Raw genomic sequence first — 288,358 nt, forward strand, 5'->3', positions numbered from 1 at the left:
ACCCTCGCGTCATTGCGCTGTCTGCTATATAAATAATTAATTCAAGAAGGGAGCCTACCCCTTACTGGTGCCGTCGTCACCGCTGCAGCCCGGTGTCGCCAGAGGGACCCCCACCGTTGTGGATGCCGTTGCGGCGGCCCCCGGTGTGAGGAGAGGGCCGCCGGAGTGGAGAGGGGGCCGCGCTGGGCCCGAGAAGCCAGCCTCGACCTGCCCATGTGACGGGGGCGTCCGGCCGCGTCATTGGCCCGCCCCCGCCAACGCCGCGCAGGGATTGGTCGCCTGCCCGGGAAGACAGGAAGAAGCAGAGTCGAAGCCCCGGGTCCCCGTGAGGTAGGAGGGGGACCCGGGTGAAGTTTCGTTGCGGGGCCCCAGGCCAAAGAGGGGGCCCCGAGAGGAGCAACCGGAGCGGGAGCTCACCCCGCCGGTCTGTGGCCGCGGACGAAGGGCCGTTGCCGGTAGGACGTGCCGCTGAGGGAGGCGGGGCCGGGGCACACTGTCGGTGCCAGCCTTGCCGGCCCGGAAGAGGCATCGCGAGGGTGTCTATTCCCCCTGGGGGTGCCCCAGAGGGAGCCCAGTTGTCGGGAGGTGGGGGCCTCGAGGCACATGATCGGTGCCTGCCTCCGCCCCGGCCTGGAAGCCAGTGAAGCCTTGCTGCTACTGGCAGTACCGAAGGAAGAGCTCTGGAAAGCTGGTGAGTGGGAGCTCGAGCGGAGCAACCCTGGGAGGGACCTACATGACTTCCAAGTCCCGGAGGGGACTCCATCAGTAAAAGACTCACCAACTGGTACGCAGCTGCCGTGGGGACCGAACCAAACCCAGTAAGGTGCCCGGAGTAAAGGTTATTGGGGAGGACATGGTCTCCCCAGTGTGATTAGGGGGCTCATAAGGAGGGAGGAGGCCCGGTGGTCCCTTTACTGCTGTTGAAGGTCTGTTGCCCCCCCCCCCTACTCCCATACTCCTGTTTCGGGCCAATGTGTTTGGGCCCTAATGAGATGTGCATTCTGGGTTGAGGGGTTGTCTGCCCCTTGATTAAGGCCTGCCCCACCAGATAAACGCGGGATTGCCCTCCTTGAATACTATTGGGGTGGAGAGTATCAATCCCGCCCCGTGAGCTAAGGAGACATATGCCCCAGGTGCTCCTGTTGAGACCTCTTGTGGATACCTAGGCCTCCCCCTAGAAATCCTACTTAACTGTGTGATGCCAAGGTTATAATTCCCCACGGTATTGCCTCTTTTGTAGTGGGGTAGAGGGGATTTTCACTGGAAATGTTGTGACCTGAGCCTACGGTCATTATTGGCATTACTACAGCCAAGGTATACTGATGTTTTACCCTTGAAGGTGGATTGTATGTTGTGGTGCCCTTTTATTGCAGGTGTGCCCCTATGCTGGCCTGATGAGTTATTCCAGGCCCCTGTTTAAGTCTTGTTAATGAGCCTGCCGTACTGATTTCTTACAGGTGCTCCTGACTAGTATGTGCTGTAATGCTCTGTTGTTGTTCTTCCTTTACAGGGGTGGGGATTGGCGTTATAATACATGAGGTGTATTTATGCATAATGTTGTATCTTACATTTCCAGCCAACCCCCCTAAGGATGAGAGTCTGAGTTGGCCCCGCCAGATTGGCCCCAGGTCTAATGTTTGATTAACCATCCTTTTTCCTTATAGCTATGGACTATGGACTCAATCCCTTTTTGGTCCCATGTAAATAATCCCCCTCTGAAGAACTTGGCTCTGGCGCCAATTGGCGTCATGTTGTGACACTACTGTTTTGTATTCTTTTGCCTTGCAGGTTGGAAACACTACTAAACTACATATCTTTTTCCAACTCGAACTGGTGTCCTGCCTCTTTTGTGGTGTGCCTGGTGTGTTGACTGAGGGTACTGCGTGAATGCTTCACATGTCCTCGAAGTTTGGCCTGCCCGCTTGATGCCATGCTACCCCCTTTGAGACTTGGGCAACCCCCATTTCCAACATTTGGTGGCAGAGCGGTGGGATAGGACTTGTGTTTGCGCAGTACCACAGCGGCCACAGGTTACACTGCAAATAGAGCTTGGAGGTAATCTGAGCCTTGTTGTGGGGATTATTGTTTTTTGATTGCTTCCTCCAGAAGAGTGTTTTGAATTGTCCCCTTGTTCCACTGGGAGGGTGTGTCCTGGGTGTACCTCGCCACGATGGGGTTGATCTACCAGGAAGTGGAACTGATGGAGTACACCGAACAGGAGGTGATAGACTTCCTCCTGGAGAGAGGGATACCCCCAGTAGGGAACATTAGGAGGAACCTGTTTCTCTATGAGGCCCTCAAGAGGGGAGAGCCCTTAGAGATTGATGGGGACTTATCTGACTACCCCCCCCGAGGTGTTGAAGGGTCAGTGGGTTAGAGACCAGAGAGAGGGCTCCCCATCCAGAACCCTGGGAGGTAGTTATTCCGAGGAGGAGGAAGAGTTTGACAGGGCGGAGATGCCAGTAGCTGTGGAGGACACCGAAGATAGGGAGTCTCGCACTGGGTCCAGTCCCGGGGGCACTGCCCCATCCCTTTCCCTGTCCCCAGAAGAGTGGGTAGATAGGCGAGAAGAGAGGGAGTATCAGCTGGCGCTGGCAAAGCTCAGGCATGCCGAGGGCTTAGCGCAGCTGAGGGTAGAAGAGCAGCGACTAGAGACTGAAAGGGTCCTAGCGCTGGAGAGGATGGCGGAGGCGGAGAGGGCCTTCGCCAGGGAGAGATCAGCTCAGGTGGGTAGTTTGTCCCCTGAGAGTGGTTTCAGGAGTCTGGATTCACCGAGGTGGGTGGGATCCAGTGGTGGCAGCGAGTGTAGGTCCAGTGCAAGGTGTCCCACTCCCGAAGCCCAGGAGACTGTGCCTGATTCCCCGGAGGAGGAGGACGGGTTAGTGTTGAGGGGCAGGGGAAAGCTGTCCCATCAGTCCTGGGGAGAGTTCGAGGAGGAGTGTTGGACTGTACTGGAGGATTGGGTGGTGCGGAGAGCAGTGGAGGATTGGGAAGGGCTGTGCCATGCCGTTATCCGGGAGCACATGCTGAGGAGTTGTTTCCCGAGACTGCGACACCATCTGTTGCAGTGCGGGTTCTCAGACCCCAGGGAACTTGCACGGGAGGCAGACCTCTGGGTAAGTGCCAGAGTGTCTGGGAAGGCTGAGGGGAATGATCCCGAAGGGAGTGAGACGGGGAGGTGTCCCAAGGTACCCCAGCTGCGGCCACCAGGCCTGGAGTGTTCTTTAAGAGAACCCCAGCTTGGGAGGCTAGGCTGCCCCGATGTGTCATCCAGAGGGAGGGATCCCCTTATGTCAGGAGAACCCGGAGCATCATTAAACAGAGCTCCAGGGGTTCGGGGGACTGACCAGTCACAGGGTCTAGATCTTGGACTGGGGTTCCGGGTTCAGGAGTTGCCTGGCCTGGAGGGTGGGGTTCCTGTAAAGCAGGTCCCTACCAAATTGACTCCCAGGGGTACCACTTCCAGTGGGAGGGTGCGGAACTCTGGGAGGGGGTGCAGAGGGAGGAAGGTCTCTTCTCTGTCACCGGCTCAGCCACAGGGCGCAGATCCCGGGTTGGGTGGCCAGGGACAGGAGTTGCCTGCCCTGGTGGGAGGGACATCTGTAATCAGAGTCCCCCCGGAAGTGACTCCCAGGGGTACTTCTCCGGGTAGGAGGGTGCAGAATTCTGGGAGGGGGTGCAGGGAGAGGGAGGACTCGCCCCTGTCACCGGTTCAGCCTGTGAGTTTCGATTCCAGGTTGGGGAGAGAGTTGTGTGAGGGTGTCCCCAGGCGTAGGAGATGGAGGAACCCTAGGAGGAGAAGGAGGGGGAGGGGAGCCTCGCCCCTAAGGGCTGGTCATTCTGAGGGTGTAGACCCCAGGTGGGTGGACCAGTGGAAATTTGGAGAGAAGAGAGTGGTTCCAGAGTATCACAAGCCTGAGGCTAGAGCCTCCCACTCTAGGAAGGAGAGACATCCCACTAGGGAACACCAGTGGGGTGGTTCTGTTGGTGAAGGGAGGGTTGCGAAGGAGAACCATTGGGTTCCAGAGTGGAGGAGAGACTGCAGGTGCTCCTGTAGTTGCAGGCCTGCGTCCACCTTTTTCCGCCCCAAGCAGGGAAGCCCATCAAGGCATTGATGTGTCTACCCTGGCTTTTGGCTGGGGGGGAGTCGTGTTGGACTTGGCCTTTTTCCCCCAAAATTTTTCGCTTTTGACCCCCTTATCTGGATTGTCTCCCCCATGGGATTAAACCTGTATAGGCCATGAGTGGTGTGAGACACCTTGTGAAAATGTAATTACCTGACAATGTGAGCACTTGTAAAATCCCCCATTTTAAAACTGCACCTGACTGAAATGTATTGCTTTTAAAATGGATGCCATGGCCATGGGTTTTGCCACTGGACTGACATAGGTCAGCTGTCTAGATAACATTACCCAGCAACCCCTAGCTTTTGGAGGGAAAGCCTGGCACCCAGGGTGCTCACCCCCTCCCCTAGAACCAGTTTAGGCTAGATGTGCCAACATTCTAGAAGGTCCTGGCACTGCCTGGGAGGAGGGTATAAATAGGGGAAAGTGTCACCAGAGGTTTAGTCAGCGCTGGGACAAGGAAGGGAGGGGGACCTGCTGTGAGGTGCGACCGCCACATGGGCCTGTGAGCTGGGCCCTGCACCCCTATAAACCCCCCCGCTGCTGTCCCCATGGGCCCCTGACAAGGGAGGGCCCTACCCAGGACACTAACGCTGTGGGACCTTGAACTACGCCAGCGCTGAAGGAAAGAGGTGCCCACATGAGGAGGAATGCTGTGGGCTTGAACCCCCCAGGAGGTGAGGAGTGTGCCCCTGGGGCTGGCTGTGGAACTATTCGCCCCCCTCCGTGAGGAGCGCCTGTCAGACGCTGTTTGGGGAGGTTGGTGCCCCCCGAGGAACCTGTGGCCCCTTGGGAAGTGCTGCTGCTGCATTGCCTTAAGTGCTGAACTGGGAAGTTGCGGCCCCTGTGGAAGCGCTGGACCGGGAGGAGCTGCCCGGGGAGGATAGTGCCCCCGAGGAACTGTGCCTCACTAATCTGCCTCAGTCAGCCTGCCCCTGAACTGTTGAACAAGCAGTGCGTTGTGAATAGCGCCATAGTGCTGAGAAGATTGTGAGGAGAAGTAGTGCTGTGGGAAGAAAAACGCGTTCTGAGGGCCTGCTGTGTTCCCCCTAGGAAGCGCTATAATCTGGAAGCGCCAATCTGCCCCAGAACTGCCGTGTGGGCGCAAGGAGCAGTGCGCTGTGAATAGCGCTGTGGTCTGAGGAGTAGTGCGTGGTGGAAAACGCTGTTTCCGGAGGAGACTGTGGCAAGGAGCAGTGCGCTGTAAATAGCGCTATTCTCCTGAGGAGAATCATACTGTGAGGAGCCTACCCTCGCGTCATTGCGCTGTCTGCTATATAAATAATTAATTCAAGAAGGGAGCCTACCCCTTACTGGTGCCGTCGTCACCGCTGCAGCCCGGTGTCGCCAGAGGGACCCCCACCGTTGTGGATGCCGTTGCGGCGGCCCCCGGTGTGAGGAGAGGGCCGCCGGAGTGGAGAGGGGGCCGCGCTGGGCCCGAGAAGCCAGCCTCGACCTGCCCATGTGACGGGGGCGTCCGGCCGCGTCATTGGCCCGCCCCCGCCAACGCCGCGCAGGGATTGGTCGCCTGCCCGGGAAGACAGGAAGAAGCAGAGTCGAAGCCCCGGGTCCCCGTGAGGTAGGAGGGGGACCCGGGTGAAGTTTCGTTGCGGGGCCCCAGGCCAAAGAGGGGGCCCCGAGAGGAGCAACCGGAGCGGGAGCTCACCCCGCCGGTCTGTGGCCGCGGACGAAGGGCCGTTGCCGGGAGGACGTGCCGCTGAGGGAGGCGGGGCCGGGGCACACTGTCGGTGCCAGCCTTGCCGGCCCGGAAGAGGCGTCGCGAGGGTGTCTATTCCCCCTGGGGGTGCCCCAGAGGGAGCCCAGTTGTCGGGAGGTGGGGGCCTCGAGGCACATGATCGGTGCCTGCCTCCGCCCCGGCCTGGAAGCCAGTGAAGCCTTGCTGCTACTGGCAGTACCGAAGGAAGAGCTCTGGAAAGCTGGTGAGTGGGAGCTCGAGCGGAGCAACCCTGGGAGGGACCTACATGACTTCCAAGTCCCGGAGGGGACTCCATCAGTAAAAGACTCACCAACTGGTACGCAGCTGCCGTGGGGACCGAACCAAACCCAGTAAGGTGCCCGGAGTAAAGGTTATTGGGGAGGACATGGTCTCCCCAGTGTGATTAGGGGGCTCATAAGGAGGGAGGAGGCCCGGTGGTCCCTTTACTGCTGTTGAAGGTCTGTTGCCCCCCCCCTACTCCCATACTCCTGTTTCGGGCCAATGTGTTTGGGCCCTAATGAGATGTGCATTCTGGGTTGAGGGGTTGCCTGCCCCTTGATTAAGGCCTGCCCCACCAGATAAACGCGGGATTGCCCTCCTTGAATACTATTGGGGTGGAGAGTATCAATCCCGCCCCGTGAGCTAAGGAGACATATGCCCCAGGTGCTCCTGTTGAGACCTCTTGTGGATACCTAGGCCTCCCCCTAGAAATCCTACTTAACTGTGTGATGCCAAGGTTATAATTCCCCACGGTATTGCCTCTTTTGTAGTGGGGTAGAGGGGATTTTCACTGGAAATGTTGTGACCTGAGCCTACGGTCATTATTGGCATTACTACAGCCAAGGTATACTGATGTTTTACCCTTGAAGGTGGATTGTATGTTGTGGTGCCCTTTTATTGCAGGTGTGCCCCTATGCTGGCCTGATGAGTTATTCCAGGCCCCTGTTTAAGCCTTGTTAATGAGCCTGCCGTACTGATTTCTTACAGGTGCTCCTGACTAGTATGTGCTGTAATGCTCTGTTGTTGTTCTTCCTTTACAGGGGTGGGGATTGGCGTTATAATACATGAGGTGTATTTATGCATAATGTTGTATCTTACATTTCCAGCCAACCCCCCTAAGGATGAGAGTCTGAGTTGGCCCCGCCAGATTGGCCCCAGGTCTAATGTTTGATTAACCATCCTTTTTCCTTATAGCTATGGACTATGGACTCAATCCCTTTTTGGTCCCATGTAAATAATCCCCCTCTGAAGAACTTGGCTCTGGCGCCAATTGGCGTCATGTTGTGACACTACTGTTTTGTATTCTTTTGCCTTGCAGGTTGGAAACACTACTAAACTACATATCTTTTTCCAACTCGAACTGGTGTCCTGCCTCTTTTGTGGTGTGCCTGGTGTGTTGACTGAGGGTACTGCGTGAATGCTTCACATGTCCTCGAAGTTTGGCCTGCCCGCTTGATGCCATGCTACCCCCTTTGAGACTTGGGCAACCCCCATTTCCAACATTTGGTGGCAGAGCGGTGGGATAGGACTTGTGTTTGCGCAGTACCACAGCGGCCACGGGTTACACTGCAAATAGAGCTTGGAGGTAATCTGAGCCTTGTTGTGGGGATTATTGTTTTTTGATTGCTTCCTCCAGAAGAGTGTTTTGAATTGTCCCCTTGTTCCACTGGGAGGGTGTGTCCCGGGTGCCATTACAATATCCTGAGAGCTTCGAAGGGGAACTCTGTTTGGGCAGTTTAAGCACCAGTGTGGCAGTGGCATGTTAGGCCATCTGGAGCTTATGGAGCAACTGCTTTGAACTCCCTGAATGAAGGCTAATACAATAATGTTTTCCTTGTGGTAAGGGGGAGGAAGTCAAAGAATCTTTGTAAAGATTTTATCATCAAAAAACACATACCGGTCACTGATAGAGCTTGCGGTTGGAAGGAAAGTGTGTTGTCAAATTTGACCATCACATCGTAGGGAAAAACAGATTTGCCTTTCTGAACAGGAGAATTTCAGTTTTATCAGTTTTGCATTTTAATTTGTATTTTTCCATCCAACAAATGATGTTAGTATAACAGCTCTTGAAATTCAGTTCAGACCCAAAATAATCCTCATCAAGACATAGGATTAATTGTGTATATTCTGCATACAAAGTGGTTGCAATTTCATGGGGGTTTATCAAGGATATCAATGGGGCCTTATAGATATTAAATAAGGCAGGGCTAAGTGATGAGGCTTGTGGAACACCAAACGCCACCGGCCGCTCAGCCAAGGAATACTGTCCTATAGCTACCAGTTCTTTCCTATTGGCCAGAAAAGATCTAAACCAGGCCAAGGCCTTGTCAGATATGTTCATCTCAGTAAGACGCTGAAGAAGTATAGAGTGGGAAGTGGTATTGAACACTGCTGAGAGATCCAATGGGATCAAGAAAGCGTTCTTAGCAGAATCCAGCATCATCTAAATGGTTTGAGAGACTTCTAACAAAGCAGACTCTGAATTGCTTGGGTCTGGAGCCAGATTGGAAAATATGGAGTGCTTTAGAGTTTTTGAAGTAGGTAGTTGGTTGACCGTTCATAATTTTCCCCAAAGGTTTGCCAAACTGGAAGCAACGATACAGGCCTAAGGCTGAAACTCACCAGAATTGAAGTGTCCAACAAGATCTTTTTAACAGTGCTTTATTCACTGCCACTTTCCAGGATTTAGGTACTTCAGCCATAGAAAGAGGAGTGGTTAATATCTGGTTGATAACAGAATTCATTGTGTCAATGGCCTTATGTAAAATGGCCAGCAATGCAAGGATATTGAGGAGAGCTATGGTGAATAAAACAAAGGCCCCCTGAGCAAAAGTGAATTTGCAATTCCTAGGTCAGGGAAAAATCATACATGTACATATCTACCTAGGCACTCGCAATTGCTTGTCTCAGGAAACAATGTAAAGGCTAGAGACCATTCTCAAGGATATCACATTACAGTTTTATTGACACTATCCCGTGGCTTGTCCTGAAGAAGGCGCTGGTCGCCGAAATGCGCGTCAAGATTATCTATATTTGTGCCACATATTATTATTATTTATATGGTGTTTTTTTCTTATTTGTTTACAAACGGTTTTTTGATTTTTGTATATGTACTGTATGTTCCTACGGGATTTTTGTTTACTCTTTGATATGATTAAATTATTGTTTTTAATTGGTTTTATGAATATATTGCTGCTGTGTCAATAAAACTGTAATGTGAATTCCTTGAGAATGGTCTCTAGCCTTTACATCGTTTCCTAAGACAAGCAATTATGAGTGCCTAGGTAGATATTTACATGTATATTGGGGAGAGCTAAACTTGCTTGAACGTATAACTTATTGTGGTTGTGATAACAAAATCTCCTCAAAAGTAGCTAACATGGATTGGATTGCAAGGGGTGTGATGCCTCTCCATGTGACTGGCTAGGCTTGGGCAAGAGGCTTTGAAACCACGTTGTAAAGTCAATATCTTTTGTTCAAAAAGGTGAAAATCTTATCACATGGGCCTGTGAGGGGGGATATCCCTTGACAGGTCTTTAGGATGCAGGAAAGATTTAGAGATTTGAACGATCTTTTTTAGGTCAAAGTTAGCTAGTTCCACTGGCTGGTGAAATAATATTTTTAGGCATCCCTAATCAAATTGTGATAAGATTTCTCAGCCAGCCTAAACTTAGTCAAGTCCTCAGGTTTATAGGCCAAATGTCATTTATGCTCAAGCTGCTTGCAACTGTGCTTTCCTTTGGCCAAAGTAGGTGTGTACCAGGGTGCAGATGAAGTGGAGTGGCGTTTTTCAGTATGGGCCAGGGATACTATTTCATTAGCTGCATCCATAATCCGTTGATTGAAAAAATCATGATCATCTGCAAGCCTTCTCTTACGGGGGGGGGGGGGGGGGTAGGTTGTGTCCAACCGGGTAGTAAGATTGCAAATTGTGATTTTTCCTCATTCACGAAAGTAAGGGGGGCTCCAGTCAGATTGGGAGTTGGATAGGCAACTAGACTGCACTGTCAGCCTAAAGGGAATCAGCCAGTGGTAAGACCATGATTGAACTACAGGTTCCTCTAAAACCACTAAAGGGAAATTGGTACAAATGTCATCCAGGGTGTGACCAGCTGTATATGTGGGGCCCTCTACTAATTGAGAGCGGCCTAATACTGTTAGAACCTCTCTGACACCTTTAGCATTGGGAGTCTCCAGATCGTCAAAGTGGTAATTAATATCACCTAATAAAGTGAAGTTAGCATATTGGATCAGTAATGGTGACAGGGCATCACCTAGAGTGTCCAAAAGGCTGGAATACCGTCCAGACCGGCGATATATTAAGAACTCAGAGAAGGACTGGGGGTGACCAATTTTGAAACAAAAATCCCAAACTCTCGGCCCCCTTCAACTTGCTCTTCTCAAAAGAGCAAACTTCCATAAGATAATGGGTAAGCATCAGCCACGCCCCTCAAACATATAACATCGGAGGAAAGCATAGCACAAAGTGAGAAGGATTGATATGTCTGGGTTCGACCAATGTTTGAGCCAGGACTCAGTGACAAACATGAAATCTAAATGAAGATCATTGACCAGGTCATGTGGTCCTTTGTCGTGTTTGGGGAGGGGCCGCACATCAATTAGTCCACCAGCAAGAGACTTACTCACCTAGGATTTCTCAGTGGAACAGCCGATTCCAAGGGCAAATTTAAAGCGTTTACATAACACCACAACCTCCAAGCAGGTAAGATCAATAGAACTGCCATAGTGAGGCAGTATACTGTTGGTATATTTTTTAAGTCCGCTGATAAAACCATACCTGAATTGAAACCGACAGAGGGACTAGTGCTATCCGTGGAACAGACACGGATGGGTACAAATGGGTTTACTACTGGCGCACCGCAAGCCTGCACATATTCTTTTTATCCCTTCAGCGCCTCCTGAGTGCTCAACTATGATGTTAACCCTGTTGAAGATGGAGTCTTCGCAAGGTTACAAGAAGTGAAAATACGAGCCCCCCATTCAGTAAGATACAATGAATTTCAAGCCCCAGCACAGTTTTCAGATTCAGGCAACAATTACATGACAGTAAAAATAACATTTCAAGAATTCGATATTTTAAAAGTATGCTGCGTACTAAGCTTTGAAGTGCGTTGAGGTGCAGTGTGACAGTGGTCACATCCATGCTGCGGGCCTGCACATATCCTTTTTTTCCTTTCAGCTCCACGTCTCCCAAGACCTTCCAAGCTCTCAAGTTCAAGTTCAAGTTAAAGAATTTATATAGTAGCGCACTACTCACCCAGAGGGTCTCAAGGCGCTTGGGGATGGGGTTCATAATTTATCGAATAGCCAGGTTTTAAGTTCTTTTCTGAAGGAGATGTGGTTCTGTGTAAGGCGGAGGTGGGTGGGGAGTGAGTTCCAGGTCTTGCCTGCCAAGTAGACTACGATTCAGAAAAGGGGGTGGTGATGAACAGAGTGTCTGAATTAAGCAGACCACTCTTACCCAGTCCAAAGATCAGGGCTTGATCCATCACCGTTATTTATCTCACTGCACCATCCCAGCTCAGAACCTGGCTATATGCAAATCAGTCTGTCCCTGGCCCAGTGCATCATGGGAACAGGGCAGACTAAACTACCAAGCCAATTCTTCACCAGAAAGGAGACAAGCTACCGGGGACCGGTTTCTGGCATTTCAGCCTTCTTCGGCCCGGCTTGCTTGAATCCTGATGGTGCAGTGAGAAAGGGACTCATGTCTGAGTATACCCTGCCACACCTATAGTGGCCAAAAACGATTCAGAAAAGGGGGTGGTGATGAACAGAGTGTCTGAATTAAGCAGACCACTCTTACCCAGTCCAAAGATCAGGGCTTGATCCATCACCGTTATTTATCTCACTGCACCATCCCAGCTCAGAACCTGGCTATATGCAAATCAGTCTGTCCCTGGCCCAGTGCATCATGGGAACAGGGCAGACTAAACTACCAAGCCAATTCTTCACCAGAAAGGAGGCAAGCTACCGGCGACCGGTTTCTGGCATTTCAGCCTTCTTCGGCCCGGCTTGCTTGAATCCTGATGGTGCAGTGAGAAAGGGACTCATGTCTGAGTATACCCTGCCACACCTATAGTGGCCAAAAACGATTCAGAAAAGGGGGTGGTGATGAACAGAGTGTCTAAATTAAGCAGACCACTCTTACCCAGTCCAAAGATCAGGGCTTGATCCATCACCGTTATTTATCTCACTGCACCATCCCAGCTCAGAACCTGGCTATATGCAAATCAGTCTGTCCCTGGCCCAATGCATCATGGGAACAGGGCAGACTAAACTACCAAGCCAATTCTTCACCAGAAAGGAGACAAGCTACCGGGGACCGGTTTCTGGCATGTCAGCCTTCTTCGGCCCGGCTTGCTTGAATCCTGATGGTGCAGTGAGAAAGGGACTCATGTCTGAGTATACCCTGCCACACCTATAGTGGCCAAAAACGATTCAGAAAAGGGGGTGGTGATGAACAGAGTGTCTGAATTAAGCAGACCACTCTTACCCAGTCCAAAGATCAGGGCCTGATCCATCACCGTTATTTATCTCACTGCACCATCCCAGCTCAGAACCTGGCTATATGCAAATCAGTCTGTCCCTGGCCCAGTGCATCATGGGAACAGGGCAGACTAAACTACCAAGCCAATTCTTCACCAGAAAGGAGACAAGCTACCGGGGACCGGTTTCTGGCATTTCAGCCTTCTTCGGCCCGGCTTGCTTGAATCCTGATGGTGCAGTGAGAAAGGGACTCATGTCTGAGTATACCCTGCCACACCTATAGTGGCCAAAAACGATTCAGAAAAGCGGGTGGTGATGAACAGAGTGTCTGAATTAAGCAGACCACTCTTACCCAGTCCAAAGATCAGGGCTTGATCCATCACCGTTATTTATCTCACTGCACCATCCCAGCTCAGAACCTGGCTATATGCAAATCAGTCTGTCCCTGGCCCAGTGCATCATGGGAACAGGGCAGACTAAACTACCAAGCCAATTCTTCACCAGAAAGGAGACGAGCTACCGGGGACCGGTTTCTGGCATTTCAGCCTTCTTCGGCCCGGCTTGCTTGAATCCTGATGGTGCAGTGAGAAAGGGACTCATGTCTGAGTATACCCTGCCACACCTATAGTGGCCAAAAACGATTCAGAAAAGGGGGTGGTGATGAACAGAGTGTCTGAATTAAGCAGACCACTCTTACCCAGTCCAAAGATCAGGGCTTGATCCATCACCGTTATTTATCTCACTGCACCATCCCAGCTCAGAACCTGGCTACATGCAAATCAGTCTGTCCCTGGCCCAGTGCATCATGGGAACAGGGCAGACTAAACTACCAAGCCAATTCTTCACCAGAAAGGAGACAAGCTACCGGGGACCGGTTTCTGGCATTTCAGCCTTCTTCGGCCCGGCTTGCTTGAATCCTGATGGTGCAGTGAGAAAGGGACTCATGTCTGAGTATACCCTGCCACACCTATAGTGGCCAAAAACGATTCAGAAAAGGGGGTGGTGATGAACAGAGTGTCTGAATTAAGCAGACCACTCTTACCCAGTCCAAAGATCAGGGCTTGATCCATCACCGTTATTTATCTCACTGCACCATCCCAGCTCAGAACCTGGCTATATGCAAATCAGTGTGTCCCTGGCCCAGTGCATCATGGGAACAGGGCAGACTAAACTACCAAGCCAATTCTTCACCAGAAAGGAGACAAGCTACCGGGGACCGGTTTCTGGCATTTACTTGTTGTTAAATATTTTGTCCACACTAAGCGTGGAAGGGTATACTCAGATGTGAGTCCCTTGCTCATTGCACCATCAGGATTCAAGCAAGCCGGGCCGACGACGGCTGAAATGCCAGAAACCGGTCCCCGGTAGCTTGTTTCCTTCCCAGTGTAAGAATTGGCTTGGTAGTTTGGTTTGCCCTGTTCCCATCATGCACTAGGACAGGAACAGACTAATTTGCATATAGCCAGGTTCTGAGCTGGGATGGTGCAGTGAGCTAAAAAACGGTGTTGGATCTAGCCCTGATCTCTTGACTGGGTGAGAGTATTCTGCTTAATTCAGAAACTCTGTCCATCACCACCCCTTGTTGTTAAATATTTTGTCCACCCTAAGCGTGGAAGGGTATACTCAGATGTGAGTCCCTTGCTCATTGCACCATCAGGATTCAAGCAAGCCGGGCCGACGACGGCTGAAATGCCAGAAACCGGTCCCCGGTAGCTTGTTTCCTTCCCAGTGTAAGAATTGGCTTGGTAGTTTGGTTTGCCCTGTTCCCATCATGCACTGGGACAGGAACAGAGTAATTTGCATATAGCCAGGTTCTGAGCTGGGATGGTGCAGTGAGCTAAAAAACGGTGTTGGATCTAGCCCTGATCTCTTGACTGGGTGAGAGTATTCTGCTTAATTCAGAAACTCTGTCCATCACCACCTCTTGTTGTTAAATATTTTGTCCACCCTAAGCGTGGAAGGGTATACTCAGATGTGAGTCCCTTGCTCATTGCACCATCAGGATTCAAGCAAGCCGGGCCGACGACGGCTGAAATGCCAGAAACCGGTCCCCGGTAGCTTGTTTCCTTCCCAGTGTAAGAATTGGCTTGGTAGTTTGGTTTGCCCTGTTCCCATCATGCACTGGGACAGGAACAGACTAATTTGCATATAGCCAGGTTCTGAGCTGGGATAGTGCAGTGAGCTAAAAAACGGTGTTGGATCTAGCCCTGATCTCTTGACTGGGTGAGAGTATTCTGCTTAATTCAGAAACTCTGTCCATCACCACCCCTTGTTGTTAAATAAATGCCAAGTAGACTAGACTGTTAACCTTGTTGAAGATGGCAGCTTCGCAAGGTTATCAGAAGTGAAGATAGCAGCGGTGGCCAGCCTAGTTCGTGGGTGGCGGGTGGGGGGATCGCGCGAGGGATGGTGGCACAACTATAAAAAACAAAAAATTAAAAAAATAATCTTACTTTGCCGCAGGCCAGGTCCCGCGTCTCTGCTCCTGCTCTCCTCATACACATCAAAGAACAGAAAGCAGGCCCCACTAACCAATCACACCGCTGCAATGCAGCATTGTAATGGGTAGGCACCCGGGCTCCCCTGACCAAGCACAACGATACAGTGCTGCGTTGTATTTGGTTTTGAGTGTCCTGGTTCGATGCTCAATCAGGGAATGGGGAATGGAGCATGTTCTCCATCCAGGCTGTAATTCAGCCTGCAGGGAGAAAGGAGAATGTGTGCATGACTGGTTTGGGCGGCCCGAGAGGGCCGATCAAACAATCATTTCACACTTAGGAGTGGGCAAAGAGTGGAGTGGGCTCCAAGACCAGAGCAGTCCAGCCCACTCACTCAACCGCCCGCAAAGCAGCAGGAAGCAACCTCAAATGATAATTACGCAAAGTTATTTTTTAATCTGTTCCCACTGCCATTTCATTAAGACACACCGAATTTTAAGCCCCAGAACAGTTTTCCGATACATGCAACAATTAAACAACAGTAAAGTTGCTTTTAAGAATTAGTTAGAGCAAAAACGAAGTAGTGTATTGAGCTTTGAAGAACAGTGAAATGCGGTGTGAGAGCGGTCACTTCCGTGCCGCGGGACTGCACATATCCTTGTTTGCCACCAGCTGCGGCCTCCAGGCGCACTATGCAGACTTGCATCGGGTTTGAGATAATGGATATCGGAAAGTTATGGAGGCCTTGATCAATCACTTCTTTATTGCATATTTTATTTGATTAGAGATAACAAGGGGGAAATAATTACTGACAGTTGCGGTTTTTTGTGGTTGTAATCCTGTTGCATTAGTGAAAGAGGTATTTGAAAGCAGACCAAAATACACGATATGTACTGTAAACACAAGGGCCTCGTTTATGAAAAGTGATGCATCGCTGCGTGAAAACAGCGATGCATCACTTTTCACTGCGCCCTCCTTGCGACACCAATGATGCGTCATATTTACAGTATGACGCATCATGGCGCAAGGAGTTACAGATACGTCAGTATTTCTGATGTATCTGTATGGTGCGAAAATGACGCATTGCTGGAGTGTCACAAAAGTGACGCAACTCCAGCAATGTGTCCTTTCACATGGGGCAAGCCCCATGTGAAAGGGCCTGCGTCAGTCTTACGCCTGCTGTGAGGCAGGTGTAAGAAATTGACGCATTTGTGTCCTAGAAGTGGCGCAGTGAAATCTTATAGATTTCCTGCGTCACTTCTTTGACCCTTTCTTGCGTCAGAACACCCCCCCTGCATACATTATACCTGGCGTAGGTATAATGTAGCGCAGGGGTTTACAAAGTGACGCATCTACCTAGATGCGTCACTTTGTAAATATGGTGCAACAAGGCACATTTTTTACGCTGCTGGTGCGTCATAAAAAGTGATGCACCGGTGCCGTAAAATTGACGCACGGCCTCATAAATGAGGCCCTAGTAATGTAGTGGATCGACAGATCGCGTATGTTGCATTATGATTGATCACCTCTGAAGATATCACTTTGTCCTGGTGGTATGAATAATCACAAGATAAAGGCTACAAAATAAATCATCTGGAATGTGAGAGGACTTAATAGACCCAAAACAGTCCGACGTATTAGAGCAACTATTTAGACACAAAATAGATATTGCATAACCAATAGAGACCCCTCCAAATGTTGTGTCTGAAAATGTGATTGCCAAGATATGGGGAACACCTGGGTACTTTTCATCATATATGTAATACTCCAGAGGAATGGTAATTCTGGTCAAAAGGGGGACCCACTTTAGACATGTTCGCAAAACTATAGACATTGAGGGTGCATATCAAATACTCCATACTTTGTGTAACAAATGTATGACCCACGCTAAAGACTTTCCAACATGCGAACTGATTCACCAAAATGCCTGGGGTAGCGGGAATGACATCACATCCCCACCCTTTGTCCCAATGCCATCACAAGAAGTGACATCATATGATATTTGACAGTTAATTCTTCCTGGAAGCGATGTCACATGACCTTGACAACATCACAGTAATTGACACTGTTGAAGTTAACAGACCTTAAAGCGCACATTTATACAAAAATACAATAGCTACTAACACATTCTCGTTTTTACATCATGAAAACATATGAGTTTGTTCAAACAGGAATTACTGGGAGCACAAACTATTTAAATCACAACAGTCATGATTTATTGGTTCCTCTTGTGCATAACTTTTGCCTAACTCCTTGCCTCCCCACACCTGCAGTCTCCTCCTTCCCCCTTCGGGCGCCTCTGATGTTTAATCATTGACCGACCTCTACCTTGATTCTATGAACTCAATAATCAACTAAGCCGCCCCCCTGCAACTGAAGAGAGTCTCCACCAAGAACTCGAACCCCTGGTATGATGGTAGACTCAATGAAGACAGGCGTGCTATGAGAATGGCTGAGCACACCTGGAGATCTGACCCCTCAGCACTGCACCTTAAAACGCTTTAGAACAAGAGAAATGCCTACTTCAGGAAAATCAAGCGCTCGAAATCTGACTTCTTTAGCCACCAGCTGAACCAAGCAAAAAACCGACCGAGAAAATTGTTCGAACTAGTCAAAACTAAAACCAAGATGCAACCCTTACAAGCAAACACCACTGCAAGCGATATTCCACACTGTGAAGACTTCTCTGCTTTTTTTAAACTAAAGACCGATAACTTACGTAGTGATATCCTCATTGATGCAAGCCGATACTCCAGCCACATCAGCATGACCACCACTCAACCTAAGAACAACGCATCATGGTCATCCTTTGACACATACTCTGAAGAAACAATTCACAAACTGCTCGGCACCTTGAAGCCCTCTACTCACTTCATAGACCCCCTACCTGCCAATGCAGTTAAAGACTTCACCCCCTCCTCCTCCCACTCTGGACTAAAATCATTAACAGCTCCCTTCAGCAAGGACTCATCCCAGACTCCCTCAAGGTAGGGCAAGTCACGAATATACTCAAGAAACCTACAGCTGACCCGGCTGACCTACACAATTACCGCCCTATCACTAATATCCCCACATTGGCCAAGCTGCTGGAAAAATGCGTACAACTCCAACTGACAAAACACATTGATCAGTTTGACCTCCTCAACCCTCATCAATCAGGCTTCCGAGCGAAACACAGCACGGAAACAGCTATGACGCACATAATTGATGACGCCCTCCAAATCCTTGATCGCAATGATTCCTGACTCCTCATCCTTCTTGATCTCTCCTCAGCCTTTGATACTGTCAAACATGAAAACCTACTGGAGTTGTTATATACCAGAATGGGTGTATCCTGGACTGTTCTCAAATGGTTCACTTCCTTCCTACATAACCGGTCTCAGAAGATCAAGATCAACAACGTACTGTCCTCAGCTGTACCTGCAACTCTAGGCGTCCCACAAGGATCTTCCCTATCCCCCACACTGTTCAACCTCGTCATGGAACCACTCACCACCGTGCTGCAAGCATCTAATGTACACTTCCATATGTACGCCGATGACACTCAACTGTACCTCAAACTACAATCCCCGGAAGACATCAGAATCCTGAATTCCACACTCAGTAACACCCAATCTTGGCTGGCCGATAATCAACTCAAAATAAATGCTCTGAAAACTGAATTCCTTCTGATTTCACCTCCTGAGAAAATCGTCATCACCCAAACCTGGCTCAATCATCTAACTGCCCTCAATGTCCAACCCACTATTGTGGAATCCGCGAAAACCTTAGGCATCATACTTGACGCCAACCTCAATATGCAGCAGCACATTAGCAAAGCAACTAAAGGAGCTAATTTCCAAATCAACACTCTGAGGAAACTTAAACCCTTCCTCCCGGCTAAGGACTTCCAAACTGCTGTACAAGCCCTAGTCATCCCTCGCATAGACTACGGAATCGTGGCCCTCAGCGGACTCCCCCTTTCAACAATCGCTCCCCTAAGAGCCTCCTTGAACGCTGCCGCGAGGCTCATCACTGGTTCTAGCAAACATTCGCATATATCCCCTGACTTGAGATCCCTGAACTGGCTGCCTGTTGAAGCCAGAATACAGCTGAAAATTGCTTGTATGACACACTCGGCCGTACACCACAAGTCTCCCAACTACCTCACTCAAAAGCTGACTATATCTGGTGGCGCGAGATCCAATAGAAGCACAAAAAATCTCCTACTGAAACCTCGAAGATTCCGGAAGGAAAAAACATACAAACGCTCCTTCTCAGGAATGGCACCCAGGATCTGGAATGCACTCCCTCCTGAAACAAGACTTATCTCCTCCTCTGCATTTTTTAAGAAGGAGGTCAAAGCCATCCTTATGGCCAAGTTCACATGAACCCTATTACTGCTGGATCTAAGACTTTGCACCGTTTGTGTATTATTGGCACCTGATCGTTTATTTGGTATTATATTGTTACTTGTTTACTTGTTTGCTACCCTATTTTGCTACTCATTCACTATCTACTACTGTATTGTACCCAATAGGTGGTTTAATTCACCCTCCTGTTGCCCCTACCCCTTGTTTCTGTAAAGCGCTCTGATATCTGCAAAGATCTTGTTCGCGCTATATAAAACTTTGAATAAATAAATAAATAAATAACCCAAGAATGAAATATACTGGTAAATAACATGGAAATATATTAAAAGCAATAGTTGTTTTGTGCATCTGATTAATTCATGTAGACCATTATTCAGTCAAATGTGTGCTGGTAAAATGATGACCAAGTCAGATACTGGACAAACTATTACAATCTAATAGTCATACAGTATCTTGTAACATTATGAGATACACAGTCATAGTACATGAGTGAGGAAATAAATTGTACACACGTGAGTAGGTTCAGTTAGAAAGAAACATATAAAAAACATAGCCATATGTGATGCAACAATTAAAATGCAGCGAGCAGCCCCCCAGAAACATGCAATAGCCCCCTAGACCATAGAGAAATTACCCCTCCCCAACCCCTGTTGCAAAATTGTAAATATGATAAAGAAAATGTAGATCATAGAAAAACTGAACACAGAATGCCGCTGTGTGGTATAGATCTCAATTAGCCCACTCCAGTGGGGACAATGCCTTGTTCCAGCTGAGAGGGAGGGACGCGCTGCATGGATGCGAGGTAGGCTCTAAAAGGGCCCCATATGTCTCTGGGCGGCGAGGTAGATGGCACTGTGGCAGCATACACCTCGCTCCTCGTAGTGCAAGAGGCAAGGCTGCTCATCCATCCTTGAATGGAAGGTGCGGTCCTGCTGCCCCAGTGGAAAACCACCTCTCTTTTAGCCAATAAAAAACAGATAGCCGCAAATTTTCGACCTTTTTGGGGAAAATTAACTACATATCCTAAGAGAGCAATTTCATGCAAGGGGTCTAATGTTAAGTGGATCATCCCTTAGTCTTATGTGCACTTCTTTCCAAAAGGAGTATATACGTGGGTAGGTCCAAGCTGTGTCTGCGAAGTTCGCGTGTGGGGTGTCACATTTACGGCAGTTGTGGGGCTTGGAGGGGTCAATTTTATGGACTCTGGCCGGAGTAACATGTATTCTACAGAGAAATTTGAAGTGAATCAACTTGTGCCGACAGTTGAGAGAGACATCTTTCATTACTATGCAGCATGCAGCCCACTGCTCGTCTGAGGTGAGTTACCCAAGTCTTCCTCCCAGTCCCTATGGATCTTGTCATCGTTGAGTGGGATGAGGGTTGCACAAGCCTTATATAGCTTGGAGATAAGGTAGACCCCTTTCTCGTTCTCGATGACTTGTGAGAGAGGGGTAAATGAGTGCGGTTCAAGGGGGAAATCGGGAAATGTGGGGCACAGAGCAGAGCAAACCCGCAGCAGTATAAATTTGTCCATGAAGGTGGCATCAGGGAACCTAGACTCGTCATCAGTGTCAAAAGTGTGCCAGTCAGGGAACAGATCACCAATTTTAATAATGCCAAATTTAGTGAAAGTGCGTTGTATTAGGCGCTCACCTGTGATTGGCAGCCATTGAGCATTAGGAAGAGGTAAGGCAGTGGAATAGAGGGCCGACTTGTCAGTGACCCACCTGAGTTTCCCCAGGCCCAACTGGTCGTGGTGACCGTTTGGATGTCTTGAGTGTCTCGAGGAAGGCCCTTGGGGAGGATAGCTGCCAATTGCTCAGGAAGGACAAGCCCAGCCTCCGGATGAAGATAAGGGATTCGGGCATCTGGTTGGAGCCATGCATGAGCGTAGCTGCATTGCACAACTAAATAATATAGACGTAAGTCGTACCAGTCGTATCAAGTGAGAACAAAGTGTTAAAAAAAACTATTTAGGAGGGAAATGGGGATGTTGTGAAAAAGTTCAAATGATTTAGGGAGCACAATAATTTTGATAAGTGCTAATCTGAGCCACTTATCAATTTGTGCCTCTAAAGTGTGGACAGCTTGTCCAGAGTTAAGCTGGTCGATCTGCTCAGTGTCTAGGTGTATATGGTTGCCCAGGTACTTGACGGAGTCAGTGCACTACTCCAGAGGGAACTCAAGTTCCCATGGTTTTGCACTGGGGGTGAGGGGGAAGATCATGGACTTGTGCCAATTGATGCAAAGACCCGAGTATAAGCCAAAATGGAGTATTTCTTGGTGAGAGGATCTAAATTAATTTGAGGGTCTCTAACTTAAAGAATGGTGTCATCAGCCTATAGTGATACTAATAGTGGGCCCATATTAAATTGCAGTCCTCTGTGAAGGTGCTTTTCTTGAAAATGGCACATCAGGGGGTCCAAAGCGAGTATAAATAGTAAAGGTGAGAGAGGGCAGCCCTGTTGCTTGCCTCCTGAAAATGCAAAGAGTTCGGAGAGTGTTCCGTTTAGCCTGAGCCGAGCTGTGGGACAGCAATATAGCAGTGCCGAGGTTGCAGCAAATCCAATAGGCATCCCCATACGACCCATAATGGACTGAAAAAAGGGCCATTCCAATTAATCAAAGGCCTTTTCAGTGTCTAATATTATTGCTGCTGCAGAAACCTCAGGGTTTATCCAATGCAGGGTGGAAAATAATGTACTTAAAAATGAGAAGATGTGGAGCGGTGGGAAATCCTGCATATGTCTCTCTCGGTAGACAAGCGCTACCTTAGATAAGTATGATTCCTGTTTCGGTGTGGTCACTTCCAATTCTGGAGGTATACAGTGTTTTAAAATAGGACAGAAATTCCTTTCCTGTTGTGTCAGTGAGCTACTGGCCCATCAAGGACTGTAACTCGGGAATGCATGCCGCGCTGATCATCAACGCTAGCACCCTCCCGGGTCACTTACCCTCCCTGTATTGTTTTCCCTGTATTGTGATATTTCCCCATGAATAAGATCTTTTGATCGGCCGTGTCTCTGTATTCCGCTAGCAAAGTCACCCGCTTTGCACAGCTTCTGGGTGGCGAGAATGTAACAGTCTGACATCTAAGGCTGTTAACTCCTGTTCCAGGCGGGACAGAGTGCTGCGCAAATCGTGGAGCACACCGGCATGCTTAGAAATGCATACCCCTCATATGAATACTTTAAATCCTTACAAGAGAACTGCCACTGTGTCCACCGAATCAGTGTTTTTGGCAACATATTGCTCAAATGCTTCCCATATTTCGTGTTGAAAGAGGTCATTGTCTAAGGCGCAACTAGGGAAGCGCCATTGTCTCTCGAAGCCCTCAGGTTGGAGAATCCCAAGCAGCAATAGAACGGGGGAGTGATCAGAATATGTCCGAAGGAGAGTCTGGATCAAACAGCACCAGGAAGGGGAAGGTAACCAGAAGTCAATTCTGGTCTAAGTGTTGTGGCAGCTCGTGTAATGGGTAAAATCTGTGTGGTTTGGGTAAGGTATCGGTCCCAAGTCTAATATAGATAACTGCTCACGCAGGGACTGAAGAGCTCTACGAGCGCGCGGTTTGGAATCTGAAGCAAGAGAAGTGCTATTTAGGGCCTGGTCTGGGGTGATGTTGAAGTCTCCGCCCAACAGAAAGGTCCTAGGGCCAAGTTTTAGGAGCTGGGAGAGTAGGGAATAATAAAAGTTGGGGGAGTCAGTGTTTGGACCATACACGCAAACCATTGCAACACGATGTCCTATTAAAGAGCCAACTAAAATTATGTACCTGCCTTCTTTGTCACGGACAGCGCATGCAGACTGAATGTGACTTGTTTGTGTATGAGAATGGCAGTGCCTCTGGCATAGTTGCTAAAGTTTGCGAAATATCTATGGGCTCCCCAGCTAGAGGCGAAATTGGCAGGGTCAGCTGTGGGCAAGTGAGTCTCCTGCAGGAAGACGATGTCTACTCTGTGGTGAATCAAATAGTGTAAGACTTGGCGCTTCTTGCGTGTATCATTAAGGCCACGGATGTTCCACATCATCAGTGCCAAGTCCGAGGGGCCATCAATACATCCTAATTGGGCCATGGGCGAAACAGAGTGTAAGAATTAGATGGGCGTAAGCGTACAGTGATACAAATTGTGACTTTGTTAAAACGCGAAAGTAACCAAATATAACGAAAACATTGTCAAATGTTCGCCTACCCTCCCCACCCAGCCTCCCTGCCCAACAAGAGAGGCAATACCAAGATTGACAAGGAAAATCATGGTACCAATCGAATTATCAAAAAAATGCAATAAGCCCAGAAAAGGTACATTCATATTTTACAAAACCAATTCAAAGTATACACCAACTGGGGGTGGCAACACCAGAACAGCCGATCAGCAAGCTGGGATAATGCACAGAATAAAAAAAATCCCATTGTCTTCACACAGCAACAGGATAAGGGGCCATTCAAGTGGAATCAACCGAGACCTGACCCGGAAAAAGTTCCATACTGGAATCTGAGCCGCTGTGAGGTGGAGAGAGTCTGCGATCATCACCTGGTCGCTGAGTGTTTTGTTTGTGAGTGCGGCAAAACTCCTGGGCTTCCGTGGGGCTGTCAAAGATGAGGGCACGGCCATTGATCTCGACCCGTAGCCGTGCAGGATAGAGCATGCCATATATCAAGCCAAGGTTCCTGAGCGTGGCTTTGATGCCATTGTACTTGCGGCGGGCCTCTTGTACCATGACGGTGAAGACCGGGTATAGAGACAACTTGGAACCTTGTCACACGGTTTTGCCAGGCTCACGTGCCAGTCGGAGGGCAGTTTCACAGTCCCTAAAGTTCATAAGGCGGGCAATGATGGGCCTAGGTGGGCAGCCAGGATTGGGCCGGGCCCCCAGTGTTCGGTGCGCGTGCTCCAATACAAATCCAGGCGTAAAGGAGTCCCTCCCAAAGATATCAGTGAGAATTGTTTCAACTAATATGTCCATGCAGCCTTTCGACGTGGATTCGGGCATTCCTATGATGTGTATTTTGTTGCGGTGACTGCAAGCCACCAAATCTTCATTCTTGATGGCAACGTCTTTCAGGATACGTTCCACAAGCTCAAGACGTTTAAGGCATTGCGCCGTTCCATCTTTGGGGTCAGATATACTTGATTCCGCTACGTCGAGGCGTCTGTCATGAACCTGTATCTTCATACCTATATCTGCAATAGTTTTGTCTAGTGCATCAAATTTCCCACCCAGTGCCTTAAATCCAGTTTTCATCTCCTGGAGTAGTGAGCAGCTCTGGCCAGCAGTGTCATATGAACGTCCCGCACTCTGCCCGCCCTCCGCCATGATGGAAGAACCCTCTAGGGCCATCTCAGGCACTCTTTCAAAGGGAAGGAGCCTTTGTTTTGGGTCTTTGCTGCCCATGCCGCTGTTCAGGTGAGTAGGGCAGGTGATGGCAGGAGTGCCAGTGTGGACAGACAGCAATGGGTGTGTTTTTGTGAAAGGAGAGGCTAAAGGGGCTGGATGGCTCTGGGAGAAAGCGGTGCACCAGCAATCAGCTGAAGGCATGAATGGACGGCACTAGTGTAGCAGCCCACAGCCCTGGGGGTCGTCTGTTCTGCAAGCACTGCAGCTGCCGAGATCACCAGGTCCGGCGCCAGCAAGCTGGACAGTCAGCAGGACACCAGAATGAGAGACGGAGATCAGTGGAAGCGAGGCCTGGTCGTCATGAGCAGCCAATGAGGAGATGAAGCCTGCCAGTGCCCAGGGTGGAGCAGCAAGGGTGGCACAGGGATCCTTTAGGGCTGGAGGCAGCAGCAGGTAGGTGTAGCACCAGGGGGCAGGGGAAAGGCAACCCAGCAAAGGCGGGACACGGCAGGAAGTGACCCCAGTGATTGAGCACTGTGCTCTCTTGGAACCCGGAAGCTGCAAGTGCACGTAAGCCCTGTTCCTACTAGGTTCGGTATAATGCCGGGGGGAGCTTTGAATCGGTACGCGAACGGCCGAATGGGCCACCGCTCTGTATGCAGATGCGATCAGTGTGGGAGCCACAGTTAGCCATCCCGCCCTGCGCCGCACCCACTCACTGCCACCTCGTACGGCAGTCCAGTCGAGGTGTTCCTGAATCTATTGCCCCCGGGCTATATCTAGACTCTGAAGGCCCACACTGCTGCCATCATGGAGATCTCGCCACCGCAGCGCCATCGCAGTATTCCAGATTGGCTTCTCCGATATTGAAGCAGTGGGGGTTGCAGAGCTCAGGAGCCATGCAGGGAACCAGTGGCGATCATTATTAGGCTGATGGCTTCATGGAAATGGGGGATAATTTACTGAAAGCTGGAACGGCTGGTAGGGCTTCAGAGCCGCACAATCATCTTGGTCCGCGGCTTGGCCACGCCCCCCTAAGAGAAATATCCGAAATTGACAGACCCAATGGAATACTTTGTACACAAAAAATAAAATACTTAGGTGTTCTCTCAATGCAGAGTTATATTATATATTATATATATATATTCCGCCAAGTTCAATGCTACCACTTATAAAATAGAGGAATATATTTCAAACGCTTCCTTAGCAAAGCAAAGCTTAAGCTACATGAAAGGGAATGGCTTAAAACACCTAGAGTGAGATAACAAATGTTATAAAACAGTTGCCCAACTACAAGCTCCTGGGTGCATACAGGCTGGATGCTAAATTTTACGAGGAATGTATCGACCTGGTAGCCCGTAACTCTGTTAGCAATTTATGGTGAGGCTCACGAGGTGGAGCAGCTTACCTCAGTACTATGCAAGGCCATCATTATGGTGCTTGTAAATGTGGGGAAGCTCCAGAGTCATTCTGTCTCTTAGATGCCACTGTTGCTAATACACATAAATGCAAAATCATTGCAAAAGTTATAGCTGTCTGGTAGCAGCCTCACATGAGCGGCCTAGTGTTTCAGGCTTCATCCTGGATTGATCAATCCTTGATAATTTCTGCACATCTGTGACACAACAATTAGATCCAGATATCACGGCTACATCCTTATAATTAGATGTACAAAAGGCATTTGACTCACTTAAATTGACCTTTATACTAACTGTACTGAGGAGAATATGTCTGTGAAAATGGATACTCAGCTGGATTGCTCTTTTCTACACACATCCACTTGTTAGGATTAGAATAAATGGTAGTTTGTCTGCCTCCTTCTAGATTACCAGAGAAAATGGGCATGGGTGCCTCTTTTTACCATTGTTATTTGCGGTCGTAATGGGACCTCTGCCCTGCATTCTCTGAGACAGCTATGCATGCAGAGGTCTATGGTTTGACAGAACAAACTAACTAATTTCATTGTATGCAGATGACATACTGCGACACATCAGAGATCCCCCATCAACATTTCCACCCTTGAGAGATAAACTATCGAATGTGTCCTATGTTAAGGACTAGGCCTCCTTTGGTGTAGAGTGAAGATCTGCTAGATTTCAATTTACACTTGAATGTGGAGAGGGACATTTAAGACCATTACGGATTATTAATCGAGAGATCTCAAGAAAAGGTACTGCAGTGGAGATCCCTTATGTTATCACAGACGAGAAGGGTGAAATAGTTAAAATGGTCTTCCTCCCTATGGTAATATACTTTTTGTTTTGAAAATAGCCAGACTATTCTGTGAAAATTGTTTTTTGCTGGTGTCAATATAAACTTTCTATAATTTGTCTCAGTAGTCAAATACACTGCATAATAGGGGATACAGTGACTCTCACATACTCAATGGGGATTTGGGGTCCCAGATCTAGAACACTGGTTGTAGGCAACTAAGGTCAAATAGGTTTTCAGCTGGTATCACTGATATTGCAAGTCCCCCCGATGTTAAAACTGAAATGGCTATGGTGGTGCTGATCCCCATGGGCACCGTTTTGATTAGACCCATCACAAGACCACAGGTTCAGTTCCATACAGTACATATTGCAGCTTGTGCATGGCATAAAATATCTTCCCTAAAGGGACCAAGTTGAATATTCTTCACAGAGCTGCTCTTACTGAATAGTCCTCTTCTGACAATAACTTCTGATCATTAATTGCAGATCCGTTAGCAAACATGCTACTGACATTTTCAACCTCATTCTAGAGAATGATTTAGACATCATCATCCTTAGCGAAACATGGCTAAATAGTTCCAATCCAATCCAATTCAAAAATTCTTTATTTCGGTCTATAAGACCATAAAAGATACATGATATATACATTCTAGCAACATTTAAAAAAGAATTACAATATAAAAACACATATACGTTAAATAAGTAACACATCGTTCCAGGGATGATGAGGGAAAAAGTGAACATTTCATAATCAGGAGAAAAAACATACATGAATAGATAAGAAGCACAGTCCATGAATATAAAGACAAATTCATAGTTTAGGGTTTTGTGCAATTAACAGTTTTTTCCTGATGAGCCACATAGCCATAATGAATTTCGCCACAGCAAAAACTACGTGAGGCAGAGTACTAGTTCTTAAAACTCTGTAGGCCTCTATATAGCTCCTGAAACCCAAATTCCTGCAAAGAGGGACCAACCAGTATTTCCTAGGTCTGTAATATGCAGGACAGAAGAAAAAAAGATGGGTTTCTTCCTCATCATGGGAGTTACAACCCGGACAGAATTTATCATCCCTCTGTAGCCATTTGGAGGTAAAAGTTTTGATCGGTAAAGTGCCAAACCTCCACTGTATAAACAGCTTCCTGGCAAGAATTGGGAAAATAATATCCAAAAAATCCTCAAACTCATAAGAATTTTTGGATTGTAGGAAACGTTCGGTTAGGGTGCCGTTATTGGTCGAGGTCATAAGTGAATCGAGGCTTTTTTCCTTATAGATTTGGACAAGTCGTTTCCAGGATAGCCTTTGGCAGCCTACTGCTGGGGCTTCCCAGAGTTCAGACAGATTTAGACGGTACAGTTCCTTCTTAACGAAGGCCAGCCAAGGAATTCTGTCTTGTTGATTCAGGGCCAATACATGGGTGAGATCACTCCTATAGTGTTCAAGCTCGCTGGTGGACCAGAGCCTGTGCCAGAATCTTACTGGCTTAGACTCCAGCTCAGCAGCGATAGAGGGTAAACCCACGTCCAATCTCAGGGGAATCAGGGGTGTGCCACGGGGGAGAGCCAGTAGGCATCTGAGAAAGATGTTTTCTACTCTGGCGAGATCCGGACCTGCTCTATACCCCCAAAGCTCACTGCCGTACATTGCAGCCGCTTTGGCTTGCGTTTTGTACAGTTCCAGTGCCGGACTTATAGGTTTGAAGGCTGAAGTATTTACAACCTTCAGAATTGCACCAGATAATTGGGTCAACTTTAGCCAAGATTTCACTATCTGGGGGTCCCAAGATAGATTCTCATGCAGAATCACCCCCAGATATTGAAAGGTTGTGACCCTTTCTAAGCTAGCTGTACCCAGAGAGGGATTTGGTCTTCTCTTTGGTGAGGGATTAAAAATCATGAATTTGGTCTTCTCTGTATTGATCTCTAGACCATGTTGTCTACAGAAAAGACCAAATCCATCCAGAATCCTCTGGATCCCCATTGGGCTTTTGGAAAGCAGGAGGGTGTCGTCAGCAAACATAATGGCTGGCACCCTCCTGCCTGCCAGAGAAGGAGCGTCATTATCTTTAACGTCATCAAGGTGAGATATAACACTGTTCACAAAGAGGCAAAACAGGGTCGGCGCCAGGACGCAACCCTGCCTTACCCCCCTGAGAACAGGAACCTTGAGGACAGCGCTCCATCCCTCCCACACCTAACCTGCACATAGTTGCCATCGTGGAGCCTGATTACGGCATGCAACAGCTCGGATGGTACGCCCAGCTCCTTTAGGACCTCCCATAGTTTTTTCCGTGGGACCAAGTCAAAGGCTGACCTCAGATCCACGAACACCATGTATAGCCTCCCCCCCTCAATCCTCACCGTTTTCCAATACAGGAGGATGAGGCGGAAGATCTGGTCCATGGTGGACGTGTTTTTTCTGAAGCCAGCTTGGAGGGGATTGAGAATTTCATTTGCCTCCATCCAATCAAGGAGCTGGTCCAAGAGGAGACGAGAGAAGAGTTTTTGGGGAACGTCTATGAGGCTAATCGGCCTGTAGTTGGCTGGGAGAAGAGGAGAGCCCTTTTTATAAATAGGCACTATCTCTGCTCACAGCCAAGTACAGGGGATTTCCATCCCCCCCAGGATGGCATTAAAAAGAATGAGGAGGTACGGGCCCCAAATTTCAGGATTTTGTCTGAAAAGATCACCTGGCAACCTATCCAAACCCGGAGCCTTCCCCATTGCCAATCTCTCTACTGCACCCACTACCTCACCAAGAGTGAATTCCAAGCCAGCTACAGGACTGATTATATCATCGAGAGCCACTTCAATGGCGGGCAATACAGTGTCCTGGTAGAGTTTGCCAAAGTGGGCTTCCCAAACAGATGGTGCAATATTTGGCTCCACGGCAGCTTTAACCTCTCCAGTGCCATTATTCACCAAAGACCAGAATTTGTTTGAGTCTCTGGTTTCTAATGCAGAGGAGAGATCCTGCCAGTGATTCCAATCCCACTCCCTTTTTGCCAACGCAATGGCATCCCTATGATCCCGTCTGAGTTTGGCGACCGTACCCTTATCTGACCCTGCCTTGATATTGGCAATTAATTCTTTCTTGGCCTTTCGACAGGAAGAGTTGTACCAAACTGAGGTGCGCGTCTTTTTACGCCGTGGGGCTGCCACAGGATAGAAAACCTCTGCTAAGGAACCTACTAGATTTGCATGTATCTGACCCAGTTTGAGGTTAAAGTGTGTGGACCTAGGCTGATTAATTAATTCATCTAATTCCACAAACTTCGGGAGTGCAATATCAAAGATTTTCCTTATATTTTCTTCAGTACTGACTATTTTCCCCCATTTTACCCTGCGCCTGTTGGAGCTAAGGGCCAGATTTCCCAGGTCATCCTTGTGGTTGGTAGATAGCGAGACAGCAGAAGGTTCCTCCTCTTCCATCCTTGATCTACTGAGAGAGAGATAACAATGTTTATTTAGACCATAGTCTATAAAACCATGGACATACTTTGGAATCCTCATAACATAGCGATAACATACTTAAAACACAATTCATGTTAACACAATTTACAAAATTATAAACCCATCAAATTCTCAATATTAACAATACTTCTAAAACTTTTTAAAATCTGCTTCCTTCTTTTAGTTTCTCCTTTACAAAATCCTGTGTAGCTTTCAAGAACTTCCCCAAAGCAATTGTAATTTCTAGGGATGACATATCCGCAAGAAGACTAGCCGCTTGAGCACATGAGTGCACCTTATATTTAAAAAATATTGGACATAAATATACTTTCCGTATTGCTGAAATCAATGTGCAATAAAGCAATATATGCAGAATGTCATTTCGTACTCCTAGGCCACATGTACAAATACCGTCCGCTTGTATCAGTGCAGCATTTATTTTCCCTTCCATCTTCCAAGGGTTAATACCCACACGGGCCCGTAGGATTTTATATCTTAGCCATTTATTTGGTAAAAAATCCAAATATAGAAACCGAGCCTCCTTTTCCCATGCACTCCTTACCCAGTTAACCAATTTTTTCACCCTCAAATAATCAAGGTCCTGTAATCTAGAGTATTGGAGCCCTTGACCCCTAAGCATTTTCTTTGTAAAGACAATATCCAGGGATGGGTGCAAAAGGCTCAACTATAGGTGCCCCGCTACAGTCTGGAGGGTTTTCCTGACATCCCGTGCCCAACCAAGACTACTAGTTTGGATTTCCTCTCTGCACCATGTTGAGACCTTTTGCACGCCGCCTAGCTCCTGGTGTTTCCAAAATCTTAATAAAGACATTTGGGTCTTTATATTCCAGGCTGTTAGCCCTGCCTCCATCCTAATTGCTTGGATCATGGTACTATTTGGTAAAGACAGCAGCATTTTTAAAATCTTTCCTTCTTCACGCTTCCACCCACTCTTACCACTCAAATAGAGCACTTCTGCACCATACAGAACTTGCGGGGGGATCATAGCTTCAAATGCATTTAACATGGGTCTATGTGACACATCGCCATATTCTTTGTTAAACTTTTTCAGGCCACAAACTGACGAGAAGGCTTTTGCAGCTTGTGCCGCCAAATGGGTACCCCCACTTCAATGCACTATCAAACCAAAGGCCTAGATATTTACATTAATTTACTATTTCTAATTTATCTCGTCCTAGAAACCAATTAACATTTTTATTTTTAAAACTCTTCCCAAATTTTAAGACCTTTGTTTTTTCCATATTAACAATTACAAACTTTTTATCACAGTCATTTTTAAACACATTTAATTTTCTTTGGAGTCCCATTTCCGTTTGGTCAAGGATCACCAGATCATCAGCGTATAAAAGACAAGGCACTTTATTTCTATTCATACGCGGACTCGCATTTTTTTCTATTTCTAGCACTGCAGGAAGATCTGCTAGAAAATTTTTAAAAAGCAGGGGTGCCAAAACGTACCCCTGTCTAAGGCCATTCTTTACCAGTATTTTGTGAGTTAGGGACCCCTTTGTATCTCTAATAACTTGGGCCCAGTTGCCACTGTGTAACTCTTTTAAAATATTAAAAATGCCCTCCGGTATTCTATATTTTCCCAGGACTTCCCAAAGGCTATTACGGTCCACAGAATCAAAAGCCGCCCGGAAATTGACAAAGCAGCAGAACAATTTACCATTTTGCTCTATCGATTTCCTTGCCAATGCCCACAGGGCAAAGCAATGATCTATAGTGGAGTGACCTTCTTTAAACCCTCCTTGTTCGACTGGCACAATAGAGCGCTGCTCTACCCAATCTTTTAATTTACTTTATATTATTTTCGCAAAGATCTTTTCTCCTATATCTAGCAGGTTAATAAGTCTGTAATTCTTTGGGGCATGTACGTCCCCTTTCTTGTGAATCGGCCTAATTATGGCACCCTTCCAACTTCCAATTCTTCCTGTGAGCCCCATTGCATATAAACATTTAGGATCAACATATTTTCATATTTTTTATGAGCAAACGTTGTAGATATCCTACAGCCCAAAAGCCACTTACACGTCACAAGTACTTGGGATAACCAACTCACTATTTTTGTAGATAGTAAAATCAATAAGCCACCTGCCGCGTGGCCAGATTTAGATTTTATTGCTGGACGGTAAATTTGTCGAAACCCTTCAACTACAGGGGGCTCTCCACAAAGCCAGGTCTCTTGTATACAGATGATCTCGTTGTTTTCCTCGTGCTCTTTTAAAAATTCCTGCTTTAACTGTGTTCCGAGAACATTTATATTCCAAGAGACCAATTTTATACAATGTGGCTGCCCTGTTACCTATTCCACATCACTCAGTGGCCCGTTAAGTTCAGTTCCCTCCATATAACGTTGAGAAGGGCCTGCAGGGCTTATGCTATAACTCCAGTTCTTCCAGGCATTCGTCAGGTCTGAGTTATTTATTACTATATTAAAGTTATCCAACCCTTGGTCGACTTCCCTTCCTGGTAGCTTCACTTGACTCTTTCCTAGGCCCGCATGGAAACGTAGGAAGGTTTTCTGTTGCGGAGCACTATGTTCTAACGCAACCTCTTCTTTGGGCACGAGTCTGATCCCTTCTTTACGTATGTCCTTCTCTGCCTTTATTATTGCTGTTTTAACCAGGTCAGAGTAGAGCTGTACCCTAGTAAACTCCTTACCATCACGAGATGTTTGAAATCCCACTTGCTGAAGATCTTTAGATCCTATTCCTTTTAGGTTTGGGCAAAGTAAAGCCACTTATTCCCTTTATCCTCCTCTCTTTCCAGTCTAGGTCCCTTCAATTGCAATTGAGTATTAATTCTAGCCCCTTCCTCCGAGGTAATACCCCGGTATAACTTATCTTTAGGGGAAACCATAAGACCAGGTGTTCTTGCTACCTTGAGAGGCAAATAGATAAAAAAAAATGTAACTCCTTATCCTTGTGATTTTGCTTCCTATTACAGGTCTCCTTTTTTACTAGCAACCTTGTTGATTTATCTGCACTTATTCTTATTATTCTTGATTCTCTCTCTGTTTTAAGGGATTCAAACTTAGGTACTTGTTCAAGTATTCCTATTTGTTCCTTCTGCTCCCTTCTCTTTTTCATTGCTCTTGATTTACCATTTCTTTGTACCTTACTTCCTACCAATCCCACTCGTTTTGACAAACCATAGCTTATATAATCACCACTTCTTTTTACCAGCATCGGCCACCTTGAGATATAAACATGATTATTAGTTGGTAATTCAGCATCATGGTTAACCATTGTTGTGAATGTATCTAGGGCCCTAATTAAGACATTCCCGATTTATGCCCTTATGTGGTTATAACAAATCATATCCTTATAAAGGCATAAGAATCATATCCATATTAAGTCATAGCCAATGCAGTCCAAATACGGCAAGGCTACTCCCATAGACTTCTAGAAAGCACAACGCGTTCCTAAACAAACCAAGCCTTCAGCAGCCCGGGAATTCCCCCTGCTTCAGTTTTGATTTGTCCTAGAACTCCTGAGAGTCCTGAAAGAACTGCCAGTTCTTAGTGACGTCTTATGTCCAACCTTACGTCAAACTCAGCACCTTCCAGGTATAAATATACCAGCATCTGCCTTAAACAACACACAGTGGTTTGGAGCATATCGGCTATCTACTTGCCCGACGCCCAGCTGATGCGAGTGCCGAAGGAAGCCGACCCTCCCTGCTGACGCACTGAGAAAGACGCTGTCTTTTCTCCTGCCGAGAAAATCCAGCTCCAGTGTTCCCCTGACACCCTCGCAGGTTGCTGGAGATCGAGTCCTGAGAGAGAGATACAAGACCTCCTTCATTCTATACCTAAGGTACGGAGCTGATTAGACCCATAGAGAATTCTTGATTCAGATTCTTGGCAAAAAACTGTAACTCATCTACTCCTTCCCACGTACTAGGCTTAGGTTAGGTACACTGGGGCAGGCGTATCTTAGAAACACCAGTTGAGTACGTTTAGTCATTATTTTATCATTGTATGTATTTTATCTATTTTAAGTATCTTATGGCTTAGAAACCATATAAATGTTTTATAGTATTATTTCATAATACTCCTTTTACTGTACACACTTTACTTTATGACAAGTATTGCAATTGTGGCAAATCATTTCTCTTGCATGAGAAAGAAGACTGCTCAATAAATAACCCTTTTATTGAAAACGCCTGTCTCTCTATTTCTCTGCATTTCTGGTGAAACGAAGCATGCACGATTGACTGAGTAAAATAGCTATCTATTGTTTCCGCGGAGATAAGGAAAGGTGAGGTGACATTATTGCCCCCTGTTGGCCTATCAACGACTGTACCGATTGATTGGCCTGATTAGCAGAGTCTACTGTGCGTTCATCAAAAATTAAGGAGGAGCCCCCTTTCCATGATTCATCCCCTTCTTCAGTAGCCAGGGATTTAGCAGGGGAAAATACTCTTTTAAAGTGCTTTCCCACAGAGTCTTTAAGGGAGTTTGATGCTATACCTCCCTTACTTCCTCCTTGTAGTGGTTCTTTGATGGCATTCCCTTTTTTCCTTAGAGCGCATTTAAATTTTAGCCCTACCCCAGGGCAATTCAAATTCTCCCCAGATATTTTTTGGTCTCCTGAAGAAGTTTTTTCTTTCTGAACAGGTCCCAATGCGCTTTTATTTCTCCGAGGGGCCATTTAAATACCAGGTTATACTTTTCATACAATATTAATAATCCACGCAGTATTTTTCCCAAAAACAGACCCCGGTTTATTAAACACAGTCCTCAGGACGGCAGGGACGGGGATGGTACGTGGTATTGTAAACAAATAAAAGCTTTTTTGTCACTTACCTCTATTGTGCCTTTAACTTGTACTTTTGCTGTGCGCCGTGCCCTGCTTGATCCTAATTTCCAGTACAGCAAACAACAAAAGTGAGCAGAGTTCCTCCTTAAGCACCCTCACCAGATAGCTACTGTGAGATTGGTTTTTTTGTACTGCTAGGTTAGTGGTAGTTTTACTAGGTGCTGGCGCCACAGAGGAATCTACACTTTTCCTAGTTGAAGGTAACCAATTCTATAAAGTTTCAACGGTGCTACAAGGAGAAGAGAACCACTTTTCTTCTTCTAGTTAGGCAAGAGCCACAAGATGCTTGATACTCCTTAGCACACGTTTTGTATACAATTTACAAACATATACATGTGTTTCCACCATACATTATTCACACATTCGAAATAATTTTCATTCCTTTTTATTCAGGGTTGATTGGTGTTTATTTCTGGAGACGTCACAGCCGACACGTGTTTCGTCGTTTAGGGAATGTAACCCATGACTTTTTCGAGGCTATTCTCCGAAATATCGTTTTTTATTTTTTGAGGTGATAATTCCAACCCTCAAAGGGGTTCTTGTGGGGATGTTGCACGTATTAAAATAAGTTCATCCGTGTTGTAACCGGAGTATCGGTTGGAAGTATGGCAGCTTTTAGCTGCTGTCTTCACAAGAGAAACATTCGTCCCCGCTGCCTCTTCTATGATGCAGTCTGACCGATACTCCGGTTACAACACGGATGAACTTATTTTAATACGTGCAACATCCCCACAAGAACCCCTTTGAGGGTTGGAATTATCACCTCAAAAAATAAAGAACAATATTTCGGAGAATAGCCTCGAAAAAGTCGTGGGTTACATTCCCTAAACGACGAAACACGTGTCGGCTGTGACGTCTCCAGAAATAAACACCAATCAACCCTGAATAAAAAGGAATGAAAATTATTTCGAATGTGTGAATAATGTATGGTGGAAACACATGTAAATGTATGTAAATTGTATACAAAACGTGTGCTAAGGAGTATCAAGCATACTGTGAGATTGGTGCAGGTATAGAGTTTATCTGGAGTTAAATCTGGAGTCGAATAGATTATATTGGGCACACCGGTTCTGACGCGCAGTTCTTATTTCTTCTCTGCCGCACTTGAGCCACACACTCTCCTCTACTCTCCCCCTCCCACCTTACTTCATGCCTGCAGATCCTCTCTGGGCAGGCACTCAAACGGGGGCACCCACTGCGCTTAGATAGCTTGAAGTTCAAACTTCTTTAGGGAGAGAGAGAGTTACGGGCAGCAACAGATGGGGAATAAATACATTCGCTGAATTTCGCAGAATTTCTTTCACAAATAAACGTGGCGGCTCCGGAAGCAGCTCCAGGCTCAGGCTCGCTCGCTCTCGCATTGCCTCGTCAGTAAGTCAATCCACAGCACGTCGCATGTCGCGGGGTCACAGGCGCAATACGGCAGCAGTACAGCAACAACAGAGCCTTCTACTGGTTCCTTCTAGTCACGACTTAATCCGACTGGACAGAAACGGGCATCCCGGCGATGAGTTAGCTTGCATTTATCGTAATACAATCTCAGTCAAGCAAGCAGATTCCATCGCTCTATCCTCCTGTGAATATCTTTGCATCAATATCTCTGAAGATAAGCGCCTCACCAGAAAGCTTCACGTATTCTACCACCCCCGGGTAATAACCAGGCTTTCATCGACGAGTTAATGGAACTCATTTCACCCAACGACAACTCACAAGTATCACAGATTTCCCAGGGTGACTTTAATCTCCACTGTAACAACTTAAACGTGGTGTAAGCTGCCTTAAAGTGTTTCTGGCAGATCAGAATTTATCCCAATGCTGTGATAGTCCAACTCACAACAAGGGAGAGACACTAGACCTCATCATAGCAAAAACAAACATTGTGTCATTAGATTCCATCACTCCCTGTGATTGGACTGACCATCATACCATCATCTTCTACATCAATATAGTGGTAATTCCAAAAAGGGGACAACCCACAAAAACAAAGCAATGGAAAAGGAACCTACAAAATATTAACCCCATCACCCTGGTAAACCGATGCAACTCTGCTCTGACCTCCTCGACAGATATGGTTGATGTCCATGACCTCACAGTCTTTTACAACTCCACTATGCAAGAAATCCTTGATTCTACAGAGCCCCTCCATGAAAAAAAGTCTCTTCCAAAATATCCAAACCATGGTTCAATGAGACCTTGAACTCGAAGAGACGCAAGTTAAGAGCTGGTGAGCGACTATGGAAATCAGCACCCACCAATGACCACCTATACCACTTGAGAGTGTTAAGGAACTCATACAATAGGAAGATTCTAAAGGCCAAGGCTGACTTTTTCAAAACCCAGCTGAACCAAGCCATAAACCGTCCCAAGAAACTATTCGAAATTGTCAAGCAACAAATGCGCAACTCAACTAACTCTAGAGAAGTAAACGGCCCGGCTACACCTAATTGTGATGAGTTCGCCAACTTCTTCAGAGAAAAGACAAAGACCATTGAACTGGACATCCAATCTAAGATGACCCTTCCACAACCTGTGGCCCAGGATACTGAATGTTACTCTCAGCTCAAGGTTCAGTTTAGTACTCCATGGGAAAGCACAAAAACAATGCTTCCTGGCACACCTACTCGACAATCTCTGAACAAATAACCTATAACCCTCTGCTAGCAATCAACCCCTCCAATCACTTCTCGGATCCCCTTCCTCCTGCCTTATTCAAAATGTTAAAAACATCTATTCTACCCCTATGGGCAAAAATTGTAAACGCCTCTCTGAGACAAGGCTCAATACCGGACTGTCTTAAAATAGGGCAGGTCACACCTATATTAAAGAAATCTGATGCCATCCTATCAGATCTCAACAACTACCGCTCTATATCCAACATCCCCACTCTGGCAAAATTGCTGGAAAAATGTGTACAAATACAATTATGTAACCATATTGAGAACTACAACCTCCTAAACAAACACCAATCTGGCTTCCGGCAAGGTCACAGCACAGAATCTGCTCTCACCCACATAATGGATGACATACTAAAAATGCTAGACCTCAACGAATCATGCCTACTGATACTTCTGGACTTATCCTCTGCCTTCGACACAGTTAAACATAATAACCAATTGTCCCTATTGGAACAAAGGATGGGCCTTACAGACACAGTGTTACAATGGTTCTCCTCCTTCCTAAATAACAGAACACAAAGAATCAAGATGAAGCATTCATTCTCTCAACCCTCCACGGTCACCCTAGGTGTTCCACAGGGCTCAGCTCTATCACCCATTCTCTTCAACTTACTAATGGAACCCCTGGAGAACGCCTTGAACTCAGCAAACATTCCATATCACCTGTATGCGGACGACACCCAACTGTATCCGAAAATCTCCACTCCAGAAGACTTCATTCCCCTCAACGCTATTCTACAGAACACTCAAAGTTGGCTCACTGACAACCATCTCATGCTTAACACAAAAAAAACAAAATTCCTTCTCATCTCCCCACCCAATCACACTCCTAAGATAGATCTATGGCTGAAAAACCTAACCTCATTTGACTCTGCTCCCCTCATCATTGAATCCGCGAAATCCCTGGGAGTCACTATAGACAAACACCTGAATATTCAGGCGCACATTACTAATGCCACCAAGGGAGCTAATGACAAGTTGCATATACTAAGGAAACTCAAACCCTACCTTCCACAGGCCAACCTAAAAATGGAAGTACAAGCCCTAGTGCTACCAAGATTAGACTATGGAAGCACAACTCTTTGCGGTCTCCCCAAAAACAAGCTGGCTCCGCTGAGGGCATCGCTCAATGCTGCGGCAAGACTGGTATCAGGAACAAAAAGAAATAACCACATCTCCCCGACCCTAAAAGCGTTGAACCGGCTGCCCTATGAGGCAAGAATACACCTAAAGGTCACTTGCATGACCCACAAAGCTCTGCATACCAATACACCCAGTTTCTTAGCTCTAAAGCTGGAGCGTTCTGGAGGATGCCGACAACTAGGCAGCACGAGCTCTCTACTTCTGACACCACAATTCTTCCATAACAAGAGAATTGGTTGCAGAGCTTTCTCAGGGATTGTTCCCCAGATCTGGAACTCCTTACCTCCTGGGATGCGTGGAATCTCCTTCTTTACCGCCTTCAAAAAAGAAGTAAAAATATTCCTTTTGAACAAATTCACGTCCTAAGATTGAATTCTAGGTTGATCGCACGCCTCCTACATGATCTTCATTTCACTGCCTATCTCTTGTGTATCGATGGAGAATATTACTTGTATGTCTATGACCTCAACCACCTGAACATTTAATAACAATGTATTTTGTTTTGACTACTGATCACATATGTTATCCACACACTATATTCCTCTTTTGTTTGAAATGATGATAATATCCTTGCATACTACATCATCTCTTTTGTTTAACAATTGTATACTTTAAAGCACTCTGATACCCTCGTGGGCCACGTTCGCGCTATATAAAACCTTATAAATATATAAATAAATAAATCTAAAACACAGCTACAGCTCCCACACTATAATATTATAAAAATGTGAGACCTTTATATAGCTAGTACATTTATTTCACTTGGGCAGTTCAGGGAGATAGAAGGCACATCATCACTAAATTTCTTTTATATTTTAGGACTCCATACGAGGGGATTATTCCAGTTTCTCTTCGGAGCCACCCACATTGATAGCATGACAGCAACTAATTACAAGTGTTGGCTATAGAGAAGTATGTTGAATTATATAAATCAATCACATATAATAGAATACATTCCACTGACATAGAAAAAGAGATGTCAGACAAAGGAATTTCATCCACTTTGGCTCCTTCATGGAAATAGTTGTGTTAATCCATCCAGAGGGGCCCAATAAAACAAGGTGGGGAGGTGTCACATAAGCATATTTTTCCATAGAAGAGTTTACTCTCTGATAACAAAAAAATGACTGAACAAAGTGACACCAAAAATGGCACAAAGTTAGAACATTACTCAGAAAGTGTGATTTTTAATGATTTGATGTAAATCCGTTTGGCTATTTTTGAGGATTAGCATTTAAAAAGGGGCTTGGGTTGGGTATGAAGGGGGTAACCATCAGAAAATGTTAGAAGTTTTAGGACTGTTTTATTTGCTAACGGGGTGCCAAGACTACATTACTCCGGCAAATTGTTAATTTTTAAATATAGTCAAACCTGAATGGCCAAGGAAACTTTTCCTCCCATCAACCAAATCATTACCAAAGTTTCTGAGTAGGAATTGAGGTACCTGATCTTTCTGATTGGCTGAGATCAAATCAAGACAAAATGTTGTGGCTGCCATTACAGGACTCAGTCACCAATTCATGAGAAGAATAAAAATAGGACATGGTAAGCACACCCTGAACCGCAGGCTCATGTGGGGGTCCCATAGGAACCCCCGTCATTGATTCACATTTTAAAATGCAGTGCTTATTGCCTGTAAATGGGACCCAGTGAGGCCCTTCTGAGGTATCCAACGTATTCACACTGTATCTTCAGTACTATGTTGGTATCACAGTACCCAATAATACATACAAAATGCCCATGCAGGGGGTTGGCCTTCCCCAAGGGGATAGGTGCAAGGTTTCCAACCTCCACCAGGAAGGGTTGGCCTAAAACAGCAGATTAGGCACAGTACCTGGTAGCAGGTCAGGCCCTGTGTTCAACCCCTGCTGTGCACATACAAAGAACTTGTGCAGGGGGTTTGGGTGCCCCCACCAGAGTTTGTCACACGACTGAGCACAGATGTGCACATTGGAGATTGGCAGACACCTGGAGGTTTGGGAGCAAGGCTTGGCAGCTATGCACAGCTGGAGCTGGATGCCCCATGCAGTTTGACAGCAGGACCTCACCATGGCTAAGAAATCAAACCCTTTGTGGTCTGCTGACCTCAGGTTCTATGTGCTGGAAGCTAATCGTAGTAAGATGCAATTTGCAACCCAGTTCATGAATATTGATGAGGTAGGTACTTAAGAAGACAAAAAAAACATTTTTGCTCATGGCTCATGGCTTGATGAACTGCCATCTATTTTGTCAATCTGTGGCACTCTGCTCACCAACTGTGACGACCCTCCCCGGAAGCAATGACAATTGATGCTTGCAAAACAAGGATCCTGTACTGATGTTGTCTTTCCAGGGCATCCTGGGAGAGAGTTGCATCAGGTGCTCCATGTGTTGTAGGCAGTGTCAGATGAAGATACTCTATGTTGCTGTTGTTTGTAATGCTTTGCAGCTACAAACTGGATGGAATACCAAGCGCTAAGATGCCTATTTATCCCAGAAGTACGGAATGAGTACTTTTTGCCAGTTCCCTTGCTTGTTGCAGATTTTTACAAGTGACTTTTTCTTAAGCAGACACCTTTTTTCATCAGAAGGCATTGACAAAAATGTCCAACTGTTTCTTCAGGATGCCTCTGTTTTCCTTCTGCACATCTTCAAACTGCTCATGTACAGGGATGTAGCATTCCGATGTAACTGCATCATTTATATTTGGTATATTTCCTCCAAAAAGAGAAATATTCAAGAGCAAAAATACAGAATCCGCAAAGAGGGAAGAAAGTGATAAACAAGTCCCTAATAAAGGAAATGAGGTTTAAAGTGATTCAAATTGTATGAATATAGTGACAGGAACCAATAAGATGTGGTTTTATTGTGAGCCCTTTTGACTCGAGTACTTTTTTAGGTACCACGGTAAAGCAAAAGCTAAAAACAGAAACATTTGAATATTTTTTTAAGCAAAAAGTAGAAAATCTCTTATTTATTTGGACCTGTCAGAAAACCCCTAGGGTCAGATTTGTAAAACTTTGACCACTTCACTGCAAACTAAAGTTTAGTTTAAACTTCTGGGGCCCATAGTACTTTTTTTCAGATCACATGACCTGGAAAAGGAAGTAAAACCCTTGTCAAGTTCTGCAACATTCAATCATTGTCTTGCTGGGTACCAACAGCACACTAAAAAACAAAACAAATATGAAAACAGCCACACAGGATACACTACTAAAAAAAGAAGCCTACTGGCTTCAGAAATAATCACAAAGCAATGCATTGAACACCACTTAAACATTGATATTTTCTAGAGGGAGATTGCTGGCCACATAATCCCTCTACATCATGGCTTCAGGACAAACTCCTGAATAGCAGGCACCTACTACTCTATCCTTGTATTCCATCCCTGCTGGAATAAAACAGGATGATAGTGTTATGGTGCTGCCATCAACATCTACCGTAGGCCTGGCTGAAATTTACACTATAAAGCAGAATTTACACTATAAAGCAGAATTACAGATAATCACAAGATTACGCCCTCTCATTTATTTAAGAATATTTGGGGGGGAAAAAATCCTACCACGCGAACACATTTACTGACTTTGAGTGATTGCCTGTGCTGCTGTTTATGTTCTGTTGCAATTAATGCTATTTTGATAGCGAAAAATGCATCCTCCTATCCATTTTGGACGCTTGTATTTATTTAGCGCTAAAAACTTGCAATAAATGCTGGGAGTAAGTTGGGGGGAAACATCCTACCCCAAGTACACATTTAGGAAGCACGAGTGACTGCTCGCACTTGCTATTCATGTCTGCTGCATTTAGGCACTTTTTATTTGAGCAAAATGCACGTTCCCATCCCGTTTGGATTTGAGGAGGCATTTTTGCGCCCTATCAAGAGTGATGGACAGGATGCAAAGAGAACAGCAGAGAGAAGAAGTAGGAGGTGATACTGCACCAGATAACATACTTCAACAGAAACAAGAGGAAGAGGATAAAAAACACACAGCGCATATTTACAAGCCCCTATCACCACAGGAAAGCTACTTTTAAAGACGTCCTTATGGAGATACGGTCTTCGCCTTAGTTACAGAGCAGCATTAAGCCACTTAACATATCTTAACGCTGCCTTGTAAATAAGGCACCCTTTCACGCGATACTTAGCATTCTGCCCTAACACCCCTTTATTTTGACGCTACCCCCTATTTACAAGGGCGGTGTAAATAGGATGCAGTGTCAACAGTAGCAGTCGGTGGTGGCAGTAGCTGCCGGGCACTACGTGGAGAGGGGGAGGGACAGAGGGCCAGGGTGGGGGGGGGGGGTAGTAATCTATGGATTATGGAGGATTACAGGTAAGTATACATATAAATAAATAAAACGAATTTCGTTGTGTGTATTGCATTGCATTGGGGATGCAGTGCGTGCAAACGAAATTCGTTTTATTTATTTATATTTGTACTTACCTGTAATCCTCCATAATCCGTAGATTACTACCCCCCACCCTGCCCCTACCCATGTCACCGCCCAACAGCTACTCCCACCCCCAACCGCTACTGAGTGTCAAAATTAAGACCAAAAAAACCTTGTCTTAACATGGCGAAACAAGGAGAAATGCTTTATTAAAATAAAGTTTTGTAAAGAAAACAAAAGAAATGTCTAATATTCTTTCTTACAAATAAATTATTGAACAAGAAAATAATTAAAAAGTAGTTAATCATTGTTAAAAACAGATAATTAGAAAAAGTTTCATATAAAAAAGTACCTTGGAAAAAACCCCACAAAAAACAATAAGATGTCAAATTTGCTAGAGGCAGAGTGCACTGTCCAATCTCCTCTGTGTACCGCTATAGGCCGTATGTAGGGTGGGTGAGATTGAATGCTTGCAGAGGGTTTGAAAGCAAAGTCTGGGCAGAGACCAGGGCACGCTCATCCTAGCCTCCACTGCAGACCATGCACAGTGGGGATGCCTGCTTGAAGAATGCTAAATGATGAATATTATAAAAAACTCAGAAATTTGAGATACATTTAAAAAAACAAGAAATTCACTAGCAATAAAACAAAGGTTACAGAGTTTTTATAATTAAGTTACAGCCACCATGTCTGATTTATACCTCCAGAAGCATGAGTTCAGGATGAGATGGAAGACAGGGTCAAATGACACAGAAACGTCCTAGACGACATAGTCACTCAACTACCTCCATCCAGTTTATACACAAATGAAGTGCTACAGCTGGCACAGACTCAAGTCAATGGCTGGGTTAAAATCCAAATAGAAAAGGAGCAAGAAGTGAATTTGTTTCATGAAAGGAAGAGGAATGAAGAGGGAGGACTTTGACTTTAGTTTTGACTGATATTTCAGAAACTTTATAAGATAGAGGAGGAAGAGAAATGTGTTGGTAGCGTGTTAAAACTGAAATGTTGGGTCCTGGCTTTTTGCAAAAGAGTGGTGTGGCAATAACAGTTTTCCACCGTCCTTGCAAGACCCAAAAAGATGTTGCAAAGACAAATTATGGGAAAAGAAATAGCATGCATTGCAAGTGTCAAGAAATCAGGAGAGCAGAGATCAGGAAGGAGCCGGGTGATATATCTACAACTTTTAAGTGAGTGAAATCCTTGTAAGTGGAAGTTAAATGCCTAAGATAATCAGAAAAGATCAGAGGTAGCAGTGAAACTCCCCATATAGTAGTGGGTAACGATGGAGCAAAGAAAGAGACTCTATGCCAATCTTAGAATAAAAAACTGATTATTCTTTACATCAGTCTGTATAGATGAGACTAGTAGAGCATTTGAGGTAGGAAATACATTAACAATCCCAAAACTTTCTATGAAACACTCCCAGGATGAGGCTAGAACAAAATACAGTTTATTCTTAAAGACTAGTCCTTTTGTATTTATTCCAAGCAATAAAATATAAGTGGTAGGTGTACGAGCAATATGATTACCTCCAATGGCAATCAGTATGTTTAAACAATTGTAGATACCGCAGCACTCTCTTTTAATCAAAAATCCCAAGAATAAGGTAAACCACAATATTCTCAAACTTTGGGTGCTCAATGGGATCACCTCCTAGTCCATGAGGTGCGAAACAGAAATCAACTGGGGAGCCTTACACCGTGTAAGGACAAACCCCGTGCACTCCAATGGCGCCTTTGCGCGTAGATTGTTTGTAAAAAATTGTAAACTGAAAAGTTTGTAGATCGTAATGATATCTTTTTAATTCTCAATGTTATCATATGAAATCATCATATTCCAGCATATGATTAAATGTCCTTGATCTTATTGGATATATACATCAATAGTTCATAGTCCAAGCTTTTCAAAGATTCACAGAAGTGAGCACTATCCCCTATGCATTTCGTGCATAGCACTTCGTCAGGGGGAATCTGAGGAAAAATTACAAAAACTAAAGTTTATCGCTGATCTGCGATAACTCAGAATGCACAAAAAATTATTATTATGGAGTTATATGCATAATTTGAAGAGGTGGAAGAATGGGCCAAAACAACGAGAGAGAAAGGGTCAATAGGTTACTCTTGTACCCCTTGGAGCTCATATATCAAAACCAATAATAACTACAATATGAAACTATAAAAATGAGGAGTTGATGACCACCATGTGCACAAAAAAGGAAGTGAGTAAAAGAAAAAACGATGAATAAACGAAAAATAACGAGCCAGTAATAGTGGTTTGAGATATACACAGAAAACGGTGCTGTAACGAGTGTGGGGTCACAACCGCGAGTGAAATACAAGGTGCCATAAGACCATTAGCCCATGGGAACATGCCAACACATAATACGCAATGGATTAAGGAGGCACAAATAAAGTGGAGCTTAGAAACGAAGATAGTAAATGCAAACCCTCGTGGGCATGCTAGACAGTTGTCCCTAGACCTGTGGTAGTGAGGAAACAGAAAATCTTATGTGGCCAGTATGTCCCCTACTCGCACCCTATCCATGTACCTCTGCCCCATGTATGACCATGTTATCATGTAATTCCCTTCTCATGCCTGTAATAATAATGTCTCTGCATTTCCGTTCAACATTAGCATGTCAGTTATTATGCCCTCCATGAATGAAACGTTAAGTCTGCACTGAGGCCTACGTTGCCAATGCATTTACATGGTACACGTTTAAAAGTCGAGATGCACACGTTTTGTGGCCCAGCCGAGCCAGGCCCTGAATTCAGGCTCCGAGCCTCTTCTGACTCTGAGAGCTGCAGTTTAGGTATGCATCCCTGACCTCTCCCTTACTCCCTGCTCAGCCGAGAGGTGCCTGGCCTGGCCTGCCAAGACGGTATTTTGCCTACAGTTATCTGCTCAGCTCCGCAAAAACACATTCCAGTCTAGTGAAAGAGGTAAACATATTCCGCCTGCAGAGCGTAGGGCCTAGCCTTCCTGTCTCCATTCAAGTGATTTACTGAACCCGTTGCCATGGAAGGCCCTTGGCCCCCACGCAATACTCGAAGAAATATATGCACACACTAGCATTTAGTGATGAACAGCTTTTGCTCGAGAGACCTTTATTTCAGACAATACATCCTTCAAACCCAGGATATCAGATATGCCAAAGGTGCAGGTCGTTCTGACATCCCAGACTCCTCTACTAGTGCTAAAGTCAGCTTCCCCCCCAGCTCTCCCCAGTTACACGTCAATTACACGTCATGACCAGTTTTACGCGCACAAGTAGGGTAAAGGTTCCTGCTGACCCTGCAGACCTCCTCTATGCATCCACCCACCTATGACACACCTATGACTCATCAAGTGAACACCCATGTACACACCTCCTTTCACGCCTTCTTTCACGCCCATGTGTTCTTATCTCTCTCTTTCACTTGCTCCGCCTGGAGCGTACCGCCTTCTCTATGCATTGTAATTGTGTGGTTTTACTATATATAATGCGTTATGTGAATAAAACTTTAGATATCCCTTCCTGAACCTTAGTGGTGATGGAACCCGATTCTCCACTGGCTCGAGTCATTGTAATAAAGCCCTTTTGACTCGGACACCACGGACTCTGCCTCTCATTTTATGAGCTATCCTTATTCCTTATTAATGTATAAATTATGACAGGGTAATAACTTTATTTACCACATTAATCTGGCGCCCGAATAGGGACTAGTCCCCTTCCCCATGCGCCGGCGATGTAAGCGCAGCCCCCTGACCCCTTCTATAGCCGTGACGGACTTCCAGTGTGCACGTCAGCGGGATTTCCCGCCAACTCCCTCAGGCCCACGGAGGAGACGGAGACTGCGACCAGGCATCCACACGAGGCGGTGAGGATTGCGGACTATCCCGACCAGAGCCCAAGCCGAGAGAGCAAGGTCCGAGGTATCCCGAGGCCCACCTGTTCCGAGGCGCATGCGCAGCAAGCAGCAGTAGCAGCACCAGACGCCGTAGCAGTCCTGTCCAGTATCGAGTTTCCCGAGGCCTTCAGTTTTGCTTCCCGGTGAGTACCGTTGTTGGGAACGCATAGAGACGGGTTCATTTATTTGAGCCCGGTCAAGACGGGTCTGGGTACACAGACCCCGTACAGACGTGTCCATTTAGGTGGATGCGGTAAAGACGTGTCTCTTCATGAGACCGGTATGACTGTACTGTTTAGCAGTGCATAAAGTAACAAGTAATTCAGGATTGTATCTTTTCTATGTACTAGTTAGTATCTGTTTCTAATGTTTTTATGTCGTGGTATGAATGATTGTTCTTAGTCTATTATTGTGCTTATTGTGTTTTTGTTCAAGTTAGTTCAAACATGCCACTGCTCCCGAAATTACGTCAGATAGGAACCAGGAAAGGGATACTCGAAGAGGCAGTTCCCGTCCCGCCTAGGGACACTCCTGGTCGTTTTATGTACCAGAAACATGGCCTAGATGCCATACTGTTTTTAGATTTATGGGTAGATTATACGAAGGATCTGGAAGAGAAATATAGATGGCCTGTCTCAGGGACATGGAATGCTGATTGCATCATGAGAGTAGAGGAAGCACTATGGAAAAAGAAAGCTAGGCAATCCCAGAAAGATTCCATAGAGTTATGGCGTAAAGAAGCGCATAGGAGAACAGAGAATGAAATACATAAAGCAGAGAGAAGTAGAGAAGCATCAGAAAAAGCCAAAGAAAAAGAGCTAAAGGAAGAAGGTGAACGGGTTAAAGCAGAACAAGTAGATAGACAAAGAAATGCCCTTATTAAAGGCATGTATCCCATCCTCGCCGAGGGCCTACCTAAAGTGACCCCGGAAGTACCCATTAACTTGCCACCACCACTGATCCCGACTAAACTCCGTAGCCATAAACAGACCGCAGCGGACATTTTTCTCTCCTCCTATTTAGACGACGCTGCTCCGGAGTATGTAAATGAAGATTTACCTCCTCCCAACCCTACCAATCCTCCTGTCAACGTCCCTACAAATCCTTTTCACCAACCACCAGTAGTACAAGATCAATCCGCATTACCAGCGGCAACGCTGGCAGTGAAAGCAGACTCAAGTCTAGGCGACTCAAGTCAAGGAGCATCGGGAGGGGGGCCCACTGGAGATATACCGCACACCCCACCACCAATAAAACGAACACTACGAGATTTAGCACTACAACGCACGCCAAAACCAACGACACCAGCATCGCTTAGGCAATCACTTACCGATTGTATATATGATCCAGTACCAGGTGAGGGCGCAATGCTCATATACTCAGTACGTTTAAGACGCGTTGCAGACTATTTGATTACTTTACCAGACATGAGGGAACATTTAGACAGAATATACCATTTCATTAGAACGGGGGAGGGACCAGAAAGTATACATGAGGCAATGGCAAATAGAAAAGTGGAGCTTCAACGCATGCTCTTACAGTTTTTGATTAATTGTTTGATCAGGGAACGAGACCAGCCAGATAAAGAAGTAACTAAAGGTATGAAGACTTGGAGTGACAATATAGCTGTTGGTAAACATGATACACAGAACAGAATAGAAAGCATGTACAGGAAAATTCGTAAAGAAATACATGATATACACAAGAAAGAACAGGCCGAGAAGCAAGCCGAGAAAGAGGACGACGAAGTCTCAGAGGACGATGACACAGTAACAGAGGAAACAAATAAAATGAATTATGTAGGCAGGGCAAGACCGTTTGACAGGCCCATAGGCCTAGATTACCGTAAACGTTCTATCTCTCCAATACCAGAAAGATATTCTCTCGAACACCTTTTCCAAGCTACTGAACATGCACTGAAAAAGCGAGTAGGGAGTAGTGAACTTTGTACTATACATGAACAGGAACTAGCCCGGTCAGCAGTTCAATGGGCTTGTAATTCTAACATATATAAGGATGACATAGTAGCGCAAACATTTTTGAGTCTTCCTCCGGAAGAACAGCGTTTAGCTGGTATTTACATGATTCAACATCTCATCACATTGTACGAGAGTCAACATTCTGATCCAGGTCCCTTGTATAAATTACTGGACGATTTACTCCTAGCAAGATGGAGAGGCCTAGGTACCGAGTTAATTAATGTCATTCTAGAGCAACGACATAAGTACTTGACTTTCCTGACTCCGCACTTGATTCCTGCCCCCCACCGAGAAAGGAAGACCTTTCACATAGACAGACAGAACCCCCTACGAGAGGTTCATCCCGTTAGAACTGCAGGAGGTGAGCTTCAACGAGTATACGTTTACACACCCTTGACGAAAATGGAATTATTGGAAATGAAAAAATTACTGCCCAGTCATGATAAAGACCCAGGGGGGTTCCACCGTGAATTAAAAGACATGCTCCGCATAGGGGATTACACATACGCTGATACCATTAAATTATTGAAAGTACTGTTACCAGCAGGTATTTACGAAAAGCTTAAAGAGAAGGAATGGGAGGTGGGAGAGAAAAAGATAAGTTGGACAGAATTAGAAGACGAGGACAGAACTCGAGGCCCTGGTGTTGGTCTTGGGGACAAAGCTAAAGAACTACCCAAATTATTAATACAGGTTTTGCCGAGATTACTGACTACCAAAAAGGAAGATTGGGATGCTATTTCAGCCTGCAAACAGAAACAAGATGAAGACACTAGTGATTTTTATTCTAGATTCGAAAAATGTTTTACTATTAACAGTGGCCTGAAGCCAAGTAGTGAATCGTACCCCCATCTTTTTGTGAGCAAATTAGTAGAGAATTCCTTACCCCAGATCAAGAATAGAGTACTGAAGGTTGAGAGTACCTGGCAAGCAAACAGCCCTTCCCAAATGTTACAAATGTTACAGTATCACCAGAACCGAATTAGAGAAGAACAGGAACACGAAAAGAGACGCATGAAAGATACGAAAATGAAAGTACTAGTTGCTCAATCAGTTCCAGCTGATGGCCAGAAAAAGGGCACGGCACCTGTCAAAGGGAACTGTAACTACTGTAAACAGCCAGGTCACTATATAAATGAATGTGCTGTCCTGAAACACAATATAGCTACAGGCAAGACGAAAGAAAGACCGCGTCCTCCTAGACAGGATAACATCCCGCAGAACAAACAAACTCCACAGAACACGCAACAGACAGTAGCTGTACCCCAACCCATTGCTGCCACACAACATGTCACACAACAAATGTACCAGTATGCCCAGTCAGACTATCCAGACTATCAACAGTATTCATGAAACAGCCTAGAGAGGAAAGTCGGCTTGCCCCTTATTGAGGTTCCTGTAGATCAAGAGGGTCCCTATGTACATAGTCGTGTATTGGGAAAAGACAGAAAATTTCTGATTGACACAGGGGCGAGCAGAACTACCATCAGTCATGACGAGGTTCCAGGGGCACCCCTCTCAGGCTCACAGAATATTTCCCTGGGATTTTCAGGAAAGCCTATTGTTAACGAAGTGTCAAAGCCAGTTTCCCTAGGAGTCGGTCCATTGTCCCGTACTACAGACTTGTTGCTTACGAAATCATGTCCAGAAAACTTGCTCGGTATAAAGACATTGAAAGAACTAGGAGCAGTGATTTGTTGTTCTCCGGAAGGAGTGAGATTGTTTTTACATGATTTTAAAGGACATTATGTATTGAGAGATTTTGATCCCAGACTCCAGAATGTACCACAGCATTTATGGGCACAAGGTCCGACTGATGTAGGTTACATGCACATTACACCATACCGTGTTACACTCAAGCAAGGAGTTGTACTGCCACGAATCCGACAATACAAGTTACCACCTGATGCTGTGATAGCGTTACTAAAAATTGTTGACGAACTCATTACACAGGGAGTGGTTGTAGAAACTGACTCCAATGTATGTAACTCTCCTATTATTCCGATTCTTAAACGAACTGACCCGAATGCACCACCGGTCTACAGACTAGTGATTGACCTCCGAGAACTGAACAAATGCATAATACCACAGTACCCAGTAGTCCCAGACATTTCTTCACTACTGACTGCAATTGATTCCGAAGCGACGTTCTTTACTGTGATAGATCTCAAGAACGCCTTCTTTAGTGTCCCGATCCATCCAGAGAGCCAATACCTCTTCGGTTTCTGTTTAAATGGACGAAGCTTCAAATTTACGAGGGCTCCTCAAGGGTTCACAGAAAGTCCTAGTATTTACAGTCAAGCATTGAAAAGACAACTAGACAGTATTCACATGCCTACCGACACTGCATTACTGCAATACGTTGACGATCTCTTGATCACAGCACGAACAGAACGAGACTGTGAACGTGCATCACTGACAGTCTTGTACTTCCTGGCAGAAAAGGGACACAAGGTGTCCCCTTCAAAGTTACAATTCTGTGCCCAGCAAGTGGTATACCTTGGACACTTGCTGTCCAAGAGGGGTAGACAGCTGACACCAGACCGCATCCAGTTAATTGCACATCTTCCACAGCCCAAGACACAAAAGGAAGTACGGGCCTTCATCGGCCTCACTTCTTACTGCAGACAATGGATCCCTCAGTACGCATATCTAGCCAAACCACTCATACAGTTGACAACACAGGAGGCAGCGTCTTCGACTGTCCTCCCTTGGACTCAGGAACATACACTTGCATTTGATGAATTGAAGAAAGCTCTATGTCAAGCACCAGTTTTAGCGACACCATGTTACAGCAAACCGTTTACACTTTTTGTCACGGAACGCGAAGGCACAGCATTATCTGTCCTTACATAAGATCAGGCAGGAAAACACAAGCCTTGTGCTTACTTTTCTAGTACATTGGATCCAGTGGCCCAGGCTCTGCCTGCGTGCCTGAAATCAGTTGCAGCAACAGCTCTAGCAATCAGACAAAGCGATTCTATCGTGTTAGGACATCCTCTGACAGTACAGGTTCCACACTCAGTGGAAGTTCTCTTGAACCGGACACAGACACAGCACCTGACTATAGCAAGACTGACAGGATATGAATTGACATTATTCCAGCCACACATAGAGATCAGACGATGCAATATTTTAAACCCTGCTACACTCTTGCCTTCAAGCACAGCAGACCCTACACCACATGACTGTGTGGAAGTAATAAATACAGTGACGAAGCCAAGACAAGACTTGACAGACATTGCACTGCCAGACCCAGACCTGACACTTTATGTGGATGGTTCATGCATGAGAACAAGCACAGGAGAGTTAGTGGCCGCATATGCAGTGACCACTGATACTGACGTCATAGAGACACATCGAATTGACACCCTGTCAGCCCAAGCAGCAGAGCTCATCGCTCTGACCCAAGCCTGTATACGAGCCAAGAACTTGAAAGTAAACATATACACGGATTCACAGTATGCATTCGGAGTCGTACACGACTTTGGAGTCCTCTGGCAGGAGAGAGGTTTTCTGACCTCTCATGGGGCCAAAATACAGCATGGTCCCCTCATTCAAGCTCTGTTAGATGCAATACACTTACCTACAGCCATAGCCATCATGAAGTGCAAAGCACATACTAAAGTCACAGACACCATTTCCCAGGGTAACGACCTGGCAGATCGAACAGCTAAACTTACAGCCCAGACTCAAACAGATATTCCAGCTGACACGACAAAGACTGAAGTACCATCACTGACAAATTGCATGACAGTCAGGGATCCCTCACAGGATGTACTCGACATACAGACACATGCCACTCCAGACGAAATCAAGAAATGGACTGAACAAGGAGGGGTCCAGACAGATCAGGGATGGATGACAAAAGGCAAAGCAACGTGGTTCCTCCCTGACTCCATGGTTCAAGCTATCATTAATACAGCACATAGTCCAGCACACTTAGGAGAAAAGGCCATGTTAGACAGTTTACAGAACATCTGGTTCAACAAGCATTTACGTGCAGCAGCAAAACAGAAAGTGCGTACCTGCATGATCTGTTGTCAGTTCAATCCAGGCAAAGGCATTCCCGTGGAACAAGGTGGATTTCATCCTCCTGACCACCCTTTTGAAGTCCTCCAGATGGATTATATCCAGATGGACAGATGTCGAGGATTCAAGTATGTCCTCGTAGTTGTATGTGCCCTATCCAGATGGACAGAAGCGTACCCAGTCCCAGATTACACTGCTGTGACCACTGCCAGACAGTTGGTCCGAGAATTCTTTCCGCGATACGGCTTGCCCCGTGTCGTGTACTCAGATAATGGTCAGCCATTCTCTTCTGAACTGATGAAACAAGTATCTCTTCTGCTAGGGTACCAGTGGAGATTCCATTGCGTACGACACCCAGAGGCAGCAGGCCTCGTTGAGAGACACAATCAGACTCTCAAAACAAAGTTAGCGAAGGTCTGTGCAGAAAAAGGCGTGGATTGGATGGTAGCCTTGCCGGTTGCCCTCTTTTACATGCGTATGGTAGCTCATTCCAGAACCGGACTATCCCCGTACGAGGTGGTTTTTGGTAGACCGCCGAATATGTGGGGTACGCCTATGCCACGAAAAATTACAGATGTCGACAGTACTATGCTGACAGATTACCTGGCTTCCTTGATGTCTGCACTCCTTTCTTGTCGTTCACAGGTTGCAGCTGCCTTCCCCGACAACACCCAGGTGAAGACTCATTCAATTGTTCCGGGAGACCTGGTGTTTGTCCGCAACTTCGACCGTTCAAGCCCTCTGGAGCCCCGCTGGCGTGCACCCAAGTTGGTCCTGCTAACGACGAGAACCGCCGTCAAGGTCGAGGGAAGGAAGGGCTGGCTCCATGCCCACCACGTGAAACGTTTCCATGGACTTGGTTCAGTAAAGGACTCTAAGGACTGCCCCGGAGACATTGACTCTAAACTCCCTTTGCTAGAAAAGACTCCGCAACAAGAATATAGACAAAAACTACGGTCTAGTAAGTCAGACAGCGTTTAATTGTTTAAGTCCCCCTCGGGTGAAGCGGTTAGACAGGTTCCTGACATGTATAAGATCGTAGACCCAAATAGACAGAGGTCAAAGGTCAAATCAAGCTTTATTCAGTTTTTAAGTTTAAAACCATAAAAGCAGCAGAGAAAATAAAAAAATACATGCATATATAAAAGGCACAATAATTAATTGCAGGTTTAAAAAAGGGAAAATAAATTTGACTATTTAAAACAAACTAGAATCAGTCTTGTGCAGAATAAAAGCGCATGGTACACAGGAACCCCCTTTCAATGGATTTTATAGTTCAATACTCTGGGGCCAGGATAAAAGTCAAACAAGTCACAGATACAAATAGGGCCATCTCCAGTTTTGGGCTGAGAGGATCTTAGGTAGGGGACAATGTTCCTGTGTTTGAATTTAATTAAAATCAGATCTCCTGGACAGTTTTTGGGCAACGTACCCAACCATCCTACCCTCCTGACGCTTACAATTCCGCCATCTAGGTCAGGTGGCAGCGGTCTATTGTTATTGAGCCAGAAGATGGCTTTGTTCAACAGGTCCTGGTTTGTTTCAAATTTGCCCTGTCTAAGCTCTGGCACCCCAGAGAGAACAGTCACATAGGGGGCGGCTTCAGGGGGTAGGTTGATTCGATGCCTTCTTTCATGAGGAATCCTAGGTGCTATTAAAGGGACATAAATCGGTTTAGGAGTAATATTACATCTTTTTGGGATGAGTTTGCTAGTAGAGGGATCAATTGGTGGTGCTTTTCTGTGTTCTGTAGACTTAGGTTTCTCATGGTTGGTGGAGGGCGTATAACATAAAGGAGAAGCAGTGTTTAGATTTGATGGATTAATCCTTTGTACTATTTTTTCCACACTGGACAACCTTTCTCCCAGATCCTGAATTTTTGTGACCAGGGGTGATAGGGCCGCGTTCAGCAATCGTTCAATGTGGGCCAGTAGGGTGGATTGGAAGGGGGAAACAGAATCATTTGATGTGGCCCCCACCTTCTGTGGCGTTGAAACAGGTGAAATAGCGGGGGGTGATGAGGGGCTACAGGACATTTGATCAACATTAGCTGGAATCTCCTCAATGTTCATTTTGGTGATTAGGGCCTGGGGCAGCGTGTTAGCTTGAGTGGGAATCATTACAGGCAATAAAGGTCCGGAAGTGGGTGGAGTTGATATGTTAGGGACGTAGTTTGTGCCACACAAGGCATTCAGGTCCTCCCAGATAGACATATTGTTAGGAGTGCAAGAGCTCCAAAATAGACACTGGACGGGTCAGGGACAAATGACAATTGGAAGCAAAAGGGTTAGTTATTTTCTGTACCTGCTTCTATGATGGGGCCAGGTGGGGTGGCCCGTCCCGTCCTCCTCGGGTCCTCTGAGGGCCACAGAGGGCCCGCCCTTTGCCCGGGCTTAGCCCGGCACCCGCCCGCGCGCGCGTCCTGTGGGGCCGGAGGTGAGGGCTGACTTAAATAGGCTCCGGTAGCAAGGGGGTGTGGCCGCCGCCTCCCGAGTCCTCCCGCTGGCTCCAGGTGCGTCCTTGCACTTCTCTGTGCTCACGCTGCGCCTCCCGCGAAGCGGGAGACGCGAGGTCTGATTTGTATTCCCCCGGTAGCAAGGGGGTGTGGCCGCCGCCTCCCGAGTCCTCCCGCTGGCTCCAGGTGCGTCCTTGCACTTCTCTGTGCTCACGCTGCGCCTCCCGCGAAGCGGGAGACGCGAGGTCTGATTTGTATTCCCCCGGTAGCAAGGGGGTGTGGCCGCCGCCTCCCGAGTCCTCCCGCTGGCTCTAGGTGCGTCCTTGCACTTCTCTGTGCTCACGCTGCGCCTCCCGCGAAGCGGGAGACGCGAGGTCTGATTTGTATTCCCCCGGTAGCAAGGGGGTGTGGCCGCCGCCTCCCGAGTCCTCCCGCTGGCTCCAGGTGCATCCTTGCACTTCTCTGTGCTCACGCTGCGCCTGACCTTTAAATAGACAGAGAGATAGGCAGAAAGAGATGAAACAGAAGTACTGTAAAAACTTACGCAGCAGATGCATAGTAACTCTGATCATGATGTTTTTTCTAAGTATATCGATTATATGTATTAGCTTGACTCTACATGTTTTCTTTCCTCCTCTTGGTTCACATATACATTCTTCTTTTAATGACACTGTAGAGCACATTTTCAGTGACCTGCCACCCCATGAATTGTCATATCGACTAGCACTACGCAACAATACTTTTATTCGTATGTTACACCATTCTCACCAGACCAGCAATGTAACGAATTGCTGGGTGTGTGGCCGACTCCCACCTTATCAGAAAATGGAGGGAGCTCTGCCTCTCTTTCCTTACCCGTTTTCGCACAATGGTTCGTGCGGAGCATGGTTTGCTTTAATGTCATCAACACAAGGTAGACAGTTCACAGATTCCCAGAGTGAATGGATTTGGGGGGACCTGAATATAGTAATGAATAAGGCATGTTTTCCCGATAAAGATGGTTTCCCCCAAAGGAAAGGAACAGATCTAGAAAATGAAGTGTACGAATTAGGAAATGTTTCCCTTAACCTCATGATTCTGAACGTCCAGTCCGAGACGAATACAGGTTCACCGTTTATAACAGTCTTACCCGTGAAAGGTGAATTATGCGTGAGGAAAAATGGTTCAGTACATTTAGGACACAGTGAATGTAATACTGTGGTTGAATTCAATGATAAAGGAAAGTCTACTTTCAAAGCTTCCCGCCATTCCTATTTCATTTGTGGACAGACAGCCTATGTACGTCTGCCCTTAGACTGGGATGGGACGTGTTATATAGCGTTCCTCCTGCCACCTGTTTTTCTAGCACCATCCCACTATCACCAAGATTCACGATTAGTACATGTAAGACACAAGAGGGAGACTGAGTCCCCGGTTGTCGACCAGACTGAGACAGCTCTGGAGCAATATACAGATTTCAATAAAGGATTCTTTTTCTTCATAGGTCCCGTCCAAAACAGTAAATTAATACGCAGGTTAACCAGAACTTTGGAAGCAGTAGTGAATGAGACTACTTCTGCCTTAGGTAACTTGACAGAGGAGCAGTCTGCTATGAGACTTGTTGTTCTTCAGAACCGCCTTGTTCTTGACGTCATCCTGGCCGATAGGGGCGGGGCTTGTACAGTGATCGGCTCCAGTTGTTGTGTGTTTATTCCAAATAACGCACCATCAGTGTATGCAGCAATAACAAGGCTCCATAAGATAGCTCACGAAATACACCAGAATCCAGGCACCTGGACTTGGTACGGTTGGCTCTGGAGTGTGATATCAGCCTGGGGATGGAAAGTGTTGTCATTCCTGGGAATAATACTGCTCGTAGTATTCAGTTGCTGTCTCTGTCTGCAATGTGGCCCAGCGATTTGCGGCTTGTGTGCCACCGCCTGTATTCCCCGTCCACGTTCACGTCCCCGTACACGAATGAAAAAGGATGAACAAATGATGCTATATGAACAGATAGATGGTCTCATGAATATAGATGTGTCCTGAAGGGCACAGTAGGGGCCAAGGAGGGAATGAGGAAACAGAAAATCTTATGTGGCCAGTATGTCCCCTACTCGCACCCTATCCATGTACCTCTGCCCCATGTATGACCATGTTATCATGTAATTCCCTTCTCATGCCTGTAATAATAATGTCTCTGCATTTCCGTTCAACATTAGCATGTCAGTTATTAGGCCCTCCATGAATGAAACGTTAAGTCTGCACTGAGGCCTACGTTGCCAATGCATTTACATGGTACACGTTTAAAAGTCGAGATGCACACGTTTTGTGGCCCAGCCAAGCCAGGCCCTGAATTCAGGCTCCGAGCCTCTTCTGACTCTGAAAGCTGCAGTTTAGGTATGCATCCCTGACCTCTCCCTTACTCCCTGCTCAGCCGAGAGGTGCCCGGCCTGGCCTGCCAAGACGGTATTTTGCCTACAGTTATCTGCTCAGCTCTGCAAAAACACATTCCAGTCTAGTGAAAGAGGTAAACATATTCCGCCTGCAGAGCGTAGGGCCTAGCCTTCCTGTCTCCATTCAAGTGATTTACTGAACCCGTTGCCATGGAAGGCCCTTGGCCCCCACGCAATACTCGAAGAAATATATGCACACACTAGCATTTAGTGATGAACAGCTTTTGCTCGAGAGACCTTTATTTCAGACAATACATCCTTCAAACCCAGGATATCAGATATGCCAAAGGTGCAGGTCGTTCTGACATCCCAGACTCCTCTACTAGTGCTAAAGTCAGCTTCCCCCCCAGCTCTCCCCAGTTACACGTCAATTACACGTCATGACCAGTTTTACGCGCACAAGTAGGGTAAAGGTTCCTGCTGACCCTGCAGACCTCCTCTATGCATCCACCCACCTATGACACACCTATGACTCATCAAGTGAACACCCATGTACACACCTCCTTTCACGCCTTCTTTCACGCCCATGTGTTCTTATCTCTCTCTTTCACTTGCTCCTCCTGGAGCGTACCGCCTTCTCTATGCATTGTAATTGTGTGGTTTTACTATATATAATGCGTTATGTGAATAAAACTTTAGATATCCCTTCCTGAACCTTAGTGGTGATGGAACCCGATTCTCCACTGGCTCGAGTCCTTTTGACTCGGACACCACGGACTCTGCCTCTCATTTTATGAGCTATCCTTATTCCTTATTAATGTATAAATTATGACAGGGTAATAACTTTATTTACCACAGTAGGATGGTAGTAAAAAGTAGAAATTCGTAAGTATTCCATGGAGAAACAGAGCTTACCCGCTCAAGTTGTGAACAGAACTTGTATGTCTATATTCTTCTGACATTACAAGTGCGAGGATAAACAGAACCCGGAAGACGGGGGTTGACATGGCGTGTGCCTAAGAGTGCCGAATTAGTGGAAATAAAAAGAGGACTCAACAAAATGGACGGGGTGCAAAGGAAAAAAGACTGGAGAACAGATGAACGATCTAACGAAACATTATGCCAATTCAAACAGTAACCACAATACATAAATGATCAAATCAGAAAAAAAGTATGTAAATTACGAGATCGTAAGAGCGGAACGCCCGCCCACTCAAGACATCATGCTTGTGAAAAAAATGTCCAAATGTACAAGGTAAATCGAACAGGGATAAAATGCTAATTAAACAGGTGTGAAGCAACGAAAATAGCCAAAAGAGGGGATGGAAGGGAAGGGGGTGGGGGGCGGAAGAAAAGGGGATCATAAGTAATACATCTTACAATATAATATGGCTCAAATGAGAGTGAAAGAAGAAGAGAAAATGGAAAGATGAAAAAGAGTGTCAGGGTGAAAGAAAAATTGAGCAGATAAATAGAATTAAGCTAGATAAAAAGGGTATAGCATGAAGCGTGCACAACTAAAAAAATGAGGAAATAGGGAAAACTAAGGAATGTCCAAACAAATGAGAACAATTGAGAAAGGAGGTTCTGGAGAGAGTATGCAAGAAGTGTACAGTAGAGAGAAGTAAATACAAGGGGTACAGCAAGTCAAGAAAAATTATAGGAAACAACTGTACTCTAATCTCTCATTTAGTCCTTTCGGATGTAGGGCTCTCAGTTTATGTTGCCAGAATAATTCTCGTTGAAGTAGATGCTTGTTATTGTCTCTGTTTTCTGTTTTCTCAACAACTTCCAGAATTAAGAAACGGATCTGACTGGCATTATGTGAATTGTTAATACAGTGTGCTGCGACACAGGATTTTAGATTTTTGGTGCGAATGTTGCTGCGATGTTCAGTCAATCTGATTTTAACTTTGCGTTCAGTTTTACCCACATATGGGAGGCCACAAGGGCATTTGAGAAGGTAAATGACATTAGTCGTGTCTCATATAGCATTCACCTTGAGTTTTATGGGGGTTCCTTGGGTTGGATGTGGTATAGTGTTGCCATTCGTTATGCTGTTGCAGTGTCCACAGTTGTGGCATGGCAAAGTTCCTTTGTATGAGATGTTTGATGTTCTTTTGGTTGCTCTCAATAATTGTTTATGTTTTTAGAACGCTGGTAAGCGAATATAGGAAAGTTCTCAAAAACGTTGTGAAAATCATTTTCTAGTTGTAAAAGCGGCCAATGTTTGCGTATAGATTCCTTGATTTTCAAGCTTTGTACGGAGTACTTGGAAATGAATACCAGACGTGTATCTGTAGTAGTAGATGATGGCTTAGTTTTCAACAATTGTGTTTGTTCTTTGTTTTTAACTCTATTTTCTGCTGCTTGCATAATGTATCTAGGGTAGCCTCTTTGGTGAAATTTGTCTATGATTTTTTAGATGTTTTCGACAAAAAGTTCATCTGTGGATGCAATTCTTCTCGCTCTAAGTAATTGTGAGTATGGTAGATGTTTTTTTAAACTCATTTGATGGAAGCTCTTAAAATGAAGGTAGGTATTGCGATCAGTGGCCTTGGTGTAGATGGATGTTATTAACTGGTTATCAATAATCTTGATGTAGACATCCAAGAATTATATCTCTGATTTACTTAAGGTATGGGTGAATTGAATCCTTTCGTCAACTTTATTGAGGTCATCCATAACTGTAAGAAGTTGATTTTCAGTACCTTTCCACATCAGGAAAATGTTGTCGATGTAACGATTGTTTGCACATATGTGTTGCTGCCAATCTGAATTAGAAAGGATATGTTCAGTTTCATATTGGTCCATAAAAAAATTAGCATATGCTGGAGCGGCACAGTTGGCCATGGCTACTCCAGAGAGCTGGATGTAGTAGTTATTCTCCGATGTTTTAAAGTAGCTGTGATGGTGTGTGAACTGCATTAATTCCATGAGAAAAATCTGTAGGTCTTGGGGTTTATCAGTGTGCATAAGGGCAGATTCCATGGCTTCAAGTCCCAAACTGTGGGGAATGGAAGTATATAAGGAATTGACGTCAATAGTATAGAGAATGATGGAATGGTCAGTTGGTATCTCGTTGTTATTGATTTTTATCAGAAATTCTGTGGTGTCCTGTATATAGGTGGACATGTTCTTTACACTTGACTGTAGGTGTTTATCTATGTATAATCCGGTAGGTTCATGAATAGAATTACACGTACTTACTATTGGGTGAAATGGTGGTCTGCTAGCATGCTCATGTATTTTCGGGACCAGATATAGGTATGGTATTTGAGGGTGATCTTTCAATAAAAACATTTTATCTCGTTCTGTGATGGTCTTGAAATTTATAGCTGTGTCAATTATAGTTTCTAGGACTTTCTTAAATGATTCTGTAGGATCTGAGTTGATGGCCAGGTATAAATCAGGGTTGTTGAGGTGTGCAGTCAAATTATCTGAATGAAACGAGGAGTCTAAGATAACTAAGGCGCCCCCTTGTCGGCTTTACAAATCTTGATGTTGTCATTCATAGCCAGTTGGTTAAGAGCTTGACGTTCATTGATTTATGAGTTCGACTTATGAGATCTGTTTCCCTGGAAAATGGAGTGAAGATCCTTTTGAACAAGTGTTTCGAAAATGTCCAAGATTTTGTGACTAGTTGGAGGTACAAAAGTGCTTTTGGGGCGTAAATCCATGAGAGTACTGTGATCTTCTCTTGATATATCAGTATATTTACACATCAATTCAAGCTCTAAAGGTTCACAGGGTACCTGGCATGGGGGGAGTTTTCTGGTTCTCAAGCACAATCTGTATGGCAGAAATAGAATACTGGTGTGAGCATGGGTGGAGTGAGGGACGGATACACAGGCGCGGAGGCTGTCTGTAGTGTGAACATGTAGAAGGTTTATTGGTAACAACAGGTTATCTTGGTTCTCCGGATGGTAGTGGATCTTCTTTCTCCTTTTCTGGTTATTCTCCATTGTGTCCAGTTTTCCTGGCCTTTTGGTTTGGTTGATCTTCTCCGAGGTGGTTCCCGAAAACAGTGAGGGTCCCCGGAGGCTCATGCAGAGGGGAGCAACAAAAGGGAGCTGTCAGCGGTTGTGTTGGTCTTCAGTTCTGTGACTAAGGTTATCAGTCACAACATTCACTTGGTGATTTGGGTTTAAAGAAAGACTTGGATGGTGGGATGTGCAAAAAGGAAGGCGTCACCTAACAAAAGCGAATGTATAGAGGGAAGGAACGGGATGGTAGTGGAACTATGGTGCTTAGGAGGGGACGTGAGATTTTGAGGTAGTTCAGGGTAGTGAGGATAACGTGCTGTACACCCCCACCCTCCCTTATCCCACCCCTGGTATTTGTTCACCGCCCACCTCCCCTGCTCCCGCTATCCCATTCTCTCTCTCTCTGTAACTCGCCGGCTCCTCCGCAACTCTCCTGAGTTGTGGCCGCTCTCCAGCCTCCTCTGGTGTGCTCCACCACTCCTCGCCCCATTCTTCTTCTCTATCTGGCCCGTCTTCTCTACTTGGGTCATTCTCCTTCTATGCTAAGCTCTGGCTCTTCCCCTCGTCCTCCTCGTCTCCAGCAAATGCAATGCCTTCCTTTCCTCTCCGCGCTGTCTTGACAAGCGCTGGGTTTCTGTTTTTGGGGTCAGTTCCGTCCCCTTCCACTGACTCCCGCCTCGTGGTTGATTCCTGTAGGGATACAGGAAAAGGGGTCGGGGTTATCCTTGATGGCGTCGTCCTGTACTCTCCTGGGTTTCGTGAGGATTGCGGAGAGTTTAGGACATGACTTTCCGGATGAACAGGTACCATACTGGCCCTCATATGTGCCTTTTCACAACGGGTTACAATACATTTTGGTTGAAAATAACTCAGCCACTGCATTAGGTAGGATCTAATGTCAAAGATGGTGGAAGCAGCTCTGTTGTTTAAGTGATGTGCGTTCAATGCTTATTCACACTCTTTCCAAGACTTCTCCTCCTCCAACTGCACCGGATGGGGAAAGGATATGACTTCTTTACCAGAGTGATTCCTGAATGTAAGCATTTGGCATTAGTAGACACTAGAGTTTCCTCAAAACATGCAATAATAAAAAAAACAATAAATCACAATGCATTAGCTATCCAAAACCCAGCTTCCTCTCTTATTAACCCATTGACTTTATGCTTATCTATGACCATGTAAAGTACTGCCCTGCCTTGTGGCTAGGTTTGTGCTATAGAAATACTACATATGTACATAAGCACCCATTTCACGATGTGGGGCACCACTTTGCTGCATATCATTTTTTTAATGACATCTGTGCCCCGACCCAGATCCTCCAGAGGTAGACTATGCTACTTGCAAACTGGAAGAGATTGCTGGCTCTGAAAAGCCCACAAGCCATTAGTACAATCATTTTCTTAACACGCATCGGCCTTACACAATTTTTCTATTATATAACATAACGTGTATTTGTAAAGCGCACATCCACCCAAGGGTATCTTGACATTGAATAACAGGGGCCTCATTTATGATGCCCCTTGCGCCTTCGGAACTTCACTTTTCATGAAGTTCCGTGGCGCAGAAGCCTGCGTGTTATTTATCAGGCAGCAGTACGCCAGTTTTTGTGGCGTACTGCTGCCTGATAAATATCAGTCCCTTTAACGCAGTGTACTGCGTTACAGGGGCGTGCAATGGGTTTTGCTGGGGGCGTTCCCAGCAACATCCATGGCCTTTTGACACTGCCCCAGATTTACGAGAAATCGTAACTCTGAGGCAGTGCCAAAAGCTTACGCCTCCCCAGGGGAGGCGTAAGGGAGGCGCAACAGGGAGAAATGTCTTTATTTCTCCTCGTATTTCCTTTTTCTATGTGTGCTGCATTCTACAGCACACATAGAAAGAGGAAAAGCCTCTTGTGATTATTTTTGTACAAAAAGGTTTCCCTTCCTGTACAAAAATAATCTTCCCCGCAACGCAGGCACCCTTGCATCATTGTGCAAGGGTGCCTGCGCTGGCACAGGCAGCCCATTGTGCGCCGGCGGAGGGGAAAAGGACAGGAATGCGCCGTATCTTATAGATACGGCGCATTTCTGCCCTTTTCTTTTGCCGTAGGGAAGCGCAGCAGGAAGGCCTGCTGCGCTTTCCTACGGCAAAAAGCCATAAATGAGGCCCCAGATGTTTATTGTTACCCAATTCAATGGCACTCGTTTTATGGACTTCAGAAGAATGAAGGGCTTAGCTGACTAGACCCACCGGGATTTGAACCTGTGATGTGGAGATCAAACAAAGGCCCTACAATGGACGCATTAATCCACTAAGCCACCAGACCTATCATGATAACATGCTAGTTGCTTCTAAGATAACGCTTGAGACAATGCACATACTTTTCTTCACTTGTCTGCCAAATTAATTTAGAGGTGTGCATCAAAATCAATGATAAACCCAAATAAATGACCAAATCACCTCATACAGGGTCCCCTTTTAGTACTTCCCTCTCCTATTGTTGTGTTTCCTTCCTTTGCATGCCTGCAAAAATAAACCTCTCTTTCTCGGAAATTGCCTTTATTAAAACACTGGTAAGTCTTGCTGCAAGCCTAAGAATTTGCATGCCGTTACCCAGTATGCCTTCAATTTATTCTTGTAAATGAAGCCTCCCTTGGGGATTCGCCAGAGTCTAATTGCAAGAGACAGTGCTGTTTTATTAAAAAATATGTTATCTCCTGTACTTTTCTTTATGGGAGCAGGGGGAGTCAATCCTCTGCTTTGAATTAGTTTTTAGAGTTGAATCGACCACCTGCTCTTCTCTGGCCTTCTTTTTTTAAAGAATGTCTTAGTGGCTATTTTATTCCTGATAACACGAGATATATGTCAAACAAGTAAAGGCAGTCAGGTCCCAAGAGGGTTTTAAGCCTCGTACTCCCCTTCTTTGTCTTTGAATGGCTAACCTATGGGGAACTAGAAGTTTAAACTATTTAGAATTAGTTTATTGCCACGGCCATGTTTAATAGTGTACATTTTTAGTCATACTTCGTGGGTGTCAATTGCCTGAATGTGCATACTGTGTGCTATTATCTCTCTTTCGACTTTCTTACTATATCACTCTGGCTACATTGGAATCTTGTACTGTGTAGTGTTATATGACCTTGTATCTTTTTCTTTTTTCTCTCATGGTTCTTAATTCATTTTATCTTCTCTTTACTACCGTTTTCTCAGTCATTTCTTTATCTGTCTCAATGTACCATTCCCTTCAAATTTCACACAATTAATCTTTTTAAACTTCTCAATATTATGTGGAATGGGAATGTCATTGCCCGGCTGAGCATGAAATTGATACACTGACATTAGTTTTGGCCCTCTCATTCTACTGATCTAATGTGTGCACAGAGATGTGGGATTTTCATGACAACGAGAGGTCCAGAGCGTATTATATAACCTGCAGGGGCACACCAAGCGTGACCTCACAAAGGCCATAGGACTACGGTCTATGCCTGGGATTGGTCATGTAAGGTCATATAAAGTAGTGGTTGCAGCATACCGTGTCTTTTTTAATCATTACAATGGCCATACCTTTTTTACTGTGTCAAAGAGTGCAGTTTACCTACCCCTCTTGTGTAATGTTCTGCCTTTATGTGAGCTCCTGACCTTTGCGCTGACAGTATGTATCAAGTATATATATTAGTGGTTGATGTGTAGCACGTATGGTAGTAGGACTTTGTGTGAGGTGAAAATCTGAGAACTAGGACCACTGGAATCTATTTTGAAGTGCACCTAGTTTAGCCTGGCACCACATGGAGAGTGAATACAGCTTCCACAAACAGTTAAAGTGTATTGTTGGACGGTGGAGACTAAGGGCCTGATTTAGGAAATAATGGGGTTTCTATTTCGGCGGATAGGCTATCCATCACTGTGACGGAGTAACCTGTCCATCAAGATCTAAATCAGGCCCTAATTCACTAAATTGAGGGAGGATGAGATAGTGCTAACCTTTGAAATGAATTGAGGTGAGGGTGGGACGGCGGTTTTGTTGTTCAATGTATTGAAGTTTCTAGGTAAGGCCTGTCCTTTTGACGGCCCCTCCATCAGAGAGGCTGATGAAAGCCAAGACATTTCACACTCCATTGTGCTCTTATTAGGGATACTCCTACTAGCAGCCTGCCCCATTTCTACTTGTTGTGAGAGCCTTTTGCACATCTTGCTAAAAGGCTGAGTCTGAGGAACAGCCAGAAAATATGATTTGAAAGAGAACCAACTAAAACATTTCTGAAACCTTAGATACTGGATCCACATCCCCTGCCATGGAAATGTGTATGCAAGTGGGATCCAAGGCACCACACTTTGCTTCAGATCCAAGATCTTCATGACCAAGGAAGGGAGTGTTCTGTGGAATACCCAAACGACTGCTATGTGCCCAGAGCTGGTGTCTGCTTGATAGATAGTCTTCCAGAAGGGAGGGGATTTCACTTCTTACTGAGGATCTAGAGTGCCGAGAAGACTACCTACTTGCTAAGAGAATGAAGGACTGTGCTGGCCCTACAGTGGGAGACTGTCCATGAAGAGGAGTCCAGCAGTTTCCTGGTGTGAGAAACACTCACAGGAAGCTGATTGAGAGAGAGTACGAGTTTGAGATTTTTTCAATCATATTATGTTAGATACTTTGATGCAGCTGCTGATCTGTTAAGAAACCAATGGCAACTCCTCAACAGTTCTTCATGGTGCAGCCTGCCACCCATGAGCTGCCACAAACTGGCCTATCCCTGCACTGCCCTTTATTTAATTGAACAGTGTTCATGAAAATACAACTTTTGTGTTTTCATGAACACTGCCATTGTGCAGGTCATCCCTCTTGGCCTCGCCACGAGGCTCCTGATGACAAGAGGAGGAGGAAGAAAGTGGGGCCTAACAAGATCCATCTGTAAAGTGTTGTTTAAAATAGTGAACTCTGTAGATTGATATCTGGGCTTCTCATGTCTGGAGGGAGTAATTCAATGCAAGGCCCAATCCAAACGTCTGCAGTCACAGCTATCTGTTTGTCCTCTTCTTTTACACCTTAATTTCCTTTCTTTAGCAGTCTCCAGTTTTTCTTCCACATTTCAGACACCATTCTGGAAATATACAACACATACACACTCTCGAATGGACTCATTAGACAGAAACAAGTACACACTTCAAGCATAGTACAGATAATCTATAGAATGGGGCATCATTATTCCCCTATTATGGTGCTCCTTTAGGCCACACCACGCTCACTCATACAACCAAAGATATCCCAACAGGACTGAACATTCGCCAGTCACAGCTCAAATATGACATAATAGCTCTCACTGCCACCACTAAATATATATATATGCACACACACAATTCTAAGCTCAATCTTAGATTTACAACTCACTTACATTTGAACACTCACCTAATGTGGGAAAATGAGTGCACATCTTCACAATGATATGGTATGCTAAATGAATTTGGTATGGTATGTTACATGAATTTCAATAACCTAACCTATAACATATCACAAAATTGCATAGCATAACATAACATAACAAATCATAACATAGCATAACATATCATAACATAACATTACACAACAATCCCAATCCACTGTAGGAGTACAAGCCTTTATTAAAGAGATGCTCTCGATAAGTATCCCACTCACAACAACTCATAACTTTGTAATAACTGTCTACAATGGAAATCTAAATCATCACATACAGAAAATGTATACATATCTACTAAACAGTGTACTAAGTTGGGGAAATAAGAAGACATAATACATCTTCTACATTATAAATGAATACACATAGAGACGTGCCAACACAAAAAACATGTAAACAACACAACAAACCCGGGGTCTAAAAACCAATACTATGGTTGGCTATCTACACTTTCACAGAGGTAAAGTGGTGCCTAAGTCACTACTATGCCAAAAATGAAGAACTCACAACAAAAGGAAGAAAACCTTGCAGTGATATATGGTGAGATCCAACCTCATTAGTCTGGATAGCCATCAACTTCTCGTTGTGATCAGTATAATTATTTGGTCACCCAGCTAAAGAAGTGGTATATCTCTTGATCATAGAGAACACCATTCCTATGGTAATGGGTTGGATCTTGCCCACATTCACTTAGAAAAATACAATCAATCAATCAATCAATCAATCATCGCATTTATATAGCGCACTACTCACCCAGAGGGTCTCAAGGCGCTGGGGGAGGGGGGTCCGCTACAATGAACAACTGTGTAGTTGACCACCGAGAAGATAAGGTGCAGTGCAAAACACAAAGATATGTGGGGATTTAAAATAGGGTGATGTGGCACAAAATAGAAAACTTTTTATTAAGGTGTGAACACTTCCCCTAATTAAAAACAGAACATAGTGCTAACGGCAGTTTAAACAAATAACTGCCAAAAAGGGCCAACATGTTTCAGCCGATCGGGCAGACCGTCCCTAGGCTTTCTTCAGAGCATCTGCTCTCAAGTATTGCTACTGCATATGCACGTGATAATCCTACACCGTGAAAATATGATACTAATCAAGATATGATACTAATCAAGAACGTGAAAGATTCTTAATGTTAATCATGAATGAAATAACAATAGTAGTGCAAGTATCAGGATCACTTTTAAAGCATGTAAATATTTTAAACTTGAAGTTTTAGGCAGTTTCTTACCTGGGGCGAGACTGCTTCGCTCCAGGCAGCATCACGATCTGACATCGGAGCGCCGCCTGCGATTGACGCTGGGCACTCCCCCCACCCACCGGAGCCGCCATCTTGGGTAGGGAAGGGAGACGGTACAGTCTATCGTCCCTCCCACCCTCCTCACCCAATCTATGAATAAATACAGCCGCACTACCCGTCCGCGCAGCGGGCGGGCGCAGCGGGCGCGCCGGTGGCGCGCCGAAGGCGCGCCTAAGGCAAGCCCGTCTGCGCCCGTCCGCGCCTGGCACGGGCCCAGGGCCAGTCCCCCTATCCAGGCAAATAGGGAGAACCGCGTAAGCTGGACCAGAGAACAGCTTTTACAAATAGGCTTGGGCTCTTGTACTTCACCTGCCCGCTGCCCCCCTAACAATTTAGACGGCCTCTCCTTCAATTGTCCTCAGTGCAACCTAACTCTCCCTCCTTGGTGCGAACGCACCCCACCTCTACCTCCCGCCCCGACTGTACGTATTCTGAAATTAGCGCTGATTAATTGCAGATCTCTCCCCCGTCACGCTAATGAAATCTGGTCGACCCTGACCACTTACAGCTGGGATATCCTATTCCTTACGGAGTCTTGGACAAAAAACACCTCAAACCCGGATATCTACCTAGCCACCCCCCCGGACTATCGCTTCTTGGGTATTAACCGAGAAGGAAAAACTGGAGGTGGTCTGGCCATTATGTTCAAATAAAATACAAATAATAGTGGAGGGTCAAAAGAATGAATTTTCTGAAAAAACGACTATGTGTGAGAATCAGTGGCAATAGTCCACTAATCAGGGTACATCATTCGTGGTTATTGAAAAATGTGGCTCACTAATCAAGAGTTACTACTAGGCGGTGATTTGGGCAAACATAGATGCCGTTTAAATTTTACCGTCCTTTTCTTAAGAATAACCGACAAAAGACATTCCTCTCTACAAACGGAGGTTTGGCCTTTGCCATGATACCTAATTCTGCTGAGGCCCTAAACAGGGCACATTGGCCATTTAAACCCGCAAGCACGCCAGAATAAGTTGTGATTAAGTGTGAAGTCAGCGGCTGCTGACGTGTCTTTGTATGTCTTTCTTTTCACTTTAGAGCGGTGCTTCAATTACCTGCGCTGTGAGCCAGGTGAGGTGAGGCAGTACTCTCCTGCACAATATGGTAAGTGAGAGTCCTACCACATATCATTTCGAGGTATGGTGGTTATATGTAGGAATTAAAGTACTACGAAGAGGATTGCACTAGTGGTTCTCTTTACAGATATGATATACCATGTAAGTGTTTTGGATATCGTAGATATACTAATTGTATGTTTTTTCTCTTTTTTCGACTATGTTTCTTTCACATTGGACGTCTCAGCTGGGAGAATGATCCTTCATTAGTACCCAGGTGAAAGATTTCCTTTTTATATATAATGTTCTAACACACCACTAGCAGTAGCGACACAGGTCCTGAGGAATGCAGTGGATACCTCTGTGATCCAAAAATCTGCTGAAACATGTCATGTCGACCAACCTGTTGGTAGCTATTAGGTGAAACTACCAATTTCGCTCGTTTTAATTCTTAGAAACACTGAGGTCTTTAATAAATAATTTTTCCTCATAGTTATCTAATTTTATATATCACTATCCTGCACTTTTTGCACTTTTACACACCCCCTCGCACTGCTTTTCAGAAGCTCCCTGTGACCCAGTTATACCATCACTGGTCCTTATGCTGTCCCCATTGACCATACTAAAATACTATCCTTCATGGTTAGAAGGAACCCATATGATGAAAAGGGCGCCAAGGAAGAGCTACTGATGGGTATTTTTCAATAACCACGAATGATGTACCCTGATTAGTGGACTATTGCCACTGATTCTCACACATAGTCGTTTTTTCAGAAAATTCATTCTTTTGACCCTCCACTATTATTTGTATTTTGTTCAGTTACTTTCGGGGAGTATAGTGGTGAGTGGTCGTAAAAAATTATCCCTGGGACCCAAACAACCCTTGTTTTATTAATGCTTTTGTGCGGCTAAGGCCGCGGGTCTATTCTCTTTACCCCCTCTATGAGAGCTTGATAGACATTGACTATACGTACCTTCACTACTTTTTTCTGTGTGTGTAATTTGTGCGGTCACTATACTATCATGGCAACAATCCTTGGCCTTTCCTTTGATGAAGTAGAGATTCAATCCATCTTGGATGAGAATCCCAGTATTCTGGATAACATACCTATTCCTCAAGTAAGCACCGATGAAGGTTGGGCAAAAATTCTATCTATTAAAAAGAGTCAATCACGTATTTGTGCCCATGGCGTAGTAATGGCTCAGTACCTACGCGGCAACTGCGCACCCAGTGGACTAATTGTGACTAATGCTCCTAGGCTCTTTTTGGATGATAAAGAATTCCTGAATAATTGGTATCTAATCGCGTGGAAATGTACCCGCGATTGGTTAGTGCTTATAATCAAAACAGCAAAAAAGGCGGCCGATAAAATCTTGGTCGAGATTCAATTATTAGAAGGGCAGATTAGAACTACACTCTCGAGCAAAATCTTCACAAAGAATCTGGATGAAAATAATAAGGCTAACAAAGAATTCAGTGATTCAATTTTGTTTAAGAAACTAGAGAAGTGTAAAAAAGATATAGAAAAATTTGCCACTGAGAAAATCTATCCCTACACCAGCGACTCCTTTGTCCCCCCAGTTTATAACTCTAAGGGTCACAAAGGAGGGTCAAGCTACGGTACTTCCAGCTCTGGCGACGGATCTAGTGATTCAGACTCGTCCAGCCTAGGTAGCAACACCAACAACAAAGGCCGAGGGAGAGGTAACCGAAGGAACTGGAGAGGACCTGGTCAGAACTATATCCAACCCCAGTTTCCACCATGGTGGCAACCAAACCCCTGGTCTCAGGGAGCCCCTTTCCCACAACAGATGATGCCCTTTGGTCCCCAACAATTCTTCCCTGATTTCAATTCCCAGCCTTTTTTAGGACATGGCAGGGGGAGACAGAGAGGGAGGAGGAGAGGACAGCAGCAGAACCAAGTGCAGTGGAACCTCGCACCTCAGTCAATGGGCCTACGGAACGGGAAACAGATACCACAGGATCAAACGACAGCGACAACATCAGGAACGACCTCGTGATAAATCTCAGTTCAAGAACACTATCTGAGACGGAGCTGAAAATGCTCAATAGAGGTCTGGGTTTTGTAGCAACCAATATCGGCGACCCATTCCAGACCCAAATTGAGATGGGGAAATTCTTCAGGAAAATCCGTTTACACTTCCTCTTTGCAAAAGACAACGAAGGTGGAAGAGATACATCACTGATGGACCAGAATACAGGTTTGAAAAGACCCTCCACCTTCAATCCACCCACCACAGGACTTCCAGCTAAGGTTATTGCCTTTGAAGAAGCGGTGGGTAGCGATGTAAAGAATTTGCTGCAACAGAACAGTAAGCCCTTTGTCAATTTCCCGAAGAAAGAACAGATAGCTCTAAAAAATCTCAAAGAGGATTCCTTGATAGTGATCAAACCTGCCGATAAGGGCGGAGCTATAGTGGTCCTCGATACCACCACTTACCGTGAGGAATGCATTCGACAACTTAACGATGTGAGATCATACCGTAAACTTACTGAGGATCCCACCGCCAGACTATCTTTGGCTATAAAACAATATGTGGAAGAAGCACTATCTGAGGGATGGATAACATCAAAGGAGGCATCATACCTACAATTGTCACATCCTGTTATCCCATATTTTTACGTGCTACCTAAAGTGCACAAACCTCAAAGGCCACCGCCTGGACGCCCAATAATATCGGGCATTGGGTCACTGCTCGAACCCCTTTCCACCTTTGTAGACCACTTTTTGAGACCCATGGTCCATAATATGCCTACATACCTACAAGATACGAAGGATGTTCTGAAGATTCTACCAGACGTTGAGTTTGATGCCAACCTGGATCTATTGGTATCGTTCGACGTAGAATCTCTCTATACGTCAATTCCTCAAAGGGAGACCCTTGATGTGATTGAGACTTTGCTACGAACTCGTAATTTAGACTCAATTACTCCGGTCTCTTTTATCATGACTTTGGCCACCTTAGCGATGACCGAAAATTATTTTCAATTCGAGGATTCCATGTATCTACAGGTCTCTGGGACCAGCATGGGCAGTGTTTTTGCCCCGAGCCTGGCGAACCTCTACGTCCATCGGTTCGAAGAAGAAGTCATCCTCACTGAAACCAACCCTTTCCTCGCCTCGTTACGCCTATGGAAACGTTACATTGATGACGTTCTTGTGGTCTGGCGTGGTACTGTGGATGACCTACAAACCTTCCACGTTTGGTTGAATAGCAGAAATGCTTTCCTTCGGTTCACAGTGGAACACAGCAAAACACATCTGGCTTTTCTGGACCTTAAGATCAATGTCACTTCAACAGGTCTTCAATCCGAACTCTACCGGAAACCGATGGCAAGAAACTCTCTACTGAGCTATGAGAGCTGTCACCCTAAAGCTCTGAGAGACAACTTGCCTTACGGACAATTCCTGAGAATACAGAGGAATTGCTCTACCAAGGAGAGTTTCTTTAACCATGCTAAAATATTGGAGAACAATTTACTTGAGAAAAAGTATCCCAAACATCTGATACGAAGATCGAAAAAGAGGGCGTTCAATAACAACCGCGAAAGTCTTCTGGAGCCATCGGTACTCAAAACACAAGAACCCCGGATCACCTGTGTCAACACGTTTGGCACCCGCTCCAATCAGATTCAAAAGATCATAAAGAAGCATTGGGGTATCCTGAATACGGGCAACGACAGCCTGCCTCCCCCTTTGTTTGCTTTTAAAAGGGGTAGAAATCTAAAGGACCAATTGGTCCACACCAGACCTAGATCAGTGACCCCCAGAGCAGTAGGAACACTCTGGGATATGCCAGCCGTGACAGGGCACCATCCCTGTGGGAGCTGTGCTGCATGTCCGTTGACTGCCAAATCAAGAACCATCGACATTGGGGGTGGGCGTCTGTGGGAACAAAGGCGCTTCACCAATTGCAATAGTCTAAATGTCATCTACTTAATAGTCTGCCCCTGTGAGTACAAATACGTGGGGATGACGACTAGGAAAGTCAAGACACGTATTTCCGAACATAAGAGCACCATTAGGTGTCGTAAACAGTCCACCAAAATGACCAATCATTTTTTGGAGGTGGGACATGGCCCAAATGATTTTCGTTGGACTGTGCTTGAACAACCATTGATACCAAATCATGTGACAGACATAAACAAGTTTTTGTTCAAGAAAGAACAAAAATGGGTATATACCCTGAACTCAGACAAGGATGGGCTGAACGATGACATACCGTGGATGTCACTCTGATCTTCAATCCCCTATAACAGTGTGAGGGTAGTCTCAAAATACACTTAACCATTCAGGGTTTTGGCATTAGTTCTGACCAGATAAAAGGCTACGTTTGCCCTCTCCTGGTGATGATATCTATACCTACTAATATCACCGCTAGACCATCCACTAATTGACTATGAACTTTCACACATGGATTCTGCCTAATAATGTGGATCCTATTATGAAAAGTTTGCCACCCACACGCTACTCAGTATGGCACTACATATTCCACAACACCCCAGTGTGTATATCAACTTGTCAGCGAGGCCTATTAGCACTCTTAAATCTAAAGATTTAGTAAATGTCGAATCAGACCGTAGTGCCTCCCTGTACATATATTTGCGCATCTGACTATGATATTACAATGTAAGCGTCACAGACTACGCAAATAAACGTGTTGAAACAGGCACTTTTGCCTCTGAACTACATGCCCCATATTCCTCAAGGGCAGGGGGCGTGATGGGACACGCCCAGTGATGGAAGCATAACTGTTGCTCCTAACTACGCGCGTCACCTCCCCTTACAGCCAGAGGGACGCTGGAAGTATCGACGGACAGGTAAGAGACAATTGCTCTATGCCTGTCTGCCAGCGATTGTAGAAGTTTGTTACAACCGTATGTGCGCGTTCTCCCCAGACCTGTACAGAGCAGGGAGAGCAGGACAGCGCTGAGTGCGAGAGCTTGCATCAGGGTAGTTTGCCCTCCGCCCGAATTGTATCACGCAGACGCTCATAGAGCGGGAGCGTATGTGCTTCCCCATTTACTTACAGCGGCGGAATACACATTGCCATTATCACTGTCCTGCGCTGAAGGCTTGGGGCAGAGACTTATCGCGTGTTTAATCTAACGTGAGCCTACATCGATTAGGAGATACCAATAGACGCTGGGACTGTTTTTCGTGGCTCACTAATCAAGAGTTACTACTAGGCGGTGATTTGGGCAAACATAGATGCCGTTTAAATTTTACCGTCCTTTTCTTAAGAATAACCGACAAAAGACATTCCTCTCTACAAACGGAGGTTTGGCCTTTGCCATGATACCTAATTCTGCCGAGGCCCTAAACAGGGCACATTGGCCATTTAAACCCGCAAGCACGCCAGAATAAGTTGTGATTAAGTGTGAAGTCAGCGGCTGCTGACGTGTCTTTGTATGTCTTTCTTTTCACTTTAGAGCGGTGCTTCAATTACCTGCGCTGTGAGCCAGGTGAGGTGAGGCAGTACTCTCCTGCACAATATGGTAAGTGAGAGTCCTACCACATATCATTTCGAGGTATGGTGGTTATATGTAGGAATTAAAGTACTACGAAGAGGATTGCACTAGTGGTTCTCTTTACAGATATGATATACCATGTAAGTGTTTTGGATATCGTAGATATACTAATTGTATGTTTTTTCTCTTTTTTCGACTATGTTTCTTTCACATTGGACGTCTCAGCTGGGAGAATGATCCTTCATTAGTACCCAGGTGAAAGATTTCCTTTTTATATATAATGTTCTAACACACCACTAGCAGTAGCGACACAGGTCCTGAGGAATGCAGTGGATACCTCTGTGATCCAAAAATCTGCTGAAACATGTCATGTCGACCAACCTGTTGGTAGCTATTAGGTGAAACTACCAATTTCGCTCGTTTTAATTCTTAGAAACACTGAGGTCTTTAATAAATAATTTTTCCTCATAGTTATCTAATTTTATATATCACTATCCTGCACTTTTTGCACTTTTACACACCCCCTCGCACTGCTTTTCAGAAGCTCCCTGTGACCCAGTTATACCATCACTGGTCCTTATGCTGTCCCCATTGACCATACTAAAATACTATCCTTCATGGTTAGAAGGAACCCATATGATGAAAAGGGCGCCAAGGAAGAGCTACTGATGGGTATTTTTCAATAACCACGAATGATGTACCCTGATTAGTGGACTATTGCCACTGATTCTCACACATAGTCGTTTTTTCAGAAAATTCATTCTTTTGACCCTCCACTATTATTTGTATTTTGTTCAGTTACTTTCGGGGAGTATAGTGGTGAGTGGTCGTAAAAAATTATCCCTGGGACCCAAACAACCCTTGTTTTATTAATGCATTATGTTCAAATCCCACCTTAATATCTCCATTAAAAAAATCACTAACATTGGGCTGATCGAAGCCATGTATTTTTCTATTGCTGACTCCGTGGCGGTTTATCTAACCGGCATCTTAGTCTACAACCCTCCTAAAGCATCTCCTTCCTCTTTAACGCAGTTGGTTCACACTATCACTGACCTATCTCTCAAGCACCCGCACTTTATAGTATTAGGGGACTTCAACCTTCATGCGGATGATCCTACCTGTACCCGAGCCACTCGTTTCCTCGACTCTCTTCAGAGTCTGAGCCTGACGCAATTAATTCAAGGTCCGACGCACGTGGCTGGCCATACATTGGACCTAATTTTTTCCAATCTACCAGGGACCATTACCCACCCCACCCTTCCCCTCACTTGGTCCGATCATTTCCTTCTCACGGTCGACATCCCATTACCCCAGGCACCTACCCCGGTGGAACTGGGTACAGACTATAGGCGAAAATGGCACAAAATCACACGCACTGCCCTAGAGCCGGTCTTTAGTTGCCCTCTGGAGCCTTACATAGAAAACATTGACACCTGCGTTAACATGTTCAATGCAACCTTACTGTCTGCGATTGATGGAATTGCTCCATCTCTACCTGTTTCGTCCGCAAGATCCCGCCCCTCTGCTCCTTGGTTTTCAGCGGCACTGCGTGAAGAAAGAAGTCACTGCAAAAGATTAGAACGCAGCTGGAGATTAACATATGATACAGAGGCAAAATCTATCTACAGAACGGCCTTAAAGAAATTCACCAAACTAAAAAAATCTGCCATGAGAGAGTTTTTTGCCTCACAAATTAAAGATGCAGACAACTCGGCAAAGACATTGTTTAAAATTGTTAAAGACTTTGTTAAACCCCCTGCAATGACACCTAACAATCTAGCCAACCAGTCCCTTTGCAATGGACTATCAGATTTCTTTCAGGAAAAAATTGAAAAAATTGCATCCTCCTTTCCTCCAGTTGGGGCATCTGACCTCTCCCTTTCCCCGGTCTCAATCAACCATGACATTGCTCCTACCCTAGTGGCTTTTAAGGACCTCTCTCCAAACCTTGCACTTAAACTACTCTTACAGTGCAAATCTGGTTCTCCTTTGGACCCGATCCCCCCTAAAATCATGAGTGATTTGGCTACTATATTGCTAGAGCCACTTACTTCTATTTGGAATGCCTCTTTACATCTAGGCCAATTCCCCTCAGCCTGGAAAGAAGCTCTGCTTGTGCCTATCCTGAAGAAAACAGATGCGGACCCCATGCAATTTAGTAATTACCGGCCCATCTCTCTCCTTCCGAAACCCGCGAAGGTCTTGGAAAAGGCAGTCCAATTACAACTTGCAGAATATCTAGAGACCAACTTCCTTCTACATGACTCCCAGTCCGGTTTCCGCACGGGCTTTAGCACGGAAACCGCACTGCTAGAAGTATCGGAGACTGTTCGAGAATGTGTGGATAAGGGCGAGGAGGCCATGTTGGTTCTCCTCGACCTGTCCGCCGCTTTCGATACGGTGTCCCACAAAATTCTTCTAGATCGACTGGAGCAGATTGGACTGAGCGGCACTGCCCTGTCGTGGATCAGTTCCTTTCTCCAAGGACGATCACAGAGGGTTCTTCTCAGACCGTTTAAATCGGGATGCAAACCTCTTGTATGCGGAGTCCCACAAGGCTCAGCGCTGAGTCCTTTGTTCTTCAATGTCTACCTGGCCCCTCTTGCCAAGGTAGTGGAGGCATGCGGAGTCAGAGTGATCTCTTATGCTGATGATACACAGCTGATATTCTCCTTTAGAGATCACTCTGACTCCAGCCTCTCTAGCTTTTGCCACTGTCTTGGCGAAATTTGTTCATGGATGGCCTCGAACCACTTGCGTCTTAACACCGACAAGACGGAGGTTCTGTTTTTTAATCAAAAAATGACCATACCACCTTCACTATGGTGGCCAACGGTACTCAATCCCCCCCCAATCCCGGTGCACACCGCCCGCAATCTGGGGTTCATGTTCGATGATACGCTCTCCTGCAGCCCTCAAATAAACAAGGTTACTGCTGCCTGCTTTGGTAAATTAAAGATGATGAGAAAGATCTTCCCATTTTTGCCGATGGATGCATGCAGAACTGTCACTCAGGCTTTAATTACCTCCCACTTGGATTATGCCAACAGTCTTTACGCGGGGGCCCCTCTATATCAAATTGAACGTCTGCAAGTAATTCAAAATGCTGCAGCAAGACTGATTGGCAATATCCCGTTCCGTCACCCGATCTCAGCGTTTCGCAAAGAGCTCCACTGGCTTCCTATAGCCAGTCGCATTAAGTTTAAAACGCTCACTCTTACTTTTCGAGCTCTGAACGGAACCGGCCCAGATTATTTAAGAAAGAGATTGAGACTATCTCACTCAGTCAGAGACTTACGCTCCAATAACCTTTGTCTCATGCTTGTACCATGATTTCGCCGCACAAGAATGGGTGGCAGAGCTTTTGCTGTCCTTGCGGCCAAACATTGGAACAGCTTACCTGTTGACCTCAGATTTGCCCCATCCGAAGCACTGTTCCGTAGACGTCTGAAAACGTGGCTATTTTCATCTATTTAGATTGTTCCTCCTCTCCTGCTGACAGCTTTAGCGCCGGGACACCCCCGTTGGGGGTAGCCGCGCGCTTTACAAGATTCATAAATAAATAATAAATAAATAAAAAGGTTGGAATGGATAAAACCTGTAGTATTCTGATCCTCCGCATCAAGGAATGCAGATGGCATCTACAACAAATTAAATAAAATGAAATTTAATAATTAAATCAAGAGCATTCTCTTCATTGTTTAGTTCATAAAGTGGAATGCATGAAAGAAGCTGATAAGTACTCACCCAGCTTGACCGGGGACTGGACCTCACCTCACCTGGATCGTGCTCAGGATTAGGAGGCCCCAATCTGTAAGAAGTAAGGAGGAAGAGGGAACTATAGAGTAGAAAAATACAGAGCTGTATGTCAAGACAGTCCCTCCATTAACTCAATACGCTAAGTCCCTCCTCACAATCTCCTCCTCTCCAGAGTGCGGTAAATAAAAAGCAGCCACTGGTACATCATCAAGCACCCATGGCACAACAACACACTCAATGCGCATACTTTTAGATAAAATCGTAATCTGAAGTGGACCAGAACCCCACACAGTGTATACCAGTGGAGGTCTGTGTCTTTACAACTCTCATGTGTCTCATTTCAACCTCCACAGGCAGTTGCTCACCCTAGCTATATGGAGGCCTACAGACATAGTGAGTTATTTCAATTGTGTCCTTGCCGGGACACCCTTTACTTCTTATTTTGAATCACATATGTTAGACAACTTGGCCAAATTCTAAACAAACAAATGCCATAATGGTCAATTGTGGCCTCCCTAGAGTGCTCGCTATCAGTAAGGGCCAAGTAGTACTATAATATTACCCCGCAGCCTACCTGTCCGTCGTTGCCTCAAGACTGTCCTGAGTCTTGGGGGAGGCTACGAGCGGAACTGGTTGCTGGTATTCAATAGAGCGCGCTGGGAACTATTTTCTTACAGCGCCCAGTCAGTAGAAGTGCCAGATAAATGGTCCTTACCTTTCAATAAACCATCATTGGAAGGCTTGAATAACGACCGCTGTTGATATAATTTAACGGTCTCTTCATGCTTGTAGTTTAAAACCATTCTACCAACAACAATACTCGCCATCGCAATGCGCCGATGTGTGTAACTACAAAGTGACGTCATCAATATGGCGTTTGTAGTTCGTTGTAAAAGAAATGGCGTTTGTAGTGTGTTATAAGTAAAATTGATAAACAAGATCGCCTGGGCCATTATTCCCCTTTAGTATACCAAACACCTACGCATAAGATGTATATAAATAACTAACCTGAATATTCTGTCAGGTCCCACCATAGTGCCGAAATATATGGAACTACAAAATGACATCATAGCCCTGACGCTTGTAGTTCAGAGTCAGAAACTTGTATCAGAAAGTGTAAACAGCGTTCTTTATGAAGCAAACTGGTCAGAGTAGTGTGAAATTACCTATCCCACATAATCTGTCAAAAGCCACGCAGTGTGCTGAGATGTAATGTATTGTATTATATTGAACTACAGAATGACATCATGGCCCTGGCGCTTGTAGTTCATAATCAAAACATTGCTCCAGTATATGCAAACAACGCTCTTTATGAAGGGACTAAGCTGCCCAGAATAATGTATATCCTGTAGTAAATGGCTATACCATATTTCATCTATTATTTTGCTAGTCAAAATGAATCAAGCAAGTTAGACTACACTGCGCAAAGTTGCCAGTGGATCATAGTGTAGCATGATTAAAAAGGTTTGCTAAACTGAGCTCAACAATACAGCAATTATATCTTGTAGTAACAACTTCCTCATACCATTAATCAATATTCAAAAACCTAGTGACCATACGACAGTGTAGCCAAATACTAAGTGTCATAGTGTATGTGTTGCGTCTCATACAAACAATACACTAAAGGAAGGGGAAAAACATGATCCCATGCAGTGCCCACGTTAGTAGTATGGAATGATACCTTTCGTCACCATTCATTTTTTGACAGTTGGGAACGCCCCCCAGAAGTGACGTAGGAGCTGGAAGTCCCGCCCGGGAAGTCCCTCCCCGGATGTCCCTACCCGGAAGTCCAGGGCCGGAAGTCCCAGGCCGGATGTCCCAGGCCGGAAGTCCAGGGCCGGAAGTCTAGGGACGGAAGTCCTGCCCCTGAGGGTCGGCCTGAGGGGCAACCCTGGAAGCGGGGCTGTTTTAGGGTGTGAGGGCCATTCACACATGAATTAATGAATACGTATGTGTGTCAATAGTGTAGAGTGGTGGTGCGGGGTGCCTAGGCCTATCTGCAAGGCAGCCAGTAGGGCCTACTTGGGTGTTTAGGCTTATGGGTTGGGGGAGCAGAGACTTACCTGTGTGCGCCATGTTGGTTGGGCCAGCAGGGACATGTCTGTGCCTGCAGGGACATGTCTGGGCATGTCCATCGGATAGTTGCGGCTGCAGGCTGATGTTGCTTGAGCAGCGTCGAGGTCCATCTGTGGAATGGGAGCCCTAGAGTGTTGCAGGGTCTTTTTGGAGGTAGGCCAGCCCCCTAGGAGGCGTGGCTAATGCCTATGGAGTTCCTGAGTGGTGGCCTGTGGTATAAGGGCATAGCCATAGCCAGCCAAGGGCGGGAATTCCAATGTCCCCAGAAGAGGCGGGAAGCTAGACTGTTGGTTTGCTGGAACAGTAATTTTGCGCCTAATTTTAAAAATTCTCTGATTGAAAAGGAAAAATAAATAAAATAAAAAATAAATTAAGACAACTGTTATGCAAGTCACGTCATGAAGCTTTATTCGGTGCATAAAAAATGACCATAAAAGCACAAAACACATACATGGTATAATAATTACAGTGATTTACAGGATGGGGAGACTACCAAAATATAAGACACAATGGTTTAAAAACACATACTTTTCCTGGCCTTAATAGATTGAATTAAAAAGGTAGCAGTTAAAAAACAGACATCGACATGTAGCAGGTTAAAAATAAGACTCATAGCCTGAATAACTGTGCGTACACCATATTTAAGAAACATAGGCTTTAAATAGGTTGTACGGAAATTCATATACAGTTTACAGATCAAAAGAAAGTGCAAAGTGCTTTGTTTGGATACACCATCACACATACATGGCCCCTGCGGATATTTCTTAAGAGTTGGCAGAGCTACTAAGTGGTGTGCTACACCAAACCTCAGCCTGGTTAGCACAAACTTGTGTGATGGCCGTGTCACCCATATTAAATAGGGTGAACAGACAAAATATCGACTCCAAAATATCGACTGGACATAATATCGAGTTTTAAATATAGACTGGACAAAATATCGACTGGACATAATATCGACTACAAAAATATCGTTTTTCAGGTAAGTGAAGTAATATCGACTGTTTAAAATATAGATAGCAAAAATATCGAATTTTTAATAATATATAATATTTTATAGTGTATTTTTATGTAATATGTGTGAAAAGTGTGTATTAATGTTATAAAATATTTTATTAAATGGAATTTGTTTTTTTAATAATTGCGTTATGTAATTCTGTAGCGGGTTGTGGGTTTATAGGGGAATAGGGTGGGAAGTAATTTAATAATAATTAATTAATTAATATATGTTTGTAAATATTTATAATTAATAATTAATTGATAATTAATAATAATTAGTTAATTAATTAATATAATTTTGTACATATTTTGAATTAGTAATTAATTGGTAATTGATTAATTGTAATTAGTTAATTACATTAATTAGAATACATTTTAATATATATAATTTTGTGTTATTGTTAAGTAATTAATTGGGAAAAAATCATATTAATTATTAAAATAATTACAGCTAATGTGCTAATATATTTACTTTATTGTTATTGTTAATTAATAATTAATTGGTAATTAAATAATATTGATACATTTTGGGTAAAGGAGTATTTTTAGGGTTCAGGGTCAGTTTTTAGTTTTTGGGTAAAGGGGCATTTTTAGGGTTCAGGGTCAGTTTTCAGTTTTTGGGTAAAGGGGCATTTTTAGGGTTCAGGGTCAGTTTTCAGTTTTTGGGTAAAGGGGCATTTTTAGGGTTCAGGGTCAGTTTTCAGTTTTTGGGTAAAGGGGCATTTTTAGGGTTCAGGGTCAGTTTTCAGTTTTTGGGTAAAGGGGCATTTTTAGGGTTCAGGGTCAGTTTTCAGTTTTTGGGTAAAGGGGCATTTTTAGGGTTCAGGGTCAGTTTTCAGTTTTTTGGGTAAAGGGGCATTTTTAGGGTTCAAGGTCAGTTTTCAGTTTTTGGGTAAAGGGGCATTTTTAGGGTTCAGGGTCAGTTTTTAGTTTTTGGGTAAAGGGGCATTTTTAGGGTTCAGGGTCAGTTTTTAGTTTTTGGGTAAAGGGGTATTTTTAGGGTTCAGGGTCAGTTTTGGGTTTTTGGGTAAAGGGGTATATTTTAGGGTTCAGGGTCAACAAATAAGATTGTAAATTTTTTTTTTATTATTTTCATTTATTATTTAATTATTATAATTTAATTTAAGTATTTTTAAGTATATTTTAGTCATTAAAATTTAATATTAATTTAATTTAACACTGTTTTTAATAAAGTCGATATTTTTTACATCTATATTATTGTTAACGATATTTTGTACTCGATATTTTTGTACTTACCTGTTTGTAGATAGAAAGTCGATATTTTGTCTGTCGATATTTTGGCAACGATATTTTTGCAGGTCGATATTTTGGCAGTCTATATTATTTCAGTGATCCATTAAATAGATGGGAAAACCTTCAACAATAGTGTAACCATTGTAAAATGTGACAGTAGATAAAGATCCGTTAGCAACAGCTCGCTTTCTCACAGAGAAGGCCAAAAATTTGGATTTCAGCTCAGATTTTTTAAATTAAGGCCGCTGCGCCAGGATCAACCAAGACATTTAAATTAAAAATCTCAGAAAACAGCTGATGACATATTTTAACCAGGGTATATTAGAATATTTATCCAATGAGAGACAGCCCTCTATGATCGATCTGGTAAAAGATTTTTCCTCCTGGAGCCAGATTGACCGCCAAGTCATAAGTGGCCTCAGGGATAATTGATCGATCAGGAAATGAGTGTCCATTTCCCGATGGATTAACTCAGCAGAAGCAGAAGTTGGCAACGACAGGAGCTTTTGTTGTTCAATGTATTGAAGTTTCTAGGTAAGGCCTGTCCTTTTGACGGCCCCTCCATCAGAGAGGCTGATGAAAGCCAAGACATTTCACACTCCATTGTGCTCTTATTAGGGATACTCCTACTAGCAGCCTGCCCCATTTCTACTTGTTGTGAGAGCCTTTTGCACATCTTGCTAAAAGGCTGAGTCTGAGGAACAGCCAGAAAATATGATTTGAAAGAGAACCAACTAAAACATTTCTGAAACCTTAGATACTGGATCCACATCCCCTGCCATGGAAATGTGTATGCAAGTGGGATCCAAGGCACCACACTTTGCTTCAGATCCAAGATCTTCATGACCAAGGAAGGGAGTGTTCTGTGGAATACCCAAACGACTGCTATGTGCCCAGAGCTGGTGTCTGCTTGATAGATAGTCTTCCAGAAGGGAGGGGATTTCACTTCTTACTGAGGATCTAGAGTGCCGAGAAGACTACCTACTTGCTAAGAGAATGAAGGACTGTGCTGGCCCTACAGTGGGAGACTGTCCATGAAGAGGAGTCCAGCAGTTTCCTGGTGTGAGAAACACTCACAGGAAGCTGATTGAGAGAGAGTACGAGTTTGAGATTTTTTCAATCATATTATGTTAGATACTTTGATGCAGCTGCTGATCTGTTAAGAAACCAATGGCAACTCCTCAACAGTTCTTCATGGTGCAGCCTGCCACCCATGAGCTGCCACAAACTGGCCTATCCCTGCACTGCCCTTTATTTAATTGAACAGTGTTCATGAAAATACAACTTTTGTGTTTTCATGAACACTGCCATTGTGCAGGTCATCCCTCTTGGCCTCGCCACGAGGCTCCTGATGACAAGAGGAGGAGGAAGAAAGTGGGGCCTAACAAGATCCATCTGTAAAGTGTTGTTTAAAATAGTGAACTCTGTAGATTGATATCTGGGCTTCTCATGTCTGGAGGGAGTAATTCAATGCAAGGCCCAATCCAAACGTCTGCAGTCACAGCTATCTGTTTGTCCTCTTCTTTTACACCTTAATTTCCTTTCTTTAGCAGTCTCCAGGTTTTCTTCCACATTTCAGACACCATTCTGGAAATATACAACACATACACACTCTCGAATGGACTCATTAGACAGAAACAAGTACACACTTCAAGCATAGTACAGATAATCTATAGAATGGGGCATCATTATTCCCCTATTATGGTGCTCCTTTAGGCCACACCACGCTCACTCATACAACCAAAGATATCCCAACAGGACTGAACATTCGCCAGTCACAGCTCAAATATGACATAATAGCTCTCACTGCCACCACTAAATATATATATATGCACACACACAATTCTAAGCTCAATCTTAGATTTACAACTCACTTACATTTGAACACTCACCTAATGTGGGAAAATGAGTGCACATCTTCACAATGATATGGTATGCTAAATGAATTTGGTATGGTATGTTACATGAATTTCAATAACCTAACCTATAACATATCACAAAATTGCATAGCATAACATAACATAACAAATCATAACATAGCATAACATATCATAACATAACATTACACAACAATCCCAATCCACTGTAGGAGTACAAGCCTTTATTAAAGAGATGCTCTCGATAAGTATCCCACTCACAACAACTCATAACTTTGTAATAACTGTCTACAATGGAAATCTAAATCATCACATACAGAAAATGTATACATATCTACTAAACAGTGTACTAAGTTGGGGAAATAAGAAGACATAATACATCTTCTACATTATAAATGAATACACATAGAGACGTGCCAACACAAAAAACATGTAAACAACACAACAAACCCGGGGTCTAAAAACCAATACTATGGTTGGCTATCTACACTTTCACAGAGGTAAAGTGGTGCCTAAGTCACTACTATGCCAAAAATGAAGAACTCACAACAAAAGGAAGAAAACCTTGCAGTGATATATGGTGAGATCCAACCTCATTAGTCTGGATAGCCATCAACTTCTCGTTGTGATCAGTATAATTATTTGGTCACCCAGCTAAAGAAGTGGTATATCTCTTGATCATAGAGAACACCATTCCTATGGTAATGGGTTGGATCTTGCCCACATTCACTTAGAAAAATACAATCAATCAATCAATCAATCAATCATCGCATTTATATAGCGCACTACTCACCCAGAGGGTCTCAAGGCGCTGGGGGAGGGGGGTCCGCTACAATGAACAACTGTGTAGTTGACCACCGAGAAGATAAGGTGCAGTGCAAAACACAAAGATATGTGGGGATTTAAAATAGGGTGATGTGGCACAAAATAGAAAACTTTTTATTAAGGTGTGAACACTTCCCCTAATTAAAAACAGAACATAGTGCTAACGGCAGTTTAAACAAATAACTGCCAAAAAGGGCCAACATGTTTCAGCCGATCGGGCAGACCGTCCCTAGGCTTTCTTCAGAGCATCTGCTCTCAAGTATTGCTACTGCATATGCACGTGATAATCCTACACCGTGAAAATATGATACTAATCAAGATATGATACTAATCAAGAACGTGAAAGATTCTTAATGTTAATCATGAATGAAATAACAATAGTAGTGCAAGTATCAGGATCACTTTTAAAGCATGTAAATATTTTAAACTTGAAGTTTTAGGCAGTTTCTTACCTGGGGCGAGACTGCTTCGCTCCAGGCAGCATCACGATCTGACATCGGAGCGCCGCCTGCGATTGACGCTGGGCACTCCCCCCACCCACCGGAGCCGCCATCTTGGGTAGGGAAGGGAGACGGTACAGTCTATCGTCCCTCCCACCCTCCTCACCCAATCTATGAATAAATACAGCCGCACTACCCGTCCGCGCAGCGGGCGGGCGCAGCGGGCGCGCCGGTGGCGCGCCGAAGGCGCGCCTAAGGCAAGCCCGTCTGCGCCCGTCCGCGCCTGGCACGGGCCCAGGGCCAGTCCCCCTATCCAGGCAAATAGGGAGAACCGCGTAAGCTGGACCAGAGAACAGCTTTTACAAATAGGCTTGGGCTCTTGTACTTCACCTGCCCGCTGCCCCCCTAACAATTTAGACGGCCTCTCCTTCAATTGTCCTCAGTGCAACCTAACTCTCCCTCCTTGGTGCGAACGCACCCCACCTCTACCTCCCGCCCCGACTGTACGTATTCTGAAATTAGCGCTGATTAATTGCAGATCTCTCCCCCGTCACGCTAATGAAATCTGGTCGACCCTGACCACTTACAGCTGGGATATCCTATTCCTTACGGAGTCTTGGACAAAAAACACCTCAAACCCGGATATCTACCTAGCCACCCCCCCGGACTATCGCTTCTTGGGTATTAACCGAGAAGGAAAAACTGGAGGTGGTCTGGCCATTATGTTCAAATAAAATACAAATAATAGTGGAGGGTCAAAAGAATGAATTTTCTGAAAAAACGACTATGTGTGAGAATCAGTGGCAATAGTCCACTAATCAGGGTACATCATTCGTGGTTATTGAAAAATGTGGCTCACTAATCAAGAGTTACTACTAGGCGGTGATTTGGGCAAACATAGATGCCGTTTAAATTTTACCGTCCTTTTCTTAAGAATAACCGACAAAAGACATTCCTCTCTACAAACGGAGGTTTGGCCTTTGCCATGATACCTAATTCTGCTGAGGCCCTAAACAGGGCACATTGGCCATTTAAACCCGCAAGCACGCCAGAATAAGTTGTGATTAAGTGTGAAGTCAGCGGCTGCTGACGTGTCTTTGTATGTCTTTCTTTTCACTTTAGAGCGGTGCTTCAATTACCTGCGCTGTGAGCCAGGTGAGGTGAGGCAGTACTCTCCTGCACAATATGGTAAGTGAGAGTCCTACCACATATCATTTCGAGGTATGGTGGTTATATGTAGGAATTAAAGTACTACGAAGAGGATTGCACTAGTGGTTCTCTTTACAGATATGATATACCATGTAAGTGTTTTGGATATCGTAGATATACTAATTGTATGTTTTTTCTCTTTTTTCGACTATGTTTCTTTCACATTGGACGTCTCAGCTGGGAGAATGATCCTTCATTAGTACCCAGGTGAAAGATTTCCTTTTTATATATAATGTTCTAACACACCACTAGCAGTAGCGACACAGGTCCTGAGGAATGCAGTGGATACCTCTGTGATCCAAAAATCTGCTGAAACATGTCATGTCGACCAACCTGTTGGTAGCTATTAGGTGAAACTACCAATTTCGCTCGTTTTAATTCTTAGAAACACTGAGGTCTTTAATAAATAATTTTTCCTCATAGTTATCTAATTTTATATATCACTATCCTGCACTTTTTGCACTTTTACACACCCCCTCGCACTGCTTTTCAGAAGCTCCCTGTGACCCAGTTATACCATCACTGGTCCTTATGCTGTCCCCATTGACCATACTAAAATACTATCCTTCATGGTTAGAAGGAACCCATATGATGAAAAGGGCGCCAAGGAAGAGCTACTGATGGGTATTTTTCAATAACCACGAATGATGTACCCTGATTAGTGGACTATTGCCACTGATTCTCACACATAGTCGTTTTTTCAGAAAATTCATTCTTTTGACCCTCCACTATTATTTGTATTTTGTTCAGTTACTTTCGGGGAGTATAGTGGTGAGTGGTCGTAAAAAATTATCCCTGGGACCCAAACAACCCTTGTTTTATTAATGCTTTTGTGCGGCTAAGGCCGCGGGTCTATTCTCTTTACCCCCTCTATGAGAGCTTGATAGACATTGACTATACGTACCTTCACTACTTTTTTCTGTGTGTGTAATTTGTGCGGTCACTATACTATCATGGCAACAATCCTTGGCCTTTCCTTTGATGAAGTAGAGATTCAATCCATCTTGGATGAGAATCCCAGTATTCTGGATAACATACCTATTCCTCAAGTAAGCACCGATGAAGGTTGGGCAAAAATTCTATCTATTAAAAAGAGTCAATCACGTATTTGTGCCCATGGCGTAGTAATGGCTCAGTACCTACGCGGCAACTGCGCACCCAGTGGACTAATTGTGACTAATGCTCCTAGGCTCTTTTTGGATGATAAAGAATTCCTGAATAATTGGTATCTAATCGCGTGGAAATGTACCCGCGATTGGTTAGTGCTTATAATCAAAACAGCAAAAAAGGCGGCCGATAAAATCTTGGTCGAGATTCAATTATTAGAAGGGCAGATTAGAACTACACTCTCGAGCAAAATCTTCACAAAGAATCTGGATGAAAATAATAAGGCTAACAAAGAATTCAGTGATTCAATTTTGTTTAAGAAACTAGAGAAGTGTAAAAAAGATATAGAAAAATTTGCCACTGAGAAAATCTATCCCTACACCAGCGACTCCTTTGTCCCCCCAGTTTATAACTCTAAGGGTCACAAAGGAGGGTCAAGCTACGGTACTTCCAGCTCTGGCGACGGATCTAGTGATTCAGACTCGTCCAGCCTAGGTAGCAACACCAACAACAAAGGCCGAGGGAGAGGTAACCGAAGGAACTGGAGAGGACCTGGTCAGAACTATATCCAACCCCAGTTTCCACCATGGTGGCAACCAAACCCCTGGTCTCAGGGAGCCCCTTTCCCACAACAGATGATGCCCTTTGGTCCCCAACAATTCTTCCCTGATTTCAATTCCCAGCCTTTTTTAGGACATGGCAGGGGGAGACAGAGAGGGAGGAGGAGAGGACAGCAGCAGAACCAAGTGCAGTGGAACCTCGCACCTCAGTCAATGGGCCTACGGAACGGGAAACAGATACCACAGGATCAAACGACAGCGACAACATCAGGAACGACCTCGTGATAAATCTCAGTTCAAGAACACTATCTGAGACGGAGCTGAAAATGCTCAATAGAGGTCTGGGTTTTGTAGCAACCAATATCGGCGACCCATTCCAGACCCAAATTGAGATGGGGAAATTCTTCAGGAAAATCCGTTTACACTTCCTCTTTGCAAAAGACAACGAAGGTGGAAGAGATACATCACTGATGGACCAGAATACAGGTTTGAAAAGACCCTCCACCTTCAATCCACCCACCACAGGACTTCCAGCTAAGGTTATTGCCTTTGAAGAAGCGGTGGGTAGCGATGTAAAGAATTTGCTGCAACAGAACAGTAAGCCCTTTGTCAATTTCCCGAAGAAAGAACAGATAGCTCTAAAAAATCTCAAAGAGGATTCCTCGATAGTGATCAAACCTGCCGATAAGGGCGGAGCTATAGTGGTCCTCGATACCACCACTTACCGTGAGGAATGCATTCGACAACTTAACGATGTGAGATCATACCGTAAACTTACTGAGGATCCCACCGCCAGACTATCTTTGGCTATAAAACAATATGTGGAAGAAGCACTATCTGAGGGATGGATAACATCAAAGGAGGCATCATACCTACAATTGTCACATCCTGTTATCCCATATTTTTACGTGCTACCTAAAGTGCACAAACCTCAAAGGCCACCGCCTGGACGCCCAATAATATCGGGCATTGGGTCACTGCTCGAACCCCTTTCCACCTTTGTAGACCACTTTTTGAGACCCATGGTCCATAATATGCCTACATACCTACAAGATACGAAGGATGTTCTGAAGATTCTACCAGACGTTGAGTTTGATGCCAACCTGGATCTATTGGTATCGTTCGACGTAGAATCTCTCTATACGTCAATTCCTCAAAGGGAGACCCTTGATGTGATTGAGACTTTGCTACGAACTCGTAATTTAGACTCAATTACTCCGGTCTCTTTTATCATGACTTTGGCCACCTTAGCGATGACCGAAAATTATTTTCAATTCGAGGATTCCATGTATCTACAGGTCTCTGGGACCAGCATGGGCAGTGTTTTTGCCCCGAGCCTGGCGAACCTCTACGTCCATCGGTTCGAAGAAGAAGTCATCCTCACTGAAACCAACCCTTTCCTCGCCTCGTTACGCCTATGGAAACGTTACATTGATGACGTTCTTGTGGTCTGGCGTGGTACTGTGGATGACCTACAAACCTTCCACGTTTGGTTGAATAGCAGAAATGCTTTCCTTCGGTTCACAGTGGAACACAGCAAAACACATCTGGCTTTTCTGGACCTTAAGATCAATGTCACTTCAACAGGTCTTCAATCCGAACTCTACCGGAAACCGATGGCAAGAAACTCTCTACTGAGCTATGAGAGCTGTCACCCTAAAGCTCTGAGAGACAACTTGCCTTACGGACAATTCCTGAGAATACAGAGGAATTGCTCTACCAAGGAGAGTTTCTTTAACCATGCTAAAATATTGGAGAACAATTTACTTGAGAAAAAGTATCCCAAACATCTGATACGAAGATCGAAAAAGAGGGCGTTCAATAACAACCGCGAAAGTCTTCTGGAGCCATCGGTACTCAAAACACAAGAACCCCGGATCACCTGTGTCAACACGTTTGGCACCCGCTCCAATCAGATTCAAAAGATCATAAAGAAGCATTGGGGTATCCTGAATACGGGCAACGACAGCCTGCCTCCCCCTTTGTTTGCTTTTAAAAGGGGTAGAAATCTAAAGGACCAATTGGTCCACACCAGACCTAGATCAGTGACCCCCAGAGCAGTAGGAACACTCTGGGATATGCCAGCCGTGACAGGGCACCATCCCTGTGGGAGCTGTGCTGCATGTCCGTTGACTGCCAAATCAAGAACCATCGACATTGGGGGTGGGCGTCTGTGGGAACAAAGGCGCTTCACCAATTGCAATAGTCTAAATGTCATCTACTTAATAGTCTGCCCCTGTGAGTACAAATACGTGGGGATGACGACTAGGAAAGTCAAGACACGTATTTCCGAACATAAGAGCACCATTAGGTGTCGTAAACAGTCCACCAAAATGACCAATCATTTTTTGGAGGTGGGACATGGCCCAAATGATTTTCGTTGGACTGTGCTTGAACAACCATTGATACCAAATCATGTGACAGACATAAACAAGTTTTTGTTCAAGAAAGAACAAAAATGGGTATATACCCTGAACTCAGACAAGGATGGGCTGAACGATGACATACCGTGGATGTCACTCTGATCTTCAATCCCCTATAACAGTGTGAGGGTAGTCTCAAAATACACTTAACCATTCAGGGTTTTGGCATTAGTTCTGACCAGATAAAAGGCTACGTTTGCCCTCTCCTGGTGATGATATCTATACCTACTAATATCACCGCTAGACCATCCACTAATTGACTATGAACTTTCACACATGGATTCTGCCTAATAATGTGGATCCTATTATGAAAAGTTTGCCACCCACACGCTACTCAGTATGGCACTACATATTCCACAACACCCCAGTGTGTATATCAACTTGTCAGCGAGGCCTATTAGCACTCTTAAATCTAAAGATTTAGTAAATGTCGAATCAGACCGTAGTGCCTCCCTGTACATATATTTGCGCATCTGACTATGATATTACAATGTAAGCGTCACAGACTACGCAAATAAACGTGTTGAAACAGGCACTTTTGCCTCTGAACTACATGCCCCATATTCCTCAAGGGCAGGGGGCGTGATGGGACACGCCCAGTGATGGAAGCATAACTGTTGCTCCTAACTACGCGCGTCACCTCCCCTTACAGCCAGAGGGACGCTGGAAGTATCGACGGACAGGTAAGAGACAATTGCTCTATGCCTGTCTGCCAGCGATTGTAGAAGTTTGTTACAACCGTATGCGCGCGTTCTCCCCAGACCTGTACAGAGCAGGGAGAGCAGGACAGCGCTGAGTGCGAGAGCTTGCATCAGGGTAGTTTGCCCTCCGCCCGAATTGTATCACGCAGACGCTCATAGAGCGGGAGCGTATGTGCTTCCCCATTTACTTACAGCGGCGGAATACACATTGCCATTATCACTGTCCTGCGCTGAAGGCTTGGGGCAGAGACTTATCGCGTGTTTAATCTAACGTGAGCCTACATCGATTAGGAGATACCAATAGACGCTGGGACTGTTTTTCGTGGCTCACTAATCAAGAGTTACTACTAGGCGGTGATTTGGGCAAACATAGATGCCTTTTAAATTTTACCGTCCTTTTCTTAAGAATAACCGACAAAAGACATTCCTCTCTACAAACGGAGGTTTGGCCTTTGCCATGATACCTAATTCTGCCGAGGCCCTAAACAGGGCACATTGGCCATTTAAACCCGCAAGCACGCCAGAATAAGTTGTGATTAAGTGTGAAGTCAGCGGCTGCTGACGTGTCTTTGTATGTCTTTCTTTTCACTTTAGAGCGGTGCTTCAATTACCTGCGCTGTGAGCCAGGTGAGGTGAGGCAGTACTCTCCTGCACAATATGGTAAGTGAGAGTCCTACCACATATCATTTCGAGGTATGGTGGTTATATGTAGGAATTAAAGTACTACGAAGAGGATTGCACTAGTGGTTCTCTTTACAGATATGATATACCATGTAAGTGTTTTGGATATCGTAGATATACTAATTGTATGTTTTTTCTCTTTTTTCGACTATGTTTCTTTCACATTGGACGTCTCAGCTGGGAGAATGATCCTTCATTAGTACCCAGGTGAAAGATTTCCTTTTTATATATAATGTTCTAACACACCACTAGCAGTAGCGACACAGGTCCTGAGGAATGCAGTGGATACCTCTGTGATCCAAAAATCTGCTGAAACATGTCATGTCGACCAACCTGTTGGTAGCTATTAGGTGAAACTACCAATTTCGCTCGTTTTAATTCTTAGAAACACTGAGGTCTTTAATAAATAATTTTTCCTCATAGTTATCTAATTTTATATATCACTATCCTGCACTTTTTGCACTTTTACACACCCCCTCGCACTGCTTTTCAGAAGCTCCCTGTGACCCAGTTATACCATCACTGGTCCTTATGCTGTCCCCATTGACCATACTAAAATACTATCCTTCATGGTTAGAAGGAACCCATATGATGAAAAGGGCGCCAAGGAAGAGCTACTGATGGGTATTTTTCAATAACCACGAATGATGTACCCTGATTAGTGGACTATTGCCACTGATTCTCACACATAGTCGTTTTTTCAGAAAATTCATTCTTTTGACCCTCCACTATTATTTGTATTTTGTTCAGTTACTTTCGGGGAGTATAGTGGTGAGTGGTCGTAAAAAAATATCCCTGGGACCCAAACAACCCTTGTTTTATTAATGCATTATGTTCAAATCCCACCTTAATATCTCCATTAAAAAAATCACTAACATTGGGCTGATCGAAGCCATGTATTTTTCTATTGCTGACTCCGTGGCGGTTTATCTAACCGGCATCTTAGTCTACAACCCTCCTAAAGCATCTCCTTCCTCTTTAACGCAGTTGGTTCACACTATCACTGACCTATCTCTCAAGCACCCGCACTTTATAGTATTAGGGGACTTCAACCTTCATGCGGATGATCCTACCTGTACCCGAGCCACTCGTTTCCTCGACTCTCTTCAGAGTCTGAGCCTGACGCAATTAATTCAAGGTCCGACGCACGTGGCTGGCCATACATTGGACCTAATTTTTTCCAATCTACCAGGGACCATTACCCACCCCACCCTTCCCCTCACTTGGTCCGATCATTTCCTTCTCACGGTCGACATCCCATTACCCCAGGCACCTACCCCGGTGGAACTGGGTACAGACTATAGGCGAAAATGGCACAAAATCACACGCACTGCCCTAGAGCCGGTCTTTAGTTGCCCTCTGGAGCCTTACATAGAAAACATTGACACCTGCGTTAACATGTTCAATGCAACCTTACTGTCTGCGATTGATGGAATTGCTCCATCTCTACCTGTTTCGTCCGCAAGATCCCGCCCCTCTGCTCCTTGGTTTTCAGCGGCACTGCGTGAAGAAAGAAGTCACTGCAAAAGATTAGAACGCAGCTGGAGATTAACATATGATACAGAGGCAAAATCTATCTACAGAACGGCCTTAAAGAAATTCACCAAACTAAAAAAATCTGCCATGAGAGAGTTTTTTGCCTCACAAATTAAAGATGCAGACAACTCGGCAAAGACATTGTTTAAAATTGTTAAAGACTTTGTTAAACCCCCTGCAATGACACCTAACAATCTAGCCAACCAGTCCCTTTGCAATGGACTATCAGATTTCTTTCAGGAAAAAATTGAAAAAATTGCATCCTCCTTTCCTCCAGTTGGGGCATCTGACCTCTCCCTTTCCCCGGTCTCAATCAACCATGACATTGCTCCTACCCTAGTGGCTTTTAAGGACCTCTCTCCAAACCTTGCACTTAAACTACTCTTACAGTGCAAATCTGGTTCTCCTTTGGACCCGATCCCCCCTAAAATCATGAGTGATTTGGCTACTATATTGCTAGAGCCACTTACTTCTATTTGGAATGCCTCTTTACATCTAGGCCAATTCCCCTCAGCCTGGAAAGAAGCTCTGCTTGTGCCTATCCTGAAGAAAACAGATGCGGACCCCATGCAATTTAGTAATTACCGGCCCATCTCTCTCCTTCCGAAACCCGCGAAGGTCTTGGAAAAGGCAGTCCAATTACAACTTGCAGAATATCTAGAGACCAACTTCCTTCTACATGACTCCCAGTCCGGTTTCCGCACGGGCTTTAGCACGGAAACCGCACTGCTAGAAGTATCGGAGACTGTTCGAGAATGTGTGGATAAGGGCGAGGAGGCCATGTTGGTTCTCCTCGACCTGTCCGCCGCTTTCAATACGGTGTCCCACAAAATTCTTCTAGATCGACTGGAGCAGATTGGACTGAGCGGCACTGCCCTGTCGTGGATCAGTTCCTTTCTCCAAGGACGATCACAGAGGGTTCTTCTCAGACCGTTTAAATCGGGATGCAAACCTCTTGTATGCGGAGTCCCACAAGGCTCAGCGCTGAGTCCTTTGTTCTTCAATGTCTACCTGGCCCCTCTTGCCAAGTTAGTGGAGGCATGCGGAGTCAGAGTGATCTCTTATGCTGATGATACACAGCTGATATTCTCCTTTAGAGATCACTCTGACTCCAGCCTCTCTAGCTTTTGCCACTGTCTTGGCGAAATTTGTTCATGGATGGCCTCGAACCACTTGCGTCTTAACACCGACAAGACGGAGGTTCTGTTTTTTAATCAAAAAATGACCATACCACCTTCACTATGGTGGCCAACGGTACTCAATCCCCCCCCAATCCCGGTGCACACCGCCCGCAATCTGGGGTTCATGTTCGATGATACGCTCTCCTGCAGCCCTCAAATAAACAAGGTTACTGCTGCCTGCTTTGGTAAATTAAAGATGATGAGAAAGATCTTCCCATTTTTGCCGATGGATGCATGCAGAACTGTCACTCAGGCTTTAATTACCTCCCACTTGGATTATGCCAACAGTCTTTACGCGGGGGCCCCTCTATATCAAATTGAACGTCTGCAAGTAATTCAAAATGCTGCAGCAAGACTGATTGGCAATATCCCGTTCCGTCACCCGATCTCAGCGTTTCGCAAAGAGCTCCACTGGCTTCCTATAGCCAGTCGCATTAAGTTTAAAACGCTCACTCTTACTTTTCGAGCTCTGAACGGAACCGGCCCAGATTATTTAAGAAAGAGATTGAGACTATCTCACTCAGTCAGAGACTTACGCTCCAATAACCTTTGTCTCATGCTTGTACCATGATTTCGCCGCACAAGAATGGGTGGCAGAGCTTTTGCTGTCCTTGCGGCCAAACATTGGAACAGCTTACCTGTTGACCTCAGATTTGCCCCATCCGAAGCACTGTTCCGTAGACGTCTGAAAACGTGGCTATTTTCATCTATTTAGATTGTTCCTCCTCTCCTGCTGACAGCTTTAGCGCCGGGACACCCCCGTTGGGGGTAGCCGCGCGCTTTACAAGATTCATAAATAAATAATAAATAAATAAAAAGGTTGGAATGGATAAAACCTGTAGTATTCTGATCCTCCGCATCAAGGAATGCAGATGGCATCTACAACAAATTAAATAAAATGAAATTTAATAATTAAATCAAGAGCATTCTCTTCATTGTTTAGTTCATAAAGTGGAATGCATGAAAGAAGCTGATAAGTACTCACCCAGCTTGACCGGGGACTGGACCTCACCTCACCTGGATCGTGCTCAGGATTAGGAGGCCCCAATCTGTAAGAAGTAAGGAGGAAGAGGGAACTATAGAGTAGAAAAATACAGAGCTGTATGTCAAGACAGTCCCTCCATTAACTCAATACGCTAAGTCCCTCCTCACAATCTCCTCCTCTCCAGAGTGCGGTAAATAAAAAGCAGCCACTGGTACATCATCAAGCACCCATGGCACAACAACACACTCAATGCGCATACTTTTAGATAAAATCGTAATCTGAAGTGGACCAGAACCCCACACAGTGTATACCAGTGGAGGTCTGTGTCTTTACAACTCTCATGTGTCTCATTTCAACCTCCACAGGCAGTTGCTCACCCTAGCTATATGGAGGCCTACAGACATAGTGAGTTATTTCAATTGTGTCCTTGCCGGGACACCCTTTACTTCTTATTTTGAATCACATATGTTAGACAACTTGGCCAAATTCTAAACAAACAAATGCCATAATGGTCAATTGTGGCCTCCCTAGAGTGCTCGCTATCAGTAAGGGCCAAGTAGTACTATAATATTACCCCGCAGCCTACCTGTCCGTCGTTGCCTCAAGACTGTCCTGAGTCTTGGGGGAGGCTACGAGCGGAACTGGTTGCTGGTATTCAATAGAGCGCGCTGGGAACTATTTTCTTACAGCGCCCAGTCAGTAGAAGTGCCAGATAAATGGTCCTTACCTTTCAATAAACCATCATTGGAAGGCTTGAATAACGACCGCTGTTGATATAATTTAACGGTCTCTTCATGCTTGTAGTTTAAAACCATTCTACCAACAACAATACTCGCCATCGCAATGCGCCGATGTGTGTAACTACAAAGTGACGTCATCAATATGGCGTTTGTAGTTCGTTGTAAAAGAAATGGCGTTTGTAGTGTGTTATAAGTAAAATTGATAAACAAGATCGCCTGGGCCATTATTCCCCTTTAGTATACCAAACACCTACGCATAAGATGTATATAAATAACTAACCTGAATATTCTGTCAGGTCCCACCATAGTGCCGAAATATATGGAACTACAAAATGACATCATAGCCCTGACGCTTGTAGTTCAGAGTCAGAAACTTGTATCAGAAAGTGTAAACAGCGTTCTTTATGAAGCAAACTGGTCAGAGTAGTGTGAAATTACCTATCCCACATAATCTGTCAAAAGCCACGCAGTGTGCTGAGATGTAATGTATTGTATTATATTGAACTACAGAATGACATCATGGCCCTGGCGCTTGTAGTTCATAATCAAAACATTGCTCCAGTATATGCAAACAACGCTCTTTATGAAGGGACTAAGCTGCCCAGAATAATGTATATCCTGTAGTAAATGGCTATACCATATTTCATCTATTATTTTGCTAGTCAAAATGAATCAAGCAAGTTAGACTACACTGCGCAAAGTTGCCAGTGGATCATAGTGTAGCATGATTAAAAAGGTTTGCTAAACTGAGCTCAACAATACAGCAATTATATCTTGTAGTAACAACTTCCTCATACCATTAATCAATATTCAAAAACCTAGTGACCATACGACAGTGTAGCCAAATACTAAGTGTCATAGTGTATGTGTTGCGTCTCATACAAACAATACACTAAAGGAAGGGGAAAAACATGATCCCATGCAGTGCCCACGTTAGTAGTATGGAATGATACCTTTCGTCACCATTCATTTTTTGACAGTTGGGAACGCCCCCCAGAAGTGACGTAGGAGCTGGAAGTCCCGCCCGGGAAGTCCCTCCCCGGATGTCCCTACCCGGAAGTCCAGGGCCGGAAGTCCCAGGCCGGATGTCCCAGGCCGGAAGTCCAGGGCCGGAAGTCTAGGGACGGAAGTCCTGCCCCTGAGGGTCGGCCTGAGGGGCAACCCTGGAAGCGGGGCTGTTTTAGGGTGTGAGGGCCATTCACACATGAATTAATGAATACGTATGTGTGTCAATAGTGTAGAGTGGTGGTGCGGGGTGCCTAGGCCTATCTGCAAGGCAGCCAGTAGGGCCTACTTGGGTGTTTAGGCTTATGGGTTGGGGGAGCAGAGACTTACCTGTGTGCGCCATGTTGGTTGGGCCAGCAGGGACATGTCTGTGCCTGCAGGGACATGTCTGGGCATGTCCATCGGATAGTTGCGGCTGCAGGCTGATGTTGCTTGAGCAGCGTCGAGGTCCATCTGTGGAATGGGAGCCCTAGAGTGTTGCAGGGTCTTTTTGGAGGTAGGCCAGCCCCCTAGGAGGCGTGGCTAATGCCTATGGAGTTCCTGAGTGGTGGCCTGTGGTATAAGGGCATAGCCATAGCCAGCCAAGGGCGGGAATTCCAATGTCCCCAGAAGAGGCGGGAAGCTAGACTGTTGGTTTGCTGGAACAGTAATTTTGCGCCTAATTTTAAAAATTCTCTGATTGAAAAGGAAAAATAAATAAAATAAAAAATAAATTAAGACAACTGTTATGCAAGTCACGTCATGAAGCTTTATTCGGTGCATAAAAAATGACCATAAAAGCACAAAACACATACATGGTATAATAATTACAGTGATTTACAGGATGGGGAGACTACCAAAATATAAGACACAATGGTTTAAAAACACATACTTTTCCTGGCCTTAATAGATTGAATTAAAAAGGTAGCAGTTAAAAAACAGACATCGACATGTAGCAGGTTAAAAATAAGACTCATAGCCTGAATAACTGTGCGTACACCATATTTAAGAAACATAGGCTTTAAATAGGTTGTACGGAAATTCATATACAGTTTACAGATCAAAAGAAAGTGCAAAGTGCTTTGTTTGGATACACCATCACACATACATGGCCCCTGCGGATATTTCTTAAGAGTTGGCAGAGCTACTAAGTGGTGTGCTACACCAAACCTCAGCCTGGTTAGCACAAACTTGTGTGATGGCCGTGTCACCCATATTAAATAGGGTGAACAGACAAAATATCGACTCCAAAATATCGACTGGACATAATATCGAGTTTTAAATATAGACTGGACAAAATATCGACTGGACATAATATCGACTACAAAAATATCGTTTTTCAGGTAAGTGAAGTAATATCGACTGTTTAAAATATAGATAGCAAAAATATCGAATTTTTAATAATATATAATATTTTATAGTGTATTTTTATGTAATATGTGTGAAAAGTGTGTATTAATGTTATAAAATATTTTATTAAATGGAATTTGTTTTTTTAATAATTGCGTTATGTAATTCTGTAGCGGGTTGTGGGTTTATAGGGGAATAGGGTGGGAAGTAATTTAATAATAATTAATTAATTAATATATGTTTGTAAATATTTATAATTAATAATTAATTGATAATTAATAATAATTAGTTAATTAATTAATATAATTTTGTACATATTTTGAATTAGTAATTAATTGGTAATTGATTAATTGTAATTAGTTAATTACATTAATTAGAATACATTTTAATATATATAATTTTGTGTTATTGTTAAGTAATTAATTGGGAAAAAATCATATTAATTATTAAAATAATTACAGCTAATGTGCTAATATATTTACTTTATTGTTATTGTTAATTAATAATTAATTGGTAATTAAATAATATTGATACATTTTGGGTAAAGGAGTATTTTTAGGGTTCAGGGTCAGTTTTTAGTTTTTGGGTAAAGGGGCATTTTTAGGGTTCAGGGTCAGTTTTCAGTTTTTGGGTAAAGGGGCATTTTTAGGGTTCAGGGTCAGTTTTCAGTTTTTGGGTAAAGGGGCATTTTTAGGGTTCAGGGTCAGTTTTCAGTTTTTGGGTAAAGGGGCATTTTTAGGGTTCAGGGTCAGTTTTCAGTTTTTGGGTAAAGGGGCATTTTTAGGGTTCAGGGTCAGTTTTCAGTTTTTGGGTAAAGGGGCATTTTTAGGGTTCAGGGTCAGTTTTCAGTTTTTTGGGTAAAGGGGCATTTTTAGGGTTCAAGGTCAGTTTTCAGTTTTTGGGTAAAGGGGCATTTTTAGGGTTCAGGGTCAGTTTTTAGTTTTTGGGTAAAGGGGCATTTTTAGGGTTCAGGGTCAGTTTTTAGTTTTTGGGTAAAGGGGTATTTTTAGGGTTCAGGGTCAGTTTTGGGTTTTTGGGTAAAGGGGTATATTTTAGGGTTCAGGGTCAACAAATAAGATTGTAAATTTTTTTTTTATTATTTTCATTTATTATTTAATTATTATAATTTAATTTAAGTATTTTTAAGTATATTTTAGTCATTAAAATTTAATATTAATTTAATTTAACACTGTTTTTAATAAAGTCGATATTTTTTACATCTATATTATTGTTAACGATATTTTGTACTCGATATTTTTGTACTTACCTGTTTGTAGATAGAAAGTCGATATTTTGTCTGTCGATATTTTGGCAACGATATTTTTGCAGGTCGATATTTTGGCAGTCTATATTATTTCAGTGATCCATTAAATAGATGGGAAAACCTTCAACAATAGTGTAACCATTGTAAAATGTGACAGTAGATAAAGATCCGTTAGCAACAGCTCGCTTTCTCACAGAGAAGGCCAAAAATTTGGATTTCAGCTCAGATTTTTTAAATTAAGGCCGCTGCGCCAGGATCAACCAAGACATTTAAATTAAAAATCTCAGAAAACAGCTGATGACATATTTTAACCAGGGTATATTAGAATATTTATCCAATGAGAGACAGCCCTCTATGATCGATCTGGTAAAAGATTTTTCCTCCTGGAGCCAGATTGACCGCCAAGTCATAAGTGGCCTCAGGGATAATTGATCGATCAGGAAATGAGTGTCCATTTCCCGATGGATTAACTCAGCAGAAGCAGAAGTTGGCAACGACAGGAGCTTTTGTTGTTCAATGTATTGAAGTTTCTAGGTAAGGCCTGTCCTTTTGACGGCCCCTCCATCAGAGAGGCTGATGAAAGCCAAGACATTTCACACTCCATTGTGCTCTTATTAGGGATACTCCTACTAGCAGCCTGCCCCATTTCTACTTGTTGTGAGAGCCTTTTGCACATCTTGCTAAAAGGCTGAGTCTGAGGAACAGCCAGAAAATATGATTTGAAAGAGAACCAACTAAAACATTTCTGAAACCTTAGATACTGGATCCACATCCCCTGCCATGGAAATGTGTATGCAAGTGGGATCCAAGGCACCACACTTTGCTTCAGATCCAAGATCTTCATGACCAAGGAAGGGAGTGTTCTGTGGAATACCCAAACGACTGCTATGTGCCCAGAGCTGGTGTCTGCTTGATAGATAGTCTTCCAGAAGGGAGGGGATTTCACTTCTTACTGAGGATCTAGAGTGCCGAGAAGACTACCTACTTGCTAAGAGAATGAAGGACTGTGCTGGCCCTACAGTGGGAGACTGTCCATGAAGAGGAGTCCAGCAGTTTCCTGGTGTGAGAAACACTCACAGGAAGCTGATTGAGAGAGAGTACGAGTTTGAGATTTTTTCAATCATATTATGTTAGATACTTTGATGCAGCTGCTGATCTGTTAAGAAACCAATGGCAACTCCTCAACAGTTCTTCATGGTGCAGCCTGCCACCCATGAGCTGCCACAAACTGGCCTATCCCTGCACTGCCCTTTATTTAATTGAACAGTGTTCATGAAAATACAACTTTTGTGTTTTCATGAACACTGCCATTGTGCAGGTCATCCCTCTTGGCCTCGCCACGAGGCTCCTGATGACAAGAGGAGGAGGAAGAAAGTGGGGCCTAACAAGATCCATCTGTAAAGTGTTGTTTAAAATAGTGAACTCTGTAGATTGATATCTGGGCTTCTCATGTCTGGAGGGAGTAATTCAATGCAAGGCCCAATCCAAACGTCTGCAGTCACAGCTATCTGTTTGTCCTCTTCTTTTACACCTTAATTTCCTTTCTTTAGCAGTCTCCAGGTTTTCTTCCACATTTCAGACACCATTCTGGAAATATACAACACATACACACTCTCGAATGGACTCATTAGACAGAAACAAGTACACACTTCAAGCATAGTACAGATAATCTATAGAATGGGGCATCATTATTCCCCTATTATGGTGCTCCTTTAGGCCACACCACGCTCACTCATACAACCAAAGATATCCCAACAGGACTGAACATTCGCCAGTCACAGCTCAAATATGACATAATAGCTCTCACTGCCACCACTAAATATATATATATGCACACACACAATTCTAAGCTCAATCTTAGATTTACAACTCACTTACATTTGAACACTCACCTAATGTGGGAAAATGAGTGCACATCTTCACAATGATATGGTATGCTAAATGAATTTGGTATGGTATGTTACATGAATTTCAATAACCTAACCTATAACATATCACAAAATTGCATAGCATAACATAACATAACAAATCATAACATAGCATAACATATCATAACATAACATTACACAACAATCCCAATCCACTGTAGGAGTACAAGCCTTTATTAAAGAGATGCTCTCGATAAGTATCCCACTCACAACAACTCATAACTTTGTAATAACTGTCTACAATGGAAATCTAAATCATCACATACAGAAAATGTATACATATCTACTAAACAGTGTACTAAGTTGGGGAAATAAGAAGACATAATACATCTTCTACATTATAAATGAATACACATAGAGACGTGCCAACACAAAAAACATGTAAACAACACAACAAACCCGGGGTCTAAAAACCAATACTATGGTTGGCTATCTACACTTTCACAGAGGTAAAGTGGTGCCTAAGTCACTACTATGCCAAAAATGAAGAACTCACAACAAAAGGAAGAAAACCTTGCAGTGATATATGGTGAGATCCAACCTCATTAGTCTGGATAGCCATCAACTTCTCGTTGTGATCAGTATAATTATTTGGTCACCCAGCTAAAGAAGTGGTATATCTCTTGATCATAGAGAACACCATTCCTATGGTAATGGGTTGGATCTTGCCCACATTCACTTAGAAAAATACAATCAATCAATCAATCAATCAATCATCGCATTTATATAGCGCACTACTCACCCAGAGGGTCTCAAGGCGCTGGGGGAGGGGGGTCCGCTACAATGAACAACTGTGTAGTTGACCACCGAGAAGATAAGGTGCAGTGCAAAACACAAAGATATGTGGGGATTTAAAATAGGGTGATGTGGCACAAAATAGAAAACTTTTTATTAAGGTGTGAACACTTCCCCTAATTAAAAACAGAACATAGTGCTAACGGCAGTTTAAACAAATAACTGCCAAAAAGGGCCAACATGTTTCAGCCGATCGGGCAGACCGTCCCTAGGCTTTCTTCAGAGCATCTGCTCTCAAGTATTGCTACTGCATATGCACGTGATAATCCTACACCGTGAAAATATGATACTAATCAAGATATGATACTAATCAAGAACGTGAAAGATTCTTAATGTTAATCATGAATGAAATAACAATAGTAGTGCAAGTATCAGGATCACTTTTAAAGCATGTAAATATTTTAAACTTGAAGTTTTAGGCAGTTTCTTACCTGGGGCGAGACTGCTTCGCTCCAGGCAGCATCACGATCTGACATCGGAGCGCCGCCTGCGATTGACGCTGGGCACTCCCCCCACCCACCGGAGCCGCCATCTTGGGTAGGGAAGGGAGACGGTACAGTCTATCGTCCCTCCCACCCTCCTCACCCAATCTATGAATAAATACAGCCGCACTACCCGTCCGCGCAGCGGGCGGGCGCAGCGGGCGCGCCGGTGGCGCGCCGAAGGCGCGCCTAAGGCAAGCCCGTCTGCGCCCGTCCGCGCCTGGCACGGGCCCAGGGCCAGTCCCCCTATCCAGGCAAATAGGGAGAACCGCGTAAGCTGGACCAGAGAACAGCTTTTACAAATAGGCTTGGGCTCTTGTACTTCACCTGCCCGCTGCCCCCCTAACAATTTAGACGGCCTCTCCTTCAATTGTCCTCAGTGCAACCTAACTCTCCCTCCTTGGTGCGAACGCACCCCACCTCTACCTCCCGCCCCGACTGTACGTATTCTGAAATTAGCGCTGATTAATTGCAGATCTCTCCCCCGTCACGCTAATGAAATCTGGTCGACCCTGACCACTTACAGCTGGGATATCCTATTCCTTACGGAGTCTTGGACAAAAAACACCTCAAACCCGGATATCTACCTAGCCACCCCCCCGGACTATCGCTTCTTGGGTATTAACCGAGAAGGAAAAACTGGAGGTGGTCTGGCCATTATGTTCAAATAAAATACAAATAATAGTGGAGGGTCAAAAGAATGAATTTTCTGAAAAAACGACTATGTGTGAGAATCAGTGGCAATAGTCCACTAATCAGGGTACATCATTCGTGGTTATTGAAAAATGTGGCTCACTAATCAAGAGTTACTACTAGGCGGTGATTTGGGCAAACATAGATGCCGTTTAAATTTTACCGTCCTTTTCTTAAGAATAACCGACAAAAGACATTCCTCTCTACAAACGGAGGTTTGGCCTTTGCCATGATACCTAATTCTGCTGAGGCCCTAAACAGGGCACATTGGCCATTTAAACCCGCAAGCACGCCAGAATAAGTTGTGATTAAGTGTGAAGTCAGCGGCTGCTGACGTGTCTTTGTATGTCTTTCTTTTCACTTTAGAGCGGTGCTTCAATTACCTGCGCTGTGAGCCAGGTGAGGTGAGGCAGTACTCTCCTGCACAATATGGTAAGTGAGAGTCCTACCACATATCATTTCGAGGTATGGTGGTTATATGTAGGAATTAAAGTACTACGAAGAGGATTGCACTAGTGGTTCTCTTTACAGATATGATATACCATGTAAGTGTTTTGGATATCGTAGATATACTAATTGTATGTTTTTTCTCTTTTTTCGACTATGTTTCTTTCACATTGGACGTCTCAGCTGGGAGAATGATCCTTCATTAGTACCCAGGTGAAAGATTTCCTTTTTATATATAATGTTCTAACACACCACTAGCAGTAGCGACACAGGTCCTGAGGAATGCAGTGGATACCTCTGTGATCCAAAAATCTGCTGAAACATGTCATGTCGACCAACCTGTTGGTAGCTATTAGGTGAAACTACCAATTTCGCTCGTTTTAATTCTTAGAAACACTGAGGTCTTTAATAAATAATTTTTCCTCATAGTTATCTAATTTTATATATCACTATCCTGCACTTTTTGCACTTTTACACACCCCCTCGCACTGCTTTTCAGAAGCTCCCTGTGACCCAGTTATACCATCACTGGTCCTTATGCTGTCCCCATTGACCATACTAAAATACTATCCTTCATGGTTAGAAGGAACCCATATGATGAAAAGGGCGCCAAGGAAGAGCTACTGATGGGTATTTTTCAATAACCACGAATGATGTACCCTGATTAGTGGACTATTGCCACTGATTCTCACACATAGTCGTTTTTTCAGAAAATTCATTCTTTTGACCCTCCACTATTATTTGTATTTTGTTCAGTTACTTTCGGGGAGTATAGTGGTGAGTGGTCGTAAAAAATTATCCCTGGGACCCAAACAACCCTTGTTTTATTAATGCTTTTGTGCGGCTAAGGCCGCGGGTCTATTCTCTTTACCCCCTCTATGAGAGCTTGATAGACATTGACTATACGTACCTTCACTACTTTTTTCTGTGTGTGTAATTTGTGCGGTCACTATACTATCATGGCAACAATCCTTGGCCTTTCCTTTGATGAAGTAGAGATTCAATCCATCTTGGATGAGAATCCCAGTATTCTGGATAACATACCTATTCCTCAAGTAAGCACCGATGAAGGTTGGGCAAAAATTCTATCTATTAAAAAGAGTCAATCACGTATTTGTGCCCATGGCGTAGTAATGGCTCAGTACCTACGCGGCAACTGCGCACCCAGTGGACTAATTGTGACTAATGCTCCTAGGCTCTTTTTGGATGATAAAGAATTCCTGAATAATTGGTATCTAATCGCGTGGAAATGTACCCGCGATTGGTTAGTGCTTATAATCAAAACAGCAAAAAAGGCGGCCGATAAAATCTTGGTCGAGATTCAATTATTAGAAGGGCAGATTAGAACTACACTCTCGAGCAAAATCTTCACAAAGAATCTGGATGAAAATAATAAGGCTAACAAAGAATTCAGTGATTCAATTTTGTTTAAGAAACTAGAGAAGTGTAAAAAAGATATAGAAAAATTTGCCACTGAGAAAATCTATCCCTACACCAGCGACTCCTTTGTCCCCCCAGTTTATAACTCTAAGGGTCACAAAGGAGGGTCAAGCTACGGTACTTCCAGCTCTGGCGACGGATCTAGTGATTCAGACTCGTCCAGCCTAGGTAGCAACACCAACAACAAAGGCCGAGGGAGAGGTAACCGAAGGAACTGGAGAGGACCTGGTCAGAACTATATCCAACCCCAGTTTCCACCATGGTGGCAACCAAACCCCTGGTCTCAGGGAGCCCCTTTCCCACAACAGATGATGCCCTTTGGTCCCCAACAATTCTTCCCTGATTTCAATTCCCAGCCTTTTTTAGGACATGGCAGGGGGAGACAGAGAGGGAGGAGGAGAGGACAGCAGCAGAACCAAGTGCAGTGGAACCTCGCACCTCAGTCAATGGGCCTACGGAACGGGAAACAGATACCACAGGATCAAACGACAGCGACAACATCAGGAACGACCTCGTGATAAATCTCAGTTCAAGAACACTATCTGAGACGGAGCTGAAAATGCTCAATAGAGGTCTGGGTTTTGTAGCAACCAATATCGGCGACCCATTCCAGACCCAAATTGAGATGGGGAAATTCTTCAGGAAAATCCGTTTACACTTCCTCTTTGCAAAAGACAACGAAGGTGGAAGAGATACATCACTGATGGACCAGAATACAGGTTTGAAAAGACCCTCCACCTTCAATCCACCCACCACAGGACTTCCAGCTAAGGTTATTGCCTTTGAAGAAGCGGTGGGTAGCGATGTAAAGAATTTGCTGCAACAGAACAGTAAGCCCTTTGTCAATTTCCCGAAGAAAGAACAGATAGCTCTAAAAAATCTCAAAGAGGATTCCTCGATAGTGATCAAACCTGCCGATAAGGGCGGAGCTATAGTGGTCCTCGATACCACCACTTACCGTGAGGAATGCATTCGACAACTTAACGATGTGAGATCATACCGTAAACTTACTGAGGATCCCACCGCCAGACTATCTTTGGCTATAAAACAATATGTGGAAGAAGCACTATCTGAGGGATGGATAACATCAAAGGAGGCATCATACCTACAATTGTCACATCCTGTTATCCCATATTTTTACGTGCTACCTAAAGTGCACAAACCTCAAAGGCCACCGCCTGGACGCCCAATAATATCGGGCATTGGGTCACTGCTCGAACCCCTTTCCACCTTTGTAGACCACTTTTTGAGACCCATGGTCCATAATATGCCTACATACCTACAAGATACGAAGGATGTTCTGAAGATTCTACCAGACGTTGAGTTTGATGCCAACCTGGATCTATTGGTATCGTTCGACGTAGAATCTCTCTATACGTCAATTCCTCAAAGGGAGACCCTTGATGTGATTGAGACTTTGCTACGAACTCGTAATTTAGACTCAATTACTCCGGTCTCTTTTATCATGACTTTGGCCACCTTAGCGATGACCGAAAATTATTTTCAATTCGAGGATTCCATGTATCTACAGGTCTCTGGGACCAGCATGGGCAGTGTTTTTGCCCCGAGCCTGGCGAACCTCTACGTCCATCGGTTCGAAGAAGAAGTCATCCTCACTGAAACCAACCCTTTCCTCGCCTCGTTACGCCTATGGAAACGTTACATTGATGACGTTCTTGTGGTCTGGCGTGGTACTGTGGATGACCTACAAACCTTCCACGTTTGGTTGAATAGCAGAAATGCTTTCCTTCGGTTCACAGTGGAACACAGCAAAACACATCTGGCTTTTCTGGACCTTAAGATCAATGTCACTTCAACAGGTCTTCAATCCGAACTCTACCGGAAACCGATGGCAAGAAACTCTCTACTGAGCTATGAGAGCTGTCACCCTAAAGCTCTGAGAGACAACTTGCCTTACGGACAATTCCTGAGAATACAGAGGAATTGCTCTACCAAGGAGAGTTTCTTTAACCATGCTAAAATATTGGAGAACAATTTACTTGAGAAAAAGTATCCCAAACATCTGATACGAAGATCGAAAAAGAGGGCGTTCAATAACAACCGCGAAAGTCTTCTGGAGCCATCGGTACTCAAAACACAAGAACCCCGGATCACCTGTGTCAACACGTTTGGCACCCGCTCCAATCAGATTCAAAAGATCATAAAGAAGCATTGGGGTATCCTGAATACGGGCAACGACAGCCTGCCTCCCCCTTTGTTTGCTTTTAAAAGGGGTAGAAATCTAAAGGACCAATTGGTCCACACCAGACCTAGATCAGTGACCCCCAGAGCAGTAGGAACACTCTGGGATATGCCAGCCGTGACAGGGCACCATCCCTGTGGGAGCTGTGCTGCATGTCCGTTGACTGCCAAATCAAGAACCATCGACATTGGGGGTGGGCGTCTGTGGGAACAAAGGCGCTTCACCAATTGCAATAGTCTAAATGTCATCTACTTAATAGTCTGCCCCTGTGAGTACAAATACGTGGGGATGACGACTAGGAAAGTCAAGACACGTATTTCCGAACATAAGAGCACCATTAGGTGTCGTAAACAGTCCACCAAAATGACCAATCATTTTTTGGAGGTGGGACATGGCCCAAATGATTTTCGTTGGACTGTGCTTGAACAACCATTGATACCAAATCATGTGACAGACATAAACAAGTTTTTGTTCAAGAAAGAACAAAAATGGGTATATACCCTGAACTCAGACAAGGATGGGCTGAACGATGACATACCGTGGATGTCACTCTGATCTTCAATCCCCTATAACAGTGTGAGGGTAGTCTCAAAATACACTTAACCATTCAGGGTTTTGGCATTAGTTCTGACCAGATAAAAGGCTACGTTTGCCCTCTCCTGGTGATGATATCTATACCTACTAATATCACCGCTAGACCATCCACTAATTGACTATGAACTTTCACACATGGATTCTGCCTAATAATGTGGATCCTATTATGAAAAGTTTGCCACCCACACGCTACTCAGTATGGCACTACATATTCCACAACACCCCAGTGTGTATATCAACTTGTCAGCGAGGCCTATTAGCACTCTTAAATCTAAAGATTTAGTAAATGTCGAATCAGACCGTAGTGCCTCCCTGTACATATATTTGCGCATCTGACTATGATATTACAATGTAAGCGTCACAGACTACGCAAATAAACGTGTTGAAACAGGCACTTTTGCCTCTGAACTACATGCCCCATATTCCTCAAGGGCAGGGGGCGTGATGGGACACGCCCAGTGATGGAAGCATAACTGTTGCTCCTAACTACGCGCGTCACCTCCCCTTACAGCCAGAGGGACGCTGGAAGTATCGACGGACAGGTAAGAGACAATTGCTCTATGCCTGTCTGCCAGCGATTGTAGAAGTTTGTTACAACCGTATGCGCGCGTTCTCCCCAGACCTGTACAGAGCAGGGAGAGCAGGACAGCGCTGAGTGCGAGAGCTTGCATCAGGGTAGTTTGCCCTCCGCCCGAATTGTATCACGCAGACGCTCATAGAGCGGGAGCGTATGTGCTTCCCCATTTACTTACAGCGGCGGAATACACATTGCCATTATCACTGTCCTGCGCTGAAGGCTTGGGGCAGAGACTTATCGCGTGTTTAATCTAACGTGAGCCTACATCGATTAGGAGATACCAATAGACGCTGGGACTGTTTTTCGTGGCTCACTAATCAAGAGTTACTACTAGGCGGTGATTTGGGCAAACATAGATGCCGTTTAAATTTTACCGTCCTTTTCTTAAGAATAACCGACAAAAGACATTCCTCTCTACAAACGGAGGTTTGGCCTTTGCCATGATACCTAATTCTGCCGAGGCCCTAAACAGGGCACATTGGCCATTTAAACCCGCAAGCACGCCAGAATAAGTTGTGATTAAGTGTGAAGTCAGCGGCTGCTGACGTGTCTTTGTATGTCTTTCTTTTCACTTTAGAGCGGTGCTTCAATTACCTGCGCTGTGAGCCAGGTGAGGTGAGGCAGTACTCTCCTGCACAATATGGTAAGTGAGAGTCCTACCACATATCATTTCGAGGTATGGTGGTTATATGTAGGAATTAAAGTACTACGAAGAGGATTGCACTAGTGGTTCTCTTTACAGATATGATATACCATGTAAGTGTTTTGGATATCGTAGATATACTAATTGTATGTTTTTTCTCTTTTTTCGACTATGTTTCTTTCACATTGGACGTCTCAGCTGGGAGAATGATCCTTCATTAGTACCCAGGTGAAAGATTTCCTTTTTATATATAATGTTCTAACACACCACTAGCAGTAGCGACACAGGTCCTGAGGAATGCAGTGGATACCTCTGTGATCCAAAAATCTGCTGAAACATGTCATGTCGACCAACCTGTTGGTAGCTATTAGGTGAAACTACCAATTTCGCTCGTTTTAATTCTTAGAAACACTGAGGTCTTTAATAAATAATTTTTCCTCATAGTTATCTAATTTTATATATCACTATCCTGCACTTTTTGCACTTTTACACACCCCCTCGCACTGCTTTTCAGAAGCTCCCTGTGACCCAGTTATACCATCACTGGTCCTTATGCTGTCCCCATTGACCATACTAAAATACTATCCTTCATGGTTAGAAGGAACCCATATGATGAAAAGGGCGCCAAGGAAGAGCTACTGATGGGTATTTTTCAATAACCACGAATGATGTACCCTGATTAGTGGACTATTGCCACTGATTCTCACACATAGTCGTTTTTTCAGAAAATTCATTCTTTTGACCCTCCACTATTATTTGTATTTTGTTCAGTTACTTTCGGGGAGTATAGTGGTGAGTGGTCGTAAAAAAATATCCCTGGGACCCAAACAACCCTTGTTTTATTAATGCATTATGTTCAAATCCCACCTTAATATCTCCATTAAAAAAATCACTAACATTGGGCTGATCGAAGCCATGTATTTTTCTATTGCTGACTCCGTGGCGGTTTATCTAACCGGCATCTTAGTCTACAACCCTCCTAAAGCATCTCCTTCCTCTTTAACGCAGTTGGTTCACACTATCACTGACCTATCTCTCAAGCACCCGCACTTTATAGTATTAGGGGACTTCAACCTTCATGCGGATGATCCTACCTGTACCCGAGCCACTCGTTTCCTCGACTCTCTTCAGAGTCTGAGCCTGACGCAATTAATTCAAGGTCCGACGCATGTGGCTGGCCATACATTGGACCTAATTTTTTCCAATCTACCAGGGACCATTACCCACCCCACCCTTCCCCTCACTTGGTCCGATCATTTCCTTCTCACGGTCGACATCCCATTACCCCAGGCACCTACCCCGGTGGAACTGGGTACAGACTATAGGCGAAAATGGCACAAAATCACACGCACTGCCCTAGAGCCGGTCTTTAGTTGCCCTCTGGAGCCTTACATAGAAAACATTGACACCTGCGTTAACATGTTCAATGCAACCTTACTGTCTGCGATTGATGGAATTGCTCCATCTCTACCTGTTTCGTCCGCAAGATCCCGCCCCTCTGCTCCTTGGTTTTCAGCGGCACTGCGTGAAGAAAGAAGTCACTGCAAAAGATTAGAACGCAGCTGGAGATTAACATATGATACAGAGGCAAAATCTATCTACAGAACGGCCTTAAAGAAATTCACCAAACTAAAAAAATCTGCCATGAGAGAGTTTTTTGCCTCACAAATTAAAGATGCAGACAACTCGGCAAAGACATTGTTTAAAATTGTTAAAGACTTTGTTAAACCCCCTGCAATGACACCTAACAATCTAGCCAACCAGTCCCTTTGCAATGGACTATCAGATTTCTTTCAGGAAAAAATTGAAAAAATTGCATCCTCCTTTCCTCCAGTTGGGGCATCTGACCTCTCCCTTTCCCCGGTCTCAATCAACCATGACATTGCTCCTACCCTAGTGGCTTTTAAGGACCTCTCTCCAAACCTTGCACTTAAACTACTCTTACAGTGCAAATCTGGTTCTCCTTTGGACCCGATCCCCCCTAAAATCATGAGTGATTTGGCTACTATATTGCTAGAGCCACTTACTTCTATTTGGAATGCCTCTTTACATCTAGGCCAATTCCCCTCAGCCTGGAAAGAAGCTCTGCTTGTGCCTATCCTGAAGAAAACAGATGCGGACCCCATGCAATTTAGTAATTACCGGCCCATCTCTCTCCTTCCGAAACCCGCGAAGGTCTTGGAAAAGGCAGTCCAATTACAACTTGCAGAATATCTAGAGACCAACTTCCTTCTACATGACTCCCAGTCCGGTTTCCGCACGGGCTTTAGCACGGAAACCGCACTGCTAGAAGTATCGGAGACTGTTCGAGAATGTGTGGATAAGGGCGAGGAGGCCATGTTGGTTCTCCTCGACCTGTCCGCCGCTTTCGATACGGTGTCCCACAAAATTCTTCTAGATCGACTGGAGCAGATTGGACTGAGCGGCACTGCCCTGTCGTGGATCAGTTCCTTTCTCCAAGGACGATCACAGAGGGTTCTTCTCAGACCGTTTAAATCGGGATGCAAACCTCTTGTATGCGGAGTCCCACAAGGCTCAGCGCTGAGTCCTTTGTTCTTCAATGTCTACCTGGCCCCTCTTGCCAAGGTAGTGGAGGCATGCGGAGTCAGAGTGATCTCTTATGCTGATGATACACAGCTGATATTCTCCTTTAGAGATCACTCTGACTCCAGCCTCTCTAGCTTTTGCCACTGTCTTGGCGAAATTTGTTCATGGATGGCCTCGAACCACTTGCGTCTTAACACCGACAAGACGGAGGTTCTGTTTTTTAATCAAAAAATGACCATACCACCTTCACTATGGTGGCCAACGGTACTCAATCCCCCCCCAATCCCGGTGCACACCGCCCGCAATCTGGGGTTCATGTTCGATGATACGCTCTCCTGCAGCCCTCAAATAAACAAGGTTACTGCTGCCTGCTTTGGTAAATTAAAGATGATGAGAAAGATCTTCCCATTTTTGCCGATGGATGCATGCAGAACTGTCACTCAGGCTTTAATTACCTCCCACTTGGATTATGCCAACAGTCTTTACGCGGGGGCCCCTCTATATCAAATTGAACGTCTGCAAGTAATTCAAAATGCTGCAGCAAGACTGATTGGCAATATCCCGTTCCGTCACCCGATCTCAGCGTTTCGCAAAGAGCTCCACTGGCTTCCTATAGCCAGTCGCATTAAGTTTAAAACGCTCACTCTTACTTTTCGAGCTCTGAACGGAACCGGCCCAGATTATTTAAGAAAGAGATTGAGACTATCTCACTCAGTCAGAGACTTACGCTCCAATAACCTTTGTCTCATGCTTGTACCATGATTTCGCCGCACAAGAATGGGTGGCAGAGCTTTTGCTGTCCTTGCGGCCAAACATTGGAACAGCTTACCTGTTGACCTCAGATTTGCCCCATCCGAAGCACTGTTCCGTAGACGTCTGAAAACGTGGCTATTTTCATCTATTTAGATTGTTCCTCCTCTCCTGCTGACAGCTTTAGCGCCGGGACACCCCCGTTGGGGGTAGCCGCGCGCTTTACAAGATTCATAAATAAATAATAAATAAATAAAAAGGTTGGAATGGATAAAACCTGTAGTATTCTGATCCTCCGCATCAAGGAATGCAGATGGCATCTACAACAAATTAAATAAAATGAAATTTAATAATTAAATCAAGAGCATTCTCTTCATTGTTTAGTTCATAAAGTGGAATGCATGAAAGAAGCTGATAAGTACTCACCCAGCTTGACCGGGGACTGGACCTCACCTCACCTGGATCGTGCTCAGGATTAGGAGGCCCCAATCTGTAAGAAGTAAGGAGGAAGAGGGAACTATAGAGTAGAAAAATACAGAGCTGTATGTCAAGACAGTCCCTCCATTAACTCAATACGCTAAGTCCCTCCTCACAATCTCCTCCTCTCCAGAGTGCGGTAAATAAAAAGCAGCCACTGGTACATCATCAAGCACCCATGGCACAACAACACACTCAATGCGCATACTTTTAGATAAAATCGTAATCTGAAGTGGACCAGAACCCCACACAGTGTATACCAGTGGAGGTCTGTGTCTTTACAACTCTCATGTGTCTCATTTCAACCTCCACAGGCAGTTGCTCACCCTAGCTATATGGAGGCCTACAGACATAGTGAGTTATTTCAATTGTGTCCTTGCCGGGACACCCTTTACTTCTTATTTTGAATCACATATGTTAGACAACTTGGCCAAATTCTAAACAAACAAATGCCATAATGGTCAATTGTGGCCTCCCTAGAGTGCTCGCTATCAGTAAGGGCCAAGTAGTACTATAATATTACCCCGCAGCCTACCTGTCCGTCGTTGCCTCAAGACTGTCCTGAGTCTTGGGGGAGGCTACGAGCGGAACTGGTTGCTGGTATTCAATAGAGCGCGCTGGGAACTATTTTCTTACAGCGCCCAGTCAGTAGAAGTGCCAGATAAATGGTCCTTACCTTTCAATAAACCATCATTGGAAGGCTTGAATAACGACCGCTGTTGATATAATTTAACGGTCTCTTCATGCTTGTAGTTTAAAACCATTCTACCAACAACAATACTCGCCATCGCAATGCGCCGATGTGTGTAACTACAAAGTGACGTCATCAATATGGCGTTTGTAGTTCGTTGTAAAAGAAATGGCGTTTGTAGTGTGTTATAAGTAAAATTGATAAACAAGATCGCCTGGGCCATTATTCCCCTTTAGTATACCAAACACCTACGCATAAGATGTATATAAATAACTAACCTGAATATTCTGTCAGGTCCCACCATAGTGCCGAAATATATGGAACTACAAAATGACATCATAGCCCTGACGCTTGTAGTTCAGAGTCAGAAACTTGTATCAGAAAGTGTAAACAGCGTTCTTTATGAAGCAAACTGGTCAGAGTAGTGTGAAATTACCTATCCCACATAATCTGTCAAAAGCCACGCAGTGTGCTGAGATGTAATGTATTGTATTATATTGAACTACAGAATGACATCATGGCCCTGGCGCTTGTAGTTCATAATCAAAACATTGCTCCAGTATATGCAAACAACGCTCTTTATGAAGGGACTAAGCTGCCCAGAATAATGTATATCCTGTAGTAAATGGCTATACCATATTTCATCTATTATTTTGCTAGTCAAAATGAATCAAGCAAGTTAGACTACACTGCGCAAAGTTGCCAGTGGATCATAGTGTAGCATGATTAAAAAGGTTTGCTAAACTGAGCTCAACAATACAGCAATTATATCTTGTAGTAACAACTTCCTCATACCATTAATCAATATTCAAAAACCTAGTGACCATACGACAGTGTAGCCAAATACTAAGTGTCATAGTGTATGTGTTGCGTCTCATACAAACAATACACTAAAGGAAGGGGAAAAACATGATCCCATGCAGTGCCCACGTTAGTAGTATGGAATGATACCTTTCGTCACCATTCATTTTTTGACAGTTGGGAACGCCCCCCAGAAGTGACGTAGGAGCTGGAAGTCCCGCCCGGGAAGTCCCTCCCCGGATGTCCCTACCCGGAAGTCCAGGGCCGGAAGTCCCAGGCCGGATGTCCCAGGCCGGAAGTCCAGGGCCGGAAGTCTAGGGACGGAAGTCCTGCCCCTGAGGGTCGGCCTGAGGGGCAACCCTGGAAGCGGGGCTGTTTTAGGGTGTGAGGGCCATTCACACATGAATTAATGAATACGTATGTGTGTCAATAGTGTAGAGTGGTGGTGCGGGGTGCCTAGGCCTATCTGCAAGGCAGCCAGTAGGGCCTACTTGGGTGTTTAGGCTTATGGGTTGGGGGAGCAGAGACTTACCTGTGTGCGCCATGTTGGTTGGGCCAGCAGGGACATGTCTGTGCCTGCAGGGACATGTCTGGGCATGTCCATCGGATAGTTGCGGCTGCAGGCTGATGTTGCTTGAGCAGCGTCGAGGTCCATCTGTGGAATGGGAGCCCTAGAGTGTTGCAGGGTCTTTTTGGAGGTAGGCCAGCCCCCTAGGAGGCGTGGCTAATGCCTATGGAGTTCCTGAGTGGTGGCCTGTGGTATAAGGGCATAGCCATAGCCAGCCAAGGGCGGGAATTCCAATGTCCCCAGAAGAGGCGGGAAGCTAGACTGTTGGTTTGCTGGAACAGTAATTTTGCGCCTAATTTTAAAAATTCTCTGATTGAAAAGGAAAAATAAATAAAATAAAAAATAAATTAAGACAACTGTTATGCAAGTCACGTCATGAAGCTTTATTCGGTGCATAAAAAATGACCATAAAAGCACAAAACACATACATGGTATAATAATTACAGTGATTTACAGGATGGGGAGACTACCAAAATATAAGACACAATGGTTTAAAAACACATACTTTTCCTGGCCTTAATAGATTGAATTAAAAAGGTAGCAGTTAAAAAACAGACATCGACATGTAGCAGGTTAAAAATAAGACTCATAGCCTGAATAACTGTGCGTACACCATATTTAAGAAACATAGGCTTTAAATAGGTTGTACGGAAATTCATATACAGTTTACAGATCAAAAGAAAGTGCAAAGTGCTTTGTTTGGATACACCATCACACATACATGGCCCCTGCGGATATTTCTTAAGAGTTGGCAGAGCTACTAAGTGGTGTGCTACACCAAACCTCAGCCTGGTTAGCACAAACTTGTGTGATGGCCGTGTCACCCATATTAAATAGATGGGAAAACCTTCAACAATAGTGTAACCATTGTAAAATGTGACAGTAGATAAAGATCCGTTAGCAACAGCTCGCTTTCTCACAGAGAAGGCCAAAAATTTGGATTTCAGCTCAGATTTTTTAAATTAAGGCCGCTGCGCCAGGATCAACCAAGACATTTAAATTAAAAATCTCAGAAAACAGCTGATGACATATTTTAACCAGGGTATATTAGAATATTTATCCAATGAGAGACAGCCCTCTATGATCGATCTGGTAAAAGATTTTTCCTCCTGGAGCCAGATTGACCGCCAAGTCATAAGTGGCCTCAGGGATAATTGATCGATCAGGAAATGAGTGTCCATTTCCCGATGGATTAACTCAGCAGAAGCAGAAGTTGGCAACGACAGGAGCTTTTTTAAAAAGGAATTTTCCTCCTGCTGCAACTTATGGTCACGTCTATGTCCCCAGACACCAGCCCCATAGAGTGCGATACTGACGCACCTGGCTTGATAGATCTTAAGCATGTCTCTGGTACGTCGGTCCCCGACCTTGTTAGCAAATCTAAAAACACTGTTGGCATTTTTTGCCATTTTAATACGGATGTTTTTAAATTCGTTGGACCATGATCTGTCTTTCGAGAAGGTTATACCAAGATAACAAAATGTATCCACCTTATCTTTATCAATAAAAAAAACAGTTTGAAGCTTTACTTTTAGCCCCACAGGTCATGGTAAACGTTTTCCCCTTGTTAATAATTAATTTTCTATCACTGATAAAGGTAGAAAATCTATTAATCAGGCGCTGTAATCCTAACGGTGTTCTAGAGAGCAGGACAGCATCATCGGCATATAATAACACCGGCACAGGAGCTCCATTTATCTGGGGGGCATCCGCTTTAACACTTTTTAAGATTTCATCGATTCCGTTAATAAATAAAATGAAAAGGAGGGGGGCCAGTACACAGCCCTGTCTAATCCCTCTTTTAACTCCAAATTTTGGGGTGAATTCACCATTGGTGCCAAAACGCACACAAGTTTTTAATTTCCTATACAGCCTAGCCAGAAAGTAGATTATGCCCTCTGGTGCTCCTAACTGTAACAGGGTTGGCCATAGAATAAAGTGGTCAACCATGTCAAAAGCACTACTTAGGTCTGCGAAGCAGAGGTAAATTGAGCCAGATTTTGCTTCAGTGTATTTCCCGATCAATAAATCACGGTTTAAACACTGATCGAGTGTACCCCGGCCATTTCTAAATCCATACTGACTATCTTGCTCGGCCCATTCCTCTAACCTTGCTAACATAACTCTACTCATTATCTTGACTGAGGAGTCAAGAAGAGAGATCGGACGGTAATTTTTCACCTCAGACCTACTGCCCTTTTTATGTATTGGGATAATAATTGATTCCCCCCATGTTTCAGGTGCCTCGGTACATACTGCAGCATTAAAAACAATAGCCAAAAGAGGGCTCCACATCTCCGGCGCTACTTTATGGACGTCGATGGGCACTCCATCGGGTCCCTGGGCTTTCCCCCCCTTGCTTGCCCATATGCCAAGTTCTACCTCACTAACTGTGATATCCAGGGGTAGAACTTCCCACCTTCTTTGGTCGGTACCAAACAGCTGTTGGAATAAAAAATATTTGAAAAATGGGCTATCCAACCATCGCCCGGGACATTAGAAGTTAACTCTGGCAGATTTTCATCCTTAAGAAAAGGAGAGTTCACAGTAGCCCAAAACAGAGTACTATTGGAGCACTCGGCCGCCTGATTGAGAGAATCCCACGCCAACTGCTGTAGCTCACTCTTCCTCTGTTTTAAGGCACACTTATATTCTCGTCTTGATTTTATTACAGAGTCAGTGTCCCTGTTTTTTTTGGGGCAAGGGCATGTTTTAATTCAGTTAAAAGCCTAGTACATGAGTGGTCAAACCAGGCCGGTTCATTTTTACGCTCAAACCAGGCCGGAAGTCCAGGGCCGGAAGTCTAGGGCCGGAAGTCCTGCCCCTGAGGGTCGGCCTGAGGGGCAACCCTGGAAGCGGGGCTGTGGTAGGGTGTGAGGGCCATTCACACATGAATTAATGAATATGTATGTGTGCCAATGGTGTAGAGTGGTGGTGTGGGGTGCCTAGGCCTATCTGAAAGGCAGCCAGTAGGGCCTACTTGGGTGTTTAGGGTTATGGGTTGGGGGAGCAGAGACTTACCTGTGTGCGCCATGTTGGTTGGGCCAGCAGGGACATGTCTGGGCCAGCAGGGACATGTCTGGGCCTGCAGGGACAAGTCTGGGCATGTCCATCGGATAGTTGCGGCTGCAGGCTGATGTTGCTTGAGCAGTGGAGAGGTCCACCTGTGGAATGGGAGCCCTAGAGTGTTGCTGGGTCTTTTTGGAGGTAGACCAGCCCCCTAGGAGGCGTGCCTAATGCCTATGGAGTTCCTGAGTGGTGGCCTGTGGCGTAAGGGCATAGCCATAGCCAGCCAAGTGCGGGAATTCCAATGTCCCCAGAAGAGGAGGGAAGCTAGACTGTTGGTTTGCTGGAACAGTAATTTTGCCGCCTAATTTTAAAAAGTCTCTGATGGAAAAGGAAAAATAAATAAAATAAAAAATAAATAAAGACAAGTGTTATGCAATTGTGGCTCCTTTCTACATGGGAGTAATGTGTTAGGGATGATAAACATGGCCATCATGTAAAGCAACAGCCGGGGTCTGGCAACATGTCCAGGCATTGTTCTGTAACATGGTGGAGCATGCTGAAGCAACCCTAGACTGCTAGTTTGCCAGTGCAATATTTTGCACAGCCTAACTTTAAAGTCTCTGGTGTAAAATGATGCCAGTTATGAAAAGGAAACATAAATAAATTAATATTTTAAAGTCTCTGATGTAAAATGATGCCAGTTATGAAAAGGAAAATAAATAAAATAAAAAATAAATAAAGACAGGCGTTATGCAATTGTTACTTCTTTCTACATGAGAGTAATGTGTTAGGGATGATAAACATGGCCAGCATGTAAAGCAACAGCTGTGGACTGTGTAACCGGCCAGTGCATGGTTCTTTAACAGGGTAATGGGTGTTGCCACAAACCTAGACTGTAAGGTTGCTGGTGCAACATTATGCACAGCCAAGGTTGAAAGTCTCTGATGTAAATGACACTAATTATGAAAAGAAATAATAAATAAATGATATAAATAAGGACAAGTGTTAGGCACCCCAGACTATGCTTTATGTGTGAGTGAGGGGCCAAGGCTGATAAACATGGCAGTATTGTAAAGCATGCGGAAGGGTTCAGTAACATGGACAGACATATTTTTGTAATGGTAAGATAGGCTGCTACAGCCCAGAAAGGACTGGATGGCGCAAATTCCAGAAAAAGGTGGCAAACCAGTCATGGAGTTGTAACAGGGTGAAAAAAAATGCTGTTGCATCACAGAAAGAGCGGGACGACAAGAGTTTCATAAGAGCGGCAAAACTAAAATGTAAGTTTGCTGATGTAACATTTTCAGCGCCTAAGTTCAAACCGTCTAAAAGACTGCTAAGACACAAAGAGGTTTCTGCATAGGAGTCAGCTGTCAGGGACTGAGAAGCATGAGAGTCTTGCAAAAAGTGGAGCAGAGGGTCTAGAAATATGCACAGTCATGATGTTCTTAGACAGGGAGAGGTCGGTGAAAGTATGACATTTTTTAAGGTGCGCTTTTTAGACATTGGGAGTGCGCAGAGAAAAAATTTAAATAGGGATGTAACTACACTTGCACTCTGAAATTTGTTGGAGTACCTAATTGTATCTTTGCGGGTAAACAGGCTTTGGCAGAAGACTACAGAGTTAACATGGTCTAGAGGGGAAACAGCCACGCTGATGAAACACACTCTATACTTAATGTAAGTAGCTATGGATTTTGTTTTTATTCTATAAGGCAGTTCTGGTATTTATTAAAAACTTTATACAAGGAATAACTGTAAAATAAGCATGCATATAGGTAATATTGTAGTACTATGTCATAGAGACCTAACAGCTTTAAGAGGGTAAAAATTACAAACTAAAACAATGCCTTTTATACACATACCTTAAGTGTTGGTGGTCTCCGACGTCTGCTGTATTACAAGGGGCCAGTTGTGGTAGGTGCACTGGCTACTGCTGCTCTGTGCACTTGTTCTAGCCCGGATACTACATTTTATTGACTGCCTGCCTTCCCCTGCTGCACCTTCTGGGAGCACACTCCTCAGCATACTAATACACAATCTTTACTTAACACAGCTAAGATTCCAGTACTTGTAGTGCTGGCTATTCTCAGTCTCATACTGTTTAGGGGCGGTACAGTAATGTTATTGGGAACTCGACAATGAAGATACTTCCTATCAACATTCTATGCATGTTCACATTCATTTGAGAAGACTATTGATGTTTTCTGGTGAGTGTTCCATGATGCTGTTAGTCTAGTAAATTTGTATTTACAGCAGCTAGGATACAAAGTGCACCTCAGAGGGCTCAGACAATACCATTGCATTTAACAATTACAGACATGGCATTACATTCCTCAGCACACTGCCTTGTATCCCCTTATTTGGCACCGCTGATAGCCTCCTCGTGATTGTCTTCTGTTCAGTCGACTGCTGTATTGACAACACTATTTTATTGTAGTTTTACTGCTTTGATTCCATGGCTCATGGATACACAGGTTTTGCTCTCTTGAGCTCAGTTGCAAAAATTGTCCTCTGTAGACCATTCATTGCAGTGTTCATTTGTAAAAAATAGGTGCTGGGGCTCTTATCAGGAGGCAGCTTCCACCAGACCATTTCTCCTGCTAGCCCGCCTAAAACAGAACCAACTACCAACCACGAAAGTGGGGAGAGGATGTGGCGTAATGGACAGAGTTGCTGACATTGGTGTAGAGGAACCAGGTTTGAGCCAGGACATCGGCTCAACATCCTGTGATCCTGGACAAATCACTTAATCTCTCTAAGCATAAATGAATGTGTCCTTAACTGGTGCTAATGGAAAGCATTGGTGTTGATGATTAAGCACCGGCTGAGCACCGGAAAACACTGGCTCAAATTAAGCACTGATTCTTCTGCTTCTTTGTGCCAGAGCTAAAACATACATAAACCTGTCAATCTGTGGAACCTATTCCTAAATGAAACTGCCTTGAAGTACATGTGCCGAAGCAGGAGGACAGATACATACTCCCCATACACAGAGTATACTCCTTGTGTTGTACATTCCCAAAGGTGCCATCCAGTGTAGATAGAAAACACAAAGTTCTTTTTGTCCAAACCTATGTCACTCACAATTACCAACAACTGGGGCCCCGGGTGTTGGAACTAGGGGTGAAGCAGGTGCTATAGCACCCCCAGACCTGGGAGGAGTTAAGAAAGTTGGTGGAAAACAGTGAATCCTTTCAATCTGTGAAATTTTCAAATAGCATTAGCAGTGTGCTCAAAAGCAGTGAAAGATCAACGGAAATTAAGGAGAGCCCAGAGAACAAAGGTATGCCACTCTTGTGAGTGGGTGATATCAGATTACAAGAGCGAGGCACATGAAAGGCACTAATGTAACCAATAGCTCCTTTTTTAAAGTTTGCCAATATCGCAAACAAGAATCATTTGAGTCTTTTAATTGGGAAATGTGGAGACAGACATGTGTTAAAGTAGGGTGGGAAAACAAACCAATTCACAAATTATTTTACCCTTGCGTGCATGCATGTCTAAAACCACTCTGATTTATTAAGTGTCTTTTCTAAGTAACTCATTTCTTTAATGTATATATATTTTTTAATTAATTGACGCAATGTATTCACATGTTTCATAATATCGCACCATAATGCAAACTAAACCACATTTTTACTAAAAAAGGTCTCAGACTATCATGCACCCGCTTCCATCCCGTCATGTCTCCACTTAAAACTTTTTGTCATGCTCATTTGATACACTTGCTTGTTCAGTAACAGCATGATGCTCTTAGAACACCTACAGTTTTAGCGTGCTGAAGCCCCTGGCCAGCATCCTGAATCAGAAATGTGTTCTAACTTCACTGATGGCTTTTCAGAGCTCATGTGACATCGTTCACCAGATGGCCCCTTTCTAGCTCCCTGGGAAGCAGATCCTATGTTGGTTCATGCCGTAGAGCACTTCTGCGGATGAGTCTAGACCTTCAATATTCCAGATGACAGAAGATTTTTGTTTTCCAAATCCTCATGCAATTAAAAGTGTCTCAGACCAAGGTAGATATCCCTCCATCACCATAACGACCTTTAAAATCTACATACTAAGTGTGCCAAAATAGGACTTTCTGTGGTGTATTGAGCCGAAGAAGAAAATGGACTTGGATGTCCAGAAAGCGAGGAAGTAAACCTGATACTGTATTAGTAGCAACCGTGCAAATAGGAGAGAACTCTTTGTTATGTTATGGTAGGTGTTTTATTTAGGCACCCTACACTATTTACATGGTCTGTTAACACCCTTAAGTGTTATGACAGTTTGCTCTCCAACAGAAGGTTCATTTATTGTGGGAATCAGACTTGTGTATTACGGACTTGTTGTCAGTGTGTTTGTGGTGGCTTTGCTCAATTTGCACTGTGGTGGTGTGTCTCTATCCCTGAGCCTTGAGTTTATTGTTTTGTCCATTTGTGGATGTAAACAAGCAGATGCCTATGGGTGAGGGCCGTGTGGTTTGCCTTATATTTTAACAGTATACTACAGCTCTGTTTGGCCCAGCAGTGTGAGGTTTTGCTGGAAGAGTTTTGCCATAATAGATAGATGGTTTATACTAGATGTTGAACACCCTCATTTTCTGTCTAAGACGTGTGTCTTGTTGTAACTTGTGTAAAGAAGTAGGTTGGTATGGTTTAGACTGATGTGGTGTTGCAGTTGGTGGTGTAGGATGGTGTTGGGAGGCAAGTGTGGTTTTGGCTATTGTAAGGCAATGAGTTGTATAGTAATTACATTGCAATTTAGTGTGGTAAGATAAGGTATTTGGTGATGTGGTACACACAACTTTAAGGTGAGATGTAATGATATGGTGTGCCAAAGTCTGAGAAAGTGTGGCATGGTGTGGTATTGAGTCTGTTGAGAGTGGTGTGGTACTGAGAGATGTGGTGTTGAAAATTTGTGATGTGACATGATGGCATATGTTAGTGTATGATATAATGTGCTGTAGTGAGGTAGATTGAAGTCGAGTGGTGCAATATGAGATTCACTTGTGTGGTATGTTGGTGTGTTCGCTGGTGCAGTGTGGTGATATGTACTAAGTGAACTTTGTTGTTGTATAGTTCTGCTGTGTTGTGATGTGCAATGTAATTGCTCTTATATGGATAGTTGTGATATTGAAGGACATGTTTACTGCATGGTGTGGTGTAGTCTGATGTGGAACCATAGGGAGGGGTTGATAGATGGGTGGGGTGCAATATGATAGCCTGTTATATATCCTTGGTATAAAGTGTGGGATGTTGTAATCTGGTATAAGTATACTTGCATCCGGTGGTGCAATGTGTAGGATGTTGCGTTGTGGTGTGGTGTAGATTGGTGTGGGGTACATTAGTGTGGTGTTAGATTTTGTGGTGCTATGTGGCATATGTGGTATGGCGAACAGCGAGGTGTGTTGTGGTACAGTAAGGTGTGTTGTATACCATAGAATGTATGCTCCTATGTGGTGGTATTAAGTCAAGGAGGATGCTGTGAGGTGCGGTAGCGTCACAGGAAGAGTTTTGCCATAAAAGATAGATGGTTATTACTAGATGTTGAACAGCCTCATTTTATGTGTCAGACTTGTGTCTTGCTGTAACTTGTGTAAAGAAGCAGGATGGTATGGTTTAGACTGATGTGGTGTTGCAGTGGGTGGTGTGGGGAGTCAAGTGCGGTTCTGGCTATTGTACTACGTTGGGTTGTATAGTAATTACATTGCAATTTAGTGTGGTACGGTGAGGTATGGTGTTATGTGGCATTTGATGATGTGGTATACAGACCTTTAAGGTGAGATGTAATGATATGGTGTGCCAAAGCCTTAGAAAGTGTGTCATGGTGTGGTATGGTGTGTGGTGAGAGTGGTGTGGTACTTAGAGATGTGGTGTTGAAAATTGATGATGTGACATGATGGAATATGTTAGTGTATGATTTAATGTGCTGTAGTGAGGTAGACTCCAGTGGAGTGGTGCAATATGAGATTGTCTTGTGTGGTATGTTGGTGTGGGCCACTTTTCGCAAGACTCTCATGCTTATCAGTCCCTGAGAGCTGACTCCTATGTACAAGCCTCTTCGTGTCTCAGCAGTCTTTTAGGCGGTTTGAAAATAGGCGCTGAAAATGTTACATCAGCAAACTTACATTTTAGTTTTGCCGCTCTTATGAAACTCTTGTTCGTCCCGCTCTTTCTGTGATGCAACAGCATTTTTTTTCACCCTGTTACAACTCCATGACTGGTTTGCCACCTTTTGTGGAATTTGCGCCATCCAACCCCTTCTGGGCTGCAGCAGCCTATTTTACCATTACAAAAATATGTCTGTCCATGTTACTGAACCCTTCCGCATGCTTTACAATACTGCCATGTTTATCAGCCTTGGCCCCTCACTCACACATAAAGCATAGACTGGGGTGCCTAACACTTGTCCTTATTTATATCATTTATTTATTATTTCTTTTCATAATTAGTGTCATTTACATCAGAGACTTTCAACCTTGGCTGTGCATAATGTTGCACCTGCAACCTTAAAGTCTAGGTTTGTGGCAACACCCATTACCCTGTTAAAGAACCATGCACTTGCCTGTTACACAGTCCACAGCTGTTGCTTTACATGCTGGCCATGTTTATCATCCCTAACACATTACTCTCATGTAGAAAGAAGTAACAATTGCATAACACCTGTCTTTATTTATTTTTTATTTTATTTATTTTCCTTTTCATAACTGGCATCATTTTACACCAGAGACTTTAAAGTTAGGCTGTGCAAAATATTGCACTGGCAAACTAGCAGACTAGGGTTGCTGCAGCATGCTCCACCATGTTACAGAACAATGCCTGGACATGTTGCAAGACCCCGGCTGTTGCTTTCAATGATGGCCATGTTTATCATCCCTAACACATTACTCTCATGTAGAAAGAAGTAAAAATTGCATAACAATTGTCTTTATTTATTTTTAATTCCTTTTACACCAGAGACTTTAAAGTTAGGCTGTGCAAAATATTGCACTGACAAACTAGCAGTCTGGGGCTGATGCAGCACAGTCCACCATGTTATAGAACAATCCCTGGACATGTTGCCAGACCCCTGCTGTTGCTTTACAAGATGGCCATGTTTATCATACCTAACACATTACCCCATGTAAAAAGAAACCACAATTGCATAACAATTGTCTTCATTTATTTTTAATTTTATTTATTTTTCCTTTTCCATCAGAGACTTTTTAAAATTAGGGGGCAAAATTACTGTTTCAGCAAACCAACAGTCTAGCTTCCCGCCTCTTCCGGGGACATTGGAATTCCCGCCCTTGGCTGGCTATGGCTAAGCCCTTACACCACAGCCGACCATTCAGGAACTCCATAGGCATTAGGCACGCCTCCTAGGGGGCTGGTCTACCTCCAAAAAGACACAGCAACACTCTAGGGCTCCCATTCCACAGGTGGACCCCGCCACTGCTCAAGCCACACCCGCTTGCAGCCGCAACTACCAGCTGAACATGCCCAGACATGTCCCTGCATGCCCAGACATGTCCCTGCTTGCCCTGCCAACATGGCGCACACAGGGACGTCTCTGCTCACCCATCAGCTGTTGCTTTACATGCTGGCCATGTTTATCATCCCTAACACATTACTCTCATGTAGAAAGAAGTAACAATTGCATAACACCTGTCTTTATTTATTTTTTATTTTATTTATTTTCCTTTTCATAACTGGCATCATTTTACATCAGAGACTTTAAAATATTTATTTATTTATTTTTCCTTTTCAAAACTGGCATCATTTTACACCAGAGACTTTAAAGTTAGGCTGTGCAAAATATTGCACTGGCAAACTAGCAGACTAGGGTTGCTGCAGCATGCTCCACCATGTTACAGAAAAATGCCTGGACATGTTGCAAGACCCCGGCTGTTGCTTTCTATGATGGCCATGTTTATCATCCCTAACACATTACTCTCATGTAGAAAGAAGTAAAAATTGCATAACACCTGTCTTTATTTATTTTGTATTGTATTTTTTTTCCCTTTTATAACTGGCATAATTTTACATAAGAGACTTTAAAATATTCATTTATTTATTTTTCCTTTTCATAACTGGCATCATTTTACACCAGAGACTTTAAAGTTAGGCTGTACAAAATATTGCACTGGCAAACTAGCAGTCTAGGGTTGCTGCAGCATGCTCCACCATGTTACAGAACAATGCCTGGAAATGTTGCCAGACCCCAGCTGTTGCTTTACATGATGGCCATGTTTATCATCCCTAACACATTACCCCCATGTAAAAAGAAACCACAATTGCATAACACTTGTCTTTATTTATTTTTTATTTTATTTATTTTTCCTTTTCCATTAGACTTTTTAAAATTAGGCGGCAACATTACTGTTCCAGCAAACCAATAGTCTAGCTTCCCGCCTCTTCTGGGGACATTGGAATTCCTGCCCTTGGCTGGCTATCGCTACGCCCTAACACCACAGGCCACCACTCAGGAACTCCATAGGCATTAGGTACGCCTCCTAGGGGGCTGGCCTACCTCCAAAAAAACCCTGCAACACTCTAGGGCTCCCATTCCAGAGATGGACCTCGCCGCTGCTCAAGAAACATCAGCCTGCAGCCGCAACTATCCGATGGACATGCCCAGACATGTCCCTGCTGGTCTAACCAACTGGCGCACACAGGTAAGTCTCTGCTCCCCCAAGCCATAACCCTAAACACCCAAGTAGGCCCTACTGGCTGCCTTGCAGATAGCCCTAGGCACTCCGCACCACCACTCTACACCATTGACACACATACATATTCATTAATTCATGTGTGAAGGGCCCTTACACCCTACGACAGCCCCGTTTCCAGGGTTGCTCCTCAGGCCGACCCTCAGGGGCAGGACTTCCGGCCCTAGACTTCTGGCCCTGGACTTCCGGCCTGGGACTTCCGGCCTGGGACTTCCGGCCGGGACTTCCGGTCGTGGACTTCCGGGGAGGGACTTCTGGAGCTGGACTTCCGGGGCAGGACTTCCGGCTCCTACGTCACTTCCGGGGGGCATTCCCATCTGTCAAAAAATGAATGGTGCTGAAAGGTATCATTCTATACTACTCACGTTCTGTATACAGTGGATGCAAGCCAATTTTCAGAAGTTCCCCATTAGTCCTGTGTTGCAGACTTATACCTAGCAGTAACTACCTGTAAGAGGGGCGGGCATTAAAGATTAGACCATGGTATGTCATTGTTGAGCCCCAGTGTGTCTGTACGGAGCTTAAATATCAATTTTTGTTCTTTGATAAACAGATACCTTGAAATTTTGCTTACATGTGACGGTGTCAAAGATTTTTCCAATACTGTCCACTGGAAGTCCTCTTCACCATGGTGCTTCTCTACAAAATGTTTTGTGAGACTCGTCATTGTCTTTTTACAACAAAACGAGCTCTTATGTTTGAGCATCGGAATGCGCAATTTCCTACATATCTCGTCGAACAAGGGCAGGTCAGAAGATAAAATAAATTGTCACTGTTGCAATTTGAAAAATGGACTTGTTCCCAAGGACGATCAGTGCCTATGACCACATGATGGAATGTTTAATTTGTGGGCAGATAGAACAGCTTCCACACGGGTGGTGTCCCTCTGCGGCTGGTACATTCCACAGGGTGCCTATCGTTCTTTCCGGCACATCCTTAGGACGTGTGTGTACCAGCCGGTCACTTATGCTGCTGGCCCTCTTGAACGCAAAAAGCGGAGAAATTGCCCGTATGGCAAGTTGTCTTTGAGGGCCTTGGGGTGTTGGGTCTCATATTGTAACAATGAGTTCCTTGCCATAGGCTTATGGTAAAGCTCACTCTGCAACCCATCAGGGGTTGCATAGATGGATAAATCTAGGAACAACAGTCTTTCTTTGTTAATCTCTGCAGTGAACTTGATTCACAGTCACTGATTAAGCGCTCGCTTAAGCGGGCAAAGGTATAAGTCTGCAACACAGGACTAATGGGGAACTTCTGAAAATTGGCTTGCACCCACTGTGGACAGAACGTGGGAACTTCATGGGATCATGTTTTTCCCCTTCCTTTAGTGTATTGTTTGTATGAGACGCAACACATACACTATGACACTCAGTATTTGGCTACACTGTCGTATGGTCACTAGGTTTTTGAATATTGATTAATGGTATATGGAAGTTGTTACCACGAGATATAATTGCTGTATTGTTGAGCTCAGTTTAGCAAACCTTATTCATCATGCTACGCTGCGATCTACTGGCAACTTTGCGCAGTGTAGTCTAACTTGCTTGATTCACTTTGACTAGCGAAATAATGGATGAAATATGGTATAGCCATTTACTACAGGATATACATTATTCTGGGCAGCTTAGTCCCTTCATAAAGAACGTTGTTTGCATATACTGGAGCAAGTTTTTGACTATGAACTACAAGCGCCAGGGCCATGACGTCATTCTATAGTTCAATATAATACAATACATTACATCTCGGCACACTGCGTGGCTTTTGACAGATTATGTGGGATAGGTAATTTCACACTACTCTGGCCAGTTTGCTTCATAAAGAACGCTGTTTACACTTTCTGATACAAGTTTCTGACTCCGAACTACAAGCGTCAGGGCTATGACGACATATTGTAGTTCCATATATTTCGGCACTATGCGTGGCACCTGACAGAGTATTCAGGTTAGTCATTTATATACTCTTATGCGTAGGTGTTTGGTATACTAAAGGGGAATAATGGCCCAGGCGATCTTGTTTATCAATTTTACCTATAACACACTACAAACGCCATTTCTTTTACAACGTACTACAAACGCCATATTGATGATGTCACTTTTTAGCTACACACATCTGCGCATTGCGATGGCGAGTATTGTTGTTGGTAGACGGGTTTTACACTACAAGCATGAAGAGACCGTTAAATTATATCTACCGCGGTTGTTATTCACGCCTTCCAATGATGATTTATTGAAAGGTAAGGACCATTTATCTGGTAGTACTACTGACTGAGCGCTGTAAGAAAATAGTTCCCAGTGTGCTCTATTTAATACAAGCCACCTGTTCTGCTCGTTGCCTCCCCCATGACTCAGGACAGTCTTGAGACAACGACGGACAGGTAGGCTGCGTGGCAATATTATAGTATCACTTGCCCCTTACTAATAGCGAGCATTCTAGGGAGGCCACAATTGACCATTATGGCGTTTGATTGTTTAGAATTTGGCCAAGTTGTCTAACATATGTGATTTAAATTTAGAAGTAGAGGGTGTCTCGGTAAGGACACAATTGAATTAATTCGCTATGTCTGTAGGCCACCATATAGCTAGGGCGAGCAACTGCCTGTGGAGGTTGAAATGAGACACATGAGAGTTGTACAGACACAGACCTCCACTGATATACCCAGTGTGGCGGTCTGGTCCACTTATGATTACGATTTTATCTATAAGTATGAGTATTGAGTGTGTTTTTGTGCCATGGGTGCTGGATGATGTACCAGTGGCTGCTTTTTATTTACTGCACTCTGGAGAGGAAGAGATTGTGAGGAGGGACTTAGCGTATTGAGTTAATGGAAGGACTGTCTTAACATACAGCTCTGTATTTTTCTACTTTATAGCTCCCTCTTCCTCCTTACTTCTTACAGAGCAGGGCCTCTTAATCCTGAGCACGGTCCAGGTAAGGTGAGGTCCAGACCCTGGTCAAGCTGGGTGAGCACTTATCAGCTTCTTTCATGCATTCCACTTTATGAACTAAACAATGAAGAGAACGCTCTTGATTTAATTATTAAATTTAATTTGATTTAATTTCTTGTAGATGCCATCTGCATTCCTTGATGCGGAGGGTTAGAATACTACAATTTGTATCCATTCCAACCTTATTGGTGTTATTTCATTCATGATTAACATTAAGAATCTTTCACGTTCTTGATTAGTACCATATTTTCTCGGTGAAGTATTATCACATGCATGTGCATGTTGCAATACTCGAGAGCAGAGACCCTGAAGAAAGCCTAGGGCTGGTCTGCCCGTTTTGCTGATACATGTTGGCCCTTTTTGGCAGTTATTTGTTTAAACTGCCATTTGCACTGTTCTGTTTTTAATTAGGGGATGTGTTCACATCTTAATAAAACGTTTTCTATTTTGTGCCACATCACCCTATTTTAAATCACCACATAACTTTGTGTTTTGCATTGCACCTTATCTTCTCGATGGTCAACTACACAGTTTTTCATTGTATTTTCATAAGTGAATGTGGGCAAGATCCAACCCATTACCATAGGAATGGTGTTCTCTATGATCAAGAGATATACCACTTCTTAAGCTGGTTGGCCAAATTATACTACTGATCACAACTAGAAGTTGATGGCTATGCAGACTAATGAGGTTGGATCTCACCATATATCACTTCAAGGTTTTCTTCCTTTTGTTGTGAGTTCTTCATTTTGGCTTAGTAGTGACTCATGCACCACTTTACCTCTGTGAAAGTGTAGATAGCCAACCATAGTATTGGTTTTTAGACCCCAGGTTTGTTGTGTTGTTTACAAGTCAGTATTTGGGGATGTGAACCTGGGCTGGTCTTTAAAATTTCCGTATGACCCTTCTCCTACCGGTATTGTTGTCAACACAAACAAATGTCCATAAATTATTTATTCCTAAGGAAGATGTGCAGGAAAAATCTTTCCTGAATTTCCTGAAGTGACATCGTTAAATCCTCAAATTATTATGACACCTGTCTCATCATTCTAATATTTTTAATCTTATCATCTTTTCTTCACCATGCAATCTTTAAAGATTCCACACATTACTACTGACAGCTTTCAACAGTTTTCCGTCATTTAGCAAGACCTACGAATAGACCAAGTCATTAGACATAAACCTTTGTGGTCAATGAGCCCTACCCTGTTTAATATTTATGTGGCCCCGCTTGCACGGGTGGTGAAATCGTTTGGGCTGGAAGTGTTGTCCTATGCGGACGACAATCAAATAATGGTGTCTATCACGCAAAATGTCAGTGACTCCGTGCATAATTAAAAAAATTGTATGCAAGCAGTCTCGTCAAGGATAGTACAAAACTATCTAAAACTGGATGGCGAGAAGATGGAGGTCCTGATCTTTGGGGACAAGACAGACATCTGGTCTGGGGAGTGGTGGCCTGATTTCCTGGGCACCTGCCGAACTCCTGTTTCTCCTTGTAAAAGCGTGTGAGTTGTGGTGGATGATTCCCTTTCTCTGAATTTGCAGGTCTCTAGGATAGTGGCCACCTGTTTTGGGCTCATTAGGCTCAGAAGGAAAATTTCTCAGCTCCTCTCATTTGATGCCCGCAAAAAAGTGGTGGTTGCATTAATATTGTCCAGATTGGACTACTGCAACACCCTTTATCTAGGCATCAAGAAAGGACAGCTGTGTCGCCTGCAGCTGGTTCAGAATGCCGCTGCCAGGTTGGATGATGGATTTACCCAAACATCACTCAGTCTCGTCTTCCCTTCTGCACTGGCTTCCTGTGGATCGCAAAATTATGTTTAAACCCTCTGTCTCACTCACAATGCCTTCTATGCCCGTTGGGTATCAAGGCCTTGTTTCAACAGTATGTGCCCTCGCTGAACCTTAGTTCAGGAAAAAAGAATCTTCTTACAGTTCCTAGGTTTAAAAGGATGAGATGGGGTGGGAGAGCTTTTTCATTTGCTGCTGCCAATGTTTGGAACTCTCTCCCGGATGATCTTTCGGGGCAACGATCTCACACAATCTTTCGAAAGATTTTAAAGACCTGGCTGTTCCCTGAGAGGCGGGTTTAAGTGGGATTCTGTCTGCTTGCATATTGGTGTGTACTCAGCGCCTTGATACCCTTGGGCTAAGTCTGCACTTTAAAAATTCTCAATTCATTCATTCATTCATTCAAGGCCACTCTCAAAACAAAAAAATCATCTATCTCTTTAATAACAAGCTGTGCCTCATTCTCTTCAATATGAGATATCCTTCTCTGCCAGATGTTAGTCCCTCACAATTTAACAACCCAACCAGGAGTTACCTCTCTAACTACTTTAGACTGTGACAATTGTTTGCATTAGCCTATTACTGTTTTAGTACTACAGTCAAAATTATAATATATTAGTATTACTGTCTGTCCATTTTGTCCCCATGACATTGAAAATGCTACTTGATATCCAAACCCACTACTTCTCATGGACACCAGCAGTCTCTGTATTCATATTCTTGGAACAGGTATATTAGCATCCTTGTATCTTTATAAAGATGTTGTATAGTTGTGTATTTTCCATTCTGCTTCTAATTCTTTGCAGATGAATAATTTTGTTTGTCTGCAGACACCATAGTACCCTTTGTTCAAAGTTCTTCTCTCACTTTCATAATTTTATTTTATTTCCTACTATATCCCTTTTTTATTCTTTCTGAGTTACCTCACCCTTCTTTTTACAATGACTACTTTACACACTTTATATCCTTTTCCTCATCTTCCACAAATGTTATGGAAAGACAGTCTATGGTTTGCCACAGGAATGTATCGAACCTGAAAATCATGCTCTGCAACCAACACATTTTTCACTCGCTTGTGTTAAAATGGCTTCTCCCATCATACTGACTAGCATGAGTAGTAATAACACAATTCATTTTTACTTTGAAACAATACTTTTCAAACTCCTCTTTACATTTGTCACTCCGTTCACATGTTACTAAATTGAAGAGAAAACCCCTTAAAGCCATTATTTGCTTGTTTTAATAAAGTAGAACTCCTCCTCCCTTTGAAACATATGTAATTTTCCTTACCAACGTATCGAGACTAAGCATGGGCGAATTTTGCGAATTTGCGATCCGCGAATTTGCGGATTTGCGAATTTGCGATCTGCAAAATTCACGAATTTGTGCGAATTTGCGGCTTTTTGTTTATTTGCGTGTTCGCAGGGTTTTTTGCGTGTTCGCGGGGTTTTTTGCGTGTTCGCAGGGCTTTTTGCGTCTTCGCGAGCCGCTTTACATAGCGAAGTTACCCATGCAGTCGTTTATGGGAGAGGGAGAGAGAGATAGATAGATAGATAGAAAGAGAGAGAAAGAGAGGGAAAGAGAGAGGGAGAGAGAGAACGAGAGAAAGAAAGAGAGGCCGGATCTCTGAAGGGCCAGATTCCTGAGTTGCCCCTACAGAACATACAGCTTTTTATTTTTAGCAAAATGCATATGAAAATTGTGCTGTAAAGGTCTCTTTTAGTTTAACCCCTCCTGACAACTCAAAATGGGTGTATTTGCCATCCTCTCCCTTCTTCCTGTTTTTTATATCTGTAAGTGCTTCCTGATGAGGTTTAATTCCTTGGATAGGTGCCTCGTTGCCTACTTGTAACTATTCTCTGACCCTGCTTCAAGGGTCAGAGCAGGGTCAGAGAATAGTTGCAAGTAGGCAACGAGGCGCCAGGAAGCAATTAGCAGCAGGTGTCCAAGTTGAAGTTAATTTGTTTGTAACCCTTTTGTAAAAGGTTACAAAGAAATTAGGTTCAACTTTTGCACCGCTGCTGTAACCCTTGCTTGGCTGAAAATGCGTCCCCGCTGATTCGCGGATTTTACCGCGATTTCGCGAGATTCGCGGATCGCGAAATTGCGGAAAATCCGCAAATTCGCCCGCGAAACGGATTTTACGCCCACCCTTAATCGAGACTTATTGCAGACAGTGCTCACTCAACTGTCCCAAGGTGCTATGTAATTTCTACTAATCTCTAGCTCAAGTAGTTTTTCACCTTGTGCCTTTCTCAAAACTTAAAAGTGAAACACTTTTCTTTTCCTTTCCTTTCTAGACGTTGTAGGTTTATACAATTGTTTCCAGAAAGATCTTAGATTAAGAAATATGCAACACGTTATGTCAGCCAAAAATGCCAGTCCTTTAAACTTGCAAAGATGTTGGTTGAGATGGCAGTCCTTTAAACTTGCAAAGATGTTGGTTGAGATGGCAGACAATATTTTGACAAATAGGTGTGTCTTGTTTAAAGGAGAATGGAATCATTAGGTTCAGGAAACAGCGATGGGCTCCAGGTTTGGTTTGCCTCTTTATATGTGGACCTCTGTATAGGATGATTTGAGAAGGGGCATCCCTGTGCTTCTTCTGCCAAAGAATGGATGCAATGGATCTCCTCACGCCATGGTAAACCATTCGAAATATAGTATATATTTTCCAGAATCAAACAGTTGACTCTCTCCACTAAACTGTTTGCTTGGGGCCTGAACATAGCAACTCTCTCATGATTGACTCCCAACTTGCATAAAAAACTGCATTTTCTTAGATACTAGTTGGACTTCGTTGTCTGACACCAAAACCTTCGGAATCCCTTCATTAAAAAAAAACTCTTTCCATAAACGCAATTACCCTTTGCGTGTTCACTCAGTCTGTGGTCGTCATGCATGGTAGTCGACCAGGACCATCAAGAATTTATCACATGACCCAAGTTTAGATATTGGGCCTAAGAAATCAATTGCAACTATTTCCCATGGGCGCTTGGGAAATGACACACACATTAAAGGAGGTTGTCTAACAACTTTAGATTTGTCGGATTGGGCACTTGCATGACACTCTTTCACAGCATCTTCAATATCACTATCCATGCCAGGCCACCAATACGCCTGTCGGACTCTCCTTTTGGTCATGTTCCTTCCTAAGTGCCCCTCATAGGCGATGTTTACAATTTTCCCCCTCAATCCAACCAGTGGTACAAACTGACACCTTCTCGTTAATTTTCCATCACATGCACTTTACTCACTTTCTACATGATGGTAACTTCTAAAACGAATATCCTGTGTGACACTTTCACTCTATCCCATGGAGACACACCTAACTATACACTACAAAATCTCATCGTTAGACATGGCGTCCATCCAGTCTTGCTTGGAGAAAGCTTCCTCACTATTGCAGTTAGTGTTAAACACTTCCTCAACTACATTATCTACATCTGAGGCAACTCCATCAATTAGCATCCTTGATAAATAATCTGCCACCACATTTTTTATTCCTTTAACATATTCGACAGCAAAGTTGTATTTGAGCACTGACAACATCCACCTGGAGATTCTTGGAGTGACACTACCTTCAAGCCCTCTCCCCTCTTTGAATAAGTGAACAAAGGGTGTGTGATCCGTATGAACCTTAAATGGTAATTCCCACACAAGATATTTAAAGTGCTTTACGCCCCAACAACACGCTAAGGCCTCCTTCTCTATTACGGAATATGTCAGTTCAGCATCATGTAACCTTCTCGATGCAAACCCAATAACTTTCTCCACACCATCAATCATCAGCGTTAAAACTGAACCTATCCCAATCACACTTGCATCTGTAGTAACAATAGTTTTAGCCTTGATATTAAAATGACCAAGAGTAGGAGCATTCATAATACTGTTTTTTATCATGCAAAATGCATGATCGCAATTAGCATTCTCATTCAAATATGATCCCTTTTTTCATTTACACTCTTAAGAGCTCAACTATTTCAGTGAATCCTTTTTACAAATTTCGAGCAGTACTCTGCCATACCTAAAAATTACTTTAATTGGTCTTTATTCTCTGGGGCGGGGGCATCCTTGATAGCAGAAATAATACTTTTCTTAGGTTTGATGCCATCTTTACATTTCTCGTGTCTTAGATACGTTACACACCTTTTGTTTAGTTGACACTTTATAGTAAGTCCATTAGTTTGCATTCTTTTGAGAACTTCATCCATTACCAAATCATGATGTTCATTTTCTTTCCCCACAATTAAGACATCATCTTGAAAACACAAGATGTTTTTCATGTCCCCAAAAATTCACTGCATCACCCTTTGAAACACCACTGAGGCAGATGCCAAACCAAAAGGCATTCTGCAATAGCGAAATGCAACCAGCGGCACGACAAACGAGGTGAGGTGTCTTGAAGTTACATCCAAATCGATCTGATGATATGCTGCGGACATATCCATTACGCTAACGACAGTACCACCACCCATTGCTGTCAGCATTTCAGAGATGTTGGGCAGGGGTTGCCTGTCCACCCAAACATTTTTATTTAAGTACAGACACAAATTAATTTTCTCACCCCATCCTTGGGTGTAACCACAATGGGGGCCAACCATTCTGAGGCCTCAATAGGCGCTGTGATGTTTGCCGCAAGCAATTTCTCAAGTTCATTTTGTAAAGGATCTCTCATCAAATATGGCAAATTCCTCACCTTATGCACAAGAGGTATTGCATATTTTTTAATATAATCTAGTGAGAATTTTTTTTACGTTTCCCTAGTTTATCAGAAAAGACTTGTGGGTATTTTTCCATCAGACCCGACTGATACGTGGGGATGGAAATAACAGTCTCTCTTGCATTAGGATTCAGAATTATATTAAGATATTTTTGGTGTCGCCACCCTATCAAATTGGATCCTTGGTTAGTCAAATACACTCGTCGATATACCTTTTTTCCACAAAACAAAATCACCATTCATTTCAATCCTAAAATATCAATCGTTTTTCCACCATACCCCACAGCCTTAATATCAGGCTTGTCCCAAGATTTGACATCAGCCTCATATTCCCAGATCTTTGAATACATATCCATAGACAACAGTGTGTATAGACTACCTGAATCTACTAGGATAGTAACGTCATGTTCATCTAAATTTATGACACAATGAGGCTTACTTTAATTATATCACATTCTAAAATGGTATGATCATGATCTAATCCAAGATCTAATCTGTCGGCACATAACATAAACTCCTGAACATTCTCACATATATCATCCACTTCTTGTATCTGAGTTTTCGTTCTACACACTTTGGCAAGATGTCCCCTCTTCCCACAAGCTCTGCATAATAGCATTCCTGCCCATATATCTAGGGCTAGAAGCTAGGTGCCCAGGAGCACCGCAGCAATAACATTTTACATTTCTCCAATGAGTTCCTGAAATGGCAGTATTTGTATGAGCAGTATCACTAAACTTGTTAAGGACCTTACTTGAAACAACAGAGTTTGTACTAGCAGTATCACTACACTTGTTTGGAATCCTATTGGTATGTTTTGTAGATGAATTTATTTCTTTGGTTTTATCCACACATCCTGCATGAGTTTCCACACCCTTGTCAACCTGCTCTTTGGCTACTGTTGAATTGCTACAATTTACCATCTCCTTTATCCATAAATCAGTATGCTCTGCTCTAGACCTTTAGCTATTTGTATTGCTTCCTCTAAAGTTGGCTCTTTAATTAGTAACTTCTCTCCACTCTTTTATTATTTTTACACCTCACAATTTGATCACGTATGAGGGAATCTGCTAAACCCTCAGAGCAACAAGTAAGTGAAAGACCGCGTAACACAGCAACATAAGTTTCAATATCCTCATCAATCTTATGTTTCCAACAAAAACACTTATGTCTTTCCAACACAATATTGATTTTAGTAGTAAATCATAAATCCAACATCTGCATAGTCATTTCATACACATTGTTAGGCTGACCATCCCCCATTCCTAAGGAAATTTCAGGAAGATCTTTGTATAAGCGCCGCCCCTCAATTCCTAAATGGTGAAGTCGAATCACTTGCCTATGCACAGGACCACACTTGTCTGCACCTGTAGCAAGAATGTAAGTTAAAAATAAGCTCCAATCTTTCCAGAGAATAGCAGGATCACATGGAGTAGGAAGAAATGTAGGTGGTGCCTTTAACCCTTGCTCTACCATGTTTAATGTTAATTCAATTAGTACAGTACAATAAACTGCAAATTAATTAGTCCCACCTGTAGAAAAGCAAACGTGAGATTAAATAATAAACTAAGATAACAAACTAAAACAAGAACTTAAAATAACAAACCAAGTTGTTTGAAGAGATGTTTGATTCTGTTCTTGTCAAAGTTGTTGCTATTTCGACGCTTTGCTTAAAAAATAAAGAACGAAGTATATTTGAAAATATGACACTTCAGCTTTACTGTAGACAAAACAACGAGTCTCAGTACAAAATGAAGGACATCTTTCCCAACGATGCAAAATGGCTGCCAAAACGTAAGCTGTGTGTCTATTTTTTAAAGAAAATTGCCCTTGTGAAAGACACAGCAGGGTGAGTGAAACAGAAGCGCAGTGAAGAATGTAATGGAAAGCACAAGTTCTTGTAAGTCTTCGTTCTGAAAGTATTTACTTTCAATCGTTTGCTTTCTCACCGCTCTCAACAGTCACCCTATCCTTACAAACTGTGATTGTCCTCCTTAGACAATGTTGTTTACTCACAATCGTCAGCTTTCTCGCTGCTTCTAACACTCAATCAGTGTTTTCTTCACAAACAACCCTGTTTATTTTCGATTGTTAGCTTTTTTGCCGCTCGTATAAATCAATCAGCTCTAGCTTCAGTGTGACTTCACAGTATTTCTTCCCAATCAATCAATCAAAAAAATATATATATATCACATAGCGCAAATTGACTCATTCAGGGAAGTGTCGACGTCAAAATTAGTTAGTTGACTGACACCACAGTATCCAATCTCTGACACAGCCCCAAATGTTGGAATACACACCCTGTAATTTGCAACCGCATGTAGAGAAGACATAGGGCCAGATGTAGGTGGCCCAATACCGGTCGGTAACGGCCGAAATTACCGAATTTCGGCCGTTACCGACCGTATTGGGCATTTGGGATGTAGGGGCCCAAAAAGCACCGAATCGGTAAATTCACCGAATCGGTAAAGTTACTGAATCGGAAACTTTACCGAATCGGGAAATATACAGAATCTGTAAATTTACCGAATCGGAAACTTTACCGATTCGGGAAATTTACAGAATCAGGAAATTTACAGAATCGGTAAAGTTACCGATTCGGAAACTTTACCGAATCGGTAATTAAGAAATGGTAAAAATGAATTTCGAGATGTAGGTACCCTTTTAAATACCGAATTTGCATGAAATTTGGTATTTAAGAGTCAGTATTTACCATGGATTGAAATCAGGTGGTAACCGGGTGCAGGCTATAAAAAAAGGCCCCAAAATTCACCACTTTCACCAGAATGGCGGCATTCTATGTCATTGCGAGGTGGCTACAGCTCCAGGTAGAAGGAGAGAGGCTCTGGAGGAGGGAGGAGAAGGTGTACAGGCAGAGGATCACTCTATTCCAGCTAACTGAGCCTGAGATCCTACAGAGGTACAGGCTGGCCCCACAAACTATCCTGGACCTTATCAGGGATCTCCACCCACTGTTGGACCATCCAACCCCAAGGGCGCACGCCATCCCACCCCATGTGCAGGTGCTGTGCGGCCTACACCTGCTTGCATATGGGAGTTACCAGAGTGTGGTTGCTGCGGTAGGTGGGGTGTCCCACAGCTGTCTGTCCCGTTTCTTAAAAAAATTCCTTGACGCCATGTTGCAGAGAATGCATCACTACATCAGCTTCCCTGCAACGCATGCAGAACTGCTAAGGACAAAGACAGACTTTTATCAGATGTCGCAGTTCCCAAACATCATTGGCTGTATTGATGGTACCCACATACCAATATGCCCACCTGCTGCCACAGAGTACATTTATCGGAACCGTAAGTCCACCCACACCATAAATGTACAGGTGATCTGTGATTCCAAGTTCATGATCACTGACATAGATGCCAAATTCCCAGGGAGTACCCACGACTCCTACATCTTCCAAAACAGTGGGATCTACGCACGCCTGACAGCGGGGGAATTCGGCGAAGGATACTTGCTAGGTAACACACTGTGTGAAACTCCCTTGATACGTATTGCAGGTGGATGTGTATGTGTGCATGTGAGTAATGTTTTTTCTTCTTACTATTAGGAGACAGTGCATATGCCCTCCGGTCCTTCATCCTCACACCCTACCTCAACCCTACAACACCAAGTCAGAGGAGATACAACAGGGCACACAAAACAACCAGAAACATTGTGGAGCGCACCTTTGGTATGTGGAAGAGCAGGTTTCGCTGGCTCCATAAGAGTGGAGGGGCCCGCCAGTACACACCAATCACCTGCTGCAAGATGATTGCAGACTGTGCAATGCTGCACAACCTGGCGGTCAAGAAGGGCACAGAAGTGGATATCTCAGATTATGAGGACCATGATGATGAGGAAGTAGTGCCTGAACCACACACATCTGGAGTTGCCACACAATCTGATGGCAGACACAGACGGGAAGAGGTCAAGCGCAACTTCTTTTAAGTAAGTAAAGAAACACAGACAGGTGGAGTATGCACCCAATGTAGTTTAATAGTGTAATGACGTAGGTTTCTAAAGCACAAATGTGCAACAAAAAGTATTTAACTTCAATGATGTCAGTCCTGGTTCACTTCACCATGAACTGTAATAGTCATTTCCGTCCACGCTTCCCAGTGCCACTTGTATGTTGCTCTCCGTGCTCACTGTCTTGCTGGCCTGTGGCCTCAGCGTGGTGCCTGCTACTCCTTGTCTCTGGGACATGGGAGCTTGCAATGCTGATCCTACTTGTGCTCTCCTCACTTACAGGCACATCCAGAGCAGCTGTTTGTACAGTCTGGGCATTCAACAGCGCCTCAAGAGCACTGGTCATCCTGTCCATGCCCCTAGTGACCTCATTGGTGTTTTGGGTCATAGCCTCATGCATGTTACTGCTTCTCCTGCATAGCAGGGATGTGGCAGTGGCCAGGCGGTTCAGCGCTTTATTTTGGCCATGAGCATGCTGCCTTTCCTTGCGCCTTGCCTCAAAATCAGTGTCTAGTTTGGTGCATAGCAGCTGCACCGATTGGCTAATTCCGCGCATCCCTGCTGCCATCTCTTTGTTCACTAGTACAAGTTCATTGATGCCCTTCCCTATTTCTCCAATGTTATTGTTCAGGGACCTCATTTGGCGCTGGCATGCCTGGATGGCTCTTCCCTGCATCCTCTGTATTCTCACCATGCTCCCCTCAAGACCACGGAACACACTTGGATCCTCCACAGGTGCATCTGCTGGCCTTTCCTGGACTCTGCGGCGTCTTGCACCACCATGGCCCACCCCTGCACTTGAGTGCGTTGTACCAGAGCTGACATCTACAGGCAAGTTATGTGTTTCGTCCCCCTCCATGTCAGCTGCTGATGACTCCATTTCTAGTAGTGGGGCCACAACATTCCTCCTGCTTGGTTGTGATGCAGGTGTTGTATCATGCTCTGATGCTGGCATTTCAGGGGATGACAGCAACAGAGGGGATTGAGATCTGCGAGGGGACGCATGCAGCTCTGGAGCCATTTCAGAGTCTTGTGCAGAAGGATGGCTACTTGGTGCACCTGTGTCCTGTGGTATGTTCTGGGTAGTTGGACCTGCCTCCTGACTCTCCTCCCTCTCTGGTGGAGTGCCTTCAGTCTCCTGCGAATGCCTGCGAGACGTTTCACCTATGGACATATGAGCGTACATTAGCTACGCGCTACTGTCTCACAGTCACTTCAATTAAAAATTTCTCACATTAGCTTTGTTCTCTATCCAATCATTTAGCTGACTTTGTGGTTGGTGTGCTGTATGAAATGTTCTTACATATCCTGACTACATATACCATGATGCATTGCCCCTGTATAGTGCTAGAAGTACTGGACTGGGGTTCACTTGCCCACAACGGGTACAGGTAAGGATGATGGTATGGGGCGGAATGCTGTGCATTTGTCTTACCTTTTTGCCTTGCAGCTCTGGCTGACCTGTCTACTTCTACCAGTCTGCAGACGCTGTCTGGTTCAATGGTTGAGGCCACCATCTCCTCCAGGTCAGTAAGGGGGGGTGCAGGTTTCTTGCTTCCGCCAGTTTTTGATGCCTGCTTGTGGTGTTCAGCCAATTTCTTTTTGGTTTGGCTCCTGAGGTCGTAAATTCGCTTTTTCAGGTCCTCTGTGTCTCTGGTAGTCACCTCAACAGCATTTACTTTGTCCAATATGTCCAGCCAGAGTTTCCTTTTGGCAGATTCTGCCACAGCGAGGGACTGCCTGTCAAAGAGTTTTTGGTGCACCTTCACCACCTCCTCAACAAGGACCTGCAGCTCCATGCTGCTGAATTTGAGTTTCCTCCTCCTCTCAGGCTGCTCTTTTTCTTTGCTGCTTGCCATTTTGCAGTTTTAAAAGTGCGCAAAACCCTTTCTGCTGCTCAGGGACTAAGCTCAGCTCCAACTGCCTTTCCAGAACCTTCTAATTAGTTGCAGCTGCCTGTGTAGCCACTTCCTGGTAGGGAGGGGGAGGGTGGTAGCACCTGATTGGCTACCTACTTAAGTTTCACTTTTGTTTGCTTTCCGATTCGGTATTTACCGATTCGGTATTTACCGAATCGGTATTTACCGATTTGGTATTTCCTATTCATTCCTATGGGCCAAAAGGCCCATAGGAATGAATGGGGGATACCGAATCGGTAAATACCGATTCGGTAAATACCGATTCGGTAAATTCCCATTGTCCGATTCAGAATTTTACCGAATCGGTATTTTTTACCGATTTTTTATCTACATACCATTTTCCGATTCTAAAATACCGAGTTGGTAAAATTCGGTATTTTAGAATCGGTAAAATCGGATAACCTACATCTGGCCCAAAGTATTTACAATGGCATGCAGTATCAAAATTTAATAGCACCCAGTGGGATTGTAGAAGATGGTCCCAGTAATAACACAGTATATTCATCCAGTAGTAACACAGCATATTTATCCAGGGGTGGAGGTAGTAGCGGTCAGTGGTGGGAGTAGCTGCCGGGCGGTGACGTGGGGAGGGGCAGGGCGGGGGTAATAATCTATGGATTACGGAGAATTACAGGTAAGTAAACATATAAATAAATTTGGGGATGCAGTGCGCGCAACAAAATTTGTTTAATTTATTTATATGTTTACTTACCTGTAATCCTCTGATATCCATAGATTACTACCCATCACCCTGTCCCTACCACTCCCCACCTCACCACCCGGCAGCTACTCCCACCACCGACCGCTACTGGGTGGAGGTACAGATTATCTGCCCCCTGCGCAGATCAACTTGTCGTAAATGTAAAGATCGACTTTCCACGCAATTTGTGAAGACTGGGTAGCTTTTTTGAAGAACAACAGCAGGTACCTCCAGCTCAGCTTCACAGCTCATAAGAAATCCAGTAACTAACAAAGAATAACATTCTAACCTAGCAACATGCTGAGAGTTCCATGACATGCAGATAACTCCACACTGGCACCAAAACATGATTGTGTGAGCATTTGGGCTATTTGAATGATAACACATAAAATGTGCAGTTTACTATGTGTTGCAACAGTAATAGGATTGCATTTCTTAATGTGGACTTTTGTGAAGGATGGTAAAATCTAAGTAAATTATTTGAAAAGAGCAACTGCTATTAACAATTTTCTGAAAGCGGAATGTGCACATTCTACATAGGTCATTAAGGAAGTACCCTATAGAGAAATGGCCAGAATATGCCATGACTGCAGTGAGGAACAACAATTTAAGAAGGCTATTCATGAACTGAGAAACAGATTGACATTACAGGGTTATAAAGGTACCCTTTTTGAACAGGCAGAGGAGTATTTGAAGAGTCACTAGGGGCACCACTCTCATGCAGAAACCAAAAGGGGCTGTGGGAAATTGAATAGCATTGGTGACTTGTAACTCAGAACATGATGACATCTATAAGACCTTATTGAAACACAGGCCATTACTCGTAGGGGTACTTCGATTGGAGAAGGTGATCTCAAATAAACCTCTGGTCACTTACATGAGAAAGGCAGACCGTAATCAATCAATCAATCAATCCATCAATCAGTCAGTCATTTGTTAAGCTCACTCCATACCCGCAAGGGTCTCAAGGCACTGGGGGGGGGGGGGGGGTTGGGGCAGCTACGTATCGAACAGCCAGGTCTTTAGTGTCCTCCTGAAGGTCAGCAGGTCTTGGGTCTGTCGTAGGCTTAGTGGGAGGGTGTTCCATGTCTTGGCGGCGAGGTGGGAGAAGGATCTCCCGCCGGTGGTTGTTCTTCGGATGTGCGAGACGGTGGTGAGTGAGAGGTCGGTGGAGCGTAGCTGGCGGTTGGGGGTGTAGAAGGAGAGCCGTCTGTTCAGGTCGACTGGGCCGGTCTTGTGGAGTGCCTTGTGTGCGTGGATGAGGAGCTTGAAGGATATCCTATTGTTGACAGGGAGCCAGTGCAGGTTTCTCAGGTAGCGGCTGATGTGGCCGTGTCGTGGTACATCGAGGATCAGTCGTGCCGAGGTGTTTTGGATGCATTGTAGTTGATCGATGAGCTTGGTCGGGGCTCCCGCATAGACGGCGTTTCCGTATTCGAGTCTGCTGCTCACGAGGGCCTGGGTGACTGTCTTTCTTGTATATGTCGGGATCCATCTGTAGATCTTGTGGAGCATGCGGAGGATGTTGAAGCAGGAGGAGGAGACGGCGTTGACTTGCTTGGTCATTGAGAGCGTTGCGTCGAGGATGATTCCCAGGTTGCGTGCGTGGTCGGTGGGGGTTGGGGCTGCCCCCAGTGCTGTTGGCCACCAGGAGTCGTCCCAGGCTGACAGGTTGGAGCCGAGGATGAGGACCTCCCTCTTGTCCGAGTTCAGCTTCAGACGGCTGATCTTCATCCAGTCGGCGACGGCCTTTATTCCTTCATGGAGGTTGGCTTTGGCAGTGACTGGGTCCTTGGTGAGGGAGAGGATCAGTTGAGTGTCGTCGGCGTAGGAGATTATGTTGAGGTTATGCTTTCAGGCGACGTGTGCAAGCGGGGCTATGTGTATGTTGAAGAGTGTCGGGTAATGGAGATTCATGAAGGAGCTTCATGGGCTAGGGATCGCTTTTCAGCGTAAATCCCCAACAAAACCCCCTAATCGAGCCAAAGAGCCATTACTATCTGGAAGTGAAGGAGGGAATCTTGTGATCTGCTAAGATGACAACACATCCCAAGACAATGAATAAGGTGAAACAGCGAGGATCGCGGTGAAGACCGTGCAACAACGAAACAAAGGAAACAAAACAGAAAGGCTTTCCCCTACTGGACACCTGCAGATGGCTGCCAGCCCTGATGTTCCTGTGCAGCCCGTGCCCTCTCTGAGAATTGGAGGATCAAGAATTTGGGCAATGACAAGCTGCAGGACTCACAGGCCCTTCCTCCCCCAAAGAGCATGCCTATGTTATGCTGCAGGAGGGAACAGTGAGAATGAGACGGCCATGTTGCGAAGAGGACACCACAGTCCATCCATGCAAGCAACCTCCTTCAGCCCATGGTGCTCGTCCATCCCCCAGTGCTGTGCACTGGCCACTATGGCTCCCTGGCAAGTTTGCACTACCGTAAGACAGCAGGGGAAGGAGGTCTCACTTGTTGCACGTAGATGGCGACCTGACCAACTCCTCTTGCATGGCCTAAGTCCTGCCTGCAGGACGACCGGGGCTATTCGTAGGGGCTCACAGGTGCTATTGGGACTACAGGTTGTCTAACTCGATCCACTTGTTGGCATGCGGCTTGCCAGACCCATGCAGCCTCATCCCAGTCGGCAGCATGACAACTGACCCCCATCAGGCACCTGACATAGCTGGGGGTATCATACGGACAGCGTAAGAGTGTCACCAACAAGAGTTGATCCTGCTGGTGCCCACTGCTCACAACCCCCCATGGCTCACATGACGCAGCCTTAGTTATGATCAATTCCGGCAGGCATGCGAAATACTGCTCTATTAACTGCTGGCCAAAAACACTATCATTTATTAGGGACTATCATGTGTTTGGGAGTAAAAAAAGGACAACATCAAAAGGCTGAGCCTGCAGCTACCCCCTTCTTCCTGCTTCCATGATTGTCGACCAAGGGACCGCCTGCACCTTCTTCAATAGCGCAACTTGCCAGATGCAGGGATGGTGAGGAGTCTTCCACTTCTTCCCTTGAGCTCCTCATCGCTCCCTCACTCCATACTACCCAGCAGCCCACACTCTAATAGTATACTGATAGTATACACTGTTATTCTTTGCCTATCTGCTCTTTTTACTAACTTAACGTCAATACTGATCTACACTGTGACTATATCCCTGTATGCTATTGAATGCCTATATGCTATCTGCACATTAGATGTCTACACTGTCTGCTGATGGTCTGCACTGTTATTCTTTGCCTATACAATCTTTAGCTCCCTTTACATCAATATCAGTCTATACTGTAACTGTATGCCTATATGTTCCTATATCTATGCCTATATGCGTTTTCTTCATTTTATGTCAATTTCATGAGCCTTTCCATACACTGCCACCTTAAGTCGACACGCAATAACTATCTAAAACTTTATCCCCCACATTTCCTACTGCCCATCATACACCTCTTGAATACACTGTTGGCATGTATCTGTTCTTACTTCCTGGAACTGTACCTACCCCATAGACAACTCCTGCATCTGATACTGTTTATCATAGACAGCTCCTGATTCTGATACTGTTTATCATAGACATTTTTGTGTGTACAGTTGCATACACTATTACCTTAATTTGAAACACCTTACCATAAGTACCTCAAGACTATGCCACCCACATCTCCTTTTGTCCATCATATACCTCTCATGAACACAGTGGCCACACATCTTGGTTACCCTATGCAAATGCATTTATTACATAGGCAATTCATGCAACTGCTACTGTTTGTCATGCTATTACTATGTATTTGCATCTATGCCATGTAATTGTACCTACCTCATATGTAACTCGTGCAACGGTTACTTCACCAACTGTTACTTTGCTAGTGTTGCTCTGTATCTGTACCTACTCCACGTAATCGTACTTACCCCACATGCTACTTGTGAAACTGCTACTGTCTACTAGTTGTGTATGCTGTTGCTGTGTATATGTGCCTAAAATATGTAATTGAACTTACACCATATGTAACTTGCGTAAGAGTTACTTTTCTAGATGTTACTTTAATAGGGTTATTATGCATCTGTACCTATTCCATGTAACTGTACTTACCTCATATGTAACTCATCCAACTGTTACTGTGCTAACTATGTAAAGAGCTCTGATACACTCGTGTCGAGTTCACGCTATACAAAACTCAATAAATATATAAATAAATAAAATATCTGTACTATCAGAAATTAAGATTTTCAAATAGTCTCAGAGAGACTTTATTATATTGACCAGTTCATTAACTGTAACAATACATTTGAGAGTTATGCAATTATATGTAAATGTTGGCATTATCATACGAGCCTTTAAAATATAAATCCAAGGACATTCGAGGGCTATCAAAAATAAAGATACATATTTCCCTTTGGCCTACCACATTAAAGAATGTCACCCGGATTCCTGTGATTTCAAATTTTATGGGTTACAAAAGGTTAATTCAAGCTCACTTGTAGGGGACCTTGAACTTACTTTCCACCAGATGGAGGCGAGATGTATAAGCCGACTGAGAACCCTCGAAAAAGTTTTGAATACAGAAAGCGAGATACAGTACTTTTTGTACTCAACTGGGTAATCTTGCATCTTGAATCTTGCATGGATCATGATAGGCAAAGGAATAGCAGCAGGGTCATATATAACTAGACTTTATGTCTATACCCATCGTGCTTTTTTCTTGTTTGGTTGAGTTTAGTGGTTTATTCAATTTGGGACAGTTCAGATGGAAGGGATTCACTAACTTTTAGAGACTAGTGGAATATTTCCTTAATAAGAGTGGTATTGGATTTTTATATGTGGATTTGGTAGGTTTCATCCATGATGATGGATTCTGATTAAATAAAATGTCACTGGTAATGACATACTCCATGATGGTGGATCTTGTTGAAGTAAAACTTTGTAGATAAATACATACTTCAAGATGGTGGAGCCTTATAAAATAAAATTCTGCCTAGAAGGTCCAATAGATGTTCCCTTTTTTTAAACTTTGTTGTGGTCCTTTGTATTTGGATTAGGCAGGTCACTTCAAATTTACATTCCATACTCTGTGATGGTGGATCCTGGTGATATAAAACATTGTCTGCAAGTAAATACTCCACAATGTGGATCCAGGTGTATCAACATTTTGAATTGAAATTAATATTTAGAGATGGCAGTGTCTTATGAAATAAGATTCTGCGTAGTAGGACTAGATTTCTTCTCTTTTTACAATGTTACTGGCGTACAGTTGTTTGTTATTGAAATGTGTTCATTATTATTGAGCTCGAAAGCATCTGAGGAAAAGGCTTGGTCAGTTGTTATTTTGCGGTGAGAGTGATGTTGGGTTGTAAGATGCTTGTTGCAGAGAAATTGTAACATATTGAGTGATATAATGGCAGAATTATTGCAAGTGCCTCTTTTTTATAAGAGACAGGTATAAATTGATCTCTTGCTATGTTTTGGGTAGGTTTATGGTGTAAAATACTGTTTGGGAGATTGGAAATTATTTACTCATTGGCCATTTCAACATGGTGGACAGCTGTACAAGGAAACCTGCGGGGGATTGATTGACCAAAGGGATTAGATCTGCCCCCCTTTTTAATCGGCCAAGTCCGTAATTTCAGTTTTGTGGATGATCGAACTGTTGAATGGCATGATGATTCCATTACACTTGAGGTAAGATACTGCGGTTCAATTATATGCCTGATGGATGGTGGACCTTTCTGCCCCTATGTGTGGTACACTTGGGGAGAATAACTAGATTTTTTTCAGCACTCACAAGAAAAAAAGTCAAGGAGCAGTTCAAGGTCCAGCACCCATGCTCCTTCATAGAAGTATGAACAAGAGCAAGAGGGAATGACTGTTCCTATACAGAGGACGTTATGTTGGTGTGTATAATGTGAGCGGGCTTTCCTTATTGGAAGGTATTGCCCTCACAAACCCATGTGGGTGTCATGCTTCAACATCGAGCTTTGCTCATTTTGGGGCTGGCGCTGGAATGCCCCATGGATGCCTCGAGAGGGGTCTTTGGCAGAGATCTTTTCTTTAGCTGTGATGATGCATGTGGGTGTGTGGAGACTCAGTAGTGAACATAGTGAAAAAAGAGGTGGTCTAACACTACCTAAGAGGTACCCAGAGATATATTTAAATGGTTGGATTAAAAACAGATAAGTGTAGATTGTCACTGCAGCATTATGACGCATAATGATCTAGTGGGTAGTATTTTAGAAGGTCAGGTCCACATGTTTCACATCTTCGTGGTCCAGTTGCGTTTCTTCAGAACCAATGAAATCAAAATCCCTACTCTTACTTGGGCGAGTAAGTTAAATCCTGGCTTTTATTTGAGGATCACTTGTGGTGAAAAAAAGGTCAATAGTACCTCAGAATAATCACCCTATCCGATCTACCCTTCCATCTCAAATCACAAGGACTTCTAGTGCCTTAGGTCAGGGCAGAGGACCACGTAAGTACTGTGGTGTAAATGATTCCAACAGCATTTGAACTACCACACTATGCGTATCAAATGAAATTTCGATCTTCAAGTATTCATACATATGGGATAGATCAGACCAAACGTAAATTTTCAAAAGTTTTATTAATCAACAGTGTTCTCTTCTCAGGAATCACTGTACCTGTCACTCTAGCCTACACGTGTTTCATCACAGCATGTGGCTGTGAATCTTCAGGGCTATAAAGGATATATAAAAAAACAAATGATAATAAAAAAATAATAACCAAAATGATAATTTAAAACCATACACGAGGTATGTGTGGAGGGAAAGGACACCAGTGATGTGGAAACCAAAAAGGACAGGTGGGAGAAAGACAAAAGTGACTTTTGCAATGTTGTTCACATAAGCGTTCTTATTTTTGTATATTCTTAACTCTAAATCTGTGCAATAGATTTGTGTTTAGTGACATACGGCGTATATACGGTTGGATGATCCTATAGTGCGTGAACCTTTGTTCCAATCCTGAGTAACCAAACAAGTGTGTTGTGGGGTGACTTGCCATTATTAAGTATTTCACTTTAGGTAGTCCTGACTTCAAAAAAACGTAATTTCATCTTGCCTGACACTCAAAGTTTAAATAACCTTATCATACGAAGTTGGCAGTATATTAGATACCAATTAATAAGGATGGCCCAAAATAGCAAAAGTAAATGAATTAGCGTTAAAATATAAAACCATCCTCCATTAGTTTAGTCCTTAATAACCCATAATCTCTACTTCTCATTAAATTAACGTTTTCAATATGTAAATTATTCATGCATTGCCGTCAAGCATAATAATCATTGTATGTTTTAAGATCAATACTGCATATTTACTTCTTCATACACAACTTGTTCCATTAAGTCCAATAGCATAATAATAACTAGCACAGTCACTAAGCAATTGTCGGTTTAAAGCCTGAATTCACAACATTATTCTCTGTATCTCCCCTAACTTGTAAGTAAAGGATTACCGTTTTTTTCAAAGCATACGAACAGTCAATGCCGTGTCACTTAGTTATGTCAATACGGGTAACTGTAATTAAAACTTGATCGTTACATTCTATGCAAAGATATGGTAGTAAGAAGGGGCTTGGGTAGGCAGCTGCGAAAGAAAGCGTAAAAAAAGGGGGCTGGTTTACCTGATCTTAATGATCGAGGCGCGTTGTCTGGAAGTAAGAAAATAAACTACAATCAGACAGAGAAAACGGGGATTGTTGGTACAATAAAACAAGCGTGAGCTGACATGAGAACATATCCTGATTCCATAGTAAAATGGACTCACCGGGTGACCGGTGATAATTCCGACCCGGTCCTTATCGGGTAGTTTCTGTTGAAACGAGAACGGCACCGATGGTTTTCGGTTGCCGTCAGCCAAAAGGTTGGGTGTAGGGTTTCACAGCGTAAATAATCAAATATCTGTATATTTGGGCTGGAAATTAAAAGAAAAGATTGTGTTGCAAGAGTGGGTTTCTTAAATTATCTAAGCGTGCAATAGGGGGCAGTGATCTCCGCGGAGATCGTTTAGAATCTTACCCGTTTGTTGCCCGTGGTCAAGCTTGGTGCAGCTTCGGTTTCCAAGTGCGTGAACACACAAACAACGGATCCCGCCCATTTACAAAGCGCAGTTTACAAAAAAACTAGACTGCTCAGTTTCTGGAGTTGCTGGCAAGAAATGGAAGAGTTACTTCCACTACAACCATAGCCCTGATCTTAAGCGGATTCACTGTGAAAGCCCAAAAAAAATGAAAAAATGAAATATAAGTTATAATACATCTAGAGTCAGCACAGTGATAAGTTTATCCAAAGAGACTAAAAGTTGGATTATTTGTGTTTTAGGTCAAGATTAGTCTCATTTGTATCGGATGAAAAAGAGATTGGTAAAATAACGTCTAGTTGGAACGCTCCGGGTCCCAAAAGAGAGAGATGTCAAAAGGGTTCTAATTTTTAAAAAAATGGTTTTATAATTGGTAGAGTCACCAGAATCGCCAAAATGTTGTTTTAGGAGGCTAAGTAGAGGGGTCATATAAATAATTTATTTCGCAGCTGACTAAGGGTATTAACCTCTCATCCGCAAACCTGGACAGACATATGATTTCTTTATTGAGCAAAGGTCTCAGTTTCAATCCTACGGATCAAGGTGATCCATGTAGGATGAAGATTGATTTGTTTAAATATATTAGAGGACTAAAATTAAAGAAGCATTTCTCGGGTACACCAACAGAAAGTGCCACTTCCACTGAAGATCTAGAAGAGGTTTCCACCAACCCTATAAGTATTCAAGAGGTCCTGGCATCACACCTACTATTGTCAATCACGGATTTTGATGATCCTCCGAATTCGTTCAACGACTTACTAACCGACTTGGAACTGAAGACCAATAGCACTATAGATAGTGGCCTAAAAAACAAATCCAAATGGACACCCACCTAACCCAGTGGCAACACTATTGACACTTTTTACAAACTAGTATTGGAAGACATTAACAAGTATGAGAATAAAGTCTCTAAACAGGGACACAAAAACAAAGATAATCTAACCAGAGAAGAGAGAATAGCATTAAAAACTCTGAATGATAACCAGGACATTGTGATCCGTGAAGCGGATAAAGGGGGAAATGTAGTGGTCATGAATAGAATAGACTACAATGCAGAAATTTTCTCTCAACTTTCTGACAATTTTTGTTATGAAGCTATTCCCAGCAATCACATGGGTCCTTTAACAATACTAATCAATAACTATCTGAGAGATTGGAAGGAGGCAGGTCTGATAAACGATGCGGAATACATGTACCTAAAAGTCACACGTCCATCTTATCCGTGGCTATATACCCTGCCCAAAATCCATAAACCTGCTTCTTTTCCTCCAGGGAGACCAATTGTATCGGGGATTGGGGGTCCAACAGAGAGACTCTCACAATACGTTGACAAATTCCTAAATCCACTGGTGAAGAATTTGCCATCCTATATACAGGATTCTAAACACATCTTGAGTATCTTAACAGACATCACATGGCAACCTGGATTGATAATGGCGACCCTTGACGTGGTTTCGCTTTATACCTCCATTGAACCAGACCTAGGATTAAGAGCTGTAACCAAAGCATTAAACACCAGACCAATCACACTGCTTGAACATACCAAAATGCTGGTAACAATGATGGACATCATTTTAAATCAAAATTTCTTTGTATTTGATAAAAAATGGTACAGACAAATAAGAGGAGTAGCCATGGGCTCGAGGTTTTCCCCATCTTTTGCTAACATCTACATGGGAGCTCTTGAAGCTGAGATGATCTGGAGCATTAAGGGCAGCAAATGGATTGACTATATATTGTACTGGGGTCGCTACATAGACGATTGCCTTTTAATATGGTCAGGAACTGAAACTACACTCAAGGAATTCTGTGTATATCTGAATGACAATGAGATGAACATGCGATTCACCACGCATATCAGCACTTCTAATGTGTCCTTTCTAGACTTAGAACTATACATTAAGAATGGGACTCTGCATAGTAGATTATTCCGCAAAAAAACAGCATGTAATTCAATTCTTCATAGTAACAGCTGTCATCCTAGTCATCAAATAAACGGAATCCCTTATGGAGAGTTCATGCGAGCAAGACGGAACTGTAGCGAAGAAAAAGAATTTGAAACCTGCATACAAGATATGCAGTCCAGGTTTTCAAAAAGAGGTTATAAGCCTCAAATCATTTCTTAAGCAGACAAAAAGATTAAAAAAACAAGCCGGGAATCAACATTAACAGCCAGACACCCAAGAACTGATAACAGTCAACAACCGGTGAGACTCATCACAGACTTCAATGAATTGAGTCCTGTGGTACGAAAAAGTTTTCATAAACATTGGGGGATCCTTAGTGCAGACAGAACGCTAACCAGCGCTATAGGAAATCATCCTCAAATAACCTTTCGCAGAGGGAGGAATCTAAAGAACAGACTAAGCCCAACTGTGCCCAAAGTTACAAGGACTTGTGATTGGCTGACCCAAAAATCTAAAGGTTTCTTTAAATGCGGTATGTGCTCAATGTGCAGATGGGCAAACCATGGAACCAAGACATTCCTAGATCACAGATCCAAACTGTATACAATCAAAACAAACATTAACTGCGACACGAAGTTTACTGTGTACATCATTGAATGTGCCTGTAAAAGCAGATATGTGGGAAGCTCGATTAGGGCACTTAAAGAACGCATTAGAGAACACGCAAGAGCATATGCCACCAAGGATCCAAGATATCCCATGGCTATACATATGGCCTCATGTTCTTCACAAGGAAATATCAAATCATTTACCTTCTATAGCATTGATGTTGTACAACCTTCAGTAAGAGGTGGGAACAGGGAACTACGCCTTAGAAGACAAGAGGCACTATGGATTATGCGTCTAGATACAACCAACAGAGGCCAGAACACTGATGATGAACTGCATTTCTTCTTGGGATCAGACAACTAGGATGATCCCTTATCAGACATTAAGTATCTATATTGTATATAAAAAATGTTCAGCTGAATCTTCAATGAGAAATGATATTTTGTTATTCTTGAACCGAATTCGTTTGATTTCCCTTTTGCAAGGACATGTATAAACTGCTAGTCGAGGTCAAATATGTAAATTAATGTCAAAGTAATGACTATACAAATGATGCAGATATATCTTACCGAAGGGAATCACATCATTACTAGATATCCGAGATTTTGAGGACCCTATATTCTTTTCCTCCCAGTTGGGAGTTGTTCTTCAATTTTCTGCTGATTTTCATCCATACCAAGTTAAATCACTTTCTCAATCTATCATGTTGGACTCTAACAGTAGTCCAATCCCTTATATGGGTCACTCTTACCGATTTTCCATACCCTTAGTCAGCTGCGAAATAAATTATTTATATGACCCCTCTACTTAGCCTCCTAAAACAAAATTTTGGCGATTCTGGTGACTCTACCAATTATAAAACCATTTTTTTAAAAATTAGAACCCTTTTGACATCTCTCTCTTTTGGGACCCGGAGCGTTCCAACTAGACGTTATTTTACCAATCTCTTTTTCATCCGATACAAATGAGACTAATCTTGACCTAAAACACAAATAATCCAACTTTTAGTCTCTTTGGATAAACTTATCACTGTGCTGACTCTAGATGTATTATAACTTATATTTCATTTTTTCATTTTTTTTGGGCTTTCACAGTGAATCCGCTTATGATCAGGGCTATGGTTGTAGTGGAAGTAACTCTTCCATTTCTTGCCAGCAACTCCAGAAACTGAGCAGTCTAGTTTTTTTGTAAACTGCGCTTTGTAAATGGGCGGGATCCGTTGTTTGTGTGTTCCCGCACTTGGAAACCGAAGCTGCACCAAGCTTGACCACGGGCAACAAACGGGTAAGATTCTAAACGATCTCCGCGGAGATCACTGCCCCCTATTGCACGCTTAGATAATTTAAGAAACCCACTCTTGCAACACAATCTTTTCTTTTAATTTCCAGCCCAAATATACAGATATTTGATTATTTACGCTGTGAAACCCTACACCCAACCTTTTGGCTGACGGCAACCGAAAACCATCGGTGCCGTTCTCGTTTCAACAGAAACTACCCGATAAGGACCGGGTCGGAATTATCACCGGTCACCCGGTGAGTCCATTTTACTATGGAATCAGGATATGTTCTCATGTCAGCTCACGCTTGTTTTATTGTACCAACAATCCCCGTTTTCTCTGTCTGATTGTAGTTTATTTTCTTACTTCCAGACAACGCGCCTCGATCATTAAGATCAGGTAAACCAGCCCCCTTTTTTTACGCTTTCTTTCGCAGCTGCCTACCCAAGCCCCTTCTTACTACCATATCTTTGCATAGAATGTAAAGATCAAGTTTTAATTACAGTTACCCGTATTGACATAACTAAGTGACACGGCATTGACTGTTCGTATGCTTTGAAAAAAACGGTAATCCTTTACTTACAAGTTAGGGGAGATACAGAGAATAATGTTGTGAATTCAGGCTTTAAACCGACAATTGCTTAGTGACTGTGCTAGTTATTATTATGCTATTGGACTTAATCGAACAAGTTGTGTATGAAGAAGTAAATATGCGGTATTGATCTTAAAACATACAATGATTATTATGCTTGACGGCAATGCATGAATAATTTACATATTGAAAACGTTAATTTAATGAGAAGTAGAGATTATGGTTTATTAAGGACTAAACTAATGGAGGATGGTTTTATATTTTAACGCTAATTCATTTACTTTTGCTATTTTGGGCCATCCTTATTAATTGGTATCTAATATACTGCCAACTTTGTATGATAAGGTTATTTAAACTTTGAGTGTCAGGCAAGATGAAATTAAGTTTTTTTGAAGTCAGGACTACCTAAAGTGAAATACTTAATAATGGCAAGTCACCCCACAACACACTTGTTTGGTTACTCAGGATTGGAACAAAGGTTCACGCACTATAGGATCATCCAACCGTATATACGCCGTATGTCACTAAACACAAATCTATTGCACAGATTTAGAGTTAAGAATATACAAAAATAAGAACGCTTATGTGAACAACATTGCAAAAGTCACTTTTGTCTTTCTCCCACCTGTCCTTTTTGGTTTCCACATCACTGGTGTCCTTTCCCTCCACACATACCTCGTGTATGGTTTTAAATTATCATTTTGTTTATTATTTTTTTATTATCATTTGTTTTTTTATATATCCTTTATAGCCCTGAAGATTCACAGCCACATGCTGTGATGAAACACGTGTAGGCTAGAGTGACAGGTACAGTGATTCCCGAGAAGAGAACACTGTTGATTAATAAAACTTTTGAAAATTTACGTTTGGTCTGATCTATCCCATATGTATGAATACTTGTAGATTGAAATTTCATTTGATACGCATAGTGTGCTCTGGATTCCAGCTCAATCACAATAAGAGGGAGGTCCCTGAACCTCTTCTCCTTACAGAGGTTAAGGTTTTCCTCTGGCCAAGAAGCACCTACCTTAAAGCCACGATACTCTGAAACTTTACCGTGAGAAGTTGAGCGCCAAATTTCTGAACACTAAAAAACCTGCTCACAGACTGTACAAGCATTTGAACTACCCCTCTCTCTGCCTGCTTCTAGATTCTCACATGTTGTAATGCTACCACAACAAGCAACACTCTGTTTTAAATCCTACCAAGGGGACCCCTGATTAAATATATGTCTTGGTACCTCTTAGGTAGTTTTAGACCACCTCTTTTCTCACTATATCCACTAATGAGTCCCTAATTACTCATATGCATCATCACGGCCAAAAACAAAAGATCTCACCAAAGAGCCGTCTCGCTGGCCCCTGGACTATTACGCAAGCCCCACAAGGAATAATTCCTGATGATGAAGCATGAAATCCACATGGGCGTGTGAGAGGAATACCTCCCAATAATGAAGACCCCTTCACTTAATACACTCCAACCAATCGTCTTCTGTATAGGAACAGTCAGCCCCTCTTGTTTGCATAGATTTATATATCAGGACAGGTTTGGATTGAGTTTGGGGGTTCTCCTTCCTTTAGAGCATACATATGATGCCTACAAGTTTGTATATGGAGATCATGGTGGTGAGTGAATAGGTAGGAATGGCAAAAGGTTAGCAATGAAGAGTGTTTCCTTGTTGGTGTTCTTGTATGATGGTAATAATTGATGGGTTTTTGAAAGTGGAAATGTCAATGTTCATCTTGTAAAGCTCTAGATTTGAATTTACAGAGTTTAGAAAATAACAGGGTTGTGGTGACCCTTGGTGGCACCATCATATTTTGTGATACAAGGCTGATGATACACTTACTGGGGATGTTATAGTGTTGTGATGCGATATCGGCTCATGCCCCAGCCGAGCCTCCTCCGTTCGGGCGTTCTACCTATCATGAATCCGGCCCCGAAGCGTCCCTAGATACGGACATGACAACCTACACCCTACCCCTCTGTCCTTTCTTGCAGGATCCAATCAGGAACAGCCTCCCTCAGGAAGCACACCCTCGTGACCCCGGAAGTCTCTCCTTCTCTTCAGCCCTGGACACTGGAAAAGGCGGAAGCGGAGACCAAAGCAGCGTCGGAGCAGCGATCTTGTGGCAGGAGACTCAGACCGGTGTGAGACGGAAGAAGCCAAAGACGTGTGGAGCGAGGACTGGTGGAGTCCATTGGAGGAAGCTGGAGAGCGGCCGCAACTCACCTGGAGAGTTGCGGCGGAGCGTGTGAGTACCCCAGAACAACCTCCATAGCACACTAGACGCTCTGTATATAGACCTCTTTAGTATCACCAGGCCTGGCCCAAAACTGTAATTATTCTATATAGCACTTCACTACTTGTATAGCACCGTAGCGATAATCCAACCCTCACGGACCCCTCACAAGACACCCTTCTTCTCTCCATATCCTGTCCCTTCCGTTCCTACCTCCTACCCTACCTCCCCCTCCCTCACGGTCGCTCACAATCCCCTCACTTGCCCCGGGTGCTGGTTACGGTTCGCGTGTGTTATAGTCCGGTCGGACTAACGGCTCCCTTGTTTTCTCTCTCCCCTATACCTCCGAGGACCGACCCAGCTCCGGACCTCCCCGAAGCCCAGCGACCCAGGAAGGAGCCGCCTCACCGCCCTCTGGAGTCTTGTTGTTTTTGTTGTTTCCCCAGTGACATTTGATTTGGCAACTACTGACCTTGGAATAAAGTATCGGTCATTGCACACTATATTCGGCCTCCTTGCCTGATTTTCCGGCCCGCCGTAACCCCACGAGGACAGGTGGTGTCAGAAGTGGGATCAGCCGGCAGCATGGAGGCCGCCATTAAGAAAATGGCCGAAACCCAGGAACAACTAGGAAAGATGATGGAACGATTCCTGAAGACAGCAGAGGACGACAGGGGACAACTACATGACATCCTCAAGGGTCAGGGCGATGCGCATGTCCAGGCGATGAGGAAACTAACAGACGCCTTGGGACAACAGACCGCTGACCTCCCTTCCTTCGGTTGTCCTGCAGAAGTATGTACCGGGGGAGGACCTGGACTACTTCTTTACAAATTTTGAGAGACTAGCCTAGGCTGCCACATGGCCAGTGGATCACTGGGGCCAATATCTGGGTCCTCTATTGACCGGGGATCTACAGGCGGCTTATCAACAAGCCAATATCCAGGGTAACACACCCTATGAGGACATTAAGAAGTGTATCCTGGAACGCTTGGGTATCGACGACGAAACCTACAGGGTCAAGCTATGGCAAGCCAAAGAAGGGCCCCAAGAAACGCCCCTAGCCCTGTCATTCCGGATTAAGGACTTAACCAATCGGTGGCTTCGACCCGATACCTCCACGAAAGAGGACATTCTCGGAAAAATCTATCTGGAACAGTTCCTAGCATCCCTACATCCAGCCACCCAGAGGTGGGTAAGACAACACGCTCGCCTCATGCTGATACGGCCGTCGAAATAGCAAGTGCCTATAGTCGAGCACAAGAGCTCCAGAGAACCAAGGAAGAACACCCAAGCCGACAGCATAACTCGGTTGTTGTCCGACCCCATCGACCACCCCTACCAAGGAGACCAGAACCACCTCCCCTCCTACCTGCACCTATTCTGTACCGACCACCCAACCCAGGACCTCAGTGCTACAATTGCGGGGGTTTGGCCACATTGCCCGTATGTGCCCACAGAAGGAAGAACCTATGGAGGTTGGCCTCGTCCAGAACTATGTGTGCGTCACTCCCGGGGCCACGCCTCCCCCGTTTCGTTGTTCAGTGAACATTGATGGACAACCCGTACTCGCCCTAGCCAACACAGGGTGTAGACAAGTGTCCTAAGGCCTCAAGACTTCACAAACCCTGTCGGTCCGCTCACTGGCATGGTTGCCATCCAATGCGTCCATGGGGATACCAAGAGATATCCGACCGCTCGGATACGAGTACAACATCCCGCGGATCTCGGAACCGATCTTACAGTGGGACTGGTACCTAACCTCCCGGAGCAGGCCATCTTGGGGAGCGATTACTCAGGTCTTCCGCGTCTTCTGCAGGATACAACAGACTCATTGGCCCAATGGTGGAATGAAGCCCCTTTTTCCCAGGAACAGCCTAATGCAGTTCCGACGCCCAGATCCCGGAAAACCCGAAACGAGAAAAGAAAGGCAAAGAAAGGGTATGCCAGTGCCTACCCCGTACTACCCGTAGAGCATCCCTGGCAGACGGATAGGGAATTCAGGGCCTCACAAAGAGAGGACTCCAACATACAGGAAGCATGGAGAAAGGCTTTGGAGAACGAAGATCCCTTACAAGTAGGTCCCTATTTCTTCAAAAGAAACGGACTGTTATACAGAAAAGGCGGGCCCGCCAAACCCCACAGTTGTTGATACCAGGCCCCTTTTGGGACAAGGTGCTGTTCCTGGCCCACAGCCACTTATTAGGGGTCACTTTAGCGACGAGAAAACAGGACAGGCCATCTTAGAGAAGTTCTATTGGCCGGGCATACACCAACAGATCAAGATATATTTCCGTGAATGCCCGGTCTGCCAGAAAAACAGTAGATATAGACCACCTAAGGTCCCCCTACACCCTCTTCCTCTAATTGATGTACCCTTTAGCCGGGTTGGGATGGATATAATTGGACCCCTTATACCTTCCCGAAGCGGTTGTCGTTATGCATTGGTACTTGTGGACTACGCCACTCGCTTCCCTGAAGCAATACCCCTACGTCACCCCACTACACAAAGCATAGCCAAAGTGTTAATCGCCATATTTTTCAGGGTGGGGTTTCCCAGGGAGATCCTTATGGATCAAGGCACCCCTTTTGTGTCTACACTAATGCGACAAGTCTGCTCACAATTAGGGATAAAACAGATCCGAACATCCGCTTACCACCCGCAAACGGATGAGTTAGTCGAGCGGTACAACGCCACACTGAAACAAACACTCAAGAAAATGTTGGCCCTAGAAGCCAGAAGGTGGGAGGAGATGTTGCCGTTGGCCTTGTTCGCCATCCGGTGCAAAGTCCAGAGTAGTACAGGATATTCCCCCTATGAACTGTTGTATGGTCACCCTCCCCGTACCCTCCTGGACATGGCCCAAGAGGCCTTGGAGGCAGAACCCGACCGTACTCGACCCCTCCCAGAATATGTAGAGAACCTCAAAACTCATCTGCCTCTTTTACGGGACACAGTCCGACAAAACATGGAAAGTGCTCAAGCCTCTCAAAAACAGCAATATGATAAGGGCAATAAAACCCGTACCTTTGTCGTTGGTGATCTAGTCCTCCTAATGATGCCATCCTCCGACCAGAAGCTGTTAGGCCAGTGGCAGGGCCCATATACCATTCTTCGACAAGTGACCCTTGTTACCTACGAACTGGAGCTGGACCCCACACGGGGTACAACCCAGATATACCATATAAACCTCCTCAAGAAATGGGAAGGACCCCGACCGGTCCTATCCGGTTCCAACCTTTATTCGTCTCTTCCCTTTGAGACCTTTATTGATCCCGAGTTGCCCAAACCACAAAAACAGAACCTTCAGGAGGTTCTACATCCCCTTCAAAAGGTGTTTTCCTCCTCTCCGGGGCGTACCTCGGTTATAGAACACGCCATTCAAACCGAACTGGGAAAGGTGGTACGCCTAAGACCCTATCGGGTCCCGGAGGCCCGAAGAACAGTCATAAAAAAAGAAATAGAACAGATGCTGCGAATGGGGATCATCGAACACTCCATAAGCAACTGGAATACCCCTATAGTTCAAGTACCCAAACCCGACGGATCGATAAGGTTTTGCATCGATTCCCGCGAGGTGAATACCCCCTTCCTCGGGTAGATGAAATGGTCGAAAAAATAGGAAAGGCCAAATACATATCCACACTTGACCTCTGCAAAGGTTATTGGCAGATACCCCTAAACTCACAAGATAAAAAAAGACTGCCTTTTCCACCCCAGAGGGATTGTACCAATTCACTGTACTACCTTTCAGCCTTCATGGCGCGCCTGCTACCTTTCAGAGAGCTATGAATCATATCCTGAAACCCCATTCCCAATACGCTGGAGCATACTTGGACAACATCATTATATATAGCGATAGTTGGGAACAACACCTAAACCGCTTGTACCAGGTTATCACCTCCCTGGGAGCCTTCAGGTTCACCATCAACCCCTCTATAACCACTCTAGCAGCCCAGACAGTAAAATACCTTGGCTTTCTCCTGGGCGAAGGTGTTATACGACCCCAAAAGAACAAAATAGAAGCCATCCAATCACTCCCTTTCCCCCAATCACGAAAAGACCTCCGAGCGTTTTTGGGAATACTCGGTTACTACCGAAGATTCATACCCGATTTTCCCAAAGGGCTGCCCCCCTCACAGACTTAATAAAGAAAACAGCAAGAACAGACGTTGCTTTAAGGAACCCCTCTCCTATACTCAGGCAGGCCTTTAACAGGCTCAAGTATGACCTTACCTCCAGTAAGGTCTTAATCATTCCGGACTATACCAAACCCTTCGTGCTGCAGACTGATGCGTCAGACCAAGGTCTAGGTGCAGTACTGTCCCAAAGAGACGACGATGGAAACGAGAGACCAATCCGATATCTCAGTAGGAAACTATTTCCTCGGGAAATGAACTATGCAGTCGTGGAGAAAGAGGCTCTCGCCATTAAGTGGGCTGTTGAAAGTCTCCGGTACTATCTGGATGGACGAGACTTTCTCTTATATACTGATCATGCCCCTCTGGAGTGGATGGCCCGGAATAAAGAACATAATGACCGGGTCCTCCGCTGGTTCCTGTCCCTACAACCATACCGGTTCAAAACAATCCATCGGAAGGGGACGGACCAGGGAAACGCTGATTTCCTCTCCCATTATCCCATTGCCCCAACCCGTACAAGAAGGACAGGTAGGGGAAGGGGATGTGATGCGATATCGGCTCATGCCCCAGCCGAGCCTCCTCCGTTCGGGCGTTCTACCTATCATGAATCCGGCCCTGAAGCGTCCCTAGATACGGACATGACAACCTACACCCCACCCCTCTGTCCTTTCTTGCAGGATCCAATCAGGAACAGCCTCCCTCAGGAAGCACACCCTCGTGACCCCGGAAGTCCCTCCTACTCTTCAGCCCCGGACACTGGAAAAGGCGGAAGCGGAGACCGAAGCAGCGTCGGAGCAGCGATCTCGTGGCAGGAGACTCAGACCGGTGTGGAAGCGGAACCAGAGACGGAAGAAGCCGAAGACGTGTGGAGCGAGGACTGGTGGAGTCCATTGGAGGAAGCTGGAGAGCGGCCGCAACTCACCTGGAGAGTTGCAGCGAAGCGTGTGAGTACCCCAGAACAACCTCCATAGCACACTAGGTGCTCTGTATATAAACCTCTTTAGTATTACCAGGCCTGGCCCAACACTGTAATTATTCTAAATAGCACTTCACTACTTGTATAGCACCGTAGCGATAATCCAACCCTCACGGACCCATCACAAGACACCCTTCTTCTCTCCATATCCTGTCCCTTGCGTTCCTACCTCCTACCCTACATCCCCCTCCCTCACGCTCGCTCTTAATCCCTCACTTGCCCCGGGTACTGGTTATGGTTCGCGTGTGTTATAGTCCGCTCGGATTAACAGCTCCCTTGTTTTTTCTCTCCCCTATACCTCCGAGGACCGACCCAGCTCCGGACCTCCCCGAAGCCCAGCGACCCAGGAAGAAGCCGCCTCACCGCCCTCTGGAGCCTTGTTGTTTTTGTTGTTTCCCCAGTGACATTTGATTTGGCAACTACTGACCTTGGAATAAAGTATCGGTCATTGCACACTATATTCGGCCTCCTTGCCTGATTTTCTGGCCCGCCGTAACCCCACGAGGACAAGTGGAATATCCAGAAGATTTCTGTGAGGGTTATTAAGATAGATTTTCTGTTTGAAGATATAATAAGTTTATTTTTAGGGTACAAGTATTAACGAACCATGGAACAATAACACCAACTGTGTGGGCATTGTTGGTCATGTGTGAATAAATCGATGTGAGTAAAATGAAATTGAATTGGCCACATATGAAGAAACCTCAGTATATAATAATTGTTGTTTATACCTTATAACAGAGGCTTATATGTGGTTGAAATAATCTGGTTCACATGAACATTGGGGCCGATTCACAGAACTAATCTGAGACAAAGTCCTAAACTTACTACTTTTGGTATTCACAGAGGCATTAAGTAGTAGTGAAGTTAGTACTTTGTCTTAAGTGAGTATTTTGTCTTAAAGGATTTTGTCTTAAGTTAGTATTTTGTATTAAATTAGTATTGTGTCTTAAGTTAGGATTTTGTTTTACGTTAGGATTCTGTCTTAGGACCAAAATTTAAGACAAATCCTAACTTAAGACAACATCCTAACTTAAGACAAAATACTTAGGACAAAATACTAACTTAAGACAAAATACTAACTTTACTTCTACTAAATGCCTTCTGTGAATACCAAAAGTAGTACGTTTAGGATTTTGTCTCAGATTAGTTCTGTGAATCGGCCCCACTGTGATTAGAGAGGCTTATTAAGGAATTTAATTTAGGTCATGTCCTGTTAGGTCTTCCTTCCTACATAATAATACTTTTATTTAATATGATCTTGATTTTCTCTTTATAATTGATCACTGTTTATTAATGAATTAATATGTGATTTGGCATTCTAATGATATTTGCTATCATATGTAATTGCAGCTCATCGTTTGTGGTCTGGCAATTAGTAATAGGATGTGAATGTATGAGTGTTAGAAATGGGAGTCTTTAAAGCTCTGCACAGACACTGCAGGGGCAGATCTGAGATACTTTTTCAGGGCTACTCATGTGAGTGGCACAAACAGTGCTGCAGGCCAGCTAGTAGCATTTGATTAACAGACCCTGGCACACTTAGTGTACTTTACTAGGGACTTACCAGTAAATCAAATATTCCAAATATGCTAATCATGGAACCACCAAACCATTATAACAATTTATACAGATAGCAGACGCACTTTAGCCCTGATTAGTATTGGTAAAGTGCCCAGAGTCCTAAAGCCAACATCAACAGGTCAGGAAACAAATAAGAGGAAGAAGACAAATGTTTGGGGATAACCCTGCAAAAAGGGCCAAGTCCAACAATAGGCATCATGGATAATGGAAACAAGTCTTACATTTTTTTAATCGTAAAAAATGTGTGGGTATGTCTTTTTACAACCCTGATGAAGTCCTGTTATGAGGACGAAACACGTTGGGTGGGCTGAGTGAATGCTTGAAAAGATAAAAGAATTAAATGGAATATACAATGAAGTGGTCTTCTTAAATATGTCAATAGACTGAATGGGGAAGGAGTTGCTATTGGACTGTTGAAACTTGACACAGTTGTATTTACATTATAACTGTGATTTGGATTTTACATATGATATTTTACTAAGTGATCCTCGCTTTGTTGCATTTATTAAATATATAGAGGTTCACTGGCAGTATGATGTCAGTGAAGTCAGCACCAGACATAAGGACAATGAAGGATTAATAACCAGTGTGGTGGAATATGGAGGCATGGCAAAGTTGGCAGCTGAGACGTTCATGATCCCGGTATAATCTCAGCCACTCTTCTGACACAACTTAATCCTGTTGTGCCCTCACTGTTGCATTGAGGTGATAGATCAGTGTGGTGGTCCCAGATGATGTTTCTGACTAATGCTACCAAGGATATGGAGCCGGATCTACACCTGTGGCTCACCTGGGATGGCCCAACCCCTTTGGGCCTTGCCACAGTGCATAGCCATCAGACCTGCTTGAATCACCCTTGCCACAGACTACCGCTACACCCTCACTCTTGAATCTACTAGGCTGCATCGAGTGACTGTCTCATCAGCACCCACAGGCTGTATTATACCGTGCCAGCACCCACTCTAGGGACTTGCAGCCTGTGGAGTCCTGGGCTGTAGGTAGGTAGCTATCATGTGCCTACTTCCTGCACACGGTTCAGGATCACCATGCAGCAGTAGACCCCCGGGCCGCTCACGGTGACTGCACCAGTGGTTTGGGCATGCAAGCCCAACAGGGCAGACTGCACTGCGGAAATTTGGCAAGGATATGGCCTACAGGAAAACAGAGCCCACACACCCTTCACATTTGTACTTCTGATGCGGTTGGGCTCTCCCCTGCCCAGTCTGCAGAGGTTGTTCTAGTAATGTGAGCCCTGACAGCACAGGACACTCTTGAGTAGCAAAACACTCCCTGCTCCTACAGTACTTAACATGGCACAACATGGAGTCTCTGCATAACTTATGCGTTCAACAGCAACCTCTAGAGGACCTTGGTTTAGCTCCATCTGCTTTTTTTCTGAAAAAGAGGTCCTCACCAGTGACAGCATGCTCCATACAATCATTAGCGCCCGATACACCTGTGAAAATTGTGAACAGGCATAGGCCACCTCATCATCCAACCCTCCTTGTCACTAAACTCAACTAGTACGGGCTCGATATGTTTAAACCAAAAATGAATTAAGTACCCCTGACCTTGGGTTAAAAGGGTAATAGAGATGGGATGGAGACATCTGCCCCCACAGTCACACAAACATTAACGGAGCACACAGGAAAATTCAACAAGATCCTCAAGGCCATAATGAACATTAAAACATCCCTTGAGACCAAGCTCAATGCTCTGGTGATAAATGTGGGCCTATTGTGGGTGGACTATAGGAAATTAACGGAGAAGGTAAATGAAAGGTAACCCACCTTGGTGGCCCTTCACCTCACATTCACAGAGAGACACAGACACAAATACACGTCCTCCAAAACTAAATCTAAGACCTAAAGCACTGAGTTGATGATGCAGGGGGTCGGTCCCGGATTAGCTACAACTGTCGAACAGTGGAACTGCTGAAACGTGTGGATGCTGCGAGCGTAGAACTCTACTTGGAAGACTGGGTCGTAAATATGGTGTTTGGGGTTGCATCACTTTGAATTCTTTTTTGTGGAGCATGCCTATAGGGTACCAGGCTGATTACATCCCCAATGATCACTACCAAAGTCTGTGATAACCTAGCGCTTTGATCACTGTGACCAGGACCACATCCTCCAGGTGGCACATGCTAAATGTCCCTCGCAAATAGAAAACTATATGGCCAACATTTACCTGGACTACACCACAAGGTCCAGCAAGAGAGGGTGTCCTTTCATGAAGTGCACCAACATTTGCACCATCTAGGCTTTCATTACGCGCATATGTATCCTGCTAAACTCAAAGTCATTTAGGGGTACACCACCCTATTCTTGTCCACACTGGACAAAGACTGGGCTTGGCTAAAGGTCTGGGAGATGACGGGTGGATCCGTCTAGGGTGCAGAAAGCCATAAAACAAGCCCAAGTGGTGGTAGAGGTTGAACAGCCAAATCAGTAGCCTGCACCCTCCCCTACAGTAACTGAACCTGTAGAACCGATTTCAACTTAAAATATGATGTGGCTGGTGTGACTGTAGTGGACCGGATTCTATGGAGAGTACCGAATATCACCCCAATGACCTTAGACTGCATATTGTCTGGCCTTTGATGATTATACTGTTTCCAAATCCAAGGGCAACAGGGAGGTCCCCATATATAGTTGCAACTCTGTATGTAATAGGAGGTCTCTGTGGATATGGAACACCCCTAAAAGTTTTGCACATTTCACTGGGAGGAGGCCCCTACAGCAGCAGTCAGTACTCTTGATGATATACCCCAACCTGGATCCATCATTTGCCTCTACAATAGCACCCTGAGTGCCTCCCCCAAGGACAGGGAGACACAGATCAATGCAAGGTGGTGCAAAGGGTTGGCCCCTGTTTTATGGTCTGACCAGGGACTGGGAGTTGGGGTGTTCATGTTCTATGTGCTAATCTCTAATCTGGTTTTTGTTCTCCTTGACAATCCACATGCCATATTTAGTTACACATGGAGAGAGGGGGACACTTGTATCATGGCATACTACAACACAGGATCCACACCACTCCAGTCACAGGATGGTAATATGATTAATACCAGGACTAGTTCTTACAATGTCTTCACTTGGAATGTCAAAGGTATGGCAAGTCTGCTACACGATACAAGGTACACCTTGATCTGAAATGATGCCATATCCTCTTGTCTTCTATACAGGAGACACACCTCACTATAGTGGAACTGACCAAGTTATGCAAATGGTGGCATGGCATAGTGGCTGGAACAATGTACTCCAGTTATGCCAGTGGGGTCCTGATATTGGTTACCCTGGGGGTCCCATTTTGTCTCCTTGTATTTTACAGTAGATCCAGAGGGCTGCTATGTGGTACTGAAAGGTCTCTTAGACAGGTCAATATTATCAGTAGCGGCACAGTACACTCCAAATGCCAACCAGATGGTCTTCTTCAACAAAGTGATGCCCAATTTACTAACCAATGCACTGTCACATGCTTTTGGTGCAGAGAATACAATAGTGTGCCCGAAATTAATATGGCCAGACCTGCCAACCCCGCTTTCTCGGAGGCCCAGTCACTCATGACCTCAAGATATTTCCAACATTGGGCTACCCACATGCAACTTTCGAACATATGGCACTTCTCTCACCCGAATACACACACTATTCCATACTACATGCAATTCATACCAGAATATACATTATATACTGTAAAGTAGATCTCGTTCCTATGGCAAGGAGGACTGAATACCTGTGACACCCCTTGTTGGGTCATAACCCCTTACTCCTCACACTGGACTGGGGAGGCATTCACCCACCTAAACCCACAAGCACAACTCCACAACTGTGCTTCGGAACTCAGCATATCACGCAACCCTTGGGGATGCTGTAGACCAGGGGTCTCCAACCTTTTGTGCAGGGAGAGCTACTTCTGGTCAGTGAAAATCGTTGTGAGCTACTAAACCCCAAGCAACTCGCGCATTTTTCCAAGAGACCCCCCACACGCCCAGTTTTATAGACTTTAAGCCTAATTTCTAACACACTAATAATACTGCAACACAATGCCTCCCCTTTCTTTAATTATCACAAATGACAGCACTTTAAAATGCATAAGTGTAGTGTGCACTGTACAAAATCTGTGATGCCATGCATAGCCACCCTATGTGGCTTTTAATGGCCTAATGGATATGGAGGCAAGACAGAACAAATTGGTGTGGTGTGTTACTCTGACCCAGGGAGGCATTCCATGAGTGGAGTATGGGTGTTAACATGCATCCACCAATAGAATTTGACACATTCTCAGATTCCCTATTAGTGGAGGACCTGGAAATGCGTCAAGTTGCAACACCACAACACCACAACAGGTGAGGCGTAACCAGGAGGAATACCTTTATAGCTCCTCTTTTTTCCCTTTTTATATGGGTGCTGCATTCTGCAGCACACATAGAAAGAGGAAAATGCCTCAGAAGATTGTTTTTGTGCAAGACATGCCCCTTCCTGCGCAAAAAACAATTCTATCTGCAACACAGGCACCCTTGCAACACGGTACAGGGGCCTGCGTTGGCACTAGGCAGCAGTTTGTGTGCCAGTGCAGGGAAAGGATAGGAATGCGTCATTAAAATCATAAATACAGCATTTTCCTGCCCTTTACCTTAGCGCAGCAAGGTAGCTTGTTGCGCTATGTGAAAGTTTGCTAAATTTGCCCCCCAGAATAAGGTACCATAGCGCTATGGCATCATGAGAACTGTCACAGGACTCATGATGGTATGCATGCAGGGTCTCGCCATTCACTCTTTAGTGTTGTTGTATTTCCAGGCCCCATTATACAAGCATCAGTCTCCTCCCACACATGCGCAGCCAGCATGAACTGTCCACTCTCCCCAGTACTAGACTGGACTGGACATAGCTCATCTTAAAAGGAATGACCATAGTCTGGCCTACACAGAAGCTCTGCTTGACTCAATGGGAATTCCTGAGCTGTTGTCTTGCGCAGCCTTTTATATTTTTTAACAATTGAAATATATAATGTTCAGTTTTTGAAAACGAGATCTGGTGCTCAATATTGAGTAACTGACCATACATAGGTTTCACCTTGAAACTGTGTTGAATATGTACAGCCTCGTGAGAAGTAAAAACAAAATATGCAGGTATATTAGTAGTGGCATGGTGGGGCGGGAGCTGGTGAGCTGGATTATTGTAACCCCAAGGTGATGGGATTATTGGGTCAAACTAAACCAGGCCCAAACTAAACAGAATGCTGTACTGACGGTTTTAACATTTCATATATTTTTACACTTTAACTGATAAGACCAGAATCAAGAATTTATGATGATGCAATGTGCCAGCCTTAATTACATTTCCGATTTTCTGTGCAGATGTGAGATGGTTAATATTTAAAATGGAAATGTGTCTTTGCGATCTTCAGACAACAGCCATGTAGCAAACAAGGCCTGTCAATTACAGCGCAGAGGGGGTGTTGCTACATGTGCTTGGCTGTGTGGTTACCCTCCTGCCTTTGGATAAGTTTGGTATTAGACCCGTATCTCACTACGTGTGCAGCATGTGGAGTAGTGTGTTATGCTCAACTGTAATAGACAGCTCTCTTATTATTACACTATGGGGCTACTACAGTCAGGCAGAGGTAATCTTGGGAAGAGAGGCTGCCACCCTATTACAGTTTTTACCAAGTGCAAGAAGGCATAGGAAAAATACAAATCTGCTGCTTGCTCATTTGTCTCCTCTTTAAAGCAGAAGGAAAACATGGACGCAAAGGGATCCGAAGAGGGGGCGCATACAGAAGTGGATTAGGTAATGCTAAATTCTGAACTTAGTTTAGGTGGATAGGATGAGGGAGGCAAGTTTTTCCTCTGAATGCAAGACAATGATAGTCTGGGCTTAGAACATACATGCATTATAGTATAGGACTACGTTTGTTCTCTCTATATGTATTGAAGCTCAGCATGATTTTTGCTTTCATAGAGCGGGTCTCACATATCCTGAGCCAGGTCCAGGAGAGGTGAGGTCTGTCCCCCGGGCACACTGGGTGAGTAGACATTGTCTTTTGTTTTGAAAGGGACTGGATAGTCTTTCGGGGACATTGGTGGTTTTTAACACTGTGTCCATTGTGTGTTTATAGATGTTTCATACACCACGTGACCTGTGGAGTACTATCAGACGATGGAAAACTATATTTGTGATATTTGTGAGGTTATTTGTAGAGCGCGGCGTTCACTCCGTAGGGAGCATCTTGGCGCTAAAGATCCTGAGTGATCGAGCCTGAGGTTGAAGAGGGGATTAGATGGCCGTTTTGGCCGTATACTTTACACTGTTTAAATCACATGAAGTAGCATATATGAGCTAGAACAGTGGCCCTGAAGAAAGCCTAGGGTCCCTTTTCCCATTAAGGCTGAAACATATTGGCCCCCATGCAGGTATTTGGTTGAACTGCAGATACATATATTATTGCACTGTTCTTGATTTTAACAGGAGGAGGACCTTCTCAATAAAGTCTCTTTGAGGTTTCTCTATCCTTTTTAACTCACTTCACTACACCATTCCTTTTTTGTCGCACTGCACCTGATCCCATCAGATCAGAGTCATTTGGTCCTAAAGTGATTGCGGGTTGGAATCCCGGTTGGATAAAGGGTACGATTGAGGTCTCAATGATCTAGAGACACGAGACCCTTAAGGATGACCAAGTGATAATATTGATCACCACGAGAACTTTTGATGGGAATCCTAGATGATATTCCTCTGCAATCACTGGTGGACCTTTGTTTGACATTCCCTGTCCCTTGTAAACTAGCAGTAAGTCTTGACTCTGTCTTGATGTATTAATAAAAACATTAAGACTTCCTCTTTAGATGTCCTAGATACCCTCTTTTTAGACCCCTAGGTTTGTATGTTGTACATGTAGTCCTTGTTGTATAAATTCTGAACTGTAACATGTCCCCAATTCCAGGCCTGGTAACTCGTAATGCCGGGTAGGTGGGTGGGAGATACCGGCTGCTGGAATCTTTACTGTTACGCAGGTAGGGGGTAAACTCATCACCACTATATTTATATTCCTTGGCTTGGTTTATTGCCACAAATTACTAATGTACTCTTCTTTTTGCGTGCCCTACTGAAGTACGTTATAAAGAATAACACACCTTTCGTGTTTGTTTACTTTACTGGGCATACTTTACACATTACCGCAGCACAAATGTTTTTTTCTTTCAAACGGACCTTTATATATTCATGTCGAGTCACACAAAGGTGTTCAAGGATATTACAAATTAATACAAAAGAGAAGTGGAAAGGGAGGAGAATGGGGCCATCACATTAAATAACAGCAGCAGCTGCAAATAATAACGGTTGTGCTTTTTGTCTCGTAGTGCCGTCTACAGTGGAAATAAAGACTTAAAAAAAGTAATTCCCATCTTTTGTAAGACACCTGACATGGAGAGTCGGGTGTGCTCCCATGACTTACCTGCTGCTCTGCTGAAAAGGGCAAATAGCGTGGGTCCCGGCAATTCTATACTGCTTGCCTTGGGTGATCTGAAAACCAGCTGCTCTGTCCTGTCATGCTTAATACAGCTCCGCACTTGCACAGTTCTCGCTCGTGACTCACACAATTAGCGCGGTTCCAGTGAGGAAAAGGCAGGGGGCGCCTAGACCAGGGTCACGAGTCACAAGACGCTGATGGAACGTCATCCTCTTCGCCTGGCCCACCCCAGCTATGCTCAAAGGCCAATCTGAGCAGCTGCTTTGGGTAAGGACGGGCAACAGAGCCTGTAACAGCCTAAAAAGCTCAAATAACACTACCGGTAGGTCGCGATCGACCGGTTAGAGACCCCTGTCCTAGACTCATGGCGTGCGCTTTATCCACAGTCCTGTGACTACACGTTCTTCTCCGATGTTCACCGTACATATTCCCAGTTGGATTACATCTTTGTCAGTCAGTCGTTACAGGGCGACATACAGGACGCTAAGATCTTTCCCCTATCGGTTTCCGATCACAGCTTGTAGTCGATCTGTCTTCAGTGGCGGGGGAGTGCCCCGGCTACTCCCAATTGGTACTTTCCTCCCTCTCTTGTTCGCGATAAGGATTCCTGCACCAAGTTGAGATCCGCCATCACTGAATTATTTAAGGTTAACCGCCCGGAGGACACCTCAGAGTTTACTACTTGGGACACTCTAAAGGCTGTCCTCCAGGGTGAATGCATCACCCTTAATGCCACCCTGAATAAGCAGATTGCTCGTGAGCGGGAGTCTTTGGAAACTGAGCTGTCCACTCTCGAACATTCTCATAAAGCCAACCGTACGAGACAAACACAACGTCAACTCATGGCCCTCAGAGGCAAGCTGCGGGCCAATTACTCTAACAGGGCAGAATTCACCCTTCTTAAATTACGACACCTATCCTACACTCAAGGCAACAAGGTACTTAGCTCGGCAACTGAGGGACACGCGAGAGAGGGAATATATAGGGATATCTTGGGCCCATCAGGGACGGTAATGCATAAGGACGACGATAAGGCTGCCATTTTTGGGTCTTTTTACCGGGACCTCTATACCGGTGAATCTTCAGATGGAGTAGCTCAGCGGGAATAGCTCCAATCACTGCCTTTGCCTCAGGTTTCTGACATGTGGAATGACCTCCTTACTGCCCCTATTACCATTGAGGATGTAACCATAGCCATCCAAGGCTTGAAACCTAATAAAGCCCCCTACTCTTTTCTACACGACATTCGCTCCTCACCTCTCCTCTTATCTCGTAAATCTGTTTAATAAGATGGCAGAGGAAGGTGTGACTTCTGGTTCCATGTCAGAGGCCGTAATCTTAGTCATCCCCAAGCCGGGGAAAGATATCCAATGCTGTGCCTCCTATCGGCCAATTGCCTTATTAAACCTAGACGCTAAGCTCTACTCATCAATTATTGCCAACCGACTAAATGATCTCATGCCTGTCCTTATCCACCAAGACCAGTGCGGCTTCATTAAAGGCCGCCAAACACATGACAATACCCGTAGAATTGTACACCTCATAGAGAAGGCCAATAGGCACCACATCCCGGCAGTCCTAGTAGGTCTGGATGCCGAGAAGGCCTTTGATAGGGTGGTCTGGAACTTCCTATTTTGCACATTCACAGCATTTGGCTTTGCTCCCAAATTACTCAACATGATCAGAGCTACCTATCGTTTCCCTAATTCCAGGGTTGTGGTCAACGGGGTACGCTTCCCTGTCTTCCCACACTCGAGAGGAACCCGGCAGGGATGTCCCCTCTCCCCCTTACTTTTTGCCCTCAGCATTGAGCTTCTGGCCCTAGCGATCCAGAATAACCCAGGTATTCAGGGAATACCGTTCACAAGGGGAACCCCATAAAATATCCCTGTTCGCGGATGACGTGCTTTTGTCCCTGGCGGAACCTGAAACTTCCCTACCTTGCTTGCAACTTGAACTCGAATGCTACAAGCTAATCTCTGTGTTTAAAATTAATTCAGGAAAGTCTTTTATACTTAATCTTACCCTTTCAACCAGGGCAGCCCTCACCCCGCTAGCTTGGGCTACCTCAACCATTCAATACTTAGGGGTACAACTGACACCTAATCTACAGGGGCTCTATGCAGCTCTCCTCACGCAGATTCAAGCAGAGCTCACCAAATGGAAGCCACTCTTTCTATCATGGCTAGGGCGCATACACGCTGTAAAGAAGACCCTCCTGCCCAAGCTCCTTTATCTATTTCAGGCATTACCTATTGAACTGGATTGTGATTTCTTTCGGAGAGTGAAGGCCATGATCTTACGCTACGTCTGACAGGGTGGACGCATGCTTCTCTTACTCTTTGCTCCGCCGCTCCCGCGCTGAAGGGGGTGTAGGCCTGCCGGATATCCAGCTCTACTATAAGACGGCCCAGCTGCGAGTTCTGATGACTCCAAGAAACACTGGCTGCAAATGGACGCCAGAGTGACAGGTCGGACTATTTGGGATCTGGTTTGGCGCCCTCCCAAAGGCAGACCCCGAACACATACATTAGTGCACCTACACGCACCACACTTAAGAGTTTGGGACACGGTTTTGAGTGATGGCTTGTGGGCTTCCTTCCCATCCCCCTTCACCCCAATCCACTACAATCCAGCCTTCCCCCTGGCCCTGCATGAGGGTCCTTTAGAGGCATGGAAGAAGGGAGGTTGTCTATTCCTAATAGACTTATTTCACTACTCTGAGCCCCTCACCTTTGAAGAATGTAAAAGGGAATTCGAACTAGAGAACTCTGAAAAATATCATTACACGCAACTGATGCACTGGGCCCTCACTCCCCAGGTCCAGGAGGCTATCACTCATCCTCTCATGAAATTTTAGGCCTTCCTCTCCAAAACATCCTCTATGAAAGGAGTGATTTAATTCATCTATAATCTTTTACTTAAGACTGCTCTCTCTCCACGCCCCAGGTATATGTCCATGTGGGAGGACATGATCCAACGTCCGATCTCCGAAGAGGAGTGGGCTCACCTTGGGTCCGATATTGCTCGCTTTAACCACTCCACTGACCTCAAGGTTGCTCATCTCAAGACCTTGATGGACTGGTACGTGCATCTTTCCAGGCTCCGACAAATTTTCCCTACTTCTTCGGATAGGTGTTGGAGGGGTTGTGGGCTTCTGGGAGACTTTAGACACATATGGTGGGACTGCCCGTCTATCCGCCCCTTTTGGGAAGAAATTTTAGTCCACATAAAGGAAATGCTAGGCTATCCCATCCCTACCACTATAGCGGGGGTCCTTCTGGGGCTTCGTGACCCCTCCCTTGAACACCAGACCCGAGCTGATAAAATGATCATGTGGCTCTGCATTGGCATGGCTAAAGTCACCCTGATGGCGGCCTGGAAGAAGAAGGAGGCTCCAGCTATCTCTCTGTGGCACTCTCGTCTCTGGAGACTACTGAGCCTGGAGCGTATGACTGACATCTTCAGAGATGACTGCACGAACTTTGAATTCAAATGGGGCCCTTTGGTTTCCTTCCTTTCTCGGGGTCTTCCATCTGCAGATTGTCCTCCTATTAGCAGATTCTCCATCTCTTTCAATTTTGATCACTATACTAGTATCATCTGTTCTCCTGGTTGTTTACTTGTCGCCGCCACCACGGGTAGGGTATCATACTGATGCATGTGATGCATGTCCCACGTCGGGACAAACTCCAATGTGCCGAGTCTTTTTCCTCCTTTACAGCACTCTGGAGTAGGTACTGTTCTAGAAATATGATATCTCTCAGGAGGACATGTACGACTGCCTACCGTGATTGCATGATTGTTTTTTGCATCCTTGGTTGTTGAGTTAGACGGATCGGCACCGGTTGTTTAGAAGCTGTAACTCTCATCTGGCATCTTTACTCTGAAGAGGAGCAAAATTCCTTTATTTGCTGTACTCAGTTCATGCACCGAATGTTTGTGCAGGCTTGTTTTTCCCCTGCGTGGGATCTTGTGACACTGCAACTCTTTGTGGTTCTGGAATGAGTATTCCCAAAATTTCAATAAACATATCTTTGAAAAAAAAACACCCGTCTTTCTCTGTCTTTCAACAACAAAGTTCACTTTCCCTTTCAACTGCCCTACTTTTGAACGCGGCAGTCAGCCCTCCTATCCAATACCCACCCACTTCATCCACATCATCATGCTCACCTGTGGAACCTTAATCACTCAAGCCTACCTCCAGTTTGTTAAACACTACAACCCCCATAATGAACCCAGTTACTACACATAATGTTACAATCTGTCATTCATGTGATACACAATTGAAAAACGTGATTGATGCAACTTAAAACCATTTAAAAAATATTAATATCGTTGTAAACATGTGAAATGTTCAACTTTTATTGCTAATGTTTCTTTGTTTGTCTGACACCGATTTAAACAATGCTTGGTGAACAGAGATGTTCTGCTTTGCATGAGGATAATAATGTGATTTCCAAGAAGTTCCTGTTTTAGTTTTCCGTTCTTTGTGGGTGCCAACCCGTTTCTTTGGGCTAAACCGTTATAAACTTCATAATATGCGAGTTGCACTCCGTCTCTTATGATTAATTTGTTCATGTTGAAACATCTCAGTTCGACGTTGCGTGCACACTGGGAACGTGCCTAACCCAAACTGCACATTTACAACTAACCAACATCTTGATGGGGTGCCCTTTTCACCCCAAACCAATGGCACAGCCAATACTGCCTCTGCTTAATTTCATTTTTCCATTGGTCTCCATTTAACTGCTTTTTCTCCATCGATCATCCAGTCATTCATTCATTTGAAATTAGTTCAAATCCGCATGCAAGGAAATGCATTTTCCAAAGTTTCGCATATTCAAGATGGGCCATCCGATCCTCTATTCAAGAATACGTACTAGTGCAAGTTCATCAAAGCAGTTTATTAAAACCCAATGCATTGCGGGCCACTGCGGCCCTTCGTCAGGGAAAACTGCAAATAACAATAAAACATGCATTATTATACCATTCCTCTATGTACAAAATGTTATTTATAATATTAGTTGCACCTCTCTACTCTTTAACTAACTCTCATGAAATTCACTATTAATGTTTGCATATTTACAACGTTTCCATAGTAATATGGAAGGGACCGTGCACTGCTATAAGTACCAAGGGGATATCTATGGAAATGTTGTAAATATGCAAACATTAATAGTGAATTTCACGAGTACAGACAAAACAACAAAGTCGACATGGCACACTGCCTGTGTGCCATGCCAACTAGAACTGCCTTAGGTATAGGCCAGTCACCCCTCTAGCATGCCTTACAGACTAAAGGCAGGGTGCACTATATCAGAAGTGTGGGCATATCTGCAGGAGCAGATATTCCTCTGCAACATTTATGTCTATTTTTAGATATTGAAAGTGGTAGGGAACCCTTAGAGAGTTCATGGCTGGAAACTCGATAACTCGAGTTCCACAGCACCATGGTTGCTTATCTGAGCACAGGAGTGTTTGCTACGAAACAACTCCTCTTAATAAACCCCCACTGATGTCAGTGTGGGATTTATTGAAACATGTACTCAGTGGCTGTACACACTGCTTAAGAGGGAAGCTTCAAAGGCCTGTTGCTTTTGTAATGCGACCCCCAGCCTCTGATGCTAGCAGCAGATGGCAGCCCCCGGTTTAGACCCCCACTTTGGGTGGGAAAACCGGTGTGAAATGCTAGGAAGAGTAGGAAGTGAGCCAACCTCTGCCAACTCCACCTCTAACGCGTGGGAGGCAAGGTGAAGAACATTGTTCAGATCCTGCCATCTTGATGATAGGGGGACTCCCCCAATCACAGCTAAGACTATGCCCCCTTCCACAGGAGGGTGGCATAATTGAGGGTGTAGACACCCCAGGTAAGGTGCCCATTTGGCCCTACTTGTCATTCCCTTAAAGCAACCCTACAATTGGAATTTAGGTGGCTAAAAAGGAGAAAAACGAGGAAGACGCCATGCAGATAGGACTGTCGACACACACTGACTTGGGCCCAGCCCTACCGGCCTGTCTGAACCTCTCAAAGATTCTGTGATGAAAGGACACCTGTACTGCAGCCATTGACCTCCACAACCCTTGGGAGAACTGCCTGCCTTCAATAAGACTAGAACTCGCGAGTACAGAGGCTCTGGCCACAAGAAAGCAACACCAAGGACTCTGGTGCCCTCCGGATCCACAATCTTTGACCACTTTGCACCAGACACCTACGGCAATTGTCCAGGTGGCCCAGCCAATCCAGAAAAGGTCCCCCAGCCATCCTGAATCCAAGTCCAGTGTTGGCTGACCTCTTCTTGACTCCACAATTACGTCTGCAATGTGAATCTGATGGCCCCCCTCGACCATGAACAGCTCCGGTAAGAGAACCCACATCAAAGGACACAGCGGCACCCAAAGCCCCTGGGCCTTGAGGAGCTCAACTGATAGTGTCTCTATGACCTACCACGTCTCAACTTACCTCTGCTGTCATTGGTTTCCTTTGTGCAGCTTCCAATTCATTGCCTGCAGCCTGTTAACCAAACTGACTTTCTCCATTGAATAGCATTGGGCACCCAATGCCGTCTTTACACCCTGCACCCGGCCGCCTCTGTGCCACTGGTGGTTTATGTTTGGTACTCCCTTGTGGGGCCGCCGTGATAGGTTTAACTTCTTAAGCTTGAGACCTGTGACCGATCTACTTATCTGAAAGCATTGTGTCTTCAAGCACCCCCAGTCTCCATTGAATAACAACCGGTCTGATCTTCAACTTGACCGCTGCACCTGGCCGGCGCTGTGCCACTGGTGGTGTAATATCTGTGCCTACCTGAACCTTGCCGTCTGCTGACCCTGCAATCTGAAGACTGAATTTGTAAGTTAGCTGTAAAACCGCATTACTGTTTTCCTCAATAGGTTAACATTGCAAAGACTGAAAATTGCAATGTGTCCACTTTTGAAACTGAAAAGAATTTCTATTTGATAACATACTAACCTTTTTGCAAAGATCTTGGTCTTAGAATAAATCTTGAGCAAAGCTTATTTTTATAAAATTGGTGTGGATCTCCTTTTTGAGTCGTGTGCCATTTATCGGTCATAGTGTGCATAATAAATGTCTTACACTTCTTAGTGTTAGGCCTAAGGCTGCTCACCCACGCTACCAGAATAGAGCACTTTGGGTTTGCATTGCGCCCTGTAAAATTCTGGGGGACTCTCTGGACACTGTGCACGGTATAACCACCTAGTGGTATACAATATACACAGCCAGCTTCCTACAGTGAGGCTTTAACTGGTGCAAGACTAGGCTACAAGCCCCTATGTAATTTGGTTGACTACCAAATAACCTAAGGACCATCTTTAAGGTGGACAGGTGGACTGAAGGTCACATTCTGAGGGAGTGTGCACATTCCTGACCTCTTGGTATCCTCAGAATTCCCGTATATTATGCAGAATTGCCCAGTGAATAGACTACGATGTAAGTCAAATTGTGGGTTGAAAGTCCACATTAACCAGGCCACCACTCTCCTTTTGGGGACTTGGGCATGTTCCAGTAAGAATTTCATGCAGTGTAAGAGACAACATGGCGAGATGAAAATCACATTATTCCAATTCAGTAGCGTGCACTCATTATTACAGAGGAATCAATAGAACTCCTTTTGTAATATACCACTCTGCAGCGCCTGCTGGGCAAACAGTGAATGTCTAGCATTCACATTTTCTGTAATGACCCCCCCCCCCCTGATTTGGTCCACATACTGGAATAACTGTTTGGAGAATGGCATACTTAGCCGAAGATGGTGCATGACCCAATTGTTTTTTTAATTTTTTATTAGGGGGTGGGCCGTGAGGGGCTTGAAACCCGTGTTTAAATGTGGGTCAAGTCAAACATACCCTCGAAAGAAAGAAGGTCTAAATAGAGGGAGCCCCATGACAGTCCCGCCTAAGACCTGAGTGCCCCCCTTCTGTCCTGAGTTTGCTCACATCCAATACATGAATTATCTGGCTCAGAATCACCAGCTACGACACAGATTATCCAAAGATTAAAAAACTGACACCTCCTATTTTACTGAACTCAGTAGCACCATAAAGCAATTTTTCTTAGAAGCAGGGTTCCACCGGAGCCTCAAACTGCTTCCTCCTGGGTGTGAAATATTCTAATAACAAAAAAAGAAATACAAATGTTTGGGCAGGAGATTATGTTACAAAAAAAATGTAAGAAAGGAAGCGCAAGCTCGTTGCCGTCCACCAATGATGGTATAGGGGATACGATGACCCGGCCTTCCGAAAAGACCGTTGGCTCTTCCCTGGTGGTGGTCTCTAGGGGGCGGTGTATAGTAAATTTCTGATTCCCATCCTGTCTTGTCCGACTAATCATGCTGTGCTTGTGTGGAAAGATGCTATCAGGAGTCTGGGTTGGGAGGGTACACTAACCAGTGCCAGACCACTTAGGCACCGGTTGGGTTGATTGTCGCGGTCCCCGGGATTCAACAAATGGGAAACCATTAGCATCTCCTGAATTGGGGACCTATGGAAATCGGGCAAGGTCATCCCATTCTCCCATTGCAGCAAGAATATGAAAGGGCCAATTCCGAACTGTTTTGGTATCTCCAAATTAGACACGCTTTGCTTACAGCTCTCCCAAAAGGGACTGAACTCCCTGAGTCCTCTCCGCTGGAGGACAGGATTTTGGACGGCAATTTGCCAGAGACGGCTCTTTCCCGTATATACAGAAAACTCGTTATCAACATGCCGGATCCCTTGATCTTCCTCAGATGTAAATGGGACCACAATGTGGCTGGGCTGGATAATGAGGAGTGGTGGGCTGCAGTGGCATCTCCGCAGGAGGTCGCCATTTCTTCTAGGTTACGATTGGTCCAACTCAAACTCCTTCACAGAGCATATTTGTCTGGACCCTCTCTGGTCCATATGGGCTACGCCCAGGACGCTAATTGTGTCCGGCACTGTGGGCAAGATGCCACCTTTATTCACACACAGTGAGACTGTGCTACAATACAGAAATACTGGGAGAGGGTGGTACGTATGATGGAAGAGGCGTTGGGACAGCAGATATCATGTAATATCAAAGTGATTTTGTTGAACATCTGGGACCCCACAGACCTCCGTGCTAAGGAGAGAATTTGGGTAGCAATGGGCTTCATTGTAGCCAAGCGTAATATTGCAAGTCTATGGAGGGCCCCAAACCCACCCAAGATTGAAGATGGGCCAGGGACATGGATTCATGTATGGTGATGGAGGTGCCTCTATATGTCTCACAAGGGTTTCCGAAGAAATGGTCACAAATATGGGGGTCGTGGAACACTTTTCATGGGGATATTTGTGAACCACCTAGGAGCGGGTGGAAGGTGCTGCCGAAATGGTATAATATGTGATTTTTGACGATATTTGTAATGTACTGTGCCATGAATAATTGCTGTTGTGTTATTGTGCTTCACAGACCCTTTGAACATTGTGGTGCTTCAATTGTTTACATGCCTTTTCAATTAAAAGAGTTTTGAAAAAAAAAAAAGAAAGGAAGCGCGGATCTGAAATCTTATGTTTCTCATTCTAGGTGCAGAGAAGCAGGGGCCAGCATTGGGATGCGACCATCTTGTCTGTGAAGACAATCACATTTGAAACACTCAGTGACCGAGGAAGCAAACAGGTTTGGCTTTGTGTTCAGTGTAACGTTTGTGTCTCCTTAGCAGTAGGATGGAAATTCCTTACATTTATAGTACTGTAAGCCAATTATCTCTCAATAATTGTTTTTATTAAATATGTTATGTGTGTGTAAAACAGAATCCTATGCTTGATTCAAAATACGTTTAATAATTCTTGTACCAACAATTTCTTACAATAGAAATCACTCCATTTACACTAAATAACAGTTAAGACCGATTTTGAGCCAAGCAATAAATAGCTTTCACCTGGCATTCTGTACAATGCATATTTAGCCTTCGAAGAAGGACCTTTCTTTGCCCCTACACCTTTTGCGTGTCCTCTGTTTATGTCTTTCTCTTCCCAACCTACCTGCTGCCTTTACTGAAATCACTTTCTTTTTTAAAAGCCTGCTAAACAATGTCCTTCTGTATGGGGGAAGGTCAAACAGCATACCACCAATTGAGATATCAAGGCAACAGAACAAAGCAGAAGTAATGTAGCTGGTACAAAGAGATTTCTCTTCTTTTGTTATTATTTGTATTAGCAAAAGGTGTCTCACAGAGAGGTAAGACTCTCTCCCTCCAGATACACTTAAAAAGCAGCTTTCAGAAAATATGATTTAAACCCTATAGAATTTATGCCCAACGTGTCTAGGTTCATAGTGCACTCACAACGTGCAAGTCGCTGCTCAACAAACATTACCACCTTCCCCATCCATCGGCTCCCTTCCCATCTCCTTTGTTATCACCCTAGGAGAGTAAGAGTCAAAGACTAGGAGTGTGGTTCTTCTAAGGCGTAGCTATATAGTCACACAAGATTCCAGAAATGAAGGCAAAGGCAGGTTTTTAGATGTTCAATAGGAGAAGAAAGAAAAGCAAGCAGGCACTGCACAGCAAGTGACTCTTGAAATACATATGGAACAAGGTACATTTTAGTCAGGGTTCCTCAGCCAAAGCAGTGATGAAAAATTAAAAAATGCATTGTATCCAGAAACAAATTCCTTCTATCTACATCCCCACCAGGGGCAGACACCTGCTGTCAACAATGCACGCCCCCAGACTACTTTGGCAAAAAATGTCTCAACATCCAGTTAATGCAAGCACCACATCTGTCTAACACAGGAATGAAACATACAAGCAGTTTCTCAGTTTGAGTTTGCTACCAATTGCACTACACCAGGGCAACACATAATGCATTGTCCCTGCAAAGGTATCTGCCACAGGTGAAGCCCCCATCCATAGTCAACTTTAGGCAACTCAGGTTAGGGCTCATGGGTCCAATACCATCCGCAGGTCAATATTCCAGGGTCTCTCTACCTCTTAAAGACCCCATCCTTGGGGCCTCCAAATGATGTCACAATTCCCTCGCAGGCATGTCATGACCGACAACCACCACTAAGTCCCTCCTGCCCATTGAGTGAGTAATGGAGAGCCTCTCCAATGTGCAGGGTATGCTTAGCTAAGAACAGTTACAATTTCTTCTATGATCCCTCAATGTCTAGTTCAACATAAGCCAGACCAAACTGCTTATAGTAAGTTCTTTACATGATAAGTGAAAGGTCTAAATCAGTGGTTCTCAAACCTTTTAGAACAACGACCCACTTTGTAGAACAACAAACTTTCACGACTCACGTGGTAGCACATGTCATTTATAGGCAGCACATGTTATATTGAAATTGCCACTAAATTTACACAGGTATACAGTTTTACTGAAAAAGATATGTATTGGACACAAATCATAATGTGTGAAAATTGTGTTTCAGTGAACATTTAGCATGTGTGCATCACTAAGTTAAGTGTCTTGATTTGGTTTGATCCTATTAAAATCTTTGTTTCTATCAAACTTCAGACTTACAAAACATTTGGTTCATATTTTCTTTCTTAACTGTTGAAGGTGTACAGTTCATTTACAGGTATTTACATTTTGTTGTGTGTTACAATAATGACCTGACCTCCTATAGCCATTCCTTTCCCACTCTCTGTAGCACAGCAAGAGTCTCATATAATTTACCTTACTTTTGTTTCTCTTACTGCTTAGTGAGAGGACTCTGTAAACACCAATTCCGCAGCAATTTGTCATAGGACATAGCCTGACATTTGCTCTGTCTTTGAAGCACAGAAAATGTGACAAGATAAACACCAAATTTAAATGCATCTTTGTGTATTGCTTGTACTTTCACAACCCACCAAAAATGAGGTTGTGACTGACCCACAGTTTGGGAAACACTGTCTACCGAGATGGCATGCTAATGCCAGACTAGACAGAGCTGATGACAGTAGGCAAAACCCAAGCAATGGCTGCAATTGGCCAACATGGTCTACAAACTCAAACTTAGAGGTGCATTACGTTGGCGGTTGGATGTGCATCCGCCCGCCATTGAAGAAGGATTGAGACTGCCCAAGAAGGAGCCGGCGGTCCCACCTTCCATATTTTGTTCAGACCACCATGCTGGAGGTCAGAAACTGCCTTTTTCTACTGCAGCTTGTGTTGCAGCCCTGAAAAGGGGAGCAGCACAAACCGCAGTAAAAAAAAAGGCATTTTCCAAACATCCATGCACCGTGTGCCATGCACCATGGATGCTTGGAGGGGCATCTCATGTACCCCCCTGGCCACTTAGCAAAGGCCCACGGAGGACGGGGGCCCTACTTAGGGCCCCCAGAATCCCTTTCTGACCGCCTCTTTATGGCGGTGGGACCGACATGAAAAGCCTGTCGGAAATGAGCATTGTGATCATGACAGTTGTGCCTGAGCAGCCGCCACCTCCATTCAGGATCACAATTCTGACCGCCGCCCTATCGGGACCAGTTGGTCCTGACTGAGGTGGCAGTCCTGACAGACAAGGGTCCAACCGCCTGCATTCTAATGTGATGGCCGGCCCGAAGGGCTCTCTGTTGGTGGGACAACCACCAACGGCCTGTCAGTGGCGGTCTACTAGAATTGTGATGTGCCCCTTAGATGCACAACACAATATCAAAAGTAATTATACACATTCATTCTGTTTCGAAATATAAAGACACCCGATGATAGCTGATATTCTTGAACAGCTACCTTCAGTCGTGTCTACTTGACCTATTTTTTGACACCTTGTATGTACTTTCTGATAGGGGTGGGTAACCCAATATACCCTTGCGGGCTTGGGCAGTCAAAGTATTTAAAGGAAAATTTGCCGGCAAGGGATTTGTTTGGTGCTTTGAGTTTCACAGTATCATGAAATCTATATTACTTAAATATATATGAATATTCAACTTTATTCTGCTGCTTTATTCAGCTCATTGATTTAAGTAATATAGATTTCATGATACTGTGAAACTCAAAGCACCTTGTATGTACGACACTGAGCTCCTGCACAAACATTGGACATATTGCCATTAATACTACAATATGAATGCATGCCTTTGACACGGGAAAGAAACTGAACTTACACAAGTGCCGTAACAAAACCTCCAATCAGGCAGAGTAAATCCTAGTAAAAAATAGTAAGGGAATTTGGCACTCCCCAACTCCAGACTGAAGTAGATGAGAGCTGGATCCAGGTGGAGCAGCATTCTAAGAGATGTAGTGGTAGGAAGTCCCCTAAAAGAACCAGCATCCTACGGGCATTGAGAACAAGAAATAAGAAGCAACAGTATTCAGGAGGGGAAAACCCACCACAACAGTTATTGTAGCATTTGTGGCACGTAGTATCGATGATTCCTGCTTTTTATATATGAATATACAGGAAATGAAGACAGGCAATACGTAGGAAGCTCCAAAATGTAAGTTGATTCACCATGATGGATAGGAATACTCACAGATATTGCAGTAGCAGAGGAGTCCAAATTGGACTGAGGAAGGGATATGATGTCACTTTCTGTTTCGTGAACAGAGAAAACAGAGAATGGATCAATATGTGCACAAACATGAAACCATGCTCCCATACAAAAATGTCCAAGGTAAAGATATGTTTGTTTAAGAATAGATATTCCCCCACACAGCCTTCTAATGGAATGCAGTGAGTTAGAGAGTCCAGTACCATTAATGACCCTGCCCAGGTTCCAGCCCCCAGGAAGAAAGATATATACTCGTGTCTTCCATGTTTGCACAGACAAGAACAAACCCTACAATCATAACACATAGATTTGGACATGCATGCAATCAGCGAGCCCGCTTACAGCCCTTCTGACTCCATGGCTCAAGAGTCTCCATCAAAGTTACCAATGCAGCAATATTATTCTTCATTTACTTGATAGACAGATGCATAATTCCCAATCTGAGATGTTGATTTGACCAACTGACTTTATGCAACATGTGTTTCATCCATATGACACACAGCCAATCTGGACTACCACAAGGCTAAAAATGCAATATACGATACACAAATAACAAATACATTGTAATATTACACAAACATCTTAACTCCCTATACTGCATTGAATTATTCTCTACAATGCACAAGTTCTATATCATGAAGATATGTGGACATTATGAAGTCATACTATATATATAAATTGTTCAACACTATAAAACACCAAATGTAAAACTCATTCCAAACATTAAATAAGCTTATCTCAAAACCAAATTTGATTTATGCTTTCATAGCTTGTCACATTTTCTCATTCCATACTCACGTCTATCTACAAATGTAATAGTAGACTACTAATGTTTTCTCCCTCTCTAGAAAGTTGCAAGTGCATAATAGATGAACAAATGTCGTCTGCAAGTAACAAAAATAATTGTATTCCAAACCATTGAAAGACCACTCAATTAAAAATATACTCTCTTATAAAAAATTACCTAAATTTAATAAATATTAAGTTCATCATAATCTGTGAATATATGACATGCCCTTTGTAACAAAATATATATTGCACTATAGTGTTACACTGTTATTTTAAATCAACTGAGTAAAACACTTGACAACAGACCAAACCCTAATTATAGACTGGTTTTATGTGGGGGGACCAGAGTACAATCCTCCACATGTCTGACACTTAAGCCATGCAAACGTAATCTCATGTTAAACATTGTGACGCCTATTCACCATAATAAACAAATATGTGCAGACATACTACTAGTACATTTACGTTTACACTTTTGAGTAATTTTACTACTTTTGGCTATTCAACTTGGTAAGTGTAAAGTTACTCAAAAGTGTAGACCTTTTTGTCTCTATCCTTAAACAGAGGGTGGAACCAAATTTATGGGTCCATGTATGAGAATTTATGAGTTACTGCTTGGAAAAAGGAACAGTACTAAGTACAGCACCATACATGGCCAACCAATAATATTGCAACACTCTCCCCTAGAACATAATGGAGTCTAGGGCCTAAAATAGAACCCCATAGGAAATAATGTTAAATTAAATATTATTATTTCATGATAAAATATTTAATAGCAATTTTAATTGAGAAATAAATGTAGCTATTTTTTTAAAAGAATAAACTTGCTTTGAAATTAACCCGGTGGTGCATGGGTATGTATTTTTAATCCATACTAAGTATATAATTTGCCTTAGGTAGAAAAATGTTTTAGTCTTAAAAAATAATGTTAATTTAATTTAAAGTATTTGAGTTAATTAAATATTTAATAAAAAATGAGCTCAATAGTGCTGCAGCATTTTGTTTTGTGCTGCATTAACAAAAATATTTTTTACTATTTTTTTTTTCAAGTTAATAAATCTTTTACTTTTCCCTAAGTTTCCATAGGGAGATCTTTGTTAAAAAGTATATGATAATGTTTGGGAAAAAAGAAAAAGTGTTTGTTATCTGAAAAAAATGTAAAATATTGTCATGCTAAATATCAAGGTGAATTTTGTATACTTATTTTAAATGTGGAACAAATAAAAGGATATAACATAATTTAATTATTTTAATTTGAAATATAATTATTTACAATTTGTATACAGATACTAGTTTAAATAATTACATTTAATCTTACATTAATTCCTATGGTTTTTTTTTAAGACCCTTCCTCCGTTTGTTCTATGTGGGGGTGTTGCAGTACCAGTGGTTGGCCATTTGTGGTGCCTGCCTATGCTAGCTTTGAGCTTGAGTACATTTACTACTGTTTTCTGTCTTTTTTGGCAGTAGTATCTTTAGAAGTTCTGTTTATGAATGGCAACGGGTTTATACCTTTTTGGGTGGGTGCATGAACCTCAAAACCCTCAGTTACACTCCATAAACTCCTCCTTACTTGCTGTGAACCCTGTGCATTTAGGAGTCGGTATGCCCAGCTTTACTACCACTTCCCTTGGTCCCACATTTACAACTAAGGTCATAATTTGTATGTTGGTCAGAAAGCCTCCATCCACAGGTCTGAGGCTTTCTGACCGACTTCCAAGGTTTCAAATTGGACCGCCATTTTACTCTGACGGCGATCGGATTTGAAACTGGCCGGTCAATCGGGCTGGCTTCTGATGGGTTCAAGGAGCCCGTCGGCCAGTCGGAACTGCCACATAATCATGTACGGACGTAGTTTCCACCGTCATGATTATGATGTTGGTTTCCAACAGGCTTTCCACGTTGGGCTTTCTGACATGGAAAGCCTGTTGGAAAGCAACTTTGGGGCCCTTAGCAGACCTCTCTGTCTTCTGCGGCCTCCGCTTGGGGGCTGAGGGGGCGTGTATGGTGCCCCCCAGTAAATCCCTGCACCATGTGGCTGGCATCATGAGATGCCTGTCACACAGTGTAGGGATTTACAGTAACTCCCATTTCCCTATGGGAAATAGGAGTCTGCGGTCACATTGTAACTGCGGTATTAGATCGCTGACCTGAGGTCGGTCAGTTCCGAAACCACAGGGATGTCAGACTGAGGCAACTCCGACTGACATCCTAATCAGGCCCTAAATAGTAAACACACATTTTTATGCTTTTACTAATAATAGATGTCTGTTTTGATTTTTCAGTTCATATGTCTTTTCTGTATATTCTTACCTAATTTTAACTTTTTCAATGTACCCAACAGGAACATTCGATGATGATGGTTTTACTGGTAGACTGAGGACTGTATTTAAATTTTTTGACAGCACAATTTTTTTTGAAGGAATTATCTTATAAATACAATACCATAATTAATACGTTATTTTTTAACTATCCTTGCCTGTGCCCCGTTCAAAGGCCACAGAGCAAGCACAAGCTCCTGGGCCCTACCATGGGGGTTAAGGCTGTGCTTAATTTATAAAAAAAATAAATGCCAGTGCCCTAACAGGAGTCCACTTGTGCTTGCAGTGGCCCATTGCCACTGTCAGCACTGCCAATTACAGTTTCAACACAACTACTAGCCCTCACACTCCTACATGTTAGACATTTCTGATTATTCCAGGCCCCAAAGCTATAAAAATGGCTTTGGCAGCAGGTATTAGTTATTTTATTTTTAATGAATATTGAATTAATTAACTGCTGTTATGTTTGGCTCTACATTAGACAAACAGCGTCACCATGTGTCAGCCTGCTATAAGTACTGTGTTGACAATAAAGGAACACCGGCTCAAATAAAGCACTGTGTTGAAATCTTTTACTCCGGATGCTCTGGGGGTCTAACCTACTATGGATTCAGAGCAACTGGGCCAAATATCCATTCAGCACTTGACTCTCAATGATAGCATGTGTCAAGCAGTCTAAGGTTTCTGGGGAGAAAGTAGGCACGGGGGGTGAACACAGGCTCACAACTCAAAATATATTCAATAGCAACAATAAATTATTGTCCAGATAAACACTTGTTTTTATGAAAAATGGAGTATTTATATCCAACACAAAAGTAAAATACGGCATTACCAAGCAATGCACACATTCCTCCAAGGTCAGCGCTCTAGTGTTTCAATAGGCAGTTCCTGAGTTCCAGTCAACTCTACCAAGCGATAGTGGTTATTCGCTATTCACATTAGGCAACATTCAGGTTGAACCTCCACTAGTAGTTTGTGTCTCAGGGGCCCCAGTACAACTCAAATTAAAGTCAAAACTGTTCCAGCAGCGAAGCACTTTGTGACAGGCAAGTTCCCCCACGTCCTTCAAGCTCATCAATCAGTCCTACCCGCCTCAGCAGGACCTGCTCAACCAGATCATCTGAGGGTGCCTCTCTTGCACACTGTCTCCAATGAGTCTCGCACACTACAGGGGCAAACAAGCACTGTATAATTCTGAACTAATGGAAAGGGAAACACTCAAATCAACTGTTGTGAGTTACATCGGGAATGAATTGTGTAGGCGACCACTTCCATCCTACCTCACTTTACCCATGACCAGTTGGGAGAGATCACTGTTGTTTCGCCTAAGGGCGGGCTCAGTGAAATCCCTACTGGTCTTTCCTTTGGGTTATCACCACACAACACAATACAACCCATGTCTGTGTGATGGTATTAGTAAACAGAATGATTTGCACTTTCTATTCTTCTGTACATTTTATCTAAAATATATCAATTGGTTTTTAATCCCTTATTTTAGGAAACAAAGACCCCTTTCGTTGGGGGGAGTGTAATACAATGTTGCTCTCCCTGGACACAGATGAACTAATTTTTCGCTCTAGCACTTTTCTGAGACTTATGACATGTGTACGCAAAATGATGGAAAACCCCTGAAAATAGTCCTATGAGAGTTGTATTAGATTTTTTTAATAATTATGAATTTTGTAATTTTGATCTGTCATGTAATTGAATTGTTTTAATGTGGTACTTTTATGAATTTTATGAAATTCGAATAAAGGTCTTTTGAACTTGAACTACAGGGGCAACAGTCAGGAGTCCTTGTGTTAGTCACATGTGGTCCTGTGGGGACAGTAGCAGGGTGTCCTCAATTCTTCTGGCATGCTGACAAGTTTCCCTGGATCCTCCCTATACATTTTCTTTGTGGGGAATAACTATGATTGTGGTGCAAATCCTCATTCGGGGCTCAGGCATGCATGGTTTCCACAGCAGTTTCTTCCTTTGTACAATGGTCTCGAGCAGACAATGATCCTTGCCTTCGTTCCTCGACCCCACCTGGCATACCAGGGTCACCTTCCTCCTTCTGCACACTGGCTACAGCCTGATCGGCATGGCGGTAATATTCATGGCAGCCCAACCTTGCATAGGAGGTGACGACTTCTCTCTGCACACTGACCAGTGGTCCCTCCATTGCTCGCCACTTCCTACTGCCCATTCGGCACAGCAGCAATCTTCACGGCGGCAGCAACTGGCAAACATGATCACCAATTTCATACCACTCACAGACCACTACACGATCAGCATGGCAGTAATCTTCACAGAAGCCCCACCTGGCATACCAGGTTAACAACTTCCCTCCGCACACTTGCATTGACCTGATTTGGAGCAGAAGCCATCTCCCAACACTTTGTTTCAGAGATCCAATTGCTAGGATCTCCCCCTGGACCTCAGTCATTCCAGCACTTTCCCCTTCCTCAAAGGACATAATAGTTTTGGGAAGTAGGCAGGCACTAGTGCTCTGAGATGCTGGGGCCGATAGTTTTGGATTCCCCTCACTCAGATGAAAAACTGTCAGACCTTGGTCTCCAGTTCAGATCACAGCTATAAGTCTTGCAAAGCTTCTCCTTGCTTAGAGTCTGAGGGGAAGATGTATCAAAATACCTATTTGCGATTCTCAAATAGCGATTTTTTGAGAATAGCTATTTGAGAATTGCAAAATGGTATGTATATAAAAAAAATCGCAATTTTTTAGCGATTTCTTAAAATTCCTTAATTGCGATTACCAGATTGCTAATCTCAATTAAGGAATAATTTCCCATTCATTTCTATGGACCAGGAGGCCTATAGGAATGAATGTGAAGTTATTCTCAATTTGCAATTCGCAATTTGAGAATCGCAAATTGAGAATAATTTCAAGGGTGCAAGGGTGTCATAAGGACACCCTGATGCACCCCTGAAATTTACATGTGTGCGCATATATCACACATACATGCCCTAAGGGCATGTATGTGCACCATATGGCACCTTCACAAATGCCAAAAAGTGCATTTGTGAAAGAAATCACAAATTACCACCAACTTGAAGTTAGTGGTAATTTGAGATTTCTTAAGGAGAAATCGCATTAATTTAATGCTTGATGCATAGCATTTAAGGAATCGCAATTTGCGATTCCTTAAATGCTTACCCAAAATTAAGGAATCACACATTTTGGGATTCCTTAATTTTTTATGCAATTTCCTTCATACATACCGTTTAGCAAATTTTTAGTCACAAACGCTGCTTTTTTCCGAATTGCAGCTCTTGCGACTAAAAATTGCTTTGATACATCTGCCCCTGAGTCTTTTAAATTTGTTTTGAGGATCTGCTTCCTTTCGCATCCTTTACTATGCCCTGCCTACTTCCTCCAGATAGCAGCCTGTCACAGAAGGAGTGACTCCAAATCTGATAGCCCTCTCAACACAGGCCATGGGAGTGACTAGAGTTTCACAAATGGATGTCAGCCACAGAGATATGTATATTGAAAGGTTAACCCAGGGCCTCAGCCCTACTTTTCATGATTCTCCTATCAGCCCCATCTTCTTTCTGTGATGTGTTCAGGCCCCTTTCTAGCAACCTAGCTCTGAATCAAAAAGTACCTATTGAAACAGGGTAATCACCAACCCTTCCCACTCCCCTCCCCCCACCCCTCGATTTGGCAGCTACAGTGGGGATGGAGTTCTTGATGGGCCTCTTCTGTCTGCAACTCGACGGACAGACTCAAAAATAAGGTCAAAGCGTTGAGTGAGTGAATTAATGGATGAATGTGTGTGTATATGAAAGGGTGGATGAGTGAGTGAAGGAGTGGATGGGTAGATGGATGGATGGCTGGATGAATGAGTGAAACAATGGATGTAAGGATGGATTAGTGACAGAATGGCAATTAGTAAAAGGGAAGGGTGGATAGATGAAAGGGTAGATGGATAAGTGAAAGAATGGATGGATGAATTCAAAGAAGGATGGTTGATGGATGAGAGAGTGAATGGATTGATGAGTGAAAGGGTAGATGGATGATGAGAAAGAATGGATGGATTAATGAAAGGATGGAAGAATGCATGAATGGGTGGAGTAAAAGGGTGGATGGATGGACACAATGAAAGCGTGAGTAGATGGATGAGCAAAAGGATGGATGGATGAGTGAAAGGGTGGAACTTGGGCATAGTGAACCCCCAACTTTAGCAGATACAGCTGGAGTGAGGGCCTCTTCTTTGGCAGACAAAGGTGAATGGGTGAGTGCAAGGATGGGTGGGTGATGGATGTATGAGTGAAAGGGTGGATGGATGGGTGAGTGAGAGGATGGATGGATGAGTAGATGGATGGAATAATGAATAACTGAAAGGGTAGATGTAAGGATGGATGCACAAATGAATGGATGAATGAGTAAAAGGGATGGTGGATGGGTGGATGAGTTAAAGGGTGGATAGATGATGAGAGAAACAATGGATGGAAACACGAGGGAGTGAAAGTACGGATGGTTAAGCAAAAGGGATGGTGGGTGGATGGACAATGAGAGGATGGATGGCTGAGTGAAAGGGAGGGTAGATGAATGGAAGGGATGAGTAAAAGGTTGGAAGGACGGATGGATGGAATGAAAGGATAGATGGGCGGATGGTTGGAAGGCTAAATGGATAGATGAGTGAAAGGATGAATGGGTGAGTGAATGGATGGATGATGAGTGAAAGTTTGTATGAGAGAAAGAATGGATGGATGAGTGAAAGTTATGGTAGATGAATGGAACGGTGAATGGCTGAACAAGTGAAAGAATTGATGAGTGAAAGGGAGGGTGGATGGATGAAAGGGTGGATGGATGGATGACTGAAAGAATGGATTGATTAGTGAGTTGATGAATGGACAAGTGTAAGTGTAAATGGAGAGAAGGATGGGTGGAAGAATGGCAGGATGAGCGAAAAGGTGGATGGATAGTTGAGTGAATGGGGGATGGATGAATCGATTGATTGAAAGGGTAGATAGATGGGTGGAGTGAAAGAGTGAATGGATAGATGAATGACTGAAAGGATGTATGGATTAGTGAAAGGGTAGATGGAGAGATGGATGAGTGAAAGGGTGGATGGATGGATAGATAAATGGATGGGTGGATATGTTTGAAGATGGATGGATAGGTTTGGATATGGATGGGTGGACAAACAAAATCGTGAAAGGCTGCAATACAGGTGGAAGAATGAATTGATGAAAGAATGTAATGGTGAACCTGTGAATTTCAACAGGTAGATGGAAGGATGAATTGATAGTTGCTTGGATGGAAGAGACAAGAGAGCTATTCTAGGGGGGGTGGTGATGACTTGCTTAATTTGCTTGTTCCATCATAATTTTCTGGCTACTCTCTTTCTTTGAAGTATACTGAATAGCCTGGCTCTCCCTTCCTCCAGGTGTCCCACCCAGCCATCATCAAAACCTGTCTGGGGGAATTCTCTACCTAATCATGTTCCTCCAGTTTGCCCTGGGCCCCCCAATATGGAACCTAACATCCTCCATGTATTTTACCATACACAGGCACACATTTACCCAGCACATGCATATATAACACAAGCACTGCACAGCACTGCATTATCCGTGTATTATACCATTCACAGATACGTATACAACCAGCATATGTATAGCGCACATGCACTGTGCAGCACTGAACATCAAACCAATGGAGGCCAAGGGTGAGTTAAGCACACAACAATACACAACAGCAGAACTTTAAATAAGTGAGCCTGTAGGCCTCACTCCAGTGACACAGGTAAAATGGCATGTTCACGCCTTCTGATCACTACTCGGTATGCTGCCACCATCGGGCTCATGCTGCTTAACTCCAGGCAAAGGCAGGAGCCATTCACCACTATGAAGGTAGCACTTGAGCTCCTCTCCTGGTTCAAAAAGATCAGAATCCGTGAGACAGGCCTATGTCATGGGACACACGTGTGATCCAGTTTACCCATGACAGCAAAAAAACAGCACCAGGGACCCAGAGATCAGTGCAGTTGGAGGCACACAGATCAGGGGTCCACATCCATCACCATGCGAGGGACTTTTCCATCCCAACAGATTCCCCACCTAGATCAGAACACACAAATTCCAATCAGGGAGAGCTTGGATGGCCAGATCAGTAAACCCAATGTGAAAGTCCATCTGCATTCCCATGGCTCAATCTGGCTTTCTGCTTCACTACAATGTCTAACCCTTGCAAAGAAGTAGTTCATTTAAACTACTTGTAATTCTCTCCCTTCATAGCCAGGGGGCACTCAGGGAGTGGGTACCCGTCCATCACCAAGCAAGGGACTTTTCGGTTCCAACAATCCTGAATTGACATTATTGGAAATCTATAAGCACTGAGGAAGGCATTAATTGATGAAAGACATGTTGGCTAGAACAGAATATCTACTTGAACAAATAACCAGGCTTAGAATATAATAATATTTGGACTTTAAATTTCTGTCTCAAGCGGAGTGCTTGAAGGATAAACTAAATATTGTGCAGCTTTTCCTTTGAAAGAGTTACTTGGTTGCCACTACTAAGCTCTTGGAGAAGCAGAGCTCAAACAAGAAGCACATTAATACCTGACCTCACAAGGGAAGTGTGCGGCCAAACATGCCTAGCTGCCATCACTCACAAACAGATTTATAAATTGGCTTACATGTAGTTTGTACATTGTTTAATATGGTACACATCTTAATTCATGGTCAAAACAGATTGATTATACGTCATAAAATTTAGTGGAAATAAATAAATTGTTGGATATCATGAGACTTGCGGAAGTGGATTCACCCCTTTTGCATGCGGTAAAAATGGTGTGTGAATGGCTGTATGAAAGAGTGAGTGTCTGTGGGTTTGGCTGTGTCGGTGAGTGAGTGGCTGGGTGAACGGTTGTAAGGATGTGTGAATGGGTATGTAAGTGGTTGTGCGGGTGTGTGATTGAGTGTGTGATTGGTTGTATGGGTGAGTGAGTGGTGCTATGAGTGAGTAAGTGGGTGTTTGAGTGGCTGTGTAGGTGAATAACTGGGTGTGTCAGTAGCTGTATGGGTGAGTCTGTAGCTGTGTGAGTGGCTGTTTGGACGAGTGATTGGTTATATGCTCAGGCTCTATGAGTGAGTGGGTATGTGAGTGAACATGTGGTTAAATGATTGGTTATGTAAGTAATTGTATGGGTCTGTGAATGGGTATGTGAGTGGTTGTGTAGTTGTATGAAAAGTTTATGGGGTGTGAGTGAATATGTAAGTGGTTCTAAGGATGATCTCATCAGTGATGTCACTGACAATGTCATGAGTGATGTCATATTGGAGGTCATAATCAGTGCATTGCGCAATGCATAAGGGATAGTTAGCTCAAGTAACTATAACTGCTGAATTTCACTGGTTTTGTATAAATGAAATCTGAGCCTAATTATAACGTCCCTGTAAACTTTTTTTTTTGTAAGTGAATTTTGAAGTTTAAAAAAAATTCTATTTCCTAACTATAAAATCCTTGTAACCTTTGTTGTTTTCTTTGAATTTCTATGATTTTTAAATTCTATTTCTGAACTATAAAATCCCTGAATCCTTTAGTTTTTTAGGTGAATTTGTAAGTTTTTTAAATTTTATTTTCCAACTGTAACCACTGAACTTTGAAACTGAGTGTGTGAGTGACTTCATGAGTGCCTCAGTGGGTATACGAGTGTCTGAGTACATTTGTTAAGTGGGTGTGAGAGTGTATGAGGGGTGCTGCAAGTGCGTACACGAGTGTCGGAGTGGTTGTGTGAGTCTATGAGAGAGTCTGAGTCGGTGCAAGAGTCTCTGAGTAAATCTGTGTATGTGTGTGAGACAGAGTATGAGTGATTCTCTAAGTGGATGCATGAGTGTCTGACTGTGTCTGTGAGTGGGTGTACGTATCTGAGTCCGTCTGTGAGTGGATAACTGAGTGAATAGGTCTGTGAGTGGCTGTGAGAGTATCTCATAATTTTATGAGTGGGTGCATGAGTGCCAGAGTTGGTTCTGCTCATTTTCAGCTCATTTTCTGCCATTTTCTGCTCACTTCAGGCCTTTTTGCCCCTTTCAAATAGTTTCTGATCTCTATTTTGCCTCTTTCTGCTAATTTTTTACCTTTATTTTTACTCTTTCTGCTCAGTTCTGACCTCTTTTTTGCCTCTTCTGCTAGTTTCATGATCCCTATTTTGCCACTTTCTGCTTGTTTATTTTATCTCTTTTTTGTTCATTTCTGATCTCTATTTTGCCTCTTTCTTCTTGTTTCTGATCCCTCTTTTGCCTCTTTCTGCTCGTTTGTTTTATTACTTTTTGTTCATTTCTTATCTCTATTTTGCCTCTTTCTGCTTGTTTCTGATCTCTTGCTTGTTTCTTTCTGCTTGTTTGTGACCTTTATTTTGTTTCCTTCTGCTTGTGTCTGATATCTATTTTTCCCGTTTCTGCATGCTGTTGACCTTTATTTTGTCTCTTTCTGCTTGTTTCTGATCTCAATTTTCCCTTTTTCCTCTTTTCTGACCTTTATTTTGCCTCTTTCTGCACGTTACTGTTCTCTATTTTGCCTCTTTCTGCTCATTCCTGATCTCTATTTTGCTTTTTCTGCTTGTATGTGACCTCTATTTTTTCCTCTTGCTTCTAATATCTGAGGTTTATTTTGCCTCTTTCTGCTCAATTCTGATCTCTATTTTGCCTCTTCCTGCTAATTTCTGACCTTTATTTTGCCTTTCAGCTAATTTTGTATCTCTATTTTGCCTCTTTCTGCTAGTTTCCCACCTTTATTCTGGCCCTTGCTGCTCATTTTTGAACTCTAATCTGCCTCTTCCTATTCATTTTTTACCTCTATTTTACACCGTTCTGCTAGTTTCTGACCTCTATCATGCCTCTTTCTGCTTGTCGGTGATGTTTGGTATGCCTCTTTCTGCTCGTTTCTCACCTTTGTTTTGCCTCTTTCTGCTTGTTTCTCACCATTATTCTGACTCTTTCTGCTCTTTCACAGCTTTATTTTGCCTCTTTCTGCTCATTGCTGATCTTTATTTTGCCTCTTTCTGACAATTATTTTGTATCTTTCTGCAGGTTACTCACCTTTATTTGACCTCTTTTTGATTGTTACTGACCTTTATTTTGCTTCTTTCTGCCCATTTCTGACCTTAAATCTACCACTTTCTGTTAATTTCTCACCTTTAGTTTGCTTCTTTCTGCTCGTTGCTGACCTTTATTTGCCTCTCTCTGCTCATTTCTGAACTTTATTCTTCATATTTCCGATCATTTCTGACCTTTATTTTGCCTCTTTCTTGTCTTTTCCCACTTGAGACCGCGGGTGAGCTACAAGGCCCCTCAGTCACAGCTGACTTCCCACCTTCTTCAGGAGGCCTAATTGTCCTCAATGACAGGGAGCTGCAGAACATGCAGCTCCTTGCCTGTGAGAGCAATCCTTTTGTCTGTTTCCCTTCTCGCTTGACAGCAAGCAGGGAAATAGACCAAAGCTCCGCTCTCAGCAAGCAGGAGTGGTTTCACAGCTCTTTCTTGCTGAGAGCGGAGTTTTTGTTTACTCTGACTTAGCGGGAGCTCAATTCAGAGCAAACAGCTATGTCCTGGGGTTGGGCACACACTTGACGTGTTTCAGCACCAACAGTATCTTGATCATGAGTGATTAGGCAAAAGTGAACACAGACATATTTAATGACCAAGGTGCATAGATAAAAACAATGAACAATTAAGTGCAAGCGGCTGTGGGCACAAGCTTGGAGTGTCATAAGGAAACCAAACTTACAAAGCAAAAATATATTTTGAGCAAGTGTAAGCATCATAACAAATAGTTAGAAGAATACAAAACAGGAGGAGTGTTGGATCTTAGGAGTAGGCAGAATACTAAGCAATTATATTACATATGATAATATATGCATTGTGAAAGAAAATTACTGAACATTGGTAGAAACTGGCCAACGTTCCCACATACCAGCCCAAGTGGGAAATAAACCCCCCAAACCAAATGGCTATTGTCTCAAGCGCCCAAGTGAGCTGATATATCCCCTACACAAATGCAGAAAGTTTCAACAAAAGGTGATGGGGACAAAATAAAAGCCTCAGGAAGCACAATAAAGAGAGAAAAGGCACACTAAGTAGAAGTCTCCTCAGTAGACAACAGATTCTACAGCGCTGTATCCAGTGACATGTGACTTGACACCATATCGCAGCCACCACCTTTGCATATGTTTAGGTAGTCAAGAAACCTGCTGGTAGTCCAGGTAAAATACTGTAACCGCCATCAGAAATTAAATGTATCTTTACCAGTATAGCCATTCAGTGGAGTGAGTAACCCTGGTGTCGCCACAAGTAAACATGCTCAGGTTGCGAGAAATAGCTGTAAAAACTCTCTGCAAAAATAATAACTTAGTATCTGTCCTACAGTATATTCATTCCCTAGTTTGACATGATGGCTCACACAAAACTGCGGTCCGTGCAGGTAACAGCGGTGGGGAGGTGCAGGCGGGTAAGGGCGGATTTCGTGGGGCGATGCAAAGGGAAAATTAAATAAAGAATTCTGGCTGCAGATAAAACACTTGAAGACTGTATAGCAAGTCGATCTGTACAACTGGGATATAGCTTTCTCCTCTCTACTGAATTGGCAGGCTTCAAATTTGCTGCTGTCCCTGTCTGCACTCTGGATGTTTCTCCAGGTATATCTATGTGCCTTGTCTCTAGCTGTCATGCTTTAAGAGTTGCCAGTAATGTCCTGCAGTGTGCTTCCTGCAGGACCTGTCAAGCTTTCATCAAGTTTTCTGGGATGTCTGTGTTAATATGTTAATCAGGCGCAAACGTATTTATGTATGGGGATATCATCTGTAGCCCAAGAATTTCCTTGTAAAGGGCGAGGTAATTTACTGAGTGAGTAGAGGTCTTTTCCTTCCCGGGGCCACTTCATAAACAGTATGTAATGATACTGTCTTTGTTTTCCACTCCATAGGAAGGGATCTGTTCCTGGATATTTCATGATTTTCTGTCCATTGGGCATATGATAAGGCACCGTTTGGGATAGTTCAATTTTCTTTCGAATTGCTTGTTTGATCTTGTTTTTGCCATGCAGAATGACTGTGCCATTTCTCTGTGTCCCTCTATTAATGGTTTTTTTATGCCACCCGCCAGTGCCTTTCTTTTTCTATAAGTTGTCATTCACTCAGTGACCTCAATCATTATTGCTGAATGTGCATATCTCTGAGCCTCTAGTATAATTTACCCCATTTTAAAGAGTGCCAGTGGTTGCCACTCCCCACAGCACATGCACCTTGTCACTCCTGGCCCATTCACCCCTAATGTGAACGCCCCGTTGACTTTTCTGTAGGAATTGCAAGTAGCCAGTGAGAGAAGAATGCAGATGTGTTTCTCTTTTCCCACCGGTCTCCACTCAAAATTATGGCTGGGCCACAGTCATAGGCCTTACTGCGGGCTTAAGTCCATGTCTTCCCACTGGACCTCGCTTTTATCTTCCATTTCCATTTCAGCCATGTAAAGCAGCCACTATCAATTGATGGGACCATCTTCACAGAGGGCTCTACAACCCTGCATTTATTGCTGTCCAGCAAAGCTGCATGCCTTCTTCTTGTGGATTCCCACTGCATCTTAATCTGGGCTGGGATACTGAGCAGCATGTGTGAGCACTATGCCCTCCAGTGTAGAGATCCATGATTATTGACTTCTGAGCCTCTGTAGTGCAATCAGAAAGCACAATGCCGCAGGATTTTCAGGCGTGATGCAGGAGCCTCACTAAGACACATCTGCCATGATGGCTGCTGTAGCCACTTCACCAGTCATCTCTCTTTTTCGAGTCATGTTAACCAGCATGCACTACTTGAATCAGTGGTTCTGCATTTGCAAAGATCAGTGAGAATAGGGTTAATATAGTTTGTTACTAGCATTTATGGTGAAGCCTGTATGGCATTGACCTGGTGCACTATCAATGTGAAAGTGTTTCATGATACACTGCAGTAGGTCGGTGGCCCCTATGAGGATAGCTTTCATGTATGTGTTTTAGCGTTTGTGGCTTTTGAGGCACACTATCATAGAATTGAAAGGTTTAGACCATAGAAAATTGTGACTGTGAAGAGAAGCACAAACAATAAACAGAATATAGGTTTTGTGACTAGAGGTTCTTTGATAGAGTAGCTGTGGGTAGACCCTCTGTGGATAAAGTACCTGTGGCTAAGGAATCTGTGGGTACAGGTGGAGAGAATTACACATTTTGGGTACAGTGTAGCATGATGAACAGTAGAAGTTATTTTCAAAATGTAGGAGCGCACTATTGATGGCCATTGCCTCTCTTCTTCCTCTACAATCACGATTGGACATGCTTAATTAACATGTGATCCTATAGACTGACTATTTTCTCTTAGGTGCTGCTATTCCAGCCTGTGCATAGCCTTGGGTAGGATGCACACAGTCTACCTTCCTGAAAAAGGATGTTTCATCTTTGCAGAATGCTGTAAAGGGGAATGTAAACTGAGACAGATTTGCTGTATATTAATGTAGTTTAAAGCATAATCCTTCCTCGACAGTCAGGAAGCAACTGATAGTCCTGGAATTCTCAACACCCACAGGTCTTACTTTAAAATTATGACGACAAATGACATCATAACACATCCCCTCCCCTTCGTACAATATCATATACATATTAACAATTTCCAAATGAAAGATGAAATGCATAGATTAACATAAAGTAAAATAAGATTTTGTTAACATAAGAAATTTGCTGAAAACGCATTAATCTTTTTTAGATTTTAGAATTATGCCCCCACACACTTGGAGGAAAACATTTGACATAATCACTAAGATAAGATTGAGGTCTACGATCACTGTTTTCTCTGATGACACTAGATCTTGCCACACCACTTTCGCTCAGCAACTGTAGTCATTGAAACTATATATTCTGCTTTGCATAATTCGTCATCTTCATCAGCATCACACCAGAACATCCTTCATTCCTTCTGATATATCTACCTCCTTTCTGATACAATGCCACATTTCATAAATTCCCCTTTTATCCTCTTTCTAAGATCACAAAGAACTACTGACTTGCTTGATCATTAATGGCCATTGAATGTGGACAGACACCCCCGTTTGTGCCCCCGATTTTATCTTCATGCAGTCAGCTACGCTGAATATACATCTCCTTCTTTCTTCCCCCAAACATGCTACTTTGCCACCAGAGGAAATCCAATCTTTCAATCACTCAGGCACCAATTTGATATGAGGTAGACATCCCCACATCTCTTGGTACGAATATTTCTGTGTGACACTATGCACAGCGGTCTGATAAGCCCCTCCCATGTCACACACCACTTTTTAACAGCCCATTGATTAGCTAGTGCAATTTGGATATACCTTTGAACTAATGCATTGGCGTGCTCTGCCATACCATTTCCCTTAGGATTGTAGAGTGGTATACAAAAATGTTTAATTCCTCAATTTTATTTGAAATTTTGACATTTCACTTGATGTCAGCTGAGTGCCATTATCCTTAATGAGTACAGTAGATACTCCCTCTTCAGCAAAGAGCTCTTCTAAAGTACAAATAGTAGTCCGAGTTGTTCTTTCAAGAACTTTACAAATTAACCATTTAGAAAAAGCATCTACCATTATCAAAGCAAATCGCATATCATGTTTTCAACTAGACATGGGACCTATGAAATAAAATCAGACTGTATACCATGGTATCCTTGGATCCTCAATATGACCTTCTTCAGATCTGCAACCTAATTTAAACCATTCTCACTTTCTTTGCACACGGCACACCATTTACCCACAGACTGACTTGAACACCTAGCCCGGGCCACCAAAACTCACTCTTCAACTATTTTTGTAATGCTCTGCCACAGATGACCCTCGTGGGCTAAACTAAATAATTTAATTCTCAACCCAACAGGGGGTACAAAGCAATCAAAATTGTAACAAGTGATCTTGCTGATAACAAGGTCACACTCTCCATTGCCACACTGGTATGAATCATGTACACTACTTCTTTGAAGACTAGATAAGAATTAATAATAAGAATTAATTTCACTTTCCCATTCCTGACTTGTGAAAGCCCCTAAACCACTATCTACATTTTACTGAATAGATGCTATTACTCCTTTATTCCCACACTCACTCACAGCAGTTCTATTGAGTATCTCCCAATCACATGGTAATCTTGATAGGGAATCAGCCTGTATATTCCTCCAGCCTTGAATAAATTCCAATACATATAGATACTCTAGTAGCCTGGCTAGTCTTGCAAATCCTTTACCTGCTTCACTAGTTAATAAGATCTTAATCAATGGCTTGTGCCCGTTCGCAAAATAAATGAAAATCCCCCAAATATACAGGAACAAAATCAAGACCCCATGCTGCAGCCAATGCTTCCTGCTCAATAAAGGAATCGTTTCTCTCAGATTGGGTGAGTGAGCATGAAGCAAATGCCACGGTTCTTTCTCTTTTATGATGAATATGTCAAGACACTGTCCCAATACCTGTAGTACTCACATCCATGGTGAGGACTGACTTGAGTCTTGTAGCAATTGGGGCCAATATGCCAGCACTACTGATCTTATCGTTTATTGTAACAAGATATTTTTGTAGTTCTTCCTCCCACAAATATTTGCTCCCTTTTCTCATCAATTTTCATAAACCATCTGTTTTGTCAGGGAAGTTTTCAGAAAAGTTTGCATAATACTCTATGAGCCCTAACAATGATCACAACTGGTCTTTGTCCTTTGGCAGTGCATGTCTAATAGCCTCCACAAGACAGTGTTTGGGTTTAATCCAATCTGCTTGAATTGAATACCCAAAGTATTCTATTTGTTCCAACAAAAATGTGAATTTTCTTGGCCTAGGGTTAAACCTGATTTTCTCAATTTGGGTAAGACTTGTCTCAGAGCTAAAGTGTTTTGCTCAATGGATTCCCCAAAGACTAATATGTCATCCTAAAAGTATACTACAGTTCCCATCCCTTTAAAGATTTGAGCCATCATCTGCTGAAACACACTAAGCTAAAGCTAATCTGAATGGCATGCAGGTGAAATGAAAAGTTCCTTCCATTGTTATAAATGCAGTTAACGATTTGGATTCTTCATTTAACCGTATATGATGGTAAGCACTCCTCAGACCCACCTTTGAGAAGTACATACCATCCTTTAAGGAAGATGCCAATTAATTAGCACTCGGAAGAGGAAATGTGCCACCAAAAATATTGTGATTTAAAGATCTGCGATTTACACAAAATCTCAATGGTCCATCTGATAACAACAGGTGAGACCCATGGTGAAGCCTCGTCCAACTCAATGATCCTTCTTTCTGGCATTTAATCAATCACATTTTTTTTACATCTCCTCTCACTGCTAATGGCAATCTTCTCCCTCTATTTTGCACCGGTAGTGATTTTTTTTTTGTAGAATTTTGTGCATATACGCTTTGAGACATCCATGTTTTCCTTCAAACAACCTCTTCGCACCACTCAAGACATCCTTTTCCTGCAATTCTTACACAACTATAAATTGGTTTGGCACCCTAGGATTTATCAGGATGTCCAAATCAAATTGGCGCTTCCATCCTAATATAGGAGGACCATCAGCACCTTCCCTTCAACCTTGCGGTTCTCAAATTTTATTGTGCCCACCATATACCCCAAACTATTTTACCATGGTACCCACCTGGAACTATATTCTTTGGCAATAATGTGATGTTTTGCCAATGTGTTTTAAACAATTCTTTTGGAATAATGGTGTACATTGACCCAGAGTCCACCATTAATTCTACTTTGTTTGCACACACATCAAAAAATGCCTTTGGTCTACACATCCTCCTCTTGTTACCCACAGTATTTATTCTCCACTTATCCCATCTATGTTTAATTTTATGTAACCCATATCCAGTTTGCTGCTCTCTTCAGCTACACCTACCCTGGTCTTGTTGCTTTCCTTGCTAGTCCTGTTGCTTTCCTTGCACATGATCTCAAAGTGCCCCTTACAGCCACATTTCCTGCAGTCTTTATTACGCGCAAAGCACCATTTGGAAACTGATCCATGGTATGAGCTTCCTCATCACGTACATCTTTTGGAATTTTTCTTAATAATTGCACTCAAATTAATCACCCTGTTACCATCCATGGATAGTGCATTTTCATCCCTAATATCCCTTTGCAGACTGTCCTTATTGTTGTCCATATCTACAATTGATACTTCACTTACGTTTTCCCTTTTTACTCAGTTCTTGCATTCAATACTCTCACTCCTCAATCACTTTGGCAATGTCTACCACATCTTTGAAGCTAGGGTCTTTAGCTGCCCATAGTCATTCCTGTGTCCTTGTGCTCTTGCACTGAACTATGAGTTTGTCTCAAATAAGCTCATCAGATCTCATCACCCCAAAATGACATATCATAGACATTTCTCTGAGTCTAGCTACAAATTTGTCAATAGGTTCTTGTTCACCCTGTGGTTGGGCATAAGATTTTGTAGACTGGTATGAACAGATTGACTTCTTTTGTGAGCCTAATCGCTAGTCTTTTAAGTGCTTCCTTAAATTCATCATCCATCGATTGGCAATTGGGCCTTAGGCTACAGGTAAGTACTTAAATATGTGTTGACCCTCATAACCCAACGTGCTCAACAATAATGCTTTCTTTCTAGCAGCACCAAAATGTTGTCCATCTAGGGCTGTGATATAATTTACAAAGATCCCCACCCAGTACTCCCAAGTATTAGAAGGAGAACCTGGTTGTGACAGAAAAAGGGTTGAAGAAATTATATGACTGTGTGACTACATACCGTCACTAGGCGGTACACCTTTAGTAATAAATTGTCAAAATATCTTGTACACTTTGAGTAATTAATTGTCAGAATATCCTATTAGAGTCATATATACTTGACAATACCACAGTGTATGTGCTCACCACCTCCTCCTGTTGAGATGAATGTTAAATGTCACAACGTACTATGGTTTGAATGGAAATTCCCTTACTATTTAGTTGCTAGTAGTCAGTTTTCCAAGAGAAAAGTTTGCAAAATTCCTTGTGGATGATTCTTAAAGGTGACTGTATTACTGTGTGCACACTTGCACTCTGATTATTGGTTTAGTATTGTTGAAACATAGGTGTGAGTATCACCATATATGCTCTCTTCTAGCCAACTGGTATGTCAAATCATCAGTGAGATGAGCACAACATCGTATAAGCTTGTGACTAAATATCCAAATACATGCTGTGATCTGTAAGGTAACCCCATCACCACATACGCTTGTTACACATTACTCTGTGCTTGCCCACTTCCACTAAGTTTGAATCTACATGCAACTCCAACATTCTACACAGCGCACCAGTGCTTGAGTAGTGGCATGCAGTATGGCCGAAGTTCTACAAAGTGCACTAATGCTCGAGCAAGCTGATATTGCGCTAAGGTAAAAACTCCCCTACACTGTACATTCATGTTGCTGACAAAAAAATATTGTGCCTTCTTCCCTTTGTGTTGCACACCTTTCTCTGCTCTGTGTAAGCGCAGCGCTACTCCCAGATGAACGCCTCCATGATCCAATCACCTCCAGATGGCCTCTCCGCTTCTCCACTTTGATCACCTGGGTTGTGTGTCATCCAGTACTTTAATTTTAAATCCCTGACTCGTCGCTAATGTATGTTGTGAAGGGGAATGAAGACTAGCTGAATATTAAAAATACAGCACACAACCAAGCGTGATCCTTCCAAGACAGTCAGGACCCAACTGACACTCCTGGAATTCTTAATACCCATTGTCATGTTTCTTTGTTTTCAAATGTTTTGTTTTTCTTTAATCATCTCTCTTCCTCGAGCGTTCTCTGCAAGGTTCTTATTCTTGCTGAGAACGTTACAAGGGAGTTGCGGTTGAAAAAGTCATGTGCAGGCTGCGCCCTGCCTTGCTCCTGTGTTCCTGTTTCCAAATAAACTTCATAACTTCAAAAGTCACTGTTTCCTGGACTTTACATTCACCATTTTAACAATATTTGTATTTCTTCCATTACTTTTTCTTCTGTTTCTTCATTACAATGGCAGCACAAACTTAAGCTATACAACCTCCTCAAGCCTTTTGGCCATGTGGTACTGAATCATGCATGAAATGGCTACAATGGAAATCGTATTTTTTACACTTTATTGAAACTATGGATGAAGAAGGGAAGATGAAACCGGAAAGGAAGAACAATTTATTGTCACAATCAATTGGCACTGGAGGATTGAAAATGTATGAGGAAATGGCAAAAACTACTGGTTGGGGTGAATCGAATGAGATTTCTGATGTTTTGAAAGATTTTGATAATTACTTTTTCCCTAAAGTATGTATTGGTATTACGAGGTATAATCTGGTGAGTCTATTGATGTTTACATTGCTGCTCTTAAAAAAATTGCAGAAGACTGTACATTTGATCATCTTCAAGAACAATTTATTAGGGACCAAGTTTTAATGAACGCTCTTGATCCAAGTATCCAAGAAAGACTTTGGATTAATGGCGATGCAGATCTTAAGGATGTTTTGGCAATTGTTAGACAGGCTGAACTTTCTAGCCGTAGTGCTAAAGCAATTAAAAATGAGAATAACGAAGTGAATGAACAAGTCGTTTTTTAAAATCCAAAATAAGTCACATCCTAAACAAAAATTTCAACCCAAACCTAAAACATCACATTCTAAGAAGAATGATGAACTTAAAAGCTACAGTTGTGGCAGTAATTCTCATTTGGGAAATAACAAACTTTGTCCTGCCATTAAGAAAAAAAATCCTAATTGCGGTCCAATTGGTCATCATTACTCTAGGGCATGTAATAGGAAGAAGAGCAAAAAAGTTCAAGTAGTTTGTGAGTCTACTTCAAGTGATGATAAAACCATAGTTATGAAAGTTATGCATTTTTCAGTTAAGGAAGCTTGTAGTGACATTCAAATGGAAAAAGTTCATTTTTAATATTAAGTATATTAATGACAAATAAGTTAAAAAGAAACCTATTTGTAACATGTCCATTTGGGGTGTCTTTATTGACATTTATGCAGAGTCAGGCTCCCCGTACACCATCATTAGCGAAAATGTATGGCATTCAAAATTATTGCAGGTTTTAGGTGAGAAGCTTTATACTCCTGATATATCACCCAAAGGTTATTCCAGAGAAAAGATTGACATTATTGGCTTTAGACCCCTTAAATTCAGATTTAAAGGCAGATAATGTCTTGGGAAGCTTTATGTGGCCAAACATGGACCTTCGGTACTAGGATGGAAGGACCAACGGAACCTTAATATTATTTTGAATCCCAATTGTCTTGATCCTTTACTTGTGGTTGATCATGGTAGTGCAATTGGTAATATCATGTTATCTAAATTTCCTAATGTTTTCAGTGAAAAAATTGGAACCTTTAAAGAGTTTACTCAATGCATAATCTTAAAGCAGAATGTTAATGCAAAAATTCACAAAGCCAGGGAGATACCTATTTTAATGCAATGAAGTTGAAAACGAATTAGCTAAATTGGTCAAAGAGGACATTATAGAGCCAATAGAATCATCTGAATGGATTTGTCCTGTTGTCGTTGCCAGGCGGTCCAAAGGAAATATGTGTCTCTGTATTGTCCTTCGCCATCTAAATGAGAATATTGTTATTGATAAGTTTCCTTTACTAAAATTTTCTGAAATGTTGTCCTTAGTCAATGGTGCTATGTTCTTCTCCGCAATAGAGTTATCGTCAGCATATCACCAAATTTTGCTTGATGAGGAAAGTAAACATCTAACCGCATTCATCACACCTATGGGTTGCTTCCAATATAAAAGAATGCCATTTGGTTTGGCTTCTGCTGCAGCAATTTTTCAACTGTTGATGCATCACCTTTTTAAGGTAAGATTTTTCCAAGATGATATCTTTATTTTTGATAAGGATATGAGTGAACATGATTCTGTTCTGGAAGAAGGTTTAAGTATTTTAGATCAAAAGGGTTTGACAATAGAATTCTCTAAATGTAAAATGACTGTGAAGTCAGTGACTTACCTTGGTCATGTTTTATGTGCTGATGGCATTGCTACCAAACCCAAATTAGTAGAAGCTATAAGAGATGCCCCTCCACCTTCCAACAAAGATGAAGTAAGATCATTCATAGGGATGGTGGAATTTTAGGCTAAGTTTGTGAAAGGCTTTTCAGACAAGGTTTTTAACATTTGTCAACTTCCAAAGAACAACACTAGGCTTGTTTGGTCTTATGGTTGCATGAAAGAATTTAATAACACCAAGGAAGCCATCATGCATGCCCCTGTATTAAGCCCTTTAAATGCGAACAATAATTCCATTGTCACAGTTGACACCAGCAATAAAGGGTTAGGAGGTGTACTTTCTCAAACTGATGAACATGGTAAAGAAAGTATAGTTGCATATGCATCTAGGGCACTTTCTCCTTCTGAAAGTAAATTCTATGTGATTGAAAAATAAACTTTGGCAGTAGTATGGACGTTAGAGCATTTCCGGAGCTTTGTTTGGGGTAAAGAATGTTTAGTTAAGTCTGATCATAAACCTCTAGTCAAACTTCTCACTACTGAAGGGTTATTCAAGGCTTCAGCAAGGATAGCCAAAATGTCCATCGGTCTACAAGATTTTTTTTCCAAAATTGAATATGTTCCGGGTAAGAGTAATATCTTAGTAGATTTCCTTTCTCGCATGCCTTTAGATCTACAAGAAAGTAACGAAAATGAGTGGAACTTGTTGCAAGTTGCTTTTGTACATGATGAAAGTCTGTTTGGTGTTGAAAAGAGAAAATGGATTGAGGAATAATCGAATGAAAGTGATTTAGTATCTTTGATTTCTTTAATTTGTAAAGGATGGCCTCAAGGTAACTCCTAGTCTCAAACCGTTCTGGGAAGAAAGAAATGAGTTATCAGTTAATGATGGTACCATATTTTGTGGTAATAAAGCTATTCCACCCACATCATTAAGGAATTTGATCTTACATTTATGTCATGAAGATCATTGTGGCATAGTTAAAACTAAACAGAATGGTAAAACATGGTATTGGTGGCCTGAAGTAGATGTAAATGCTGAAAGAATCGTACGTTAGTGTGTTATTTGTTCTCACTCTGATGAGGCACTCAAGACTCTAAGACCAGACGTGTGAACCTATCATTCCTGGTGGTCCTTGGCACACTGTTGCCATGAACATCATGGGTCCTATTGGTGCAAACCACAAATACATTATCTCTATGATTGATATTGTTTCAAGATGGCCCTCTATTAACATAGTGGAGAAAGTTGACTCTACAGCGGTTTTACAATTTATTGACAGAGTATTTATGGAAGAGGGTTTTCCAGTACAAATTATTAGTGATAAAGGAGTACAATTCATTTCCAAATTAGCCAAAACATATTTTGAAAGAGTCGGTGTGAAACATAAGGCCACTTCTTTTATATAATCCTAGTGGTAATTATATGTGTGAAAGATTCAACAAAGTTTTTAAAAATGCCATCCAAATTGCTGTGATGAATAGAGTTGATTGGGAATTTCAAGTACTTAAAGAAGTATGGAATTATAGAACTATTACTCATGAAGCATTAAAAATTTCTCCGTTTGATATTATGAGAGGTTGCACAGCTAGAACTAAATGCAATCCGGAGTGGTTACACAAAAGTGCTGGTCTGGATATTTGCATGAATTTGGTTAAAAATAACATTCTTGAGAAACACTTAGAATACAAAAGCACCTTTGATGATACATTTGGGCACGTTTGGTTGACGTTAAAGCTGGTATGTGGGTCAAAGTTAAAAAGCCTTGGAAAGTCCGCAAAGGTGAATCTCAGTTTTCTAATCCCTTGTTAGTTAAAAAAGTTCTACGGAATGTAGTTCTATTAAGTGACTGCAAGGTTTGGAATATCAGAAGGATTGCCATTTACAGAGGAAAAAAAGAGTTATCTGTTCCAACTTCTTCACCTGTTTGTGAAACTTTTGATGATATCGAGAGTCATACCATTACTTCTGATTCCATTTCTAATCCAATTGTTGAGAAGGGGCATGGTGATGTTGTCTTGGAATCTGATATTCATAATTCAAGATGTATTGCTAGGAATGTTGGTTTGGATAGTGAAATGGAAACTGACAAACTTTATTCATCTCCTACAAATGAAATTGTGTTGGAAACTGATCAACTTAATTCTTCTACCACTAATGGAAATGTTGGAGTATCTAATGAGAATTGCGACACAATTGAGCCTGACACCAGTGAAAATGATGTTAAGAAAAGAATACATTGTAAACCCAAGTGGTTAAAAGATTTTGTATGCTAATATGTTTTTATATTATTTGTTTTATTAAGGAGGAGGATGTGTTATGTTTATATGTATTTAAATGTTTTGTTTTTCTTCAATCATCTCTCTTCCTCTAGCGTTCTCTGCAAGGTTCTTATTCTTGCTGAGAACGTTACAAGGGATTTGGGGTTGAAGAAGTCCTGTGCAGGCTGCACCCTGCCTTGCTCCTGTGTTCCTGTTTCCGAATAAACTTCAAAACTTCAAAATTCACCATTTCCTGGACTTTACACCCCTCTTCTTCTTTTGGAATTACGTTAACAAATAACTTCATAACATAAAAGACAAGTTTGACTTAGGCAGAATCAGTAACTTGCCAAGTGAGCCGAACATTAGGATTGAGCAATCCAAACCCTATTGACATTTTAGAGGAATTATTTCTCTGGCATCCTCTCCAGTTCCCAGTAGGCTTGAACACCTATAGAAACCCATGTCTAAAGCCTTGACCCTTCTTGGATCAACCGCCTCCAGAGGTGAGATGGAAACTCACAAGCAGCACCTTTTCAACTCCCTGCCTCCCGTTATGGTGTGCCCACCTGGAGTTAGAAGAGGGGATGACTGTTTTCTCTCATCACCTCTCCCATCTGCGTTCCCTGTCATTCTGTCTGTAGCAGACCAAATTTTATTCCTGCACATAAACAAATTAGCCTTTTCCAATTTACTGTTCAAATGTAAAATGAATTACAAATTACCTCAACATTACAGTTTCGCAGACTCTAATGATGAATATGAAGAACAAAGATTTACTTTACCTAAAGACTATTTGTCCATGAATTCTCGGACTCCTAAAAAAGTTAATTAACGCTTGTTTTCCTTCTGTTCTTCCTTACCGAAGAGGGGAGACAGAATTTGCAGACAGAGGAAAACTGATTTGTTCAATTCCACATGAAACTAGTATTAGCAAAGCCGCGAGGTCTGGCTTTGGCAAGTCTGCAATGCTCTATTTAATTGATTACCTACAAATATATACAGTAGTCGTTAAAAGTGTAAATGTACTTACAGTAAAAAGGTTACTGCTTTAGGGTGCTGCAAAACAAATAAGTAAATAATAACTTGAACAAAATATGAAATGAAAGCTGAGATTACTTGCCCTGGCATTGAAGTGAACTACATTGTTTTGAGGATGTGCACATGCCCCAGCAAAATGCTGTCCCTACGAGTATGGTGAGTCAGTGGCTGAAGTGGACTGATCCATTGGCAGAGTCTGTATGCTGTGGTAGACAGAAGCAAAATGTAAATGACACATTAACACACCAATGGATATAGAGGACGGACAGAAAGATATATTTTTTCCTTTATGCTTCCGCTCCGCCCGACGCATGTGCTACTTCATGTGTAGGTGGAGAACACGCAACAATTCCATGTCAGTGGTCCCATCACGACCACAAAAAGATGTAGTGCACACCAGGAGCTGTTAATTATTTTATCTTTTCTGCCAACACGTCACGAAAACACTGGACAAACTCATTTCGGGATGATAGCATCCCTCAATATCCAGGACATGTTGGCAATAAAGAGACAATAATTAACAGCTCCTGGTGTGCATTTCATCTTTTTGTGGCCATGACGGGACCACCCACATGGAATATATATATGTATATATATATATATATATATATATATATATATATATATATATATATATAATATATATATATATATATATATATACACATATACATATATATACATATATACATATATATCTATATATTTAGCCTACTAGCGGTCGCCAGTAGGTAGCTATAGTTAGGACCTAGTTACCATAGGAAAATCGCAACATTCTATTCCCAATCACTTTCGCGCAGATTGACGAATCTTCACGAAATTTTCAAAACTTATGGCCCGCTCTGGTCTGCTCCTATCTTGAAAGTTTCGGGGAGACTCGGCAAGGGGGGGGCTGAGAACAAAGGGGGGTCCTAAAACGTATTTTCCCCATGCAATTTCCTGTAGGAAACTTTAGCCGCAGCTACAGCCTGAACTGCTGAACGGAATTACACCAAATTTGGCAAAAAGGTAGCCCTTCGTTCAGAAAGAACTCTTTTTGTTAAATGATGTAAATTTGTTCAGTACTTGCTGAGAAAATCAAAATGAAAAAAATATCAATATCTAGAGGCACGCCGGATCCGCGCACCCTCTCGATCATTAGCTTCATGCTAATTGGCTGTCAAAACTCCAAATCAGGAAGTGTTGGCAGCCATCTTGTGCCTCGGTAGAACCAAGGCACAAGAAATCAGTAAAACAAACAAGAAAATAAAGAAAAGGGGGCAGGTTAGAAATACCCTGACCCCCTAGGCCTGCTTAGAGGGTCCCACGAAGGACCCCCAAGGACAAACAAAACATTTTTTTTTTTAAACAGCGAAATGAGTGACGGATCTGTGGATCCTGCAGCAAATATAAAAAAATGAAGCGCGTACTCCAGCGCTTCCTTATTAATTAGCCCCCGGGTGGGCCAAGTCCCGGGGGCATAGCCAAAAATATTTTCGGGGGCCCAGGGGGACCCCGCAGCACCGGTGACCACCATCCCAGGGGCTTTTTTGAAATATTTGGAGGGGGCACACAGCACCCCGCAGCTCCGAGGAACGCCACCTCCCCCCCCCCCCAGGGCTTCTTTTTAAAATATATGGGGGGCTTCATTTTAAATAAATAAATACCTGTGCGGGGGCTAGAGACCCCACACGCCCCGGGGACCGCCACCTCCCCGGGCACTAAAATGTAAATTTGGGGGTCCGTTACAGACCCCGAAGCTACCACATTAACAATGTTGGGAGGTGGACCGTGCGGCCCCCCTCCTGGAGCCCTGTGATGGCCCTGGGGACTGCCACCCCCCAGGGCCAGCTCCTGCAGTGTCCTGGGGTGCCTACCCCAGGACACTGTTGTTTGCTATGGCAGGGCAGGAGCCTTGCTGCTCCCGCTTTGCCATAGCCGGCCCCACCCCCTCCCTGCAGCACTCTGCAAACATGCCTCATTCTATGTGTGTTGCATTCTGCAGCACACATGGAAAGAGGAAAACATCTCTATGGATTGATTTTGTGCAAGACGTTGTCCCTTCATACACACAAAAAACCCTGTCTACAACATAGGCACTCTTGTAAGATGGTGCAAGGGTGTCTGCATTGGCTCTAGGCTGCTGAGACAGTGCCAGCACAGGAGGAAAGGACAGGAATGCACCATATTGGATAAATACAGTGAATTCCTGCCCTTTCTCTGTGACACAGCCCTGCACTACCTTTCCCATAAATATGCCCGTACATGTTTTGCTGCATTCTGACCTGCAGGATTAGGAATGGTTGGTAATAACACCTCCTGCGATGTCGGTATCTAGAGCAATGTCAAAGTTGCATTCAATGCATTTGAATGATTATACATTCTGGAAACATTACACAAAGTTACACGTAATAAGTGGAATTCAAAACCGGCATGTGCTGCTACACTTTCGCATTAAATGCATCCTCATGACTGTTTTGGACACAGACTAAAACGATAGTGCAAAAAGCACAAGCACTGCAAACAGCAGCTGCTCATGTTCTGGTTGTTTGTATCGTTCCTGATAGTTTGTGCTAAATGTTTGGTGCGAATGGCACGTAATTACACAATATTGCTTAACAGCATAATTTCAGGAATTTGACTCAACTAGCACATAGATGCCATTTAGGTGTCGCCAGGGGTCTCAGATCTGACTTGTGGCTCCATTTACGACCCCTGGCACTGCCTTTGTGAGTCCTGGCCTCTGAGGTGGCAAAATCAGTACCAAGATTCTAGGGACAGCTCTGAATTCCTTATTTGCTGCCCGTTTTTCATTATACTAAGAGTGAATAATATTCTATTATTCATTATTGGTGTAATAAATAATGGATGGATCACACTTAGCTGAAACAGGACCTTTAGTGGCAGCTATGGTATGTAATAACAGTTTTTATATGTATGTTGTGTACATGCTTGGAGGTGTGAGAATCTGTTTATGTGAGAAAGAGCATGTGTATATCATAGTATGCGTCTGTACGCATGTGTGTGTGAAAGTGAGTGTCAGTGACAGGTAGTGAGTGAGATTATTGGAGACTGAGTGTTAGATTTACTATTTATTGACATGAGGTAACCTTGAGTCAAAGTGAGAGAGAAAAAAATGCACTGTATCTACTAAGATATGATGCATGTTTTCTCTCCTTCTGCTCTGGTGCACTTTCAACAGACAACGCACAGACCGTTGTGGTATAAAACAATGGTGTGCGCATCCTCTTAAGCCTGGGTTTTGTACTGCATAGGGTGATTTTTGTACTGGAAGGGGTGACTTTAACTATGAAAACCATGCGTTAATGTTTTTCCCACTTTGTATGTGTGCAGTGCAATGCAGCACACATGCAAAGAAAAACAATGAGGAATGAAAACGTTTCACCTCGTTATGCCTGCCTTGAGGAGTCATACGATTTTTGCACAAATTCATGTCTGGCAACGTTTGTAGATTGGGATTTGCATCAAACCCATAGATTGATGCATGAGAATGCCCATGCACCACCCATGGAATGGTCACCTTGACACAAAATAACACAAGGCAGTACATAGATCAATTTGCGTTTCTTGGGGATACTATTCAATGCAAATCAGTATTTGTGTTGGAGAGTAAATCCCACCTTAATACTTTGCTCCGTGTTTACATCACAAAAGGGATGCAAACATGGTGCACAGTATTAGTCAACCTAGGCTGAATGTCAGTAGGGGTGAGTAAGTGTGAGTGAAATTTAGAGTGAATACAAGTGAGTGAGTAAGAATGAATAAGAATGAGTGTAAATGGGGTGTAAGAGAGTATGGGTGTGATTTTAGGGTCATGTGACAAGCCTTCCTCAAACAAAGCAGGGTCAAGGGTCATATGATATCACTTCCTGTTGTTATGTCATTAATGTCAAAGAGCATATGATGTCACTTCTGCTGCCCTGGCCTTTGGTGAATCGACACTTATGAACAAGCACACGGTGAAATGAGCAGAAACATAAGAGATTGGGCCGCCGTAACGAAAATTTTGCCTAGGCCTATTAGTTAGTGAGTGTGATATTACTGCACCAAATTACTGCAAACTCAGATTGATGCCATAGCTGCGAAAATAGACTTGTTCACTGTCACAGTGTTTGTTCTAATTTAGTGCCCAGTGCCCGGCGGATGCTTTTAGCATTTAATATAATTTCTCCCTTTCCTGATATGCCATGCCCTCTGACTGCCTTCCTACCATTCCTCTTTCTTACATTGGAGCAGAGAAATGCTCTGCTACCTGACCCGCTGAATAAAAATGCACAGAGCGCAGGGCGGCGGCGCTGTCAACGGGGGGGAAATGAATTTCTTTCGTTCATTTCTGTCTACCAAGTGAATGAATGAGGACACTTAATATAGAAGCTGGTGCAGCGAGGAATCGATCCCCGGAGCACGTGGGGCAGCCTTTGCACGGTGCATACAATGAAGGGGCGATTATTGCGCAGCATAAATCATGCGCGCGCTCCCTGGTGAGGTCCTATAAGTTCACAACCAAGCCAGAAACCTCAGCAATCATTTACTCCTACCCTCATCTATCTCTAATATCCGGCCTGTTTCCTCTGCCTTAATGTGACCATTACTGTCATGTCTTCTTTCGTGTCAGAGGAATGATATTCGACGAGCTTCCATCTCGGGCGCCCCTTCCTGTCTGCCCCTGGTCTTCTTGGTGCTCTGGATACAGGATAAGCATGTGCAGGAGGGGGCACCACACTGTTATTTTTATCACCTGCGTCATTAGGCGTAGACAGTCTTCCCAGCTCCTCTCTCAGGGCCCATTGGCCCCGGGGACGAGTGATCGTAAAAGGAACCAAATATAATTGTTATTTTTATTTTCACAGAGCACCATTTTCAACAAAAGGCCGCCCAAGGACACGGAGTCCGAATGGTTGGATCTGAAGAGGAAAGGCGGGTTAGTTGGAGATTATTGTGAAAATCCTGGTGATAGAAGTGTCTTATGAGCACCCCAGAAGACACAGGGGCCCATTAGTATGTCGGGCGGATCGCCACCGCATTTCCTTCCATCCGGCAGACGGAAGGACTGCCTGCCGGTTTTACGCCCGTTTGACGAGTCCACCAGGTGGAAAAGCTGTTAATATGGTGGCATATTAAGATGCATGTGGGGTTTTGCATGCGGTTGTCAACATTGGGGGCCCATAGCAGGCCCCCAGGGATTCTGGGTGGTGGAGGTGCACATGAGGGGTACCTAAGGTACCCCCTGCATGAATGTACAATGTGGCAGGCACTGCACGGTGCCTGTCACGTTGTACATTCAAAAGCACAACTTGCATTTCTGGTATTGCGGCGGGCGGTGCTTTCAGTACCGCCCGCCGCAATGTTAAAAATGTGGGATGCGCCCGCCAGTATGGCGGGCGCATTCTAATGATATGTGCGGGACCTGCGCATGCATTGCTGGCGGTCCCATTTACCGGGGGTTTGGCGGATGCTAATGACCCCCACAGTGGTTCATTCCACTGGTCAGAGAGTGTGACAGGGTGTTCCAAAGTTCTGGGCCCAGTGCAAAATCCCCTCTTCTTCCAGCAACCTATTTCTTGACATGTAGAAGGCAAAATCCTGCCCCTGGGAATCTTATAGTTCTTCTTGTAACATGGGATTAACAAAGGTAGGTTAAAACAAAGCTGTGAACTGGCCAGTAGGCATTTGTGTTTTTAATTCATTCCTCATTTGGCATCAAGCCAGCGAAAAATGCTCAGTATGTATTGGTCATGGATGAGACTCAATGTTGTCAGTGGTGGTTGGTGATCTATGAAAGTGGTGAGGCGTAATATGTATGCAGAATTCCATTTAGTGAAGCGTGTGACCCCCCAGTACATTTAGGACGTTTCGGGAGGAGGGTGGGTGATTTAAAAGTGCAATTTTGACACAAATCTGCCCAAAAGCAAATGGCTCTAAACCATATTCATATACAATCTATCTGATGGGTAGCACAGATGCCTCTTTGTGCCCTCACAGCCTTCAAACAGATTCACTGTCTCAGGCTGCAGTGTGACCCTCACTTACATACTATGCTGGTCAGTAGATTTGGGAAAAGGGGAAAAGGAAAGGTGAGAGAATTTGAGAAACTGGATATCTTCACAATTTGCCTGTTTTTTATTTCTTGTCTCAAACTTCACTGCAGAAGCATTGATATTTGTATTCAAAACTAGATATCACTTTTGAAGTTCCAAGTCGCTATTCCTAATATGACCCATGATATCCCTTGTGACAATCTCTGTATATCATATTCTCTCTAGGTGGTTAAAACTCTGGGGCTTCCTGAACTGATCTTGGTTCTACATCCATCTTACTATTACTTCAACTTGCCATTACATCAGCTTGTGTCTAGCTCCCTAACTGGCTGGGAATGTTGTTAGGGTAGTAAATCTGCCAGTCAAAGCTGTGACTAGTCGAAATACCGAACAATTGTGATGGAGTGGTCAGGTTGGTGTAGTTTTCAGCTGCTGGAGGTCAGGGTTGTGATATACATCTATCACTGGTATGCCTGGGGCGATGAGTGCGATGTGATGTGCTTGAGGGGGACCCAGTTGAAAAGACAGTAATGGCTGGTGCACAGGTTTATGGCAAGGTTATGCAGCATTCTCCTGTTGCTTTTTTGGGGTGCTTTCGGGCTTTGTGGAACTTTCTCCACTTTACAGAGTCTTCTTATGCAAGGACTACAATGACTTTACATTGCTCTGCTTTGCTATGCGTTGGTGCGAGGCCTTAGTAAATCAGAGCATAAGTGACAATAATGTAAGGCAAAGATCAGCTGAGGCTTATGAGATGCAAGAACACTGAGACAAGAATTTTAGGATAAGAGCACTACCATGCAGACATGAATGCAGAGACACAGCTATGGGGATATGGATCCTGGTGAACTGATCTCCTCGTGACAGTGGCTTACTTGAACCCTGGCACCAGACGGGGACACCCCAACGCAGAAGGGTTGCATATACAAGAACAGTGACCGCACAGAAAGACACAAAACACCTCTGGCAACTCTCTCAGGGGGATTTACATATTGCAGCCCACAGGGTAATAACCAAGGCCCAGCAGCCCCCACAGTACAGGGGGCCCTGAGCTCCAGGGGGCCCCCTGAGCACAGTACCCTGTCCTGAGAGCGCCTGAGTGAGTCTGGAGGGGGTCCCTCCCTGTACTTCGCAAGGGGCCCCTCTCAAATTTTGTTACGCCACTGGCTGCCCATTTTTCGTAGGAACACATCTGTGCCAAATGCCCCGGAGGAGTGTCTTCAGCTCAAATAGCACAACACACATAATAATATAAACACAGATCGAGAACTTGTGCAACACACTCTGACAACGGGATTATGGTAAAAATGTATAACAACTGTTTTGTTAAACCTTCTCTCTGGTACTTTATTATTTTGGAGTAAAAAAGTCGGCGTCAAAGTACTTGAATATTAACCTGCTACACTTACTCATATATCCGCTCCACTTCACCAGGTGCATTAATCGACTGTGCCTCTTACCAGATCACACACTTCTGCAAGGCATTCCTTTTACGCAGTGAAAAGTAGTTTAACCTTTGTGAGCCTGGATGACGAAGAATCAAAAGCTACACCCCTATACCGAGCACAGTTGCTGGAAATAAAAGTGCGTGGAATGCTGCAGTGCCCCCAAAAATAACAATGCTGGAGTTTCAACGGTGAGTGAGCAACAAAGATGCATTTAAATGTTATTTTTATATAGTCACATTTGCTGTGCATTCGGAGATAGAGGTCAAATGTCACACCATCCTCTGATAAATTGCTGCTTACTCTTCTAACATAGAGATTGTTTTTTAATTTTCTTTCTCTGACAGCAAAACGAGAGGATTGAGCACAGTGAACTATGTGACAATCTTGCTGCTGTAACTGGAAGGCTGTAGGATGTCATTTTTGTAAGCCCTCAACATTTAAATTCCTATTAAGGACCTGTAAAAAATATTTTAAAACATATCTGTAGTTATGAAAACACAAAATAAGTGGGGTTTTTTGTAAATCCGAAGTATGATGGAAATTTAGGATTTAATAGGATCGAAACAAATCAAAAACTTTGGGGCATATTACCAACGAGTAGTGATATTTATCGCTAACTAGGCTTTGCAACGATTTTTTTATCGCTAAGCATCGCCGGAAATTATCGCTGAGATAACTTGCTATTAGCAAAGTTTATCTCAGAAGTGATAAAAATCCTCACGCTAACTGCCAAATGAGAGATTATCGCTGGAAAACCAACGATAATCTCCCGAAGTTTGGCGTTAGCTTGATGATAGGGGCTCACAAACTTAGCCATGATATCCACCTTCAATAGGATATCATGGCTAAGTCAGGAAAATACCAGGTGAAAAAAAAGCAGCGCTAACCGCGGTTAGCACAGCTTTTTTTTATCACTAACAGGGTTAGCGATATCCTTGATAATAAGAGAAATGTTGCTTAACAACATTTCTCCTATTATTTTTCTCTGGAATGCTCCCTTTGCATCTCATTAGAGATGCAAGGGGAAGCGTACAGAAAAAGGGTGCTAACATGCGAATTTGCGTGTTAGCACCCTGTTGCTGCTAGGGAGATAATTTTATCTCCGCTTTCTTGGCTTTTAAAGCCAAAAAAGCAGAGATAAATCCCTTGATAATATGCCCCTTTTTTTGTGATGGCCAAGGGACAAATATCTGAAACGCATTTTCCCACATTCTTGTTTGTGTGCTATCTAGTTTTATCAATAAAACGTGTCTGTACAAATTAATTGGCCATGGAGAATACCTTGTCTGTAAATGACAGTGCACTACCACAACATGCTTTACACAACCCTTACCACTTTCTTTCTGAATAGTCGTGGCTCATTTCCTACACTTTGTGTGACGCTTGGACCTTTCACAATCCCCATTAGTTCAGTGGTGTGATATTAATGGCAGAACTCCCACTCTGAAATCCTTCCACCAACATTGGACCCGAGACAACCTAGTGTCTGTAGACTGGCATAAGCTGGGAAAGGAGGGGGAATTTTAGAAAGAACTGTAGCTCAGCTAATAGCAGTAACTCGTCACTTTTCTTTACCTATTCCACTTGCACTCTCAGACAATGCCATTAGAATCCTTGCTCAGAGCCGAGGGAGTGTGTGAGTCTGAAACAGGATGCTCGCAAGGTAGAGTGGTAAATTGAAACAAGCTTGTCTGTGGCACTGGATTTTGGCATCGGGCCTTTTCACTGAAAACAGGGAAAACAGTTCTGTGATCTCACAAGGGATGTGGGGTGGGCAGCGGTCAGACCCTTGAGGCCTCATGCACAAAAAAATGATTGAGAGCAGCACCGCAAGCAATTTTGCTGCATCATTTTAAAAGCACAGAGATTCGTCATACTAACAACAATATGACACATTCATGTGCTTTCCCCTGCGCTGGTGCACAGTTGGCTGCAATGCATTATGTTGCAGGGGTGCCTGCATTGCAGGATTGGTTGTTTTTGTGCGGGAAAGGACAACGTCCTGCAGAAAAAAATCTTTAAAGGCACTTTTCTCTTTTTATGCATGCTGTATAGTATTTCTCCTTGTTGCGCCACTCCTGCACATCTCCTGAGGAGGTGTAGGATGTTGACACATTCCCAGCTTTACAAAACTTTGTATATGTGGGAATGTTTCAAGTTCCGTGGATGGTTCCATGGAGTGTTGTTGTAGGGAACACCCACAGCAACACTCATGGAATGCCTTTTTCATGCAGTATTGTGTGAAAGGGGGCCTGTTAGAAATGGGGTCTGTAGTTGGCCAGGGCTTGCACCTTTGTCCAAATAGGGACCCTTCTTCCTAGTCAGGATAAGGGAGTTACACTCCTAAAATAACCCCTGCCCACCCCCTTGGTAGCTTGGCATGAGCAGTCAGGCTTACCTTAGAGGCAGAGGCAGTGTGTAAAGCATTTGCACATAACCAACGGTCGGTGCAGGAGTCGTCTGGCCCTTAAAGTCACACGCATTGCAGATCGAACGCCTCGCGGTTGAAGTCAGGAGCGCTGGCGTCGGGCCCTGCAGTGTGAAGTGCAGCAGTGTGGCGTACGATGCCCTCAGATCATGGTGCAAAGTGATGCAGTGCACGTTGCGGTGCTAGCAGGTCAAGGTACAGGCAGCGGCGCCGTTGTTGCTGGAGCGCTATCATTGACTGTCGAACTGGAGTCAATGGCACCGGTGTCGGTAGGCTAAGGCGATATGTTGTGTACGTTTACGAGTGGTTTACTTGAACCACGGTGCAAACAGCGTAGTTGATTTCGGCATGGAGCAGTGTCTTGGTGATACCAAGGCGACAGCGTGAAGCAAGGTGATGCGGCATGCAGTGCCCACAGGTCACGATGCAAGCAGCGGCTCGGTAGCAGAGTCAGCAGGCATCATTGGTAGACCAGGGTCATGGTGCAGCATTGCAGGCGGTGCCCTCTGGGGTGCCTTCAGGATACAGAGTTGGCAGCAGCATCGTAGACGGTGTTGGGTTGCTTTTTCCTTCTGTTGCAGCACAAAATCTCCAGTGCTGAGGGCAGAAGAACTTGAAGTCTTGACTGTTCCAGAGACTTCTTGAACATGCGGCAAGCCCTACCTCAAGCCCTTGGAGAAAGTCACAAAAGTAGAAAGCAGAAAGTTTAGTCCAGTTCTTTCACTGCCCAAGACAGAAGCAGCCACTGCAGGCCAAAGCACTCAGCAAAGTGGTAGTTCCTCCTCACAGCTTCTCCAACTCTTCTTCTTGGCAGTCTTCTTGGTCCAAAAGAGTTCTAAGGTTCAGGGGTTTGGGCCCCACTTTTTCTATCTCAATGTCCTTTGTCCTCTCAGGCAGAGAGTGTCTGTGCCCAGCCAGAACCGGTTCTGCCCTCTCTGGTGTGGCTTCCTGGCAGGAGGTGGAGACGGCATTGTCAGAGGCAGACCAGGCCCATTCATGTGAAAGGAAATCTCCTCCCCCTACTCTAAATACAGCCCAGGTCTATTCAGTCCTTTCCTGACCCGTCTAGACTATCTGGAGCCACTGCCCTTTTCCAGCCCCTGTCATCCAAAGCCCAGACAGTCAATCCACAACTAGCAGAGGCCAACTGGATGGCTGAGCAAGAAAATACCTACCTTCTAAAAGTGGTATATTCAAACACAGAACGTAAAAATCACCTTCACTAAAAAATGTTAACTTTATTTTTCTACCTAGTTCCCAGGGCCAGTTATGTTTATAAGATGTTATGAACAAACTCCCCATTCTGTCCTATGGGAACAGGCAGCCTTGCAATAGTGAAAAACTAAATTAGCAGTACTTCACTATCAGGACGTGCCACACACACCAGGGCATGTCCTACCTTGGAACTCCCAGCGCACTTCACTACGGACTTACCAGTAAATCCAATATGCCAATCATGAAAACACAAATCCATAACACAATTTACAACAGGAGCACTTGCACTTTAAAACTGAACAGCAGTGAGAAAGTGCACAGAGACACTAAACCAGCAAAAACAGAGTCAAAACCAGGAGGTCAGAAAGCAAAAAGACTTAGGGAAACATGCCAAAAGTTGTCAAGTCTAACAGGGCCATATTTACAAGGCTAGGAAAAGTAACGCAGGGTGACTTTACACAACCTTATAAATATGGGCAGGCACACTGCACCACCAGTGTTTCAGAAACATTTACGCACATGTGGCTCAATGGCCTTGTAAATGAAGCCCTTAGTTCCTTTGTACATTGAGTGAGCAGATAATGAAAGGCTAAAGGGATGGGCCAATAGAGAAGCATTTCCAATTGGTCAATATTTCTGAAAGGCTGTATGGACTGGGGAAGAGTCAGACCCATGGTAGGCTTCACAGAAAGAAAACAGATCAGGGGGTATAATAATTCACATTCCAGGATTTGTTGAAAGGCTTTTGACCACCCTATTTACCCTTCTTAGAGAATAAAATGTCACATTTTTAGGGATTTGGATGTTGTTTCTATTATTTTTCCAAAACAACAGCATAAACCCATTTCCTCATTTGAGTTGACATTTTGGATATGAAATATGGAATTCTTAGTGGACAACACATGAGTCTTTAAATATCATGAACTCCAGTTTTTTTTCTTTGGAACATGAATGATGTAATATGTGACATCATCAGCAGTGCATTACGGGGGCGTGAGATATAGTTAGCTGAACTAACTATAACGGAGGAATTTCTATGGTTTTGTATGAGTGAAATGTCCAACTAACTATGATGTCCCTGAAACCTATGATTTTTTCAGTGAACTTATAAGGTTTTTATAAATGCTAATTTCTAACTATAACGTGCTTGAGACCTATGTTTGTTTCAGTGAATTTCAATGGTTTCATCTAATTTCTAACTATAACATAGCAGTCACGTTTGCAGAGTGGTGGAGAAAGGTGAGCATGGCCTTCAAACACCTCTTAACAATCTCACTGTATGGGATTTACTGGAGGTAACAGGAGGAGTAGTTAGCCCCCAACATCAACCTTGGGGGCCAACTACCCCTTTTATTACCACCAGTCCCACACAGAAGTATTGCTAATTTCTTATGTCGGGCCCGCCCCCTCCCCACACCACTGTGTAAACGCACCCCCTAGCACGTTGTAAATTGGGGAATTAAGTTCTCGTGAATCCTGAGGGTCCATGTGGGCCAACTAGCTCACCAGGTACCTCCAGTAAGCACCACAGAGCTATTTTGTGGAGAGGTGGTCCAAGGCCACACCCCTTTTTACACCACTCTGCAACACAGCTCTGTGGCTCTTACTGGAGGTACCTGGTGGGCTACTTGGACCCCAGGGACCCTCAGGATTCAAGGGGAGTTAATCCCCCAACTTACAAAGTGGCAGAGGGCTCGTTTGCACAGTGGTGAACGGAGGGGGCGGGACCTGATTTGACAAGTGTGTAAACTGGCCCCTTGAGGCATTTTAAGTTGGGTAGATTAAAAAGGTGCAGTCTCCTCCTTAGTTAAAGGGGTATGCCCCTACTCGCTGCATCACAAAGCAAAATGCATGCTGATCTGTGCAGTCCATCATGGAACCCATTAAGTAATGGGCGAAATCCAAAACACACAGTGGTGCCTTTAGCGATGTTCCGCACACCGCCACAGCCCCCTTTGGTGTAGTTGTCAGCTCTACCACTTTCTGTACCCATAGGCAGTACAATACTGCCTCCTATCTCTCTGTTTATGGAGCCTCGTTACATATACATGTGAAGACCAAGTTGGCTGACATACGCGTAGCTCCTTACCAAGACAGCGGTCCCCATGGCGGTGTCAGCATACCAGCCAAAACATTCATACCAAGTCCTACTTTAGAATAGAAGTAAGTGGGACAACAGCTCCGGGTGAAACAGGTGGGTTTATTGAGCACCATTGAGCACGGGTGCTGCAAAGTCCATGAAATGCTTTAGGCAGACGCGTTTCAGTCAGTGTGACTTTCCTCAGTGCCGGTCTCATAGGCTAAGCAAATCAGCTGGGGTAGATTAAAAGGTTGCAGTCTCCTCCTTATTTAAAGGGGTATGCCCTCACTCGCTGCATCACAAGGCGAACTGCATGCTGGTCTGTGCAGTCCATTGTGGAACCCATTAAGTAATGGTCGAAATTCAACACACACAGTGGTACCGTTACCGATGTTCCGCACACTGCCACAGCGGTAGGTAGTTAGAGTTAGGACCAAAGTTTCCATAAGAAAAGCTTTTTTTTTGCCAATAACTTTGGCACAGCTTGATGAATTTCCACACAATGTTTACAAAACTTCCACTTTTGGTTCAGCTGCTATGTTGAAGGTTTCGAAGTGATCTGTCAAGCGGGTTCCAAGAAAAGAGGGGGGTCCCAAAATGCATTTTCCCCATGTTAAGTCTACAAGGATTTTTTTTTTTTAACACAACAGCATCCGGAACTGCTGTACGGAATCATACCAAATTTGGCAGAACGATAGATGTTGGTCCAGGAGGCGTACTTTTTGTCAGTTGGTCTGAATCCGTTTAGTAGTTTTTGAGATATCTAATTTAAAAAAAATATAGATATCTGGGTACGCGGTTCACTGCAGCGGGCTTCTGGATCATACTAAAATTTGATTGGCTGCCAACATTTCAACCAAGAAGTGTTGACAGCCATTTTGGGACTCGGCTTGAAGCTGACTCCCAGAAAAAAAGTTAAAAATAAAGAAAAAGGGGGAGGGTAGGAATAGAAACCACACTAACCCCAGGGATTGACTGGAGGAGGGAACAAGAGGCCCAGGGCACTAGGAGCAGGCCAGCCTCCAACATGAAACGTTCAACACAAATGGGGCCGCTCCCATAAAAGTGACTGAAGGTGCTCAAGGGTTAGATTGTGAGTGTTGACATCTCACAAAAAGTGAAGGACTAGTCTCACATACCACCTGGTGTCATGCTTCATCATAGGCAGTCCTCGCCCTCTAAAAACTCAGTTTGATAGAGGGCGGGGATTCACCTGATGACAGGGTTGCACTTCCAAACTAAGTGGGGGGCCGTGGAAAGTAAGTAAATTTTAAAAACCATTACAGTTGCCAAATGTAATTTTAATAGTGTAGGCAGCTGTATGGTATTAAAAAAGTGGACAGTGAAGTGGGGAAATGTATTATCCCCTCACTGTGATAAATAGGGTCAACATGTTGCTGCCCAGTGTCCCTGGGGGTACATGGCATTCATCAGGACCTGTGTCAAGCGGGCTCTGTTCTTACCAACTTCATGGTGAAAAGGTACCACTAGGTTCGGTGACCTTTGTCACTCTCCACTTCAAGGGCTCTCAGTTGGCCCTAGAACCTCAACCTATGTGCTCCATGGGAGGAGGGATGGAGGGAAGGCCCCTGTAGTCAGACTTGTAACAAGGTGCACCTTCCGTGGTAGCGCCTAGCCATGTCCTTCTGTTCTCCTTCGGTCACTTTTCAGGGAGCGGCCCCATTTGTGTTGTACAACACAGGGTAGGAATACCCTGATTTTCCAGATATGGTGGAGGGGTCCCTCAAGGTCCCCGCTGGGGTAAAAAGTATATATATGTTTTATTTTGGTGCAGACTCATGGCTGGTAGAGCCCCATAATGCACTTAAAGGGGTGATTTGTATATCTGTCCCCTGTTTGTTGTGCTCCAATATGGCCAGGGGCACCTTCTACATGTTATAAAAGTGTTGTGTGGGGCTTCAAGAAGACATCCCACTAGTTAATAAAAAAATAAAAACAAAATTATTCTGGATCATTAAAAGTATTGCCTCAGGAGAGCTGGAGCTGTCTAACCTAGAGCTGCATGCTCTTTAACTGGATTGCGTGGACCTTTTGTGGTTGGTTCTATGGCTGCATTTTGTGGCTTGAAGAATGTTAAGGAAAGTTTCATCACAGGTTTATTGATTGTTATTTTGTAGAAAACTTGCTTTATTGTGTGACAGTGATTATTATTAATCATTACCATGTATATACATGGAAGTACACTCGATTATAGTTATTGATACATTACTGTGTTGATTTATTGAGGAAGCCAGTAAGTCAGCAGTATATATGTTCATGTACTGACCCTTTGATAAAGCCAATAGGTCCACTTTGTATACCTTGGTTTTCTGGGCCTTTAAAAAAGTCAGTAGGTTTAGAGTAAGACTTTTTCCCGAAAGTAACTATAAATCATGCCCTTGCCATGCACTACTAATCACTTCACATATTACATCACTCATGCCATGCTCTATGACATCATTAATAACATCAGTGTAGCATCTGAAGTAACATCATTGATGACAACACTATCAAAGGAGAGGGTGTGAATTACAGTTACTTTAGGGCAGGAGTTAGAGTTATGTGAGAAAACAATTACTGCTGAATTTCATTGGTTTTCTTAGTTTAAAATTGCAGGATTTAACTTAAATTTGACCTAACTATAATGCTCCTTCAACCTTTGCATTTTTTTCAGTGGTTTTTTTAATGTGAAGTAACACAAACAGACACACACACACATATATATATATGCTACTTTACATTTTTTTAAACTTAGAAATTCACTATGTACTATACACTATATATGTGTGCACACCACAGGCCTGTCACTCCCAGTCTGACTGTAAAGTTTCTCAAATCTATTTCAGATTGAGTTTGCGCTCCATAAAACAGTGAAGAATATTACATAAACTCAATGCATTGCTTTCATATTTTCATATCGACTATGACATCATTTAACATGTATTTTATTCCATTTCCATATCTAAAAAAACTTTTAGGACAGTGAAAATAAGAAAATGAATTGTGTTGATGTTCAGGCTTACAAGCGCCTGAGAAGGACCCCTAAACCTAAGGTTTTCTTTCCTTTTGTATTAGATCTGTAGGGCAGCCCCTTTTACTGCTCCACACATACTCTTAGTAATAATTTATAAGGACTCTCTTGAGATCTCATGCTCAATTTGGTCAAATAGCCCTTCATAACTCATTTACCAGATACATGACCAGGCATGTGCTCTGATTTTCTAGTAGGGCCTTCTGCTTGAGGGATTGAATAGCAGTCAGGTAGAAAAGCATGGCCAATGTATTTACTTGGGTCAGCTGGAAATAGTCTCACTTCAGTTTCTAATGTTAAGCTTATTGGATTTGTCTGCCCGTGTTCTTGAGAAATCGCATGAGAATCAGATAAAATACTACCACCCTCAGCGCCCTCATAATCTTAAACCACACTCCTAAAGCGAACCATTAATTTCCTCATAGAGTGTAGGATGAAAGCAGTGGTTTAGTTGCCCTACCTTACAATTTCCCTGCCTGATATCTAGCTGCGCAGAACCCCACTACCTAAATGGATCCAGCCATATTCCAATGAAAACCCGCTTATTGTAAATTATAAAACCTAGTCTTCGAGGTCAGTGCCATGTGTAGACTAGGACTGGACAGAACTTCGATTACATCGGAGTAATTGGAGTAGTTTCAGTAATTCTGCTTTAAACTTTGATGCAGATTTACTGAACATAATGCAATTATGCATGCTTGCGTAATAAAGAGTAAGTATAATTTGGGGAGAAAAAAATCCTACTGGAGTAATGCAAAATGCATCCTCGCGTGCATTTTGCACTTAGAAAATATGACTAAATGCGGGGATGAAAAATCCTACACCAACTGCACATTTAGCGAGTGTGAGCAGCTGCATGCGCTCGCTTTTTATGTTTGCTTGCATTTCGCACTAACCCCCAGATGCATCAAGCATCCATTTTGCGATTCCTTATTAGCGAAAAATAAGGATTCGCTAATAAGGAGTAGCAAAATGCCATGCATGAAGAACTCGCTTTAAAAGTAGCGATTTCTTAAAATTCCTTAATTGCGACTCGCAAATTGCAAGTCGCAATTAAGGAATACCTCCCCATTCATTCCTATAGGCCATGGGTACTCACAAACTTTCTCTCGGGGGCCAAATTTACAGTTTGGTTTGTGTCCGAGGGCCGCATCGGTGGGGGGGGCAGGGTCAGTGGGGGAGGGGGAGGGGCTAGAGCAACAACATAAAACTGACCATGAGGTTGATCATAGGTCCCTGCAGCGGACGCCTTGGTCCACTGAGCCGTCCCGGCATACACACATCTCTCTCGGTCTCCCTCCCTCTCTCTAGCTCTCTCTCCCTCTCACCCTCCCTCTCTCCTGTCTTCCTCTGTCTCACTCCGACTGTCTCACACCCTCTCTCTCACTCCCTCTCTCTCACTCCCTCGCTCTCACTCCCTCTTCGTCCCCCTCTCTTTCCCTCCCTCTCACTCACTCTCTGTCTCACCCCCTTTCCCTCCCTCTCCGTCTCCTTCCCTTTCCCTCCCTCTCACTCCCTCCCTTTCCCTCCCTCTCTGTCTCTATCTCACTCCCTCTCCCTCCCTGTCCGTCTCACTCCCTCCCGTCTCACTCACTCCCTCTCACCCTCCACCCTCCCACTCCACTCCACTCTCACTCTCATCCCTCTCTCTCACTCGCTCACTATCTCTCCCTCACACACCCTCCCTTCACTCACACACCCAAACACACCCACCCCTCACACTCACTCACTCCCACTCACTCACTCCCACTCACCCCACACTCCCACTCACTCCCACTCACTCACTCACTCCCACTCACTCCCTCCCTCCCACTCACTCCATCCCTCTCACTCACTCCCTCCCTCTCACTCACTCCATCCCTCTCACTCACTCCATCTCTCTCACTCACTCCATCCCTCTCACTCACTCTATCCCTCTCACTCCCTCCCTCTCACTCACTCCCTCCCTCTCACTCACTCCCTCCCTCTCACTCACTCGCTCCCACTCATTTACTCATTCTCTCTCACTCACTCCCTCTCACTCACTCCCTCTCACTCTCACTCACTCCCTCTCACTCATTCACTCCCTCTCACTCATTCTCACTCACTCTCACTCTCTCAGTCACTCTCTCACTCCCTCCCTCTCCCTCCCTCTCCCTCCCTCCCTCCCTCTCTCTCTCTCCCTCCCTCACTCTCACTCCCTCCCTCCCACTCCCTCCCTCTCATTCACTCACTCCCTCTCACTCACTCACTACCTCTCATTCACTCCCTCCCTATCACTCACTCACTCTCTCTCATTCACTCCCTCCCTCTCACTCACTCCCTCCCACTCTCTCCCACTCACTCCCTCCCACTCCCTCCCACTCCCTCCGTCCCACTCCCTCCCTCCCACTCACTCCCTCTCACTCACTCCATCCCTCTCACTCACTTCATCCCTCTCACTCACTCCCACTCACTCACTCCCTCTCACTCACTCAACTCATTTACTCACTCACTCCCACTAACTCCCTCGCCCTCCCTCACTCCCTCTCCCTCACTCACTCCCTCTCCCTCACTCACTCCCTCTCCCTCACTAATTCCCTCTCCCTCACTCACTCCCTCTCAACCCCTCTCTCTCTCCCTCTCACACTCTCCCTCTCACTCCCACTCACTCACTCCCACTCACTCACTCCCACTCACTCACTCCCACTCATTTACTCATTCTCTCTCACTCCCTCTGTCACTCACTCCCTCTCAGTCACTCACTCCCTCTCCCTCACTCCCTCTCCCTCACTCCCTCTCACTCTCACTCCCTCTCACTCACTCACTCACTCCCTCTCACTCCTTCCCTCCCTCCCTCTCACTCCCTCTCACTCTCTCTCTCCCTCTCCGTCCCCTCCCCCTCCCTTTCCCTCCCACTCCCTCTGTCACCTCACCCTGCCTGTGCGCCAGCCGGGGCACACACACACAGCCGCACCCGAGCACTTCACAGGTCATTAAAAGACCATTTGCATGTTAATGATGCCTTTGTATTTCACCTCTCCTTAGGCCCCTGCAGCTTTACTCTGGCCATTCCTAGGATCGCCCGCCGGCAGCCCCCACAAAGCAGCAAGAGTCTCTCTCGCTGCTGCAGACACTTTAAAAAAACAACTCGGGAAACACAGGTAATAGGTATGATGTCTCGGGGGTCCGCGGGCCGCCAGGGAAGGCTTGCCGGGCCGCCACTGGCCCGCGGGCCGTACTATGAGTACCCCTGCTATAGGCCTAGAGGCCCCTACGAATGAATGGGAAGACAATCTCAATTTGTGAATCTCAATTAGAGAATCGCAAATTCAGATTGCAATTTCAAGGGTGCCAGGGTGTCAAAAGGACACCCTGTTGCACCCCTGAAATCTGCATATGGGTACATTTTGCACACACACATGCCCTAAGGGCATGTCTGTGTGTAAAATGGAACTTTGAAAAATGCACTTTAGTGCATTTTTAAAAGTTTTTGCAAATTACCATGAAGTTCAACTTCATGGTAATTTGCGCCCCCTATTAGCAAAATCGCAAATTTTTTAACTTTAATGCATTGCATTTAAGGAATCTCAATTTGAGATTCCTTAAATGCAATAGCAATTCAAGTAATTGCAATTTTGCGATTTCTTAAATTGCGATTTTTGCATTTGGGATGATACATCCCAATTGCAAAAATACCGGCTGCAAAGGGGCAGATTCTGAGAATCTGCCCCTTTGTGAGCGGATTTTAGCTTGATGCATCTGGGCCTATATCTTTGCAGCTCGGAAGTATTTTGGGCGCAAGGGGACATTTTTGCGATATATAAAAAGCTCAAAATGCAGAATTACTCCGCTCCAAGCTTCTCCTTGCAGATAAACAGTCCTCCTTAGTGGATAAACTCATTATCACCCTCTGATAAAAGTCCCCTACCCCTTCACAAATCGTGAGTGTGCACGCACTTCATGCTGCACGTATAAGCAGATGCAGATTTGTGTCTTCAGCAGCTGCCACAGGTCCATGAAAAAGTCTCCCACCCTTACCCAGGCGAGAGCCAAAACCTCTAATCTTCTGGAAGCTTCCCAGATGAAAATGTTCTGTGAGAGCCTAAACAAATTCAGCTGAGCTTCAATGGACATCTAAACCGGGTGGTAATGGGGTGCATGTGTGATCACCCCACTTACTGCACAAATTCCTAATTGCAGACATTCGGACACCTGCAATAAAAACAAATCAGTGGTGCAAAAAACATTTGAGAAATGCATTGTTAATCTATGCGACCCCCCACCCCTCCGCCTCCACAACTGGCAATACTCTGGCAATAACATTGCGGAAGTCCTGTGGTTAAAAAAAAAAAAAATTCTCCCAAACTGGGAGGTGATACCCAGTGGTACCATATTTACGGAGGTACTGGTGAATTCCTCCTTTTCTCCATGTGGCTTTAAATGAGCCTTTTTCATTCCCGGTTTCTCCGGCGCTCACACACACCTGCTGTACTCAATAATTGAATTGCATCCGGCTGCGTAGCCACTGCAGCATGGTCCCTTGTGCAAGTAAGGGAACGGACCCCTATGACTGCTTTTTGAATGATAAAGCACTAATCAGGGTTCAGTGGCCCCCCTCAGGCTTCTGTCCCCGGTGCCATTGCACCTGCTGCACCGATTGAGCTACACTGCTATGTGCTTCCTGAACGCACAGGTGTGCGCGCACACAGACGCAGACACACACAGCAGGGCAAGCACGAGGGAGCCAGAGAAGGGCAACAGTGACTGGAAGCGGCGGTACCAGGTCTAGTTATTTAACTTTAAAGTCAACATTGGATGTAAGAAATCCTCCCAAGTTTCGTTTAAGAAAAAAAAAGTCCTAATTTATAGCCCACATTGTGTTTTTGTACCTTAATGGCGGCTACTGAATTAGTAGCAAGTGCTGACCACAAAGAGTTAAGGCTGTAGAGTGAGTGAAAAATCTGACTTCCTGACTTAAATCTCATTAGCCAAATGTGCCTGTAGGGGCTTTGATGGGTAATTGTGACAAATGAGTGTCCAGTTTCTAAAGTATGGCTTCAGACGAGACTGAAACTTCAGCCGAAGTTTCCTTTCCCTGGAATACACATCGAAATAGGAGGCCAGTTTCTGTTAAGGGGCGCAGAGCGGTGCAAGAAATAAGAGCAGTGTTTTCTTCACTGAGCAACAATACACGCTACTGCTCAAGATTCCAAGTGCTTATACAAGTGAACAAATCACTATCCAACAACCCGCACAAGGAACATTTTTCAGGCCAAGGAGCACATCGCTGCACAATGGACACATGCATGTGTTGTGTTACTGTTCATTTATAGTTTTATGGCCCAGTTAATGGCGTAATTTTAAATAGTAATAAAAAACATATGTGTGGAGGGTCAAGGGGAATATTTAACGACCTGTCTACTCGCTCCCCTGCTGTCAAGATACAAAACACACAACAGAGCAGACCAGGTCAAGAAATGGTGTGTAACTATATGGATGACTGTGAAACAGTTGGATGCATGTGTGGGCAAATGCTATTGAATCACACAAGCTAGAACATCTCCCATCAGCCCACCCTTGTTGGTGGAGTTTATGTCATATGGGAATTGATGAACATCCAATGCCACGCCCGACCATATAGTGTCAGTGCGGGAGTGGATGTCAAAACTCTAGCCATGATGTTCATCAGTAAATAGGGTTAATAAAGTGCAGTGCTCAAGTGATCGTGATGAATAAAATTAAAATTGACTACTAAGACTCAAGAAACGTTCATGTAGAAGTCTAGGTGTCAAGAATTAAAAACACGCCAAGTAGTAAGACTACCCTATGGCGCTATGTAGGACGGTCGACATGTTTCAGCCTAAAGGGGAATTACCCCGGCTTTCTTCAGGACCTCAGATATGGAATAGCTACTGCAAATACAAGTGATGTGTTGAATTAAGAATAACATGAAGTGTATTTGAAAAAAGTTACATATCTACCGGGAACTTAACGCTCTAAAGTCCACTGTAGAAAAGGGAAGCATATCTTCTTCCTATCGAGAAACAGAAATATTGTCAACAACACTAGGTTGCACACATACAACCGCAAGAATACACAGAAACCCCATAGTTAAAAACACCTGCGTGAACAATTTACATTCCGCATTATAAAAGAAGCATAGTAGCTTAATCACACAGAGGCATTTCCTCACAGTGATACTCACCCAGCTTTATGTGGGTGAAGACCTCACCTCACCCGGCAACCGCTCGGGAGCATGAGGCCCCGCTCTACAGTGTAGAAAAAAGACACCGTTAGCACATGACTTAACCGTATCCAGCCGAATTGCTCTACACAAATAACCCAACAAACGTGTGATAGAAGCCAAACTGTGAAACCATAATCAAAACCCAGCCATGGGCTGATATTGGACACTTAACACTCAAAGAATACACATGCTGTAATATTACACGTGTCACAAAACACAATGTAGGCACAAATTGGATGCCTCTGAATAGCTCAATGAATCTCTTATTAACAATATTAAATTGCAAAACATGAGTATAGACAGAAGCCTGTCAATATACTACAGTCCTTAGGAGTTAATGGAGGGTGCCAAGAGCGCCCATTGAGAGCTTCCTTGGCCACCCAATGTGGGGATAACCATAGGGTGCCACAGAATGTACACGGACAAAGTCCTAAGTTGAAAACAGGGTCCCCAGAATTAAAGGGCCATCCAGGCTCCTAGCAATCATGTCGCCTCAATGAAAAGTGAAATGAAAACCGAAATACAAAACAGAACGGACATCAAAGTTTCACAGTCATCCATATAGTTACACACCATTTCTTGACCTGGTCTGCTCTGTTGTGTGTGTTTCGTAATTTTAAATAGTCCACATAAAGTTAGCGGGCCTCATTTATGAGAAATGAGTGCACCCTCCTTGCGACATGATGGATGCATCATATATACTGTATGATGCATCATGCATCATGTCGCACGGAGTTACATATGCATCAGTATTTCTGATGTATCCGTAGGCGCAAAAGTGACGCATTGCTGGAGTGTGTCACAAAAGTGACGCAACTCCAGCAATGTGTCCTTTCACATGGAAAGGGCCTGCGTCAATCTTACGCCTGCTGTGAGGCAGGCATAAGATATTGACGCATGTGCACCCTAGAAGTGGCGCAATGAAATTTCGTAGGTTTCACTGCATCACTTCTATGAGGCTAACTTACGTGGGAACGCCCAGCCGGCATACATTATACCTGACGCAGGTATAACGTATCGCAGGTGTTTACAAAGTGACGCATCTGCTTAGATGTGTCACTTTGTAAATAGGGCCCAAAAGGAGGCATGTTTTACGCAGCTATTGCGTCACAAAAAGTGACGCAACGGAAGTGCAAAACTGTCGCAAGGCCTCATAAATAAGGCCCAGCATATTTAGGGTGCATGTTCGTGGGCTAGTGTCTGTGTGTGTTGAGTTGTGTTCTGAGTAGTCCATATTGACGCTTCACTTAGGTGTGTAAATGTTAGACACAGTGGGGCATACTTATCAACAATTCATGTAGTGCAGCAAGGCACCTTGCTCCACTTTGCTGTGTGACAAGGAAAGGATAGGATTGCGCCACATTTAACATAACAAGGCGCATTCCTGTCATTTCCAAGTGCTGGTTTACAATGTGTTGCCTAGCACCACCTCAGGCAACTTGTTGAAAGAAAGAGGGAATGCAATGCGAGCAGGATTATTTTGAAAACAAATTTTATTCATCAAAATAACACATATAATGCAGACCTCTGAATCCCAGAGATAACTACCGCATGTACCATTCAAATGATATTGTCTTTGATCATTTTACTAATTTAAACAGGGGAATCTGAAAAGCGATCCATATAAAATGAATCCCTGCAAACCCCAGCACCCCCCTTCCCACCCCCAAGCACCATCTCCTCATTCCTGAAAAGCATATCTCTAAACTAAACTGCCACTGCTCTACTTGAAAGCCCAATGGGAAAATGTCTGCTCCTGCCATGGAGATAAGGGCAACCCGTGCAAGATCAACGACAACGAAGAAGGCTCACAGAACACACCAGATCCTGGATCGGGCCCTCCTGCTGCGGTTCCAATTCCAAGCAACGATAATCCGCCCAGTGCTTCGAGATCTTATAGTGCTTACGGGGCACCCCCTAGCTTCAAAGATGGGAATCTCAAGACCCATACAGAAGTCCAAACCTCTCTTCCAGACTGAGACCGAGGGATCCACCACTGCCTTCCAGGCGCTAGCTATATCTCTCTTCGCTAAGGTGAAGCCTAATAACATAAGGTGGGGCTTATAAATATTGCCCCCGATCCCTTCCATCACATGAAGGAGGACAAGTTTCGGCTAGCTAGGAAGCTCCCACCCCAGAACGCGAGCAGGATTATTTTATGCAGGAAGGCACACCTCCCTGAGCCAGAGTGCAGCACAGATAGAAAGAGTTGAAAACAAGGAGAAATAAAGTTACTTCTCCACGTTACGCCTCCCCTGGGGATGTGTAGCATTTTAACACATTCCCAGGTCTACCAGCAATGGTAAATTTGTGAATGAGCCAAAATCCATGGGTTTTGCGTAGGAACACTCACGTACGACCATGGAATGCCTCCCTGGCGTAGAGTAATGGAACACTGTGTTACTCTAAATTTATCAAGCCACTCAGGGCTATGCAAGGGGGCCTTAAGTGGCTTGATAAATTTAACTTAAGAGTTATGTCGTTCTTGCACCTAATTGAGTGGCACAAATGCGATGCAACTCTTTGATAAATACGATCCTGTGTGTGGATTGATACACACCTTCATTTCGAGCATTGTTGGGAACCTCCATGTAGTCTGACCAGATGGATTGCAGGCCCTGGAACTTTCTCCAGCTGCCCAAAAGCACATGGGGGAATATTTATATAACTTTCACACAGCACAGTGCAGCACATCAAGCTACTCCATATTTAACAAATTAAGATGCATTCCTGTCCTTCCTTGTGCTGGTGCTCTTTTGGCTGCCGAGCGCCAATGCAGGCACCCTTGCACCATAGTGCAAGCATGCCTGCTTAGTAAGCAGGACTGTTTTAGTGCCGGAAGGGGGACTTTCCTGAACAAAATCCCCTAAAGCAATTTCCTCTTTCTACGTGTACTGCAAAATGCAGAAAATATAGAAAGAGGAAGTACGTCACAGTAGACGTGTGCTCATGACGGCCGGAAACCGTCAGAAAGTTGCCGCTCCACCGACGCGTGTTTAATTCCCCGCGTGCGTGGGAGAATTATTCAGTGGGCGGAGTTCTGACAGCTCCCGGCCGTCATGAGCACACGCCCACTGTGATTTATGATGGCCGGGAGCCGTCATAAGTACGGGAGCGCCACGCCCAACCCCGCACCCCCCTCGCACCGTGGCGAAATTCGCGCCGCGGCGAAGGGGTTAACACTGATGGTAAATCTGGGAATGCACCAAAATCCACTGATGGAACTCCTCCCTAGGGCAGAGCAATGAAATTCAGTAATTTGTGCTGAGTTGTGTTATTCTGGATTTATCTATCCAAGCAAGGCCACTCAAAGTGTGCCGCTCTTGCTCTCCATCACGTGGGACAAGGGCGACGCAACTCTAACATATATATGCCCCTGCATCTTAATACTCATCAGGACTGAGTTAAGTTTTAGCCTTGGTTTCATGCGTGTTTATGCAGTACTTAATTTTTGGTTGCTGGTGGACGGAACAGGATTCTTTTGCTTCCCTCCCACAGTCAGTCCATGGCAACAATAAAGTATTAGCTCAGAAGCATGACGCTTCCTCTCAGTGTCCTATTGATGGCCGATGCAGGCCAAGCACTTTCCATTTGTAGGAAAGTCTTGTGGCAGAGGTCGAAGTGGGCCAGTTAATTCCGATGGCCCAGCTGAAATAGGGAGGGAGTCTCCACTGCTGTGGAACCAACGGAGGGACATCCAGCTAAAGAAAACAAGCCTTTTTTGCCAGAGTGCCTGCTCCAAGAAATGTAAATATATGCAGTTGGTTAATCTGCAAACGTAAAAGCTGTTTGAAAGCCAGTATTGACTTTAATTAATGGAGTCACTTGAAACTTCCTGAAGGCAAAGATTAATTATTTTTTAAAGGTATTGTAAGGGTGTTAGTTGCTGAGCTGTGGTGTGTGTGCTTTTAAAGGACATATATAAATATGTTTGCAGTAGGCTTAATCTCATTTCCTAGTGCCAAAATCTATTTTTGAAAGACATTTTTTTATCTTAAAACTACAACTTTTTTGCACTTTTTGCGGCAGCCTATGTTTAACTGTCTGTAATGAAAGTTTTAAATAATGTCTTACATATTCACAGTTCCTACTGTCACAGACTAGGACCTAATAGTACTGAAAATACTTTTCGCTCTTCCCCACTGCACCAAACAGGCTTCAATTCTGTGGCTCTCTGGTTACACACACAGATATCTGCAGTGATCACATTAACCAAATTGAAGTTTCAGTTCAAAATAATTTTATTAGGATATAAGGAGGTGTCAATACATAGAAAAAAATAAATAAAAACATGTTGTCAAGAGTAAATAAAGCAAATTACAATTGTAGGATTGAGTCATAACAATGAAAAGGCAAGTATGAGAATTACAAGGCTATCAGATAAGTAACACAATGATGGGTAATGTTCATGATGGGAATGGCGAAAAGAGAAAAAAAAATGACTGTGAAAAAGGTAAAGGAATGAGAAGGCATTTAAGGGGGTTTAGAAACCTCTTGTTGAAAAGGGGGTAGGTGAAAGGACTCCCTTTGCCTATGGAAACATTTTCTTGGGTAGCCTGTCCTCCATTTGGGATAATGTTGAGTCAAATACTCACATTATCGATTTGTTATTAGCTGTTGGTTTCCAACAGATTACAGTCAATTGGAAGAACTCTAGCAACATCACGTTTAAGGCTTGGTGGTACAATGTTTGTCACAACCATCGACTTGACACAGCTTTTGTTCACCCGCTGTCTCTTGCCCCGAAGAGACATGACTTATGGCTACCAAATTGAAGTTTCATAACATAAAATTGAGCATTTCCCAATGATTAGTTTAACTTGCATTTCTTTTTTAATTTAAGGTGTGTGCATTATCTTATATGCAGTTAACTAAACGTGAAAGACTAACTGAGTAGTTACAGAATATTTTACTATTTTAGCTACACCTTTGACCTTGAGCCACACTCAAAGAACCCACCTCAATGGTACTCAGGAGCATTGCTCCCATAATTTTTTTTAATGCACTTCGGCCCGATTATGAGTAGGCATTGATGGTTTTTAAAACTTAATCCTATCCAAACAAAAAAAAACTAAAAACATTTCAAGGTGTTTGGAATTTATTTAATGGAATACTTATCACATATTTTGAGTATATGTGGAATAACATGTGGACATGTATGTGGATTCATTACAACTCCAATAGTAGCTCAAGCGACGTCACACTCCCAGTGCTTTAATGACATCACAGGATGTAACCTGACTTTTGATCCTGAATCTTTTCAGGAAGCTATGTCAATCCTCTTAACCATTCTGACACCACAATAATTGACACAGCTGATGTTCAATATTAACTGCAAGCATACAATAAAAACACAATAAATATAAATGCATATTTGAGATACCACCTATATTAGGTTGTTGATATGATCATTGGAAGGTCTTGTGCTTAATATTTGCCCAGAAGTTTAGCGATCAAGCAAAGCTAGGAAGCCAAACCTCTTCTGAGGGGTGTCAAGGGAGTTTTCACCTCATGAACAATTCTAACAGTATGAGGTGAAATAGTGCATTTTAAAGAACAAATTTCACATATATTTTCTAAAAAGCAATAGACTCTGAAACTACGCTCATTAAAGATTCAAATCTTTTTGTAATGTGTCAAACTAATGAAACACGATAGCCCCCAGGAGTTGGCCACTTTTTTAAAAATATGCTCTGGGCTCCCCATATCTCAAAAGTACCTCCATTGTGCCAGGACCAGCGTTTTGTCATTAATGCCACCATAGGCAATGGGTGACCCCTTATACAAAAAACTACAAATAATATGCCAGTGCCAGAATTTTGCCATTCCTGCCGTTCATATTGCATATATGACCCTTTTATCAAAAATGGTATTTGCAAATATATGGCTCTGCTGCATTTGCCACATAATCTATGATCTGCTGCATAATATGCAGATTTCAACAACAACAAATTTTGCTTGTAGCTCAAATGGATGAAAAGTTACTTAAAATGCAGCAACACATGTTGTCATGCAGTAGTAGACTAAAGGTTGATTAGTCCCCTCTATGCTGTTGATTTCTGTATTTGATTGTCAAAGTGGTACTAATAATGTGAAATCTTTGCCCTGATAGACCCTGATTGTGAGTTCAGGTGCTATGCATTGCACTTGATAAATAATAATACAAAGGGTTACGTAATTTATTGGGTGCTATTAGTACCACCTATTATGAGTTGGTGGGGAATAGCATGCAGATTTTGGTGTTTACCGCAATAACATCTGCATGATACGGTAAGTACTGTATGCTTTCTCATGTTAAATTTCAGCAGGTTTGACCTGGCAAAATTTAATGGAGGTTTAAGTATTTAATGCATTCAATAATTATCGGATGGGTTAAATAAATACCAAAGTGTAATTTGAAACCTTGCGTTAATAGGGGCCTACCACGGGTCAGAGTATGCCGAGCAACTCATTGGAGCCATAGTGGTAACATGTACAAATTCCACAATAACGAGGTATTTGGTCCTCTCCTACTGCATAATTCCAAATGCCCTGCCCCTATGCCAGGTTGTCCTCTTTATGTCACAGATTACCTCCAATGTGCTAGAACCAGCATTTTGCCTTTGGCGCCCACATACTAAGAATGTCCTTTATTATGCCAGCAATTTTCAATGGGTAACCTTAATGCAAAGAATGAATTACCTCTTGTATGCCAGTACCATTTTTCTTCTACTGGTGCCCATTGTGACAATAATTAAATTACAGTGTGCCGTTGACAACATTTTGTCAAAGATTTCAGTCATGCTAAGAACTACCTCCACTTTGTCAGTACCAACAGGTTGGCATCAGTGTCTCCAGATGATAAAAAGTACCTTCAGACTCTAATTCAAAACATCACATTCTCACTCACTCTCACTTAAATTTACTCACACTCATTCATTCCCTCTCACATGCACTCGCTTATTCTCATGCATTCTAACACTCCCATACAATCATACTTATTTTTTCTAGTTCACTTACAGTCACTCTTAATCTCAGTTACTAGCTCTCACTCACTCTGATGCCCTCATACTATTTTGCTGGTACTCAGTCTCACTCATTCTCCCTCACTACCTGTCAATGACTCTCACTCAGTTCCTGGGCATACCTGCAGACAGGAGGAACCCCATATCCGGAGGCTCCGATTTTAATAATGATTTTCCGTGAAACCAGCAATTACATTTAAATTAGCCCTTCTATCTGCATCGCAACAAATTTAACCCTGAAAAATAGAGTGACATCTGGTGATCTACAGACATCACTGAATTTCCTTGACTGTCCAGGCGACGCATTATTTTTTACTATTGTCCATTAGATATACAGTATATCTTTATTGAAATCACAAGAGGACATTGCTTCCTACATTCCACTGTGTATTACTAGCGCTCCATCGTCATGTGCATTTGAGATCGCTTTTGATACACCGCACTGCCCTCATTGACTGTTCATCACTATAGGTTTCCTATCCATATTAAAAATTCATCAATTGTCTTTACTGTGGCCCTCTTCCTGACGGCCCCCGGTAGCTTGTTTCCTTCCCAGTGTAAGAATTGGCTTTTGTAGTTTGGTTTGCCCTGTTCCCATCATGCACTGGGACAGGAACAGACTAATTTGCATACAGTCAGGTTCTGAAACTGGGATGGTGCAGTGAGCTAAAAAACGGTGTTGGATCTAGCCCTGATCTCTTGACTGGGTGAGAGTATTCTGTTTAATTCAGAGACTCTGTCCCTCACCACCCCTTGTTGTAAATAATTTTGTCCACCCTAAGCGTGGAAGGGTATACTCAGATGTGAGTCCCTTGCTCATTGCACCATCAGGATTCAAGCAAGCCGGGCCGAAGAGGCTGAAATGCCAGATACCGGTCCCCGGTAGCTTGTTTCCTTCCCAGTGTAAGAATTGGCTTTTGTAGTTTGGTTTGCCCTGTTCCCATCATGCACTGGGACAGGAACAGACTAATTTGCATACAGTCAGGTTCTGAAACTGGGATGGTGCAGTGAGCTAAAAAACGGTGTTGGATCTAGCCCTGATCTCTTGACTGGGTGAGAGTATTCTGTTTAATTCAGAGACTCTGTCCCTCACCACCCCTTGTTGTAAATATTTTTGTCCACCCTTAGCGTGGAAGGGTATACTCAGATGTGAGTCCCTTGCTCATTGCACCATCAGGATTCAAGCAAGCCGGGCCGAAGAGGCTGAAATGCCAGAAACCGGTCCCCGGTAGCTTGTTTCCTTCCCAGTGTAAGAATTGGCTTTTGTAGTTTGGTTTGCCCTGTTCCCATCATGCACTGGGACAGGAACAGACTAATTTGCATACAGTCAGGTTCTGAAACTGGGATGGTGCAGTGAGCTAAAAAACGGTGTTGGATCTAGCCCTGATCTCTTGACTGGGTGAGAGTATTCTGTTTAATTCAGAGACTCTGTCCCTCACCACCCCTTGTTGTAAATATTTTTGTCCACCCTAAGCGTGGAAGGGTATACTCAGATGTGAGTCCCTTGCTCATTGCACCATCAGGATTCAAGCAAGCCGGGCCGAAGAGGCTGAAATGCCAGAAACCGGTCCCCGGTAGCTTGTTTCCTTCCCAGTGTAAGAATTGGCTTTTGTAGTTTGGTTTGCCCTGTTCCCATCATGCACTGGGACAGGAACAGACTAATTTGCATACAGTCAGGTTCTGAAACTGGGATGGTGCAGTGAGCTAAAAAACGGTGTTGGATCTAGCCCTGATCTCTTGACTGGGTGAGAGTATTCTGTTTAATTCAGAGACTCTGTCCCTCACCACCCCTTGTTGTAAATATTTTTGTCCACCCTAAGCGTGGAAGGGTATACTCAGATGTGAGTCCCTTGCTCATTGCACCATCAGGATTCAAGCAAGCCGGGCCGAAGAGGCTGAAATGCCAGAAACCGGTCCCCGGTAGCTTGTTTCCTTCCCAGTGTAAGAATTGGCTTTTGTAGTTTGGTTTGCCCTGTTCCCATCATGCACTGGGACAGGAACAGACTAATTTGCATACAGTCAGGTTCTGAAACTGGGATGGTGCAGTGAGCTAAAAAACGGTGTTGGATCTAGCCCTGATCTCTTGACTGGGTGAGAGTATTCTGTTTAATTCAGAGACTCTGTCCCTCACCACCCCTTGTTGTAAATATTTTTGTCCACCCTAAGCGTGGAAGGGTATACTCAGATGTGAGTCCCTTGCTCATTGCACCATCAGGATTCAAGCAAGCCGGGCCGAAGAGGCTGAAATGCCAGAAACCGGTCCCCGGTAGCTTGTTTCCTTCCCAGTGTAAGAATTGGCTTTTGTAGTTTGGTTTGCCCTGTTCCCATCATGCACTGGGACAGGAACAGACTAATTTGCATACAGTCAGGTTCTGAAACTGGGATGGTGCAGTGAGCTAAAAAACGGTGTTGGATCTAGCCCTGATCTCTTGACTGGGTGAGAGTATTCTGTTTAATTCAGAGACTCTGTCCCTCACCACCCCTTGTTGTAAATATTTTTGTCCACCCTAAGCGTGGAAGGGTATACTCAGATGTGAGTCCCTTGCTCATTGCACCATCAGGATTCAAGCAAGCCGGGCCGAAGAGGCTGAAATGCCAGCTACCGGCCCCCGGTAGCTTGTTTCCTTCCCAGTGTAAGAATTGGCTTTTGTAGTTTGGTTTGCCCTGTTCCCATCATGCACTGGGACAGGAACAGACTAATTTGCATACAGTCAGGTTCTGAAACTGGGATGGTGCAGTGAGCTAAAAAACGGTGTTGGATCTAGCCCTGATCTCTTGACTGGGTGAGAGTATTCTGTTTAATTCAGAGACTCTGTCCCTCACCACCCCTTGTTGTAAATATTTTTGTCCACCCTAAGCGTGGAAGGGTATACTCAGATGTGAGTCCCTTGCTCATTGCACCATCAGGATTCAAGCAAGCCGGGCCGAAGAGGCTGAAATGCCAGAAACCGGTCCCCGGTAGCTTGTTTCCTTCCCAGTGTAAGAATTGGCTTTTGTAGTTTGGTTTGCCCTGTTCCCATCATGCACTGGGACAGGAACAGACTAATTTGCATACAGTCAGGTTCTGAAACTGGGATGGTGCAGTGAGCTAAAAAACGGTGTTGGATCTAGCCCTGATCTCTTGACTGGGTGAGAGTATTCTGTTTAATTCAGAGACTCTGTCCCTCACCACCCCTTGTTGTAAATACTCTTCCTGACGAAGGCACCTTGAGTGTGCGGAAACATGTGTAGAATTCCACCAGTCATTTGAATTTGTGCAACTCTATTCTCAAGTGATGGTGTTCTTTATATATTGTGTTGACTTACCACTTGAAATGAAATGAAAAGCTTTAGTCGATTACTATAAACAAGATCATAACAGCACATAACAATAATATGTTAATATACACAGTTTGTACAATTAAAAAGCAATCCCCTTATACAATAAAAAAAAGATTGCTTTTCTTTGTTAAAAATCTTTCCTCATCATATTATTATAAATTTCCTACATTTAACCACATTTTTAAAATTTTTTACCAAGCACCATATGACTTCTCACTTATTGACATTTCAACAATGCTTTTAATCCATTTTTAGTATGGTTTAGTATGAGTCCGATTGATGGATATGAAAGTGAATGAATGATTTTCAATCTTTTCCATTGTCTAAAAATTTAAGAAATGCAAATTTTGGAATTTTTAATAAATATTGTTGTCCTTTGGTTCTTTCTGAGAATTATCATATATGTAAGAGCATTAATAATGGTCTACATTTTGGTTGCCTTAAATCTGTACATTTATCCCACTCACTTTCACTCACACACACATAGACACTCATCCACCCACACACTTTCACACATAAATACACTCACACATGCAAGCACAAACAAAACTTATATTAAAAAAATCATTAGCTCAGTGGCCACCGAAAATCCTGGTCCAGCTAATTGTGCTTCACTTTTTATTACTCTAAAACATGGTCAGCACTGAATTTGCCACCTTTAATGGCAAGGGTTGCAAAAGCATTGCCAGGAGTAGCAAGGGACTCTGCAACCTCTTAATAACATCCAGGTGTGTTTATTTGTGTGCTTACTGAACTAAAATATGTGCATCCTGGTCACTACTCGCCCTTTTCTCTCTGTTAAAATTCTTGTAACGGAGGGTGCAATCTTGATCATTACCGGATGCAATAAACATTGCACCACTTAAAATTGCAAACCCTGTGTGAACAAGTATTTGCGCAGTGATCACATTTTAATGAGACACTTGTAATCATGCTTGAGCATCAGTGCTGGATTTTTCTTTTACAAACTTTTGTCATCAGTTTTCTTAACCAATTAGTTAAACTGAGTAAAACACAAATTTCAAGTTAAAGGCTGCATTTTTTATTTTTATCGAGACACACATAATATGCAAGATGCAAGGAAGGAATGTAGGGAGCAATGCATGACACAACAACAGATACCATATATTACAACGGCTTGGTGGATCCAGGGTCCAGATAAATCCACATCAAAGTGATGGAGCTGAGTGACTAAAGAAAACAAGTTTTTTGAAGAAGGTAGAGGAGGGGTTTGTCCTAATTTCTGGGGGCAGTGTGCTCCATATTCTTTATGCTAGACCAGAGAAGGAGCTGTTGTAAGTTTCTTTTTGTTGAACTTCTGTGGTTTTAGCAGAACCTCTTGAGGAATGACTGCCACATGATAGTTCAAGTCTCTGAGCCAGATAGACAGGTTTGTTGTGGTGGATGGCCTTATTAGGCATGCAAGCTATATTCAACTGAATTATAGGTTCTAACAGGAGTAATTTTAGATGGGGAGGTCAGGAGTAATGTGGTTGAATCAACTGGATTCCGTGATGAGCCTAGCAGCTGAATTCAATGAGGCCTGTAGTGGTGGCAGTCTTACTTTGGGTAGACCGTCCATAGTAGCTCTCCCATTGTCTAAATGAGAGATGACCAGGGATTGGACAGCTAACTGAAAATCAGCAGGGGGAAAGCAAGGTTTGATTTTCCTCAGTATATTTAGATGGTAATTGGTTCTCCTGGTGGTGGCACTGATATGATCTTGCATGTTTAGGTATTTGTCTATTGTTATATCTACAGATCTAGTGGAATTGATCACATGTGGGATGCAGTTGAGGGCAGTGAGTTGTTTGAACCATTCTTCTGTGGGGGTAGAGTGATTGTGTGGGGTGATCAGTAGGAATTCAATTTTTAGAGTGTTAAGCATGAAGTGATTGTCGGTCAGCCATTGTGTCTTCAGTAGGGTGCAGTTGAACACTGTGATGTCTTCAGGTGAAGACAGTTTCAGATTCAGTTGTGTATGTGGTAGTGAATGTTTGAAAGCTTCAGCTATTCATTCAGGGTTTACCTAAGCAAGTTGAATAAGGTGCTTGAGAGTGTGGATCCTTGAGGCACTACAATCGTGACTGGTCAGTTAGGGTTTGATTGACTTTGATTCCTAATGCACTATTATGAAGGAATAAGGCAATTAAGTTTAAGACAGGACCAGACAGCCCCATCCTCTTCTCCAGAAGGTCAATCATATTGTCATGTTTGGCCATGTGGAAAACAGAGGAGCTATCGACCAGTATAAGTAGGCAGCGTTCATTCTGGTATAGCATTCTCCTGGCTTTAACAACAATGTTTGCAAGAGCCATTTCAGTGCTATGACTGGTTCTGAATCCAAATTGCTGAGGATCAAGGAGTTGAAATAGTTTAATGTGGTTGCAGACTTTGATGTGTCGGTATTTTTCTAGTAGATGTTGGTGATTGGGTGGTAATTATTGAGGTCAGACCGGTCTGCATTCACTTGTTTTGGAATAAGGGTGACCTGCCCTATATTTAAGTAGTCAGGAAACAAAACCAGAGAGAGAGAGATGCATTGACAATCTTTCTCCAGAGAGGGAGTATGGAGGGGTTCAGCTGTTTGATTAACTTGGAAGGTAGAGGATCATTGAAATGGTTGGAGGGTTTTATTGTAGTTGATATTTTAAGTAAGTATGGGCGGAAAATCCGTTCCGCTCGCGGATTTTGCGGATTTTCGGTAAATTCGCAATCCGCGAGATTCGCGAATTTCCCGCAAAATCCGCAAATCCGCGAGCAGCGGATTTTATGGCTTGCTCGCACTGTTCGCGTGAGTTCGCGGCTTCCCAGTTCAACTTCGCGCCCCGCGAATAAGCGCTAAATTGCAGAAATACGATCTTAGCAAAACTGAAACTACTTACCAGGTTCAAAAGTTCAAGCTCATCATTAGTAGCCATTTCCTGTAGTGCTTCCTGAGGGGCCCCTCCAGAGTTCAGTTGCCTACTTGCAACTATTATGTGACCCTGCTCTGACCCTCAGAATAGTTACACAAAGGTCCTGAATTACAGCTAAGGCAGACAAGCAGGAGCCAGGCTGGAAGTTCAAATCCAGTGACACATTAATCAGCCCCTAATTCATTATTGTCAGTTGGGGCAGGGCAGGTGTTGTAACTAATTTTGCAACAATGAAAGCACTTAGCAAGTGCAAAAGATCACTAATCAGGAAGCACTAAGGAAGCAGGTGCCAGCTAAAAAAATATTCTGTGACACATTAATCAGCCCCAAATTAATTCAGGTCACTTGAGGCAGGGAAGGTGTGCTTTGCTTTGCCACAATAATGTACACTGGACAACCAGAGGGTGCTGTGATGAAACAGAGGGTGGCATGGGTGAGCCAGAGGGTGGCATGTGGTGACAGAGGGTGGCAGTGATGAAGAAGAGTGTCCCAAACAGGCTGGACACGTAGAAACAACAAATTCGCAAAACTTGCGACCCAACAGGTAAGTTTGCGTTTGCGTAATTGTAAAAAAACCCTCGCGACCTGGCAGAAACCCGCGCGAACACACAAAAAAAAAAAATCCACAAATTCGCGAGAATTTGCTGATTTTGCGGATTGCGAGTTCGCAAATCCGCAAAATTCGCGAACGCGAGATTCGCAAAATTCGCCCATGCTTAATTTTAAGTAAATCTGCTCAATCTCGGATTTTGAAGTCTCTCTATGTGGCATTGTTTTTAGTAGTATAGCCAAAAGGAGGGGAACTGACCTGGTGCTCTACAGGTTGAAGCCTGGGCTGGGCCTGGGTTGGCTGAAGCTGTGAAGCATGATGGAGATCAGACTCAAACCTCCTGTATTTCCAATGAAATTGGTGAAGAACTCCCCGCTGCATGGCAAGGATCCGGTGTAACTGAGTGTTGGTTAGAGATGCATACTGTTTGTTGTTTGATGTATAGTTTCCTGGGTCGGTTTTTGTTATTGTCTAGTTGCGCCCTGAAGTATTCTGTTTTGGAACATTGGATATATTTATTGTCAGAGCTTTTTGTCGACTTCACGTGCTTGAGGTGTGCGATGGAGGGAGAACTTCTCCATGTTCTTTCAGCAATCCTTAAGTCATGTCCTCCCCCATTAAGGCTGCCATTGAACCAGGGGTTGGAGTGTTGGATCAGTTTTCTTTTGAGCTGTTTAGGAGGAATCGTGTCCAGTATGTCTGACATGTATTGTATGTAGTGTTCAACAAGATCATTGATATTCGGCAAGTTTGAGGGAGGCAGACCGGTGGTGTTGATAGTAGAGGTTAGATCATATGGATTAATGTTTCTCAAGTCTCTGGAGCATTGTCTGGGTTTAAGAGGTTGACCCTTTCTAGTCAACACCTTCTCCAGGATGATGAAGGAGATTAGGAAGTGGGTGTTATGGATTCAAATTGAATGGTATTATCCTTAGATATGATTTGATCAGGAGTGGAGCCTCTATTGTGTGTTCAGCCAGGTTGAGGTCCCTAAGTAAAGCTTTGAAAGTGTTCGGGATGGGGTCATTAGAGTAATTCTAACGTAAACTGTAATCCCAGATGAAGATATGGTTTGTGTGCTTATATTAGTTTGAGGAAATTGTCCACATTATTTGGTCAGTGAAAGGAAGGTGGTTTTCTGGCAGGTGGTAAATCGTGTGGAGTTTGCATACCATCTTCTTATTGCTCTAAACTACAATACCTAAATATTCATAGGCTACCATTGGCACCATTTGTGAGTGTTGCAGGGTGAGCATGGAGCAGTAAATACATGCTAAGCCCCACCCCCCAGCTCTACCAGTTCTATTAATTCTGGAGATGCCATAGTTGGGTTGGACTAGAATGTCCAGTATAGGTAAGGAGGTCTCATTGGGCCATGTTTCTGTTCATATGAGGAGCTCAAGGTCTTGTGTGAGAATGAGATCCTCAATATCAGCTGCATAATTTACTGCTGACCTGCAGTTGAGAAGCATAGACCTGAGATGACATTTGGTTTCTAAAGCTAAATTGTAAATGCAAACATTTGCTAAAGGTAAGCTAGGAACTAAATGCGCAGTGTTCTCTTGACATGGAGAGATATACAAACCTATTATATAAGATTTGCGTGCTTATCTAGGTTCCTGATCGATACTGTGACCTTATGCCCCTATTCGGCTATAAATCCATTTATTCCCTATATTGGCATAACCGTTCAAGTGCGATTTTCTGAAAAGTCATCTCTGGCCTCACACGAACAGAGCCACATTCCAGCATGACTCTCTGCTACTTCCTTTGCGACCAATTAGTGCAATGACAGAGCAGCAGTCACTATCTGATATTCCTAGATAACACTCCGAGTTCTTCAACAAGATAAAACTTAGCAAAACCTGGAAATCCCCGCTTGCTATGTTTTGATTAGTAATGGAACTCTAATGAGCAACTGATAACTGTCACTTCCTAGTGACATCTTTAATTGACGTCTTATGTCCAGCAAACTTGCGTCAAACCCGGCACCTGTCAGGTATAAATATTACCAACGTTGCCTTAAGCAAAGAGAGAGATACGAGCTGTGAGTTTGTTGCCTGTTGCTGATGCCAGCTGCCTGCATGACCCTGTGTTGGTAAAAACTAGCACTCTGTCGCTGCAGCCTGCTATCCTGTGGTGGTGAAGCTGCTGATTACCATTATCGCCGCTACAGCGCGAACTATGGTGCAGTACGCTTGAGGAGCCGAGCAGCCGTCCTCTGCGAAGACATCCAGCAGATTCCAGCTGCCCGCGGACGCTGTCACCCCTCCTTCCTCGACGCGCTGAAGAGAAGCCGCTGCATTTCTCGTGCAGAGAAATCCAGTCCTGGCGCTTCCGGTCTACCCTCGCAGGTGACTGGGATATCGAGAGAGACCCCTGAAGGAGATACCAATCCTCCATCATTCTATTCAGAGGTATGGTGTTGACTAAACCCTTAGACGAGAATTCTTGAAACAAACCTTGGCAAAACCAACTTAACTTAAAGCTACTTACTTACTCCCCTTCTCACGTGTTAGGCTTAGGTCAGGCACACTGGGGTAGGCTTAGTTAGAAGCACCAGTTGAGTACGTTAGCCAAATGTATATATGACTGTATATATGTTTCATTACTTTTAAACCATTGTATGGCTAAGAAACCATATCAATGCTTTTACAGTTCTATTTCGCAATACTTATCTTACTGTACGTACTTTTTATAATAACAATTATTGCAATTGTGGCAATACATTTCTCTTGTACGAGAAGAAAGACTGTTCAATAAATGTTAACCCTTTATTGACTAACGCCCGTCTCTCTATTCTCTACATCTCGTGAAAGTAAACTGCACTAGACTGACTGAGTGAAATACATTTCTATTGTTTCACACGACCCTAGAGATCGACTCTTGATCTGAGGAGCAAAGTTGTCATGTTGCACGGTTGTTGGAAAACTGAATCCCTTCTTGTCTGTGCCAAGGAAGCTGATCACTTCCTATGCAGAGAAGAAAGTTTCCAGTGACCTCTGAGCTAGTTGGTAACACAACCCAATTAAGTTTAGCATAGTCAGTGGAGGCCTGGAATATCCGCAGTTCCACGTCGATACTACTGTTTATGTTATTCCAATGCGCAGGGCCTAGTGGGAAACTAGGAACTACACTACATGGCGCCCAAACGTTTGGTAAGGCGATAAACTAACGCAAGACTTATAGAGTAACTCAGTCGTGCATATTTCACAGACCCCTTTCTCCCGTAAATACTCCAATAGACGTCTGGAGTGGGTGAAAGGTTAAAATCCGCCCGACCTTAGTAGGAAGAGATTCCTATGTAAAGCTCTGGTTTATTCAACGTTGAAGGATACAGTGTTCCAAAATATTGTGCACCTAATCTTTGTCTCCTTGGAGACCTACTCTGCAAAACCTGCATTTATACAATGTCAGTAGAAAATAACGGAACCTCTGGGGCCGCAGCAGATGCGACTCAGCAAGGTCCCGAATACACAGACCCAGATGCTATTATCATCCCGGTCCACTTAAGAAGATCTATAACTTTAAAACTTATAGAGAACGGACTGACACCTCAAGGTGGTACAGTAATTTTCGTGATAGAGGCTCACGAGTATCGGCAGACAGAGGTATTCTATTCATGGATAAACTTTCCAGCGGTAAACGCTAGAACAAAAGAGTTTCACTATTACAAAATAGAGGAACCTCCGGGAGAGTACGCTCCTTTCGAGGAGATTGAAATCCCACTTAAATTTCAAGAGCACCTGCTCTGGTTTAATGGCGCCCTAAAACACAATGATCACATTACCAGGCTCGGTCCACTAGGTAGACCAGGAGCCACGTGGCCGGTTCTAGCCAGCTACACACCACATCCTGACATTGCAAGAATGTCTAGAGAAGAGCTGTTAGCACAGCTAAACACATTAATAAAAATACATAGGCAATTAGTCCAATATGTAATGCGGACTGCAACAGTCCAGCCAGCTGTTAATACACCACAGCTGACCCCTCATCAGGGGAACACAAATAAAATTACACCACAGAACATACAGTCATGTCTTGGTAAAACACACGTAAAACGGGAACAAATTCCTTTCTGGTTAGCCCAGAAAATCACTCAAATAGAGGCAGTATTTCCTGATACTACCCCTATTGAGAAACACAGAATCTTGACCATCTGCCTTCCTATGGGAATCGCACCACACGTGGAGGACTGCGACACTTGGGGTACAGTCTTTGCTTCCATTTACACAAAAACACACGGTGTTCCGTCTATGGCGGTAATACCAGAAGTGCTAAAACAGATTCAAAATGAATTCGGTCCAGAGCCCGCTTTAAATCTAGGTATGAAATTACTGAAAGACTTCAAGCAGGTCACGGCTATATTATTAGCCAACATAAAGGGAGAAGCAGCATCTGTGGCGATCCGCCAGAAGTTGAGGGAAACAGATATAAAAGATCCTGTTGAGCTTGCAAAAATCATAGAAAAGTGCTATGAAGAATTAGGTAGAGACAGCTTGGGTGGGAAACCAGTTAAGCCCCAACTGCTCGAAAATCCTGAAAAATTATTTATTAAAAATAATTTAAACACTCCTAAAAAGAGCTGGGATGGAAATAAACAATCCACTCCCAAGGAAAAAGTTTTCCAGTCCAGAGGAAGGTCTCCTCGACGGAGAGAGAGAACTCCGACTCGAGAACGCCAGTCTCCCCAACGGGAGCCCTCTGAGAAAAGATATAACCTTAGAAATAGGGATAATATAAAAAAACCTGATAGATATCAAAGTATTGATACACGTCCCTCTCGATCTTCTCCACAGAATTCGGAAAGAAGAGGACGGTCAGACCCAGGAGAGCACACCAAGTCCAAAGACAAGGAACCTGCTCAAAATAAGAAATCTCAATTTCAGAAAAAGAAGGTAGCCAGTATTAGAGTAATCAACCATGCCGAGAATACTGAGGACACAGTTGAAAAACGGGGAGTGGGCATTGACAATGTTGGACAGTGCAGCAGAGATCAGTATAGCGCGCAAGATCTTGATGAGTCATCTGGAGACAGTGGACACGAATGAATTCATTCAGGTTGAAACTGCCGACGCCAGACTTAGCGAGCCCCATAAAATATACGAAATAACATTGCGTATAGAGGGTGATAAGACTAGGAAAATTAAGGGTCTATTTTGGGATAAGCTCTCAAAAGGCTATGATATTCTGTTAGCTGAAAAAGATTGGCCCCCAGAGTTTGTCAGGGAGTGCCCTCATGGCGAAGAAGTGATTATGCCTGCCTTCTCGAATCACATACCGATTCATAAAAAATATACATATGCAAGGAAATGGGCAGTAGCCCAGGCACCTGCATTATATAAAAATCATGTAGGATGGGATGAGGATTCTCCTCCTCACAAAATCCAACTAAAAAGTGAACCAACTGCCCAACGGCAGTATCCCATAAAGCAAGAAGCTAAAAAACAAGTCAGGGAGATCTTAGATCAACTTGAGTACCAGGGGGTGATTGAAACATGCACCTCTCAAATGAACAATCCTTTGTTTCCTGTCTCCGAGCCAGACAATTCATATCGTCTAGTTTTGGACTACAGACATCTTAATACGTGTTGCAAAACTTTTGCAGTACAAAACTCGCATAGTGCAGCCCTAATGAATAACATAGTTAGGAAAAAATATAAAACGACATTAGACATTTCTAATGGTTTCTTTTGTCAAAACATTGCACCAGAAAGCAGATATTTGACCGCTTTCTCCGCATTTGGGTCACAGAAAAAATTCTGTCGACTCCCACAGGGGTTCAAGAACAGCCCAGGACTATTCTCAGCTAGGGTAACAGAGTTACTACAAATCTATGATGATGAAGCATTATCTTACGTAGATGATATTTATCTCACAGACGACGACTTGGATACTCACTTGAAAAGAGTGAACACCATCATACTTGGGTTCGCAGCAGAGGGTTACAAATTCAACTTTAAAAAGTCCCGAATTGCCCATCTGACAGTACTATTTTTAGGGTACGAATTATCAAGTGAAGGGAAAAGCCTAGCGGACAACTTCTTAGAGAAGTGCGCTGTACTCCAAGCTCCAAAAACGCTGAAGAATTTACAATCAATACTAGGTTTTCTGAATTTCGGAAGAACTTACATACTAAATTACGCAGAGAGGGTTAAACCTCTCTACGAACTAATTAAACCTGATTTAAAACAAATCAATTGGACTCAAAAACACACAGAAATTTTGAGATCACTGCAAACAGACATGTTAGCAAAAACTAAATTAGATATACGTGACAACACGATCGATCTTGTAATCCGAGTCATCCCAGGAAGATGCAGATTCACGTACCTAACCTCTAATGAGGGAGAAAAGGTACCAATTTCAATTAAATCTCACTTGTACACACAAGCAGAAAAAACAGTCAGTCGCACAGAAAGAACTGTGAACGCAGTGCAAATCGCATTAGCAAATGAACGAGAACTAGCACACTGCAAACGGATTAATATCCTTACAGCGGAATCCGCCTTCGAGGCGCTATTCAGCCCAGTAAACCTGCCTACAGTGTCACTGGATCCGAAATGGATACAGTGCATAGATTCTCTAGGAGCGGAAGATGTGAAATACTATTTCGCCCCGCAATTTGAAGAACTGAATGATTTAGAATATGAAGAAGAATATCCTCTGCCAATCGAAATTCTGCCTCTCCCACAGTATGCCTGAACCGAAAATAACAAAAACTGAATCAGTAAAGTACTGTTTGGCTCAAAGAACTGAAATCAGATGTTTAAAGATGGCGCTCGAAAATGCAGAACGCAAATTCCCCACACTTATAGTGTGCGATTCTCATTTTTGCGTCAACTCTTACAATAACAAACTGCAGAGTTGGATCGAAAACGACTACAAAGATGACACAGGTGCCACAATAAAGCATAAAAAGCTCTGGAACGAGGTAGCTCTTTTACACAAAGAACTACAAAAGACTCACGTGATTCACGCACAGAGTCTTCAACGTGATGGCGTTCACGTTGCAGGGAATTCATTGGCTAATACAGCCAAAGCGGAAGCAACTAACCCGGCTTCCGTAGCCACAAAAAAGCGTACAGATAAATACATAGACGGGGAAACCATGCTGGCAGTAAAAACGACCGTAAAAGGCGACTGTGCAGCACTACCCGTGAACTATACACTCAATTATGCATACATAATCGATGCAAACTCCGTTCCTTTTGCTCGAATCCCTGGAGTGGGGGACAGAGTAATTCCAAACAGGAGCAGGAGGGGCTTCCTCTTACTGGAAGCACACATGGGGTTGGGTCTGAAACACCAAACAATCAAAGCCTCTCTGAAAGAATTACAATCAGAGTACTGGTGGCCAGGAATGAGTATAGATATTCAATGTTTTGCTCAAAAATGTAAAAACTGCAACCGAGATCGCAGAAATGAACAGGCCAGTGTAGTTTCAGGATCCCTTCTAGACAGCGTAAGGCGGTCTATCTGCGCAATCAAAGAAGAGAAGCGCGTCCCAGTGTACACAGTTAAGGCGAAAAGCACTTAAAAAATGAGGCCTCCAGCGCTCGGCTGACGCTAGAACGGTTATAAAAGATTTGCGAGTCCATATCGGCATATACGCAATTACCACGTTCCATTCTGATCAGGGTCCTGCTTTCAGCTCTCGAGCCTATAAGGAGGCCATGGCTAGCATGGGAATTGGGTTGCGGTATTCTTGTCCGTCGCACCCCGAAGGGAATAGTGTGGTAGAAAGAAAAAACCGTGACATAAAGCAATCTATAACAGCGAAGGTATTAGGTTCAGGCGCTGGGTGGGTCAAACATTTAATAAGTGTCCAGACTAGTCTTAACAACATGCCAAGAAATTCTCTAAAAGGTTTCAGCCCATACGAACTATTGTTCGGAATTAGAATGCGAGTTCAGGACCTCGATAGTCAGATGTCAGTGGTACAAGAAGAAAAAACGCAGTTTGATGTAAAAGACCGTTTGGCTGTTTTACAGGAACTGAATGAAACAAGAAAATCATTAAGCAACATAAAGTTAAAGCAACAGCCAAGTACCACTGACGAGGCACCACCCGCAACAGCCCCAGCAAGGCCTGTCTGGATTCCAAAGATTGGGGATCTAGTCAGAGAAAAGATCGCGGTTAAGAAGGAATTTGGGCCTTCTTACAGAAAAGCAGTACCTGTCTTAGCAGTCACCGGAACAAGATCAGTTGTGCTACCGCCCCTTGCTGGTAAAAAGGAGAACAGAGTCGTGTCTATCGATCTGGTAAAACCACAAGCATGTGGCCTATAATCAACAGTAGGCCCAGTGGACTCCCAAGAAACAACAGAATACCCAAACTTGCAACAATCCAAGAGGTTCAAACTGAAAGACTCATCACATTCGATCAGCCTGCAGTGCACAATGAAGGACTATGCAATAATGCCATGGAACTCGTGCCTCTTGAAACACAGATTGAAACAGTTCGTCAAGAAACAACACCAGTCTACACTAATGTGGCATCAGAAAGTGCTACCGAAAGACAGATTGAAAGAACAATCCCATCAATTGACAGAACTGCCTCTGGTTATTTCATCAACTTCGACAACTTCTCTGAAGATTTTAACGACCCCGAAGTGATGCCAGAAACAAAAAAGTCTTTTAAAGAAAAAGCAACGGAACTCTTTCATCAACTGAAGGAAATCTACTTAATTTCCCCTTGGCTAGAGTTCTGGTTTGGTCTAGGTGTATTATTCCTCCTGCTTTGGCTCATCATGGTACTGTGTTTGGGAAAATTCATTGAAGGAAAATATATTACAATGGACACAGCAAGTCAGAACATCAACCTAGTCTTGAAACCACACAGATCATCCCACGTGAAGAAAAGAGAACTGTCAACAGTAAATGTCACAGCAATTCCAATACCTGGTGGGGTAGTATGGGAGAAAACAGACTATGAGATATATGGTCCGGTCGAAATCCTGAAGTATCCTCATCAACTAAAGGTTTCCTTAAGTGACTTTGTGACACCTAGTACATTCTCTGATGATTGGGACTTTAACAGTATTAATGACATGATGTCTGATTTAGTAATGTCAGCTAGATTCACAGATCATGATTATTTACAAGGTTCATCTAGTTATGAACAGTTATTCTGTTACACCCACTATGGGGATCATTACTTGCATAAATCTGCACAGCCTAGAAATGTTTTTATGTATAATCAATGGGAACATTGTGCTACACCACCTAAAAGCAGTTCGAAAGCATTTTTTGAGAAATTCAAATACTTCTCAGGGTTTAACACCAGTGATGCAGAAACGTTTTATTACAAACTGTTAGATAAAACAGGAATGAAAACAATGCTGACAAATTCTAAATTGATATATTCAGAAGCATTTTATGACAAAATGATGACATTTGGTTTTGATTATTGGAAAAATAATATTGAAACGAAAACAATTTGGGGTACAAAAGAGTGGCAGGTGCAAGGCATAGAAGCACTATTTCGAACCTGCATGATACCAGAACAAATGTTATTTTTAAATGACACTGTACACCAAACATCCTGTCTTGGCCTAGCTAAGATCAAAGACCTTAAAACACCGTCTATTCCAAAGCCAATACCAGAAAATACAACAGCTGATATTGAGTTAGACGTGTCACAAATTTTACATTTCAACAGAACACATGCTGATTGGAAAAAGTGGTTAATCTGGCCTACAGACACAAATAGCTGTCAAGATAGATTCCTGAATAAAACACAGGGGTTAAAAATGACCAGATTAGACCCTAGATACTCCCAGAGACAACATCCAGGGATTATAACAACATACAGTGTAGGGAAACTCTGCCTAGAATGGCTAACTACATCCACACTGGCTGAAATTAAGCAACACTTGTCTTTGCTAAAAGATGGTGCTGATTTGCGCGATTTCATTCTTGGACCACGCAAACAGCGTCAAAAGCGTTTCATAGCGACCAGTATCTATGCTGCTTACAACGAGGCTTGGAAAGTAAAGCAAATTGAAACTGCTGAAAAAATACGAGAAATTGATCGTATTAATTTGGAAAAATCACTTTCTGTGGTAGACAATGGGTTAATGACTCTGTCTTCCAGAATATATTCTTTGGACAATATTGTATCCTCTGCCTTTGATGTGATAGACAGAGATTTGCTAATGTTACAACATGGCCAATCTCAATTACGCTCTATTATAGAATTAGGCTGGACGCTGCAAAATCTTCGTTCAGGCTATGTGCCTTGGCGTTTAATCAACACAACGTCATTATTTTCCAGTTTTAACCTTACTGATAAACAGATCAGTTTGGCACAGAAAGGAGCAGACTATACAATCCTGAGCATCGAAAAACTCGAGAGATTATCATTGACAATGTCAGAGAGTCCTGTCATTGAATGGATAATACACGGAATTATCACAATTCCGATAACAACTTTCCGATTTAAAAAGTGCCTTGAGTACATACCTGCTGGCCAATATGAACAATTGGGTAAGGGATATGTAAAATCCGAATGGAAATTACCATACACTCATTCTTGCTATAGTGACAGTGACAAAAATGTATTTCTTAGTGGTAACAACTGTAAACATTCACTAAGCGGTATACTTTTGTGTCAGGGTATTAATTTACACGGAGCATGTGATGGAAATTCAAACAACCTTTCATGCCACCAGCTAGTCACACCTGCAACTCAGATAGAGCCCTTCTTTATGCAACTCGCAAACGGGAGTTACATTCTTAGAACGGATCACAGATGTTGTGGCCTGACGCCCGGAAAAAGTTATCTAATACAAGTAACGTCCATGGTCAAATGTTGTATGCAAGCATTGTTTCCGAGCGGGCCTCCAGACATAGTGACTCCCCTCTGGCCTCGTCTGAATCTCTATTCTATACGAATTGATACATTAAGCAAAATGAAATCTGTACTTTTACAGACAACAGTGCCTATAACGTCATCTAAAGAGACGTATGATCTTCTAGTCGCAAGGACGGCTACTGAAGTTCATGACCTTTTATCAACAAATTGCCCCGTGCATTTCGTAGAAATGTTCAGCCAACTCCTTAACATGTCTAGTGCAACAAGCATCCCAGGCATATTTAAGACAGTCTTTACGGGACTGCTAACACCCTTCCAGGCAATTTTGGGAATCTTTCCTAATTTTGTGCACTCCATTTTTGGCGGCATTCCACTATTTTTGGGACTCGTTGCAGGGATTCTATTTTTGACCATCCTGCTACGTTATGGCAAGCCTCGGCTCAGACATAGCTCCCATGGGAATGGAAGAGACAATCCTAGCAATGCGCTACAGGGACAGGATAACTAACGTCCTCGGATTGGCCAGGCTGAGAGATCTAAACATGACCTGGTTCCTTTCATTCAGACCGATATGGCAAAATTGCATTTTACCTGTGCTACGGTGTATGCTTTGCGGCGATGAATGCGTGTTGGACATCTGTCTTTCACTTCCATCAGCAGTACCAATGGACGTCGATACTTTGCTCAGTCCAATAACGGCTCACGCATTGTGTTGTCCCCAGCGGCTACCAATCCTGATGACGGCATTTGTGGAGACTCCTGTACTACAGCCAAGTGGTATCAGTGGAGCGAGTGACAAAAGCAACATCATCCAGGTACAACGTTCTGTGAGCATTGCTGGTCCTGCCTTCGATGACAGCAATCATTCTCACACCTGCCAAGTTACAGCGCTATCTAATTTGGTTGAACTATCACCTGAATTTGTAGACCAATTCTTTGAGAGCCTGTCTGATACGATGTTCTCACCCACAGAGAAACAATAACTTTTGAGAAGCTTTCCGACACACAGCGTTCCCATGAACTCTGAATTCGGCCTTCAGTTTTGATCAACAAAAACTGCCAGGAGCTTTTGGAAATCTATTTTCTTTGAATTGGACAATTTTTTTAATATTGACCCTTTTTGGCACGAACAATTCTTTGCTTAACGTAAAAACTATTCTTAGAGAACAGAAGCTTCACACTTCTATTTCTAAACACATCTAGAGACATACCAACATAACACCAGCCTCTAGCACACATGTTATTACAATGCATTTTTATGTGATGATTTATCTCGCCTTTCTTCTGTCAGAGATACTTCATGTGTAATTCCTTTTGCATAATCGTTCATTGACTTCATATGCAATAATTTTTTGAATGATTAATATGCTTTAAAAAACGTACAGTACCTAAATTCCATGTATTACAAGTACGCCTATTTCGAATGCATTTATGTATTTTGGGGTGGGCTATGTTACACATGCATCTTATTGCTTAGTTTTAGTAATTTTGATGGACATGAAAACGTGGAGTGGGTGTTGCGTGCTTATCTAGGTTCCTGATCGATACTGTGACCTTATGCCCCTATTCGGCTATAAATCCATTTATTCCCTATATTGGCATAACCGTTCAAGTGCGATTTTCTGAAAAGTCATCTCTGGCCTCACACGAACAGAGCCACATTCCAGCATGACTCTCTGCTACTTCCTTTGCGACCAATTAGTGCAATGACAGAGCAGCAGTCACTATCTGATATTCCTAGATAACACTCCGAGTTCTTCAACAAGATAAAACTTAGCAAAACCTGGAAATCCCCGCTTGCTATGTTTTGATTAGTAATGGAACTCTAATGAGCAACTGATAACTGTCACTTCCTAGTGACATCTTTAATTGACGTCTTATGTCCAGCAAACTTGCGTCAAACCCGGCACCTGTCAGGTATAAATATTACCAACGTTGCCTTAAGCAAAGAGAGAGATACGAGCTGTGAGTTCGTTGCCTGTTGCTGATGCCAGCTGCCTGCATGACCCTGTGTTGGTAAAAACTAGCACTCTGTCGCTGCAGCCTGCTATCCTGTGGTGGTGAAGCTGCTGATTACCATTATCGCCGCTACAGCGCGAACTATGGTGCAGTACGCTTGAGGAGCCGAGCAGCCGTCCTCTGCGAAGACATCCAGCAGATTCCAGCTGCCCGCGGACGCTGTCACCCCTCCTTCCTCGACGCGCTGAAGAGAAGCCGCTGCATTTCTCGTGCAGAGAAATCCAGTCCCGGCGCTTCCGGTCTACCCTCGCAGGTGACTGGGATATCGAGAGAGACCCCTGAAGGAGATACCAATCCTCCATCATTCTATTCAGAGGTATGGTGTTGACTAAACCCTTAGACGAGAATTCTTGAAACAAACCTTGGCAAAACCAACTTAACTTAAAGCTACTTACTTACTCCCCTTCTCACGTGTTAGGCTTAGGTCAGGCACACTGGGGTAGGCTTAGTTAGAAGCACCAGTTGAGTACGTTAGCCAAATGTATATATGACTGTATATATGTTTCATTACTTTTAAACCATTGTATGGCTAAGAAACCATATCAATGCTTTTACAGTTCTATTTCGCAATACTTATCTTACTGTACGTACTTTTTATAATAACAATTATTGCAATTGTGGCAATACATTTCTCTTGTACGAGAAGAAAGACTGTTCAATAAATGTTAACCCTTTATTGACTAACGCCCGTCTCTCTATTCTCTACATCTCGTGAAAGTAAACTGCACTAGACTGACTGAGTGAAATACATTTCTATTGTTTCACACGACCCTAGAGATCGACTCTTGATCTGAGGAGCAAAGTTGCCATGTTGCACGGTTGTTGGAAAACTGAATCCCTTCTTGTCTGTGCCAAGGAAGCTGATCACTTCCTATGCAGAGAAGAAAGTTTCCAGTGACCTCTGAGCTAGTTGGTAACACAACCCAATTAAGTTTAGCATAGTCAGTGGAGGCCTGGAATATCCGCAGTTCCACGTCGATACTACTGTTTATGTTATTCCAATGCGCAGGGCCTAGTGGGAAACTAGGAACTACACTACACCTAACAAGAGAGAGGAGTGATATGGATGTTGAACAAGGCTAAAAGAGATATGGGAAAACTGATGCATTCTGACATGAAAATGATAGAATCACTGATCGAAAAGAAACATCTTAACTAGAGGAACAAATGAAGGGAAAACAAATCTTCAGCTGTTGGCTCTAACTATCCCATTTAAAATTTTTCATTCTGTCCCTTTATGATCTCCTGAATTTTGATTTCTTTGTATGATCAGAGTAAAGAACTCTGATGTCTTGATCTCATCCTACGGAATTTGCCAAATGTTTCTGTTGTGGCTAAGCTATGAACTGGGGCTTGGCACTGTCATACTTTAGAGTTTCATACTTCATGTAAAGGTGCCTCTGTTCGTAGGTTGATAGTTGAGACTTAATTGCCCCGCTGTGAGTTTGGTGGTTGGCTGTGTTACTTGTGCCAATAGATCCACAAAACCCCATCTGTGTCCCGACCAACTACTTTACTGGCACAAACTCATCAATGGTGAGGAGGACTACCTGCGGGGAAGAGGTTTAGACCACCAACTTCCCCACCGCTCAGAAACTGCATCACTGGATTGGAGTCCTGTTTGCCAACTCAGTAGTCCAATGCACTTTCTGCTTTTACTCAGGTTGGTGTTTTGAGACATAGTTTGGTAAAAAAAGTAACTAGGGGGACATGCCAACCATTGCAGCGGAGAACTCAGGGTGAGGTTTGTCTCTCATGCAATCTTTATGTCCTTCCAACTCTAGACCACATTGACATCACATATGCACTGTGCATGACGATGTACATGTTTGTCATATTAGATCAGGACAGGTGCCTCAATCCTACTAACATAACTACTGTGATGCTTGGGTTTCCATGTCAAGGCAGCGAAGGTTACAGTTGTGAAAACTCTCCTGTTGGAGATATTTAAGGAACTAATTTGGTGCATAAATCGTAGGACGGGGAAGTGGAGGTTAGAGTTGTGGAAACTCTTCTGTTGGAAATATTCAAGGTACTCATATGGTACATAAACTATGCACCAGGGCAGCAGAAGCGAATTCCCTTGTCTTTCACAACTATACTTTGTGAGACTGAATTTGACGTGCCAGTGCAGCAGAGACTTTCTTTTCAAGACCTTGATAAGCAATCATGGATTTCTTCAATTTTACTTTCCTGTTCATCTGTTTCCACCGGGTACTGCACTGTCTTCATTAATCTCTAGTAACCAGATCTTCTTCTCAGTATGGCTTTGGCAAGCATGTCTCAACTGCCTGTTTTCCCATTGGAGACCCATTATTATCCTGAAAGCTAAGGAAGAAAACTTTTCCCTAGCCAGGAAGTAATGGGTCCATATATTGGGAATGGAGGAAAGAAATATATGAGTAGCTGGATGACCATCCTCTGTGTAATGCTGATTATGAACCAAGGGAGATGTCCAAAATGTCTGTCGTCTTGTGCTTGAATGCTGCAAGTGTTTTGATAGAATTCAAGAGGAATAGAGAAGGTGTGCAATTAATTGGTACCCCTAGAATTCCAGGCACACTAATGTATATTTGGAACCCTCACTTATTTCCTAATTAGGGGTCAATTACTGAGGTCTACCAATAGCCAGAAAGCCCAGGAAACTATTTTAGGTAAGAATCCTGACATTAAGGTTGCTGCAGCAGGAACTGATGGGATGGAAAATACACTCATCTGTGTACTAGAATTCAGAGAAAGTCATAGTGCAAAAGTGCTGCAGTTTGGCAGCTTTCTAACAGTGCTAGTTGTTGAATGGGAATGCCATATTTAAGAAGTGTTGGCTAAAAGGCCATTAAACTAGGTTCTATAAGTGTGATAGGAATCAGAGTGTCAAAGTAATTTTTGATGGTGTGAAGAAGTTGATCTTGAGTATAATAGAGGATAGTGGGCTGGATTGGGAGCCGCTGGACATGGTGGACTTTAAAGTGATTGCAGGTGGAAAATAATTAATGGTGTTTGCAGACTTAGCTTTCTTGACCAAAATTGGGGCAAGCACTTTGTTAAGGACAAAATAAAGTAATTTCCTTCTGACAATAATCCGATGGATAATGATGAGGCAAACATTGCCATAGTTGGCTGTATTGTAATGGGAATTGAATATCTTAATAGGGAGACTGTGGGAAAGGTCTAAATGGATATTATTTACTAGGATGTCACCACCAAGGTGATATGTGCATCACATTAAACCCCAGTCAGTTGGAACAAGTTCTCCTAGTGTCCCCAGTAATGTTGGGTCAGACATCTTCAGAAGTTCACCAGTGTCTTTGACTTAGATCTAGGCCTACTGAGAAGTTTATGAACAAAATCAATCGCAAGAAAAAGGCTGCACCTTGTGTGGGAAAAACATTCTCAAGTTCAAGTTTGACATTTGTATAGCGCCCTATATACCCAGAGGGTCTCAAGGCGCTTGAGGAGGGGGGGGGGGTGCTTTATTTATCGAATATCCAAGTTTTAAGTTGCTTTCTGAAGGAGAGGTGGTTCTGAGTAAGGCGGAGATGGGTGGGGAGAGAATTCCACATCTTGGCCGCTAGGTAGGAGAAGGATCTTCCCCCATGGTGGATTTGTGGATGCGTGGGATTGCGGCGAGGGCTTGAGTGGATGATCGCAGTTGGCGGGTGGGGGTGTAGAAATACAGGCGAGTGTTGAGGCATTTGGGTCCTGGGTCGTAGAGGGCTTTGTGTGCGTGGGTAAGGAGACGAAATGTTATTCTCTTGTTGACGGGGAGCCAGTGGAGGTCTTTCAGGTGGCCGGAGATGTGGGCTTGGCGGGGGATGTCTAGTATGAGTCTGGCTGAGGCGTTTTGGATGCGTTGGAGTTTATTCTGTAGTTTGGCAGTGGTTCCGGCGTAAAGGGTATTTCCATAATCCAGTCGGCTAGTGACCAGTGCGTGGGTAACTGTCTTTCTTGTTTCGGCGGGGATCCAACTGAAGATTTTTTTGAGCATGCGTAGGATGTTGAAACATGAAGATGAGACAGCGTTGACTTGTCTGGTCATCGAGAGGGAGGAGTCCAGGATGAAGCCCAGGTTACGTGCGTGATCAGTAGGTATGGGTGCTGTACCCAGGGCCGGTGGCCACCATGAGTCGTCCCAGGATGAGGGGGATGATCCTAAGATGAGGACTTCAGTTTTGTCTGAGTTTAGTTTTAAACGGCTGTTCTTCATCCATTCGGCTACTTCTTTCATTCCATCGTGTAGATTGGTCTTGGCGATGTATGGGTCTTTGGTGAGGGAGAGGATCAACTGGGTCATGCTGGGGGAAGTGTTATTGGGTTTAGGGTAGTGTTGTAGTGTAGGGTCATGCATGGTTAGTGTTTTAGGGTTTAGGGTAGTGTTGTAGTATTTGTGTAGTGTAGGGTCATGCTGGGGGTAGTGTTTTAGGGTTTAGGGTAGTGTTTGTGTAGTGTAGGGTCATGCTGGGGGTAGTGTTTTAGGGTTTAGGGTAGTGTTGTAGTGTTTGTATAGTGCAGGGTCATGCTGGGGGTAGTGTTGTAGGGTTTAGGGTAGTGTTGTAGTGTTTGTGTAGTGTAGGGTCATGCTGGGGTAGTGTTTTAGGGTTTTGGGTAGTGTTGTAGTGTAGGGTTATGCTGGGGGAAGTGTTATAGGGTTTAGGGTAGTGTTGTAGTGTAGGGACATGCTGGGGGTAGTGTTTTAGGGTTTAGGGTAGTGTTGTAGTGTTTGTGTAGTGTAGGGTCATGCTGGGGGTAGTGTTTTAGGGTTTTTGGGTAGTTGTAGTGTAGGGTCATGCTGGGGGAAGTGTTATAGGGTTTAGGGTAGTGTTGTAGTGTAGGGTCATGCATGGTTAGTGTTTTAGGGTAGTGTTGTAGTGTTTGTGTAGTGTAGGGTCATGCTAGGGTGTGGTGTTTTAGGGTTTACGGTAGTGTTGTAGTGTTTGTGTAGTGTAGGGTCATGCTGGGTGAAGTGTTTTAGGGTTTAGGGTAGTGGTGTAGTGTAGGGTCATGCATGGTTAGTGTTTTAGGGTGTAGGGTAGTGTTGTAGTGTTTGTGTAGTGTAGGGTCATGCTGGGGTGTAGTGTTTAGGGTTTAGGGTAGTGTTGTAGTGTTTGTGTAGTGTAGGGTCATGCTGGGGTGTAGTGTTTTAGGGTTTAGGGTAGTTTTGTAGTGTTTGTGTAGTGGAGGGTCATGCTGGGTGAAGTTTTTTAGGGTTTAGGGTAGTGTTGTAGTGTTTGTGTAGTGTTGGGTCATGCTGTGGTGTAGTGTATTAAGGTATTGTTGTAGTGTTTGTGTAGGGAAGTAAAGTGCTTTATGGTTGTGTTGGGTGGTCGTGCTGGGTAGTGTAAATGTAGGTAAAGGACTGTGTGTCAAGGGTGGGTGGTGCAGGGGTACTACATTAGAGTGTAGGGTAGGGTAGGGTAGGGTACTCTTACTTACCTTTACAACTTTTACAACGAGTATACCTTTAACATGCATGCCTTTGCGTTTTAAAGGCATGCGTGCTAAAGGCATATTCGTTGTAAAGGTTTTCGTTATTTGCGGACTAATAGTACTTGCGGGATCATTTTTGCGGACTGATGGTATGCAGGATATTTGTGTGCGGATTAACGTCACATATTCCTGCTAAAATCTTGATTTAGCCATCCCTAACATAGGGGGTGGATTATGCTGATACAACCCTCTGGGTCGTATCAGCAAGGTTATCGCCCTTTTGCAGGGAACATCGCTGGAAAACCAGCGATGTACCCTGCAAATCGGCGATAACCTCGCTATCTCTGGAATTTGTATCGCCCTGGAGTAACACGTTGTTAATAACGCTCTACCAGGGCTACAAATGCCAGAGATAGCCTGCAATAATATAATTATCGCTAAGCACGGCCAGCGATGATTATCGCTGGCCGTTGTTAATATGCCCCTTGGTATTTTTATACCCCAAATAGTAAAATAGTATGGCTATGAGATCTTCTTTCATTTCCTTAAGGGGAAAGGTACCCAACTCCAGGGTCAGTCCAGCGTGGTTGGATGCCAGGTGGAGAAGGAATGGGGTAAGGTCCTTGATGAGGATGTCATCTCCGCTAGAAAGAGCTGCAGGGGTTGGCACCCTAACTCACTGATGCAATGCACCAATTTCAAATTATAGAAACCGATTGGACTGCAGTCCTGATACCGGTCCGCTGGGTAGTCTTGTGCAGGCTGTATTTTCAGGTTACTAATCTATCAGTCCTGTTTGAGTTATAAAAACTCCGTGGAAATCCAAACAATCTTTGTGAACAACACACTCAGAGAGCACGAATAAACAAGAACATGCAAATTAAAGTATTTATTGTATAATACTCTGTCTAGTGCATACAATATTAATGTAACCACACAGAATATGAACACAAAAGCAGTTAGGGATGCAATGCCCAGTGAAAACAAGTGGAATATTCCAAGCATTTTAATGAGCTGTTCTTAACATTCTAACACCTTAATGCTATTTCTAAATGCTATCATAACTTGTAGCTACTGCATTAAATAGTGAAAGCTGCCTTTGGAGTGTCTCTAGATGGATCGCACCACGTAACATACATGTGCTTGGTTGGGGGCACCTTCCACACAGCTCCAGGAGTAAAAATCAGCTCTCAGTCTGACAGTGGCTGGATTAAAAAACTGAAATGACCTCTGGTGATAATTCTATCATGAAGACCTTCCCAATGAATGCTCTAATCCTGGAGTTTAAATATGGGTTGACCACTGACTCTATCTCATGCTTTCAAAACAAAGGAGAGTTTGGAGACATTGTACCTCTTACCAGACTACATTATAATGCTGAAAAGTATGCCATATCTATACACATATTTAAGCAAAGTGCTATATTGTTAATAGGAAAGTAATAAAAAGATGTCAGCAGAGACAGTGAACAGCCATGATGAACTTGTGCAACTATTTCTCATAAACTTGACAGACTGGGGTGGCATGATGCCCTTAAGGGCTGCCAGTGTAGAGTCTGGAAAGCCATGGAGCAGGGCTACATTTCCATAAACATGATAGTATAGAAGGGCATAACTAGCTTTTTTGAAGTTGTGTTCTGGAAGAAATGTTTCCACTTTATTTTGGGAGAGATATCTGATGGATTTTTTGATAATATGTTTTTGAGGGGGAGGTTGATGTCCAGATTGAATCCACTTGGCATTCAATGAAAGTTGGTGTTTCAATCCGACAAGAGTTATGCATTTGAGCAAGATTTGTATTGGTTCTTGTTTGTTGTTCTTGGCAAATTACATGAATTATGTGTAGGTTGGATTGAGCTTCAGGTCAGCACTGAACATCCAGATTTGGGTGATGTGTAGACGATGTTTGAAGTGTTGGATGTCTGAAGCAGAGAGGGCTTTCAAGTAGAGTAATATAACATCAGTATACTGGTGAATTTTAAGGCTATTATATTTGAGAAGAGCACCAGGCATCTCCATGTTGCTGTCAAAGATGGCAGAGGAGATTATGGAACCCTGGGGGGATGCTGCAGGTGACAGGGATCTTTGGGACATGAAGGTAAACAATCTCACATCTGCTGAAAAGTTAGGAGGAACACCAAAGAAGAATTTTGCCATTCGACATTCCAGAGTGCATCTGAGGGTGGGATGACAGACTGTACCAGAGGCAGCTGAGAGGTCCAGCAATATCTGAAGGCAAGTGTCATCTTCATCTGTGGTTAGGAGGGCATTGTCTAAGATGTGCATGGTAGCAGTCTCCATGCTGCAGCATGATCTGAAGCCAACTGGTAGTCATGCAGGAGATAGTTGAATAATAGGATTTCGGAGTTGAACATTATCTTGCAAAAGAATGGTAGGTGAGTAACGGGCCTGGAGTAGGTGACATCATCAGGGTGTATTGAAGGTTTCTATAGGAGTCTGCAGCTGTGACCTGTCTTGAGAGCTTCTGAGAAGATGCGTTGACAGAGGGAGTAGGGGTGAGAGATTGTCCCCTGAGAAATCTTTGATGAAGGAGTTGGGAAAGACATAATCTTCACGAGAGGAGGCTTTGAGGGAGTTGAGCATTTCAGCAAGATTCACTATAGGTAGAGTTTTGAAGGATGACCATTTCAGGATTCTATAGGATGGGTTGGTCATAACATTGTTTTTTTGTATTCTTACTCGATGTCATCATTGCTTTCATGTCCTTCCTTCCATCATTTTTGTAAAGTGCTCTGATATCCTTCGGGATCTTGTTCGCGCTATATAAAACTTTACAAATAAAATAAATAAATCCGATGAAGCCGGTTTGATATTGTAGATGCTCTTTCTTCATCATTACAGCTTTCTAATAATCTTTGAGAAGTAAGCTTGCAGATGTTTCCTAGAAACGGAACTCCACAGCTTCATAGCTTGCAAGCCCCTTTTTCAGCTCAAACTTCTCTGCGAGATGCTGGGCTGCCACAGGCGAGACTTTTGTGAAACAACAGTATGGAACTCCTGTTCCTGAGGAATATGACCTTTGTGGTAGTTCTCTTTTTATATGTCCCCCATTTCGACCAGGGGGAAGAAAACATCAGCCATTTAGTCTGCATATGCCCATCATTGAAGGAAGAAAGAACAACATATCTAGAAAACATTTTAATAACCGAGAAGTACGAACCAGTAGACAAGTTCAGGCAGATTGTTTTAAGCCAACCGATATAGTCATGAATACATATGTTACCATTTTTTTACTCTAGTTAAAAGAAAGTTGAATTTTCTGACTTGAATATAGCAAATTTGCTAGTTTCAGTTTGCAGAAATACTGTTAAAAAGGCTTTTCAATTAATTAAGCATAGAAATATAATTTGCACAGGACTATTAGCACTTAAAAAAAGACATTCATTTATGATCCTTGGTGAAGGGGAGAAGTAAACATGGCTCATAATGAGTTTTTAGAATAAAATATATAGGGCCCGATTCACAGAATGAACTTAAGACTCAATCCTAAACTTACTACTGTTTTGGTATTCACAGATTGCACTTACTACTTTTGGTATTCTCAGAATGAACTTACTACTTTTGGCATTCACAGAATGCACTTACTTCTTTTGGTATTCACAGAATGAACTTACTCATTTCGGTATTCACAGAAGTTAGGACTACTAACTTTAGGACTCCTAAATGCCTTCTGTGAATACAGAAAGTCGTAAAATTAGGATTTTTCTCAATTTAGTAGTAGTAAAGTTAGGACTCCTAACTTTAGGACTCCTAAATGCCTTCTGTGAATACCGAAAGGCCTAAAATTACGATTTTTCTCAATTTAGTAGTAGTAAAGTTAGGACTACTAACTTTAGGACTCCTAAATGCCTTCTGTGAATACCGAAAGTCTTAAAATTAGGATTTTTCTCAATTTAGTAGTAGTAAAGTTAGGACTCCTAACTTTACTACTACTAAATTGAGAAAAATCCTAATTTTAAGACTTTCGGTATTCACAGAAAAAACTTAGGCGTTCTAAAGTTAGTAGTCCTAACTTTACTACTACTAAATTGAGAAAAATCCTAATTTTAAGACTTTCGGTATTCACAGAAGGCATTTAGGAGTCCTAAAGTTAGGAGTCCTAACTTCTGTGAATACCGAAATGAGTAAGTTCATTCTGTGAATACCAAAAGTAGTAAGTGCATTCTGTGAATGCCAAAAGTAGTAAATTCATTCTGTGAATACCAAAAGTAGTAAGTGCAATCTGTGAATATCAAAACAGTAGTAAGTTTAGGATTGAGTCTTAAGTTCATTCTGTGAATCGGGCCCAATGACAATAACTTAAAGGTATTTGAAGGAGGAACCATGTATCTGTAAGAAGGACAACATATAGGCTTTTAAAGTTAATGATTTAATTGTGTATGATTGTTTTTTTTATATAATCATATGTATTGTAGATCTGTTATATGGAGGAATCAAATTGGCCGACATTATTGTTTTTACTGTATGTTACTTCCCTGCTCACGGTTTCCTTGGTCTTTGAAGTTGAATTATTGCTTTAATAATGGTTGTGAAATTCATGATTTTATATTTTATGATTTTAATTAATCAAACAATAAAATGTAATAAGAATCATATGTCACCCATTTCAAGATGCTCTTTCCAACAGCGATCTCTACCATGAGAAAGTCCTTCTCTTCACACAGGGTTCCATATATTTGCATTTGTCTCCTGTCAATAATTACTTTTTGTTGGAGTTACTCCATGGTTTTAAAACATGAACACATGAAATGGCAAAACCTTATTTGATTCACATCCCTATGTGATCTTGGAGTCAGGTTTGAAAAGATTAGGCTGCAGTGTCCATCATCAAGGATGCATGACAGGGGGCCTCTGATCCCCAAAGGAGCTTATTTTTCCCGTCAGTTGTTTGGAACATCTGGCTAGGACCTTCAGCATCAGGAGTCTAGTCATAAACATCTCCTAGCGCACTAGCCTTCTCTGAACTGACATGTTGTGATCTACCTAATCAGGAAGCTGCAATCAAAGAACCTAGAACCCCTGTCCAGAGAAATTACAACCTACTGTCTTGCAAGATACATTACTGTCCAAGCAGATTCCTTCCTGGGTCTTCTGCAAATTGCTACTCTAGAAAAGTTAGGAAAGGCTAGTAAATGGATGGTGGATCCATAGATCACTCAACCTTGGGCCATCTGGAGGTAGACCACTTTGCTTTCTGTCTAACCCATTAGATTCAGCATTTTGTGAGCTTGCATCCAGATTTTGAAGACTAAGCAATAAATGCATTTTTTCCAAGAATTAAGCCTTTTGTCTGTCTTTCTTTCTCCACAATTCCCCGAATCAAAGTCAATCTTTGCCATGATCTAGCTTCACAATAGTCAGCTTGAGATACTCTACTATCACCTTTTTTTGGTCCTCCCAGGTTTGTGCTAGCTCTTCTTTGAGTGGTCAGTTGACCCTCTAATGCCATTGCCTGCATATCCCACCATTCTACAGGATGCTCAGGGATTCCTCATGTTCTTTCTCAACCAATTTCAGCTCCCTTTTCTGGTTTGGCTTCTGTCAGGAGATTGGATTCATATTTTAGTCATGGTCACCAGACACTGAAAGAGCCTAGAAAGCAGCTAGTCTCTTTGTGCTCCCTCCTACAGCAGTCACGTTACCACACTTTCCTGTTCACAAGAGCTCACACTGACTGCTCACTGACCTACTCACTCACTTGCTTATTCAATATCCCTAGAAGTCATATATACTTTAGGTAAACCAGTATAGGCAATGCAAATGATATTAAGCATTTTAAAGGCCATGTAAGCACACTGGTGTATTATTAAAAAATGACTATTGCAGCTTATTGAATGGTTGGACAAGAGAGTAGATTTAGGCAAATGATTCCTATTGGAGCTTTTACAACAACCTATTGAGATTGCTGGTTCCAACAACATCTGTGGTATCTGAGTTACCTCTCCATTAGGAATCTAAGGCAGCCACAAATAGCTGAGCTCAGGTCTATGAGTTCAAAGAACTCACATACTAAGAGTGCCATGATTTGAGAGCATGCCTAAGCCCATCTAGCAAGTCTTTCTAGAAATCCTGGCTTTTTAATGGTTTTACATGAGCTTCAGGGTCAGTACTGGGGAGATGATTCAGTCCTGGTAACAGCTAGCATCCCCGATTCATCTTCACAACAGCTCAAAGGGCCTATGGCTTAACACGGATAAGGGATCAGATTTGAAGAAGACAGCAGGCACATGATTACCTAAATATCCTTATTTCACAAGCCCACACAGGTGTGTGCAGGTAAGTCTTTGATCAAGTCAACTGACTTGATACACAGTATTCAATAGAACGTAAAAGACCACGGAACATGCAACTTAGAACATGGAACTGTACTGGGATAGGAAGCACTAGTTCCAATTACTACATAAGAACTTGGATAGCAGAGGTCTGAAACAACCCCACTTTGCCTCCTGACAGTGTGGAATAAAAGGCTGGTGTCTATAAAGTGCCTTCGTACCGAAACTTAACCTGCTTTTAAGCATTTTTAGTTGCAGCAAACATGAGATTTTAAACACAGCCACTAAACTGCACCGTCTCTCTATCCCCCTGTTCAGGGAGCTGCCCCCAACAATTGTACAACACACTATGCCTCGGAAAGCACCTTTGCCTATATGTTTCCTGCTTTGAAGTCCAGCATTTTTTACTGGCCTAAAGGCAACAGTGTTCCTCATTACAAAATATGGGCATAACTATGTTAATGTAAGCTCGACTTTCAGTATGTATTTGGTCACATGATTAAAATAAACGTATTTTTCAATTATATTTAAACCCCTTTTTGGAACACTCCCGATATTGAGAAGGCTGAAAGCACCTTTTGATAACATATTCCTTAATACGAGAAACTGTAACTTTAAGGGTATGCTCTTCTCGGATAAAATCATTGATAATCAAAAGTGTCAATATCTGGATGAGCGAAACCTGTGTTGAATTTATTAGTGTGGAATGGACTTGAGATTTTCCTCCCTGGTGGGCAGTGATATCATATACTTCACGAATCCTTTTTGTTTTCCATATCAGTTTACCAGAGCCCTCTCACGTCTGATGTATCAATGTAGGTCTTAAATGTGGTCTCGCACATTCTGGGTTGCATTATGTGTCCTGTTGTAGTGTGCAACTTATTTTTTTTCGGCTGGCAAATTTAGAAGCATATTGATTATTATTAACCTTAGTCAACATTGCAAAGTTCCCTGGTTACCTTTGCCCGTGCAAAGAGCTTTTTTAACACATCAAAAAAGGGTGCCTCTTATTCGAACGTGCCAAACTGTAAATTGAATGCAAAATATTTCCATGCATGCTTGCTTTTAGCAAATCTTTACATGCATAGTGGCAAATGTTTGAATCATTTTTCTTGTCCATTTTACCATGTGAAGAGTTTTTCTATGCATGATAGCATTTTCTGGAAAAAAGCAGTCTTTTCCTGAAACATATTTCACGGAGAACATATTATTATGAAATGTGGATACATGGGAGAAATATAATCAAAAGTCATCATTTTCATACAACAGATGCAAAGTGTAAGCTTAGCAATCATTGCGAAGGCACAAATGTATCCGAAGTCCTTTGCAAAGGCTGCAAAAAATGAAGGAATAAAAAGATTATGAGTTTGCACACCCCTCTTCTGGGGTGAATGTGTCCCCTTCAGTATCGCCTCACACCTGGGAGCTCCTTTTCTTGCTTGTTTGGACCCAGGCCTTCTGGCGAGCCCTGCATGCTGGCTGCTTTTCTCAGGCACAGATGGATTTAAGGGCAGATTAGCTTCAGAATATTCCTCTCTGCTTCCTGTCTCCTGTTATTGATTACTCACTGTATATTCTGGTACAGGCGAGGGAGAGAAAGAACGCGGGAGGGGCGACAGAGGCAAGGGGCATCTAAAAGCGAGAGGAAATTAGAATTGATAGCCCAGTTTTCAGAGGATCCCGAAGTCAGAGTGGATTTTTTTGCACTAACTGGACCCTGGTTGATAAATCACTCTGACAGGCCTCCTCAAGGTTCCCAGTGTTTCTTTCTCCGCGGTTGACAGAAGTTCTGTACCTGCTCCAAGCAAAGCTTCGAGTGCGCGTTGGCTCTAACCTCATCCTTCTGTGTCTAAGTGACAGCAGCACAGGGCCGCGCTGGCGACCGCCCAGCAAGAGCCACTCTTCTGCTGAAGTCCTGAGGACATCTGAAGCAGATGCCAACTCGGAAACACACACGGCACCGCTCTGAACTTTTCCAGGTTCATGTCTGGATGGGTTTTACAGTCAAACTTTTTAGTCTATGCATTCTGGCTCTATAGTTTAGTTTATCTTACTGTAAAAAAAGGAATACAAGCACCAGAATGCAAAGATGAAAAACTTCTGCGCTCCAAGGGTGCCTGGAAAGATCTCCTGTTTCAGGTGCCCACAGGAATGCAAGTGTAACTGCCCTTAGATGCCCCTGGGCAATCCATTTGTGGTGACAAATTATGAATCCCTCATTGAAGTTTAACTACATCTTGAGAGAGACAACCCATGGGCGAGGCATTGGTCTGCTTCCAAGCAGCTCCCTGTACAACTGCCCCTGGAGCTTATAGGGGGTATGTACTGCATACATTGTTTTCTTGCACGGTTTATTCATTTATTTATTCATGAAGTTTTATAAGTGCGAACACGACCAAGATTTTGGTGTCAGAGCGCTGTACAACCTAATAAATAGCATCAAATATACAAGGAGGAAAATATAGAATATACAGCATGAAAAGATAATACAAAGAGACATAGTGAAAACACCAGCAGAGAAATCAAATTGGCATGGATAGTTGTCACAGGTAGGAAGGAGATTATTCAGTAGTCTAATTTTTACTTTGTTTTTTAAAAGAGTGGTTGAAGGGATTGTCCTGATCTCTGGGGGAAGAGAGTTACAAATTTTTGGGCAATTCCAGAGAAATATCTCTTATATGATATGATATGATATGATATGATATGATAAGAGGATTTTATAGAGCGCTCGTTCACCAACGGTTTCTTGGCGCTAGGTATAGGGGAGCGTGGGCAGACAGGGCGTGTAAGTTATTGATCGTAGGCCTGGGAGAACAGCCATGTTTTAAGAGCTTTCCTGAACATAGGGTAAGACTCAATTTGACGTAGTGCGGGCGGTAGTGTGTTCCAAAGCTGGGGTGGCAGGAACTTGAATCGAAGTCCACCGTGTTTCTTACGCTTGAAGGACTGGGGAGTCAGGAGATTGGAGCTGGCAGAACAAAGGGTGCGGCGGGGGATGTAGCGCTGAATTCTGTTGGCTGTAAAGACTGGCCCATGGGATGAGAGAGCTCTGTGGATCAGACAGCCTAGTTTGAAGAGGCAGCGTTGGGCAACTGGGAGCCAGTGAAGACTTTTCAGAAGGGGTTTTACGTGGTGCGACCTAGGTTGGCCGTGTACGAGTCTGGCCCCTTGGTCCTGCCCCAGTTGAAGCCGCTGTAACTGATAGGCAGGGATCCCGGCATATAAGGAGTTGGAATAATCGATTTGTGGCATGACTAAGGCCAAAATGACCTGGACAAGGGACTCAAAGGAAAGAAATTTGCTGATTTTTTGGATCCTGCGTAGCTGGAAAAAGCAGGAGGAGACTACAGAGTTAACCTGAGTCTTTAGTGTGAGATTGCTACTAAATGTGACACCAAGACTTTTGACCGCGCTGGCTGCGACAGGTGGAGGGCTCAGAACAGGTGGCCAAAAGTTATGGTTCCATGGATTAAGTGAGGGCCTAGTGAATACCAGCTCCGTCTTGCCTGGATTTATTTTTAGTTGGCTTATGTTCATCCAATTTCTGATGGACGTCATGGTGGACTGGAAAGTTTCAATTGCAGATGGGTGGGGTCAATGGTAAAAAACGAGCTGGATGTCGTCAGCGTAGTTAAAAATAGGTATGTCTCTCCTCCGTAAATCTGATATCAGTGGCAGGATGTACAGATTGAATAGGAGCGGGAGAGGGAGGAACCCTGGGCAACCCCACAAGTGAGTTTCTTTTTCTCCGAGGGGAAGTCGGAGAGGCGGACAGCTTGGTGGCGGTTGGTGAGAAAAGAGTTTATCCATTTTAGGGGGATGCCCTGGATGCCGGCGCCCTCGACTCGTTCAACCAAGTGCTTGTGGTCGACGGTGTCGAAGGCAGCCGACAGATCCAGGAGGACAAGAGCCTGCAAGATGTTTTGGTCCGCCCCCTTTCTTAGTTCATCATGGACTGCCAACATGATGGATTCGGTGGAGTGTTCGGGTCTAAAACCCGCTTGGTGTGGGTCCAAGTAGTACGAGTGTTCCACAAATGCACTAAGGCAGCTTGTTCCATAAGCTTCCAGGATTTTTCCCAGGAAGGGTAAAAGCAAGATGGGCCGGAAATTGCTGGGTACAATAGGGTCGGCCCCTGCTTTTTTCAGAATTGGTCTTACTTCTGCCATTTTAAAACAGTTAGGGACAATGCCTGTGGACAGGGAGTTGTTAAGGAGGGACAATGGAATTTCGGGGAGCTGAAGAAAGATCTCACGGGCAATGTGAGGGGGGCAGCTGTCTGTGGGTGAACCGGAACAAACTATTTTAAGGAGGGAGAAGAAAGTGTCTTGCGTGATGGGTGGGAAGAAGTCAAATGAAAGGTTGTGATATGTCTGAGCAGACTCTGCGGGAGATACGTTCTTCGGGATGCTGGCTTTGATTGTGGCAATTTTGTCGAAGAATAAGAGTTGAGAGAGTCACTGAGCTTTTGTGATGGGACTAGTTTGGTGGTGATCCGGTCAGGCTTGACGAGCTCGTCCACGATAGAAAAAAACTCTTTCGCTTTGTTGTCTGAGTTAAGGATTTTTAATGAGAAATAATCTGATTTAGCTTTCAGAATGGCAGCTTTGTATTCCTGAAGAACCATCATGAACGAGGATTTTTTTATGGGGCAATAAATCTGTCTCCACTTGCGCTCCGATTGACGCAGGGTCAGTTTCATCTCTTTTAGGTTGGTGGTAAACCAGCGTTGAGCGTCATGTGGTCTCCTACAATTTATCTTCTTGAGTGGGGCCAATCTATCTCTGCTTGTGGCCAGCCAGGCATTGATGTTATCTGCCTGGTCATGGAGAGATGATTGTGAGTCATTGGGTGAGGGGCTGGGGGGCTTAGAGGTAGCTAAGAGGGAGCAGAGCTCGGCAATGTCAACCCGGCTCCAGTTCCTTGCCTGGCAGGTCCCTGGGAGAGGGGTTTTAACAGGGGAGGGGATCGGGAGGGAAAAGGAAATAAAATGGTGATCCGACCAGGTACAGGGAATGACCTGTATGTCTAAGATCTCCTGATTGGTTGACCAGACCTGGTCTAGTGTATGCCCTTTAATGTGGGTGGCTACCTTGATGTGCTGTGTAAGGTTCATCCTGATCAGTAGCTCCGTGAAAGCCACTTACGAGGGGCACTCGCATGCATCACATGGCCAGTAGATGGAGTCGCCAATAGCTAGTAGTCTGGCATGATTCATGGCAAGTTCTGCAATTGTGTTTCCAAAAACTTGGGAAAAAGAAGGCTTATGGCTGGGAGGTCTGTAGACTAATGCACACACAAGTGGGGAAGAGGATGAGTCAAGATTACAGAAAAGGCAGTCTACCAAAGGGATTTTAGAGGTAGAGAGGGAGGTAAATTTGAGGGCTTGTGAAATTATGGCCGCCACCCCACCCCCTGCCTTCGACTCTGATCTATTGGCCTGAAGAGCGTAGTAGTTATTGGGGATGGCTGCCAACATATCTGGGGATGATTCCTCAGTCAGCCAAGGTTCGGTTAAGAGCAAAATGTCTGGTTTATGGGTGTCTAAAAGATAGAAGATCTCTAATTGATGCTTGACCATTGATCGGGTATTAAGATACCAGATGGACAAGCTATTATGGGTCTGTATTCTCTGAGAGGAGGGAGGTGAGGGGGGATATCCCTGTGGGGCTTGATGCGTGAGGGGAGGTCCGGTGGGAGGGGGATGGTTTCCCCAACCGTGGTCTTAGGTGATAGCAGCCCAAATTCCCTCAGGGTTTTGCTGATGTCAGGGGAGATGGCCTGGGATGACCATAGTGAGAGTAGTTTGGCTTGAGAATAATGGTGGGGGAATTGGGCAGGGTGTGTGGCCCCTGGCCCTGGCCGGTCGCGGACAGGCGCAGATGGGCTTGCCTTCGGCGCGCCAGCGATGCACCCGGTGCACGCGTCCGCTGCGCGACGGGTAGCACATAGGGAGATATAGGCTGCGAGCCCAGCGCTAGTTGCGGAGCTCCGCCCCCAACTGCCATGGAAGAGGTACTGCTGCCTGTGTCAGTCTGCACCCTCCACAACAATCGGGATAACCAATGGTGGACCAGGGTGCAGGCGGCAGGAGAGGGCAGGAAAGTGCAGGTGAGAGAATTACAATCTCAAGAAGTAATGTGCAAATTAGCAATTATTTTTAAAAACAAAGTGTTAAAATCCAAAGATCAGGCGGTCAAATGATTATGGCTGGGGAGAGAGACACACCCAGACTTACATGACCAGTTTCTATGCCGCTACAGTCTGCAATCACGCATCCAGTGCGTGGGCGAAGTGTTACAGCAGATATAGGCTGCGAGCCCGGCGCTAGTCGCAGAGCTCCGCCCCCAACTGCCAAGGTTTTCTTTTTGTGAATTTTTTGTGCTTTCAGCAGTAGGTAGCATGTACTACAAAAAGCTATATTCCTTTCCGGATAGAACTAGTTCCTGAGCCAGGTAGGAATGAGTGTTGTGGTGGATGGCTCTGTATGTCATGCATGCTATTTTTAGGTGGATCCTAGATTCATACGGTAGCCAGTTCAGAGAGTGGAGGGTTGGAGTTTTGTGATAATCTTTATTTACGCCTGTGATGGTCCGTGCAGCCGCATTGAGGGTTGCCCTCAGCGGTGCAAGTTTTGTTTTCGGTAGGCCAATGGTTAACATGCCACTGCTCATTGAAATGGCAGAAGACACCCACTTTTATTAATTGTGGCATTAATGTCCCATCTTCCCTTCAATATTAGACACTACTGTAAAGATGTACCTTCACTGCCCACGATTTGCTGCCTGCAATAAGATGGCTGCTGTACATTTCAGAAAGTGGTCTACTACTGAGAGTGCTGCTGGAGATGTCCTCTGTTGATTTCTTTCTATGATTTACATAAACACTCTGAGGTAACCAAAAGGCAGTAGTTAATATGAAAGTCTGAAATTAATATATTTAAGTAAACATAGATGAAATAGCGGATGCTACCACCTTGCCACATTTCAGACTGATTATTAGGTTGGACTTCCAATAGCCATGTGCCGCACATTGATGTCCGTACCATAGGTCTTCAAACAATTTTGTGCCAAAATCCTCGTTGAATTAAATCATTTGGTTATGCCCTCCATGATATACCATCTAATATGTCTCTATCATTTGTATTGAAAATCGTTAACGTCATTGCATGAAATCTAAACTTTGTAGGTGAACGTAGGTAACTTATGTAGGTAACTTTCCTCTGAGAAATGTAGAGTATCTGATATTCACTAGTGATGGCAAATGTTTCATTATTGGTATAGGCAACGTAAAATATTTTGAGCCTGCAGCACATTCCAAAATGATTAGGGAAAAATGGGAGCAGCTGAAAACAAAAAAAATAACAAAATTTACACCAATTAATTTTGAAGCAAACTTGAAATCAATTACATTCAGAATTTCAAGCATTGCAGCTGTATCTACTTTTCCTTTTTAAAAACATATTTTGACAAGTTCTTTGGCAAAATGCAGCAGTTCTCAAAGACCATTTTAGAGTGGCTAATGATACCTTTGTCCTCCTCTTGCCTGGACAACTCACCATGGTGGGGATCGATGGCCTACCATTTAATTTGAAGGGCAAATCCCCTAATTTCGTAGACCACTGTCCCAAGGAGCCACATGTTGCATGACTATATAATTTTCAGCTATGGTACAACATATATTGGTTCTGGTGTGCTTCTAGAAGTAATATATTTCCTCCGAACCATCTTCTTCTCCTGTAGCTCTCATCTCAGTGTGATAGTGATGCCCTTTCTGTGCTGTCCTGGAAGACCGTCTTTCAATTCCTCGGTGCAGGTTACTCTTTTACTCGCTGTTTACAGCCCTCGAGGGCCGTATCTTTGTTCCTTGACAGTGTTGGCAAGATGCAAGCGAACGATGAATGAGAAAGTAGGAGAGATTTAACATAGCTTGCCTTAAAAGGTCATATCCCTGTTGCTGGCAAAATATATAGGCCCTAATATGTCACAACTATGAGCAATGAAAGTCTATTCCTCTATTTCTGGGGCATCGAGAGAGGTGCACGTGCCCTCACAGTGCCTATCACCATGTAGAGGCATGCCTCGTATCTGGGCTAGTAGCACGCATTTATATGTAACTTTATAGTAGCAGGCAGTCCTAGGACCACATCTGCACTGTCGGCAAAAGTTCAGATATCACTACTGCACAATACATCAGATGACTAATCCACCTCAGCTTCATACTGGAAAGTTTTGGGATGATCCAACAAGCAAGGGCTGAAAAAAAGCGGGTGGGGGTCTTAACATGTACTTTTAAAAATGTCTCATAGGAGAATTGGGTACAGCTATAGCAAAAAGGGATGTAAGGGATTACACCAAATTTGGCAGAAAGTTATATCTTTACCCAGAAATCATGCTTGTTGTGATTTGGTGAAGAGCTGTTCAGTAGTTTTTGATAAATTAGAGGTTTAAAAATGTTTGTATCAATGGGAACGCAGAGGATCCAAGGATCCAACAGATCAAAAGATTAGATCTGATTGGTCCCACAACATCAACAAAGATGTTGCTGCAGCCATGTTAGGGCATGGGGGCTGTCCTGAAAAAATATTTAAACAAAGTTTTGCAATGTAATCGATCTCCAACTTGTGAAAGTTAGAGCTCTTGGTGTTGAAAATGGCGATGATTTTTACTTTTGTTTTTTTTGGTATGCAGTGAAATCAACTAGCAGCTAACAGATTTGTGCAGGAGTGGTTTGGCCTACTTGTCCAGTAGACCAAAAAAAGAGAAATGTATTGTTATGACCTGAAATAAAATACTCCAGGTTGTTGAGTAAAAGGAATTACGCACCTCCTGATGTTTTTGTTTGTGTTGCACGAGGAACAGAAAATGCTCTTCCTTAAATAAATTTAACCCCTTAAGTGCGGGGAACGTTCAGCGGTCGTCGCGTGCACTACCTCGCTAGTGCTGCGCACGTTCGCTGAACGTTCCATTCCCGTTAGCGCAATCGAACGTCCGCACTGGGGCGGAATTTTCGGCGCGCTTAACGGGTTAAGGCAAACCAGCATGCAATATTGAATGTCAAAAACGAACCTAAAAAATCTTGAAACAAGCATTAGAGTGAGGGAATGGAAACAAACTATCATACAAAAAGAAGAGCTGGGTGAAAGCTAATGAAGGTTATTTACCAGGAGAGAAAATGGTAACAAAGAAAACGATCAGACAAAGAACAGTACTGTGATAGAATAATGAGTATATGAAGCAGTGAAAATATTGATACAAATTGTACCAAAACCTTTTTCAAATTGTGTGTGGTGTGTGTGGAAGGGTGGGAGTGGAAGAGTGTTGTGTTACGGATGTGCAGGCAGGTAAAAAAAAGTCCTCTGGTTGCTGCAGAGGTGATCGGAGATAATATGGATGAAGATCTGCGAGAATACAAGAGGACTGTGGAAGGGTTACAGCAGATGATGGGTTGTAAGTATTAATCAGATTTTGAAAACAAGGTCTTCCTCTACTTATACAGAAGAGGGTACACCTGCAGGTGTTCATTTAGAATAGCGATTAGAGAATGGAGACTAGTAATAAGCCCTATTTATAAAACAGTGCTTATTTATGCAATGTCACTGTTCAGAACAGATGTTAATATTTCCTACCTAAAGAATTTTTAATTTATCACCGCAGAAAAACTAAGCATCTAAGCTGGTGGTAGTGATTATCGTCAGAGATGAGAATTGAGAGTACACGTATTATAAATGTGGTAGAGACAGTGACTGAGCAGATATGAAAGCATAATTAAAGGGAATTGGAGCAATGCATCTGATTTAATTACAAGACCAGAGGCTACATTATGCATTTTCCTTTAATGCAGTCCAAGCAGCTGCATACATCACAATAGTAAAATTCCAAAGAAGAATAAAGGCAACATATAAAAGGCATGAGACAGCAACAATCAGCCTCTTTTAAATGCGGCTCCAAGCAGATAAGTTGACCTTCCTCCTTCTTGTTTTTATGGTATCTACCTTGCTTAAACTTTTTTCTTTTAGGGTGTGTTTCTGGTGTGGCACCCCCACTCCTCCCACACCCCCCATTCCTACCAATCTCCAATTTACAGAGATTCCTAATTTCCTGTTCCCCTCCCGAGCGTATGCGTGTCTGTGTCCTCACCATTTAGGTAATCATGTTTTTTAATGCCTGTGTTTCTCTTTACGTTGTAATGCTCGCCTTATGTTGTATACTGTGTATCTCGTCCATTTGTCTGTTTACTCCTTTTATCCCGGTAACCCTTTTATTGCCCCATCAGGTAAGTTACTTTAAGCGAATTACCACTTCCCCCTCCGCGAGGCTCTAAGGCGATGTAACCTATCGCAGCTCCTTCCTTCCCCGCACTGCAACCTTATTTCTGCCTTTCCTCGCTCCCTCACGAAGAGCGGAGAGGCAAAGGAAAGTAGCTCAGCAACGGGAGCGCAACATCCTCCTGTTGCCTAGTGCCATTCCTCTCCGGCCTCCAGCTGATCGCTAAGCCGATTGGGCTCAAGGCCGGAGGGTTTCCATAGCAATCACATTCCGCTGATCGCTCGAGCTTCTGGCTTCACTCCAGAGCTGTTTTTTTGACACGGAGTTAACCGAAAGTCTCCTATTGTTTTATTTTCTGCATTTAAAAAAAAGAAAAAGGGGTTATTACCAAGTATTAGGGAGCTGACACCCTTTACTTAAAAACCTTATTTGCTCTTATTTGAAGGTGTTTTCATAAACCCAAGGTCTCATATCCCTCATCAAGGACCTTAGTTCCTTATTGTTATATTTATTAACCTCACTCATTACTGAGTTTTTTTCTGACATTATGTCTGACTCTGATTCTGATGAGGCTTCTGCCCCCACCCCCAACTTAGAGAATGAGGCTTTTAAAAAGATGCTGCCCATGGAAATGAAATCCTGTATGTTAGAGAGTCTTTCTCAATTAATGGCATCTAAACGTTCTCTTTCAGAGGAGGATATTACCCAATCTATGTTATCTCATTCTCAAAATGACTCAGAACTAAGGGGCAAGAGACTAAGAAAGAGCAAAAATGTTGAAAAGAGCATGGGAGGTCTTGGCACCTCATCAACTCTGGGAGGTCTTGGCACCACATCGAATAATGGAGGTCTTCGCACCTCAATTCACCAGGGTGTCCCTCTTGGCACAAAAGATACAGTTTTCCAAAGCGGCACAAAAAGAACACAGTGCTCTTTATAACCTGGGGGACGATAATTCTGATGATTCTGAATTTGTGGACGAATATGTCCTCGATCTCAAAGATGACGATCAGGATTCTGATGAACTAGTAGGGGATCTCCCATCATCCTTTAAGAATACTATTCTTAATCCATTAGGAGAGGAAATGTTCTCCCCACTAAATTTAAAGCACCCACGGAGTTCTGAATGGTCTCCACAAGACCACGTTGCAAAATTTATAAACAAATGGATCAGAAATCTCTTGGCGAGAGAAACACGTAACATCCTTAGAGCAGAATGCTCAAGACCTTCTGTGGAAGACAAAACTTGTTATTCCCCTAATCTGGATCTAGAACTGATCAAGTTTCTTTTCAAACTAGAGCAAGACCCAAGAAAGGGGATGGAAAAATCCCTTAAAGGTAGTCAAGATCGTATCCTAGATGTTCTTGGATCCCTGTCCAGAATTCTGGACTCTGCAGAAGAGAGCCACATTAACGATACTCATCCTTCTGGGCAATGCTAGCGCAACTATGAACACAAAGCGACGTAGAATCGTCCTTACAAAAATAAACCCCAAACTAAGCGACCTAGCCGACAAAGAACCCTCTTGGAGCCCTAAAGGACTGCTCATCAGCGAAGACCTCATCAAATCTCTGGGCAAATATGTTTCCACTTTTACAGCCCTTGACAAATCTCAACAAAATATGTGAAAGGTGTCCAATAACAACCTTTTTGGAAGCGCCGGTAGACAGGGCCTCTCTTCCGGCCGCTTTATTCAGAGGCCCTATTCCAGAGGCCGTGGCTTTGGTGGAGGATACAAGCAATTTAATGTTCCACAGTTCTAACCTCAAAGAGGTAGAGGTCAACGAGGCAGAGGATTTAGATCATGTGGAACACCCAACTCCAATACACCCTCAGGTGAGTATTCTCCCTTCTCCTTCTTCCCCCTTAAAGGTGAGCAGCAGCCCCAGACATTTTTTACACAAAAGAAAGTTGATTACTCAAGACACTTGGGTCTTAAACACTGTTTTATGATGATTTCTCACATACACCTGTTCAGACATCTTTCCCGAAGGAGCTTCCCTTAAGTCCCAACCAACAAAAAATATAGAAGAGGAGATTTCCTCCATGATTCAAAAGGGTGCAATATTAGAGGCCCTCATCGAGCAACTAGGCTTCATAAGCAACCTTTTACTAGAAGAAAAAAAGAACAAAGGCTGGAGACCCATCATAAGCTTAAGAGATCTGAACAAGTGTTTTACCTACAGACATTTCAATATGGAGGGCATCCATCTTCTCAGAGATTTATTTCTAGAGTGAGACTGGCTAGTCAAACTAGATCTAAAGGATGCCTACTTCACTATTCCTATGGCAGTGATTCATCAACCCTTTCTCCAAATTCTATGTAAGAATCAATTATACCAATTTCAGGCACTCCCCTTCGGACTCTCTTCTGCACCTTGGTGCTTCACCAAGATCATGAGATCCGTAGTCTCTTATCTAAGGTCAAGAGGCGTTAGCTTAATTATTTATCTGGACGACATTCTTATTATGTCCCAAGACGCCTCCGAGCTAGTTCAGGATCGAAACTTTGTGATGAATCTCCTATGGGAATGGAGAGCAGGCATCAAGTCGGAGCTCCTCAACAAAGGCACAGGTATCAAAGTTGAAGTTAGAGGTGGAGGTGGAGGTGGAGTTTAAAGCAGTTAAGAATACTATAGCACAGTGCCAATACCGTATTGGTGCCCTAGGGGTAAAGAGATAAATGGTTAATTTGTGACAAATGCAGCCCATTGACATCCGCTTGCCCTAACACACCAGGACCCATATTGAGTATGCAAAATAAGACATTAGGCATGCTAAATTGAATGAAAGCCATACTACTATGAGACCATAATATTGAGGAGTAAACCTTAATCTTACTGTGTGAAAGGACCACGTTTCCAGTTCTGCCTCATTTAAAAACATTAAGTCAGTTGAAAGCATTTCGATTTGTTTTAAGTATGTGTCCTTAACTCCATGTGCACGTCCCACAAGCATTTGCAGAGGTGCTGTACTGGGTGGTGAGCTTTGATTTCCTGACAGCTACTACCTGCATCACTGGCCGGCTTTCCTGGGGTACTCCTGTGACCTCACCGAATAGGGTGCGGAATGGTGTCCCACACACACCCCTGGTGAGTGTTGGAATAATTAACTGAAGTGAGGCTCAAAGGGGAGACATATAGTTTTAAACAATCAACACACTGGGATAGGGGCAGCTTATGCGGCATCATGGACTTACTTTAAATTTGAAACACATGCAAAGTGGTGTTCACACTCCTCTTGTCTTCAAGTGAAGTTTCACCAAGAGCATGCACACAGCACAGGGTTTCCCAAAGCAGGCTGCACGTGTGAAATGACAAAAAAAGTAGCAATTTTAAAATGGAAGCGCAGTTGAACCAGTACGTGTCTTCTTCTGAAATAGAGGTTATGAAACAATGATGGATTATCTTAATGTGAATGAAAATTAGATTGCTGCATTAGATAGTAAATGTATTAGAATTATTGAAACGTTATGGCATATATACAAGAGATCCCTGTCTATTCTTCATCCGCTTGGCAGTCATCTCAGAACGGCAAAACATCTAATGTGCTTGGCTAAAGTGCTACCTAAAGAATTATATGTACTCAGAGGAGTAGTAAATTAAAAGTAAATGTATCTTTAAATCTATTTATGGTTAAAAAAGATCAAAAAATAGTTTTTTGTCACTTTATTTACAGTTTGCAGGTTTATTTCGTAATGCTTAAGACATTTTGTCTTTGCGTTTTTATCGTCCTGCAGCTTTAAGTGTAAGTTAAAGTAAGCAATACATTTTGTAACTAATGGGCGCCTGAAGCAGTACATCAAACACAGACAGGACACCCAGCACATTTTAAAACAAGCAGTGTTGTGAAGGTGCAGTGCCACAGGCTGGCACTGGATGTCGCTTGGTACCTCTTTTGGTCACATATGGTACTGCACCGCCTACACAGCAAGGCAAAGGATATGGTGCAGTGGTGAGAGCTGCTGACTGGTGAGCTGGGGACTCATATTCGAGTCTGCTTTCTGCTCAACATACTGTGATAATGGACTGATTGTTTATTTTCCCTGGAGCCT

Source organism: Lissotriton vulgaris, chromosome 7 (assembly GCF_964263255.1).
Source record: "Lissotriton vulgaris chromosome 7, aLisVul1.2, whole genome shotgun sequence".
Lineage (NCBI taxonomy): Eukaryota > Metazoa > Chordata > Amphibia > Caudata > Salamandridae > Lissotriton > Lissotriton vulgaris.